The 288,358-nt window shown below is 42.6% G+C and overlaps 2 protein-coding genes across 7 annotated transcripts in view; one reads left to right on the top strand and one right to left on the bottom strand.

Moving 5' to 3' along the window:
• The window catches only part of LOC117396900 (DENN domain-containing protein 1A-like), a 426,143-nt gene extending 358,359 nt beyond the window's left edge, over positions 1-67,784 (top strand). For 2 of the 5 annotated variants that reach the window (XM_059005297.1, XM_059005295.1), the window contains 7 exons: positions 142-198; positions 4,442-4,573; positions 25,719-25,778; positions 42,888-42,976; positions 47,877-48,005; positions 54,506-54,746; positions 59,065-67,784. In XM_059005297.1, the coding sequence (XP_058861280.1) occupies positions 142-198; positions 4,442-4,573; positions 25,719-25,778; positions 42,888-42,976; positions 47,877-48,005; positions 54,506-54,746; positions 59,065-60,315 (1,959 nt within the window). In that variant the 3' untranslated portion in view covers positions 60,316-67,784. The remainder of the gene's footprint in view (positions 1-141; positions 199-4,441; positions 4,574-25,718; positions 25,779-42,887; positions 42,977-47,876; positions 48,006-54,505; positions 54,747-59,064) is intronic. The other 3 variants (XM_059005296.1, XM_059005298.1, XM_059005299.1) reach the window with 3 other exon arrangements.
• An 18,392-nt stretch (positions 67,785-86,176) lies between these two features.
• LOC117396973 (protein crumbs homolog 2-like) lies at positions 86,177-283,636 on the bottom strand. 2 transcript variants are annotated; one of them, XM_059005292.1, is made up of 16 exons: positions 283,470-283,636; positions 275,592-275,678; positions 267,940-268,149; positions 247,797-248,150; positions 164,225-164,926; positions 137,991-138,186; positions 136,745-136,884; positions 136,154-136,336; positions 134,988-135,101; positions 106,039-106,980; positions 104,556-105,121; positions 103,656-103,821; positions 100,144-101,008; positions 99,113-99,229; positions 96,286-96,412; positions 86,177-89,924 (listed from the first exon to the last, which is right to left on the bottom strand). In XM_059005292.1, exons 1-16 carry the CDS (start codon positions 283,525-283,527, stop codon positions 89,703-89,705), a joined length of 5,049 nt encoding a protein of 1,682 aa, XP_058861275.1. In that variant the 5' UTR covers positions 283,528-283,636; the 3' UTR covers positions 86,177-89,702. The 2 variants fall into 2 exon arrangements, with proteins under 2 accessions (XP_058861275.1, XP_058861276.1); XM_059005293.1 differs by lacking the exons at positions 247,797-248,150; positions 267,940-268,149; positions 275,592-275,678; positions 283,470-283,636 and adding an exon at positions 212,344-212,569.
• Positions 283,637-288,358: the final 4,722 nt, after the last annotated feature.

Raw genomic sequence — 288,358 nt, 5'->3', positions numbered from 1 at the left:
TAACCAGAGTGATATTAAGCAGGTTTCACTGTAGTTTCAAGTAATTTTCATACCTGATAGACAACAATCTAGCAGTCAAAAATGGAAATACCAGAAATGTGAAATCAGTGTGTGACTAATACTGCTCAATTCTTCTTGCAGGCCAAGGACCACGCCAGAATGGGTATAAAGGAGGTGAAAAATCGGTTGAAACAGAAGGTACTTCTCTTTATGCTTTGCTCTTGCTCCTTCATGCACAAGTGCATTAAAAACCTCATCTTAAAAGCATTATGTAATCCAGACATAGGCACTTCCAGCCATCTTGTTTAGCGCTCTTGAAAATGCATTACCATCTGTCCATTTATTGTGGACATGTTCCGTTTCTCTTTATGTGTTTTGTTTCGTTCATTGTCAGGCTTTTCTCATACTTACACTAAGAGTGCTGGTGAGCTGAGCTCCACCTCTGTGTGTGTGCCTGTTGCATGAGACGCTGCTCAGTGTCTCTGCAGAACTAAAGGAAGCATTCTGATTCCTCAGGTGAAGCTCCACACTGCAGCCTGGTACCAGCAGCAGAGCAGCATTAGGAATAGCACACTGGATAGTGCATGCTTCTTTGTTGTGCTTGTCTAAGGCTGGGTGTAGATGTCAGTTACATGCTTGAAGGAGTGAGTCCATATAATTAGGTAGTTACTTTGGATACAGGACACAGTACTGACAAATTTATTTTATTTTATTTATGTTTTAGAAAAATAAAATATGAGACAGATCCAAAACAGGGATAAATAGATCATACATTTTAAATGATAGATTAACAAAATAAATAATATTATCTCATTGTAATAACACATGGGACTAAGATTTTAGTTTATTCAGTCAGCAACACGTGTCTAATCATTGTAGTAACACATGAGACTAAGATTTTGGTTTGTTCAGCTCCCATATTTTGCTAACAGTGTCTCTATCAGACATAAGAAAGTGTTCTGTGTGTGACACATGTAACACTGAATGTGTAATTAATTCATTCTGGGTATCTTTGAACCTTTCTCACCCTTTAACCCTTAGCGGTCCATTTATTCAGCGCGTCTCAGGCACGCGTACACTTGCTGTAATTAACTGTTGCTTGTTTATTGTCTGAACTGGATAACACCTTTGGAGAGTGTTCAAGCTAGCCTGGATTGGAACTAGAATCTGAACAGGACATGGTTCCCCATGACCCATGACCCCTTCAGCTATTGGAGCTATTCCAGGGATCATGTTACATTAACTCAACTGGAATAAAATGTAACTAAAACCTAAAGTCCATTTAAGAGCACATAGTAAGTATGATAGATGAACAAAAACTATTTCAAATAAGAGCAATTACAAAAACCGTGAATATGGATACCTATAAGAGTAAAATCATGTACAAGATATAGGAAATAGTTATAATTAAGAGCAGTCACAGAATTCGGCAAGGTATGGAGCAGTTCAGTGCAAGTACTAGTACATTGGGTGCCATATACTCCAGTATAGTTGAGAGCTGTGAGGTTTACAGGTGCTGTCTGAACAGGTGTGTCTTGAGGAGGCGCCGGAAGGTGGTCAGGGACTGAGCAGTCCTGATATCCGTGGGTAGGTCGTTACACCACTGAGGGGCAAGAGTGGAGAAGGACCGGGCTCTGGAAGCAGGGGATTGGGGGGGGGTACAGCTAATCTGCCGGTGGTGGAGGAGTGGAGGGAGCAAGAGGGGGTGTAGGGAGAAATTATAGCCTGGAGCAGAAAGGTCAAGACAGCAATAGGCGAGTACAAGAGTTTTGAATTGGATAAGAACAGCAATAGGGAGCCAGTAGAGGGAGCGGAGCAGCTGTGTAGCGTGGGAGAAATGAGGAAGGGAAGTGAGGGAAGTCAAGCTCATCAAGAAAGTGAAGGGTCCAGGAGGTTGGTAGAGAACAATGAGGAGGAGGCGACAAGGAGAGGTGATTCCAATAGCATGAAACTCAAAGGTGCTAACAGAGAGAGCAGGGGAGACAGAAAAGAGCAGGGAGAGAGAGAGAGAGCAGAAGTCCTGTTCCCCCATCCTGTCCAGAGCGGCAAGAAGAGTGGGGAGAGAACAAAGAGAGAGGGGAGCAGCCAGATTGATAGTGTAATCAGGGGAAATCCAGGCTTCAGTGAGAGTAAGGAAGTCAAGAGAGAGGTGAGAGGCAAAGGCAGAGATAAAGTCAGCTTTGTTGGAAGCCAAACAACAATTCCAGAGGGCACTAGAGAGAGTGCGGTTGGTGGGGGGGGGTCAGGTTAGAGGAGTTAGATTTGTAGCAGTAGGGAGAAGCCAGAGGACAGGAACAAGAGGAGAGGATTACAGGGATATTAAAGTTAGTCATGGTAGGGAGAAGTAGAGGAAAGGATGTAGAAATGGCTACGGGAGAGGGTGCTGAGAGGGAGCCGAAAACAGAGCATTAAGTAATAAAAAGAAAAGAATGAAATGCAGATAAGTACTTGTTGCGTATCATTTTCGGTAATTATTGCGTTTTACATAATTTATGCAATATTTTATTTGCACTGTAGTAGATTTTTATTTATTATTTTTTTTTAATTAATTACGCGTATATTGTGCACTACAGCCTGTTGGTGTTACGTCCCGTACAAACCACAGGCTGCTTAGCTCCAGATGGCGTTCCATAAAAATTCTCGTTTTAAGTTACAAGCTGTTTATTTTCTGAACTGTAATTGTGTTATTCTGTATTCTGTGGAAAAATAGTTTTCTCTTGTATTTTCTGCACTGGCCCGAGATCAGCTGGCGAGATCTATGGACATTGGAACAGAGCAGGATCAGTTTCCTCATCAGGTCAACATATGATGTTCTTCCATCACCACAGAACCTTAATCTATAGGTAGGAAAGGCTTCGTGGTGACATTTGTGTTCATCGCCAGCTACATTAAGACACATTTTGACAGGATGAAGGTGGATCTTAGCCAAGGACGGTTTGCTTGGCGTCATGACCAGGTGCTGCGATGTTTGGCCTTAGCATTGAAAGACAAGCGCAGCATGACCAACAGGTTGCCACCAATGCCAGAGCGCGATGGGAGGAGAACGCAGTTGACCAGACCACAGAGTTGAAAATTCATGGAACAGTGCTGAAGGTGTTAGGCTTAGTGTGGAAGCTGGAATCGGACGATTTTGTGTAGGGACGAAGGAACACTAGAGAAGCGTTCTGCAATCTGCAGCACGAATTTTTGATCTAATTGGCTTTTTAACTCCTTTTACTATTCGTGTAAAATGTCTCTTCCAAGAAATGTGGGAAAGAGGACTGGACTGGGATGAAGAGCTGCCATCAGACTTGTCTGACAGATGGCAACGATGGTGTCTAGAACTGCCGCATTCACACCACTTGTCCATACCAAGATGGTATTGTGCAGGAACGCAGGGCCGCCGAGAGCCGTCATGGCCCCTGGTAAAGGATTGGTATGTGAGAAAGACAGGAAATAGAACAGACAGGAAGAAGATAACAATACAAGAGAGAAAGAACTCCACATGTGTTTTTATCTGCACAAACTAAGAGCTCAGTTTCACTCAAATATATATATTTTTGGGCAGCAGTGTGGAGTAGTGGTTAGGGCTCTGGACTCTTGACCGGAGGGTTGTGTGTTCAATCCCTGGTAGGGGACACTGCTGCTGTACCCTTGAGCAAGGTACTTTACCTAGATTGCTCCAGTAAAAACCCAACTGTATAAATGGGTAATTGTATGTAAAAAATAATGTGATATCTTGCAACAATTGTAAGTCGCCCTGGATAAGGGCGTCTGCTAAGAAATAAATAATAATAATAATAATAATAATATTTTTTGTTTGTTGATACTTTATACAGGTGCTCAACACAGTTCATGACAATTACAAAGAAAAAATAAAACCAAGTTTTCACCAAATAAAGAAACCTTGTAGTCGATTATTATTTAGACTTTAGCTACGCTATAATGGGAAAAGGTGCAGTACTGTGTTTCTTGTAAACACTGCAGGGTTGTTCCGGAATGTTTTTTTGGAATATATGAAGAGAGTTTAGATTCATTAGATTAAACAATGCTCTGAAAATCTGAATAACATGAGAACCCTCACTAAAATAGTTGAAGAACAGTAGGCTGAGACCACATTTCATCTTACAGTAGGTCTTCATTTGTGTTGTCTTTCTGCAGCAGTTTGTAAGTGGGAATGGGGTTGCATTAGCTACTTCAAACAGACACGTCTTGAAAGTGTTCTCGAACAGAACACTGTTGAGTTCAATGATATGTTGTTAGTAAATCGTGTGCTAACTTCTTTCTCTCGTTTGCTATGCTGACTGGATTTTTTGTTTCTTTTTTTTGTTTGTTATTGCCGTTTGTCTGTTCCTAACATCTATCTGCTTAGTCTGCCTTATCCCGTAGTACCTCTTCCTTACCCCTCACCCTCAATCAAGAGTTTTCCTTGCCAAGCAAATCACCTTTTCCTACCATGCAGGATATCGCTGAAAACGGATATTCTGTGGCCACGGACGAAATGCAACCGAGGGTCACCGCATCCCCATCGACGGAGAGGAAGGAGGGAAAGCAGAGGGAGGAGCGCAGGCCAATCACAGTGCATTTTGGGCAGGTGGGTGGAGCTCTATTTTTCTTTCATCTCTTTTCATTCCATTTTCTTTTACAGCAAAAAAAAAATAACTGAAGCCCCCCGTAACTTAAAGTAGTCGTAGCTAACAAACTATCATGTGCGCTCCCCGTTCTCCCTGTGAGTCTCAAGCACTAGTGTCCGACATAGTGCTCAATACCTGCTAGGAACTGGCTGTGATGAGGGGTCCCGCGCCAAAGGGGAGGCCACTAAATGAAAGGTCAGTTATCTGCAGGTAATGGCTACTGAGGAGAATATTACTGCTATTGTAAACCCAGAACTGAAGACTGTTTTAAAATGTGTTTTTAAGTTTATTTTGAGTCACATTGGCTACTTGAATGCTGTTTTGTAAGTTTCAAGATTCTAAAGTCCTGTTGGATTTCGGAGGGCATGGATTGGCTTAGATGATCCATAAGGTTAATAATGTAATTTATGGTAATTATGAGTAATTCTCAAGTATTAAAACAGCATTTTATTTGTATTTATATGATGGTAACTTATGTCACACTAACTGAGAGTCAGTTGTTTCCTTTTCTTTAATTGGAAAACGTCTTGAAAGCTGTCGGCTGTGTAGATTCTGTTTCCAAGGCCTGTTTGATGACTTTATTTCCATTCCATAATGGTAAACAGATACACTGATGGGAGACGGCATCACATAATTTGCTCCAAGATTACTGACTGTTTTCTACAGACTTGCTGACAGGTTAAAACTTTATTTCACCAGCTGTCAGGGAGTACTCTGGCTGCTGGCAGCCCTGCCAGCGGCAGCCTGTGCTTCACTTCTTAAACAGAAAGGAAAACAGGACAACTAATTAGACTTGAAAATACAATAAAATGGTTTTGCCTAATTTTACCGTCACTCAGAGCTCATTTTGACACACAGCTATTTGCCATGCATGTATTTACAAAGGCAGCAGATTCAATGGCTAGATAATGCAGTGGAGTTCTTCACTTGCTTGCATGCCTTTTACCTCAGGAGAGATGTATTTGACCATTACTCCACAAAACTTCTCTACGCAATTCAGTACTATTGTCAGCTAGAGAGAAACCAAAAGCGCTAACCTTGTAAAAGCTGCACAGAGTAGTACATTCCAAAACACTACCTGAAAAAAACACCACCCGCAGAAGCAGCCACGCATACACAACACACATCACATAATTATAAATGGTCAAAGAAACAACTTTTAAAATGCTGCAATACATGTCAAAAATACTATTAGCTTACGTTCTTCTGAAGTACCTGCTTCATTATGTGTACCGTACGTTTATCTCCTAATAATCCATAACAAAAAACACTTTTGGAAATGGAATTACAGTTTTATCAGAATAAATATAGTGATATGATATTATTATTGTTTGCTTGCATTAAATATTTCTACAGAGTTTATGTAACATTTTAGTATACTTTTGGCCTTCTCACATTTCTGTATTCCACAAACTAAGTGGGATTGTCAGTTGGTAGCGGCCCGCGCACAGTTGTGTAGTGTGCAGTGCAGAGAAATATTTAACTCAGGGATTTTATATTCAGGATGGTTTTGTGGTGAGAGGAGGGAAACGCTGTAGCCCCGCAGCAAAGGAGGATGTCATCATGAAGTGGGTACTTCAGTGAAAGGAAAGCGCAGGAAATCTGCTGAAAAGTACAGTATTTGTAAATGGGGTTTGCTTGACTTAGAAAGCGCGGTGATCCCCGGCCGTAGTGTGTGGTGTGTGCAGAAGAGCAGCCGTCCACGCTCTGCAGGCATCTGGCAGGGTTACATCTTCCATTCAGATAAAAGCCCTCTGCAGGTCTACTGTCACAAACTGAGAAATATAATAACATAGAGCTAGAACACTGAACATTGAACCAGACAATTACATTGTAAAAACTTGGGCACTACCAGTGGTTACTGCTCTTCTATGGAAATTACTTTGTGATCCACATCTTGTTACCTCATGTATCACCGTGGCACAGGCCACCCCAGTGTAATTGCACAGTTATTACACCATTAGCAGCAGAAGCTATTGGTAGATCCCTTTCAAGTATGAAATGTAAACATTACCAAATGGGTATTTACCGCCTAAAGACCCCTGAACTGAAAACTTTATACCAAAGCTGCTTTTCGAGATTTCCGCACCATTTTTCCTTTCAAGACTGACCTGATCAGAGCGCCTTGTTCAGGTAAGTACATTGTTGATTATATCTGTATATATTTAGCATTTTGTGTTTTTACACATTTTGTATGCGGTATTTAAGCGAATCGATGTAATAGTTTTTCTATTTACGTGTGTTTTTGCACTACAGTCTGTTGCTAGTTACGTCCCGCTGCGACCTTGTGCCCCGCGTGAAACCAGCGGCTCGAGTCGCTCCTTCCCAGGGACCCAGCAACATAAGTCAGCTGATTTTGTGCTCTTCCCCCAGGCTGCATAGCTCTGGCTGGAGCTTATTTTATTTCTTGTTTCTGCTAATTAGCACCATACAAGATGTTTTATTTTATTTATGTAATTGTTAAATTACTTTTTTTGTTGAGAAAATCTTTTGTCATTGTGTTATTTCTGTCTTTCAGATAATCCTGCGCAGGCCTGTCTGTAACGTGGCGCTTGCACGCGTGCAGTAAGAGCAGCTGCTTGCTTCAGCAGCAGCATTGTGCAGGACCAAGATACTCGCTTCAGCACTGTTGTTAGTTTGCATCAAAACCACAGTATCTCAATGCCGTTTTAGTGACAGCTATTTTAGCATCACCATTGTGAAGGCTGTTAGTTCATTCTAATAAGCAGGCTTCCCTCAGTCGTGTTGGTACTGACTGAGTGGTTTTGCCAGTAAGTTTTACAGGTATTGTACGTTGCCACCCGCGGTAACTGCAACCTGGTATACCCGTACCGAACCAGTACTGAAATCACGGACCTACTCCCGATCCCGACCCAGTACTAAACTGGGACCGAGGTTACCGCACCAGTACCCGGTGCCAAACCGAGCCGCGTCCGATCCCAACCCGGTACCCGGTGTTAAGGCCGGCCGGTTCCGAACCGGTACCAACTCAGTGTTAAATACACCGGACCGACCCGGTTCTGACCCAGTGCCAAAACCATCAAACTGGTACCAAAGTCACTGAACTGGTGCAGAACTGACCAGTACCGACCCCGTGCCGCAGACACCGAACTGGTACAGAAACAGTACCGAAGTCACTGAACCTGTGCAGGACCTCAAAGACGCCTATTTCCACATCCCCATAAAACCAGAGCAGAGGAAGTCCCTGTAGCTCGCCTTCCAGGGAACCCCGTGTACGAGTTCTGTGTCCTGCCATTTGGTCTCTCCTTAGCACTCTCTTGGCGGAAACACCCGGCCCATCTACACCTAGACATAGCACTGACAGTGTCACCAGAAGGGAGGTCGTCACCACGGACGCGTCCAGCCTGGGCTGGGGTGCTGTGTGGAATGGCCAAGACATGCAAGGTGTGTAGAACCCCCCATGGAAGGGTCTCCACATCAATGTTTTAGAGGTGCAGGCAGTTTATCAGGCCTTGCAGAATTTTTTGCAGGAGGTTCAAGGGAGACATGTGCTTGTCCACACAGACAACACAACAGTTGTGGCCTACATCAACCACCAGGGCGGCCTGCGGTTGCCCAGTCTCAATCGCGTGGCTCACAAGCTTTTGCTGTGGGTGCACGAGAACCTCCTCTCACTTTGGGCAGTTCATCTGGGCGGCGGACCTCCTTTCAAGGGTCAGTGGAGCTCAGAGTGGAGGCTTCACCCCGAGGTGGTGAGCCTCCTCTGGGAGAGATTCAGGAGAGCCGAGATAGACCTCTTTGCCTCCCAGGAATCAACCTACTGTCCCCTCTGGTTCTCCATAATAGGAGGTGGGGAACCACTGGGAATAGATGCCTTGGCACACCAGTGGCTGAGGCATCTGTTTATACGCCTTCCCACTGCTTGTGCTGCTCCCGCTATGTCTGGAGAAAATCAGGCAGGACTGGGCCATGGTGCTGTTAGTAGCTCCATACTGGCCCAGGAGAATCTGGGTTTCAACCCTCATGCAGCTCCTGATAGGCCAGCTGTGGAGACTGCTGATGCGCCGTCACCTGCTCAGCCAGGTGCGGGGGACCGTATGGCATCCCGACCCATCGAGCCTGCAGCTCTGGGTCTGGCCCCTGAACGGCTGCATTTGAGTCACTTGGGACTTCCAACACATTTATTGACACTCCCAGTATGGCTACAAGTGGGGCATCATCCAGATGTTGTACCTGCCTCGTGGGTTTGACCCCACGACCTGTCCCATGGCAGTTATACTGTGATTTTTGCAGGACCTTTTTGACGAGGGGAAATCCCCCTCCATGTTAAAGGTCTATCTGGCAGCTATTTCAGCTTGCCATGTCAAGATTGACTCCGTCTCCCCAGGAGCTCACTTCCTGGAGGGGCAATTTTTGAAAGGGACTTGGTGGCTTCGTCCGCCTATGAAGGACATTGTCCCTCGCTGGACTCATGAAGCCTCCATTTGAACCCCTGCAGATAGCTGAAATTGCTGTCTTTTAAAGCGAGAGAGATGCAGGCATTCTCTAACACGAAAGCCTGGACAAAGGTCACGCTGCATACCAATCCTGCCTTCTTGCAGAAGACTATCTCAGCTTTCCATGTCAACCAGTCTGTGGAATTGGAGGCTTTCCATCCACCTTTCCAGTCTGACAGGGAACGACCGCTCGATACGCACTGTCCATGCTTATTATGTCTAATCAATTTTTTGTCTGCGATAGGGCAAAGTCTCATGGTCAAGCCCTGTCTGTGGAGTGGCTGTCCAAGTGGGTAGCAGACACGGTCAGCACTGCCTATGAGCTGGCCAACTTGCCCCCTCAGAAAAGCTTACTGCCCATTCCACCAGAGGCCTTGCAACTTTGTGGACTTTATTCCAGGGTACATCTGTCAAGGAAATATTTCATGCAGTAGTGTGGGCTACTCCCTAAACCCTTACTAGGTTCTACAGACTGAATGTTGTGATTCCTCAAAATCCTAGTTTTGGAACTAGAGTGGTTAGGGCGGCTTCCCTGTCAACCTTATACAACAGGCATAAAGGTGAAATTCACCCTCAGTTTTTTCACCCTAGCTACTTGTTACTGGGGTTCCGAATGGTAACGCACAGGGCAGCCTCTCAGTTTAGCCTTGTATCAATTCCCGTCATTTGGCAATCTTGCCCTTGTGACGGCTTGGGTATACTCACCCATTCAGTAATGGTTACATTTCATACATAACCCTGGTTCCCTGAAATTGTTTAACAAGCCAGGTAGGTATAAAAGGACTGGTTTCAAAGACAATAGCTGTCTGTGTGAAGGCAAGGAACTGTGTACAGACCTGAATGCGGTGTACGTTAAAACAAAGTATATTAAATCTGTGATTTGTTAAATGAAGCCGTGTTCCCGCTGGAAAAGGGACACTGGAACAAATATAATACAGGTATCATCCTGTTTAAACCCATGTTGTGGAGCGTGCTTTATCCACCAAAGACGTGTTTAACCCAGAACTGTGTTCAAAGTTATACTGTAAATAAAGAAGCTTTGTCACAATTTGTAAATCTGAAAAAAAAAGTTTTACATTGTTAATGTATAATTGTATTGCCCTACTTTTAGCAAACAATATGAAATGCTAAATTGAAACTGCAAGCCCTTTTCTAAGTGTTACATTTGAAATGTGTAGTACTAATTGTTGAAATGATTGGTTGCGTAATAAAATGGTATTTGCTTTTCTGTTGATCTGACTCACTGTGGTTTCGTTAAGGAATCCCGTTTTCTGTGGATTCGTAGCACTAACTGTTAATTCGTTAATGAACAATATGTCTGCTCCGCACTCCCCTTCTCTTCAAAGCCACTCAGCCATTTTCTGTTAGTATATTCGTAGAATGAATCAATCAGAAGATCAAAGGGTCACAGACATGTTTTATAATACTGTAAAGGCCAAGGATTGGTTGTGTGTAGACTGAACTGCTTCCTCAACCCTCAGAGAGGCTGGAGGCACAATGACAGGGCAGAGTGGGAAACACTGACTGTCTGAGCTGCTCCCTCACCCCTCAGAGAGGCTGGAGGCACAATGACAGGGCAGAGTGGGAAACACTGACTGTCTGAGCTGCTCCCTCACCCCTCAGAGAGGCTGGAGGCACAATGACAGGGCAGAGTGGGAAACACTGACTGTCTGAGCTGCTCCCTCACCCCTCAGAGAGGCTGGAGGCACAATGACAGGGCAGAGTGGGAAACACTGACTGTCTGAGCTGCTCCCTCACCCCTCAGAGAGGCTGGAGGCACAATGGCAGGGCAGAGTGGGAAACACTGACTGTCTGAGCTGCTCCCTCACCCCTCAGAGAGGCTGGAGGCACAATGACAGGGCAGAGTGGGAAACACTGACTGTCTGAGCTGCTCCCTCACCCCTCAGAGAGGCTGGAGGCACAATGGCAGGGCAGAGTGGGAAACACTGACTGTCTGAGCTGCTCCCTCACCCCTCAGAGAGGCTGGAGGCACAATGACAGGGCAGAGTGGGAAACACTAACTGTCTGAGCTGCTCCCTCACCCCTCAGAGAGGCTGGAGGCACAATGACAGGGCAGAGTGGGAAACACTGACTGTCTGAGCTGCTCCCTCACCCCTCAGAGAGGCTGGAGGCACAATGACAGGGCAGAGTGGGAAACACTGACTGTCTGAGCTGCTCCCTCACCCCTCAGAGAGGCTGGAGGCACAATGGCAGGGCAGAGTGGGAAACACTGACTGTCTGAGCTGCTCCCTCACCCCTCAGAGAGGCTGGAGGCACAATGACAGGGCAGAGTGGGAAACACTGACTGTCTGAGCTGCTCCCTCACCCCTCAGAGAGGCTGGAGGCACAATGACAGGGCAGAGTGGGAAACACTGACTGTCTGAGCTGCTCCCTCACCCCTCAGAGAGGCTGGAGGCACAATGGCAGGGCAGAGTGGGAAACACTGACTGTCTGAGCTGCTCCCTCTCTGTGGATAGGTTTTCAGGTCATAGTGTTGACAGCACATTTCAACAAGCGCTTTAAAAATACATTTAAAAATACATGAAAAAACCTACAAAGTCATAAGGGCTGTTCTCACAGAGCCCTGACCTCGACTGCAATGTGCCGGTTGACCCACTTTTTCACAAGGTCATAAATCAGGGCCTAATTGACCTGTCGTTTGCAATGTGTGCAGGTTTCTCGTGTGCATTTTAGTTTAAAAAAACACATGCAAAACCCAATTAAATAATTATGTATTTCTGGAAGTGGAGACAAGCTACAGCTATGTGTATTTAAGTAAACTATGTATTTATTCTTAACCAGATATGCACAGTTCACAAGTTGGCTCAATAAAGTAATGTATGGAGTGGTTGTCACAAATTTCTGGACTAGAAGGGCTCTTGTTGTTCTGAACCCCCCAGAATCCTGGTAATCTAATCCAATTGAAAAAGAGAAGAGTACTTGGAGTTTAGCACCACATTGTGGAGACACAGCCAGATTCAGACAATAGACTTTGATTGTCAGCCTTGGCTGTTTACTGTCTGAATAAGTGCCCATCCTGTCAGCGTCCTTGAATGCAGTGTGCGCTTCACCCTGTTAACAAATACATGCAGCCCCCTGTCTAACTTCTCAGTAAAACTACTTTTTCAAAGAATGAGGGATCCCACATTTTAAACTGTAGCTTAATTAATTTATTAGCTGAACCTGGTCAGATTGGAAGACTCACCTGTCTTATTACCTGAATGTAACTAAAGAGAACATCCTTTATAGCCGTAGACAGCTGGGGGAGGAGACAGCAGGAACACCGAACGATTCTGGATGCTTTTATTTTTCAGATATTAAAATTATGAAATTAATTCTGTTAACTTGTCACATTCATACTTGTGGGTCACTGAACTTTTAAGGCTTCAGTAAGATAGCTATGCCTGCCTGCCTTACAAAGCAAACCAACATTTTAACTGTGTTTTTTTTTAATCTAAGAAAATAAATGTCAAAGCAGTCTTGGGTGCTGGAGAAGGTTCTTTATGCAGATGAGGAAGCATTTTTTTAGCGTTTGTCACTTGTTTTACACATCTGAAAACATTCTGCTAGCAAAGCACAGGGAAGGCAGTATTCTTTTTTAAATGCATGCATGGGGATTAGGGTCGAGCCCCACATATCAGTGATGCAGTCTGCTCACGAGTGCAGCGGCAGCTCGCTAAGCCTAGTCGGAGTGGTGAGAAGCCTTAATTGAGACATGCTGTCAAAGTGACAAACACATTTGCATACAGTCTATTTATTTTTGCCGGAAAGGGCCTCACTTTGCTGTTGGTTGAACATTTCTAATCAGCTCTCAGTAAGCGAGCCTGCACTGTGTTTTCAAGAGATGACATGACATGGCAAAAGGGGGTGGGCTGGGATTTTTAATCACACATTTCTTTGTCTTCCTTTCTTTATTTCTTTGTATCTGTTTTTTTCTTAATTTTTCTCTTTGCTTTACTCCATGAAACTAACCGTTTAAAAAAAACATTTAAAATGACAGTCTCTTCTACTTTAGGCCGTTCTACATTGAATTGAGGTCTGCAATCGCCATGACGATCAATAATACATTCATTGTTGAACTTTCTTTTTTTTTTTTTTAACTAGAAATGTATAAAACAACTTTATTGTTGCTGGGATGCAACCTATATGAGATACCTGTGTTGCTGCTGTTCAGATATCCTTGAAAGCACAATCAGCAACAGATCATTTAATCTTCTAACAGTAAGGTGTTTGGATATCTGTGATGAAAATGCACATTCACTGCATACATTCTTCTTGTGGTGCTAATGGTGGATTTGACTACTGCTGACCACTGACAATTGCATTGTCCCAGTTATTTAGTGTAATTAAGTGTCAACTGTATCAGTGACCTTGCAGTTTAAACTTGTAATGTACAGCATTGTATTTGAAAAACTACAGTACATTGCCAAAACAAGTAATGAATCAGTATGCAACGCGGTGAAAGGGAGACCAGTGGTAATGTATGCTGTTAGACCTTGGTTACAACAACTTAAAGCATGCTGAATCATACCTAGTGCTTTTATTTAAACATGTAGCAATGTCACTTGATCTGACTGTATTATACAGTAGTATTTTTAAAATAAATTTAAACATTGTTTTGCATTGTGATTGTGAGAAGCTACGGCTTTACAATTCTGAAATTCTGAACTAAAGGCCTGGATATACTGTGTAATACATTGTACTACTAAAAGACCATCGCTTCTCGTGCTCACTTTACAGTACCTGCTGGTTAGAGCAGGTGGTTTTTAACACAGTTTTGGAAAGACGGGATAGGATTATCCTGGCCAATTTGTACAGCGCATGGAAGGTTCTGTGAGAATTCATATTGCAAGTGTTTTTTTAAATGCATGGTGGCACTATGGGAAGGTATAGTATTTATGCCAGATTTGATGCTAGTTGATATTTATTGAATAGAGGATTGCAGATAGCAATACAACATACAGTAGCCACGTCCTTGTCACATACGCTTCATAGCTGAGGCTAAACTTTTCTTTTGGGCTGGCAATTACAATAAGGCCTTATAGAACATGTGATCTGATTTCAGACATAAATTAAATCGTGTTATTAAGGCCAGGCAAGGGACCAAATAAAAGTGGCCTTAATGGGGGGTGGACTTACTACATAATTAATTATACCGATTTCTACCGATTAATACTTTAATGATTAGTTTAACAGTTTTCTTGATATTATTTCATTTTCCTTGGTAGCTTGTTAGTCTGATTAGAAAGGTAATTTAACAGTATGTTAAAAAGAAACCACTGGTGTCTGTCGGCTTGCTCATTAAAATCATGATGTTATTAACTTGAAAACTTGATGACCTACGCTGGGGCAGCTGCAAGCAGTCAGAGTGCGGCCAAACTAAAAATATACACACTGTTGTTCTTCTTATATTATGGTTATCTTCATCTATAAGGTTGCAAAAACAATCTGTCCCATTTCACATACAAACACAGTGAAGTGGGTTTATCTTTAAATCACATTAGGAGAGGTGAGAGCAGTTATAACAAACAGATCTGTTTAAACTAGTATATTTGAAATTCTGGAATTTATGGTGTGACACATCCGAAAGTAGAAAATATTAGAAGCATGAAAATTGTGATTATTTAGTCTTTTTTGTATGCATTGTCTCACTGTTCATCGTCTATTGCAGTGAAATTATGTTTCAAGTGGTGAGTGTCAGTGAAACTGCAGTGAACAAAGCCTAAATGGCAGCTTTCATTTATGGGGTGACAAGTCTAAAATGTATGCTAAGAAAAGGGGGCATCATATTAAAAGTTTGCGCACCACAGGTCTATTGTACGCACAATAATTAAAAGTCTGGGGTTTTTTTTGTAGTTATGAATGAGCCATTTCTCTTCTGAAGGCATTGCCATGTTGTTCGTTCACTGTGCTGTTGTATGTATCGTCTTTACTTATGTTGTGTATAGCTATATCTTATCCTAAGGGGAGGGGGTAAAGTTGAATAGTGTTTTCTAATGGATATAGTCTGCGCTGACACTGTCCAGGTGGATTTTCCAGCGGTTATTCTTTGTTAGGAAGGTGCTAGTGGAGGTGTTGTTTAATAAGGCATTGGGATCTCTGGCACCTGATTGTCCAGCGGTTACTCTTTGTTAGGAAGGCACTGGTGGAGGTGTTGTTTAATAAGACATGGGGATTTCTAGCACCTGATTGTCCAGCGGTTACTCTTTGTTAGGAAGGCACTGGTGGAGGTGTTGTTTAATAAGGCATTGGGATTTCTAGCACCTGATTGTCGAGCGGTTGCTCTTTGTTAGGAAGGCGCTGGTGGAGGTGTTGTTTAATAAAGCTCAGGGATCTCTGGCACCTGATTGTCCAGCGGTTACTCTTTGTTAGGAAGGCGCTGGTGGAGGTGTTGTTTAATAAGACATGGGGATCTCTGGCACCTGATTGTCCAGCGGTTACTGTTTGTTAGGAAGGCACTGGTGGAGGTGTTGTTTAATAAAGCTCAGGGATCTCTGGCACCTGAATGTCCAGCGGTTACTCTTTGTTAGGAAGGCGCTGGTGGAGGTGTTGTTTAATAAGGCATGGGGATCTCTAGCACCTGATTGTCCAGCGGTTACTCTTTGTTAGGAAGGCGCTGGTGGAGGTGTTGTTTAATATAGCTGAGGGATCTCTGGCACCTGATTGTCCAGCGGTTACTCTTTGTTAGGAAGACGCTGGTGGAGGTGTTGTTTAATAAAGCTCAGGGATCTCTGGCACCTGATTGTCCAGCGGTTACTCTTTGTTAGGAAGACGCTGGTGGAGGTGTTGTTTAATAAAGCTCAGGGATCTCTGGCACCTGATTGTCCAGCGGTTACTCTTTGTTAGGAAGACGCTGGTGGAGGTGTTGTTTAATAAAGCTCAGGGATCTCTGGCACCTGATTGTCCAGCGGTTACTCTTTGTTAGGAAGATGCTGGTGGAGGTGTTGTTTAATAAAGCTCAGGGATCTCTGGCACCTGATTGTCCAGCGGTTACTCTTTGTTAGGAAGACGCTGGTGGAGGTGTTGTTTAATAAAGCTCAGGGATCTCTGGCACCTGATTGTCCAGCGGTTACTCTTTGTTAGGAAGGCGCTGGTGGAGGTGTTGTTTAATAAGGCATTGGGATCTCTAGCACCTGATTGTCCAGCGGTTACTCTTTGTTAGGAAGGCGCTGGTGGAGGTGTTGTTTAATAAGGCATTGGGATCTCTGGCACCTGATTGTCCAGCGGTTACTCTTTGTTAGGAAGACGCTGGTGGAGGTGTTGTTTAATAAAGCTCAGGGATCTCTGGCACCTGATTGTCCAGCGGTTACTCTTTGTTAGGAAGACGCTGGTGGAGGTGTTGTTTAATAAAGCTCAGGGATCTCTGGCACCTGATTGTCCAGCGGTTACTCTTTGTTAGGAAGGCGCTGGTGGAGGTGTTGTTTAATAAAGCTGAGGGATCTCTGGCACCTGATTGTCCAGCGGTTACTCTTTGTTAGGAAGGTGCTGGTGGAGGTGTTTTTTAATATAGCTCAGGGATCTCTGGCACCTGATTGTCCAGCGGTTACTCTTTGTTAGGAAGGCGCTGGTGGAGGTGTTGTTTAATAAGGCATGGGGATCTCTGGCACCTTTGCTTCTTGTTTGCTCTCTGAGGGCTCTGGGTTGCTGCAGTGAGACGATCATTACAGGAGCGCTCACCGGCATGAATAACAATGCCACACATATTCCAGGCTCGCAGCGGCAAAGTGAAATGTCACTCCTGTCAGGCAGCCAGTGCAGGTACTGTAGCAGACTGTAGTTGGTACAAATTGGAGACTTGAATATTCCCAGAGCATTGGGATGTTCTTCAATTGGGGCTGAAAAAAAACAGTTGTTAACATATTAGCTGGTAGTGGATTGAAGGATTGACTGACACTGAGCGAGGGAGAGAGACTATAGGGAAAAACCACTGGGTAACATGCTATATTGTCATTTCATGATTTAATCCACTTAATGCATGCCATCTCTGTCCTGAGTAATGGCTCTCTGTCTTTACCCTATTCTGTTGTTGTTGTTATTATTATTATAATAATAATAATAATAATAATAATAATAATAATAATAATAATAATAATAATAATAATAATAATAATAATAATAATTAGTAGTAGTAGCAGTAGCAGTAGTAGTATATAATTTAGTGTTATTGATAATATTATTTAGTATTGTTCTTCTTCATATTAAAAAAAGAAATTATGTATTATTATTATTATTATTATTATTATTATTATTATTATTATTATTATTATTATTATTATTATTATTATACACACATAAATACATTTTGGTGGCAAGAAATAAGAGTGTAATGATTGAGCAGGTGTCTAATTTTCAAATATAAACACAATAGCAAAAGTAGTCCAGAAGCATTTAAACTAGAAAGAAAGGGGGGAGAAAACAAAAAAACAGAAGGGAGACCACATCAAAACAAGGGCAACAACTCAGGTAAGACAACTATTAAATGTATTTATCTTAATGCTAGAAGTCTCAGAAACAAAATGTTAGAACTTGAAGCTACTGCACTAACAAGTAACTACGATGTGATAGGTGTTACAGAAACTTGGTTGTCTGAGAGTGATGGAGACGAATATAATATTAGTGGGTACACACTATATAGGAAAGACAGGCAGGACAGAAGAGGCGGAGGGGTAGCGCTATACATAAGAAATAGTCTTGAAGACTAGGTGTTAAATCAGGACAAAGAAAACAATGCAGAATCAATATGGGTCAGAATAATGGACAAAAATTCAAAGGGCATAATAATAGGAGCATGCTATAGACCGCCAAATTCAGACACTGAGCAAAATAATCTGTTATACAATGACATTCGTAATGCGTGTAGAAAAGGAGAAGCCATACTAATGGGGGATTTCAACTTCCCCTGTATAAAATGGGAGAACCCGGTGGGGAGTACGACGGACAAAATTGAAATGGTGGAAATGACAAATGACTGCTTCCTAACGCAATTTGTCAAGGCACCGACTAGAGGGGAGGCATGCCTTGATTTAGTCTTTTCAAATAATGAAGACATTATTTTTAGTCATCTTTTGTCATCCTAATCAGTAAGAGGGTGGAATCTATGTGGAGATAATCTAATTGGGCATTTCAAATTGGGTAGAAATGCAGGTAATAAAACAATGAAAAAGTGTATGCAGATTAATCCATTGTACAATTAACAATTAATCACTGTGGTAGTCATTAAAAATGGAAGTCATTAGTTAATCAGTTTTCACAGTCTTTAACACAGTCTCTGTCTCTCTCTCTCTCTCTCTCTCTCTCTCTCTCTCTCTCTCTCTCTCTCTGCAAAGTAAAGCTCTTGTTTCTTTTTATAACACATTATTTCACCTGATTCAAGGCTACAAATGTGTTATGTACAATACAGTAACACTTTGAAGACGTAGTGACTGTATTCTAATTATTCCTGGTTTCTTGATTAGCAATATTACAGTTATAATTTGATTATCTAAACAAGTTTTCATCCCCTGGTCCCAATTAGTTTGGTAAAGATTTCGCAGTATTGTAGAAATTAGATTTTATTTAAAAATGGTAATTTTTTGAAACCATATTTCAAGTGGTTTACACATATTCACACAGAGTGGCTATTGAGCTGTGATCAGCAGTACAGCCAGGCCTGGTGCACCCATTCATCCGTACAGCTCAGGTAATTAAAACAATGTTCTGACACAGCTCCCCTCCTGACCTTGCCCAAACAATGACTTCTGCTGCATCAACACATTAGCTGCAAATCGGATGCAGTTCTGTAAATATGGGTTTGCAGTGCTGTGAATATGTTCCACCCTCTATGAATGACAAACACATTCATGTAACTATAGCACAGAAAAGAATGTGCTAAACAAAAATGTGATTCAATCATTTATTAAAATATTATTTTGTTTTTAACATTCAAACCCTTTTAATATCTGTGACAACTGGTGAAGCTGACTTATTGGGAGTTCAGCAAGTACATGGCAAAATAATTTAAAAAACACAGAAGATACAACTAATATGTCTGTTTTGATGTGTCTAGTACTAGGTATTGCATTGATTACAATATATTTATTTATCATTTCAATATGTACAGTCTAATATTCTGCAAATAGCACAGCATTGTAATGGACAATGTAAGAAAGCTGTACACATACACACCCGTTCTGTGTGCTAGATTGGGTCAGAACATTTCAATACTGTACCGTAGCTTTCTTGCATTTCAGAGTTTGAATCTTATGCTTCTATATTTAGTAGGGTGTAATTCAGATGGCTGATAAATGTGAGTGATATTAACGGGACTGGGATAATAACCAACGTGGTGTATCAGGAGCCAGTCCCTTAATGACTCTATAATCTGGGCGGGACGTTTCAATGTGGTGATTATAAGCAGAGGGTAACATTAAAACATGTGATTGTAAGTGTTTCAATGTGATGTGAAGCAGTTTAAAGCAATACTTTCCACATTTTCTAAATATTTATTTACTCACCTTTTTAAAATTGTATTATTTGTGTTTCTGCTTAGATCACTTTCACATTAGATGTCCTCACTCATCAAGAAAAGCAAATTGAAGCAATTACTTTTTCATATTTTTAAAGAAGCATAAAAATATCAAACGAACGTTTCGACCATAAAATGGCCGTCCTCAGCGTTTCTCTTATTACACTGCCAGCTGTACTCTGTTTAACAAACTATCAATTAATCAATTTTCTCATTGTCAACAATAAATAGGCTAATACCAATCAATTATTTAATCATATAATCAGCTCACATACATTAACAAGAATAAATGACCAATTATTTTCAAATAACTAATTACAGCTGCAATATATAAGTTAAAAATAGGAAACTAGTTACCAATTTCACAAAAAAAATACGTATCTCAATCACCATAGGTTGCAAAAGATAAACATGTATACAAATCAGTCTGTTATAAATATACATTAATTCATTTTCAAATCAAGACAAGCAGTATTACATTTCATAATTCCTCAGTAATTATTCAAAAATAATTGATATATTAAATTGTATAACTATTTTAAGAGTATCTGAATTAGTCAAATATACATTATAACAACAATTGACAAAAAGTGATACATATCCATGTGGAAAGGAATGGTTACCGGAAATCACATTATTCTATAATGGAATGCACTAAGGATCTCAAATCATTATCATACTATGTCACAAAAGGGATTCAATCCAATTCCCCATTCATACCAAAAGGTGCAATGGTATTAAGTGTATGTCCAGAAAGCCTCACGTCTCAATATGTTTTGATTAATATCACCACCCATTCTTCCCATTTGGACCTTCTCAATACCAATGCATTTCAATGCTTGTACATTATGTTTAAACTCTTGAAAGTGTCTAGCTACTTACTGGTGATGTAAGATCACTTCTTCTAATGGAACTTTTATGTTCACCTAGCCGAATTTTTAGTTGTCTTGAAGTCTTACCTATATAACCAATACCACACGGACACAATAAGAAATAAATCACATTTGCAGTATTACATGTAATCCTTGTTCTTACTTGAAATCTTTTCCCTGTACAAATGAATCAGTTTTAATCCGATTATTAGAGAGGCACACTGAAGACAAGGAGAGCAGCCAGGTTTGATAGGGAGGATGGGACAGGGAGGTTTAAAGGAATCTGCATGAACCAACCGGTCCCTTAAATTGCGTGCCCTGCGATATGTAAAAAGGGGAGGATCTTGAAAATAAGGCAGCAATTTCGAGTCAGTGGAAGGGATATGCCAGTGCTCGTGTATAACCGATTGTATAGCACTACTTTGTAAACCACATGTTGACAGGAAAATTACAGAAACAGCCTTTTACACGTTGTTCTCAACGGCTTGAGTTACCCAAACATCAGGGCAACCTCTCGCTTGAAAACATTCAGTCACTGTTGCTGCCTTTTCTTCAGAATTCCCCTCCTTCGCACAGATCGCACAGTTTCTGAAGGAGGCTGGCTCTAGAAGTGACCACTAGTGGTGTGCAACTGGAATGTGTACCCCCTTGTCCAGCGTGGCAACAATGTAACAGTTACATAAATTACAGCTGCACTCTTACAGCGTTCATTTATTTAAACCAGCTCACTTGACACATTCAGCATATAGGAGTTATATGCTACTATGTTCATTTGATATCAGAGACAGCAAGATAGTTATACAAAACACACCCAATAGGATATTAAACAAGTAAAATATTAAATAACTAGAAAGTGTAAATTATAGTCATCTGGTTACCTAGTACATTTAAAAAAAAAAAACTGTAGATTTAACATGTATACCCCCATCGCAGAATAGCTGTAACATGCATAACTCTCCTCCCCCCACCCATCCCAGAATAGCTGTAACATGCATATCTCTCCTCCCCCCACCCCATCCCAGAATAGCTGTAACATGCATACCTCTCCCCCCCCCACCCCATCCCAGAATAGCTGTAACATGCATACCTCTCCTCCCCCACCCCATCCCATCCCAGAATAGCATTAACATGCATACCTCTCCTCCCCCACCCCATCCCATCCCAGAATAGCATTAACATGTATACCTCCCCCCACCCCACCCCATCCCAGAATAGCTGTAACATGCATACCTCTCCTCCCCCACCCCATCCCATCCCAGAATAGCATTAACATGTATACCTCTCCCCCACCCCACCCCATCCCAGAATAGCTGTAACATGCATACCTCTCCTCCCCCACCCCATCCCATCCCAGAATAGCATTAACATGTATACCTCCCCCCACCCCACCCCATCCCAGAATAGCTGTAACATGCATATCTCTCCTCCCCCCACCCCATCCCAGAATAGCTGTAACATGCATACCTCTCCTCCCCCACCCCATCCCATCCCAGAATAGCATTAACATGTATACCTCCCCCCACCCCACCCCATCCCAGAATAGCTGTAACATACATACCCCCCCACCCCATCCCAGAATAGCATTAACATGCATACCTCTCCCACCCCATCCCAGAATAGCATTAACATGCATACCTCTCCCACCCCATCCCAGAATAGCATTAACATGCATACCTCTCCTCCCCCCACCCCATCCCAGAATAGCTGTAACATGCATACCTCCCCACCCCATCCCAGAATAGCATTAACATGCATACCTCTCCCCCCCACCCCATCCCAGAATAGCTGTAACATACATACCCCCCACCCCATCCCAGAATAGCATTAACATGCATACCTCTCCTCCCCCCACCCCATCCCAGAATAGCATTAACATGCATACCTCTCCTCCCCCCACCCCATCCCAGAATAGCTGTAACATACATACCCCCCCACCCCATCCCAGAATAGCATTAACATGCATACCTCTCCTCCCCCACCCCATCCCAGAATAGCATTAATATGCATACCTCTCCTCCCCCACCCCATCCCAGAATAGCATTAACATGCATACCTCTCCCCCCCACCCCATCCCAGAATAGCTGTAACATACATACCCCCCCACCCCATCCCAGAATAGCATTAACATGCATACCTCTCCTCCCCCACCCCATCCCAGAATAGCATTAACATGCATACCTCTCCCCCCACCCCATCCCAGAATAGCTGTAACATACATACCCCCCCCACCCCATCCCAGAATAGCATTAACATGCATACCTCTCCTCCTCCACCCCATCCCAGAATAGCATTAACATGTATACCTCTCCTCCCCCCACCCCATCCCAGAATAGCATTAACATGCATACCTCTCCTCCTCCACCCCATCCCAGAATAGCATTAACATGTATACCTCTCCTCCCCCCATCCTCTTGTTATTAAAACATACAGATTGCTGCCCTTATATATTGTGCCAACCCGCACATTGTATTCCGCAGAACTAAAGACCAAATGACTCACAAGAAAAATGCTCACAAGACACTTTTTAAGGTTAGAATTTGTATTGTAAGCAGGTTGACGTTCTGAGTTATTGTGCTCTTTAGGTTTAGCGTGTACACTCAGTGCTTTTATAGTCCCCCTCGTAGTGGAGTTTTTTCTTGGTGCTGCACATTTGAGTGAAGCTGAAACCCCAGGAGTGCTTCTCATACTATACAACAACAGTTTCATCAGGAATTCGTGTTGATTCAGGGTTTACCAGGGACAGGTTTGGAAGGGATCATGAACATGACCACAAGAGACTTTATTACATCATTCAAAGCATGGGCTGATTGATCACTTCACTGAGTCGTGTTGACTCAGTACACGTTTACATGGTCTCCTGGTAGTTTTCTGTAAAGTAGTTCCGAAGTCATGCACATAGTATTCAGAAAGCATATCAGAATAGCATTACTGTTTTTAATCACAAAAAGTGATTAATCTGTTTTAAGATGTAAATGAATATTACACAGAGAGTAGCTTCAAAGTCAATCTTCTTATATTTTATTTTTAACCCCCTTGGTTTTTCTGATGTTTGCAGTCATTTGGTGTGGCTCTGATTGTACACAAATGCAGTATTTTTCATGTATTGATGTATTGATTTATTTATCAGTCTGTGTTAAGATGCTTTCACCTGAGTTCAGGAGCTGCTCTTCATTTCTAGTTACTTACCATAGATATATGTACCATAGGCTGGATAAACTAAACTGGATTAAGTTTCCTTTTGTTTTGCTGGCGATACACTGCTCTGCACTAGATTGTACTGGCACTTACTAGCATACACCTTGGCTGATCTAGCCTACATTACCTATGTCTATGGCAGGCATCTAGAACGGAATAGCAGCTTCTGAACTTGTAGTAAAGGCAACAAATACACAAAAAACGCAATATCTGAGCAATTGCACAATGAAACATGAAGCACTCAGAATGACTGCAAACATCTTAACAAGCTAAGAAAACAGTATAGCAAGTAAGGGAATGTCATTTAAAGCTACTTACTCTTCAAATAATTAATACAAATTAATATTCTGATTCTATGTGATATATGGGTTCTGGCTAGTGGCTGGTTAAATTATTACATACACACACACACACACATACACACTTTGATCTGACTTTACATGGGCTTTTGTTACAATAAGTTATTGAACATTCTATTAATCTAGAATGATCACGCTGCAGGAGAAAGAAACTCCTGGTTACTTTATTGTCTTGCCTGTATCTTTCGCTGGAATATGTATGTTATTAAAAGTATTTCCTGGTTTGAGGTATATCAACTTTAATCAAATAACCACATTTAGACCATGCGAAAAGTAGATACTTTATATAAAGATGAAACCTGTAAATTGAAATGCTTAATAAACATCATCTGTATTCCTTTATTTGGCATATTACAGAAGCCAGTGTGCTCGTTGTGGAGCAGATAGCAGCAGGTGAAGCTCATTTTAAATGTGTAAATGCATGTCTAAACGAGTATGTATTCAATGAAAACGCTCAGACGTGTACACATGTCTAATTGTTTAAGTGCTGTTTGATGCCTGTGAAGTTTGACACCAAAACACCTTAGTCGCCTTTGAAAATCGACCACAGTATGTTTAAGATAATACAAAATAAAACATTTATAAATAATAGGTTTCATATTTAATGCCAGAAGTTGAACTCAAATTTGGAATTATGGTTTATTCATTTAACATGATAGTGTGGAGCTTTTAGTGTTTGTGAGGCGCTACTACAAGATAAAGACACTGTAGCTGTACAGTCAGTGCATGCCCTTGCAAAGACTGTGTTCAGTGTATTAATCCAGTCCCTGGGTCCCCTGTTGAAGCTGCATGGCCTCTCTCTCTCTCTCTCTCTCTCTCTCTCTCTCTCTCTCTCTCTCTCTCTCTCTCTCTCTAGGGGTTAGATTATTCAGTGTGCTGCAGCCTCTCTGCTGGCTCCAGCTCACTCGCTAACGATCGCCCTGCTAAGACGGGTGCCAGCAGTCCCACTGCCTTCGGCAGCCAGCGCAAGCCCATCACCTCATACGTGAGCTCAGTTGCAGCACTCTCTTGGTCTTGAAATGCATTTTATTTTTTTATATAAGTCAAACCTTGCTATCTGGACGTCATTTGCATGTGCTGACTTTGCTGGTTGGTTTGTACAGCTACAGTTTGTACACCTTTGTGTGCATCAACTACAGGAGCAGCCTTATAATCTTAGTTGGTGTACAACAACTGTAAATAATAACGTAAACTTGCTTACTATTAACTATGAAGTTGGAATTTGCTTTTTGAGATTCTGGTGACTTTATAAATCACAAACATGGAGCACAAGTGCTTTAAGGTTAAGTAGACAGAACTCAAAATGATTTCTACTGCTTGAATGTTCCCGTGCCCAAATACAACAATCAGATCACCTCAAGCCATCCTCCTCATCCTCTTTCTTTTCTGTTTGGTTTCCATTATTAGATCTGATATATAAAACATGTCTCCTCAACATTGTTTTTGTTTCTTCTATGTTGCATAAAATCCAATATATTTTGTATTTTGTTATTATCGTTTTTGTGTTCACCACCAATGTTTCTGCCATTTTGTTTCCTTTGGTCCTGATTTGTGAGTTTCCCCTTTCATACATCCTGTATCCATCATACATACCCCTATCATTTTTCTTTATTGTTCTGGTCATTAGAAACAAATGTCTTACTTTCACCCTTTTGTTTATGTTTTCATGTTTTGAGTTTTTACTGTGACTGAATTTTTACTGTGACCCTTTGATACAGCCTGAGCAACAGCGCCCCCCCCGGCCTCCCCCTCCAAAGCTCCAGCGCTCCACCCGGCCCGTGAGTAACGAAGACTTCCATTCCTGCTCTCCCACTAACAGAAAACCCCTCGTCTGCACGGCCCTGCCACGCTATACTATCTACATACTGAAAGCTTTTTTACAGCTGTGTCCCTAAGTATTTGGCTACATTTCCGATAACAAAACCAAACGTTTATGCTGATAGATGAAAGAACCGTGTGAATAATTAAACTGGAAGTGTATATTTCCCATGGAATTTGTTAACAATTTTTGTCAGGCTCATGCTGAACAGGATTTATCATCGTATATCTGTGAATAATGATAAACCCACTGGAAAACTTATATTAAATTATTATGTTAATTTTCACAGGATATTTTATTGATTCTCCTCAGAGCCCCTTTTATAAAAGTTTTTATTTACGTGTTTTTATTTACGTGTTTATTGAGGCTTCAGCAGAAATGTTTTTGTTTTGATGGTGCCTGCCAATACTTGTGGGGTGTTGTATGGTGTGGTTTAAACTGGTGTTGAAGCAGTTTCTTCTTCAGCGGTTGCCTCGTTTGCGGCAGTGAGGATGTATTTTTCCACTCTGCTGTCTCTGCTGCATCTTGTGTGACTGTACTTCTGCTACTTAGCTATCCACACTCATGCACTGGACAGCTGCCCTGCTGGCAGCGTGCTCTGCTCTGTTCTGGGGTGCTCACAATTGTGTTCATACTTGCATGGCTGCGATATACAGGAAAACACATCTTTGTAAGCCTGGTCATTATTTTCAACACAAATACTTGGTTGTCTGTACTGTAGTGTGCTTTAGATATAGGGTTATGCCATACTAATTCAACCAGAGCCGTTGCCCGACCGTCTCAGATTGTGCAAGAAAAATTCACCTGGGGTTTTTCGGGCATGCTGAGGTCAGAAACGCTAATCTTTTTTTTTTTTTTTTTAAATTTCCCCTTCGAGCTGTGACCTGGCAAAGGTCAACCTAAAGTGAAAAAGAAAAATCACCAGAAAAATCACCCTGGGCTCAACTTAGACGCTACCATCATGTGCAGCACCTCGTTCGACTCTATTGAGAAAAAAATACCAGGAGCACCGAACTCACTTTTGGCAAGTTGCCAGATGAAAAATGTTAGTATTGCTGTAAGAACCTTAGGGACCACTCTTAAATTTTGTGAAACACTTTTGGTTTCAAGTCCCCCCCACCAGTCATTAACCCCCTCCTCTGAAATTTGAATTTTTGGTATTTCTACCAAAGTTAAGTTTAAGTTTAGACTGAAATAACTCACGTGGAGGGGCTCCAAAAAATCACCCAAAGATATTTTTGGATAGATTCAAGAATCAAGTATTGATTTCTTTGTTACAGTGACACATTTGAAACCACCAAAACCTCAATTAGTTGCATTTTAAAAACTACACTAATAGATAATCAGCCATATGTCTGCTCGATTTTGCAGAAAATGATATGCCCAAGGATTTCATTGGGACAATTCTCAGGCAACACTCCATCCGTTTGTGTTCTACTTCTGTTGGGACGGTGAACTTAAACACATGAGTGTTGCAGTGATGAGCAATGAAATGCAACACTCCACGTCGATACTGTTTGCATTTCAAAAGGAGGGAGGTCCCTGACTTGAAACACATACATTACTTCAGTGACAGAGCTGCTAGGCAGTACAAGAAATGCAGAAACTTCACCAACCTTAGCTTGAACCGCAAACAGAAACTGCTGCCGCAAAGCATTCCTTAAAAAGTCACAAATAGCACTGCGCTTGTTTAGTACATTTCACCCAAGACTTCCAACTCATTTGCAACTGGTTTGCGACTATTGCGACAGGCGCAACAGTTTAGTCCAGCTACCCCTTAGTATGGTACAGACTACCACAACTAAAACCCTTACTGAACAGTCCCAATTGGTTTGTCTACATTCTACTCTGTACGGCATAACAAGCATATTATTATAAATACCATGTTAAAGTAACTTTATCATGACTGGATTTTAGCTTCCATTTACATACATATGTATATTGTAAGAATGTTCTAATGAAATATTCTTCTAGCATTATTTTAAATGTACTTTGTTTTGTTTTGAAAGCTCCTTCACACACCTTTTCCTTCTCACTTTCCTTCTCAGTGTAAGTGTGTGGATTTCTTTCAGAGGTACAGGCACGCATTCACAAAGGTAGCAGGCTGTTTGCAGCAGGTGTGATGGCACTTCTTCCTTGCTGTTTTTCTCTTTTTCAAAACTACTAATTGTTTTGCAGACATGCATTAGCACAGGATGTTTATGATGTAAAAGTTTTTTTTTTAAAGATGAGTTTCTTATAACGGATTTGTGACAGTGCTAATTTGTTTGGGGAGTATAAAAAAGTCTTAAGTGACAGGAGCAGAGAAACAGACTGGGTCCCTCTCAAGCAAATTCTTCATTGTATACAAATTCCAGACGAACAGTGATGGTCATACACAACTACAGTACAACCTCCCTGGTCACCTCAGTATAAAGAAGGCCACCTTCAATATGAAGGACACCCCTTTTATTCTGTATTATCTGCAGTCCCAACATACCAAACCTCGGTTTAATTACCATGATGTAACTCATTTAGTTTGGAAACTAGAATATTTTGTAATGAAAGAAAATGTTATAAATAATAACCAGAACATTGTTAACCAGTTATATAAACTGGTTATTTTTTTTTAAACAAACAAAATAACCATGGTCTTAATTTTGTGTACCTTTAGTAGTAAGGCCACCCCCTGTTAGGTTATTATTATTATTATTATTATTATTATTATTATTATTATTATTATTATTATTATTATTATTTGTCCAAAGCCACTTACAGAAAATTAAGCAAAATATAAAAAGAATATAAATAACAGGCAATAAAAATACAAAACAAACACACATAGACAATATATACAAAATAATTATAAATAAAATACAAAAAGATATATAAATAGGAATTTACAAATAAAGATTGAATAAGTGGGTTTTGAGAAGATGGTGAAAAGCCGTTAAAGATTGAACAGTCCTGAGGATATCCGGTAGCTGGTTCCACCACAGGGGACAAGGGAAGAGAAGGTGTGAGCACGGGAGGAAGGAGAGTGAAGAGAAGGCAGAACAAGTCAACCTGTAGAGGATGAGAGGAGAGGGCGAGAGGGAATATAAGGAGACACGAGGGACTGGAGCTAGGAAAGGGCAGTATGATGAATAGAGCGATAGGCAAGAGCAAGGGTCTCAAATTGGATTTGAGCAGATATAGGTATCCAGTGGAGAGTGTGAAGCAGAGGGGTAGCGTGAGAGCAGTGGGGTTGGGAATACCAGATGAGCAGCAGAATTCTGAATAAGTTGAAGTGGACGAATAGCCAAAGCAGGGAGACCAGCGAGGAAACAGTTACAATAATCCAATCTAGAAAGAACAAGAGCTTGGACCAGGAGCTGAGTGGAATAAGTAGATAGAAAAGGGCAGATTCTGTAGATGTTGCTAAGAAAGAAACGACAGGTACATTTTAGTGAAGACGTGTGTTGAGAATAGGAGAGGGAGACTGAGATAGAGATAGAGGTCAGAGGAGAAGTAGAAGAAAAGTAAAGGAGGTCAGATTTAGAAAGGTTGAGTTTGAGGTGATGTGAATGTGTCCAAGATGAGATTGCTGAGACAATCTGAAATGCGAGAGTAGAGAGAAAGATCTGAGTATCATCAGCATATAGATGATATGAGAAGCCAAAAGAGTACCTAGTGAGTGGGTACAGAGTGAGAATAGAAGGGGTCCTAGGACAGATCCTTGAGGTACACCTGTAGAGAGAGGGCAAGGAGAAGAGAGAGCCACACCAAGAAACCTGAAAAGAACGGGTAGAAAGATAGGAGGAAAACCAGGCAAAAGCAGTGCCTGAGATTCCTAGATCAGAGAGAGAAGAAAGGAAAAAAGCACAATTGACAAAGGCAGAGGAGAGGTCAGGGAGAATTAGAATGGAGGAGAGGGAAGCAACACGAGCAGAAAGGAGAGTTAAGGTCTCCACACACCAGGCGCCATGAGATTTTTTAATTGGTGAAGAGACACTTCTGCAGCGACATGACCATACACACCAGAAGCGACACAGAGGCGATGCGACAGGTTTGAAAACTGCGAGATCTATACATGTGTTCAAAATTGTTATTGACAAAGCTATGATCAGGACTGGTACATATTTGTCAGTGTAGTAATTATAAGTGTCTTCAATGGTATTTCAATATATATGGCAATGAATCATACACACCAGGCTTATCCAGTTCCAGCGAAATGGACTCCCATATATTCTTTCAAATCTGTATCTTTATAATTGTGATGCCCTTTGTCATAAAGCTCTGGGTATTTTTTCAATGACAAGTATTATTGTTTCCTCCGTCATTTTGGCATATTGCTTCACTCGGATGGCCCTGGTGAAGCTCCTGCGTCGTGTGTCGTGTCACCTGTGGTGTGAAAGATGGAGGAGGGAGCTAGTTACAGAGAGGAGAGAGTTAGTTACAGAGAGGAGGGAGTTAGTTACAGAGAGGAGGGAGTTAGTTACAGAGGAGGGCAGTTTCTGTGGAATGTGCAGGACAGAACCCTGATTTGAAGTGGATTGAGCAGAGAATGTTTGGTGAGGAAGTAAGCCAGCTGACGGTGCACTGCTCTCTCAAGAGTTTTAATGAGGAATGGGAGGAGAGAGGGGGTGATGGTTTTGGGCAGGAGAAGGGTCAAGAGAAAGTTTCTTAAGAATAGGGGTGATATGAGCAATTTTGAAGGATTAAGGAGTAAGGTCAGAATCAGATATTGGCATGAAAGTTGAAAGTGAAAGAAAGGCAGGGTGAGGTCAGGTGGGCAAGGGATAGGCGAAGATGGATTGGAGAAGAGCTTTTGGATATCAGCTGCCTTTGATCAGAAGGAGGAGGCAAAATCATCAGATGTAAAGGAGGATAAGGGAGAGGGTGAGGGTTTAAGGAGGGAGGGAAAGGTGGAGTAAAGTCTGCAGGGGTTGTTACAGGACAGCATGAGAGATTCATAGTATGAATGTTTGGCAGAAGTGAGTTGTTAGGTACACATTTCTGTTGGTCGCTTGACTGGTCCTCATTCACTAAACGGAGGTAAATTACCAGAATTACCGCATGGCAGGGTGAAGCCACACAACACGCAGAAATCAACCAGCGATAGCTCTATTCACTAAGCTAATTATATGCATAAATAAAGCAAGCTAAATGATTAATTTGCAAGTTGTCATAACGCGCACAATTCAACATGCAAAATGATGCATGAGGTTTAAACAGCTAGTGTTTTCTCACGGTTACAGGACATTACTGCAAACGCACCGTGCGACCCTGTACAGCACAACCCCATCACCACGGGACCCCTTACCACTGGACACCTTTACAGCGACAGACCACCACCGCGAGCCCCGTTACAGCGTATCACCGCGCACAACTTTACTGCTATACTTGCTGCCTGCCCGAGATGCATTCAGGGTCTTATGTTATTGTGAAGTAGCTGCATGGTTTGTTTCAAGCTGTTTTGATTATTTATTATTTTTATTTTTTTACACATTATCTTAACAAGTTGCTCTTCTTCAGTAAAGATGTCTTTTCCATGCAGAGTTTCGATAAAGGACACTTCAGAAGCAATTCATGTACAAAGCACTTTTTTATGTTTTATCATTTGGCATACAGTACCAAAATAAATAAATAGTCAAAACAAAGTGAACAGACTTTCTGCTTCCCTCTCCAGTGTCACACTAATATCTGCTTGGTTGGAAAATAAAATAAAAATTAAAAAATACCTTATTAATAATAATAATAATAATAATAATAATAATAATAATAATAATATCATCAAATAAACATGGTTCTTCTTTTTTGTGCTACTTTACGATATGCTATGGTAAATTATTATTATTATTATTATTTTTAAGCCCAGGTGTTTTTTAACCTTCCTGAATTATTCAATTTGTGCACTTTTATATTATTATTATTATTATTATTATTATTATTATTATTATTATTATTTGGCATACAGTACCAAAAAAAATAAATAAAGTAAAAACAAACAAAAATAAACATGGCGATTTGGTTATGCATGTTCTTTTTTCATTATTATTATTATTTTATTTTTTAAGTACAGGTTTTATAAACATCTACTATCTGTTTTTAAGGTAAGGCAAATAGGCTAACGATAGAACAGTGTAAATTAACAACAGTTTACTCAACAGATAATGTTGAGATCATTTGAGAAAACACATTTTTCTAACAAGTTGTGACGGAACTAACAAACAGTGCAGTCAATGAAGTCGCCTTTACAGATTACAGAGGTGCGCAAAAAATAGCTCCCATCCAAATAGGCTACCATATATTTTTAAATTGAGGTAGCCCATTTAGAGGGGAGCCACATATTATCAGATATAACAGAGAAATTGCACCTGCCCTTCAGAAGGGCTCATTTTGTTTATATTGTACTAAATGTATTTCCGAATGCTCTTTTCTTTTTGTTGAAAGCACCTTGGGATGGCTTGCCATGAAAGGCGCTTTATAAATCAAATTTGATTTGATTTGGTCATTTGAGATATGGGAAACTGGTAGTAGGGGGAGTTACACCTGGAACTCAATATTATGCGCAATGCCGCGCAAATAGTCGCATGTTCCTTTTTTATTCCCTCAATGAATGTCCAAATGGAGGGGTGTTGGCATCCCAGAAGTTCCCCGAAAGCCGAATTGTTTGTGAGTGGAAGGTGCTACTCCACCGCATTGTAACAGCTCCACATATCTGAAATACAGAATTATATTTGAGGCTTTGTGTACAAAATGTAGATAGCTGCTGGAAATAACATTATTAATATGTTTAAATAATTTGTTTAAATTATACATTTTATTTCAAGTTTAGTGCAAATGTTGTATGTTTATAGTCTGTGGGGGGACGGTGGCTATTGTTAAAAAGAACATGAATGGAAAGGAAATCAATATCAAAAGTAGATCCTGTCCTGCTGTTCTTATTATTATTTCAGTATTTATTTATTTAGCAGCACCGTATCAGTGATATAGCTTATCGTATGGTGTTGAAGCTGTTAGGGAAGTACTTTATTTAAACTTTATTCAACATGTTCTGTGTTAAGGTGGCTTGTTAAGGCCTTGGAGAGAGAGGGGAGAAAAAAAAAAGGTCTCAGTTATCTCTGGTTAACGAGCTAAGTTAAGATCTCAGGATCTTGAGAAAAGTTTCCTGAGAATTTATCACCATATAGATATTTTATATTAGTTACTAACAGGGTGCATGTTTTGTAATCACATCTGCGTTTTACGTATTTTTATGTTGATGTAACTCAGTGGTGGTCTTATAGCTTTATTTACTTTAGATTTTTTGGAACTGCACTTTATTTTATTAATTATGTATGTTTTTATTAATTTGATGTGAGCACTTGTCTGCTATCCCCTCTTGTAATCAGTTGTTTTGTTTTTTCCAGAAGCCAGGATTATTATTATTATTATTATTATTATTATTATTATTATTATTATTATTATTATTTTTGGTGTATTTTTAATTTCCAACCAAGCAGATATTAGTGTGACACTGAAACTATTTTTGTTAGAGAGGGAAGCAGAATGTCGTTTCACTTTGTTCTGACTTTATTTATTTATTTTGGTACTGTATGCCAAAAAAAGGGGGTGCTCTGAACATGAATTGCTTCTGAAGTGTCCTTTATCGAAACTCTGCATGGAAAATACGTCTTTACTGAAGAAGAGCAACTTGTTAAGGTAATGTGTAAAAAAATATAAATAATAAATAATAACAACAGCTTGAAACAAACCATGCAGCTACTTCACAATAACATAAGACCCTGAATGCATCTCGGGCAGGCAGCAAGTATAGCCACACCGTTGTGCGCGGTGATACGCTGTAACAGGGCTCGCGGTGGTGGTCTGTCACTGTAAAGGTGTCCCGTGGTAAGGGGTCCCGCGGTGATGGGGTTGTGCTGTACTGGGTGACGCGGTGATGGACGCGCGGTGGTAGGTTCGAGGTAATAGTTTGTTTTCCATTTAGATATTCTTGGTGTGCTGCATACACTTTAGGGAGATGCTCTCGTCTGAGTGTTTCGCTGTTGGGCACGGCTCTGCAATTTCGGGATTTTCTTCATTAAAAAAACTTTGTAATATTTCTGACCAGCTGTTATCGGTATGTTTGCTGCATAGAGGCTTCCACTAATTCAGACGTGTTGCTATTATGTGTTTCTCCACTTTCTGTGCTCTTTTTAAACAATCCTGTGATTGTGAGCTGCTTGTTCAGCCTGAACTTCAAGTTTGATTTTCTAGTTTTTGTGTATTGTGCTGTCAAGATGCTTGTCAATAGTACATTTTCTTAGATGGTCCAAAGACATCTGCATGAACGTCTCCATTTCGTAGCTCTGAACGTGAGCTTCTGTTGAAATGTTAATTTTTAATGTTAATCACACACTGCAAGCTAATACATCAACAAAATCTAAACAACCATTTTAAACACCCCGCCTCTGACTCGCATGTTACATCATTGTACAGTATGAGGAGTTCACCAGTCATGAAGCCGGTATTTCTTTGACCCCATAGTTTGCAATAGTAACCAAATGCACGGCACTGAGCCGGACCGTGTGCAGCTACTGTAGCGCTGCTTCTACTTGATAAAAGTATGACATGAACAGGGGGGGTGAAGAGGAATGTAAAATACTGTTAGGAAAATAAAATGCATATTTTTCATGGTATGCAGTCAAATGCATGATTTCTGTGAAATTAGTGATATCATGAATTTTCCGGGCCCCTACATGTAAGGCTAGTATGATCTGTGCTCACTGTATCCTAGTTATTACCTCCTCCTCACACAGCCCTAGTAATGTCTGCCTGGTCCGAAATACTCTCTCCCTGACTCTTCTTCTTACTCTCCTGTGCAGCTCTTCTGCTGGTTCTGCGACACCACCTGGTTTCAATAAGCGGTACTTTTAACACACGCTGAGGCCCTTTGCCTTTTTCATATTTGTCCCTGAAAACCCAATATTACAAGAAGACACAGTAAAGATGTTTTTTGTAGAATGAACAAAGAGAAGATTTGGAATCTAAGCAGTATCTTCCGATACTTGTTTTATTAAGTGAACACAGGATATTTTTTATATATCAGCTCCAATGTAATGGTTAGAGCTCTGGACTCTTGACTGGAGGGTTGTGGGTTCAATCCCTGGTATGGGACACTGCTGCTGTACCCTTGAGCAAGGTACTTTACCTAAATTGCTCCAGTAAAAACCCAACTGTATAAATGGGTAATTGTATGTAAAAATAATGTGATATCTTGTAACAATTGTAAGTCGCCCTGGATAAGGGCGTCTGCTAAGAAATAAATAATAATAATAATAATAATAATAATAATAATAATAATAATAATAATTAATTAATAATAATAATAATAATAATAATAATAATTCCAAACTAAAGATCATTTGAATTTGGTATTTCAAGGATGGGCTATCTTAAAATGTCATGCTGATCAGAATTTAACCTAATAAGGCAACAATACCGGGGTGAATTTCCTGTTTGGCCGAACTCAATCAGCACAATTATCTGACTTCTTCAGTTCCTAATTGAATGTGAGAAAAAGCTGCTAATACAACCATAGGGAGTGAGTAAGTAGCCCGGTAGGAGATTTGTGAAGCCTGGGTAATAGGGAATAATGCATCAATTACAATAATCTGATCATAGGACTCGTACATCGCTTTTCAAAAGCGCTCTATGGGGTTCCTGATTCCAGATCTTAACTTTGATGAAACTTTGTAGATGTTTCTTCCGATACATTTGTTTCTTATGTTTTTACTTGCAAAATATTTTGTATTGTATTTTAATTTGACTACAAGCCAACATTTTGAAGTGTTCTAAAATAGTCAGGTGGTACCTGGTTTCTGTTTAGCATTTCACTGAAGTGTCTGCTAGCTTGTAGTTATGCAGAGTAATACGTTATTGTCACTCAAGAGGTTTGCGAGCAATATATGCCTTTTATTCATAAGTTAAAAAAAAAAATGTAATGAAACTATTATTCAGTAAGCAGCCTCTCTATTTATTAAATTACTGTTTTGAGAAAGACTGAAAGGAATCTATTATAACTGTAAGAAAAGTCAAGTAAGCAAACTGTTGTGCCATTGATTAACAATAAGAATTATGTCTGTGGTCTTTGTTAGTTTGTGATGAATGTGTTTTTGCTGTTTAAAGTTAATGCACTGTGAGATACCTGCACATGTATCCCTGTACAGCAAAGTTACAGGAATGGGATCCCCTAGTTCAGGACCTTATCCCTAACCTGGAGCTTTGAACTCGTTAAGAATTACCCTCAACTTATATAGGGAGAAGAAGAAAGACTCGACACTAATTACATTGAAAAGGAACTGTACATAAGAGTGGAGATTCTCTCTTTGCAGAGATTAGATGTGGTCACTGCTCCTGTATTCAAAACACATTCATTTATGCCTGGTCGAATTCGTCAGGTTGATAACCCAGTGGGAATTCTGCCTTTCTTCCTCATGTCTCGATAGGCCGGGGCTCCAAATCCTTCTTAGCATTGCTCTGCAGACTAAGCCCTGTGCCGCTGACACTGGAGGGGCAGAGCCTGGCTTTTTCTAAAGCTGCACAGAAAGGTGAAAGTATTCGCAGCACGATGACAGGCCGGCTTCACGCATCACCTTCCAGCTCAGGCTTAATTAAACAGCCTTTCTTTTCCTCTTTTTTTCCCTCCCCCTCCCTTCTTTTTGTCCTATCACCCTTAATGAAGCAGTCTTCTCCATCGCTCCTGCTGATTGCCAGCCCTCCTCTTGTGTTTGTTGGCAGTGAGGTCTGACAGCTCAGCTTCCCTAATTAGCTCTGTTGTTCTTTTCCTTCCATGTTTCACCCTGTTGCGAGTTCAGACAAACTTGCCATAAAACTTAATCCCTCTCCACCCCCGGTCCTGGGTACACAATGGCAAGCATTGAGGGTAGGGGAGGCGGGTTTGCTCCAAATCCTGACCTCTGCTGGATCTGGCAGCCTCCAGTAGCCTCCGTTTATTTCTCTAACAGTTATGAAGCGACTGTCTCACATCCCTCGGTTCCATGACTTTCTCTTTTTATTTATTTATATTTGCACCTCTCCACATGCACACTTAAAAACTCGTTTGCAGTTTAAGTGGTCCTCATGTAAATATTGTTTTCTACACCCAGCTATAAATAAGCTTGAAAACAGAATGTTGGTTTGTATACATGGTTTTAGTTTACAATTTTCTAAAAATTGTAACTGTAATGTTTGCAAATGCAGGTTGTCTCTTAGTGCATAAGAGATTACATTATGAAGTTTGAGCAAAAGGACCACAAAGCGAAGCTGTGCAAATTGTGCTGTTAATCATAAAAGGAGTCTTTACACTTGTGCAGTATGTTCTTTGCACATATGTGCATAAGATACAGCAAGTGCTGACATCATATCATTTTAAATGTAACCTACAGTATGAACAGTTTTTCTTTTCATTTCACACGTAATAATGCAATCTTGGTATTAAGATTGTGACAGATCTGATCACATGTGTGAAAGAAATCTAGACATTATTGGGTATTTCAGTGCTTGACCTTCATCAAGTGCTTGAGTCACGCTGGCATTTGAGGCACCTCACTATATGTGTATTTACCTTGAAAACTATTATCACAAAAAATGTGGCGCTGAATGAATTGTGGCTGTCAACGTTTAGGCGCTGTGTAAGTGTCATAAAACAATTAAAATGCCATTTGGAAGTTACTTACGCTTTACCCCATTTCCTAGTTACTACCCAGGACGAGAATATTTGTTTACCACAATCACGAGCATTGGAATAAAGCAAATACTTTTCTTTTAAATCTACATTTACAGTAGTTTACTCATGCTCTACGCAGACCAGACATAATCTGCATTTCTCACCATCATTTGAGGACCACATAAAGTCATATATTCACACATACATACTTTCTACGAAGCTAGAAATGCCACTGGCGATCAAAACAATCCTTTTTTCTAATGAAACATGTGCTAATGAATCCACGGCTCACCGTGCATCAGCGACCCCTGTGGCCGATAGGGCGCCTGCGGTTCTGCAGTGGAGCTGCCAGATCTGTGTTGTAATCCGGCACAATAGGTCTGGTGGCATCGCTGTGGATCTGCAGTGCGAAAAATGACGGCTTGGCAGGAGCACGTTTCGGAAGACGTGTGTTCCAGCCGTTTCCCGAGTCGACGGGGGGGTTGCGAGCGGTGAGCCGAGGATACAGATAATAATTGGGCATACTAAATTGGGGAGAAAACCGGGGTAAAAAAGTGGCAACGACTAAATTAAAAAAAAAAAAAGAAACATGTGCTAATGACAGGGAAGTGTCTGCTGTCAGGTTAGCCTCTACAGAACGTGGGTGAAGATGCTAAACAGGAACCTGTAAAACATAACCAACTAGCAAGCACTGCTGTTGCTGTTGATACTATTGCCATGGTAGGGGTCTGGACGCTACTGAAAGGCAGTTCCTATTAAACTCAAATGGACGTGCTTTGTGCTAGGGTGACAAAAAAATAATTAAAATGAGTCCCTCCACAAAAACACTGTTCTGCAATCACAGAAACAAAGACATGGCTTTTATTTACAGAATGTACTGACAAACACTGCAGACAACGGTAGAATGACATTCAGCATCAAAAGAGAGGACGAGAAGCCATCCAGAGCTACAGGAACCGAATCACTTTTACTAACTTGGCTGATTATACACTTTTTAACACACGTCTTCAATTTCCTTGCACATAAATACTGGAAAACAGTAAGCATATTAAACAACATGTATGGCAGAATAGTGCAAGTCATTTGCAGGAAATAGGTTTCATGAACTTTTCATGTAGGTTTTGCTGAAGAATAGGCAGTAGATAACTCCCCAATGTGCCTAGCAGTATTGTACCTGTGCATTTGAATACATCTCTTTCTGTGTCAGTCCAGTAAGGTGTGCCGCAGACACTTTATTAATCTGGATTTCAGCAACCTAAACTGAGCTTTAACAACTGCTCCTCAAACCCTGCCAACAATCTGTCCCTTCCAGCAAGAGAACCCTTTCCCTGTGCACCCAGTACCCAATGGAAGCGTACACCTCTATCCACAGGGGCCTGGTTCAGCTGCAGTTCCTTTTGAAGCTTGCTGTGTAATACAACACAAATTAAATAAATAAAACTACCTTGGGTTTGAAGAAATGCTTTGTTTTTCAGGCTAAGAAACAGTTTTTAAAATTCAGTTCATTGTCATGGCTTGTTTTTAAAAGGAAATTATGGTATTAATAGAAATGTCTCTGCCAGCCAGTGAACTTTTTAATAGCATTCCTGCTGGTGATGGTAATGATGGTAATACAGTAATAATAATAGATGACTTAGGGTGCATCACATGGTACAGTCTGAGACACAGAGGCAGACGCTTCTCTCCACGTGGTTATGTATCCCTCAATTACACCTATAATGTGACACATACTCTGAAGTGTTCTTCAGTGCTGCTTGCACTTCAATGGAATCAGTAATTCAGCAGCAGGCTGTGCTGTGCTGTGAATGGGAGCCTCTGGCGATTTGCTCATCGTTGTCTTGAACACCCCAATCCTGAACAACCCCTGCCATTCAGTCCTTATTTTCATTGTGAATGTGTCTGTTCATACATTTTAATATATGAGCTATTTAAAGAAGGATTCTTTTTAAAATAGTGTTTTATGATTAAAATGGGATATTTCATATTTTGATATTTATTTCAGAAACCAATAACAGAGTAGACCAGTTGCATGAATATGAACAGTTTTGTAAAGTTTAAATCTTTGAGCCCTTATAGCAGCTCGAGTGTTGATTTGATCAAGGCAGAATGTTCTAGGACTGGGGAATCCCCTTGGTTTGCATGGACCACCCAGGCATGCTTATCCTGGGCTTACCCCACAGGCCAGGTTACTGCATGGAATCTAGGTGTATTCCACACTACTGTCAAATGCTCTAATAAAAACCAGCTGTCTTATCCCAGTTGGGTATAGGTTGATCAAATCAACACCCAAATCATACATCAGGTCTGCAGTTATCTTTCCTATACTAGTAGTGCAGTCTGTACCCTGAAACCTGTATGCAGTCCTGTGATGTTTAAATATAGTCCAAATTATTTTAAAATATATTGCTATTTTAGGATTAAGAACATATATGAATGTCGTAGACGAAGGCCAGAGTTCATACATGGCTGTGACTATATCCAGAATAAAGTACAGCAGTAACTAAACAGCGCTGGTTAGACGAGGTCAAAGCGTGAAGAGATCACAATGAATCACTTTGTTTCTTGCATGTTAGAAGCAGTAATTCAGAGAGCTCTGCAGCTTCGTTCACACTGGTCAGTCCGCCTGGCTTTGTGGGGATTGTTTAAAGAATGAAGGCACGGCCATGTCAAAGCTGGTCATGCATAACTAAAAAGTCAACATCCCTTTAATAATCGTTAGTGATATCTCTGCCAACAACAGTCTAACTGGAATTCATTACACTCATTCAAATGAGGCTTTAAGGGGTGGGGGGGATTAGCGCTCCACTCAAACAACGGTCAACCAGAGGCCAGAGATTTGCAGACATTTTATTATTGAATGGACCGTGAAAAATTAAGACAAGGTCTAGTTAATTTTGACTACAACAAAAATATTTACTATGGAAGTCACATTTAATGGACCTACCACATAGGGTATATTTGCAGAAATGAACTTTCTGTATATATGTGGTATATAGTTCCATGTGTATCAAATACTATGTTGAACACTCCTTTTTTTTTTTACACACACACACACACACTCACTCATATATATATATATACAGTGGGATTTTTACCATTTGATTTACACAACATACTTAACACTTTGAAGGTGCAAAATATTTTTTATTGTGACAAAAGTTAATTAAACAAAAAAAAAGACATTTGTTGGTTGCATAAGTATTCACCCCCTGAGTCAATACTTGGTAGAAGCACCTTTGGCAGCAATTACAGCTGTGAGTCTTTTTGGGTAAGTCTCTACCAGCTTTGCACATCTGGATCCTGCAATTTTTGCCCATTCTTCTTGGCAAAATTGCTCAAACTCTGTCAAGTTGGATGGGGACCGTTGGTGAACAGCAATTTTCAAGTCTTGCCACAGATTCTCAATCGGATTGAGGTCATGGCTTTGACTGGGCCATTATAAGATTTCAGGTTCTTGTTTTTAAACCACTCCAGTGTAGCTTTGGCTGTGTGTTTAGGGTCATTGTCCTGCTGGAAGGTGAACCTTCGCCCCAGTCCCAGGTCTCTTGCAGACTGAAACAGGTTTTCCTCTAGAATTTCCCTGTATTTGGCTCCATCCATCTTGCCCTCAATCCTGACCAGTTTCCCAGTCCCTGCCGATGAAAAGCATCCCCATAACATGATGCTTCACCGTGGGGATGGTGTTCTCAGGGTGATGAGCAGTGTTGGCTTTGCGCCACACATAGCGTTTTGCGCTAAGGCCAAAAAGTTCAATTTTGGTCTCATCAGACCAGAGAACCTTTTTCCACATGTTTGCTGTGTCTCCCACATGCCTTTTGGCAAAATCCAAACGGGATTTGATATGGGTTTTTTTTTCAGCAATGGCTTTCTTCTCGCCACTCTTCCATAAAGCCCAGCTTTGTGGAGCGTCCGGGTTATAGTTGTCCCATGGACGGTTTCTCCCATCTCAGCTGTGGATCTCTCCAGCTCCTTCAGAGTTAGCATTGGCCTCTTGGTTGCTTCTCTGACTAATGCCCTCCTTTTATAACCCAACCCTGATTGGTGCTTCTCCAGAACTTTATCCCTGACTTGTTTTGATAGCTCCTTGGTCTTCATGATGCTGTTTGTTTAGATATGCTCTCTAACACACTCTGGGGCCTTCCAGAAACAGGTGTATTTAATCTGAGATCATGTGACACTTTAATTGCACACAGGTGGACTCCATTCAACTAATTATGTGACTTCTGAAGGCATTTGGTTGCACCAGAGCTTATTTAGGGGTGTCACAGCAAAGGGGGTGAATACTTATGCAATCAAGACTTTTCAGTTTTTTATTTGTAAATAATTTTGAAAAATATGTAGATTTTTTTCCCCACTTCAACATTATGGACTATTTTGTGTAGATCAGTGACAAAGAATCCTAATTAAATCTTTAACATGGCTTTAACATGGTTCAATGGAAATGACATGTTATCTTTAAGCTGAGACCCCTTTGTTGTTGTATTTGGACTATAGTGCTATTACTGCTCATAAATCAGATGTTTTTACAATCAGAACATGTACAACATATTGTAATATTAAAAGATAACAAAGCTGCTGTACACATGTGCAGTGTTCAGCATGCGATATTGTGCTGCAGTACTTTATATGTCAGAACATTTCAATACTGGACAGTAACTTACAGGTAAAACTACTAAGTGTATGCTTTTATTTCCCAAAGTGATATTAAGTGTGAAGTCAGGTGTATGACGGATAAATCAGATATCAGTGTCTTAATAACCAAGGGGATATGATTTGTTTAATTGACGGTTCAGTTCTCGTAAGGTTTGGATGGGTCACACTGAGGGAGCAACATGCTTTTGCTGAACTGTAACGTGACGGTGCAAAGCATTTGATATGCCTGCATTGTCTTGGAGGTATACACCTGCCAACCAAGCTCCTACTATCAACCCTCTCAAAATCTGTCAAATCTACTTGGTATCCTATTGTGACTGCAACTGACAGAACAATGCTGCTTTTACATATTGCACTGTATATGTGAATATGGCATGTGAAAGGTGTTGAGTGCAGGTTTATACATGTCAGAGATGGCATGTGATATATATATATACACACACACACATTTGATGTATATATATGCTACTTACATTTTGGTGTGAAAACCCATCACTTAAATAAAAGAACCCCCACACAAACACACACACAAAGGAAAAACATTTTTTGACTCCATTAAAATGTTCAACAACAAAACGGCGGGGCATTCTCTGGCCTCTTCCGTGTAAAACTGAGTTTGTTTCAGGGTGGTTTTTCAGCTCAGTTCAATTGCTGCCCATGTTAGCTCCCCATGTAATGAGCGTTGTTTTTACAGTGTCTCACTCTGAACTCTGAACTCTGATCCCTGATCTCTGATCTCTGCAGGTCCGCCCCACCAGGCCCCCAGTTGTGAAGAGACCAGGGAGCAATGTGGTGGATGAAGGGGGAAGGACCTCGGTATCTAGCCCAGAACAGTAAGCTTTTTAATTGGACTCAGTTTGAAGACGTGGCTGCTGTTTTTTTTCTGTTAAACAAAGGAATAAGACATTGCATATTTGAATATCAGAGTTTTGCATTCTATAAGGAGATAGTCAGCTATGAGATGAGGCTTGGTTCACATACATACACATCACATATTGCATACAATATCTTCAGTTTTTCCATGTTTATTGAAGTAAATTTCCAGTATCAGTATTTTTATCAGGGGTTTTATTCTAATCATGTTGATTTATTTTCTTCTTTACAGTACGTATGTATGTATGTATGTATGTCATACTTTGTTTTACATGTATCAAGATAACCACTTACCCATTTCTGACAGAACTTGGTTCAATCTTCAGCATGTAATTGGGAGTATCTCTTTAATAGACTGGCTCAAATGTAATCTTTCGTCGAGGCATTCTAAAAACTGCTCAAATTGTATTAATTATTTAAAAGAAGTATTAAAGGCCAGCCTTATCAAATAACTTCACTGAACCGTATTTTCTAAAGAATTTACGCTAGTCTGTAGTTAACCCCTATTTTTTGGGCAGGAGAAAAACAACTTAGCAATATAACTGAAGGTTTCTTAAGCAATATGCAGGTGTCTACCAAAAACAGCCATTACTTACAGACTGGAGTTAATGGCTTGACAATACCCTCCATTCATTGTGAATACAAATTTGAATGGTATTTTGGGGGTAGAGTGCTTTATGTTTATGAAAAGAAAACTATCTAATAATCAGAGAATACGCTCAGAGGCACATTTGAATAATTGTACAGGTAACAAGCTCAGGTGTGTCTTAGTAAACTCATCCCTGTTGATGATTTAAGTGTAGCGGCTTTCTAAAACACATGTTTAGCTTTAGCATGTGGTATAAAGGGTTAGTAATGGTAAGCATTCAGGATTCCACAGCCCTGATCCTGTCAGTGGCTGTATTTCATGAGGCTGGAGTGTGTGTGTCAGGTTTTGTTTTTTTTCAGATTTATAATTGTCTATTATTGTTTCCATTTGTGTGTTAAAAATAAAAAAATGTGGTCTATGCCATAAGAAGTGCAGAGCTAACAAGCAGGAGTTTATTATACTCAAGTCAGTCCATTAGCAGAGTTCCGTTGTTAATGATGTTAGCATGCATAGGGGATACAGCATGAGTGTTCATGGAGCACCGCAGTCATCCTCATGAGTGCAATAACAGCAGCACCCCAGCAAGTAGAATGTATGGGAAAAGTACATTTCAAGCCTGAATTAAAGAGCTGAATTCAGAGAACTACTTTCCTGAGAGCAAGCTCCACATCCGTTTAGCAATGCAGAGTCATTACTGAACAGTGCAGTTCCACCGGCATGCTTTCACTGAATGCAAGGCAGAGAACTGCTTAAAACAAACTGTTATTCAACCTCTCAACGGCTGAATATTGGAGCAAGTTCAGCAATAAAGTTTCTGAAAGGGAATATTGCATTGAAAATAGTGACACTAGGGTATGAGTATAGATGCAGGCCTGGATTACTTGGCTTAAGTGCATTGTTACACAGATGTGTATTTTGACAGCGTACTCAAGCAGGCTGAAAATGCTTGTTGATGTCAGGAAGTGAAATCCAAACTCATGCAGTAACTCTTACTTCAGTCCCGCAAGGGGTTCAAGCCGCTCTGTAGGATTATGGTTAAGAAAGGACTGGACACTGCCCTCCTGGAGCTTGTAGAGGTGGGAGGGAAATAATACAACTGAATTGAACTGAGGAGGGGGGGGGGGGCAAGTTAATAAATATCAACTGTGTTTCATTTGTTGGTTTATTTTGTAAATTAAAAAAGCTGAATCTATGAACCCAAGCCAATGTTAACGCTGAGAAGACAAACAACCCAGTGCTAACAGTCTTTGGGTATTCGTTCATTTTCTCAGGAAAAGAACTTTACTGACACCTTGTGGAGAAGTGTGACACAGCAGGTCAACTGAGCAGTTAATGCAGGTTCCATCAATGGAGTGAATTCAAATATTTTTTTTGTGAGATTGTTGTTTTGAAAATGTCTTTCTTGGCTGGGTTTAGGGATTCTCATTGCTACCAATACTCTGCATTTTAAATTAAAAAAATTCTGCCACAATTGACACAAATATGGAAAAGAAGACCAACCAAATTTAAAATGTAAAAAGAAGTTCAGATTAGCAATAATCTCAGACTACCTTACCTAAGGTGAATACTGTGAATACAACCTTATAGGTTTTAAAGCACTTAGACTCATTGATAGGTGGAAATTGAAAGGTTTGGGTTGCTCTATGCACAGCATACCACATTCCTTTTCACTTTGAAGCAGGTACATTTTTATGAAGATACCTTGTGTATGTGTGACTTTTACTTTGGAATCTACAGTGTTTTTAAAACCAAATAGCAAGTCCAATACTACTATTACTAGACTATACTGATGCTTGGTACTGCCATCTAGCAAGAGCAGAGGGAAGTGCTTTGAAAGTCACGGTTTAAAGGGGTTACTATTCCTTTGAGGGATTTCAATATAAAGTATATTTTCATATGTACCTCAGAAATCAAAAGATAATAGAAATATCTTTAAATACGACATGCCCATTTTTGCAATTATGACATCCCATTATACTCAACCAACAAAGTAAAAAATATGCACAAAATTAAGGTTTCATATTTAGCTCATATGCAGGTGGTGTTTTTTCAGCCTCACAAAGAATCTTCAATATGTGTAGTCCCAGAGTGCTTTGCAGGGTAATTTTCATCCCCAGTACATTTAAGTGTCAATTAAATTTGAAATATCTGCATTTGTCAACATTTCATTTCTGGCCACTGTGATGTGTTCCTGATTTGTCCGTGATTTCTGACACTTAAGAAAGCATTGAATACATAGATCTTCCTCATTAAAACATCAGCCTGCGCTATCATAACCATGCACCGTGCCAGGAAGCGCATCCTGGTTCTGCAGCGCTGTGTTTTTGACATGATATTTAACAAGGAACAGCCACGGCTGTCAGGACTGTCACATCTTAGCGCCAGCCAAGGGCATGTTCAGCCAAACATTAGAGAGAGATCGACCATTGTAGCTTAGCCAGGGGATTATGTAGGTAGGAGTCTGTGCAGTCATGTGGAGATGATGGGGCCGAGACGGACAGCAACAATCTGCATTTCCTTTTCTTCTCCTGTTTTTCTTGTTTTCTAACTTTCTCTGTCCCTAGTCTGTACGTAAACCTAGAGTGCTGCTTATGCAGTTGTGATGAAATTATCAAACTATCAGAGCTTACTGGTGATCAAGTGTCTTTCCCTACCAGCTGTGCCAACCTGTCCAATCAGTGCCTTTCCCTCACAGCATTGTTCACGTTCTATGGGGTTAATCCTGTATCTGCTGTATACTAATACAGCAAAACAACATGCACAGTATTTTTGCAGCTATCCTTAAAAAAAATGTTGACCACAGTCATTTTCCCCGTAGTTATACTGCAAATACCCTGGTTTGTCATGTTTTTTTAGGATGCTTTACCATACCTCTTGGGGCTTTACAGTGCTTTCCTATGCTTTACTGTGCTTTCACTATGCATTGTTACATCTTGTTTTCACATTGGGAATCTTTTCTAAGGGTACATATACTGTGGTCCATCTCTGAGGTTTATAGGACACTACCCAGTCTCTATAGGGTAAGTGTACCAAGGCTGTATGTCCTATTTTGGGGCAAAATGTAATTTTCAGAGACTATTCTGAAGAATAATTGCAAATAAGTTAGGGCCTAATGTCAAAACCACTTGTTTTTAAGAAAGAAACTGAGGAAACCCATTCTTACGCTTTTTAGCAGTTCTGTCTGCTTTTCATTTCTTTTTGTACTGTCTTTCGCACACTCTCTCTCTCTCTCTGCCTCCCTCTCCCTGCTGCTCAACTCGTTTCCCACACGGCTGCAGCCTGCCTGTGACCTGCTTCCGCTCAGGCAGCTCTCTCGCTGTGCAATTTGGGCAGGTAGCGGGTGGCAGGCTTCAGAACTGACTCCAAATCAGATTAATTAGAAACAGAAAGAAAAAGAGGGGTTCCCTTTTTAACAGAGTGACAGGATAAGGAGTGAACCCATTACAGGAGGAAACAAGATGAGGGACTTAAAAGAGTGAGAGCTGTCAAGAGATCGACGTGTGTGCGGATTCAGTGAGTCTGAATCACTCTGAAGGAGAGAGAGCTCCAACATGAGGAAACGCACTCTTCTTTAGTAGGCCTCTTAAAAAGATGGCATGGTTTCACACACAGTACCACTCTACTGCCAAAGTTTATAGTGGTATGCACATTGTAGCAGAACCTTCATTAGTTCATTAATTGTTCATTAAAAAGTGTAGTTTGGTGTGTCTATTTCTTTTGATTTCCGATAATAAGTTTCCAGTTGGTTAATTTGGAATGAATTGTAGCAGTTAATGAAGCAGCAGGGGGCTCTGTTGCTCGTTGGGTTTTCTTTTGTTTGGAGTGACACTATGCCTGACAGCAGAGAGCTGGGCATTACATCTTACGCATTGTGTAAACTTTGATTCAGACCAAAGCGGACGTTCCTTTATTGTTTTTTCTGACGTTGTGTTTTTTTTTATTTAAAAGTGTAGTATTTATGATGATGAACAACCAGTTCAGCTAGGACCCTGTAGGTGAATCACTTGTAATCAGTGTACTATCTGTCAAAACATTAAACATTGGGTAGAAAATCGGGGATCAAATAATGAATTGTTTATTTGTGGTTTTGTAACTTTATTGGGTATGTTTTCTTCCTGACGACGATTTGGAGTAGGAACTTTGAGAATCTATCTCAGAGTTGAGTGTATTTCATTACTATGAACAGCCTGTTTGCAAAGTGTGATTGAATGCTGCTGTATGTTTGTATCTCTCCTCCTCCTCCCTCTCTGCTTCTCTTCCTGTCTCTCCAGCATGGCCAGGCCCACCCGGCACTACACCATCTTCCTGTCTGAGGATTCTTCTGGGGACGAGCTCCAGCATGAGCACCAATCTGTCTCGGCCTTCTCTGAGAACTTTCTCTTCTCCGCTCCCTTTGAATGGTCTCTTCTTCATCATTCATTCTTCCTTTTACTCTTTACTGCCTCTTATGTTCCCATGATCGCACAGGGAACCTCAATTAACTGGTCACCTCTATCACTGTTATTGAGTGTACTGGCTGGTACAAACAAGTGACTGGTAATCAAGTTCATCCACAACTTTACAGCAGCGAATCAGAAGAAACAGAGATCTACTTCTTTATTTGAAAACTAGGCTTTAAGATAAATATGATTTATGGTGTATTTATTAAATGTGTATCAACATTTTGGCTGATCTAGCCTGTTACATTGGTCTTTGGCAGGCAACTAGAAGAAGAGCAGCTTCCAAACTCACAGCGAGAGCACCTTAACACAGATTAAAAAAACTAGGACTGAAGAGCAGCTCCTGAACTCACAGTGAGAGCACCTTAACACAGATTCAAAACACTAGAACTGAAGAGGAGCTCCTGAACTCGAGAGCACCTTAACACACATTCAAAATACTAGGACTGAAGAGGAGCTCCTGAACTCGAGAGCACCTTAACACAGATTCAAAACACTAGGACTGAAGAGCAGCTCCTGAACTCACAGCGAGAGCACCTTAACACAGATTCAAAACACTAGGACTGAAGAGCAGCTCCTGAACTCGAGAGCACCTTAACACACATTCAAAATACTAGAACTGAAGAGGAGCTCCTGAACTCACAGTGAGAGCACCTTAACACAGATTCAAAACACTAGAACTGAAGAGGAGCTCCTGAACTCACAGTGAGAGCACCTTAACACAGATTCAAAACATTAGAACTGAAGAGGAGCTCCTGAACTCACAGCGAGAGCACCTTAACACAGATTCAAAACACTAGAACTGAAGAGCAGCTCCTGAACTCACAGCGAGAGCACCTTAACACAGATTCAAAACATTAGAACTGAAGAGGAGCTCCTGAACTCACAGTGAGAGCACCTTAACACAGATTCAAAACACTAGGACTGAAGAGCAGCTCCTGAACTCGAGAGCACCTTAACACAGATTCAAAACACTAGAACTGAAGAGGAGCTCCTGAACTCACAGCGAGAGCACCTTAACACAGATACAAAACACTAGAACTGAAGAGGAGCTCCTGAACTCGAGAGCACCTTAACACAGATTCAAAACATTAGAACTGAAGAGGAGCTCCTGAACTCGAGAGCACCTTAACACACATTCAAAATACTAGGACTGAAGAGCAGCTCCTGAACTCACAGCGAGAGCACCTTAACACAGATACAAAACACTAGGACTGAAGAGCAGCTCCTGAACTCGAGAGCACCTTAACACAGATTCAAAACACTAGAACTGAAGAGGAGCTCCTGAACTCGAGAGCACCTTAACACAGATTCAAAACACTAGAACTGAAGAGCAGCTCCTGAACTCACAGCGAGAGCACCTTAACACAGATTCAAAACACTAGGACTGAAGAGGAGCTCCTGAACTCACAGTGAGAGCACCTTAACACAGATTCAAAACATTAGAACTGAAGAGGAGCTCCTGAACTCACAGCGAGAGCACCTTAACACAGATTCAAAACATTAGAACTGAAGAGGAGCTCCTGAACTCACAGCGAGAGCACCTTAACACAGATTCAAAACACTAGAACTGAAGAGCAGCTCCTGAACTCACAGCGAGAGCACCTTAACACAGATTCAAAACATTAGAACTGAAGAGGAGCTCCTGAACTCACAGTGAGAGCACCTTAACACAGATTCAAAACACTAGGACTGAAGAGCAGCTCCTGAACTCGAGAGCACCTTAACACAGATTCAAAACACTAGAACTGAAGAGGAGCTCCTGAACTCACAGCGAGAGCACCTTAACACAGATACAAAACACTAGAACTGAAGAGGAGCTCCTGAACTCGAGAGCACCTTAACACAGATTCAAAACATTAGAACTGAAGAGGAGCTCCTGAACTCGAGAGCACCTTAACACACATTCAAAATACTAGGACTGAAGAGCAGCTCCTGAACTCACAGCGAGAGCACCTTAACACAGATACAAAACACTAGGACTGAAGAGCAGCTCCTGAACTCGAGAGCACCTTAACACAGATTCAAAACACTAGAACTGAAGAGGAGCTCCTGAACTCGAGAGCACCTTAACACAGATTCAAAACACTAGAACTGAAGAGCAGCTCCTGAACTCACAGCGAGAGCACCTTAACACAGATTCAAAACACTAGGACTGAAGAGCAGCTCCTGAACTCGAGAGCACCTTAACACAGATTCAAAACACTAGAACTGAAGAGGAGCTCCTGAACTCACAGTGAGAGCACCTTAACACAGATTCAAAACACTAGAACTGAAGAGGAGCTCCTGAACTCACAGTGAGAGCACCTTAACACAGATTCAAAACATTAGAACTGAAGAGGAGCTCCTGAACTCACAGCGAGAGCACCTTAACACAGATTCAAAACACTAGAACTGAAGAGCAGCTCCTGAACTCACAGCGAGAGCACCTTAACACAGATTCAAAACATTAGAACTGAAGAGGAGCTCCTGAACTCACAGTGAGAGCACCTTAACACAGATTCAAAACACTAGGACTGAAGAGCAGCTCCTGAACTCGAGAGCACCTTAACACAGATTCAAAACACTAGAACTGAAGAGGAGCTCCTGAACTCACAGCGAGAGCACCTTAACACAGATACAAAACACTAGAACTGAAGAGGAGCTCCTGAACTCGAGAGCACCTTAACACAGATTCAAAACATTAGAACTGAAGAGGAGCTCCTGAACTCGAGAGCACCTTAACACACATTCAAAATACTAGGACTGAAGAGCAGCTCCTGAACTCACAGCGAGAGCACCTTAACACAGATACAAAACAATAGGACTGAAGAGCAGCTCCTGAACTCGAGAGCACCTTAACACAGATTCAAAACACTAGAACTGAAGAGGAGCTCCTGAACTCGAGAGCACCTTAACACAGATTCAAAACACTAGAACTGAAGAGCAGCTCCTGAACTCACAGCGAGAGCACCTTAACACAGATTCAAAACACTAGGACTGAAGAGGAGCTCCTGAACTCACAGTGAGAGCACCTTAACACAGATTCAAAACATTAGAACTGAAGAGGAGCTCCTGAACTCACAGCGAGAGCACCTTAACACAGATTCAAAACACTAGAACTGAAGAGCAGCTCCTGAACTCACAGCGAGAGCACCTTAACACAGATTCAAAACATTAGAACTGAAGAGGAGCTCCTGAACTCACAGTGAGAGCACCTTAACACAGATTCAAAACACTAGAACTGAAGAGGAGCTCCTGAACTCACAGTGAGAGCACCTTAACACAGATTCAAAACATTAGAACTGAAGAGGAGCTCCTGAACTCACAGCGAGAGCACCTTAACACAGATTCAAAACACTAGAACTGAAGAGCAGCTCCTGAACTCACAGCGAGAGCACCTTAACACAGATTCAAAACACTAGGACTGAAGAGCAGCTCCTGAACTCGAGAGCACCTTAACACAGATTCAAAACACTAGAACTGAAGAGGAGCTCCTGAACTCACAGTGAGAGCACCTTAACACAGATTCAAAACACTAGAACTGAAGAGGAGCTCCTGAACTCACAGTGAGAGCACCTTAACACAGATTCAAAACATTAGAACTGAAGAGGAGCTCCTGAACTCACAGCGAGAGCACCTTAACACAGATTCAAAACACTAGAACTGAAGAGCAGCTCCTGAACTCACAGCGAGAGCACCTTAACACAGATTCAAAACATTAGAACTGAAGAGGAGCTCCTGAACTCACAGTGAGAGCACCTTAACACAGATTCAAAACACTAGGACTGAAGAGCAGCTCCTGAACTCGAGAGCACCTTAACACAGATTCAAAACACTAGAACTGAAGAGGAGCTCCTGAACTCACAGCGAGAGCACCTTAACACAGATACAAAACACTAGAACTGAAGAGGAGCTCCTGAACTCGAGAGCACCTTAACACAGATTCAAAACATTAGAACTGAAGAGGAGCTCCTGAACTCACAGTGAGAGCACCTTAACACAGATTCAAAACATTAGAACTGAAGAGGAGCTCCTGAACTCACAGCGAGAGCACCTTAACACAGATTCAAAACACTAGAACTGAAGAGCAGCTCCTGAACTCACAGCGAGAGCACCTTAACACAGATTCAAAACACTAGGACTGAAGAGCAGCTCCTGAACTCGAGAGCACCTTAACACAGATTCAAAACACTAGAACTGAAGAGGAGCTCCTGAACTCACAGTGAGAGCACCTTAACACAGATTCAAAACACTAGAACTGAAGAGGAGCTCCTGAACTCACAGTGAGAGCACCTTAACACAGATTCAAAACATTAGAACTGAAGAGGAGCTCCTGAACTCACAGTGAGAGCACCTTAACACAGATTCAAAACACTAGAACTGAAGAGCAGCTCCTGAACTCACAGCGAGAGCACCTTAACACAGATTCAAAACATTAGAACTGAAGAGGAGCTCCTGAACTCACAGTGAGAGCACCTTAACACAGATTCAAAACACTAGGACTGAAGAGCAGCTCCTGAACTCGAGAGCACCTTAACACAGATTCAAAACACTAGAACTGAAGAGGAGCTCCTGAACTCACAGCGAGAGCACCTTAACACAGATACAAAACACTAGAACTGAAGAGGAGCTCCTGAACTCGAGAGCACCTTAACACAGATTCAAAACATTAGAACTGAAGAGGAGCTCCTGAACTCGAGAGCACCTTAACACACATTCAAAATACTAGGACTGAAGAGCAGCTCCTGAACTCACAGCGAGAGCACCTTAACACAGATACAAAACACTAGGACTGAAGAGCAGCTCCTGAACTCGAGAGCACCTTAACACAGATTCAAAACACTAGAACTGAAGAGGAGCTCCTGAACTCGAGAGCACCTTAACACAGATTCAAAACACTAGAACTGAAGAGCAGCTCCTGAACTCACAGCGAGAGCACCTTAACACAGATTCAAAACACTAGGACTGAAGAGGAGCTCCTGAACTCACAGTGAGAGCACCTTAACACAGATTCAAAACATTAGAACTGAAGAGGAGCTCCTGAACTCACAGCGAGAGCACCTTAACACAGATTCAAAACACTAGAACTGAAGAGCAGCTCCTGAACTCACAGCGAGAGCACCTTAACACAGATTCAAAACATTAGAACTGAAGAGGAGCTCCTGAACTCACAGTGAGAGCACCTTAACACAGATTCAAAACACTAGGACTGAAGAGCAGCTCCTGAACTCGAGAGCACCTTAACACAGATTCAAAACACTAGAACTGAAGAGGAGCTCCTGAACTCACAGCGAGAGCACCTTAACACAGATACAAAACACTAGAACTGAAGAGGAGCTCCTGAACTCGAGAGCACCTTAACACAGATTCAAAACATTAGAACTGAAGAGGAGCTCCTGAACTCGAGAGCACCTTAACACAGATTCAAAACACTAGAACTGAAGAGGAGCTCCTGAACTCGAGAGCACCTTAACACAGATTCAAATCACTAGAACTGAAGAGGAGCTCCTGAACTCGAGAGCACCTTAACACAGATTCAAATCACTAGAACTGAAGAGCAGCTCCTGAACTCACAGCGAGAGCACCTTAACACAGATTCAAATCACTAGAACTGAAGAGCAGCTCCTGAACTCACAGCGAGAGCACCTTAACACAGATTCAAAACACTAGAACTGAAAAGCAGCTCCTGAACTCGAGAGCACCTTAACACAGATTCAAAACACTAGAACTGAAGAGGAGCTCCTGAACTCGAGAGCACCTTAACACACATTCAAATCACTAGAACTGAAGAGCAGCTCCTGAACTCACAGCGAGAGCACCTTAACACAGATACAAAACACTAGGACTGAAAAGCAGCTCCTGAACTCACAGCGAGAGCACCTTAACACAGATACAAAACACTAGGACTGAGTAATTGCAATGCGATTGCACACATAAACAGGAAAGGGGATACAAACTAAGAAAAAGTCATTTGGATTGTATTGCTCTTAATACATTGAGTGGGTTGTCTTATGAGTGAAATAACCACAGTACCCTGTGAATGTTTGGGGAGTATTCTGTTTATAGAAGAAGTACAACATATTTTTAAACAGAAATTCAACAGCTGAATTTGGGGAATCACTTCCCAAATATCAAGCCCCATATCTGTTCAGCAAAGCTGATCATTTGGAACAGTGCTATTTGCCAAGACAGCAAGGTAGATTCAAAATGAGGTTAGGTAATGAAAGTGTTTCACTCTGTAGCACTGAATACAACAAAGTTATGCAACACTTGTATGGATACATGTATTTGTTTACCAAGCTTCTAATTAAAAGCTTCTAATTAAAATATCTGCAAAATCCAACTAAATAATGTAATATAGCAGACTAGAACATGTAAAATAATGGTATTTTAAAAGATAACTGTATTATGTACCATATTATACCCTGTACCTGTTGTTCCAGGAGGATACTGAATGTTCCCTCTGTTCCATTCCCCAGGCCTCAGCCCTACAAGACACTGAAGGAGGCTGATATTGCAGAGGCTGAGAAGGGGATGGGCCACACAGCCCCTCCCAGCCCTGTTGCCTCACAGAGGATCACAGAGATTAACCTGCTGGGCGATATCTTCAGCAGTCTGGACGTGGACTCGGAGAAGCAGCCCCTGAGCCAAGCCAAGAGTCTGGAGGACCTGAGGACCCCCAAAGAGGAGGGACCACAGCAGCTCAAGTTTGGCTATCAGGTTGGTGAATCTGTCAGCATGGACCCCCTTCCCCAGTCTTTTACTGTAATCTAACCAGCAAGAAATTTAATCTGGTTACTCGAAAGAGCTATTAGACCATATAAATGCTGTCATAGTGATTATAGCTAACACGATCATTGCATAAACCATCCGTGTTGTGCAGTTCTATAGACATATAGGTCTGAAATGTCCAGTTTTGAAAGAAACGCTTTTTTTAATTTGGCATCAGCAATTTAGAAAGCCCAGTTATTTGTTTTTTATTTCAACCCGGCTCACCGCTGCCACCCCCGCGCTGGTGCAGCCACCTCAGAGCTACAGCGTCGGAGGACCACGCAGCTCTGGGCAGCTCACAGGCAGGCCTGCAGGGGTCGCTGGTGTGCGGTGAGCCGAGGACACCCTGGCTTAATATTCTATTATTCTGTATCATTCAGAAATCCTGAGAATGGAATCTTGTGCTTGTTTAATATTCTATTATTCTGTATCATTCAGAAATCCTGAGAATGGAATCTTGTGCTTGTTTAATATTCTATTATTCTGTATCATTCAGAAATCCTGAGAATGGAATCTTGTGCTTGTTTAATATTCTATTATTCTGTATCATTCAGAAATCCTGAGAATGGAATCTTGTGCTTGTTTAATATTCTGTTATTCTGTATAATTCTCTACTGTTATTTCTCATTAGATCATCACTTTTTGGGGTGGGGGTGCGTCTCAAATTTCTCTTATTTCTGAAACAGTGTTTTTGTATAGAGTTATTCAATTTCCTAAATTTATGTTGCCACTGTCACAGAGGGGACAGAAGTTTCCAAACCCCCTCACTTCAGAAATTCAGCTGTTATGAGTCTTTTCAGAAGCAATGGTCCTGATAAGTGCTGTGTGTGTGAGAGAAGTTTCCACCCCCACCCTCTCACTGAGAGAGAAGGGTTTTCCTCCAGGTACTACGGGATGGAGGCTTCAACCTCAAACAGCTCAATCTGTACTTGAGAGTCCTAAGCTTCAAGATACTGACAATGTGGCAGCAGTTGCAGTCAGTCAGGTCAGGTGACTGGTTTACTACAGTGGACCTCAAGGACACCTACTTTCACATCCCTATAAGACCCGGCCACAGGAAGTACTTGCGGTTCGCCTTTCAGGGCACCGCGTACGAGTTCCGTGTACTGCCGTTCGCTCTCTCTCTAGCTCCTCACACTTTATCAAAGTTCATGGATGCTATATTCACCCCTCTGAGACTAAAAGGCATCAGAGTGATCAATTACCGGGAGGACTGGCTGATTTGTGCCGACTCACCAGCACAGGCAGTGTTGCACATGGGACTGGTCACCAACCACCTCCAGCGGTTAGGTGTCATGGTTGAGGCTGGGATTGTCCCAGGTGTCATGGATTCCGTGGTTTTTGTTGGTGTGCTAATGATGTTGAACTAACTCGGTTGCCTTACTTTGTAATGTAGTCATTTACACTACTCAGTACTTTGCCACATTGCAAACATTTTAAAAATGAGCAAAACAACAGTGTTGACACAGAAAGATTGTTTTCTGCATACAAAAATATACTTAGGGATGACTGGCACTCCATAAATGCATCAAACCTCTCAATGTACAACATGTTGTATCAGAATAATACGTAAACAAACCAAAATGTTAAATAACTGCAAACTGTACCACAGCAGAAGCAACAGATGCACACAAAGAGACTTCAATCGCTCTTTTTTAAATATATGTAAAACCTACAGCTTTTGTTTGCTGCCTGTAGACCCATCGAATGTTATGTAAAACAAACATTTTTGTTTATAGTATATGCTGTGAAGCTTACCGATTTAAAACTTGAACCTGATGTATTTATGAATAAATAAATATTTAGATTAATTTTCTGTTTTTCCTATTTGTATAGACAGACTGATTTTATTTTTATGTAGGTATATTGTATTTAAAAAAAAAAACATAATAGAATTTTCATCCCCGTGACTTCACACATCATTTCCACCTTCCTCCATGATTTTAAACAAATGTACCGTGACTGCTCCGTGATTTTCAGTACAAATTACAGTGACAAAATCCTAGCCCTAATCATGGTGAACCAGTTGAAAAGCCGTTTAACGCCCTCTCAAAGGGCTGTCTGTCTCAGCATAAGCCTCAATTCTGAAAACATGTTTGCCAGTCTGTCGGACGATAGAATCCAGAGGCTAACTGTCTGCTTGGAGTTGTTTCAGCCCATCGCAGCGGTGAGGGTACTGACCTTCCAGAGCCTTCTGGGCCTGATTGCAGCAGCATCCCAGATCCTCCCCTTAGGGCTCTTGCGCTTGCGTTCTCTCCAAGCCTAGTTCAACCTCAGGGTCCAGCACCCTCTTAGAACATGGTTCTCGTCACAGGCACAGCCCCTGTTTGGTCAGCGGTGGGAGCTGCCGGCCCATCGCGACTTGCTGAACCTGACTCGGGGGACTCGTGGCACCTAGATCCAACAGGTCTGCAGCTTTAGGTCTGGCCCCTGAGCGGAGACATTTGAGCCGTCTCGGGTTATCTGACCAAGTCATTGAGACTCTTCAGATTGCCGGAGCAGCGTCTACATGCTTCCAGTATGGCTATAAATGGGGTGTATTCCTAACGTGGTGTCAGTCACGTCAACTGGACCCCATGACATGCCCAATGGCAGATATACTGCAATTTTTGCAGGACATTTTAGATGAAGGCAAATATCCCTCCATGTTTATGGTCTACCTGGCAGCTGTCTCAGCTTGCCATATTAAAATTGACAGTATCCCCAGGAGCTCACTTCCTGGCTGGACAGTTTTTGAAGGTTGCTCGGAGGTTAAGACCCCCTAGAAAGGACCTTGTCCCTCGCTGGGGACTTAAAGTAGTGTTGGAAGCACTTACAGAACCGTCATGTGAGCCCCTACATTCAGCAGAGCTGAAAGTCCTGTCCTTAAAGACAGCTTTCCTGCTTGCTAATACCTCTGCTAAGCAAAAGCCTGTTTGTTTTTTGCAGATGCCAGAACTAAGGCTACTCTCTGCACTAATCCTGCTTTTCTTCTCTGCTTTTCATATCAAGCAGTCAGTGGGATTGGAGGCCATTCATCCACCACCTTTCCAGTCTGACAGGGAGAGAAAGTTCCACACGCTCTGTCTGGTTAGGGCACTGGCGTATTATGTTGACCACACCCAGAGTTGGCAGCAATCAGAGCAATTGTTTATTTGCTTCGGGTCTAAGTTCCATGGACACGCCCTGTCTAAACAGTGGCTGTCAAGGTGGATTGTAGATACGATCAGGACTGCATACGATCTAGCCAACCTGAGCCCTCCAGAGAAGGTCACTCCACAAGAGGCCTTTGCAACCTTCTGGGTGTTATTCCAGGACACATCTGTCGCAGACATTTGCAACGCTGCAGTATGGACCACGCCTCATACTATTACCAGGTTCTACTGACCTGAATGTCGTAGATCAGCAGAACCCTGGTTTTGGGACCAGAGTGTTAAGAGCAGCCACTCATTCTGCTTTTTAACAACAATTTATTATGTTCCTCTTTAAGTCCTGGGGTAGTTAGCCACACACCTCTTTGGACTTCTGGTGTTAAATGCTGAGGTTACTCTGTGTAACCTTGCAGCATATACACTGCAAGAGGGTTCTCCCGCACTGTACTGTGGAATATATGCCATGGATCCTCTTTGATCCTCGGCCAGAATGCTAAGGGCAGTTATCTTCTTTTTTAGCACATCTGCTGGTGCTGCAAGTCCTTCACTTGCGACAGCTTGGGTAGTCTATCCCATTAGGTAATGGTTACATTTCGTACTTGAAAGGGAATGTTAGGTTATTATCATAACCCTGGTTCCCTGAAATAGAAATGTAACCATTACCCTTCAAGGTCGCTGCATTCACTCCAACGTAGCAGGCCTGAAAAGAAAATGGCGCTGAGCCTTATGCGTCATTCGTATTTATCTCCTGGGGGCAGAGACGACGTCTGACACATACTGGGCTCTTAAAGGAGCTGCTTTGATATTAGTGCTCAGGTAATTCGGGCTATAAGAAGTTATATCCCATCCGGCAATGGGTACAGTTCTATTTCAGGGAACCAGGGTTATGATAATAACCTAACGTGTTGCACAGTTATAAGATATATGAAATGGAAACAATAAGGAGGAGTTTAAAAGGGTACTTAAGAAGGCACTATCCAAAATGTGTGTCTGCTTAGTTTCATTTAGCTTTATCTTAGAATTCTGACTGACCATTTTGAAAAACGTATGAAAGGTTGTGAAATTGATGTTAAACCCATCTTTATATCCAGAAAACAAAATTGTTGAGCTGTTCTGTATTTATTTGTTTTATGCAGCGAATGGACTCAGCTTCAGACAACAGGACCAGAACGTTACCAGGAATGAAGCATTCCAATCCTTACAACAAGCTGTGGAGCGTGGGTCAAGACGACATGTCCACCCCCCCCAACACCTCCCTCAGCTCCTCAGAGCAGCCCCTGGCTATCCCTCCAGCCGTCTCCTCCGAACAGCAGCGCCCCCCAAGCACAGAGGGCATGTTGGAGAAGACAGAGCACCTCTCCGGCAGCCAGAGTAACATCACCATCCCTCGACCGCATGGAAGGAGAACCCCAGAGCTGGGCAAGGTTCTGCCCCCGCCAGTCCCAGTGCCACGAGTGGGAAAACACCCACCCCTAGCTGGAGCAGTAGACTCTGGAAAGACTTCATCCAGTTCTGATTTAGTCTCTGGGTTCTCACAGGAGCTCTTTGGTACCAAAACCAGCAGTCATGAATTCAGGCAGGCACTAAACGCGTCTCCCTTGCCTATGCATTCAAGTGCCCCTGATATTCTGAAGCCTATTAAAGTCAGTTCAGAAAGTGTTGGACCAGTTGACCTCTTAAGTCTTTTAGATCCGTTGACCACAGGCGTAGTCTCCCAGAGTAGCAGTCAAGTGCCAAGCCCTGGAAATTTGTCAGCCCCTACAGTTTCCTCCAGCCCTGCTTTATTTACAGTGTCCTCCAGCCCTGCTTTATTTACAGTGTCCTCCAGCCCTGCTTTATTTACAGTGTCCTCCAGCCCTGCTTTATTTACCTCTGACTTTAGTTTACCTGCTTCCACGTACAGCCAGCAGCTCGGATACCCTTCTTCTGCGGTGGCTCAGTTTCCACCATCATCGCTCAATCCATTTACAAAGCCTGGCCTCCACTACCCTGCAACCGCTCCACCAGGTGCTCATTATGTTGCCCCTGCACGCAATCCTTTTAGCTCAAACTATATGTACCCTAATGTGGGATTCTTCCAAGCCCCAGCTAGACCTCACTTTGCCGCTCCGTCTCTTCCGGGAGTGTTTGGTCAGCCTTCTGCGTTGGGACAAGCTAGCGGAGCTTTTATTCATCAGAGCCCAAGCCCAGTGCCACCCAGCTATGACCCACTGATCCCCCCAAAGCGGGTCCACGCCATGAGTGACAGTCCGCTACCCCCGTCCAAATCACAAGAGGAGCCACAAGACCCGTTCGAGGATTTGTTAAACGTAACGAAGGAGGACATAGTAGTCCCAGGGCAGGGCCGAGTGGTACAGCTAAGAAAGAGATGGGAGACCTTTGAGTAAATACCAGGAATAACTAGGACAACAGGCTGGAACTTAAGAGACAAAATGGGAGAGCACTACTGCTGGACAGAACTGGATTTTAGCTGGCATTAAGTTTGTAATGAAACGGCTGTCCTGCGTTTTCGCTGATGATTTAGTAACTAGTGTTTGACTAGTGTTTGACTGAGCCACCTTAAATCCAGTGGCTGTAATGTATTCTGTTATGATATTTGTAAGTTACCGGTCACTTCTCGCCTTGATCTGAGCCTTCTTAAACACACACTATTATAAGCCCTTGCTTACGCAGTGCAATTCCACCATGTTCTGCCGTGTTTAATGCATTTTTTGTTGCCTTTTTGTGTTGCTTTTACTGAAAGTGTTGGTTCTTATTGTCACTGATGTGGCCTGTACTCACAATTACAGCTTTGATGTTGTTTGTCTCTTTTCACCTTGGTTCAGTTTCATGTATATCTGGTAGTTTTAAGGCAAAGCTCTCTAGTCAAGCTGGGGTTTCTTCACCTTCTGTACTAGTTAGATTTTTGTAGAACTCAAGTTGACTGAACAGAAACAGTACCTGTTAGTTTTGTATATAAGGATTCATCAATATACAGAAATGATTCTCCTGTAATATTTTTTTGAAGAAACCAGTGTTATTTTATGTTTTTCAATTCAGATATAGAGTTTGTGTTTCTGACTCAAGGTGATATTGTGGTGGTGTGTTTTGCTCCCATAGCATTGCTCAACAGTGTACTTAACCTGCCTACAATAGCAAGTGGCCTTCCAGGCATAAAAAGTAGTTACAATTACATCCATGTCATTAATCAAGTTGGTCGATTTGCGTAAACCCTGTGGGTTATACGTCACCCTTTAATTTAAAGTAAAGCTGTGAAAAATAAATCTGAAGAGCTGGAGTGTGTCTATTGCTATAGGTTCCTTACTCATTTAAATTATGTGGGTAAGTAGTGAGATTCTGAGCTGATATTTAAAATGTGTAGACATACTTCCAGTATGTTCTGCTGCTTTACTTTGTATTAGATTTAGCAATGTTTTTCCCATTGTTGTGTGCTGAATGTCTGTAAGTTGTTGGCTTGTTGTGTTTCTTTTGTATTCAGTTTGGATTGCAGATGCATCACATACAGCTTATTGGTCCCTATAACAGCCTGTGCAGCACGCGGTCTACAATAGAGCGCAAGTAATTAGGTACCAACAAAAGCTTGTAATCTATATTGCAGTTAATGGAGATATGCAGAGAACTAGAAGATCTTCAGCACTAGAAAAGGGGTTGCTTGTGCAAGTAAGTGGTAAGAAATAACCCTTGGTTATAACTTAATTTATAGTTATGTATAAAATACACAGTAGAGGTCGCTATATTTCAAGCATCATAATGCAAGTACCACAAGTACCAAAAATGTTTTCCCATATTATAAAAACCATGCCCTCCATGATGGGAAATTCCTTGGATGATGAATGTGTGACTGACGACTGTAGCCAGTGTTTGTCATCTAGCAGGTACGCCAGCTGTGTCAAGTATTGTTGATTAGTCATCAAGAGTGTATTGCATGGGACCAATGCCAACCCCAGTGCCTGTGCAGATACAGACTATGATACTATACTAGATATTTGTTCTTGTTGGTGTGTTTTCTGTGTTTGCTTGTGCATTTATAGACTGCAGTCTGTCTCAACCTGCCCTGTATATTTATTGATACTCAACCTAGCATTCACTGGGCAAAGCGTAGTTGACTGGACTAGGCTCGTCTATTGCCTTCATTGTAGATGAAGCAGTGGACTAGACACAATATTAGGAAAGCACCAGAAACAAGCCAATGTGACTCTTTCTTTTGAGTGTTTGTCTTTCTGGTCTTAATACCAGAACACACAGGCATGCAACCAAGTGTAAACTGCAAACAGCAATACAATAAAAATGAGCCTTATTTGAAGGCCTTTTGATCAATATTGTGCCATCTTATCTGTTTACATCAAGAGTTAAATAGATGGTCTGTGTTAGATCCAGTACATTTAAATACGATCAGTCACGTTTACCCACATGGGTCCCAGAACACTTTGACATATTTGTGTTTTAATGCCAGTATATTGACAATCACACCGATACATGTATTTATATTGCTGTTTAATCAGAGTCTAGTAAGCCCAGTTCACTGCCCCGCCTCACCTATTTGTGTTGTCTTCCATTGAAATGATACTATAGAACTTTACAATATACAGCTTTTGGACTGAAGTACAAATTCAAACACTAATAATTTGTTACCGCGTCTGAAAATGTTTTTGTGCGATTGTGATCGTTCTGTTTTTATTATTTCAGTTGTGGTGGTATTGAGGTTCATCATCCTTTAGATAAATTAAACTGACCCCTGAATATTGCACTAGTCTTGGCAGTTATTCGTGTTTCTGACCTTGTAAAGTGATGAGGGCACTAAATGTTTATTATTATTATTATTATTATTTATTTCTTAGCAGACGCCCTTATCCAGGGCGACTTACAATTTATTTTTTACATACAATTACCCATTTATACAGTTGGGTTTTTACTGGAGCAATCTAGGTAAAGTACCTTGCTCAAGGGTACAGCAGCAGTGTCACCTACCAGGGATTGAACCCACGACCCTCAGGTCAAGAGTCCAGAGCCCTAACCACTACTCCACACTGCTGCCCTAGAATAGTTTAATAAAAATATGGCTTTATCCTTTGTGTTGAAATCAGTAGCACTACACTCCAGCCAGCTGCACGTCATTGGAAAGATTACTGCCATGTTAAATACTTTATACAAACTTTGGTTTAGGTGCGATCCACACAGATGTTATGTTGCACACTAGCTTTTTATCATGCTTGTACCATGCTTCTTATATGCATTTACATTGATTTATCATGGGTTTTATCATGCTTAACCACACTTGCCTGTACTTTATCAAGGTATCACTGTTTTACTTCACTTAGCTATGTCTAGAATGGTATACTGCAGTTAAACTAATTTGTATTGGGGGTGGAGTCAGGTATATTATTGGCTACACCATTAGTAAAGAGATGTATTATATGAATTGTTCTTATTATTTCTCCTTATTCATTCAAACATAAGGGTAAACAATAAAATACATAGTTACTTAAAACATTTCTCCTTAAAGAACTGGTCCAGTTCATACTATTCTTTTCTGTCAAAGAAAACAAAATATTGTGCTTTCGTTGTGCTTAGCTCAATAGAGTTATTTTTGTTTTTATGAAATCTGAAATGCTGTATATAAGTCGCAGGTGAAAAAAGTGTTCCTAAAGGATTTGCTGACAAACTTAATATTACAGTGAGTTGAGAGGCTCCAGTACTATTGGTTCTGAATGAGCCTTGATTCCTTTGTTTAATATTACAGTGAGTTGAGAGGCTCCAGTACTATTGGTTCTGAATGAGCCTTGATTCCTTTATTTAATATTACAGTGAGTTGATAGGCTCCAGTACTATTGGTTCTGAATGAGCCTTTCTTCCTTTATTTTATATTACAGTTAGCTGATAGGCTCCAATACTATTGATTTTCTATGAGCCTTGCTTCCTTTGTTTAATATTACAGACAGATAGTTGATAGGCAGTTAGTTGATAGACTACAGTACTATTGGTTCTGTATGAGCCTTGCTTCCTTTGTTTAATATTAGTTAGCTGATATTGGTTCTGTATGAGCCTTGCTTCCTTTGTTTAATATTACAGTTAGCTGATATTGGTTCTGTATGAGCCTTGCTTCCTTTGTTTAATATTACAGTTAGCTGATAGGCTCCAGTACTATTGGTTCTGTATGATCCTTGCTTACTTTGTTTAATGTGTTTTTGGCACTTGAACAGGCAAAACAAGAAAACCAGCGATGACTTGAAACGAACACTAATCCTGCAGCCAGTCTACTAAGTATATTATTGAAATGGTTAAGAGCCACGCATTCAATGGTAATAAATTGTTCATCCCTTCTAGCTGCATGAGCAGCTCCTATTAGTAACCCTACAGACTCGAGAGATGTATTCATGTGTAATGAGAAGTGTGATCAGCTCATTCAGACCAGGGTCTGCTTGTTTAAACTCATTTCAGTAATACACCTACAGAAGGGTTCATCTGAAACACATAACTGGGTGCTGCTTTAGTGCAGGTTTTAAGCCACGGATTAATTATTTGAATGGTTTGAAAATAAATCTGTATATTTAATATAGGGTAGTCAACTCCAGAAATGGTATAAGTAAATTATTTTTCTTAGCGAGTCCATAAACTGTTGAATAATAGGTATTTTAGATTATCAGGCTGTACACCAAGCCAAATGAAATAAGTAGAAAAAAATCTGGGTTTTAAAAAACTATTTGAACGCCATAAAAACGTATTATAGGAAAGTTACGCAATGTTGGTCCCCCATTATTTCAACTACTGCTGGAAAAAAATAGACAGTGAGGTGCCACTTCCCAATTTTACAAAGCAGATGTTTTCCCTTAGCTTTTAATGTTGATCGCTGTGAAGAAGGCTGGTTCTGTACAGTGTGTTGCAGTTAAGTGATATCCTGCTATACAACACACCCAGGGGAAGTAAGGAGATCAGATGAAGAATTAGCAGCCTAGATTGCATGGAAAGGTACTTCAGAAAGAGGTAGAGCTGCTAGCACAGACTGGAATAACGGCTTTAAGGACCAACTTTTCCAGTAATGAGAATATTTTAAAATGCACTTTTTTCCTTAATAGAACTAAAAATGAAACCTGCTATAATCTCTACAGGCGTGTTGGAGATTATATTTTAAAAGGTATTTTATTGTTTTCTCCAGTAATAACCCTGATGCTAACTTTGTGTTCATAATTTGAAAAGAAGCCAAAGAATACAAAGCCTGGGGATTGACAGGGTGTGTGTTATACATGTTGCTGATGAATAACAATACATTTTATACTCAGGTGCCCCACTTTTCTCTCCTTTTTCACAATGAAACTGCAAATCACTGAGAGGTGGATTCAACCCCAACCCCGAGGCGGTTTATGACCTGCGTTACCTCCCTGTTCTATGGTGACATTTATTCAAATTTCAGAGACACGTTTTCTTTAATGTTGTCACAGGAGTTTTTTTTTTGGTGTGCTCTGACAGTGCTGTCCAATAGCCTGTAGGCCATTGCATACTGAATGTTTCCTTATCTGAATTGAACACACAAAATTGGCATAAACATTAATTAAGTATTAAGTCTATATTTGTTTCACAGGGTAATGCATTGATTTTATAGACACCGATCAATGAGATTCACTGCAGTCATCTCCAAAACTTCATCTTCACACAGAACACAAACACATTACAGCACAGTCTGCAACGGCTTTAAGTTTGAATAGTGCCACGAAACAGGGACATAACTTGGGGCAGCACTGTGTTGCAGAATGAATGTGCCACTTTGTCGGTAGTAAAATGTTCTTTTGTGAACCTCTTGTAATATGTGAGAAACTCCGTAAAGAAAAATGCTTCCTGGACAATGTAATTCTTTTCTTCTCTGGTGCCTCTGAAGTCCTTGTAGAATGGACGCCTTCTGTTTTGATTCTTTGCATTGCTGTACATGTTCAATTGTTTGTATTGGATGTTTGCTCCTGGATAAAACTGTGTTCCTGTCGTCGTGATTTTTTCTGATGAACGTGACTGATTTGGGTTGGGAGTGGAGCGTGTGTTTTAATATGTTTTCCGCTCAATGCTGCTGATTATTGTGTGTCATTTTTATTTTGATTCCACATGTTTAAAAAAAAACAAAAAAAACCAAAAAAAAAAACCAACGCTTTGTTGCATGTTTTTCACTGCATGTTATTATATTTATATATATATATATTTTTAAAATTTCAATCATTGTGTGCTTTTAACAGACATTGCGTAGACTTTTTAAATAAAACTTGCATCCCAAACTACCATCCCAGACTTGTTTAAGATTTAATTTCTACTGGTGGGAAAGAAAGTTGTCATTTCTATTCTGGTTACAATTTGCCTGTGTGTTTCTCTGCTGCAGACCCCTTATCCACACTTTTTATAGTACTCGCTGTAAAACAAACCACCTGTAACTCTGAGTTAATATTGGGACGTTAATGGCACTAACAATGTAGCTAATCTCACCATGCTTGTTAAAACATGTAACTATGTGTAAAGAACAAAATATGAATAAAATGTGTATAGTGTATGCCCAATTATTTTACCCCCGATTTTGACCCCAACAAAGAATTACTCCAATTACTCTCTCTAACCATAGCAATTCCCACAAATGTCCAATCCCATGACCACAGCAATTGACTACACCCAGGAACTCGAGATCAGATGTCTGTGAGTTACTGACCTATGGACTAGAATGGCCAGTCCTGCAGATGTCTGTGAGTTACTGACCTATGGACTACAATGGCCAGTCCTGCAGATGTCTGTGAGTTACTGACCTATGGTCTACAATGGCCAGTCCTGCAGATGTCTGCTTGAGCTTACCGACCCCTAGCCAGAAGGCTGTGCTATAGCGTGATGAAGAGAAGCGCTCCCTGTCAATTCTGAAAACAACGCTTCCTGTGGAATTCCCAGCGATGACCAGCGACATTGAAGCCATGAAGCAAACCTGCAGAAACTGTATGACTCACCCTGCACACCACACGGTCATGCATTTACCAGAGACTCTCGGGACCTCACACAATGAGATTTCTGTGACACATTACAACAACACAGCCTTCTCTGCTTACAGGGAGACCAATTTGAATCTTTTTGGTCACTGAAAACTAAACACATTTTGCAAGTAATTGTAAGTTTACACAACTGTTTTCTGATTATTTTTTTGTTTTAATTCACTTTTATTTTAGAATATTTTGGGTTATTGTTTTAAGGTTGTTTGACTTGTAAATGAGATTGTAATAGAAATGTTTACTGTTCCAATTGTATGCACAACAGGGATTCATGTGTATTGACATATGACAGCAAACATTTCATGTGGAAAACTCAAAGTTGCGTGGTGGATATGTGTATAGAACTCTTTTAAACGATGTGAAATCCGTGCCAAAATACATCAAAACTAGCAATGCAATAAGAGGCCATGGCTGTCTAATAGAGCTCTAAACTATGGTCTTTTGATTTTGAGATGAAGTAGAAAGACTGCAAGGGCAATTGGTCCACCTTTGCTTGAGTTTGGTACAGTTGAAGTACAGCAACATTGTTTTACAGTTTTATCTTTCATACTTTATGACATTGTATTTTATTCAATGTCATAGTTCACACGTTTGTCATTTGCAGAGATATCTGCATTTGACAATTATTAGAACATACTTCACATAAAATGATGTTATCAGATGAAAATTACCAGTCTGACAATTTCACAAAGGCAGGAAGTAAATTAAAACCCCCATTAGTTCAACCCAGTGAAATTGGCAAAACGTTATTCATGTGCCTAGTAAACATTGATGCCCATAGTGCTAAAAGAATACATGTAGACTTCCACCAAGATATCTTTATCACCATCTAGAACCTAACTGTACATACAAACAATATGTTTATTAGACGATTCTGATACCCAGAGACTGGTATTAAGGAGTGTTTTCAAAGGAACACTTTCAGGTTAAGTGTTTAAGAAAGCCCCCATTGTAAATTCCAATTCTCATTCAGTGAACAGACATGTAAAGTTATTGGACAAAAAACGCCTTCCAAAGCAATAGGATGTATGCCCACCATGGGTAGCCAAGAAGGCATTGACTGGATTTTGCAATGTGTTTAAATAATCTGGACGGATAAGGGACTGCATAACTAGTACCTAAGGATTTCAAATCCACACCCCTAACCCTTTCCATTGCTCTTCTTAGCATGTTATAGCTTAACACATCTCTGAAGATACAACAAGAGCGGGGTGGGCGGGGTTAAGGGTATACAAGATGGAAATGTTATAATGTACTATGCAAGTTGTTTCACCTTTAATGAAACTTCCATATTTAAAGAACTGACCTTGAGTATTGATACATTCATTTTCTAAGTGTATCAAATGTAGGACCACTTGTGTGCTTTTTGCTTATTTTATGGACATTTTTTCCTACTTTGCACCTATTTTGCATCTCTTTATCACAGGTCCCAGTTTATGATCTCTCTCACACACACACACACATATATAAACCTGGTGGTCGGGCGAGTCTAGTTTTGTCCAGGCCAATCTAGTTACGACTTTTTTTTCGCACTCGCCCGCGTACAATCATGCGAATCTAGATTGAGTCTAGTTTCACCCAAAGCTTCAATGTCGATGCTGGGCCAATCTAGTTTTGCCTATGCCAATTATTTGGGCGAGTCTAGGTTTGCATTTCTACACTCTCCCCTGACAGCTTGCAAGTGCATGCCGGGGTGCCTGCCTCGCCTCCACTTCTGACAACAATGTAGCGACTGTGTGCTGGGTTTCCAGCGGCAGTGCAGAAATGGCAGGACCCCATGGCTGGTTTTAATAGCTGTTAAAACCACTTGTTTTATTAGCTCTTTCTCCCAAAAAGTTAAGTAAAAAAGGCACGCTCCTCCATACGCACAGGCAAACTCGCCACACACAGGTGGGTAAAACTATCAATAACTCAATTAGTCGCTACCCAATAAAGCATTTCAAGGGGACTGAGTGATGTGGCTACTAGAAAGTGATAAATCAATTACAAAGTCGACAATATATAAAAAATATGTACTAATCAAATCAAAGTGTACACTTATAAAAATAAAACATACAAGTGACAAATAAATACGTGAAATATAACTGGCATTATTGACCCTGTTACAATCTTAACTATCGTTTAATGAAGATGAAAAAAGACGATTTAACATATTATTTCTCTCTGTTGTATGTGTTGACTTTGCCGGCGCATATGCAGGAGTGAGACTTCTTGACTTTTAACTTTTTGGGAGAGATTTGTAATATAAAAAGAGTGGCAGGGGAGTGTGTGCTGAAAACAAGTTGTAACTTCGGGATTCGCCCAGAAGACCTTGACGAAACTAGATTGGCCCGGGCAAAACTAGACTCACCAGACCACCGGGTCTCACCCTACATACACACACACACACACACACACTGTAAGGGCGATATCTGGTGGTCTGGCGAGTCTTGTTTTGCCAAGGGTTTGCAATGAAAAAATAACATGCAAAAACAAATTTCATACTTTGAAAAAAGTATTTGGGCACTGTGGCAATGTGCCCCGCCCCTGTGTGCATGTGTGTGTTATATGTTGTATGTTGTATGTTGTGTGTGGTGTGTTAAATGTTGGTGTATTGTAGTTGACTACACGGGATATAAATGGGTGTGTGCAGCACGAGTTATTTAAAATGTAGATTTGTATTTAGGCACGAGGATGGCACAAATCACTTCACGTGCTGGTTAAAATGTAATGTGTGGTCACGGGAGTACACTTAATTAATTCACGTGCTGGGATTCAAGTGAATAATTAATTAGTAATTGAATCCCAGCACAACAGTATAAATAGATGCACGTTTCATTCACTCGAGGTTGTGTGTTCAGTGAGTGGAGAACGGGATTGGAAACTGAGGTAATTGTGAAGAATAGAAGCTCACCGTGTTTGTCTGTGTAGTCCGTTTTGTTTGTCTCTTTATTTTGGCATGAAGTGCCGTGTCCTGTTTTGTGTTCAACCCTTTTATTTTCTGGTCTGTTAATTATTAAATGCTGAGCGCGATCATGCGCTCAGCTTCACCAAAACTCCAAGTCTCTGTTGTTTATTTCCTGGATCTGGTCTGACGCCACCCACTCCTGCCGTCTTTGTGACACGTGGTGTCAGAACCGGGACGACAGCGCCTCCAGGACTCAGGCCAGAGCAGGAACCGCATTTTTTGGGAAAAAAAAAAAAAAAAATTGATTACAAAAAAATATATATATATAAATAAATAAAATGGGATGGAAGGAGGATAAAGAGGTGAAGGACAGGGAGGAGGAGTGCCGCCTAAGGGCCAGACATCCACGGCGATTTAACAAGCCAACGCCGGGGTGCCTCCTCTGCGACCAGGATCACCTGTTCGCCAACTGTCCCTTCCGCAGTTATGAGGAGGAGCCTGAGCGTCCTCAGCCCAAGCGGGAGGAGACTGAGCATCCACAGCCCAAGCGGGAGGAGCCCGAACGTCCTACGCCTGAGTGGGAGGAGCCCGAACGTCCTACGCCTGAGTGGGAGGAGCCCGAACGTCCTACGCCTGAGTGGGAGGAGCCCGAACGTCCTACGTCTGAGTGGGGGGAGCCCGAACGTCCTAAGCCCAAGAGGGGGGAGTCGGTGCGTCCGCAGCCCAAAAGGGAGGAGTTGGTGCGTCCACAGCCCAAAAGGGAGGAGTCGGTGCGTCCACAGCCCAAAAGGGAGGAGTCGGTGCGTCCACAGCCCGAAGAGAGGGAAGTCGGGGCTTCCACAGCCCTAGGACCCAAGCTGCCAGCAGAGGGAGAATGCCTGCTGGTTCCACCTCCACCAGCAGAGGAACAAGGCCTGCTGTCCCAGTGTCCACCAGCAGAGGAAGCATGCCTGTTGGTTCACCTGCTTCTGCCGTCCCAAGAGCCAGAAGGGGAGGAGTTACAGGCTGAACCCCCTGAATTTTTCTGGGGGGGAGAAGGGCAGGATGCTGGTGTCCCCCAGCAGCCTCTATTTATGCTGCTGAAGGGAGCACGGCACACACCAGCCCAGCCGCCACAGCAGAGGGAGCCAGCACCGCCACAGCCTCCCTCTGAGTGGCCAGCATCCGCCCCATCGCCACTGCCTCCACCACAGTCCCCTGCAAGAGAGGCAGAGCTGCACCAGTCCCCTGCAAGAGAGGCAGAGCCGCACTAGTCCCCTGCAAGAGAGGCAGAGCCACACCAGTCCCCTGCAACATCAGGAGACTACACGCTGGTCCCACCTCCATCGTCAGGAGACTACATGCTGCTCCCACCTCCATCGCCAGGAGACTACACACTGCTCCCACCTCCACCGCTTCCGCCACTAGGAGCAGAGCAGCAGGAGCTGCCTCTGCCTCCGCCACCTCCACCGCTTCCTCCACTAGGAGCAGAGCAGCAGGAGCTATCTCTGCCTCCACCACCGCCAGGAGCAGAGGAGCAGGAGCTGCCTCTGCTTCCGCCACCTCCACCGACAGGAGCAGAGCAGCAGAGGGTGAATGCCTGCTGGGTCCCTGTCCACCAGCAGAGGGTGAATGCCTGCTGGGTTCCCGTCCACCAGCAGAGGGTGAATACCTGCTGGGTCCCTTTCCACCAGCAGAGGATGAATACGGTTCGGTTTGGTGAGTGGAGAACAGGATTGGAAACGGAGGTAATTGTGAAGAATAGAAGCTCACCGTGTTTGTCTGTGTAGTCCCTTTTGTTTGTCTCTTTATTTTGGCGTGAAGTGCCGTGTCCTGTTTTGTGTTCAACCCTTTTATTTTCTGGTCTGTTAATTATTAAATGCTGAGCACGATCACGCGCTCAGCTTCACCAAAACTCCAAGTCTCTGTTGTTTATTTCCTGGATCTGGTCTGACGCCACCCACTCCGGCCGTCTTTGTGACAGGCACCCTTACATTAGTATTCTGTGTGCCCACCCTTTGCTTCCTTTACAGCTTGCCGTCTTTTTTGTATTTTGAAACCAGTTCCTGGCATCTTTCCGGAGATATTTTGCCCATTCTTCAACACAAACAGCCTTGAGTTCTACAATCGACTTTGGTTTCCTTTTTGCAACAGCAGCCTTCAAGTCAATCCACAACATCTCGATGGGATTCAAGTCTGGGGACTGAGATGGCCAATCTATAACTGTAATCTTCCTTTTTTTTCAGAAATTCCTTTGTAGACTTTGCCGAATTCTTAGGGTCATTATCCTGCTGGAATACAAACTTCTGTCCAATAAGCCCTCTAGCACTGGGTAACAAATGAGAGTGCAAAATGTCTTGATATTGATCGTTCTACAATGCAAAGGTCGCCAGTGCCTGAGGAAGAAAAATGTTAGGTTATTATCATAACCGTGGTTCCCTGAAATAGAAATGTAACCATTACCTCATGGGTGGGTATTAATCCTCTAATACCGTCTAACCTGAACAGAAATATCAAAGCTACACACAGTGCCAGTGACGCAGTCGTGCCCACCCCCGTGGGCATAAAAAGACTGCTGACACAAACATCGTCACCAGTTTTCCTTCAAGACTTGCTGCAATAATGATCGCAGTGACCTTGAAGGTTCATGGTTACATTTCTATTTCAGGGAACCAGGGTCATGATAATAACGTTCCCTATTAAGTATGAAATGTAACCATTACCTCATGGGTATGAATACCCAAGCTGTCGCAAGGCAATATGGTAGACCACCTGGAATGCTACAAGTCTATGCCAACGGCCACCTTGTGCGTTACCATGAGGAGCCCCAGTACAAGTAACTATGGCTAACAAATTGAGGGAGAACTCACCTCTATGTTTATGCTGTAAGGGTCGAGCTTCAGGCCGCCCTTAACACTCTTGTTCCAAACCAGGGTTTTCTGGATCTGTGACATTCAGCCGATAGAACCGCATAAAAGTATGGGGAGTAGCCCACACTGCTGCATCGCAAATGTCCCTGAGAGATGCGCCTTGGAACAAAGCCCACAAAGTTGCCAAGTCCCTGGTAGAATGGGCAGTGAGCTTCTCTGGAGAGGCAAGTTGGCTCGCTCATATGCAGTCTTAACTGTGTCTGTAATCCATCTTGACAACCTCTGTTTAGACAGGGCTCTCCCATGGGACAGCCCCATAAAAACTGCTCAGACTACCTCCAACTCTGAGTTGTATCCACATAATACGCTAGTGCCAGCACCGGACAAAGCGCATGGAGCTGCCGCTCTCTATCAGAGGATGAAAAGCCTCAAGCTCCACCGTCTGGTTAATGTGGAATGCCGAGAAGGTTTTCAGCAAAAAAGCAGGATTGGTGTGAAGTGTAACTTTCGCCCTGGCTTCTGCAAAAATTAGAAAGCCGAAATGACTATACTCTTAAGAAAAGTGCCTCCTTAGCATGCTCCAGACCCAAACAGGCAGCGCATCTGCCGTGCCTGTCCTCCAAAGAGAGAACTGTCTTGCATGTATCACAAGAATGAAACCCTGGCGTAATGTAACCGCAGTGGTGTACAATTTATACAACCGCTCGGCTGAAATTACTATAACAGATAATATAGAGTACTAGTAACCAAAAAAGACTGTTGAACAGCAATGTTGAAAAGGCAATAACACTGTAATATCAACAGTATCAAGTGACTCTGACCAGATCTTCTGATAATAGACCGAGGATGGTACTGTTTAGCCTTGGTTACTTATAAGTACCTGTACAGTGCCTAGATACTAGTACAGTACTGTCACAGCACACACTTGAGGTGCTTGCACAGTGCACACAGTGTTGGTATGGTGCACAATGCACGGTACACACTGTACGGTGCCAACGTTATAGTATGGTGCACAGCTTACGGAACACATGGTATTATTATTATTATTATTATTATTTATTTTTTAGCAGACGCCCTTATCCAGGGCGATACATTTCAAGTGTTACAATACAGTCCAGGTATGGAGCAAACGGCGTGGAACACACGGTACTATGCATTTTTCGCAATCCAGAGTACAACCTAGTTACAGCATCTGCTTCAGGCTCCCAATCAGCAGCAGCCATCCAACATCACACCCTCTCCCCGTTGATCCAAGTTACACACACGAACCGCCCGAGGTCATAGACCCACACAAGCTCTGCACCGCCCTGCGGTCACAGACACACTTTTGCTCTGCACCGCCCCACGGTCACAGACACACATACGCTCTGCACCGCCCTGTGGTCACAGACACACATTCGCTCTGCACTGCCCCGCGGTCACAGACACACATACGCTCTGCACTGCCCCGCGGTCACAAAAACACATACGCGCTGCACCGCCCCGCGGTCACAGACACACATACACTCTGCACTGCCCCGTGGTCACAGACACACATACACTCTGCACTGCCCCACAGTCACAGACACACATACACTCTGCACTGCCCCGCGGTCACAGACACACATACGCTCTGCACCGCCCTGTGGTCACAGACACACATACGCTCTGCACTGCCCCACAGTCACAGACACACATACACTCTGCACTGCCCCGCGGTCACAGACACACATACACTCTGCACTGCCCCGCGGTCACAGACACACATACACTTTGCACTGCCCCGTGGTCACAGACACACATACGCTCTGCACTGCCCCGTGGTCACAGACACACATACACTCTGCACTGCCCCACAGTCACAGACACACATACACTCTGCACTGCCCCGCGGTCACAGACACACATACGCTCTGCACCGCCCTGTGGTCACAGACACACATACGCTCTGCACTGCCCCACAGTCACAGACACACATACGCTCTGCACTGCCCCACAGTCACAGACACACATACACTCTGCACTGCCCCGTGGTCACAGACACACATACACTTTGCACTGCCCCGCAGTCACAGACACACATACGCTCTGCACCGCCCCACAGTCACAGACACACATACGCTCTGCACTGCCCCACAGTCACAGACACACATACGCTCTGCACTGCCCCACAGTCACAGACACACATACGCTCTGCACTGCCCCGCGGTCACAGACACACATACACTTTGCACTGCCACGTGGTCACAGACACACATACACTCTGCACTGCCCCGTGGTCACAGACACACATACACTCTGCACTGCCCCGTGGTCACAGACACACATACGCTCTGCACCGCCCCACAGTCACAGACACACATACGCTCTGCACTGCCCCGCGGTCACAGACACACATACACTTTGCACTGCCACGTGGTCACAGACACACATACACTCTGCACTGCCCCGTGGTCACAGACACACATACACTCTGCACTGCCCCGCAGTCACAGACACACATACGCTCTGCACCGCCCCACAGTCACAGACACACATACGCTCTGCACTGCCCCACAGTCACAGACACACATACGCTCTGCACTGCCCCACAGTCACAGACACACATACGCTCTGCACTGCCCCGCGGTCACAGACACACATACACTTTGCACTGCCACGTGGTCACAGACACACATACACTCTGCACTGCCCCGTGGTCACAGACACACATATGCTCTGCACTGCCCCGTGGTCACAGACACACATACACTCTGCACTGCCCCGTGGTCACAGACACACATACACTCTGCACTGCCCCGTGGTCACAGACACACATACACTTTGCACTGCCACGTGGTCACAGACACACATACACTCTGCACTGCCCCGTGGTCACAGACACACATATGCTCTGCACTGCCCCGTGGTCACAGACACACATACACTCTGCACTGCCCCGTGGTCACAGACACACATACACTCTGCACTGCCCCGTGGTCACAGACACACATACACTTTGCACCGCCCCGCGGTCACAGATACACATACGCGCTGCACTGCCCCGTGGTCACAGACACACATACGCTCTGCACTGCCCCGCGGTCACAAACACACATATGCTCTGCACCGCCCCGTGGTCACAGACACACATACACTTTGCACTGCCCCGCGGTCACAGACACACATACGCTCTGCACCGCCCCACAGTCACAGACACACATACGCTCTGCACTGCCCCGCGGTCACAGACACACATTCGCTCTGCACCTCCCTGTGGTCACAGACACACATACACGCTGCACTGCCCCGCGGTCACAGACACACATTCGCTCTGCACCTCCCTGTGGTCACAGACACACATACGCTCTGCACTGCCCCGTGGTCACAGACACACATACACTCTGCACTGCCCCGTGGTCACAGACACACATACGCTCTGCACTGCCCCGCGGTCACACACACATTCGCTCTGCACCTCCCTGTGGTCACAGACACACATACGCGCTGCACAGCCCCGTGGTCACAGACACACATACGCGCTGCACTGCCCCGCGGTCACAGACACACATACGCTCTGCACTGCCCCGCGGTCACAGACACACATACGCTCTGCACTGCCCCGCGGTCACAGACACACATTCGCTCTGCACCTCCCTGTGGTCACAGACACACATACGCTCTGCACCGCCCCGCGGTCACAGACACACATACGCTCTGCACCGCCCCACGGTCACAGACACACATACGCTCTGCACTGCCCCGCGGTCACAGACACACATACGCTCTGCACCTCCCTGTGGTCACAGACACACATACACTCTGCACAGCCCCGTGGTCACAGACACACATTCGCTCTGCACTGCCCCGCGGTCACAGACACACATACGCTCTGCACCGCCCTGCGGTCACAGACACACATTCGCTCTGCACCTCCCTGTGGTCACAGACACACATACGCTTTGCACCGCCCTGCACTTCCTCCGAACCCAGAATCACTGAGTCTCTAATTCAAGTTGAGATGGACAAATAATTCATGGCCGGCTCCTTCCCAGCTCTGTTCCCCGTCTTCAGGATTATCCGCATCGGAATAGTGACCCGCAAAATATCAGGGAAAGCGTCTAATCATCGATATTTCTGAGAGGCAGTTCCACTCCAGTCTCAACGCCCTAATTCCCCACGATCAATTCTCCCTTCGTTACACTACAGCGTCTGACGCTATTAAATCCATCAAAGCAGCAGGCCACGGCGCCTGGCTCTCAAAAGTGGATAATTTAGACGCTTTTAAATCATGCCCATTCATCCCTCCCTCCACCACCTGTTCGGGATCTGCAGGGAAGACAATGTTCTCCTTAAATCCCCACCTTCGGATCCCCTCACTCAAGCAATCTTCAATCAGCGATCTCTGTTCTCTTCAGTAGGCATCCCACTCTCAAGATAAACCATCGGCCCAACTATAATTTCTAAGAATCACCCGGGACACTGTCAGATCTGAAGCCAGCCTCCTACTCAACAATCCTGGAACGCATTCGTCAAGTCATTACCAGCTTCCAAGTATAAAAATCAATATCTAAACACAACCCGTTATCTCCCTTCAGCCACTTCAATTTCACAATTCGCATTACTCTCAAGGCAGAACATTCATATCGCACCTTCTCGCTCTCGCCTCAGCTGCAAAAAACCTGTCAACTGCATAAACCTGGATTCTCACATAAAAATATCTTTCAGAAGCAAGAAATCCTCCTCCAGAGCTTCCAACACTCCAGCTTTCCTCCAATACTCGAATCATGGCAGCCATTTCCGCAATCAAGGCTAACGCTAATCCCCATCTAATATGTCTGCTCATCCTCTCAAATACTACAAGCATTAATACATGGTGAGAGATGTGGTACGGGACTGGAAATCTGTCTTGATTATGAGTTAAGGAGTTATTAACTATTAGGAGAATGACTGGAGTTATGAAACCCAAATCTCTGAATGTGAGTTTACCTTTTCCATTCCAAGCAGACATGATAGTTGCAAACTGCTGAGCGATCCTGTATTAATTAACACATAGGATGGTCGGCATCTCATCTCTCTAGACATCAGAATGTGGTACACCTTGCTGCAACACTGGAACAATCAATGAATGAAGTCCCAGCAGCTCATCTTCAAAACAGATCACCCTCTGTCCTCCTCAAACATTTCCATCTCCCCCAACTGCCACAGCAACCCAGCCAGCCCCTGCTTCAACTTCAATTCCAACTATCAACATCCCAGAATTCAACCTCGCTTCAGCTTCTCAGTCTGCAGCAGCTATTCGCTGCCACGCTCCTTCCCTCAGTTTCACTGTCAAATAACTAAAGATCACAAAGTTTCGCAGTCTGGTCCCTTCAGCAGCTCCAATCCCTCTTCAGGTTCCACAGTTCCATCATCTCATATTCAACTAAACGCATCACTCTCCAATCTACTCTACATGTCATCAGCCCTCTCTCCATCTACCAGGTCCTCCTACGCTACAGCAGGTCTCTCTCCCCAGTTCTATACCCCGCAATCATTCAGGATCGGCGCAGCCTCATCAGCAGCAAAAGCTAATGTTAGTCATCACCTTATAAAAACTATGGGTCGCTGGTCATCAGCAGCACTCCACTCCTACATTCGTTCTCTTCCTACAGACACCTCAGCAGCTCACCAATCAATAGCTAGTATGCCCGGTGTGGGGGCACCCTTCCCGCCAGGACCAGGTTTCCTCCTAACAAGGGGTTTTTTTCCTCCACCGAGCAGAGGGTTGCACATAGCCCGTCTGACTAACCATCTCTCTCTCTTTGTCCTTGTTTGTTTTTTGGTGCGCATTGGCACACAGTATTTTGTTTGTCTTCACAGGTGCGGACCTTGCGGGGAGCCAGTGGTCCATCCTTTTGGGGGTTTAGTGAGTCTCACTCCCCTGGCCTCGAGTCAGCCACAGCTACTCATACCTTCGTTAAAAGGGAAGTCCTCGTCGCAGCGAGTCAGAGGGGACCACCGGCCACACTGTTCTTTCACAGCTCGTGCGCAATTTCTTGTCTCACCCAGAGACTCTGTTGTTTCTCTCTCACTGTACCAGTAGGAGCGGTGGTCTTCTACAATTCTTAAATACTAAACCCAAATACTAACAAAGTTCTATCTTTCAGATACCCCTGCGGGCGCACTCCAGGAGACAGGGAATCTCTTTTCTTCCTTCTTTCCAGGTTATGAACCTTTTCATCCTCCGAGGGCATGGCCCGGTCCACGAGGCAGTGCCTCCAAAGATTCTCTGCAGAGTCAGAGGATTTCTATGTTTTCAGGGGTCCCGGAGGCCCATGGGGCCAACCTCCGCAGTACAAGGTTCTTGCGGTATAAAGTCTGGACCCCATCCTTTGCCCTGGCCCGCAGACCACTAACAGTTCAAAACAAGCACTCCTGGCCCGCAGGCCATCATCTCAAGCACTCCTGGCCCGCAGGCCATCATCTCAAGCACTCCTGGCCCGCAGTCCATCATCTCAAGCACTCCTGGCCCACAGGCCATCATCAGTCCCTCAAGCACTCCTGGTCCACAGGCCATCATCTCAAACACTCTGGCCCGCAGGCCATCATCTCAAGCACTCCTGGCCCGCAGGCCATCATCAGTCCCTCAAGCAATCCTGGCCCGCAGGCCATCATCAGTCCCTCAAGCACTCCTGGTCCGCAGGCCATCATCTCAAGCACTCCTGGCCCGCAGGCCATCATCAGTCCCTCAAGCAATCCTGGCCCGCAGGCCATCATCTCAAGCACTCCTGGCCCGCAGGCCAACATCATTCTACTAATGTACACCTTTTATTAAATTAAGAAGGAACTACCGGTTCCCGGTCCGTTCACCATGACAAACAAAGAGCTGGTCAGACTGACGCAGCGCTCTCGTTCTATTCACATAGCATCTCAATGCCCGAACTGGGCAGAGGGAATTTAATCTTTCTGACTCCTCCGCGAAGGGAGGGGGATGGAAAGCCTCTAGTTCCACTGATTGATTCAAGTGAAACACTGTAAGGGAGGAAAGCAGGGTTTGTGTGCAATGATGTTTCCATCTTGCCAAACGTGCATACAGGAACTGTGCACGGACAGTGCCTGTAGCTCACTGACACGCTTAGCGGAGGTGATAGCTAACAGAAAGGCAGTCTTCATAGTGAGATATTTCAGCTCTATGGTACCTATGGGCTCAAACAGGGCCTTCGTGAGAGCCTCTAGTACCACGTCTAGACTCCATTCGGGGAGGACGTCCTTTATTGGAGGTCGTAACTGCCAAGCACCCTTTAGAAAACGGGTCGCCAGAATATGAGCACCCGGGGATACTGAGTCGATGGGAACATGGCAAGCAGATATGGCTGCTAGGTACACTTTCAACTTAGAGGGGGATTTACTCTCCTCTAGTAGATCTTGCAGAAACTGTAAAATAACTGCTATAGGGCAATACACAGGATAGGATGGCATCCATGCACTTTGATAATGTGCAGGGGGCTAAGGAAAGGCAGAATGGCAGCATGGAGAACTTGAAGACGCTCCCCTGAAAGGTGAAGCAGAGGTATTTCCTGTGCACTGGATGGATAGGAACGTGAAAATACGCGTCCTTCAGGTCCACTGCTGTAAACCAGTCGCCCAGACTGGAGGATGTGGTGATGTGTGACCATCTGGAACCTCCTCTCCCTCAAGCACCCGTTGAGGTGTGATCCTTCTTTGGCACCAAGAAATACCTTTTTGAGAGGTGTGTTATATGAGCCTGATGGCTTGTTTTTGAAGTAGTGTTTCTACCTCTTGTTTGAGGGCCAAGACCTGGAGAGGGTCGTTCACGGATGTGACCGTAATCCCTCGAAAGGGAGGAGGTCCCGAGTGGAATTGCAGTGCTTAGCCGGTGTGTACGGTGGCGAGCACCCAAGAGCCTGAGGTGCAATTGCTCCAGTAGTGCAGATGGTGTTGTGCGTATGACTAGGTCTGAGGCCGCAAGCCTTCAGGGCCGCTGCGGAGGCTCCCTGCGATGGTTCCGGTGGAACTGTCTCCCTGGGCGCTGGCCCGCTGGGTCTCCACATCCAGTGTTCCCCTGTGCTTGTTGCTGGCTTCTTGCCATGGAGGCCTGGAGGTGGTGCCTCAGGTCACCCTGTGGTGCCGTAGGGATCGGGATAGTCTGGGTTACCGTGATAACTGCCGGACGTCATCGCCTTCCCCTTCCCTGTGCCGAGGCATGGGAGGGTAGCATCACTGCCACCTGTCCGGACACCTCTCTCTCTCTGTGAGAGCCTTGTAGGATCTCCTCTACCGCTGGTCCAAAAGTATGGCCAGGGGAGATAGGCGGGTCCAATAAGGCGGACTTGTCCACATCCGGGACCCTCGCCTGAGACAGCCACAGGAGTCTGCACGCCACCACTAAGCCTGCCAGGCTTCTGCCTAGGGCTTGCCCTTGGAACCCCCGATATTTGCAATAAAGTGCCAGAGACTGTGCGTAGCTCTAAAGCTAGCGGCTCGGGAAGGGTAAGACAGCGCAGCATGCCATCCAGGTAGGCCATCAGGAGGCCTCCTTTGTTTGCAAGGCGTGTCACCTGTGCTTCGGCGGCATAAGCCTTTTTCAGGTGGGCTTCTGTGATCCTGCATTGGCCTTTAGGGCATACAGGATCCTTGGATAGACCACCTACTGCTTGCATAGGGCCGCTACGGTGGAGTCCACCGGAGGGAACTGTGCGAGCCCTACCGCCTCCTCTCCCTCCATGGAGGCAAGTGCGGCTGCGCGCTTGGACACGCTGGGCGCTGAGGCCGGGTGTTACCAAGAGGATTTGACCTCCTCCAGGAAGTCCACAGGGGCCCGAGGCCACTAAGGGCGCAATGCGCAGCTCAAGAAACCTTGAGGCGTCAAAGCGCCGAGGGGTGGAGTGTTCGAGGCACTGAAGGTGCCGAAGCGCTGAGGTACCGAGGCTGTGGGGCAGCATGCCACAGAAAGCGCCGCTGCACAGGCTTGAAAAACCGCAAGGCGTTTAAGGCACTGAGGATGCCGAAGCACTGAGGTACTGAGGCTCTGGGGCAGCGTGGCACCAAGGGCGCAGCTCACAGGGCTCGAAAGGCCTCGAGGCGTCGAAGTGCCAAGGCGTGTAGCTCTCGAGGCACCAAGGATGCCAAAGCACTGAGGCACTGAGGACCTGAGGGTCCCGTGGGCGTCGAGGCCTAGACACTGGGGCGCCGAAGCACTGAGCACCAAGTACCAAGGGCAAAGTACCAAGTTACTGGGCTGTGTGTCTGTGTCTGGGCTGTTTGCAGTCACACAACCAGAAGTAGTGTGTTGCTTGCAACTGTGTGGAGCGTAGCCTGCAGACAGTTGCAGTGCAGTCACACAACCAGAGCAGCGTGAAGCTTGCAGTGGAGTGGAGCACCCAAGATGGCGTCCGGACCGCGTGGGGCCCTCAACCGGTGCAGCGTGAAGCTTGCAGTGGAGTGGAGCATCCAAGATAGCATCCGGACCGCGTGGAGCCCTCAACCGGTGCAGCGTGAAGCTTGCAGTGGAGTGGAGCACCCAAGATGGCGTCCGGACCGCGTGGAGCCCTCAACCGGTGCAGCGTGAAGCTTGCAGTGGAGTGGAGCACCCAAGATGGCGTCCGGACCACGTGGAGCCCTCAACCAGTACAGCGTGAAGCTTGCAGTGGAGTGGAGCACCCAAGATGGCGTCCGGACCACGTGGAGCCCTCAACCGGTGCAGCGTGAAGCTTGCAGCGAGGTATTGCAGTCACGAACCTGAAGAAAGGAGAGAGACAGAAGAAACTAAAAGAAAACACACCTCTTCCCTTTTTTTTACACACTAACACACCTTATGGGTGAGTGGTGATGCGTGTGGTCTGCGCAACAGTAAGGCCAAGGCCTAATGGAGGAAGCGCACGGTTATTTATTTATTTTGAATGCAGTGCAGTAGAAAGAGACACTCGACAGCAAGCTGGAGTGTTGTGTTAATTTTTTTTTACTGTAACAGTAAAAATCAATAGTAATCGGTGGCCTGTAGGGGCGCTAGGTCGCGTACACCGAGTGGGCGTAATGAGGTCACCCAGAGCCCTCGAGTCAACAGTGAAGCTTTTTACAGCTGCAAAGAGCAGAGGAAGAAGGAACGCGTAGCAAGCTGCAGAGGTTAGAAAACAGACTACAATCGCAGAGCGATATAGGCTGATGAAGAAAGCTAATAAGTAAATACTGGTACCACATTTAACATCTTGTAGTTCAGGATGGTGAATTTTAAGAGCTGTTTATCTGTTTGCATTTTCTTATAAATTAATTTCTTACTTGTCTATCCTATCATATTGTTTTGGTTTTATTAACTAGGTGCTTAATACGTCTATGAAACGTGCCTGTACATTTCCTTACGTTTATAGTAGTGCTGGTCCCGAAGGCTGCAGGAGCGAATAAACAAATAAGCAATGTACACCGCAGGGGAAGCGAACGACACAGATATGCCATAATAATAACAAACTGTTGACACTATGGTGTTGGTTTGTGTAGAACCAGACTTACACCAACATTACTGCATTTCCACAACTGCATTATCTACCACACCATCACCAGCATGACTGCATTTCCACAGCTGCATTATCTACCACACCATCACCAGCATGACTGCATTTCCACAGCTGCAGTATCTACCAGACCATCACCAGCATGACTGCATTTCCACAGCTGCAGTGTCTACCACACCATCACCAGCATGACTGCATTTCCACAGCTGCAGTGTCTACCACACCATCACCAGCATGACTGCATTTCCACAGCTGCAGTGTCTACCACACCATCACCAGCATGACTGCATTTCCACAGCTGCAGTGTCTACCACACCATCACCAGCATGACTGCATTTCCACAGCTGCATTATCTACCACACCATCACCAGCATGACTGCATTTCCACAGCTGCAGTGTCTACCACACCATCACCAGCATGACTGCATTTCCACAGCTGCAGTGTCTACCAGACCATCACCAGCATGACTGCATTTCCACAGCTGCAGTGTCTACCACACCATCACCAGCATGACTGCATTTCCACAGCTGCAGTGTCTACCAGACCATCACCAGCATGACTGCATTTCCACAGCTGCAGTGTCTACCACACCATCACCAGCATGACTGCATTTCCACAGCTGCATTATCTACCACACCATCACCGGCATGACTGCATTTCCACAGCTGCAGTGTCTACCACACCATCACCAGCATGACTGCATTTCCACAGCTGCATTATCTACCACACCATCACCAGCATGACTGCATTTCCACAGCTGCAGTGTCTACCACACCATCACCAGCATGACTGCATTTCCACAGCTGCAGTGTCTACCAGACCATCACCAGCATGACTGCATTTCCACAGCTGCATTATCTACCACACCATCACCAGCATGACTACATTTCCACAGCTGCATTATCTACCACACCATCACCAGCATGACTGCATTTCTACAGCTGTATTATCTACCACACCATCACCAGCATGACTGCATTTCCACAGCTGCATTATCTACCACACCATCACCAGCATGACTGCATTTCCACAGCTGCAGTGTCTACCACACCATCACCAGCATGACTGCATTTCCACAGCTGCAGTCCAGACCATCACCAGCATGACTGCATTTCCACAGCTGCAGTCCACACCATCACCAGCATGACTGCATTTCCACAGCTGCAGTCCACACCATCACCAGCATGACTGGATTTCCACAGCTACAGTGTCTACCACACCATCACCATATGGGAAGTACAGCTAAAACAAGGTCCATCGCAGGAGAAAGAACAGGTGTACTGATAACACATCCCTGTAACAATGAAACACTGAACATTTATACTGTACTCAGGTAACACATCACTGTAGCAATGAAACATTGTGAACGTGTATACTGTACTCAGGTAACACATCACTGTAGCAATGAAACATTGTGAACGTGTGTACTGTACTCAGGTGACACATCACTGTAGCAATGAAACATTATGAACGTGTGTACTGTACTCAGGTGACACATCACTGTAGCAATGAAACATTGTGAACGTGTATACTCTACTCAGGTGACACATCACTGGAGCAGTGAAACATTGTGAACGTGTGTACTGTACTCAGGTGACACATCACTGTAGCAGTGAAACATTATGAACGTGTATACTGTATCACGGTGACACATCACTGTAGCAATGAAACATTGTGAACGTGTGTACTGTACTCAGGTGACACATCACTGTAGCAATGAAACATTGTGAACGTGTATACTGTACTCAGGTGACACATCAGTGTAGCAATGAAACATTGTGAACGTGTATACTGTACTCAGGTGACACATCACTGTAGCAATGAAACATTGTGAACGTGTATACTGTACTCAGGTAACACATCACTGTAGCAATGAAACATTGTGAACGTGTATACTGTACTCAGGTAACACATCACTGTAGCAGTGAAACATTATGAACGTGTATACTGTATCACGGTGACACATCACTGTAGCAATGAAACATTGTGAACGTGTGTACTGTACTCAGGTGACACATCACTGTAGCAATGAAACATTGTGAACGTGTATACTGTACTCAGGTGACACATCACTGTAGCAATGAAACATTGTGAACATTTATACTGTACTCAGGTAACACATCACTGTAGCAATGAAACATTGTGAACGTGTATACTGTACTCAGGTAACACATCACTGTAGCAATGAAACATTGTGAACGTGTATACTGTACTCAGGTGACACATCACTGTAGCAGTGAAACATTGTGAACGTGTATACTGTACTCAGGTGACACATCACTGTAGCAATGAAACATTGTAAACGTGTATACTGTACTCAGGTAACACATCACTGTAGCAATGAAACATTGTGAACGTGTATACTGTACTCAGGTGACACATCACTGTAGCAATGAAACATTATGAACGTGTGTACTGTACTCAGGTGACATCACTGTAGCAGTGAAACATTGTGAACGTGTATACTGTACTCAGGTGACACATCACTGTAGCAGTGAAACATTGTGAACGTGTATACTGTACTCAGGTGACACATCACTGTAGCAGTGAAACATTGTGAACGTGTGTACTGTACTCAGGTGACACATCACTGTAGCAATGAAACATTGTGAACGTGTATACTGTACTCAGGTGACACATCACTGTAGCAGTGAAACATTGTGAACGTGTGTACTGTACTCAGGTGACACATCACTGTAGCAGTGAAACATTGTGAACGTGTATACTGTACTCAGGTGACACATCACTGTAGCAATGAAACATTGTGAACGTGTATACTGTACTCAGGTGAATATGTATTTAGGAGCAGCCTGGTACGGGTATGAGCTATATTAAGCCATGTAAGATTGTTCATTTTGTGTTTCAGGCATCACATCCTGGTGAGATTCTGTTTTTTATTCAGAAGTTGAATGCACTCCTGTGGCCTCAGTTGAACTCTCAGAATGCTGTCGAAGTGTTATGTATATCAGGTCCAGCACTCCTCCCCCTTTAGTGTGTGCAGGTTGGGCAGTCCATGGGCTTCTTCTTAACTATACATACACAGTCTTTTAGAACCCGTTTAATCAGAACAATACATTCCATTTAATACAAATAATATACATACAGCTCTGTGCTACTGTCATTTCAATAAAAAATAAGCAGCAAAAAGAGGTGTAGAAAATCAAGCTACAAAAGGACAAAGCATTGATGACCAAAGAGTTGAAATACAAAACAAACAAAAAACATTACGCAAACATTACACAAGGTACACGGTTTTGTTTCTACTTAACTTATTTTAGTTTTACCTCTCAGTTTAACTGTGAGTCTTTTGGTTTTTTTGATTACGTTTGTCACTAAAGTAGTGTGTGCATACCACTGCAAAGCCCTTTTAATCAGGACCCAGGTGATTATTTTGAAATGGCCATGTGCGGTGTCAGTGAAGTTAGCAGGTATCTGTGTTAATCACACAGCCTTGTATTGGTTAGGGAAATCTACACACTTACATTCATGGATGTCCTTGGTATAAATTAGTTGGCCAATTTTCAGAATATAAAACTGGTAAATACAAATAAAGAAATATTGTGGTTTCATTAAAAAAAATTTTATTAAAAAGCAGTACGATAACATCTTCATTTTCACATTTCAAACAACACTATTGCCATAATCTGGGAATAGGATTTTTCTATTACAATAACTGATGTTAAAGTTTTAGTGTTGATGTAAATTATATGGACAAGATAGAAAATACCTCTTTCTTTTAAATAAAATAAATCAAGTTGTATCTTATTTATTTTTCAGAATTATTTCTCTGTCTCCTTAAAGAATCCACGCTGAGAGACTTGTACTGCAGAGTGTTTAAAAAAGAAAAAGGTTGGTCTCTTTAAACACTGACTCTTTCTGACCACAAGGGACCCTGTTATGTTCTTGTTGGGAACTTGCAATAAAAAATAAAAAAAAATACTTATGGGGATTTCTTTCAGTAGTCTGCATCAGAACACATTGATGACAGTAAGGCCCTTTTAAATGCATTAAACACATTTTAGAAGTCCTCTTTTGTACAGTAGTTTCTATCATATACATTTTAAGCAATTGCGAATTGGCACAGCTGACAAAAGCTATCCAGCTGCTCCTGATTTCTGATCATGTCCAAAATCTCTATTGTATCACTGCAACAAAGTGTGTAATCATGTAGAGCCCATTAAATACATATTCCATGGCTATTCACTCACTAGAATTTGCCCTCCGGTAACATTCGGTAGATCGGTAGTGAGTTCTGGTTCTCATAAATTGTCCAGTACCAAGCAGAAAGACAATTAGACGTAAACTAATACTAATGTTTCTTTCAGACCTTATTAAGTACATGTTTATAATGAATTGCCATAGCGTGTTATATTTATGAATGGTATACTAGTGTATAGAAGAGGTCAGCAAGGTTACAGTGCATGAAAACCCAAGAATCTCACCCTGCCCCTGCAACGCAGCACAAAATCAATAGCTTACATGCTGAATACTGTATTAGACAGCATGTTACTTCTACAGAACAGATACAGAAACCAAGTAATATGGACTGGAGGTTTTTAACGGAAGAAACAAGTGTGTACAGTGATGATACAGGCGTACTGTACTAGCCCTCACACAGTGTGTGTACAGTGATGATAAAGGCGTACTGTACTAGCCCTCACACACAGTGTGTGTACAGTGATGATAAAGGCGTACTGTACTAGCCCTCACACACAGTGTGTGTACAGTGATGATACAGGCGTACTGTACTATCCCTCACACAGTGTGTGTACAGTGATGATACAGGCGTACTGTACTAGCCCTCACACACAGTGTGTGTACAGTGATGATACAGGCGTACTGTACTATCCCTCACACAGTGTGTGTATAGTGATGATACAGGCGTACTGTACTAGCCCTCACACAGTGTGTGTACAGTGATGATACAGGCGTACTGTACTAGCCCTCACACAGTGTGTGTACAGTGATGATACAGGCGTACTGTACTAGCCCTCACACAGTGTGTGTACACTGATGATACAGGCGTACTGTACTAGCCCTCACACACAGTGTGGAAACAAACAGTAGCAAGACTAGCCAGAGAATATGTATTCAAACCTCTTGTGAAAATAATATATTCAAAGTTAAACATAATGAATACTTAGGAAACAGTCATAGATGAACTGTACACTATCAAATCTGTCATCTCTTTAACTGTACATTTTTAACAGTATCAGAATTCTAAAGGGGCTGTGTTTTTTGGGGATTCATTTTAAATTCTATACAAGCAGATGTGAATTTGAAATGAACTTGTCCTTGTTTTTCAGAACAGATTTCTGGTTCTAGATTCTTATACCTGTACCAACCACTTCATCGCTGTTTATTAACGGTTTATAAAGGGTACCGAGACTGTCGTCATACTGTAACACTGGTTTATTTTGTAACATCCAACAGCGCTGTTTTTTCAGTATCAGTAGTGGTATACTGATGATGTTTTTATTTGAATTATTGTTAGCTATTGTTATACGAGAATGGTAAGGTTCACACATATATGCAAATTATGTGGATTACATTTTTTCCAGGACATTCTTCCAAACAAAACCGTTAAGTAGATAACAAAGTTAATTGTAGACAACAAAGTTATTGTTTCTTTGGGGAACTGAACAACATTTGTATTACCAAAAATCTGTCTTAATCAAATAATACATATACACCATGTCCAGTTTTATACATGAGATTGTTCAGGATATTTATAGGTTTTTGAGATTCAGTAGTGGCACAGAGTTCAAAGATGTCGTTCAAGATGAAGGAGCTTGAACTACAAACAGCACCGTTTAAAGAGTGGCACAGTGCTTGAGGCCAAACAGATCATGTATTCAATTACTGTGTTAGGACTCCAAACACATCATAACATTCTCAGTGATACTAAAGAAGTTTAGGGAAACAAACATTTCCAACTTTGTTTACCAAAACTTACATTAGCACTGTTGGTATAACCGATTAAATCCACGAGATTCTAGCTCTCAGATGAAATCATCCTGGTTTACACAAAACAATGCAGGCATTTACAAAATTCAAGGAAATTCAAACATCCTGAACAATAATAATTTAAGTTGTGTAGCCTTAAAAAAAGCACAAAACGTATTTATACATTTTCCAGATTAGGCCTAGATATAAAAAAAAAGGTTATTGTAATTTAGTCTCAGAACAAGGCACTTCACATGAACTATATCCAGCCACAGCTATCTAGAAATGCTGGGCTGAGTTCATGAAGTGATTTTCTGAGCTTGACTTGATATAAAACAGGAGACTCAAGGCATCTAACACATCCCCTACCAGCAGCTAATTATAAAACTCATATCCCACCTCTGTCCAGTCATTTCATTACATCATTACAGTACTGTGTAATCTAGCAGGACCCCTGTACTGCTTGAGTGGAATCAATTCAGTGTATAAGACAGAAGTCAGTAGTAAGTAAAATCCAGCAATCCCAATGTCCAAGTGCTGTACAAATCAACGTGCACCGAGTCAGTCAAGCAACTCTGATGCCAACCATTCCAAAGTCCTACCCAGGATGGGGGAGGCGCCATTCAGATCAAGCGCTCTTCCGGGGGCACTTTGAGGACGCTGCCCATCTCCAAGCGGGCCCCTGCCACCTCCTGCTGGCTGGGGCTGTAGGTCCCCTCAGACTGCCGCCTCTTCCTTGCAGTGAGCACCATGAAAATAAGGCCGATAATCATGAGCAGCAAGCAGCCACAGACCACCGGCACAGCTATCACCACCACGGGGATTGTGTCTGTCTGCTCCTGTTTCTGCAAAAGAAATGAATGAGGGGGTCAATGATTGCAAAGGGCAGTGTTCGCTTTTATTTCCATGGGGTTTTAAGAGAATAGCACAAGTATTACTACTTTATTATTTTCTGTAAAGGAGGCAAAGTAATTTTTACGTGATTTGCATCTATTTCATCCTGAAGTATAGACGGAATCACGTGTGAAGATCACCAGGTGTGAAACCAGGAAACTAAGATAAATGGAAAGCCCTGACTAAACGTCTGGACTAGGTAAGTACGCTTTTAAATAGCACCATGTACATCAGGTCTTTTTAGAACAATGGTCAATCTGTGCTGTGAGAATCAGGACTGGTCAGGATTGGGATGTGCTCACATCACAGCTGTGAGGGGGTTCTCTCATGAGTCTGACTGCAACCACTTCAGTTTTTCAAGATTTAAAATATTTGATGCTGTCTTAAAAACAAAAATCATGGTAGAAGTGTCCAGGACAAAATACAGTGCAATACAATAGACATTGATGTAGGGTCCTTTTATCAGATGGGAGTGTTCTGTTGTAAATCAGGCGTGACTTTTCCGTTCTTTGGAGATTCACTTGGTAAACCCAAAGCCCAATTGTTTAGACTATGAAAATGTATTCTGAACATGTCATAGTAGCCTACCTTATTTTTAAATACATATATATTTTACTTTAATATTTAATTTCTTCTATTTGTTCTACATGACGCTCTATTGTTGATCTTTATCTGTCATGTTAACTACCAGGTACAATTGCTTCTCCAAGTCTTATTTTCTGCAGTGAAATGGGGAAGCACATTAGTGTTGCACTGTGCACTGAAGCCCAGAAGTACAGCACTGTGCGCTAAAGCCTGTGCAACACTGATATTCTTCCCCACCTCACTTTAGAAAATTAGCCTTGAGGGTGTTTCATACTGCGCTCCCTCGTTATAGCAGGCCTTTATATCTCAGAGCTGGGTGCACGGACTGGCACTTGTAAATCAGCCTTGAGGGTGTTTCATACCGCGCTCCCTCGTTATAGCAGGCCTTTATATCTCAGAGCTGGGTGCACGGACTGGCACTTGTAAATCAGCCTTGAGGGTGTTTCATACCGCGCTCCCTCGTTATAGCAGGCCTTTATATCTCAGAGCTGGGTGCACGGACTGGCACTTGTATTCTTGTTAAAAGGTGGAACACTAATTGCACTCACTTAGCAGCGGCTCCCGACTACAGTGTTATAAAGCTGGAGCGCTGCATGCACCTATATTCCACATGTGACCCTTCATATTGTAAATATGCTGTTTACAGTACATGGCTGGGGTACTTCTGAATGTTGCGTATAATACTGGTGGGATATTAGTGGGATATGCATGTTAATTCTGAAAGCCAGCGTGGGGTGCCCAGTGCCACTCTTACTATCCAGGCATTTCAAATAAATCTAATGATACAGAGCATGTGACTTGAGAGAGCCACGTGTCTCCAAGATTACTAGTGTTACCTCAATCCCACTGACAGCACTGGATTAGACTAAGCCTTTGCTCAACACTCACACACGGTAATCTAGTTTGCTTGCTTACTGGCTACATGTCTTTTCTTTTTTTTATCAGATAGTGTAAAGTTTACATTGTGCTGTGCATGGCTGCCTGAAGGAAAGTCTGTACTAAATAGACATGCACACATTGCTGTTACATATTTACCACAAGTGCGGGAAACTGCAGCTCAACACTATGGAGGTTTGGTTTGGGAAGTGGTTTATTCAGGCTAAAATGACTTACTTCCAAACAGAAAACCATACCTCTGCATTATTGAAATTATATATATATATATATATATATATATATATATATATATATATATATATATACGCACACACACACACACACATAGTATATATATATATATATATATATATATATATATATATATATATGGAAACACATGATTTACAGACAGAGCAAGGGTGGGCGAGACAACTCACAAGTAGAATGGTACCCTGAAATGAATCAGTTTTCTAGGAAAGCAGTTCAGCTGGGGATGGTGAGTTTGTTGCTGGATAACTTCACTTAGACCACTTTCTCACAAATAGTTTGGTATCCCTGAAAGATGTTTTAGTATTCAGAGATGCCCAAGTATTTAGTAAGGGGTGTGAGAGACAAAAATGGGTAATGCAATACAACCATCCCCCGCTTCTGTATTGTAAAGCATTTTGCGAGGTCTCTTCTGTATTGTAAATCATTCTGCGAGGTCTCTTCTGTATTGTAAATCATTCTGCGAGGTCTCTTCTGTATTGTAAAGCATTCTGCAAGGTCTCTTCTGTATTGTAAAGCATTCTGCAAGGTCTCTTCTGTATTGTAAATCACTCTGCGAGGTCTCTTCTGTATTGTAAATCACTCTTCGAGGTCTCTTCTTCATTGTAAAGCATTCTGCAAGGTCTCTTCTGTATTGTAAATCATTCTGCAAGGTCTCTTCTGTATTGTAAAGCATTCTGCAAGGTCTCTTCTGTATTGTAAAGCATTCTGCAAGGTCTCTTCTGTATTGTAAAGCATTCTGCAAGGTCTCTTCTGTATTTTAAATCACTCTTCGAGGTCTCTTCTGTATTGTAGAGCATTCTTCGAGGTCTCTTCTGTATTGTAAAGCATTCTGCGAGGTCTCTTCTGTATTGTAAATCACTCTGCGAGGTCTCTTCTGTATTGTAAATCACTCTTCGAGGTCTCTTCTTCATTGTAAAGCATTCTGCAAGGTCTCTTCTTCATTGTAAAGCATTCTGCAAGGTCTCTTCTGTATTGTAAAGCATTCTGCAAGGTCTCTTCTGTATTGTAAAGCATTCTGCAAGGTCTCTTCTGTATTGTAAAGCATTCTGCAAGGTCTCTTCTGTATTGTAAATCATTCTGCGAGGTCTCTTCTGTATTGTAAATCATTCTGCGAGGTCTCTTCTGTATTGTAAATCACTCTGCGAGGTCTCTTCTGTATTGTAAAACATTCTGCAAGGTCTCTTCTGTATTGTAAAGCATTCTGCAAGGTCTCTTCTGTATTGTAAATCATTCTGCAAGGTCTCTTCTGTATTTTAAATCACTCTTCGAGGTCTCTTCTGTATTGTAGAGCATTCTTCGAGGTCTCTTCTGTATTGTAAAGCATTCTGCGAGGTCTCTTCTGTATTGTAAATCACTCTGCGAGGTCTCTTCTGTATTGTAAAGCATTCTGCGAGGTCTCTTCTGTATTGTAAAGCATTCTGCGAGGTCTCTTCTGTAATGTAAAGCATTCTGCAAGGTCTCTTCTGTATTGTAAATCATTCTGCAAGGTCTCTACTGTATTGTAAATCACTCTTCGAGGTCTCTTCTGTATTGTAAATCACTCTTCGAGGTCTCTTCTGTATTGTAAATCACTCTTCGAGGTCTCTTCTGTATTGTAAATCACTCTTCGAGGTCTCTTCTGTATTGTAAATCACTCTGCGAGGTCTCTTCTGTATTGTAAATCACTCTGCGAGGTCTCTTCTGTATTGTAAATCACTCTTCGAGGTCTCTTCTGTATTGTAAATCACTCTTCGAGGTCTCTTCTGTATTGTAAATCACTCTTCGAGGTCTCTTCTGTATTGTAAATCACTCTTCGAGGTCTCTTCTTCATTGTAAAGCATTCTGCAAGGTCTCTTCTGTATTGTAAATCATTCTGCAAGGTCTCTTCTGTATTGTAAAGCATTCTGCAAGGTCTCTTCTGTATTGTAAATCATTCTGCGAGGTCTCTTCTGTATTGTAAATCATTCTGCGAGGTCTCTTCTGTATTGTAAATCACTCTGCGAGGTCTCTTCTGTATTGTAAAACATTCTGCAAGGTCTCTTCTGTATTGTAAAGCATTCTGCAAGGTCTCTTCTGTATTGTAAATCATTCTGCAAGGTCTCTTCTGTATTTTAAATCACTCTTCGAGGTCTCTTCTGTATTGTAGAGCATTCTTCGAGGTCTCTTCTGTATTGTAAAGCATTCTGCGAGGTCTCTTCTGTATTGTAAATCACTCTGCGAGGTCTCTTCTGTATTGTAAAGCATTCTGCGAGGTCTCTTCTGTATTGTAAAGCATTCTGCGAGGTCTCTTCTGTAATGTAAAGCATTCTGCAAGGTCTCTTCTGTATTGTAAATCATTCTGCAAGGTCTCTACTGTATTGTAAATCACTCTTCGAGGTCTCTTCTGTATTGTAAATCACTCTTCGAGGTCTCTTCTGTATTGTAAAGCATTCTGTGAGGTCTCTTCTGTATTGTAAATCATTCTGCGAGGTCTCTTCTGTATTGTAAATCACTCTTCGAGGTCTCTTCTGTATTGTAAATCACTCTGCGAGGTCTCTTCTGTATTGTAAATCACTCTTCGAGGTCTCTTCTGTATTGTAAATCACTCTTCGAGGTCTCTTCTGTATTGTAAATCACTCTGCGAGGTCTCTTCTGTATTGTAAATCACTCTGCGAGGTCTCTTCTGTATTGTAAATCACTCTGCGAGGTCTCTTCTGTATTGTAAATCACTCTTCGAGGTCTCTTCTGTATTGTAAAGCATTCTGTGAGGTCTCTTCTGTATTGTAAATCATTCTGCGAGGTCTCTTCTGTATTGTAAAGCATTCTGCGAGGTCTCTTCTGTAATGTAAAGCATTCTGCAAGGTCTCTTCTGTATTGTAAAGCATTCTGCAAGGTCTCTTCTGTATTGTAAATCATTCTGCAAGGTCTCTTCTGTATTGTAAATCACTCTTCGAGGTCTCTTCTGTATTGTAAAGCACTCTGCGAGGTCTCTTCTGTATTGTAAATCACTCTTCGAGGTCTCTTCTTCATTGTAAAGCATTCTGCAAGGTCTCTTCTGTATTGTAAAGCATTCTGCGAGGTCTCTTCTGTATTGTAAAGTATTGTGCAAGGTCTCTTTTGTATTGTAAATCATTGCATCCTATAGAGTTAACTAATTCTATAGGAATTAGTTAATTCTGTAGGATTTTGATTCATAAAGTTGAATGAAACCTTCTGAATAATGTTACATTAACATATTGAATTACATACCGCTTTGTAGTTTTCCATATTCTTGACAAAAATTGGAAAATGTGACACTTCAAAATCTAACATGAAATACGGTACTACTATTATTGGCTTCCAGTAGACTTTTACAATGTAATTTTGTAGTTTATTTGATTACATGATGTTAAATAAAATGTCTAAATTATGTTCATGTAGTTTGTTTTTTAATTACGTCTCTAAAATTCTAGGTGATGCAAAACGTTTGGTAATAGATGTAGGTCTGACACAGGAAGTAGTACGAGACCAAGTAAAAGAAGATACATCTAAAAAAAAACATGCAAAGAAACATCAGGTTGTCAGCTCAGTGATAACCAGTGCTAACGGGCCTCCATTCCCACAGGTCTGTGGGTGTGACTGTAGACATGTCATTGTATTAAAGGTTGAGAAATTCACACAGTTTCTGCAATTACACCTATTTTGTATTTTGACATTTTCCATTTTGTTACTCCACCTTCATTATTTAAATAGTGCAACATGTATCTACTAGGTACAACATGTTCCTTTACACTTTATATTACAGCACATATACGGTTACACTGTAACCAATATTTAACTTGCATTTAAGCACATGAGAACGTTTATGTAGTTACATGAACAGAACACTGCAAGTCAAGAACTAAACTGTAATTAAACTCCTGCTGGGTACATGTAAAATTCTATGTAAAAGGTAACAGCAATGAAATGACAGTGCAGTAAGTGCATATATGCATGTAATTACTGTACCCAACAATAGCCATGTAACCCAGTATAAACTGAATTATATGACACGTGTATTCTCTCTGTCTCTCACTTGCATTAGGATTCCAGATCCTGTTCTCCTGTGATAAAACTATACGCAAGGATGGAAAAAAGACTCCCATTGCACAGCAGTTTGAGGCATTCCTGGTTTTACTATGCGTTTAATAAGACACACCTGAGCTTGTTACCTATGCACTTTGGCTAATTAAGCTGGTAGTAAATCCTGGAATGGGTGAAACTGCTATGCAGTAGGAGTCTTTTTTCCACCTCTGATAAAGTACAGTTTAGAGAGACAGCATAGCAATAAGACCCTGTCGTTGAGCCAAATGGCTGATACTGTTGAAGTGGCACTTACCTGACTTTAATTAAAAACTAGGACCTTCAAAACAAAAACAAAAAGAAAAGGCAAAGCACTTGTCATAAAATAACTATAACTAGAGGATGCAATGAGTTTACATGGAGATCAGGCTCCATCTCAACCTGTCGTACAGTACATGCACACAGACAAGCAAATATCTCTTCCGTCTCGTCAACGTCTATGTACAAGACAGTATAGCACAAGAAGTGAAAGAGGCTTTGTCAGAAGAGCAGCGAGCACAAGAAGGAAAGGTCGCTTACATCAGTCTCACAGCGCTGTCCCACATAGCTGGCACCGCAGCTGCACTCGTAATTGTTGACCAGGTCACGGCAGGTGCCACCGTTGAGGCAGGGGTTGGGGACGCACTCGTTTATATCAGTTTCACAGCTGTTGAAGAAACAAGGGAGGGACATCAGTCCACTGTGTTGAAATGCATTGCACCCTGCCTTTCAGATTAACATCACATACACTGTGGGCAAACGCAGTCAAGCACAGGGAGCCAGGAGCCACACATTAGTGCAGCATGGCACCCTGTTTACCTGTTGTCAGTGGGCATCAATTCAGTAGTTTAAAATGCTCAATCAAAATACAGGGTAATATACAGGTAAAACTTACATGCTTCTAAGTGAAGTAGACTTTCATAGAGGCGGTAAAGTGTAACAATATTATAGATTATTAGTCGTCACAGAGCACTACAATTCGGTTGCCACTCTGTTACAACCTTCACTTTACCCAGTGGCCCAAATTTACATCACATTGCATTAGGAACAAAACATAAGAAACTGCTTTTAACAAGAGGATCCTGGGTCTCAAAGGGTCCCAATGATTAATGGTTAACATGGCTTTGTAATCTATTCCAGCACAGAAACCAGGCCCCCTGTACTGTGATTAATGTATTGGCTCGGTTGACTCTGAAGCCTTTAAATCTTAAAAGGAGTTGGCAATCAACCCCCCCCCCCCCCCCCCCCTTCTTTGTTCAAGGCTAAATAGATAAATAGATTGAGTTCCCTTTAATGAACTAGTGTAGCATCTGGATTGTATCAGCCTTTAGGGCACTAACAGGTACTGTAAGTGCAGCACAGACAACATGCTTACTTTAGAACAAAAGGCCTTGTACTGGATCCCTTAATTATCACTCTAACAAGAGCAGTGCTGCAGCAGCTTGAAGAGCTCATCACCAGACAATCAATAATTCCACCAGGCCCTTGCAGTAATGATGCTTCACTCAGAAGTTAACAACATCCTGCCGAGAATAGCTTATGCAATTCAAGCAAATGAACAGAATGCAGATTGAAACACCTGAATGCTGGGAAACAGTGCCCCCTATGGGTGGAAGTTCTGACCATGCGTGGAACATGAGGGACCAATAGCACCTCTCCACCATTCCTATTTAATCCCCAAAGTATTTTTTGCATCACCCAACAGTGAGAAACCCTCACTGACAACAGACACACTACATGAATCACCTTGATGTTTTCCAAACTGAAACAATAGGCTTTAGTGGAAAAATACATTTAAAGTGGCCCTCTAGAATAGAGGCCCAGCTACGTATCTAAGTGGTCAGTGTTTTCTCTGGAGCTCTCCTGAAGTACAATGACTTGAACTCCTCTATATGGTCCATCATTCCTCTAGGAGGACAAACGCTGCTCTTGGTAACGCTAGTACTGGACTCCAACCTCTTAGAGGTCTTTATTGCACACTGGAGCACATTACCAGCCATCACTGGAAGACAACAGGAGCCGGGGGCGAAATTCAACTTGACATGATGCTATTTCTAGACTGCCTGGCTCTGGTAAAATGAAATCTTATCCCTGTGAGAATTTTCTCTCATTAAAAAGACAGTAGGTTCCTGCCTTCTGAATGCAGAGCAACAAACCCTGGCAATCTATTACTGGAGGAAATGATCTAAAGAGCGGAAATATTACTCTCGGTTTCAGAGATGGCAATAAAGAAAGACGTGTCATTTACTCTACCCTATGCAGAATACTGTCCTTTATACTGCATAGGAGTATTACCTTGCAAATTACATTTTATTTGTCTAGAATATTTTCCCAAGAAAGTAACAGGAATACTGATTTTAAAAACAGAAGATTTCCGTAAACATTTTCGAAATGGGCAATAGTATTTTATTGTAACTGATAAAACAAAAGCTATTTCTGTCTATACAAATTATAATAATATTCTGGTGGGAATCGTAAAAAATGTTTAAGAAGCTCGTATTAAATGATAAAATGTTGCATGTGGCTAAAATACCGCAGCAAGAATACAAAGTGTATTTGCCATATTTCCTCAGTTTTCTGGTCTTACATTGGGTTCCTGTGAAGCAGCACATTGATTTCAAAACACTACTCCTCACTTACAAGGCTATTCATGGTTCTGGCCCTGCCTGTTTGAGTTAGTTAATATAAACCGTCTCACACTTTGAGATCAGAAAATTACGGCCTCTTGGTTATTCCAAGAACTATATATACTATATATATTAACTATAGTTAAAGGGCTTTTAGTTTTCAAGCTCCTTCAATTTGGATCTCAATTCCAAATGTTATCTCTTAGATTTGCCTTTTCACTGGCGAGCAGTTTGGAGCTCTTTTGACTTGCTGTTTATTATATTTTAAAGCACCCTAGGCTGCTAGCACACGAAGGACGCTATATAAATGAAATTGGTATGGTGGTACTGATTACAATACTGTTTGTAAATATTAAGCAACAATTAAAATATAATACAACAATTAAAACATGATATACGTATTGCCTCCCCAGAGCCAGGTAGACCATGCATATCTGTATGACTGTGCAACACTATGAACAGCTGTCTGTATCCACTGAGCTGATGCTTTCCCTGGTTTAGTGGTTCTTTGTGTGGGTGCTCCCCAGTGTCTGCAGCACTGAGGCAGGCTGACCTCTTACCTCTCTCCCCAGTGCCTGCAGCACTGAGACAGGCTGATCTCTTACCTCTCTCTCCAGTGCCTGCAGCACTGAGACAGGCTGATCTCTTACCTCTCTCCCCAGTGCCTGCAGCACTGAGGCAGGCTGATCTCTTACCTCTCTCCCCAGTGCCTGCAGCACTGAGGCAGGCTGATCTCTTACCTCTCTCCAGTGAAGCCAGTCCTGCAGGTACATTTAGCTCCCCAGATGCCATCTTCACAGTCTCCATCATTCTGACACCAAACCTCCTTCCCACACTGCAATGGCGGGTAGGGCCACCTAGAAGAAATACAGCCATAAAGACGTGGAACTGAGTGGGTCATTACTGAGCCTGTTTTGAAAACGAGAGGCTACCACAGTAAATTCTCAGTAGGACACCTAGCTCTCCCAATCTCCTGTTATCTCACTGCTGGAAGCCTTTCTTGAAACAAATTGTGCTCTAAATATTAAAATGAATTTGTCTCTAATTTCCTGGTTGCTTGGAATCATGGGAAAGTCCCTTAATCACATGACTCACCGGGTCACACTGTAATAGCTTGCTGCATGCAAAGACTGATGGGAGATGAGTTCCAAAGCACTCCATCTCCCAGCAGCCTTTGTAACTCCTGAAAACAGTTGTCTGCATGAAACCGATTGAAAAATGACTCATTATTATCAAATATTGTGAAGAACACTGCATTCAAGGAAAAATTTCAATTTGAAAAAATAAAACATTTCATTGGGACCACAGCATTACCAGATATGGAGATTAAATTGCCCGTATATTAGTTTAGACCTGTGGTTCCCAAACCGATCCTGAGGACCCACTGTGTCTGCTGGTTTTCATTCCAACTGAGCTCTCACATACTTAACTAAACCCTTAATTGAACTGATAATTTGCTTAATTAGACTTATGTAATTGCTTTCAGCTCTTAACAGTTGCATATTTCAAGTTAGCTCTAACATTTTATAAGTAACTTGAACTCTAGTAATTGAGAGCTCGGAATGGAAACCAGCAGACACAGGGGGTCCCCAGGACCAGGGTTGGGAACGACTGCTTTAGACCATTAGGATACAATTGAGCTGCTCTAGATTCCCGTTTTAAGCTGGAATAAACTTGAATACAACAGTGATTATTTCACCAAGCTCCAGTTCTCAGGCACCTCATTATACTGACACATACTACCTATTGATTTGAAAAGTACAATACTTACTGGCATAGAGGACCTGTGAACTGATGAGGGCAGGCACAGCTGAAAGTGTCAATACCATCAGAGCACACCCCTCCATTCTGACACAGGTTTTCAGCACAGTCATCAATGTTTGTTTCACAGTCCCTCCCAGTGTAACCTGGGTAACAGTCGCACTTGTAGCCAGCCAGCAAGTCAGTACAATTGCCATGGAGACAGGGACTGGACTGGCAGTCGTCAATATTAGACTGGCAATATAGCCCACCCCAGCCCTGGGGACAACTGCACTCAAAGAAGTTAAACATATCCTCACACTTTCCCTCATGATAACAGGGGTTTGGAGTGCAGACCGGGTTTCCTCTGCACCCGATTTGAATCTCTTCCCCACTGCGCTTGATAAACTGCTCCCGCTGCGGTACTGTGTGGTCTTCGGTGAAAGGGAGATACACTCCACCCACTCTCACAGTCCCGAGGCAGCCTGTGTAATTCTCAGCCAGCATCACAGTAGATTCGTTGAGGAAGTTGAGGTTGCCAGCCTCGCCCAGGCTGGTTCCGTTCTGCTTCCCGTCCACCGTGATGGCCCATCTCGATGACCCCTGCTTCGGTTCCATCATACCAACCATGATTTTATGCCACAGGCCGTCTGTGATGGGGAAGTCGCTCTGTATGGTGACTATTTCCACGCTGTTCTCTGTCCTCAGCTTGACCAGCAGTGTGGAGTTGTGGAGTCCAATGCAGAAAAGTTCCACTTGGTTGGTGGCTCGCAGAAGAACCGCATTCCCATCTCTGGTCCTCACGTCCAGGGAAATGCTTGTTACTGGCCAGTTGAGAGACTTGTTGGCAGCATATTCAATAGTGTTGTTTTCCTGAAATGTTGCATTTGCTCTGCCTGAAACAAGAAAAGGAAACAAGCATGCCAGTGACATACATCCCCTGCAAATTAAGAGCAATGAAAAAAACACCAAGACCTACACCACTGTATGCACTGTGAAAATGTAACTTTGACAAACAAAGTGCCTTCATATAACCCCAGACTTGAATAGTCTCATTCATTTATGAAAAGAATAAACCAAGTTTCATCAGAATTGGAAAAGTGCTTCTCAAGATACATAAAAAAGTAATATGGACGGATAGACAGGACAGTTGTAGTTATTAGTTTAATTTTAGTTATACTTATTATTGCAGTTAACTAAATATGAAGTTATTATTTAGTCATTATTATAGTTAACAGAGTGGTGATGACCTTGAAATCTGTCGAGGTAAAAATAACTTGGGTAATGCCAGGCTCTACACCTCACAGTACACTCCTTAGGATAGAAAACCACAAACACGTAGTGATCAGAGATTACCATTTACTAGCCAAGTCTTGCTGTACAGCCCTCCACAAAATTTAATACCAGTCAAATAGATTATGTGTGCTGGAAACAAGTAGTAAAAAGCAGGCTGTTTATTTCAGCTTGATTTTTACTTAACAATTTACAAGCTATATTTAGTTTTTTACATTAAACTAACTTGGGGAAAATAATTAAACCATTTAATTTGCAGTTGTTCATGTTTAAGCAGAACCTCAATGCCTGATGAAAACAAGGCATATAGAAATGTTAAATATATAAGCAACTAATCTGAATCAATGGTACCCAGTGAATAAAAAATAAAAATAAAAAATAAAAATAAAACATTTGCATTTTTCTGTACGATACAAAATGTCCCTGGCTCACAGGCTTTCCATGAGACCTGGAGAAAACATACTGCAGGGCCGTATTTATAAAGCATTGACCATTTTTTTTCCTTATTGGAAAACAACACAAAGAAGTTGTAGTGCCAGATACATCCTTCATGTGCTAATTTAACAGTCCCTATAGGCAGTTCAAATGCTTACTTTTGCTTTATGAATATGGACCATATTGAAACAAAAACTTATTCTGATAACTGCTTTGTCACAAGATACATTTTCATTCCATACAAGTAATATAGCATTCATTTTGTTTGATTAACTTTGATTAAATAATTTACCGTGTTTTTTCTATCTTTATTTTTCCATTCAAGCAGAGAATGGGTGAAATCGACCTTTATGCTTTAAAAAACAGACTTTTTATGCCATTGAGAAACGTCTCATTTAATGAAACCCCTTTATCATATTCAACATGCAACAAAACCATGGTTACCAACATTCTAACTGAAATAACGTTTGGTCGCAGGCACAGCGGAGCTATACGTATAGACAAAGATCCTACACACATTTAAAATGGTCTCAAATAAACCGCAGCATATAAAAGTGTATACACACACACACTTATATAGCATACATTTACAGGTAAAAATAATATGCACAGAACAAAACTAGAGCTAGTTGAACAGAACTAACTTGCACTTATTGTTCAGAGTCTGCGGTCCACCCCTCTCCTGCTTCAGCACAGCAGAGTCATTGGAAGGCAAGTCAGATAGGCCCAGTTCATCCTGCCGCGGACACTTCAGCCGTCGGTCAGGGTATTGTGCACAATATTCAAAGTGTTTTCTTCTTGCGCCTCATTTTCAAAACAAATTAGTAACTGTCACCGTTTTTTTTTTTTTAGTTACTATTTCGTTATCATTTTGCATTATTTTTTAGTTATAGTTACAATTAATGGATATGATTTATGTTCGTTAATAGACATTTTCGTTATCGTTACAGTTAACTAATAAAACACTGATTGCAATACTCTTAATAACTGAATCTGCAGTTCTCTAGAAATATGTAAAAGTGCTATATAGACCGACAGTCAGACAGATAATTAATAACTTACTAAAGAAAGTATTTAGCAAGTTGCATCCCAGTCAGGGGTGTCGTGCTGGGGGGTCGCGGGGGAGTACCGCCCGCCCCCCCCCACTTCTCTAGGTCAGGGTAAGCACCGCTCCCCCACTTCTCTTGGGCAGGGAGAGCACAGCTCCCCCACTTCTCTTGGGCAGGGAGAGCACCGCTCCCCCACTTCTCTTGGGCAGGGAGAGCACTGCTTCCGTACTTCACGTGCAGAATATTTAACTGTTTTGCTCCCCTTAATATATGGAGATATACATGTGTATAACCCATACAAATAAGCAAAGAATACAATAACCGTAAGAAACCCTTGAGAAATAAATAATAAAAAAGTTTGAATATATTGTGTCTGGTCTGGAATAACAGGTGTGAATAATGTAGAGAGGTGAAGGGCACCTGTATCAACGCTGTGCTGAGGTGTCAGCGTTTCACAATTAGATGTAATAATTTGAACTGTTCTTAGTTTTAGACCCATGTATAAGAAATAATGTAGATAAAATAAGCTAAACATTTATTTAAAAGATAAAACTCAACTGCAACAAGCAAATAAAGGGTACCTGTGGCCTTACACATCTTTTTTTGCAAACAGATGCACTTCTGTTTCAAAACCTCAGTTTCATTCACTCTTAATCGGCTGCAATAGGATGGTGAGACGAGCTGATTCTGGACCAAACCATTCAATATACGAGAAGGGGGAGCGCGGGAGTGTTACTTATATCAAAGCTGTGTGTTTGGTACTTACACTCGTAGCCCCCAGGCACATCCACACACTGGCTGAGGTGCGGACAGGGGCTGCTGCTGCACCACACTCTCCTTTCACACGTCCTGCCGGTGAAGTTCGCAAGACACAAGCAGACAAAGTCGTTCCAGGTCACTTGACATGAGCCTCCATTCTCACAGGGTCCAGACTTCAGAGAGCATGACAGTGATGGAATTATTAACATGTTATTAACATAGCAATGGCGATTTGAAACAGATGATAACTATCATGTCCCTTTGAAATCTTAGAGCTAACTGTGCAAGGTCTTATTTATGGCACATTCGATCATGTGACAGGTTACAAGATTCAGTGCCTAATATGATGTGCCTACTTTATTTCCTATTGGTTAGTCATTCAATAGTATTCAGTACAGCTTTGTGTATCTAACAGGTACTGAGGCATTGGAATTTTGAAGGGGGAAGGCTAACTGTAGGTGACATCATTTCTTTCTTATTTCTTTTCTCTTTTTTTTCAGGTAAAGATGCAAAGAGGTGCAATGACAAAAAGCTCGGGTCTAAACTGGGATTTGGAAACGGAATGTGCCGAGTTGCAGGCCTCGGATTGTGCCATTGGCCTTGCTGCTTTTACATTTTTATTTTCCACAGTAAAGCAGCTGGCCAATAAACTTGTTTAACTCCTTCTGCCTACCATTGTAGAAATAATTCCCCATGGCTTCTTAGTAATCTACATGTGGACTAAATGTGGCGTGAATGAACAGAACTTCAAATTCATGAAGAGCAGAAAATTTGAATTAGACTACAACACATTTGTCAACCTGTCTTAAATTCTTTTAAATTTTACCATAAAATTTAGGAGGGTTTTTAAGGTTACGGGTGTGGAATAAAGTTGTTTTTAGTTCCTGTGCAGTATGAAAGCTCTTACCCGACAGGTGTCATCGCTGTGGCAACCCTGCGTGACATTAACAGTCTTCCTGAAGCCGTACATGTCTTTTGTCGTGCTGGAGTTACCATTCTCCAGAGGGAAGAACTCCAGGAGCGAGTTGTCAAGCCGCAGGTCCTGCAAACAGCCCTTGAAATACCCTCCCCAGGCAGATGCATCCTCTTCCACAGAAAGGCCTCCGACATGGGCTACATCCCCAGCCTCGACTGAGACGGAAGGCAGCCGGGTCAGTTTATAATCCAGGTGAGACTGTCCGACCGTGACCCTGCCATCACTGGACTGCACGGTGAGCAGCTGCTTCTCTCCGTTGGCACAGTACATGGGCGCCACTGCAGGGGTGTCCGACAGGGTCTGCACGTTGATCCTGCCCATCTTCAGATAGAGGGTGAAGTATGGGCCTGTGTCATTACTCAGTTGAAATATCAAGCCCTCTTGCTTCAGCGTGCGCAGGAAAAATGAGACTGTGAAGTTGGAGCCGTGACTGCTGCTGATGTTAAAGGAGGCGGAACTAGTGCTGTCTTCCTGGCTGAAGGTTGCTGATGTGTACTCTGTTGGAATAAGATGGTAAAATACACACTGTAGCAGTCACGATAAAGCCTGGACTGCCAACGGGAAAGTGGGAACAAATTTGTAATTTGAAATGTTTGGGAAATAAACATGTTTTAGTATCAACTTGGTGGCCCTCAGCTGTTTGTAATTTGTACAGTGCTTTTTTTAAAATTTGGAATCAGCAATTATTTTTTCTCATTTTCTCCCCAATTTGGAAAGCCCAATTATTATTTTTTATTTCAACCCGGCTCACCGCTGCCACCGCTGCGCTGACTTGGGAGAGACGAAGATGAACACATGCGTCCTCCGAAACATGTACTGTCAGCTTCTTTTCACTCTGCAGGCCCGTCATGTAGCCACCTCAGAGCTACAGCGTCAGAGGACTACGCAGCTCCGGACAACTTACAGGCAGACCCACAGGCGCCTGGCCAGTCTACGGTCAGCAGGGGAATAGCCTGGACTCGAACCAACAACCTCCAGGCTATAGGGCGCATCCTGCACTCCACGCGGATTGCCTTTACCGGATGCGCCACTTGGGAGCTCAGTTGTACAGTTTCTAGTGAGCTAAACGGTGGTGGATCTAAACACTGCCAAGCTTTTACTCATACAAACAGGACCTTCCTTTCCATTTTACAGCAAATAGCAACTACAAAAAGTTACAACTGCAGGTCTTCTTCCTTTTGTTTAATAGTTGCGGGTAGTTTATAGCAAATATACTAGCGAACATGCACTGTTCAATATTTTTCATAATGTTCATCATCTTGGTACACAAAAAGCCTCATTATTATTAATTAACAGTGGTGGATCCAAAGGATTCCTTCACATTTACAATTATTAAATTAGAAAGCTCCTGATAAACACTCTTTCAGTTTTGGAATGCTGCCCTTAGTGAAGAATCTTTAAAAAAGAGTCTTACCGTTAGAACAATTGGGCCCATGAAAAGGACGGAAGCAGTGGCATCTGGAGCTGGTCCACAGATCCACACAGCTGCCCTGTTCTGAGCACGGGTTGGGCTCGCACCACTCTGGCTTGCTGCAGCCGAGCTGCAATCCCTCCGTCATGCTCTCAGAAATCATCTGAGGAAGCACGGGGTGGGAATCAATAAGGAGGTCCTCTATGCAGCCAATGAAATTCATCCTGCTTTCAGTGTTGTTGAGTAAGGACTCAGACCGGACCCCACCAACAGAGACCATCTTGAAGGACTCTGGAATATTACGGAGCAGTTCAGAGCCCTCCTGGGTCTTTGTGCAGTCTCCATCCTCACAGTTTGTATGGGCCAGCACTAAACCATCTTTCAAAATCACACTGATTTCCTGCCACTGGCCATTGTTTACTTTTCCAGGCAGAGATGTATTGACGTGAGAGCCCCCTAGCACTGCCCTAGCATGAAGTAGGCCCTCGATGATCTCCAGGTACATGTAGTCTGAGTCGTCCCCCCTGTAAAATATAATCCTATCAGGTAAGGTGGTCCTGAATCGGAGGCTGATGCTGGCTCCGGTGGTGCCCACGCCCCTCTTGGTTCTGTTTCTCAGCGGAACCTCTATGAGAATGTAGCCTGATGATGTGAAGGAAAATGTGGTTGAGGTGTTGCAGTGGTCATCATAGAAACCCGGGGGGCAGTGGCAGGAGTATTTGTGAGTGCCGCTCTGGTAGATTGGGTGGCATGTCGCTCCGTTTTGACAGTCGTTCTCCTGGCAGCCCACCAACTGAGTGTCACAGTTTTTGCCTCCCCAGGGGGTGGCGTCTTGTCCTGCTGCAGGGCACAGGCAGGTATAGTCGTCGATGCTGTCTTCACACTGGCCCCCGTTCGCACAGGGGTTGCTTTCACATTCGTCAATGTTGGTCTCGCAGCCCACTCCTGGAAGAAAAGAAAAGAAAAAAAAGAAAAGGTGAAAAATGTAAAGCTGCAGACTGCGACAGTTTTATAATTGCTGGGTGAATGGTTACTAGATTCTTCAATAGTTAAGCCTTCTGTGCACTCTGCTTCATCAGAAACCAGACATTGTTGACTTACTGGTTTGGTTAGGTTACCTCAGGTCATTTTAGCTCACACAATTGGCCACTCTTTCCCTCTCAACTAAGCAGCCATTCTCTGAACTACAGCTACAATGGGTATTAATACCATGAGTAAGCTCTGTTGTAGCTCAAAATGCAAACATGATAATTTCTTTTGTTTACATTGTCAATGTTTGCTGTATACTGCACACAGAAAGCTCACAAATTGTACCAGCTCAGACGACACTTTGGAGTTGCTTTATTGAACAGTACTGTCTGTATTTAAAAGGTGAATTTGAAGACATTGAGAAAGACTTCTAGACTAATTGAAGCTCTCTGAAAAAGAAAATATAAATGTTTGAACTGTTTTCAAAACTTATGATCTCTTTTGCACTTCAATATAGTCTAGTTAATCTGAATAATGAAAAATGAAATAAAAAATAATCTTACAATTCATAAAGGCATTTGAAGAAGAAATGGAGCGGAAGAGATGCTGTGCAGGCCGGGTCATTCAAGTGCGGAAATATTTCAGGGGATTATGAAAACCATTGAGAAACCCTTCAAATCATACATAAGACTTGGCATGTGAGCTCCAGCAATCCCTGTACAATCCAACACAGCAGTCCTGCTATGTAATGTACTGTACTAGACAGCTATGGCCAAAAGTTTTGCATCACCTACAATTTTAGGATTGAGACATCATTAAAAACAAAACAAAACAAAAACTTATGAACATAATTCAAATATTTTATTGATCATATAATCAAAGAAACTACAAAAACATTACATGTTAGATTTCGAAATGTCACATTCTTCAGTTTATCAGTTTTTCATTAAGTATATGGAAAACTACAAATTCAATATGTTAAAGTAACATTATTCAGCAGGTTTCATTCTGTAGGGTGATGCAACACTTTTGACCATAGCTGTACAGGAGAGCCAAATATACCCTTAAACACACACACACACACACGCACACACGCACACACACGTGAAGTTATTGTGCGGCCGAAGGCATTAACCACAATATTTTGCCTGCTTGACTTAATATTTCAAAGTGTTTACTAAAGTCTTTAAAGAACTCCAAGGAGAATAAACACCTATTAATTCCAGAAAATTAAAACTAAACAACTACTGTAAGTACTTAGTCAATAAAACCCTAACTCCCCCATAACTGCTCCTTCCAGTAACCAAGTTATTCCTTGCTACTATTATAGGGTCATTCCACATGATCCTCCTTTGATTTGGATAAAAATGTCCATGCATGTTTGCCTTTGGGAGAAGTGGTTACAGTGTAAATTGCAGGCCTTAGTGACACCCCGTTCATGAGATACAGCTCATCAAAGTTGACTCATTTTGGACCCCCCACCCAACCTTTCCATGGTCATAACTTCCTCCAGATTGACACAGAAAGGTAATTTTGTTGTTGTTTTAAAGATCTCTAATAGCACTACCTTCTCATTCTATGGATGATTCTGTGTAGTGCAAGATAAAAAAAAAAAAGTTGTGTGATTCTGTGACCTTTGACCTCACCCAGGTCAAATCGTGTAACCTTGGATTTTTGTCAGTGTTTGATAAGTTTGAGCCTAGACCTTACCTACATTTCCTGCAAGTTTCATTTTGTGCCTGCAGTTGGTTGAGGCACAGCACAGAGTTGAATGCAGAGTGTCAGGTGAATCTTCTAAGTGAAGTGACTACACACGTATTACAATTAAACACAAACATTTTGTTGTAATCGAGTATACTTACCTGTTAAACTGAAGCTGCACTGAACTGGTGCAGCTGTAACAGATTCACGTTAATTAATTAAACAGTGACTAAAGTAGCACAGGTGAATTAAATACAGATCAATACTGAAATATGCCCATTATAAAGTGAAAAACAAGAACACCCAACTATAACTCAACTAAGGTGTGTCCTTAAACCTGGTACTCTTCCAAAAGAACATTTATATATTATACTTATCAGTTTAACATTCTTGGCATTAAATGTTTGTAGCTAAAATTCTTGCAGTTTTGCAGTCTTTTTTAATATTTAATATTGAAGACAATTTGTTGCATAAATGGCAAGTACTTCCAAAGACTTTCTTGGCGTTAAAGGCATTTGCAAAGCATCGTGGAGTGTGCCGCACTAAAGGTCGCACCTTAACAAAGAAGCTGATCAAGGACCACCAGAAGCTGAACTTTGTGTGTGGCCAGAAGTTATGTTACCCTTGTATGAAGTTGCTAGCCCATCGTCCTCCTGACCAAGACCAAACATCACCTTCAACACAAAGTGACCCTGAGGAGTCGAGTTCCAGAGAATCCAGCCCTCATGCTGTTCAAGACAAACAACCTGAAAACAACAACATTTTCAAAGCTGAAAAGTAAAATGAGATTTCACAAATAAACAAGGCCTTGGAGGCAATACAAGAATCTCCACTGAAGAGAAGGAAATTGTCACAAAAGGTATATGCAGCTCAGAAGGTAAAGAAGGTTGGAGAAGCAATGAAGAGAAAGCTAAGAAAGATTTTCCCACAAACAGAAGTGGAAGACCGTGAAACAATCAAGGAGCAGGCTCAGGCATATCAAGAGATGATGGACCAGCTGAAGGAAAAATGTCATTCAAATATCAGTCGGAGTCAGCAAGTTCATATTTTGACAGCTGTCCCAATGTCTTGGTCTATACGGTGGACTCCTGCTGAGTTTGGTGCTACCTACCACATGTCCAGGACAGCCAAGGCTTTACAGGAAGAGAAGGGATGTTATTGGATCCAAATCCAAAAATTGGGGGGAGAACGCTAACAGAGGAGATTGCTCAAATAGTAAAATTGTTCTACAAGGAGGGACAATGTTAGTAGACTCATGGCCGGAAAGAAAGATTTTGTTTCTGTTTACAATAAAGTGTCAGGAAGGAGGGAGCACCAACACAAATGGCTTGTTTTCTGCAATCTTTCAGAGGCCTGTCGTTTCTTCAGATTACAGCATCCTGACATTAAGATTGGCTTCTCCAAATGTGCAGAGCTGAAACCAAAGGAGAGTGTATTGGCAGGCAGTAGCAGTACACATGCTGTGTGTGTCTGCACAACACACCAGAATGTAAAACTGATGTGCATTTGTTCTTCCACAACTGAGTGCCAGTACAGAGGTGTCTTTGAATCACTATCGGCATTGCTTGTCTTATCTCATGTGTTCCCCACCTAACATCGATTGCCACTTAGGAAAGTGGCGATTTCAAGAGTCAAATACAAATGCTCTTTCAAGATAGCCTGGTGGATGCAGTGGAGTATCAGAAGTGGACTACAACTGACAGATCCACCCTTCAGACAATCAATGAACCTGTTGATAATTTCATAGAGAATTTCACAAGCCATCATGTCTTCGTCGACATGATTTCATAGCAAAGATGCAGATTGCATATTATCAACAGCTTAGTGATGAACTTCAAGAAAATGAATTCCTAGTTGTTGGTGATTTTGCAGAAAGCTTCACTTTCGTCATGCAAGATGAAGCACAGTCACACCATTGGAACAACTCTCAGGCAACCATACATTCTTTTATTTACTATTGGCACGACAAAGATGGGAATTCTCAGCACATCTCATATGTTGCAATATCAGAATGCATGACTCATGACACAGTCACTGTTTATCTCTTTCACAAGCATCTTTTGAGGTTCTTGGAGAACAAATTTGGGAGGCGCCTGAGAAAAATCTATTACTTCTCTGACAGGTGTGCAGTGCAATATAAGAACTGTAAAAATGTCCTCAACATTTGCCAGCACTTGGAAGATTTTGGAGTAGAAGCAGAGTGGAACTTCTTTGCAACATCTCATGGTAAAGGACCCTGTGATGGTGTAGGAGGAACCATTAAACAAATGGCAACAAAAGCCAGTTTGCAGCGTCCATACCATGACCAGATCCAGACTCCACACCAATTGTACAGGTTTGCAAAAGACAATGCCTCAAGTTAAAAACTGTGTCTGACACACGGCTTCTCCACTTCTTTCAACCAGTTTCCAAACCAAAACTCCTTGTACGAGAGTTCTCCCAGTCAACAACACAAAGAGAAGAATCAATCACAGTTGAAGGATGTGTTACTGTTCAGTATGACAGTCACTGGTGGTATCTGCTGATCAGAGGAAACAGGAGGCTGAAATTAACTTCCTGCACCCGAATGGACCAGCACCATCATTCTGTTTCCCACGCCGTCCAGATCACTTTATTGTAGACATGGGGGATGTGCTGACATCAGTGGAGCCAACAACTGCAACAGGAAGGACATACACCCTGAGAGACAAGGAGATGCCAAAGCATCAAAACCCTTGTCAGAGTGGCTACGAAGGGAAAGGGCAACTTAAGCATAGGCGAGTGGTAAATTGTGTTGCATGCAGAAATAGAAGGACAGAGACCTGAAAATGAAATATCTACATTTCCACCACTTCTAACAATACGTTTTATTTGCCAGGCTCATTGGATTCATTGGATTTGAACATCTCCTGGAGAAGCATCACATAAAATGTCAAACATGCGCTGACAGAAGTACCACTGGTAGGGACAAAATTAAACGTGCACAATTCAGTATTAATTTATATTTAATTCACCTGTATTTGTTTGTTTAAGCCAATTATGTAAATAGGGCACCTTGCTTAATTAATTAATATATTAATAGCTGTTACAGCTGCACCAGTTCACCACAGCTTCAATTTAACAGGAGAGGAGAGTATACTCGATTGCAAATAAATATATTTGTTTAATTGTATTCAGTGTGTAATCGCTTCACATAAAAGATTCACCTGACACTGCATTCAACTCTGTGCTGTGCCTCAACCAATGGCAGACACACAATGAAACATGCAGGAAATGCAGATAAGGGTCTAGGCTACAATCTATCAAAAACCTGTCAAAAATCCAAGGTTGAATGATTTGACCTGGGTGAGGTCAAAGGTCACAGATTCACACAACTTTTTTTTTATCTTGTATTTCATATCAATTTTTATATAATGAATAGACAGTCATATTTGAGAGCTTTAAAACAAAACCAGCACCAGATTATATGTCAATTCTGTCTGTATTTCATGCATGGGAGGTCACTCAGGCCTACAATTCACACTGTAATAATTTCTTCCAAAGACAATAATATGTGCAAAATTACCGTTTGAGTTCATATGGATTTACAATGTTTTATTCCCTTCGAACAAATTGCTCTTGCTTCAAAATACTACCCAAGGATCCTTCAGCCTCCTTTAAAAAAATCTGAGTTATTACAGACACAACCCTTTAAAATGTGCTCATTTGTTTCTTCTAGGTAACTCTGCAAACACCCTTGGTAAGATAAACAGATCCCAGGCATCCTGCTACTCCTCTGCACTGGCAAATGAATTATTCTGACAGCTTTATTAGAAGAGAGAACTTCAACAACTCCCCACACACCTCTTTGTTGGCACTGTGGACCTGAAATGTTTACATAGAGCGTGCACTGGTTCCAGATAGCAGCTTTGATTTTTCTACAGCCTGAATGAGCTCAATGGGTAATGCAATAACTTGGCAATCCCTTAGTTTATAGTACAGTACCAGTGCACCGCTTTGAACTGCTTTCAGTTCATAGTGATCCATTCTTTCTGATGGGTTTCACAGCAAGCATGGTCAAAAGCACATTATCTGAACAGATCCTTTAACATCGGGAGTGGCAGAACAAAAGTCTTTCTTGGCCCTGCATGACTGGTTTTTATTTTTCTCAATTGGCAGTTTACAATGTTTACAATACCTTTTGTAACCCAGAATTTAGCTTTCTTTTTCTAGAATTGTGGTGTCATCATACCATCATCATACGACTGTATATTTTTCTAGAATTTGTAAATGGGAGTTCTATTTGAATGCATGGTACGTCTGGAGGGGGTGTGCCAGTGCCTTGCTTACCATATCAGAAATGATCTAAACCAATCTAAACACAATCCTCTTACTGAGACAAACAAACACTTCATGATCTTCTGTAAGCACATTGCAAATCTTATGTTAAGAAATAGATATCACACAACATCCAAACAAGCAACACCAGGGCCAAAGCAATCCAGCCACAAGCAACACCAGGGCCAAAGCAATCAAGCCACAAGCAACACCAGGGCCAAAGCAATCCAGCCACAAGCAACACCAGGGCCAAAGCAATCAAGCCACAAGCAACACCAGGGCCAAAGCAATCCAGCCACAAGCAACACCAGGGCCAAAGCAATCCAGCCAGGGAGAGGGCACAGATCTGCATCAGGATATTGTCTACAGTGACGATGGCCAAGACAAAAAATCTTTGCTGACTGCTCACCCCTCTGTGGGTGTGCCTCTTTGCTGACTGCTCACCTCTCTGTGGGTGTGTGGGCCTCTTTGCTGACTGCTCACCCCTCTGTGGGTGTGTGTGTATGTCTTTGCTGACTGCTCACCCCTCTGTGGGTGTGGGTGTGTCTTTGCTGACTGCTCACCCCTCTATAGGTGTGTGTGCCTCTTTGCTGACTGCTCACCCCTCTGTGGTTGTGTGTACCTCTTTGCTGACTGCTCAGCCCTCTGTGGGTGTGTCTTTGCTGACTGCTCACCCCTCTGTGGGTGTGTGTGTCTTTGCTGACTGCTCACCCCTCTGTGGGTGTGTGGGTGTGTCTTTGCTGACTGCTCACCCCTCTGTGGGTGTGTGTCTTTGCTGACTGCTCACCCCTCTGTGGGTGTGTGGGTGTGTCTTTGCTGACTGCTCACCCCTCTGTGGGTGTGTGGGTGTGTCTTTGCTGACTGCTCACCCCTCTGTGGGTGTGTGTCTTTGCTGACTGCTCACCCCTCTGTGGGTGTGTGGGCCTCTTTGCTGACTGCTCACCCCTCTGTGGGTGTGTGGGTGTGTCTTTGCTGACTGCTCACCCCTCTGTGGGTGTGTGGGTGTGTCTTTGCTGACTGCTCACCCCTCTGTGGGTGTGTGGGTGTGTCTTTGCTGACTGCTCACCCCTCTGTGGGTGTGTGTGCCTCTTTGCTGATGGCTAACCCCTCTGTGGGTCTGTGGGTGTGTCTTTGCTGACTGCTCACCCCTCTGTGGGTGTGTGGGTGTGTCTTTGCTGACTGCTCACCCCTCTGTGGGTGTAGGTGTGCCTCTTTGATGTGAAATCCCATTTAAAACCTCTAATCTAAAGCATTCCTGTAAACCATCAAAATGAAAGAGTTTGCTAAATACAGAATGATATTAGCCTGGGGTGGCATTCGACGAGTTCATTTTATTGAAATTATTCACACATTTTGATTAATCATTTTTGAATGATGTATTGATTTATTTGATATGTTATCTGTAAAGGCAGTTAGATATTCTTTCAATCTGTAAAGCAGTAGAGTGTATTTTTATAGTGCATTTTTGACTAATGGAAATTAAGTTTCTAGCTAGAAATAATTCTTATACTGGCGTTATACAGGATCCCTGCAGTAACCCCACCCCCACTGATATTGCGTATGGGTATGTGACAGAGATCGAATGAGTCTTAGTGTTAGATCGCCCTCTCGACCTGTGAGGGCACGGTGCACGAGGAACAGAGTACCCTTAATGAAATGGCACGACAATTTATTCCGTAGGGTAGATGGAAGTCGGTCAGTTTGGAAAGGGGCGGAGCTATGGCACCCGAGCTCAGTGACCCAGACGGTAAGCGGCGTGGCATCCGAGGACTGGAGGAGCGGATGCGCTCGTTAACCTCGGGGTCATGGGCGAGGGTATAAATAGGGGGCATGGCTTGAGTGATCTGTTCCTTTGCATATGGTTAAATTAAATAACCGAGAAGGAGCCCGTCTTGTGAAAATAAACCGTGAGTGTTTCGTGTCTGTGTCTTAACACTGTGTGTCTTGTGTGTTGTTTCACTAAAGATTACTGAGCACGATCCGGAGCTGCAGCCGCAGGCCAGCGAGAAACCCGGACTTCACCACTCACCTTTTTCCACTACAGGAACTGTCTTTTGTTTGCACCATTAGCACTTGAATCACGCACTGTCTTTGTGTTTGTGTTTTGTGTGGGTGTCTGAACGGGACTTTTGGGGTTACAGGTCAAACCCGTGGATTACAAATAGAAGTGATACACGCCGCTGTATCACTTCCAGCACTATTATTATTTGCAGGTTTGCCTTAAGGCTCTGGACATTTATTAAATTAAATAAACACCCTTGCACCTGTACCAACGTTGTCTGTGTGATTATTCTGCATTGCATTCACCTGCACGTCATTACCACTTTGCCACACGTGGTTGTCAGGAGTCGGATATGGATTACGCAACACTGTCGGCGCTGCTGGAGCAGCTGGACAGCAGACGGGAGGTGGAGGAAAGACGGAGAGAGGAGAGGTACACCGCGCTGATCGAGAGGGTCGGGCTGGCAATACCTCTCACAGCATCAGCGGAACGCAGCTTCGTAGCGCCCAAAGCGAGGACGCACAAAATGACGGCGGAAGATGATCCAGAAGCATACCTGGTGGCATTTGAGCGGCTGGCTACCACCGCGTCATGGCCCCGACAGTTCTGGGCAAGCCAGCTGGGACCCTGCCTGATTGGGGAAGCGCAGGCAGCCTACCAGGCGATGGGGGATGACGACGCCGCTCAATATGACCTGGTAAAACTGGCTATTCTCCGCCGTCTTAACATTACGGAGGAAACGCACCGAGTGAGGTTCAGGGAGTACAGGAGGTCCCCGAACGTACGCCCCAGGGTGGTCGCACAGAAGCTCTGTGACCACATGATACACTGGCTCACCCCGGCGCTAAAAACAACTGCCCAGATGGGGGAGGCCATCGTTATTGAGCAGTTTTGTCATGTGGTCGGCGCCGAGACCCAAGGATGGATACGGCGCCACAACCCCGACACCCTGGAACAGGCAGTCAAGCTCGCCGAGGACTTCGAGGACTCCCTGGTATCCGCCCAGACTGGGCTACTCACCCCGCCACTTCAACGGAGCGGCCGAGCCCCACCTCCTCTCTCTGCTCCACCAGCCCCACCACCGGGACCGGTTCAACGACCTCCGAGAGCACCGACCCCAATGGGCGACCTTGCCTCCTCTTCATGGAGACCAAGGTTGGCCCCCACCTGGGGTAGAGGTGCTGCCCCTGCCCCGTTGCCATACCAGCAGCGGGACAGACCATTTAATACTGTGCCCTCCTTTCCCCCTACCTGTTTTAGGTGCCGCCAGCCGGGACATCAGGCTAGGTCATGCCCATCTGCGATGGAGTGTGACGTGGCCGTCTGTAATCTGGCATCTGAAGCGGGTAAGCGAGGGAAAAATGGTCGGGAGGGGCCTTGTATTGTTAAGGTGATTTTTGGAAATGTGAAAACCCATGCATTAGTGGACACAGGGTGTGGTCAGACCTTAATTAGAGCATCTCTCTTAGGCGGTATGGTGTGGCAGCCACAAGGTCAGGTGGCGATCTCCTGTATCCATGGAGACACGGCAACATACCCCAGAGTAAAAGCATATTTATCGGTCGGTCCGATTAAACGTTACCTGGTAGTTGGGGTAGCGGAAAGGCTACCACATCCCGTTATTCTGGGTCGGGACTGGCCCAACTATAAAGATTTGTTGAAATTAAGGGCAGTCCCGGCCATACACGCAAATGTGGCAGAAAAAGTAGAAGGGGAAATGATTGGTAATGTTTTTCCCTTTCAAGCGGAAATGTTCTCTCCTCTGTTCCGGCCGAAAAAAACAAACAAAGAGAGAAGGCTGCGGAAATGGGAGGGAGCGTTAATGAGACAAGGCTGGGGGCTGGTGGGAGCCTGTTATAACGGTGAAAAACGTCAGTCAAAGGGGGTCGGAACGCAGTGTGACCGAGAGGGCGAGGTTACTGGGCCATCAAGGGCAGAGGTTACTCCCACCCGCTCAATATACCGGACATGTGGCACTCAAATGTGAACCTAGTGTGGAAGCAGAAAAATGACCCATCACTGGTGCACATTTGGGGACAGGTCCGGTCCATTGAAGGTAAGGATGTTGAAGGCGCTGGGGCACTAGTATTTCCACACTTCATTATCAAGGGGCAATTACTATATAGGGTAAACCTGGCCGCGGGCACAGGACATCCTGTAACACAATTATTGGTTCCCCCGTCTTGTCGACTGGAGGTCATGAGGCTGGCGCATGATATCCCTTTTGCGGGGCACCTCGGAGTTGACAAGACAAGGGAACGGATATTGGCTCGATTCTTTTGGCCAGGTCTTTATAAGGAAGTGTCGAAATATGTAGCCACATGCCCAGACTGCCAGCGAGTAGCGCCGGGTCGAGTGCGCCCCGCCCCTTTGGTCCCACTGCCGATTATTTCCACCCCCTTTGAACGCATCGCAGTGGACATAGTCGGCCCTTTGCTACCTTCTGACTCCGGGTATACGCATATCTTAGTGGTGGTAGATTACGCAACGCGATACCCGGAGGCAGTTCCACTGAGGTCCAATAGTGCTGCTGCGATAGCCAAAGAACTAGTGCAGATTATGGCAAGAGTAGGGATCCCCAATGAGATATTGACTGATCATGGAACTAATTTCTTGTCAAATACGCTACAGCAGGTATATAAATTACTAAAAATACGTCCCATCAGAACGTCGGTTTATCATCCACAGACGGACGGATTGGTGGAACGTTTCAATCAGACTCTAAAGGCGATGCTGAGACGATTTGTGAATCAAGAGCAAAAACATTGGGCATCGCTTCTTCCCTACCTCCTTTTTGCAGTGAGAGAGGTGCCGCAGAGTTCGACAGGGTTCTCCCCCTTCAAGCTCTTGTACGGCCGACAGCCTCGCGGCATTCTCGATCTGTTGAGAGAGGGGTGGGAGGAGCACAAAGGCTCGTCCAAAAATGTAGTGCAGCATGTGCTCCTACTTAGAGATCGCCTAGATTTGGTCGGTCGTTTGGCCCAAGACAATCTCAGATCGGCTCAGCATCGACAACAGCAGCATTACAATCAAAATGCATTAATCCGAACTTTTCGGCCTGGAGACAAGGTAATGCTGCTACTTCCCTCATCGGAATCCAAACTATGTGCTAAATGGCAAGGGCCATATGAGGTGATTCGGGCTATAGGAAAGGTGAATTACGAAATTAGACAGCCTGATCGCCGTAATAAAAAAGAAATTTATCACATACATTTATTAAAGCCCTGGCAGGCAAGAGAGGTTTTATTCATAGCCCCAGGCAATATAGAGGATGATTTAGGGCCCGAGCTAGAATCCTCTGGCACAAAGAACATTTCGATGGGGGAACAGTTACTTCCTGATCAGCAACGTGAACTACGCAGGTTAATTGAGGAATTTAGCGATGTTTTTTCTAACACGCCCGGTAGAACTAACCTTGCTGAATATGACATTATCTCTCCCCCAGGTGTCACAGTGCGAGAGAGACCTTACCGGATCCCGGAAAGTCGACGGAGTGGCGTTCGCAAAGAGGTATGGGACATGCTCGAACTTGGGGTGATTGAGCCTTCCAGGAGCGAGTGGTGCAGTCCAATTGTGATAGTGGCCAAAAAGGACGGCACCAACCGCTTCTGCGTTGATTTCCGCAAGGTAAACGCTATTGCCAAGTTTGATGCGTATCCCATGCCTCGGGTCGACGAACTTCTAGATAGACTGGGGACGGCGAGGTTTATCACCACTCTGGATCTGACGAAGGGATATTGGCAGATCCCGTTAACTCGTAGTTCTAGAGAGAAAACCGCATTTTCAACACCAGAGGGGCTGTTTCATTTTACAACCATGCCGTTTGGGTTACATGGTGCGCCTGCTGCCTTTCAGAGACTGATGGACCAGGTTTTACACCCACATCGTGAATATGCGGCAGCGTATATTGATGATGTGGTCATTTACAGCTCCACCTGGCGAGAGCATTTGGCTAGGATCACAGTCGTCCTTCAGTCTCTAAGGGCAGCACGGCTGACAGCTAACTTGCGAAAATGTGCGTTTGCCAAAAAAGAAACACAATATTTGGGATTTGTAATGGGGAATGGCAGGGTGAAACCCGTTGTCTCCAAGGTCCAGGCCTTGGTAGACGCGGCAATCCCCAAAACCAAGGCTCAAGTGAGGTCGCTACTGGAGTTAGCCGGTTATTACCGCCGCTTTATCCCCGAGTATGCCACAGTGGTTAATCCCTTAGTTGACCTCACCAAAAAGAGCGCACCAAATTCAATTAAATGGTCAGAAGAATGTCAGGGGGCGTTTAATACTGTTAAGCAGAGACTTTGCCAGGCCCCTGCTCTCATCACTCCAGACTTCACTAAGAGATTCATCCTCCACACCGATGCTTCGGATGTCGGTTTGGGTGCAGTCCTGTCTCAAATGGTAGGCGGAGTAGAACACCCTGTTCTGTACATAAGTAAAAAAATGCTCCCTCGGGAGCGCAACTACTCCGTCGTCGAAAAAGAGTGTTTGGCCATTAAATGGGCTACTCACTCTTTAAGATACTACCTGCTGGGACACTCATTTGATCTTGTCACTGACCACGCCCCACTCAAGTGGTTAAGCACAATGAAGGACAGCAATGCCCGGATAACTCGGTGGTATCTGGCATTGCAGCCCTTCATGTACCATATGGTACACCGTGCGGGGAAAGACCACCAAAATGCGGATTATTTTTCCCGGGAAGGGGGAGTAATGGGAAAGGTAGGTTTAGCCGAGTGTTCCTTCGGCTCCACTCTGAGCGGTGGGATATGTGACAGAGATCGAATGAGTCTTAGTGTTAGATCTCCCTCTCGACCTGTGAGGGCACGGTGCACGAGGAACAGAGTACCCTTAATGAAATGGCACGACAATTTATTCCGTAGGGTAGATGGAAGTCGGTCAGTTTGGAAAGGGGCGGAGCTATGGCACCCGAGCTCAGTGACCCAGACGGTAAGCGGCGTGGCATCCGAGGACTGGAGGAGCGGATGCGCTCGTTAACCTCGGGGTCATGGGCGAGGGTATAAATAGGGGGCATGGCTTGAGTGATCTGTTCCTTTGCATATGGTTAAATTAAATAACCGAGAAGGAGCCCGTCTTGTGAAAATAAACCGTGAGTGTTTCGTGTCTGTGTCTTAACACTGTGTGTCTTGTGTGTTGTTTCACTAAAGATTACTGAGCACGATCCGGAGCTGCAGCCGCAGGCCAGCGAGAAACCCGGACTTCACCACTCACCTTTTTCCACTACAGGAACTGTCTTTTGTTTGCACCATTAGCACTTGAATCACGCACTGTCTTTGTGTTTGTGTTTTGTGTGGGTGTCTGAACGGGACTTTTGGGGTTACGGGTCAAACCCGTGGATTACAAATAGAAGTGATACACGCCGCTGTATCACTTCCATCACTATTATTATTTGCAGGTTTGCCTTAAGGCTCTGGACATTTATTAAATTAAATAAACACCCTTGCACCTGTACCAACGTTGTCTGTGTGATTATTCTGCATTGCATTCACCTGCACGTCGTTACCACTTTGCCACAGGGTATCAGACTGCAATTGAATTGTGATGCAGAGCCACTCTGGAAGTTAAAGTAGTTGCTCTCTTGTGTGGGGTGGTTTTTATTGCAGCAGCTGTTTTGTTCACGGTAGAGCAGGGTTGCTTAGGTGCAGACCTAGCTTAGTGTCCCCCTGGTAAGTGGACCAGCAATGAGGCTGGCTTTTAGATCTCTCTGACTGGCATCTATTTGTTGGGTTCCCCTTTGGTCATCTAGTAAAAGCACTAAAGCGTGGAGTACAGGGCGAGTCATGCCAACGTGGTTACAATCCTGTTAGCGCCAAGCTGCCAGTCTTGGCTGTGGACCCACAGGAAATTAATTTATAAAAAATGATTACAAAATAACATTCATTTGCCTTTTTAGCTTAAATTATCAATATGTCCTCTATGTAAAGTCTTATTGTTTTTACAATTCAAATTGGTCATTTTGAAGGTGAAGAACGGTCTGTCCCTGTGGTCCTCCTGTCTATCACTGGATTAGTTTCACAGGGAAACTTGTCTTTCTGGCTGAAGAACAGTGAAAAGTCCTGTTCTTCAACACATTAATCTGTAACATACACTTTTATATTGTGTTTAACTTCTGTAAATCGATTTGGATAAAAGTATCTGCTAAATAATAATAATACTAATAATAATAATACTAATAATAATAATAATCATCATCATCATCACCATCATCATCATCTACATTTGAACAGAGAGATATTTCAAGCAGAATACCTTTCTAACAGTCTCTTTTGCTTAGAGTGTTGTCAGCTTTAGTCAGTACAGACAGCACAGGTGAAAAGCTGCTCAATGAAGGACCCCTGTCCAATCCACCTCCGTAATGTGACAGGCAGAAACCCCACAGCAAGTGCAGCTCATATCTGTAATCCTGAGTTGTACCAGTAATATGAAATGTGTTTTCCTGAATATGGCAGGTACATGTCAGACTGGAGACAAAACACAGGAGCCAGCCTTGCGGGTAGTGATTAATTGATAAGCCTGTCAGGGGATGTTGACATGAATCAGGCAGAGGAACCCTTGAAGGGGGCTACCTGGGGGGGATACAGTACCTTAGACCCAAAGAAGATTGTCCTGTCTAAATGGCAGTACAATCCCAAAAGCAAGATTCCAGTGTAGCAAAACAATAAAATAATGATGCCACCCAAAGCATTTTATTCTTCTGAGTGTAAATAATAAAGCATGTACAGCAGTTGCCCAGTTCCCTGGAGATGATATTAACCTTTGCTATCTCTTCAATGTTACCTGTTCTTGTGAACACAGGTGCCTATAGAATGTATTTTATTTAGTACAGTCACAAGAGGATACATGCATGTTCCCTCATTATTTGACATAAAAATACATATAACATGTTAAATATTGAGGGCAGTGAAATAATGAGAGAGCACAGTATAATACTTATCCCATGCCAAAGAGGTCATGGCTAACAAGTAGAAACACAAGAACAATATTTCAGTTGGTCCTGACCTGTTAGATTTATACAACCTCACCATTAAGAGAGAGGGGAGCGAGGACTCATCTGAGTGCACTGGTCTCCTTGGATCAGTTCACCCATACCTCAAATGTACACGTCTATGGATAATGTGCATCTCTATGGAGAAACACCTGAACAGTACACAGAAGCATAGAGATACTGCAGGATTGTTAACATTCTTCTATTTAACCCAACATGGAATTCCACAGTGTACTCTGCAATTCCCACCTCCCTATCTCAGATATCCGCAAACTCTTTAACACCTCTCCCTCCCCCGCACCACCTCCTGCTCCAACCCCTACACCCACTGCATCCCCTACTAACTCACCCTCCTTCTCCACCTTCTCTCCCCACTCAGACTCTGACCTCTCCTCCCTGCTCCAGGGTCACAAACCCACCAAGTGTGCCCTGGACCCCCTCCCCACTCACCTCTTTCAAGCTGCTGCTCCTGCTCTACTTCCCTTCATCTCCTCCCTTCTCAACACCTCTCTCCTTTCTGGTCTCCTTCCCTCTGCCTTCAAACAAGCCTCTATCACTCCCTTCCTCAAAAAACCCTCCAGAGCTACCGTCCTGTCTCCCTCCTACCCATCCTCTCCAAAACCCTCGAGCAGGCTGTACACCGCCAGCTCTGCTTTCCTGTCCAACCACTCTCTGCTCGACCCTCTCCCATCTGGCTTCCGCTCTGCTCACTCCACTGAAACCACCCTCCTGTCTGTCTGCAACTCACTAAACTCTGCCCGAGCTGCCTCTCTCTCCTCTGTCCTAATTCTCCTCGACCTCTCTGCTGCCTTTGACACTGTCGATCACTCTATTCAATTATCCTCTCGCTGACCTGGGAATCTCTGGCACTGCTCTGGCCTGGTTCTCCTCCTACCTCTCCAACAACACTTACCAGGTAATCTGGCATGGAGCAACCTCCACAACTTGCCCTCTCTCAACAGGAGTCCCCCAAGGGTCAGTCTTGGGTCCTCTCCTGTTCTCTCTCTACACCCGCCCCCTGGGCCCTCTCATCGCATCCTATGGTTTCTCATACCATTTCTATGCTGATGATGCTCAGATTTTCCTCTCCTTCCCCACCTCTGACTCCACCATCTCCTCCCGTATCTCTACCTGTCTGTCTGCTATTTCCTCCTGGATGCTCTCGCATCACCTCAAACTCAACATCTCTAAATCTGACCTTTTCTTTCCCTCCTCCTCCACCTCCTCTGATCTCTCTATCGCTGTTCCTCTGGAATCTACCACACTCTCTCCCTCCTCCTCAGCTAAGAACCTCGAAGTCACCCTGGACCCCTGCCTCTCTTATTCCCAGCACATCTCCACTCTGGCACGCACTTGCCGATTCTTCCTGAGCAACATACAAAGAATCCGACCCTTCCTCACCAACTACGCCACCCAGCTCCTGGTCCAGGCCCTGGTACTCTCCCGCCTAGACTACTGCAACTCCCTCCTGGCTGGCCTCCCTGCATCCGCCACCCGTCCACTCCAGCTCATCCAGAACTCCGCTGCTCGCTTGGTGTTCTCTCTGCCTCGCTTCTCCCACGTAACTCCACTGCTCCGCTCACTCCACTGGCTCCCGATCACCGCTCGCATCCAGTTCAAGACTCTTGTACTAGCCTACAGATGCCTTGACCAGACTGCATCCAGCTACCTCCAGACCCTCATCTCTCCCTACACCTCCAACTCGACCTCTCCGCTCCTCATGCACTAGAAGACTGGCTCTACCTCCTCTACGCTCCCCTGCCTCCAGAGCCCGCTCCTTCTCCACCCTTGCCCCGCAGTGGTGGAATCACCTCCCTACAGATGTCAGGACTGCCCAGTCCCTGACCACCTTCTGGCGCCTCCTCAAGACTCACCTCTCCAGACAGCACCTGTAGAACTCCTGTTTTTTCCCTCTGGACACTTATCACTCTTCCTTAAATGAGCTTTACTTGCTCTTATATGCTCCCTATTTTACTGCACTTAATCCTGTACTTTAGAGTACTGTAATCTGTTAAGTGTTACTTAATCTGTAGTATTTTGTATTTAATTATATCCTGATGTAACTATCACTGACACTGTGTTATCTGCTCCGTTATTGAATCGTATTTTGCCATACTTGTACTTGTTAGAACCAAAGTCATTGTATTTATCTTGCTCTTAATTGTATTATTACTTGTACTGTGATTCTTGAAATGTAATTTTGTTTACGGTTGTAAGTCGCCCTGGATAAGGGCGTCTGCTAAGAAATAAATAATAATAATAATATATAATACTCAGAGATCTGTGGAAATAGAACATGATTTGACAGTCTACACATCCACAGTCTCTGATACCATGTAACCTGAATCACAGATCAGTACCAATGAGCCAGAAATAAACGCACACAATCACATATAGATTCCATAGATACTGCTGGAGTTTCCTGTAGTTTTCAGATAGAGAAAAGCGTCAATACCCCATGAAATTCCACGTACATTCAGTGGAAGATATGGAGGCTTGATATACAGGCATTTAGTAGGAAGACTGTGAAGGGCTGCTCCTTAGCATTTGCGTATCTGTATTTCTTATGATTTCTGATCCTACTATAGACTATGTAAAACCAGAAAGCAAAAGCCCCTTTAGAATTAGAATGTTGGTTTAGTCTAGACAGTTGACAAAATGGAAGTCAAGCTTGTATTTCAATACTGCATAATTATTCTCAAATATGTTTACCCAAATGTACTGTGCGTGGGTTGGGCACACAAACATTGCAGTCTATGTAGTAAAATGTATTCACACACATTGTGTATATATATATATATATATATATGTATATATATATATATATATATATATAAGAAACACACAGGTGTGTATACAAAAATGCATGCAATAAACATTACACATTACATATTGACATATCTAATGTGCTTGCATGGTGTTTATAAAAGATATCTGCTTAACTGAAATGATAATGGCATCCTTTTAAATATATACAAGGTAATGCATTGCCAAATGTCAATTGATAGCATGAACACAATATTAATTAAGAAAGCACACACTGTGACACAATCACAAGCCATGTTAGTAGACTGCAGCTCAAACAATAAGGAAGCCTCCTCCATTCTAATCTAAATTGAGAATGATGCCTTGGAGAATTCAGGGATGTCCTGTTTTCCATGTTACACGGTAAAGGGAACAGTCCTTTTAAATGGGTCAAACTCCCTTCACTGCTATACCAGCACTGTGACAATTTCCTCAAACACGATATGAATTAAGGTGACATGCCAGTTACCTGTTACGAGCCAAATTCCGTACAAAATCACTTGCATTAGAAGAGGTTTCATTGCGTCTTCCCCGTAGACATTAGTGACATTGTCGGAATAAAAAAAAAAAAAAAAAAGATGCTTCCTAAAAAAAGGGCAGCATGCGTGCTTTCCCCCTGTGCCAGTCAGGCAGAAGTGATTAGAGCTGAAGCAGCCTATACACTGTGAGCCGCTCTCCAACACAACTTACTGAGAGCTAATCCGCTCTGCTTCATTCCCTCCCAGCTGGCTCCTGTCAGCTCTGACAACAAGAATGTTTGTCGAGGAAGCAGTCCCACATGATACATCGCCGGTCATGCCTGGCACTGCCGGGCTGCTTTGTTACTTCACTGAGCAGAGCTAGCTGCACTTTTCCTTTTCTGGTTTTACAGTCGGACGGGGTTCTGTTTCAGACTGCTTGGTTTGGATCTGTGAGCCTCTTCACAAAGCCCTGCCAACGCACCTCAATAATCCTGACCTGAAGGATCACTTCATCCCTCAAGCACAATCCTGGGCCAAGGACAGACTGCTGACAAGGGCGGCCACATGCTTAGAAGGGGATGTAAAAACGAATTGTCATACTTTTGTGTATCGTGTATAAAGGTGTGTACAGTTTGATTTATGATACATGCAGTCAACCAGATGGCCTTGAATGAGAAATAACTGTACGTTATAGTTGGTATGACTATAGACTCTCTCTAGCTCATTTAACTGTCTAGCTCAAAATCTGTTCTTACTCATCATACCAAGAAGCCCATCAGGACTCTAGTATGTATTGTGATACTTACTGTATAGTGACCAGCATATTGTGATACAGCACATACTGTATTTTTACATCCCTAGGGTTTAGTAACCTACACTGTACCATTAAAAGTTAGACACTAACTTGATTGACCCGAATTTCCAAAATGCTATCAACACATCGACTGGAAAAGTCCCACTAAAGTCCCCCGGAGTCATCAATCTCAGCATTGCTAAAACAGTGCCTCCCCCTAAACTGTTCTTGTAACAACAAAGCAAATGTATAACACATTAATTTAGTGGCTGAGTTGAGTTTAAACATTCAGTAGTTGCTGACTGTGCAACTACTAAATGTTTACAACTCACTGCATCTACTGTAACTGGGTCAGGTATGTGATGCAGACTGTCCCTAATGAGTGCCTAGTCAATAATCTTCAGATTAAAAGTGTTGAAGATTCATAGCTGGATTCCAATGAGGTGCTCATTGATTTGTGTTGAAGATTCATAGCTGGATTCCAATGGGATGCTCATTGATTTGTGTTGAAGATTCATAGCTGGATTCCAATGGGATGCTCATTGATTTGTGTTGAAGATTCATAGCTGGATTCCAATGGGATGCTCATTGATTTGTGTTGAAGATTCACAGCTGGATTCCAATGGGATGCTCATTGATTTGTGTTGAAGATTCATAGCTGGATTCCAATGGGATGCTCATTGATTTGTGTTGAAGATTCATAGCTGGATTCCAATGGGATGCTCATTGATTTGTGTTGAAGATTCATAGCTGGATTCCAATGGGATGCTCATTGATTTGTGTTGAAGATTCACAGCTGGATTCCAATGGGATGCTCATTGATTTGTGTTGAAGATTCATAGCTGGATTCCAATGGGATGCTCATTGATTTGTGTTGAAGATTCACAGCTAGATCACAATGGGATGCTCATTGATTTGTGTTGAAGATTCATAGCTGGATTCCAATGGGATGCTCATTGATTTGTGTTGAAGATTCATAGCTGGATTCCAATGGGATGCTCATTGATTTGTGTTGAAGATTCATAGCTGGATTCCAATGGGATGCTCATTTATTTGTGTTGAAGATTCATAGCTGGATTCCAATGGGATGTTCATTGATTTGTGTTGAAGATTCATAGCTGGATTCCAATGGGATGCTCATTGATTTGTCTTTGCTTGTGGATTTTGCTCTCATGAAGGTTGAAGGACTCTGGCCCCACAGGAATTCCCCTCACAGTGACACACACCTCAGTGCTGAGCTGCATTCAGTCCTGCACCTCTCACAGACTGACGATTGTGCTGAATTGAGCGCTGGACTTGTGATGGGGGCTAATGTCACAGTTTAGACCAACAAACTCATTTTGTGCAATCTGAGCTGGATTTGAACCCAGAACAGACTAGAGAATTAACCGGCAATTGTCTCCTTCAAACAAAACCAGAATTCTCTGGACAATTAAAATGAATGTCAAGGAAGTTAAACAACTGAACTAATACTTTGCTTAATGAGACCTTTTTAATTGTTCTTAGCTCATAAAAATGTGAAGATTTCAAGTTACTTATACAATTGTATAGTTCACTTGAAATCTCCAACTGTTGCTGCATGGACTCCTAATAGTCAACCTACAGACGCAGGTGAGACTTATTACAGTGTGCTCACTTCAGAGCAGATTTACCAGGGGCCTGATTGTTCAAACCCCTGGCACCTACTGATTTCAATAATATACCTGAACAAGGGGAGCTCTGAAGCCCAGGACTCGATGCAGGGCTAACCAGAAAGATGTACTGGTATTTGACAAATCAATAACTGGTTGATTTCTCATACGTGATTTATAATAACATGTATGCAATAAAAACATGGTAGAGATCATTAGAGGCGATATTAAAATGTACAGCCTTGCTTCCCCGCTGTTCTCCTTTCAAGTGCCCAGTGCTAAACGGGACAAGCAGGACAATCCGCTCCAGCCCCACATGCTATAAGGTCCCCAGCAGAGTCCCAACATGATCTGTGCAATCTGCCTCTCCAGAGACGGACCGTGCAGCATGGTATGTTATCTATAATGTGATTACAAAGACACTGCAGAACTCCGGAGCTTACATTAGTGCCACAGTAAAGTGACAATTATCCTAAATACATTATAAAGCATGTCAAACAGCACCCTACTCATGCATGCAATCCTACCAAACTTGAGACAATAGACTGCAGAAAACAGTTGAAGGAATACTTCTAGATTAATTTGCATCATTAGAATGTTTTATTTTGTATGTCATTGGTGCACACCCTTTAGTATTGTACTGGCCTCCTTACAGAAAGTCCACCTTGCTCAGGCTTGCTCTGAGCTCCGACAGTAAAATATTGTGGTGACTTTATTAAACAAGCCAAAGAACCGGAAGTGCAGAAACAGTAATTATGATTATTAATAACCCATATTGTGAGATTTAAAAAAAAAAAAGATTATTTAGGACATTCAGAGGGTTTAGAGTCCCCCTTTGAGGCGAGGGATCTTAATATCAATCATCTGGCATTTCTACTGCAAACCAACAACAATAATAAATACAATTTAAAAAAAATGCTTTTTGAACAATCTGGTTCTTTATTCCAGCAGAATCTAGAATACTGAAACTCACTACAATACTCCAATTAAATGTGTTTCACAACAAAACCCCCCACACAGATTCTCAGCATGTAAACAAGCAAAAAATTTTCTGTTCATAATGAGAATATACTGTAGGAATATAAGAGAGGTGCAATCAGCAACCTATTTCAGATAGGTAATAAATCAACATCGACAGATCCATTGAGAACGCTATCATTCAAATAGAAGAGCCAAAAAAACTAAAAAAAGACATTGGATATTTTCATTCTATTCTGACATTTCTCATCACAGGGCAAAAGCAAACGGAGGAGCTTTAGAGTTAAAGCACACAAGGAAAGCAGCTGTTTCTATAACTTCTGTAATGAGGAAGCCAGCAGCAATTACAGAAAGCTTACAGGGTTTTTAAGAATAACTAAAACAGCTGTAAATCTAAAAAAAAAATGTTATTCTTATTGTACATTGATTCTCACGATGCTTGCATCTTAGAGCAGCCTGTCACCTCCAGTTTTTTGTCTGGGGTTTGGCCTCTCATATCTGAGCTAGGTGGCAGTGGCTGTGTACCAGCACTCTAAATGGACCCTGGGATAGCTCTGAGTTCTGTGATCACAGACCTTAAATTACATTGAAAATGTAGGGTAGCATGAGGACCTGCACTCGACTGGGTCATTATCACCCAGTGAATTTGATCATTGGGTCATGCAGTTTGAACATTCGGAGCTATGTAATGGCAGATAATGGACCAGGGAGTGTATTAGGTTGGTCTAAATATTGAAGCTGTATAGGTAATTAAAATAGGGCTCTTTGTATAAAAGAAAATGCAAATGTATACAGTGTATTTCTGTCTTACAAGCGTGTTAGTGATATGAAGATCTACCGTGAATCTGTATGCAGTGTATTTCTGTGATATGAAGATCTACCGTGAATCTGTATGCAGTGTATTTCTGTGATATGAAGATCTACCGTGAATCTGTATGCAGTGTATTTCTGTGATATGAAGATCTACCGTGAATCTGTATGCAGTGTATTTCTGTCTTACAAGCGTGTTAGTGATATGAAGATCTACCGTGAATCTGTATGCAGTGTATTTCTGTCTTACAAGCGTGTTAGTGATATGAAGATCCACAATCATAAAGATTTATTAAAGAGACGTCTTTGTCTTTAATTAAGCTCCCACACATCCAGCTTAGCGTGATTAACTGCCTTTGGGGTCAGTTCTCTGTCTGCCTGCTTCATTGGGTATGAATACTTAAATGAGAACGAAGCCCCACCCATAACCCTGGGGCTCAGCTGCTCAATTAAGTCTGGAAAGAAATGGAAAAATATACACTGGCAGCCTTATTATCTGTCTTCCCTATTCTGTGTATATTTTAATTCTAAGATTTCTTTCTTTTACCAATTATTTTGGAACTGCATTCAGAATGGGACTTATGATTTACAAGGCATTTGGTCTCATAAAGTTTACACCAAACTAGTTTAAAAAGCCTCTTATTTGACAATCAATATTATCACAGATACCCCTTTTCTTCAGTTGAAGATCTTTTGCTTTGTTGCTTGTACTTTATGTTACTGTAAATTTCAATTTGGAATGTGTAGATATTTCAATGACAACACTATACTGTAAATTAAATGTTGCTGTTTCTTCCTGGTACCTAATCACCTCATCTGTTGTAGTTAAACTCCCTCCAATGGTCTAACTGCCATCAGACCATGTGACCCACAGCAAAGGTACCAGGATGCAGCAGTTTATCTGCAGTGGTGTAAAATAAACATTTGCATATCTCGAATTGATCTTCACAATATAAGTAGGGTCAGAAATAATGTTAATAAATATTCTGAAGATTGTCTTTGGGTTGAGTTTTTCCCAGAACATGATGATGAGAATAGGTTCTGAAAGCTTGTGACGCATACCAGTAAAGCAGGGCTGTTGCTACACACATTAAGAACCTTTCCCCTTTCACCTACTGATCCCTCCACTCTATGTATTATCAGTGGACACCCCGCTGGGCTGGACTGGACTCAGGGCAATCACTGGTCATCCAAGGCAAAGCTTTTAATCTCACTTTTTATACCAAGCTACAGAGGAATGCAGGGGAGGATTTTTGTCAGACTTAATTAGTGGTAGGATAAATAATATAGTATATAGAAACTATACAGAATATATTTTATACTATTGAGCCAGGCTGTGGACCACATGTTCTGAGAGGTGAGTGGGTTGCTGTGGTTAGACAGCATTCATATCGGGCATTTTTAAATTGGGTAGAAAACCGTGTGAAACCGAGTTGCCTCTTTCACATTTACATCCTATAACATGCTGTGCTTGCATCAGCCCCTTCAATTTACTTGTTTAAGTACATTTTTGCTATCTTTTCCTCCCCTGAAAACGAATCTACGACAGAAGGAAGACAGTTGGCATATGGCTTGTAAAGCTTTTTATTTGATTTGATTGTGGTCAGTCTGATAATGCATTCCTGTAGCCCCCCTCCCTAAACCCTCAATCAAGCTCCATGAGGTTAATGGGTTAAACTAATCCCTATCTGTACCCCTCGCTTCAATCATCAAAGGGTGACCACGATTCAGACTCTATGAAGATCTAATGACCTTTAATAATTCATCATTTTGCACTGAAACTTTGTAACGGCAGTTTCTCTGTGATACTAATTTAAAGCAATAAGCTGTTTACACAGAGAACGAAGCTCCTGGGATTAATTGTCAAAGCAGATGAGATTAGCTACTAATTATTTTCCTGTCTCAAACACAACTGAATTCTCACAGAGGATCTGATTCTATTTAATGGCTGCAATTATGTAATGAATTCAGGGTTTTCAAATGAATCCATTAAATTTATATCTATACAGCTCTGGCCAAAGGTTTTGCCTCACCCGACAGAATTATTATTATTATTATTATTATTATTATTATTATTATTATTATTTATTTCTTAGCAGACGCCCTTATCCAGGGCGATTTACAGTCGTAAACAAATACATTTCAAGAATTAACTAATTTTGATTAATAAAGTCAAATGAAAACCTGCTGAATAATGTTATATTAACATATTAAATTACATAATGCTTTGTTCCATATACCTAACGAAGAACTGATTGAAAAATGTGACATTTCTAAAACTAACATGAAATACTGTACTATTATAGCTTCCAGTAGACTTCATTTTGTAGTTTCTTTGATTACATGATGTTATATAAAAGATCAACATTATGTTCATATAGTATTATTATTATTATTATTATTATTATTATTATTATTATTATTATGTCTCAATCCTAAAATTGTAGGTGATGCTAAACCTTTGGTCATAGCTGTAGACAGACAGACACACATTCTTTCAAGATTCCCTTTATATTTTTTGCATTTGGTATTTAATGTAATGTGATGTTCACTGTACTGCTTCTGTGAACCAGGAAGCAGATAGTTAAATGTTCCTATGTATACAGTACGAAGCAGAATTTCTCAAATCAACAGTAAAACAGAACCGACCTCTTCAGCACAATGAAGAGAACAATTGATGATGTTGCTATTGAAACCATGCTGCCACTCCCTTTAAGTTAATTCCATGCCTTCATCATTGAAACTGTCCTTGGATCAGTAAAGCCACAATGCTGTACTATACGTATGTGCCGGTCACAATACTTAAAGACACATTGTATTATCTATGACATGCATGAAGATAAAACAGTGATTAACGATGGAGTACTTTGCTAAAAGTCACATAATGAGAGAGGGAAGCTGTAATCACATGACTATCATTCCTTTATCAATACCCAATGAACCAGGAGGATCAATTGAATCACTTGATCCTCACAGGAGGATCAAGTGATTCAATGCATCAGGTTTGACTTGCGTTATCCAAGTCTGTAGGTTTAATTCATTTAGCCAAACAAAGAGCAATCTTTCAATTAAACTGTGATTTTTGTTTCTAGAGGTAAACCAAACAATAAGGGATATTGAGCACTAGAAATCTACAAATCCTTTACTGAAAAAATAGGAAAGGGGGTCCCAGCATTGTTCAGGTGAGGTGTCAGGAGCTGGTAATCAGACGTTACAGTCTCGGCTAGGAAAGGGGGTCCCAACATTGTTCAGGTGAGGTGTCAGGAGCTGGTAATCAGACGTTACAGTCTCGGCTAGGAAAGGGGGTCCCAACATTGTTCAGGTGAGGTGTCAGGAGCTGGTAATCAGGCGTTACAGTCTCAGCTGGGATAGGGGGTCCCAACATTGTTCACCCTCCATACATCACTTTAACAGATCTGTATTACTAAACATATGAGTGTTGAAAGCTATGGAGAAATTATGACACAGAAGTCAGATAACAAACATTTCCGCTCATGCCTTCACTACCAAGACTGCATGCCAGACATCGTGTATCCAAGCAGTATTTGAAACATGGGCCCCCTGCAGTACTGTATCTTCAGTGTGCAGCAATAAAAAGAGGCATGCTGTTTTTGTTCTAAAGCACTCCCACAATTACAATCTTTACGCTCCCTCCTAGCCTACATTTGGTGTGCTAAACTCTTTTGGAAGAAAGGCTGTGTTCTAATTATAAAAACAGCAGGCTCCACAGTCATGTTCAGTTTTTCAGTAAAATATAAGCAGATCCTTTTGGGTGGTTGGTTAATGTACCTTAAGTTAGATTTAAGTGCTGGCACAAAACTTTAACACTGAACAGGCATGGCATGCAGCAGCAGGAGGTTAAATTCTGGGTAACACTTTACATCAAGTGTCCCTAATTACTGTGCATTTACATAGTAGTTACTTAGTAAATACATGTGAGCTTCGACTTGATTACAATGTTATTATGTGTAAATCTGTGTGCACAATATAACCCTAACTCAAGCCCTTTCTGATACAATTGTGTATTTAGATATACCATGCACATTACTACATTGTAACTATGCAGAATCATTGTTATTATGTTTAAGTACACATGTATTTACACAGTAACTACTATGTAAATACACAGTAAGTTGGTCTGCTGGTTTTCATTTGCTTAAATAGACCTTTTTATTTGTTTTCAGCTCTTAAGCAGTTGCAGATTTCAAGTTAGCTATAACGTCTTATTTTATCTTAAGTAACTTGCACTGCAACTGTTTCAAGAGCTGAAAACAAGTAAAACGATCTAATTAAGCAAATGAAAACCAGCAGACACATTGGGGTCTCCAGGACCGAGTCTGAGAAGCCCTGTATGCTGTTTGCGATGCCCTTGGTATTTTTTGTTTCTTTGGATTTCAATTAAATTAACAGCAGTACATTTCCATTAGGCATACTGTTTATTTAGTACTTTCTTTTTAAATATAAAAATAATCTTTTTTCATTCAAAAAATATAAAATAACCATGCCATTGTTGTGTGATGTAGCATAACCAGCATTTAAACATTTTACAAATTCCACTTTTATACACTAGATGGCGCTCAACAATTGTCTAAACCTTATAAACAGATATTCTGAAAACATTACTCACTGCAGCCTCAAAACGATACCAAGTGATGTCACAGAACCATGCCTGCCTGCTTTTACTATGGTGTTACACAGGAAACCTTTCTAAAGGATGGTGAAATAACAAAAGAAAAAGCACTGTGTTAAAGTCTAGCGCCGCAGTACTCACTCCTGGCTCTTTCAGTCCATTCCAATCCAAGACCTTCTATTCACTATTAAGGTCCCCATCTGCAGTCTCAGATGTATTCTGTTACATTACCTCTCTAATAAGACCAATATGCCATAAATTACTAACAAATCTCTGAAAACATGGTTGCAACATGATGCAACTCATTTGCACATCTGATTAACACGCTGAACACAAAGATACAAAAATATTGCAGATTAAAACCAAAAGCTCACTAAAACAGTCAATTAGAACAGTTTGCGTAAAAGACAATATATATATATATATATATATATATATACACACATACATACATACATACATACATACAGTGCCGTGAAAAAGTATTTGCCCCGTCTGATTTTCTGCATTTTTGCATATTTTTGACACTGAATGTTATTAGATCTTCAACCAAGACCTAATATTAGATAAAAGGGACCCTGAGTGAACAAATAACACAAAAAATTGATACATATTTCATTTATTTATTAAAGAAAGTTATGCAACACTCAATGCCCCCGTGTGAAAAAGTGTACTTGGTGGTTTTTCCATTTAGTTATTTGCTATGCACACTACCTAATTAAAACACATCCACGTGGTTTCAGTTAATTTGTATCTCTGTTCAGGCGGTGCGGAGGAAAGGGTATTAGGAATCACCTTCATTTGGAGAAGACAGGTTTAAGCCATTTTCCCAGTTAGAGAAGTCAGTTGTACATTAAAAGCAAGAGCCTTTACCTGTAAAGCCAGGTTCACACAGACACTGGTATCCGTTGACGAGATCCTCACAGCTCCCCCCGTTCTGACAAGGCATGGAGGCACACTCATTGATGTTCACAGAGCAGTTCTTCCCTGAGAAGGAAGAGAGCAGAATCAGTACAGGGCAGTGAGCTGAAACCACAGCCCTGCCTGCTCTCAGGTGTTTCCGCTGTGCCCAGACCAGCGAGCTGAAACCACAGCCCTGCCTGCTCTCAGGTGTATCCAATGTGCCCAGACCAGTGAGCTGAAACCACAGCCCTGCCTGCTCTCAGGTGTATCCGCTGTGCCCAGACCAGCGAGCTGAAACCACAGCCCTGCCTGCTCTCAGGTGTATCCACTGTGCCCAGAACAGTGAGCTGAAACCACAGCCCTGCCTGCTCTCAGGTGTATCCACTGTGCCCAGACCAGTGAGCTGAAACCACAGCCCTGCCTGCTCTCAGGTGTATCCACTGTGCCCAGACCAGTGAGCTGAAACCACAGCCCTGCCTGCTCTCAGGTGTATCCGCTGTGCACAAGGCAGTGAGCTGAAACCACAGCCCTGCCTGCTCTAAGGTCTATCCGCTGTGCACAGGGTAGCGAGCTGAAACCACAGCCCTCACTTTGGAAGGGGTTTATAGAAGAGCTCTCCCAGTCTAGTGATTTGTCACTTGGGAAGGGGTTTATACAAGAGCTCTCCATGTCTAGTGATCTGTCACTTTGGAAGGGGTTTATGAAGAGCTCTCCGTGTCTAGTGATCTGTCACTTTGGAAGGGGTTTCCTTTTGTTTTGATAACAATACCCAGCAGTGCACTAGATGGTGCTGGTTCTTGCTAATGTAAAGACACTTTAGCTAATCTAGCCTACATTACATATGTCTATGGCAGGTAACTAGAATTGAAGAACAGTTCCTGAACTCGAAACACCTCAACACAGCTCATATAAACACACACTCACATGCACACCCACACACACACATGCACTAACACACACACACAGACACACACTGACACACACACGCACACACACACACAGTCACACACACACAGTCACAGTCACACACACACTATTTGAATAACTGTAGTAAGAACCACTCAGAATGTTTACCACATAATATAGAAAGCTACTGATAGTGCTATGGCAGGGGTTGTGATTCCTAGGAGTCTCACCTGTAAAGCCTGGCTGGCAGTGACACAGGTATCCCGCTGCTGTCCTGTAGCTGAACTCCTGTTGGAACTCCGCCAGCTCCCCGTAATAGATCTGGTTGGAGCGCTCGTAGCACAGACCACCGTTCTGACAGGGCTGCTCTTCACACTCATCGATATCCAGCTCACAGTGGTGCCCTTCAAAGCCTGGACACATGGGAAACAATACAAAATTAGAGCTAACGTTCCCACTCCGATACACCCAGTAACACACGAAAGAAAGTCAGAAATAGTGACTGGGGTTGACTTTGTTGATCCCTTTTAACCTACACTAAAGAATGTCCATACTGTAACAAGTTTAATCTAAATTAGATAAGCGGTTCTCTAGCGAAAGCTGTACTGTGGACAAAGAAACAGGCCAAAATAGAAGCATTTCAGTTTGTTTTTTGAATTCCAGTATAAATGGTACTAGAATGTAAAGATCTTTTAGGCTAATATCATTTAGGCCTACATCAAAATAGGTCCTAATGTTACCTTTCTAGGCTGTTAGCGTGTCAGACAGACTCACCGCTCCAGCACAGGCAGCTGTAGTTCTTGCTAACGTGTCACACTCACCGCTCCAGCACAGGCAGCTGTAGTTCTTGACTCCTTCCACACAGCTGCCGTTATTGAAGCACGGATTAGAGTCGCACTCAGGGATATCAATCTCACAGTTCTCTCCTACAAAGCCGGTGTCACTGCAGTTACATATATACCTGCAAGAAAAATCAGAGCAGTTGTCATCAGAAAAAGCACTCGGGCTCCCGAGTGGCACATCCAGTAAAGGTGCTCCTCGTGGAGTGCAGGATGCGCCCTATAGCCTGGAGTCGCAGTCTAGGCTATGTCATTGCCGACCGTGACCGGGGTTCCTAGGGGGCGGCGCACAATTGGCTGAGCACCACCCGGGTAGGGAGGGATTAGGTCGGCAGGGCAATCCACGGTTCACTGCGCACCAGCGACCCCTGTGGCTGATAGGGCGCCTGCGGGTCTGCAGTAGAGCCATTCAGATCTGAGTTGTCCTCCGGGGTAAAATCCATTGGCAATGACGAAAAAATTTTGGGAAGACTTATTTACTTCTATCATATCTAATACAATCCTAAAGGTGCTTCTAGAGGATGTTAGAAATAGACCAGTAACAAATACCACTGGGGGCAGTGTTGCAAGGCAACAGGTTTTAATGGTTACTCTCTGGTTAGAGCCAGTAAGGTAGGAAGAGGTTGGGATGACTTGCAAAATGTTCTATATATGTGCTGGATAAATAAATAAGACTCCTCAGTAAGGGTAGAACCGCTACTAATAAGTCGAGTAGTTGAGGCAAAAATAGTCGAATAGATCGACCAGTCGCCACTTTAAAAATCTAATATTAATATTAAAGGGGCATTTAGAACAGAAAATAGGAGGCACTTTACACAGAGAATTGTCAGGGTATGGAACCAACTCACCAGTAATGTTGTTGAAGCTGACACCCTGGGATCCTTCAAGAAGCTGCTTGATGAGATTCTGGGATCAATAAGCCAATAACAACCAAACGAGCAAGATGGGCCGAATGGCCTCCTCTCGTTTGTAAACTTTATGTTCTTATGTATTTGATCATGTCTGGGGTTTGTGCACTATATTTAAAAACTGCTTGTGATTTTTAAAACTATTTATTAATGTTCTAAAATGCCATTTATGTTAATGAGTTGCAATCGCAACTGTATTTCTGTCCACCTGAAAACGGCAAGATCCACAATTTCTTCACAATCACATGACATGTGATGAGATGACTTCCAGTTTCTGAGGTGGACTGTCACTTGTTATTTGGTGCTGCTCTCGTTCTTACCCATTGACCAGGTCCAGGCAGGAGGCTCCGTTGTGGCAGGGCTGGCTGGCACACTCGTCGATGTTCATGTGGCACTCCAGCCCTTCGTAGCCCTCAGGACAGGTGCAGGTGTAGAGGCCCACATGGTCACTGCAGGTAGCACCATTCTGACACGGCCCGGACTTACACTCGTCTATCTCCACCTCGCAGTTCACTCCTTTAAAGAACAAAGGAACAGAACGTAACGAGTTAATCACAGAGATGAACTCCCACTTAGAAAAATCAAATAGCAGGGGTTCAAAAAGTATTAAAGAATGTGTATCTTATGGATATATGTAAAATAAGTTTGAATTCTTTCAGGATGTACAGTATGTTGTATATATGCCCCAAAAGTGCATATTAACTATAAAAACAAATCCACTTAACAGATCACCACTTAAAAGAACCTGCTGTCTTATGTTAAATAACCTGCATGTTGCAGTTAGGATGCTGATCCTACCAGATCATTGAAAATAATGTGTTTCTGTACATAACAGGTATTTTTGCAAAATATAATGATATGCCAGAAATTATACTTAAAAATTAAATATATATTTTTAAATCAGAAATATCACAATCTGTGCTGTTCATTTTCACATTTAAACCGCAAGTGCACAGATGTGCAGCTAACTGGAGAAGACCTGGATTATTTGTAAATCTTTCCCAATAAAATCCTGTCGGTCACCCAAACAAAACCTCTCGAAGTAGATTTGTAGCTGCTATCCATGAACGTAGTTTTTGTGTCATTGATCTTTTCTTGTCTTTAGTTATAGATTGGAATGGTGTTAGGGACTTTCAAGCTTAAAGCCTTTCTATTACAATTGAAATATGTCTTATTTATGCATTGTATAGAATATGTATTATGTCTGGCTGATATCTGTCCTTATAACTTATAAAAGTTTCCCATAGTAGCCCAGTCATTGCAAAACGGCAAAAACGATTACCAACGGCAGACAAAAAACGGGTATGCTGGCTGCACAGCCAGCCATTATCAGGTTGTTAAAACACTGCAGGCCAACACATTTCTAAACACTGAGACCAGACCCCTGGCACTGAAGCCACTGGATCAGCTAAAGGTCACCGCCATCACAAGTACTGCCTGTGTGGAATTTCTAACAGGCAAAAAAACAAATATTCCCATGGTGCCCCGCGAGTTCAGAACATGACCCCTTGTGAAAGTCAGGATTAGGTACTTGAGATATACAGCTCGGAGAATGCATTACCACTGCATCCCCCCACCTCTTAGGATAACAGTGAAAGAGTTTGAAATGCCAGCCTGTCAGTGCAGTGAGCCGAGGGAGGGCGGTACCAGAACATGCCTTGCACCGCTGGGTCAGGCTGACTAAACCACAATCATTTGAGAAGCAACGCGTTAAAAGGATGTTTCTTTCAACACAGTAGGTTGATTCATGGCTCTGGATTCCAACTCTGATTCTTAAGAAATACAATGACATTGTGGGTTCACAGTCTGTTTAAATTGTACTACAGCCTTTTCACTCACGTCGCATTATCAAGGTGCAGGACGTATTTACAGCACTGGCTCTTATTTAAACAGTGTATGTTTGAATATATACCTAATCTGACTCCCTATCGCTGCTCGCATCCAATTCAAAACTTGTACTCGCCTATCGCTGTCTTGACCTTTCTGCTCCCTCCTATCTCCAGACTATCATTTCTCCCTACACCCCCTCTCACCCCCTCCACCACTGGCAGATTAGCTCTTAAATGTAATTATTTACTGTATTCCTTATGTTGGAATACAGTAATGTGATATGATACTTTGTACTGTGATATTTTGTAACAACTGTAAGTCGCCCTGGATAAGGGCATCTGCTAATAAATAAATAAATAAATAAATAAATAAATAAATAATAGTACAATGTATCCTGTAAAGAAAGTATCACAATTCATCGATACACAATTGAATTCTGTTATACAGGTACTAATATATATATATATATATATATATATATATATATATATATATATATATATATGTATATATATATATATATACACACACAAGGCAGATATATTTGACATGGGCAGATAATGTAATAATCATTCAAAATATGTAAAAATAAATAAATAAACATTGTGCCTCAGCTGAGTTGTAAGCCTGACTGAGGGAGTGGGGGAGTGACAGACGAGAACCCTGGTGAGTAGAGCTGCTTCCCTGCAGCAGGGGGCACTGTGGAGTAAAGACACAGGGAGGGAGAGGGAGCTGCAATGCACACTGGGATATACAGTGCTGTGTCTCACTACTGACACCTTCGTTTCAATCTGGATTTTGATTAACACTCGGGTGCAAACACCATGGTTCTTGGTAGAGATCTCCAGTTCTAAAACAATCTAATCTTTGTTGGATCACGTTTTCCTTCAAATAGTGTATTCTTGCTTTTTATTGTGGACCAACAGTAAAGAAACTGTAAATTCTTTCCACTATGTAGGTTCAGAACACCGTTCCCTTAATATTCCTCAATGACAAACGTTTGCAGTTTTTAAAGTACAACAGCAAAAATCTAACAATACTGAAGAATCACTGCAGCACTACTTCATACAGACGGTGACTGTGTTTCTGATGATTCGAATGAAAAACAAAAAAATATCCAGTCCAGAAAATATAAAATATACTAATAATAAAAAGACAACTTAAATATAAAATATGCTTAAATATGGTGGCATGTGCTAGGACAGCAATGACTGAGGATTTAGCCCAGGTCTCCAGGTTAAGGGGCAGGCTTTATTGTACTCAGCCTACAATGGGCAGCAGTGTGGAGTAGTGGTTAGGGCTCTGGCCTCTTGACCGGAGGGTCGTGGGTTCAATCCCAGGTGGGGGACAATGCTGCTGTACCCTTGAGCAAGGTACTCTACCTAGATTGCTCCAGTAAAAACCCAACTGTATAAATGGTTAATTGTATGTAAAAAATAATGTGATATCTTGTAACAATTGTGAGTCGCCCTGGATAAGGGCATCTGCTAAGAAATAAATAATAATAATGGGTTACTGCATTATAGCAAGGACTGTCAGAGGAGCATAACAAAGAAAGACCATCTTCTACAGCTATGTAGATTGGAAAGCATGCTATTTGCTAACTTGTTTTACACTAGAATTGCTTACACCTTCTCATATTTTTATTTAAGAAACAAAAGCAGCAGTAAACTGGATTAGTTCAAACAAACAGCTCCTGCAATGAGGGCCAGGTGGCAGGGATGCCTTCTGAAGCATTATCTGAGCCACCCATATGTCCCCTTTTACCATGGAGGCACTTTGGTACACATGGATCAGCACAGGCTGGAGGATAATGCCGACTTATACTTGGTTTCTTCTTACTTGGGTGCAGACAGAGCTGTCTCAAGTATACAACCTTCAGATGAGACTTATTGTAAGTGACTGTGCAGCAGCAGTTGTGATGCATAGTTCACCCCTAGTCTCTGTAAATCGCTTTGGATTAAAGTGTCTACTAAATGACAAAATAATAACCTGATGAGAGGGGCTGGGGGGCTTCGTCCAAGGTTAAGAGCTGTTCTGAACTGGTTCATGTTCTACTTAAAGGTTTAGTGCCTTCTAGGGGTTAAAAATAGTTTCTTAATTAAGAAGGCTGTTATCTAAGTATATAAGCCCATCCTGAAAAAGTTTCCTGTCAAACATAAATCGATAAAACACAAAAGCATTTGGATAAAAATCATATTGGAGGCTTTGGTGCAGAGACAGCTTTGCTAAATTACTACCACCGTAGTAATAAAATTCAGCTGTGTATTGAATATGGAGCCAATATCTCAATCTGGTAACCATCTTAGGTCTTGGCAATAATAAAATGTTCACAGTGTATAATGCCTGAACCCAGGAGCTATTGAGCTAATTCAGATAGTGCCACTATATTTAGGGTTGAGTAGGCAGTTTAATGTTAAACCCCAATTTCTGTACTTTAATAACTTTGACCATATTCAATGGATTTGCACGAAAATGTGGCTGTGTGGTCCCTTTGGTTAGATCCCTTGATGTGGGCCATTTCGTTTTGCTCGGATATGCGGATTCCAAGATCCAGATAGTAAAAAAAAATGGTGTTTTTTGCTGGGTTTTTTGGCAGTCTCTAGCTCCAGAATGGTTTGGTGATTGTAACTGAAGAGATACATTGAAATGCGCAAGTGAATTACAGTTAAATTGATAGTTTAAATCGTTGATTGCTAAGGTAACCAGACTGCACTTAAAAATTTATTTCGTGTTCTGGGCTGTGTTGAATTGGGAGGCTGATTACAAACGTGTGTTAAGTATACGGCTCCAGGCCTACAAGATTTAATTGGCAAACAGTGTCTTAGAACAGCAGCCGTTCTAAGCGCCAGCAGTCTAAGGGCCGCACGTCCAAGGGCAGTCCGAGCTGTGGCAGTCTAAGAGCCACACGTCCAAGGGCAGTCCGAGCTGTGGCAGTCTAAGAGCCACACGTCCAAGGGCAGTCTGAGCTGTGGCAGTCTAAGAGCCACACGTCCAAGGGCAGTCCGAGCTGTGGCAGTCTAAGGATCACACGTCCAAGGGCAGTCCGAGCTGTGGCAGTCTAAGGACCACACGTCCAAGGGAAGTCTGAACTGTGGCAGTCTAAGGACCACACGTCCAAGGGCAGTCCGAGCTGTGGCAGTCTAAGGATCACACGTCCAAGGGCAGTCCGAGCTGTGGCAGTCTAAGGATCACACGTCCAAGGGCAGTCCGAGCTGTGGCAGTCTAAGGATCACACGTCCAAGGGCAGTCCGAGCTGTGGCAGTCTAAGGATCACACGTCCAAGGGCAGTCCGAGCTGTGGCAGTCTAAGGATCACACGTCCAAGGGCAGTCCGAGCTGTGGCAGTCTAAGGATCACACGTCCAAGGGCAGTCCGAGCTGTGGCAGTCTAAGGATCACACGTCCAAGGGCAGTCCGAGCTGTGGCAGTCTAAGAGCCACACGTCCAAGGGCAGTCCGAGCTGTGGCAGTCTAAGGGTCACACGTCCAAGGGCAGTCCGAGCTGTGGCAGTCTAAGGGTCACACGTCCAAGGGCAGTCCGAGCTGTGGCAGTCTAAGGACCACACGTCCAAGGGAAGTCTGAACTGTGGCAGTCTAAGGGTCACACGTCCAAAGGCAGTCTGAGCTGTGGCAGTCAGAGCGAGGACAGGTGGAGCGAGGACCTTTCCCAAATCTCTCCCAATGGCTACCAGAGGCCTCATTCCCACCTTGACACCTAATGTCTGGATCCCCTGGACACAGCGGGCTCACTCTTTCTCCTCTCCTAGTATGAACACTGGTAAGCACTTGCCTCAGGTACTGCTACTAAGTCCCTCTCCCCCTGTACTGCCTGCTACAAACTGTAAACTCTCCTTCCTGAACTGCCATTCTCTGACTAACAAATCTCTGCTTCTCAACGAACTTATAGCTGATACTAATCTTGATCTTCTCTGTCTAGCACAAACCTGGCACTCTGTAAATGATAAGCACTCACTACATCTATCCACCCCAAATGGCTACTCTCTCTTTGACAAGCCACGCCTCACTGGTAGAAGTGGGGGCACTGCTGTTATTGCTAACTCTGTGCTTGCTGCCTCAACTTTCTCTATGCCAGCCTTCTCTTCATTTGAGCATCTCGCTATCAAGCTCCCCTCTCCCATGTCGCTCACCCTTGCTGTTATCTACCGTCCACCAAAGAATAACTCCGCTTTTATTGCTGATTTCTTGCAATTCCTCTCCCTAATCTGCACTTTAATTGACAAAATTCTATTCCTAGGTGATTTCAACATCCATGTCGATTTGCCTTCTTCCCCCCTAGTGACCGACTTTGTCACGCTCCTGGACTGTCTTGGACTCTCTCAATCTGTCACCATTCCCACTCACACCCGTGGACACACCCTGGATCTGCTCATCACCAGAGGTCTTGATATCTCCAATCTCTCAGTCTCAGATATCTCTCTCTCTCTGACCATTTCTTAATCACTGCCAATGTTAATCTTCCTGCACTTTCAGCTACTCCTGATACTGTTATTTCCTTCTGTCCCAAAAATCTGCTGAATCCTACAATACCAATCGGAATGTGTCTCTTCTTCCCCTCTGACTGGTACTCTCCCGTCTTCGGTCGATGCTGCGGTGTCCCTCTACAACGCCACCCTTACTCAGATTATCAACACAGCTGCCCCGCTTACAACCAGAATAGTGAAGAAACATCGAAACTGTCCATGGTATACCCTCGAACTTCAACTGCTTAAGTCTGCCTGCCGCAAGGCGGAGCCACAAATGGAGGTCGTCTGGACTAACAGTTCACCGAATGATTTGTACCGATCACCTCAGTAGCTACAGACGTGTGCTCGCTGCTGAAGTACTTCTCAGAACTCATATCTCTAGGACACAGTAAACCAAATATTCTCTTCAAAACCATTGATCAAATCCTGCATCCAGCCATCGATAAATCCACCTCCCATTCATCCTCCTCTCTTACCTGCAATGATTTATTCTCTTTGTTTCGGAACAAAATCGACACCATTTATTCTACTCTATCCTGGCATAAACCCAGTATAGTAGTTGACCACCTTGACTCTCCTCCGATTGCCCCTCCTGCTCTCTCTTCCTTCTCTCCTCTCTCCATTAACCCTTTGCGGTCCATTGTCGGACTGGGTCCGACATTGCAATTATTCCTCACAGGTCCTTTGTCGGACTGGGTCCGACATCATTATAGCAATGCAATAAACGGGTGTTTAGTCGTTTTTTCTCCGGAAAAAGCCGAGAAAACCATTCAATTGCCGAGTGGGAGCGACAGGAGCCGAGACAAGTCGAAAAAAAAAAAAAAAAAAAAAAGGCGTATCTCATGAATAGTCATACATGGTATCAGGTATCAGATAACGGGGCGTTCATAGTAAACAAGCTGGCTGAGTGCGTCAGCGCACAGAGACTATCATGGACATTTGCAGAGCTTTTTTCAGATGTTATAGTAATAAAATAATGACTTGGATCGCATTATTGAGGAGTTTGGTGATAAAACGAGTGATCCGGAGATGATCGATCGGTATGTACGACTATTATTATTATTATTATTTATTTCTTACATAGGTGAACGCTATAGCAAACGAAAGGGTGGGGCGGGGCTGGAGATGCCTAGTGAGTGCTTTGTTGATATGCAGGGCCATTTAAACCCATTTGACTGTGAAAAAAAATACTTTTAAACAGCGCGTATAAAATTAACTGCGGGTGTGAAAATTAATTAGACCTGGCGTGCCTGACGCGCAGTTAATAAATGGACTGCAAAGGGTTAATGATGTCTCCAGTCTATTGTTGAAATCAACTACTGCCACATACCCCTTGAACCCCTGGCCAACAAATCTTGTCCGTCTCTGTGCTTCTGACCTTGCTCCTTCCTTATGCATACTCTCTACCTATCCCTGGTCTCAGGCCTGGTTCCTGCTGCCCTCGAGACTGCCCGAGTAACGCCAGTGCTGAAAAAAACCCTCCCTTGACCCAGCTGTCTTATCCAACTTCTGTCCCATATCCAATCTTCCTTTTCTCTCCAAAACTCTTGAAAGGGCTGTAGCCAACCAGCTGATGAAACATCTCACAGATAACAATCTGCTTGAATCTCTGCAGTCTGGCTTCCAGCCACATCAGCCAAAATCTCCACAATGCACAAACAGCATCCCCAAACCACTGTCAGCCAAAATCTCCACAATGCACAAACAGCATCCCCAAACCACTGTCAGCCAAAATCTCCACAATGCACAAACAGCATCCCCAAAACACTGTCAGCCAAAATCTCCACAATGCACAAACAGCATCCCCAAACCACTGTCAGCCAAAATCTCCACAATGCACACACAGCATCTCCAAACCACTGTCAGCCAAAATCTCCACAATGCACACACAGCATCCCCAAATCACTGTCAGCCAAAATCTCCACAATGCACAAACAGCATCCCCAAACCACTGTCAGCCAAAATCTCCACAATGCACAAACAGCATCCCCAAACCACTGTCAGCCAAAATCTCCACAATGCACAAACAGCATCTCCAAACCACTGTCAGCCAAAATCTCCACAATGCACAAACAGCATCCCCAAACCACTGTCAGCCAAAATCTCCACAATGCACAAACAGCATCTCCAAACCACTGTCAGCCAAAATCTCCACAATGCACACACAGCATCACCAAACCACTGTCAGCCAAAATCTCCACAATGCACAAACAGCATCCCCAAACCACTGTCAGCCAAAACCTCCACAATGCACAAACAGCATCTCCAAACCACTGCCAGCCAAAATCTCCACAATGCACACACAGCATCTCCAAACCACTGTCAGCCAAAATCTCCACAATGCACAAACAGCATCCCCAAACCACTGCCAGCCAAAATCTCCACAATGCACAAACAGCATCCCCAAACCACTGCCAGCCAAAATCTCCACAATGCACAAATAGCATCCCCAAACCACTGCCAGCCAAAATCTCCACAATGCACAAACAGCATCCCCAAACCACTGTCAGCCAAAAGGCTAAAATCTGTTTATGTTCCACATCAGACAAGCTGAACGTGTTGGTCTGTCTGACTCACAAAATTCTAACAGATGGTCAAAATTCAGTATTTAAAAAAAAACAAAACATGATTTTGAGATATTAATTTGTTAAGTTTGTTCACAGAATGATGTTTTCGCTTATGAGTTGTAACAAATGCATTTGTACTGTGGGCTGGGTTTTCAACTTTTGTGCTTTTAAAAATCCAATTGATGCCTATGAGTAATACGTTTTGTGACTAATTTGAACCTATTAATATGTTTCAATATTAACTAAATCGAGTTATTAATCAAATTGATTCATCTTCTTACACAATTGATTTATTAAAAAGTTTGGATATACTGTTACTTGATTGATTACTGTCTTGTTCACAGTCATCTTAAAATAACGTTAGAATATGTTTTGTTGAATAATAAGCTTGACCGATTCAGATTTTGCTTCTGATGTATTTATTTTCAAAAGGTTTTTTTTAGGTTGTGCTGCAGGGGGAGGGGGTTCTCTTCACAGTCATGCACCAGGGCCCAGTAAATCCTAGCATCGGCAGGGGGTGGGGGTGGAGCTAAGATCACTAAACACTTAGTGTGAATAGGTGAAGAAAAACTAATCATGTGTATTATATATAAACCTGTGTCAGTGTTTAACATATAGACACCTGTGACGTGTTTAATCAAGTTTACAAATAGTCAGTTTTGTTTATGTGCTCTATAATAGAATATACAGGCTTTCTAACTATAAATATATTCTCAAAAAGCAAGGACATTCTTTGCAACACATGCACACACACACATATACCACACGCCAACTACTAGACAACCAAGAACCTTGGAGTAACCCTGGACCCCTGCCTCTCCTACTCCCAGCACATCTCCACTCTAGCACGCACCTGCTGATTCTTCCTGAGCAACATACAAAGAATCTGACCCTTCCTCACCAACTACTACTACTAATAATAATAATAATCTTTATTTTATATAGCGCCTTTCATGTGCATCTCAAAGCGTTGAACAATAAAAAAAAATACAAAAAACATAACAATTTGTTCATACAATAAAAGCCATTGAATAAAAATGTGTTTTCAACTTAGATTTAAAAGAGGTTACAGAGTCACTATCCCTTATGACCTTCGGGAGGTCGTTCCACAGCCTTGGGGCTAGACATGAAAAGGCTCTGCCCCACGAAAGATCGCTGCTTAGTTATTGGTACCTTGACTAGACCAGAATCATAGGATTGAAGACTGTGCAGATATAGCTTGGCGCTAACCCATGCAGAGCCTTAAAAGTCAACTCCACTGGGAGCCAATGCAGCGTGACTAAGACTGGAGTAATATGAACAGTGAATTTGGTTTTAGTTAAAATTCTAGCCGCTGAATTTTGGACATTGTAATTTTTTAAGAGAGTTTTTTGAGACACCAGCAAACAAAGCATTACAATAGTCTATACGAGAAAAAAACAAAGGCATGAATCAGCTTTTCTGCATCTGCCTGAGTAAGACAGGAGTGAATATGAGTAATATTACGTAGATGGCAAAAAGAAACTTTAGTAATATTACGAATATGCTCGTCAAAAGCCAAGTTTTGGTCAAAAATAATACCAAGATTCTTTAGAGTAGTGCTAGACTGGGTCTCAAGTCCATCTAAAAGCAGTTTAAAATGTCCATATTTATTTAATTGATCTGAGGAGCCTGTAACAACCAGACTTTTAAGACACAAGCCAAGACTAACTGTTTTCAAAAACAGATAATTAAAGACTGATTGACAGCAAATAATGGGACCAAAAGTTCGTGGGTAAGAGTGTCATAATCTTCAGTAACCTTTTTATAGTGGCAAAAAACTGTAGAACAGTACAATGTCGATACAAAGGAAGCAAAATATACCTTAAACATTGCTCTAAGAAACCTCATAGCACAATAGAATGCATAGTGGATACACTGATATAAATATTTTGGCAGTGAAACAACAAGTAATACAGTAAACAGTCAAAATGACCCTGTTAACCCTGGGTATTACTGGTAAAACCGTTTCGCAAAAACAGCTTGAAACACAATGAAGTAGTATTAACAAAAATTAACCAGTCCATGTAAATCAATGCGGTCATAAAGTTCCTTATTGCAGAAAGACAAACCAAACAAAGCCAATCCAAAAAACAAAGTCAAACGTGCTTCAAAACAAAACAAACTTGCAAAAAAACATATTCCAGAAAAAAATAAAAGTATCAAAATAAACACTCATAGTACTATGAAGAAAAAAAACAATTGTAATCCAGCATTGTCCAGCGCAAAAAAGAAAAGTTTAACAGACCGTCTCACCCCTTCCTGCCGTGTGTCCAAGGACCGGCTGCGCGTTGTTCCTGGGACGTAAATCGATCTGTTTTCTTCAGTTTCAAATAATCCATATAAAACGAACGGTATTTCAAAGCTGTATTCGCGACAATTAGCTCAGTGACACTCCATAAAAAATGTTACATCGTCTCTAGATAAGCTTAAATAATTTAAAAAGCAAAAAAGAAACCGCAACAAAACTGCAAACGACACTCAGCTCTCCTTTCAGGCCACCCTCTCATTTCCCACAATACGCTCTTTTATCAATGAAACCAGGTGGCTTGAATTAAAACAATTACCGTAGCTGGCAGAATATAAGAGCCTTCACATAGAAAAAAGAAATAAAATGAACCCCGATGAATCCCCCCCCAAGCCTGGACAACTAAGCCAAACGGGAGATAGGCTAATAAACAAGGCAGAAATGAACAATTTATTCTAACCTGGCCAGGTATAATCCATTCTAATTAAAGAACAGATGATGATGTATTTTTAACATCATTTATGTGGCGGTCGCCACATAGTCCCCCCCCCCCCCCACCGGGGGTACAGAGGGATCTGCCCCGAAATATGGTTTTAAATTAACCACATTCACCACATCAACCTTCTGAGTTGGGTTCATCCACTGTATTTCATAGTTTACTGGGCCCAATTTTTTTATTATCTTAACTGGGCCCAACCATCTAGGTGCCAGTTTAGCTGAAAATTTACTTGCTGCTTCTGACTGCGGGTGTGCTCTAACCCAGACATAATCATTGTCCTGATAACTTGTCTGCTTCCTATTAACATTGTAGTATTTAGCCTGCTTGGCCTGAGCTCCCTGCACATGCTTTCTCACCTCTTCTGCTAATTGATGCTGGCGCTCCAAAACAGAATACTGTTTTGAACCAGGCAAAGGCGGCACAGAAATGAGACGGTCAAGAGGCCCTTTAAGACAACGCCCGACCGCAAGCTCAGCTGGAGAGTAACCCGTGGTTTCCTGTTTGGCGGAGTTAATAGCAAAACGGAATTCTGACAGGAACTCATCCCAACATTGATGGTTTTCCCCTACATAGGAGGCGATCATACTCTTGATTGTGCGGTTAGCCCGTTCCGTAAGGTTGGTTTGAGGATGGTAAGCTGTGGTCAACTTTTTAATAACCCTCCAAGTCCTACAGACATCAACTAGAAGCTGACTTGTGAATTGAGGTCCCCGATCAGAAACCAAAAAACGAGGTGTTCCCCATCTCGTAAAAATTTCATTAATAAGAATGCGAGCAATTTTCATGGTTTTACTGTCCTTCAAAGCAAACATTTCCACCCACTTCGAATAATAGTCAATGACTACTAGAAGAAACGTATTGCCTTTTTTGCTTCTTGGGAATGGACCCATCAAATCAACGCCCATCATTTCTGCAGGCTCCGAAACATGGGTAGATTGAAGCAACCCAGCCGGCTTCACATTGGACGGCTTATATTCCTGACAAATCACGCATTGTTTTAAATGCTTCCAGGTGTCGCTGCGCACAGACGGCCACCACGCCACTTTCAGAATGCGGAGTAAAGTTTTCATCCGTCCTAGATGTCCTCCGAGTGGATTATCATGGTAATACTGCAGAAATGCTGGCCTCATCGAAGTTGGTACCACCAGCTGGTATCGCACTCCACCATCACCCATGGGTGCTTTCCTATATACTAGTCCTTGAGTCTCCACAAAGGAAATGCGTTCTTGTTTCCCACCTTGTCGTGACTGTCCTTCCTTTAGCAACGTGTTGATAGAAATATCACGTGCCTGAGCCTCTGCAATTTCATCCAGAGTGGCAGGTATATCAGAAGAACATTGTTCTCTGTCCATACAGACAGACACGATAGCTTTATCTGAACATGGACCTCGTGATAAAGCATCAGGTACCACATTGAGCGTTCCTTTCCTATAAAGAACAGTAAAATTAAATTGCTGCAATCTCAATGTCCATCTGGTCAACCGGGAAGAAGCTTTAGGTGCATTAAAAGCCCATGATAAAGCAGCATGATCAGTGACTACTTCAAAATGAGGACCTTCCAAGTAATGCTTCCATTTTTCTACAGCCCAGACCACCGCTAGACATTCCTTCTCGGAAGTAGAGTAGTTTTTTTCAGCCCCGTTAAGAAGGCGTGATGCATAAGCGATTACTTTCTCGTTCCTTTGCACCTGTGTTAAAACAGCACCTAGCCCCACCTCACTGGCGTCAGTATAAATCCGAAAAGGTAACGTGAAGTCTGGGTGAGCCAACACGTCAGATGACTGAAGAGCTTTCTTGAGGTCTTCAAAACTAGCTTCACAGGCCGGTGTCCACTCCCACAGCACTCCTTTCCTTTTTAGGTTATTCAGTGGGGCAGCTCTATCAGCAAATTGTGGAATGAATTTGTGATACCACCCGGCGAGTCCTAAAAATCGCTGAACTTCTTTGATGTTAGTTGGTGCTGGATACTCTTGAATGGCACTGACCTTGTCAGCATCTACCCGTATTCCCGCTTCAGAGACAATATGTCCTAGGAACTTCAACGACTTCTTGAAGAACTGACATTTCTCCATGTTAAGGGTAAGATGGGCTTGAAGTAATTTTTTAAAAACACATTGGAGGTCTTTTACATGTTCTTGATTATTTGGTGAATAAATGATAATGTCGTCAATGTATACAAAACAGCAATTGCCCTTCAGTTCTCCTAAAACACGCTCCATTAACCTCTGGAAAGTAGCAGCTGCGTTATTAAGTCCAAATGGCATCACCTTGAATTGATAAAGTCCAAATGGTGTAATGAATGCGGTTTTCTGTTTGCTACTTTCAGCCATAGCAACTTGCCAATAACCAGAGCGCAAGTCCAGTGTGCTAAAGACTCCAGCACCACTCAGAGACTCTAAAATGTCATGCACTTGGGGCATGGGATAGGCATCAAACACAGTTTTTGCATTTAAACGCCGGTAATCCACACAAAACCTGTAAGTGCCATCTTTTTTTGGCACAAGGACCACAGGAGCTGCCCATGCTGAAGATGATGGTTCTATGAGGTTTTTCTCCTTCATTTTCTTCAAGTGCTGTTCAATCAACTCTTTCTTGAGTGGCGATACCCGATAAGCTTTACTACGTATGGCAACTTCATCAGTAGTAATAATAGAATGTTTAGTCACCGTAGTCATTCCCAGACTGGACGTACACACGGACGGCCACTGTTCTATCAGTTCCTGTACCGGCTCCTGGCACAAGAATTCTTCCCTCACAGTCAGCAACGTAGTTGGAAGTGTAACCCCTCTGTCCAATAATGGCCGTGAAACTGCAAAGTAGATGCACTGCTTAGGTAGTATAGAGCTTCGTTGTGCATCCCAGACTGCCTCCCACTCGGGCTTCGCAAGGAATGGACAATACTTATAGCCGTCTCGCTGCCAAACTCCATATGATTTTCTGTACATGTCAATTTTTGTATTAGTTCTTTGAAGGAAATCAAGCCCCAAAACCAAAGGAAAAATTAGATGTTGGTCCTTCATGACATAAGTATCAATTTTCCATTTGACGCCATGGAAATTATACAACAGAAGGATCTTCCCCACAGCCCCGTAAGTACGCCCATCTGCCAGGACGAAAGCCTGCTCCTCACATGGTATGAGCGACTCTCCAGGTTTCCGAATCTGTTGCCAGAGTTGATTCTTCATCAAGGTGTAAGTGCAGCCTGTATCCAACAAAGCTGGACTTTGCATGTTTCCCATGCTGATCTGAACGACCAAAAGCTTTAGAATATTCGTATCATCTTCGGGAATCTTCAAGCTTTGCACCACTCCTACTTCAGTTTGCTTTTTCATAAAACTTTTAGCTCCCCTCTTGTCTGAACGTTCAGTTGACTGGTTGTTAACTTTAGCCCAATATTCCTTTTGAAACGACCAATCTCTCTCTACCATTGTTCCAACTTTTACGAGCTCAGCAACAGAAGTGACAGTACCACGCAGTGAGCTGGCCAGCTTTGGATTGCAATTATTTAATATCCTGCGTATTACTTCTGTTTCTTCCATATCCGCCTTCCACTTTATACAGAGAGCGCGATAATCGTAGGCAAAGTCTTGTATGCTTTCCCCTGGCGCTTGCACTCTGTCACGGAGCTTGTCTTCAATCATGGTTTGAAAATCGGCAGGTAGAAATGCTCTCAGGAACATAGTTTTAAACTGACCCCAATTCTTTATGGTCTGACGTTCGGCCAACCACCAACTCTTGGCTGGACCCTTAAGAACCGAAGAGAGGGTAGCAATTATTTCAAGATCTGACAAAGGACGCAGAGCTAAAAACTCTTCACACCTTTCAATGTATCCAATCGCATCTTTCTCTTCAGCCTTCTCACCGAACTCTGGGAAATTAATTCGAATAGGGAGCTTACCAGCCATCATACTGGTGTTCTCTCTTTGTACTATCGATGACGTAGATTGACGTTCCTCCTCTCTGGCATGTGAAGCCACCGGCTGGGTTCGAGGAAATGCTAACGATGATCCAAATGACACGCAGGGTGTACTAGCCTGTCTCTTTAATTGCTTCATTTCCTCCTGCCATATTTCTTCTCTACGACGCAAACATTTCACCACAGACCTCTCCAGCTTAGCAAGGGCAGATTTTACATAATTCTCTACATTCTCAAATCTCTGATCTATATAGCCTCTTAATGACTCTTCTCTATTAATCTGACTTTCCTGGGACTCCTTAAAATGTTTGCTTAAATCATCAAGCTTCTCCCGCACTTGGTCTACATCAACTGATAAATTAAGGGCCTGATCTAACACCCCTTCATTTTCCAATTGGGACAGGTTATCTTCCAACTCTCCTTCTGCTCGTTCTAAATTATCTAAATAAAGCTCATCTAGGGAATCAATCAGTTCCGACACTGGTTCACGTCTGGTTACAAACGGAGCCGCAGCAAAATCAAAATGCTCAAGAGTTAATGTTTCACTTCCTAATACAGACATTTTACTTTTTTTTTTTTTTTTTTTTAAATCCCAATTAAAAAAGTCTGTAAACAATAACACACCACTCTAAACGTAACCCAGGTCCCCGTACGGGCCACCAATTCTGTAACAACCAGACTTAAGACACAAGCCAAGACTAACTGTTTTCAAAAACAGATAATTAAAGACTGATTGACAGCAAATAATGGGACCAAAAGTTCGTGGGTAAGAGTGTCATAATCTTCAGTAACCTTTTTATAGTGGCAAAAAACTGTAGAACAGTACAATGTCGATACAAAGGAAGCAAAATATACCTTAAACATTGCTCTAAGAAACCTCATAGCACAATAGAATGCATAGTGGATACACTGATATAAATATTTTGGCAGTGAAACAACAAGTAATACAGTAAACAGTCAAAATGACCCTGTTAACCCTGGGTATTACTGGTAAAACCGTTTCGCAAAAACAGCTTGAAACACAATGAAGTAGTATTAACAAAAATTAACCAGTCCATGTAAATCAATGCGGTCATAAAGTTCCTTATTGCAGAAAGACAAACCAAACAAAGCCAATCCAAAAAACAAAGTCAAACGTGCTTCAAAACAAAACAAACTTGCAAAAAAACATATTCCAGAAAAAAATAAAGTATCAAAATAAACACTCATAGTACTATGAAGAAAAAAAACAATTGTAATCCAGCATTGTCCAGCGCAAAAAAGAAAAGTTTAACAGACCGTCTCACCCCTTCCTGCCGTGTGTCCAAGGACCGGCTGCGCGTTGTTCCTGGGACGTAAATCGATCTGTTTTCTTCAGTTTCAAATAATCCATATAAAACGAACGGTATTTCAAAGCTGTATTCGCGACAATTAGCTCAGTGACACTCCATAAAAAATGTTACATCGTCTCTAGATAAGCTTAAATAATTTAAAAAGCAAAAAAGAAACCGCAACAAAACTGCAAACGACACTCAGCTCTCCTTTCAGGCCACCCTCTCATTTCCCACAATACGCTCTTTTATCAATGAAACCAGGTGGCTTGAATTAAAACAATTACCGTAGCTGGCAGAATATAAGAGCCTTCACATAGAAAAAAGAAATAAAATGAACCCCGATGAATCCCCCCCCAAGCCTGGACAACTAAGCCAAACGGGAGATAGGCTAATAAACAAGGCAGAAATGAACAATTTATTCTAACCTGGCCAGGTATAATCCATTCTAATTAAAGAACAGATGATGATGTATTTTTAACATCATTTATGTGGCGGTCGCCACATAGTCCCCCCCCCCCCCCCACCGGGGGTACAGAGGGATCTGCCCCGAAATATGGTTTTAAATTAACCACATTCACCACATCAACCTTCTGAGTTGGGTTCATCCACTGTATTTCATAGTTTACTGGGCCCAATTTTTTTATTATCTTAACTGGGCCCAACCATCTAGGTGCCAGTTTAGCTGAAAATTTACTTGCTGCTTCTGACTGCGGGTGTGCTCTAACCCAGACATAATCATTGTCCTGATAACTTGTCTGCTTCCTATTAACATTGTAGTATTTAGCCTGCTTGGCCTGAGCTCCCTGCACATGCTTTCTCACCTCTTCTGCTAATTGATGCTGGCGCTCCAAAACAGAATACTGTTTTGAACCAGGCAAAGGCGGCACAGAAATGAGACGGTCAAGAGGCCCTTTAAGACAACGCCCGACCGCAAGCTCAGCTGGAGAGTAACCCGTGGTTTCCTGTTTGGCGGAGTTAATAGCAAAACGGAATTCTGACAGGAACTCATCCCAACATTGATGGTTTTCCCCTACATAGGAGGCGATCATACTCTTGATTGTGCGGTTAGCCCGTTCCGTAAGGTTGGTTTGAGGATGGTAAGCTGTGGTCAACTTTTTAATAACCCTCCAAGTCCTACAGACATCAACTAGAAGCTGACTTGTGAATTGAGGTCCCCGATCAGAAACCAAAAAACGAGGTGTTCCCCATCTCGTAAAAATTTCATTAATAAGAATGCGAGCAATTTTCATGGTTTTACTGTCCTTCAAAGCAAACATTTCCACCCACTTCGAATAATAGTCAATGACTACTAGAAGAAACGTATTGCCTTTTTTGCTTCTTGGGAATGGACCCATCAAATCAACGCCCATCATTTCTGCAGGCTCCGAAACATGGGTAGATTGAAGCAACCCAGCCGGCTTCACATTGGACGGCTTATATTCCTGACAAATCACGCATTGTTTTAAATGCTTCCAGGTGTCGCTGCGCACAGACGGCCACCACGCCACTTTCAGAATGCGGAGTAAAGTTTTCATCCGTCCTAGATGTCCTCCGAGTGGATTATCATGGTAATACTGCAGAAATGCTGGCCTCATCGAAGTTGGTACCACCAGCTGGTATCGCACTCCACCATCACCCATGGGTGCTTTCCTATATACTAGTCCTTGAGTCTCCACAAAGGAAATGCGTTCTTGTTTCCCACCTTGTCGTGACTGTCCTTCCTTTAGCAACGTGTTGATAGAAATATCACGTGCCTGAGCCTCTGCAATTTCATCCAGAGTGGCAGGTATATCAGAAGAACATTGTTCTCTGTCCATACAGACAGACACGATAGCTTTATCTGAACATGGACCTCGTGATAAAGCATCAGGTACCACATTGAGCGTTCCTTTCCTATAAAGAACAGTAAAATTAAATTGCTGCAATCTCAATGTCCATCTGGTCAACCGGGAAGAAGCTTTAGGTGCATTAAAAGCCCATGATAAAGCAGCATGATCAGTGACTACTTCAAAATGAGGACCTTCCAAGTAATGCTTCCATTTTTCTACAGCCCAGACCACCGCTAGACATTCCTTCTCGGAAGTAGAGTAGTTTTTTTCAGCCCCGTTAAGAAGGCGTGATGCATAAGCGATTACTTTCTCGTTCCTTTGCACCTGTGTTAAAACAGCACCTAGCCCCACCTCACTGGCGTCAGTATAAATCCGAAAAGGTAACGTGAAGTCTGGGTGAGCCAACACGTCAGATGACTGAAGAGCTTTCTTGAGGTCTTCAAAACTAGCTTCACAGGCCGGTGTCCACTCCCACAGCACTCCTTTCCTTTTTAGGTTATTCAGTGGGGCAGCTCTATCAGCAAATTGTGGAATGAATTTGTGATACCACCCGGCGAGTCCTAAAAATCGCTGAACTTCTTTGATGTTAGTTGGTGCTGGATACTCTTGAATGGCACTGACCTTGTCAGCATCTACCCGTATTCCCGCTTCAGAGACAATATGTCCTAGGAACTTCAACGACTTCTTGAAGAACTGACATTTCTCCATGTTAAGGGTAAGATGGGCTTGAAGTAATTTTTTAAAAACACATTGGAGGTCTTTTACATGTTCTTGATTATTTGGTGAATAAATGATAATGTCGTCAATGTATACAAAACAGCAATTGCCCTTCAGTTCTCCTAAAACACGCTCCATTAACCTCTGGAAAGTAGCAGCTGCGTTATTAAGTCCAAATGGCATCACCTTGAATTGATAAAGTCCAAATGGTGTAATGAATGCGGTTTTCTGTTTGCTACTTTCAGCCATAGCAACTTGCCAATAACCAGAGCGCAAGTCCAGTGTGCTAAAGACTCCAGCACCACTCAGAGACTCTAAAATGTCATGCACTTGGGGCATGGGATAGGCATCAAACACAGTTTTTGCATTTAAACGCCGGTAATCCACACAAAACCTGTAAGTGCCATCTTTTTTTGGCACAAGGACCACAGGAGCTGCCCATGCTGAAGATGATGGTTCTATGAGGTTTTTCTCCTTCATTTTCTTCAAGTGCTGTTCAATCAACTCTTTCTTGAGTGGCGATACCCGATAAGCTTTACTACGTATGGCAACTTCATCAGTAGTAATAATAGAATGTTTAGTCACCGTAGTCATTCCCAGACTGGACGTACACACGGACGGCCACTGTTCTATCAGTTCCTGTACCGGCTCCTGGCACAAGAATTCTTCCCTCACAGTCAGCAACGTAGTTGGAAGTGTAACCCCTCTGTCCAATAATGGCCGTGAAACTGCAAAGTAGATGCACTGCTTAGGTAGTATAGAGCTTCGTTGTGCATCCCAGACTGCCTCCCACTCGGGCTTCGCAAGGAATGGACAATACTTATAGCCGTCTCGCTGCCAAACTCCATATGATTTTCTGTACATGTCAATTTTTGTATTAGTTCTTTGAAGGAAATCAAGCCCCAAAACCAAAGGAAAAATTAGATGTTGGTCCTTCATGACATAAGTATCAATTTTCCATTTGACGCCATGGAAATTATACAACAGAAGGATCTTCCCCACAGCCCCGTAAGTACGCCCATCTGCCAGGACGAAAGCCTGCTCCTCACATGGTATGAGCGACTCTCCAGGTTTCCGAATCTGTTGCCAGAGTTGATTCTTCATCAAGGTGTAAGTGCAGCCTGTATCCAACAAAGCTGGACTTTGCATGTTTCCCATGCTGATCTGAACGACCAAAAGCTTTAGAATATTCGTATCATCTTCGGGAATCTTCAAGCTTTGCACCACTCCTACTTCAGTTTGCTTTTTCATAAAACTTTTAGCTCCCCTCTTGTCTGAACGTTCAGTTGACTGGTTGTTAACTTTAGCCCAATATTCCTTTTGAAACGACCAATCTCTCTCTACCATTGTTCCAACTTTTACGAGCTCAGCAACAGAAGTGACAGTACCACGCAGTGAGCTGGCCAGCTTTGGATTGCAATTATTTAATATCCTGCGTATTACTTCTGTTTCTTCCATATCCGCCTTCCACTTTATACAGAGAGCGCGATAATCGTAGGCAAAGTCTTGTATGCTTTCCCCTGGCGCTTGCACTCTGTCACGGAGCTTGTCTTCAATCATGGTTTGAAAATCGGCAGGTAGAAATGCTCTCAGGAACATAGTTTTAAACTGACCCCAATTCTTTATGGTCTGACGTTCGGCCAACCACCAACTCTTGGCTGGACCCTTAAGAACCGAAGAGAGGGTAGCAATTATTTCAAGATCTGACAAAGGACGCAGAGCTAAAAACTCTTCACACCTTTCAATGTATCCAATCGCATCTTTCTCTTCAGCCTTCTCACCGAACTCTGGGAAATTAATTCGAATAGGGAGCTTACCAGCCATCATACTGGTGTTCTCTCTTTGTACTATCGATGACGTAGATTGACGTTCCTCCTCTCTGGCATGTGAAGCCACCGGCTGGGTTCGAGGAAATGCTAACGATGATCCAAATGACACGCAGGGTGTACTAGCCTGTCTCTTTAATTGCTTCATTTCCTCCTGCCATATTTCTTCTCTACGACGCAAACATTTCACCACAGACCTCTCCAGCTTAGCAAGGGCAGATTTTACATAATTCTCTACATTCTCAAATCTCTGATCTATATAGCCTCTTAATGACTCTTCTCTATTAATCTGACTTTCCTGGGACTCCTTAAAATGTTTGCTTAAATCATCAAGCTTCTCCCGCACTTGGTCTACATCAACTGATAAATTAAGGGCCTGATCTAACACCCCTTCATTTTCCAATTGGGACAGGTTATCTTCCAACTCTCCTTCTGCTCGTTCTAAATTATCTAAATAAAGCTCATCTAGGGAATCAATCAGTTCCGACACTGGTTCACGTCTGGTTACAAACGGAGCCGCAGCAAAATCAAAATGCTCAAGAGTTAATGTTTCACTTCCTAATACAGACATTTTACTTTTTTTTTTTTTTTTTTTTAAATCCCAATTAAAAAAGTCTGTAAACAATAACACACCACTCTAAACGTAACCCAGGTCCCCGTACGGGCCACCAATTCTGTAACAACCAGACTTAAGACACAAGCCAAGACTAACTGTTTTCAAAAACAGATAATTAAAGACTGATTGACAGCAAATAATGGGACCAAAAGTTCGTGGGTAAGAGTGTCATAATCTTCAGTAACCTTTTTATAGTGGCAAAAAACTGTAGAACAGTACAATGTCGATACAAAGGAAGCAAAATATACCTTAAACATTGCTCTAAGAAACCTCATAGCACAATAGAATGCATAGTGGATACACTGATATAAATATTTTGGCAGTGAAACAACAAGTAATACAGTAAACAGTCAAAATGACCCTGTTAACCCTGGGTATTACTGGTAAAACCGTTTCGCAAAAACAGCTTGAAACACAATGAAGTAGTATTAACAAAAATTAACCAGTCCATGTAAATCAATGCGGTCATAAAGTTCCTTATTGCAGAAAGACAAACCAAACAAAGCCAATCCAAAAAACAAAGTCAAACGTGCTTCAAAACAAAACAAACTTGCAAAAAAACATATTCCAGAAAAAAATAAAGTATCAAAATAAACACTCATAGTACTATGAAGAAAAAAAACAATTGTAATCCAGCATTGTCCAGCGCAAAAAAGAAAAGTTTAACAGACCGTCTCACCCCTTCCTGCCGTGTGTCCAAGGACCGGCTGCGCGTTGTTCCTGGGACGTAAATCGATCTGTTTTCTTCAGTTTCAAATAATCCATATAAAACGAACGGTATTTCAAAGCTGTATTCGCGACAATTAGCTCAGTGACACTCCATAAAAAATGTTACATCGTCTCTAGATAAGCTTAAATAATTTAAAAAGCAAAAAAGAAACCGCAACAAAACTGCAAACGACACTCAGCTCTCCTTTCAGGCCACCCTCTCATTTCCCACAATACGCTCTTTTATCAATGAAACCAGGTGGCTTGAATTAAAACAATTACCGTAGCTGGCAGAATATAAGAGCCTTCACATAGAAAAAAGAAATAAAATGAACCCCGATGAATCCCCCCCAAGCCTGGACAACTAAGCCAAACGGGAGATAGGCTAATAAACAAGGCAGAAATGAACAATTTATTCTAACCTGGCCAGGTATAATCCATTCTAATTAAAGAACAGATGATGATGTATTTTTAACATCATTTATGTGGCGGTCGCCACAAGCCGACCAGCATTACCTCAGTCTTGTCAGGATTCAACTTAAAAAAATGTAGCTGCATCCAATTCTTGATGTCACTTAGACAAAGCATAGGACAAGATATTGATAACTCCAAGTCTGGAGAAGAGCACAGGTGAACCTGTGTGTCTTCCGCAGAACAGTGAAATTTGTGAAAAATCTGTCCCAGTGGAAGCATGTAAATACAGAACAAAATCGGCCCCAGAACAGATCCCTGCGGAACACCAGATGAACATTGACCAATTTTTACGTACTGCTCTCCACCAGTTAGGTATGATTTAAACCAGCTGAGCGCAGAACCCGTTAATCCTTTTCCAGTCTACTCAAGAGAATCGATGGTATCAAAAGCAGCGCTAAGGTCTAACAAGACAAGAATGGAAACAGAACCCGAGTCAGCATTCATGAGTAAATCATTGACTACCCTAATAAGAGCTGTCCCCATGCTGTGCAAGGATCTCAAATCAGACTGGAAAACATCAGATACATTGTTGTTAAGTAAATGATTTTGTAACTGATAAACAACAGCTCGTTCCAAAATCTTAGACAAGTAAGGTAAACTGGAAACAGGTCTGTAGTTACAGGGCAAACTGGGGTCTAAATTATGCTTTTTTAAAAAAGGGGAGAGATTACAGCACATTTGAATGCAAAAGGTACCATGCCAAAACAAAGTGATTCATTAATGCGAGTTACCGGAGAGCACAGAGCTGAAAAGCTTGATTTGAGAATAGGTGTAGGAATTGGGTCTAAAGAACAGGTGGTAGATTTTGATTTTAAAACCATCTCAAAAACACTATTTGAAGAGAGCTCATTAAATTTTGAAAAAGGAGTTCCACAAAATTCTAAATTCTCCGTAAGGGACTCGATTGGGTCACTAACGAAAAGCTGACTTCTAAGGTATACCACATAGCTCCTCGTCCAGGCCCCGGTACTCTCCTGCCTAGACTACTGCAACTCCCTCCTGGCCAACCTCCCTGCATCTGCCACCCATCTGCTCCAGCTCATCCAGAACTCCGCTACTCGCCTGGTGTTCTCTCTGCCTCGCTTCTCCCACGCAACTCCACTGCTCCGCTCACTCCACTGGCTCCCGATCACCACTTTCATCCAGTTCAAGACTCTTGTACTCGCCTACCGATGCCTTGACCAGACTGCACTCAGCTACCTCCAGACCCTCTTATCTCCCTACTCCCCCACCCAATCTCTCCACTCCGCCTGCACTAGAAGACTGGCTGTACCTCCTCTATGTTCCCCTGCCTCCAGAGCCCGCTCCTTCTCCACCCTCGCCCCGCAGTGGTGGAACGACCTTCCTACGGATGTCAGGACTGCCCAGCCCATGACCACCTTCCGGTGCTTCCTCAAGACACACCTCTTCAGACAACACCTGTAAAACTCAACTCTTCCCTTCTAGACAATATATCCTTCTGCCTTTAATGCACTTTAACTTGCACTTATCTTCTCCCTATTGTACTGTATTTAATCCTGTACTTTACCCAATCTGTAGTATCTTGTATTTACTTGCACTCGTATCTAACCCTGATGTATCTATCAGCACTTATCTGCTCGTGAAATGCCCCGATATCAAATTGTACTGTGTTTTGTATTTGCTCTCATTAGGACTGAAGTCACTGTATTTTGTATTTTGCTCTTAATTGTAATTCTTGATATATATATGTTTGTATACAACTGTAAGTCACCCTGGGTAAGGGTGTCTGCTAAGAAATTGATATATATATCATCAGTATATATATATATATATATATATATATATATATATATATATATATATATATATATATATATAGCCATCATCAGTTAAAACGAACAATTCTGCAGATAACACAAGAGGCATCATCATCATGGTGCACCAGGTGTATGAGGTCTACTGCCATGTCAGTGTGTTGGGGGGGGTTGTGTATATCTGGGCACTGTTATGCAGGTATAGTAGGAGACAGATGCATAATAGTGGCACCAACATCACACTGTATCTTTATGAAATCTACTGCCATGATCAATGTCTAGTGTGGCATCTGCATGTTTGATGTGCGTCAGTTTGTTGGGTGGGGGGTGGGGAACTGCATGCAGGACAACATGAGGGGAAGTGTATATGTATGGTAAATCACAACATGAGGGGAAGTGTATATGTATGTGTAGCAGGGAGAGTGCCCTGCACGTGTGTATTTAGTGTTGGTATCATTTGTATGGGGAAATGGGTTTATTGTGTGTCGTTTTGGGGTTGATTTGTTTAATTGAATTATTGTTTTACAGACGGGCGCTCGATTGAAACTTGCTGCCTGCTATGCTTGGTTGAGGGGAAGGGTAGCAGGTGATTGGCTGTGCTGGTCCTCAATCAGCAGGTGGGCGGGTCTCGACAGAGTGTCCGTCAGGTTAAAAACATCCGCGGGAGATAGCTCAGGGCTGTTGCAAGGCCTGCCGTTTTCACGGCACCTTTGATTTATAGTTTGTGGTATTGTGTTTTATTTTGCACTTTTTGTACAGCTTGATGTACTAGTCCTCTGTGCGTTACCATCGCTGGTAACGTCACATGACCACCTTTATTTTACTTTTGTTTTCTGTTTGTTTGTGAATAAAACCTGCGCGCCTGTGCCGGCGTTTTCAACAACACCACGTCTGTCTCTCTGTATGCTTGAACAGCGGCTACCCACACGCGTGACACGAGGAAGACCCTGTCACAGTATGGTAAATCACAACATGAGGGGAAGTGTATATGTATGGTAAATCACAACATGAGGGGAAGTGTATATTTAGTGTATATGAGACACAGGTGCATGAGTAGCATAACTTTCTGTTGTATGGAATTCAGTGGCATAGTCTTTTGCAAGGGAGGAAGGGGTGATGGGCCAGCAGTACCATTCACAGTAACATGGATAGGGGAATGGAAGCACTTTAAGAACAGGACACCCATGCGACAGATGTATGACACAATGATATTGTCAGCTGCAAAAATGGAAGTGTATGAGGTACACTGTTATGAAACTGTTTACATGGGCGAGTGGAATGTGCTGTGTCATTTCAGTTTGAGAGGGCAGCATCAACAACACGGATCAACCAACAGTTTTTCAGTGTCATACTGGATGAGCAACCAAATACAGTTTAATGGGAGGGTTGGGCTGTATACGCTGTGCTGTAATACCAGTATGTTCTGTATTCTCTAGTGTTTTAGGACTATGTTGGCAGATAGCACAGACATGCATTCTGTAAATATCCATCCTTATGCAGTGCAGTCATCTTAACTGATGATGGCTGTCTGTGGTTGCTTGTGTTGCCTTGCCCCTTCCACTGCTTGTATATATATATGTGTGTGTGTGTGTGTGTGTGTGTGCATTTGTGAGTGTGTGTGCGTGCGTGCATGTGTGTGTGTGTGTGCGCGCGCGCGTGCATGTGTGTGCGTGCGTGCGTGCGTGTGTATGTGTGTGTGTGTGTGTGTGTGTATGTGTGTGTGTGCGCGTTTACCTGTAAACCCCAGGAGACACGTGCACACATAGTGGTCCTTCTCGTTGATACAGCTCCCGTTGTTCTTGCAGGGCCGGGAGGCACACTCATTGATGTCAATCTCACAGTTATAGCCCTGGAACCCAGGCACACAGAAGCAGTGGTACTCATTCACTCCGTCCACACAGATGGCTCCGTTTCTACACGGGCTGAGCTGGCATTCATTGATATTGGCTTCACAGTGCTCCCCCCTGAACCCAGGGGTGCACTCACACAGGTAGCCCTCAGGACGATCGCTGCAGCTCCCATTATTAAGACAGGTCTCAGCGGTACAACTGGTTATCTTAGACTGGCAGTCATCCCCGGTGTAGCCATTCCGGCACTGGCAGGTGTACCCATTGATGCCATCCACACACTCAGTCTTGTTTTCAATGCACGGGTTGCTATCACATTCATTGATATTGAGAGTGCAGTTGTTGCCCGTGAAGCCTGTTGGGCAGCTACAATGGTACTCTTCAGTTCCGAGAGTGCTGGTACAGTTCCTGTAGCTGGCGCAGGGCTTCTGTGAGCACGGGTCATACAGCTCCTCACAGTTTCTACCGCTATACTTCAGAGGCTCCGTCGGGCACTCGCATTTGTAGTCAAAGATAATGTCCACACATGTTCCATTGTTTTGACAGGGTGCTGATAAACACTTGTCCAGGATTTCAGTACAGAATATACCTGCAACCAAAAGAGATATGCAAAGGGGTTATTAATAGTACAGAATATATCTCTAACCAAGAGATATGGAAAGGGGTTATTAGGCCGCTATACTGTCAAGGCAGATATGTTTGGATCACTACAACTTGTACATATGCTAATGGAATACCATTTGGTTTATGGGTCAGCAGTGTGGAGTAGTGGTTAGGGCTCTGGACTCTTGACCGGAGGGTTGTGGGTTCAATCCCCAGTGGGGGACACTGCTGTTGTACCCTTGAGCAAGGTACTTTACCTAGATTGCTCCAGTAAAAACCCAACTGTATAAATGGGTAATTGTATGTAAAGATAATGTGATATCTGTATAATGTGAAATAATGTATAATGTGATATCTTGTAACAATTGTAAGTCACCCTGGATAAGGGCGTCTGCTAAGAAATAAATAATAATAATAATAATAATAATAATAATAATAATAATAATAATAATAATGGGTAGAGGGGGATTCAACTCAATACAAGCGTGTCCGTAACATCCACCCCTATTGCCACAACTGTAAGTTCAAAATCAGAGCTATCAGTATGATGAATGGTGGACCATGATGTTTATGAACAGTATGTACTGAATGCTACCCCTCTGCTTCGCACTCTCCACTGCCTACCTATCTGCTTGCATTCACTTCAAGACCTTTACTCTTATCTACCTCTCTTCAACACACTGCCCTCCTATCTCCAATCCCTCGTGTCTCCCTACACCCCCTCTTGCCCTCTCCACTCCTCCTCTACAGGCTGACTGGTCATGCTTTCCCTCCACTCTCCATCCTCCCATGACTGGTCTTTCTCTTCCTTAGCCCCTCTGTGGTGGAGCCAGCTACTGGAGAACTTCAGGACTGCTCTGACTCTCACTGCCTTCCCCTGCCTCCTCAAGACCCAGCTGTGTAGACTGCACTTGAAGATCTCTTGATCCATCCCTCCTACAATGCATTTGTCTGCCTTACCTTGCATCACATTACTGGATCCTCAGCTATGCATTACTGTGTCACTGTAGATATAAATGTTGTAATCCTAACTTGTTGCATCCCAGTTCATAGTGTATTCTAGTATTGTAACCCAGTACTGCCCTGTAACACATGTAAGTCACCTTGCATAAAGGCATCTGTCAAATAAATAAATAAATAAATAAATAAATAAATAAATAAATAAATAAAATAATAGCCCCACATTTGATACTGCCAGTAACTTGAGCTAAATAATGTTAAGTGTATATCGAGCCTAAGTGTATTCAATTAAAAAATCCTTAACCATTACCACGGCGGCACCATTAAATGTACCCTGTTTAAGTCTCTATTCCTGATTTACTGTATTAACTGAGCCTGTAACATTGTGCACACTTTCCATACAGCTAAAATGGCTGTGTGGCGGGGCAAAAGCCCTAAATGTGTATAGTGTGTGTGTGGGGGGGGAATATAAGGTTGGCAAGGATGGGGTTAAATCTGTCCCTGCCAGCAGTCACAGGTGTGTCCAGTTTGGTAATTGGTGCTAATTGGGGAGTGTATAAAAGGAAGGAGAAATCTTTTGCAGGGGTGATCAGTTGCAGCCCCGGGGCCGTGTGTTGCGCTTTCACTTTCTAAACAGCCCCCGAGACGCAGCTTTGATATGTGATTGATTTTATCCATCACTTTTTAAAAAATCGCCTAACAATCTCTGGGGAAAAGAACGTGACCGCGTCATCTTTTACAGATTACTTGTCTTGCAGCAATGCTCTATACACCGTTGGTAAAAACGAAACGAAATGGACAAATTTATTATAAGGTATGTTAGGCAGATTCATAATATTGTGAAGTTGGCTCTTTTGAACAAAAATAAATAGATTTAAATATCGAATACAATTATTTGTTTTATTATTATAACCTTTTTCATGCAAAATGCATGAATGCCAAGTATTTAAAAATAAATTTCTATAAAAAAAACTAAGATTGCCTAAACATGTAGATTTGAGTAGTAGTTTATTGTGAAACATAAGTAAGTACCATACACATTTTTTATAATAAGTTAAAAATATTTAGCCAGTATAGTATTTGAGAATACTTAATTCTTGTGCCATGTAGGCCAGCCAGAGTGACCAACAACAATGCAGAGGCCACCCTGACGAGTGCAGGGCAGTCAGAACCTAGCCTAGCCAGAGTGAGCAGCAATGCAGAGGCCACCCTGACGAGCGCAGGGCAGTCAGAACCTAGCCTAGCCAGAGTGAGCAGCAATGCAGAGGCCACCCCAAGTGCAGGGCAGTCAGTACCTTCCCTGACACCTACTCCGCAGGGAACAGACGACGATGATACAGGTGGGGCCGTGCCAAAAAAAAAGAGAAAACAGGGCGACTGCCATAGGTTTTGGAATAAAGATTGGGAGTTGGAATACTTGATGATGTATGACAAAGCTGACAAATTGCTGTAAGTACTACACATGCGGAAAACTAATGGACACGGTAAAAAAGTTCTCTACGTCATTTTGATAAACACCATGTAGAAATGAAGCAATGTGGTCATAAGACAAAACAATAACTGTATTTAAATGAAAAGAAAAACAGTGCTGATAAAACGTCTTCTGCGTTCAAACAGCATTTTGAAAAACAAGAAAATCTGACAGAGGCCTCCCTTCAACTTGCAGCAATGAAGGCAAAAGAAAATATTAAATTCACTCACTCCAAGGGTATTGTAGAGTGGGCTGCAGCTGTTGATCCACAGTGCAACGTATTTAGGAGATATGCCATCAAGCAGGCATACAACATCCAGAAGAACAAATGACATAGGTCAATTGACCAGTCTGAATTAAGTTCAAACTTAAAGAATAGCATGGCATCTAACGGCTGATGAGAGCACAGACACAGGCACTCAAACTCAGCTTTTGTTATATGTCAGCTATGTTGATCTTGATGATGAAGAAATTGAGGAAAAGGAATTTGTAAACTCTCATTTTGGCCACCGTGAAAAATCTTCTTGATCACCCTTGCTTTGTCTGGTGGAGGGAGTGGGCGAGTGTTTTGATGTGTGTTTGTGAATGTACTGTGAAGGCTAATGCTCAGCCTATAGTACATATTGTTTTGTTTAACCTTTTACTTTGGCCCTTGTGCCATATTTTGTTTGTTCCTCATAAGTAGGCTAAAATTATATCAAGATGCGTGAAGATACTATGAATGAATATAGGTTGCAATGTGCATCACTGTACATTTAAATAAAATACATTATAATCTGATGTTTGTGTTTTCTTATTCAAGTAAAAAAATGAATTGTTGGTCCGAATTAAGTAAAGCCTCGAAGAAACAGAAAAGACTGTAGCAATAATGCATTATGTTACCAGTACAGTAATATTTATAAGAATTGAGATTGCAGATCACAAATCTGCTTAAGTGCATACTTCATTTAAGTGTATAAATATTTGTGAAAAATAGGTATACACTTCACATGCTAGACTGTACCAAGTTTCATTACAATTGGATAAGTGCTTTTCGCCTCCACTTTACCTCTGTCCTAGGGAAGGATAATAAAGGATCTGTTTCTATAGCTGAGACTACAGGGTACATGTAGTTCACAAAGAACAGGAAGCTCTGGTTACATGTAGTTCACAAAGAATGGGAAGCTCAGGTACATGTAGTTCACAAAGAACAGGATGCTCAGGTACATGTAGTTCACAAAGAACAGGATGCTCAGGTACATGTAGTTCACAAAGAACAGGAAGCTCAGGAACATGTAATTCACAAAGAACAGGAAGCTCAGGAACATGTAGTTCACAAAGAACAGGAAGCTCAGGAACATGTAATTCACAAAGAACAGGAAGCTCAGGAACATGTAGTTCACAAAGAACGGGAAGCTCAGGAACATGTAGTTCACAAAGAACGGGAAGCTCATGAACATGTAGTTCACAAAGAATGGGAAGCTCAGGAACATGTAGTTCACAAAGAACAGGAAGCTCAGGAACATGTAGTTCACAAAGAACAGGAAGCTCAGGAACATGTAGTTCACAAAGAACAGGAAGCTCAGGAACATGTAGTTCACAAAGAACGGGAAGCTCAGGAACATGTAGTTCACAAAGAACAGGAAGCTCTGGTTACATGTAATTCACAAAGAACAGGAAGCTCAGGTACATGTAATTCACAAAGAACAGGAAGCTCAGGTACATGTAGTTCACAAAGAACAGGAAGCTCAGGAACATGTAGTTCACAAAGAACAGGAAGCTCAGGAACATGTAATTCACAAAGAACAGGAAGCTCAGGTACATGTAGTTCACAAAGAACAGGAAGCTCAGGTACATGTAGTTCACAAAGAACAGGAAGCTCAGGAACATGTAGTTCACAAAGAACAGGAAGCTCAGGTACATGTAGTTCACAAAGAACAGGAAGCTCAGGAACATGTAGTTCACAAAGAACAGGAAGCTCAGGAACATGTAGTTCACAAAGAACGGGAAGCTCATGAACATGTAGTTCACAAAGAATGGGAAGCTCAGGAACATGTAGTTCACAAAGAACAGGAAGCTCAGGAACATGTAGTTCACAAAGAACAGGAAGCTCAGGAACATGTAGTTCACAAAGAACGGGAAGCTCAGGAACATGTAGTTCACAAAGAACAGGAAGCTCTGGTTACATGTAATTCACAAAGAACAGGAAGCTCAGGTACATGTAATTCACAAAGAACAGGAAGCTCAGGTACATGTAGTTCACAAAGAACAGGAAGCTCAGGAACATGTAGTTCACAAAGAACAGGAAGCTCAGGAACATGTAATTCACAAAGAACAGGAAGCTCAGGTACATGTAGTTCACAAAGAACAGGAAGCTCAGGAACATGTAGTTCACAAAGAACAGGAAGCTCAGGAACATGTAGTTCACAAAGAACAGGAAGCTCAGGAACATGTAGTTCACAAAGAACAGGAAGCTCAGGAACATGTAGTTCACAAAGAACAGGAAGCTCAGGAACATGTAGTTCACAAAGAACAGGAAGCTCAGGAACATGTAGTTCACAAAGAACGGGAAGCTCAGGAACATGTAGTTCACAAAGAACGGGAAGCTCAGGAACATGTAGTTCACAAAGAACGGGAAGCTCAGGAACATGTAGTTCACAAAGAACGGGAAGCTCAGGAACATGTAGTTCACAAAGAACAGGAAGCCCTTGGAGACTACATCAAACCCTGTGGTATAAGAATGAACCCAAAAACTCATTTCACCACTGAAGATACTGAGAACGACTTTCAAAATAAAATCCTGTAACGCGGGCTGCGCCTTTCGTCCAGTCATTTTTTTTTCTAGTTGAAATAGACACTCGTGAGAAAATAATGAAGAATGTTGATTTGGGCCGAATAGGGTAATACTTGCAGTACTGTAAAGTAGAATGCATTTAGTATCTCAGTTCAACAGCTACTGTACAGACTTTAAAACATTTTACATTTACATACAGACTATAATTACATGTTCCATGTACATTTAGAAATGATTAAAGGGTATTTAATTTTATATGAGGATTAGCAGCATTTCTTTTCTATTAAGCAGCTTCAGTGATTAAGTCTGAATATGTTTGTTTGACATTCTTTATCTGATTAACACTACCAGGAGCCCAGCTACAAAGCAGCATTGGGAATGGTTCTGAAAGTTAGGTCAATGGAAGTTTGACATTCAAAGCTGGCTCACACGCTGAGACGATTGAGAGGTTTGTCTAGGTGTGAATGTTTTAATATTAAGATCTCCCTGTGTGTTAAAAGGGCAGCACAATCTTTGAAGCTAATAAAATACTTCCATGAATATAAAGGAAAAGTTCATACTAGTATGCAGTACAAGTCTCCCTCAATTCAAAGCAAAGTGAAAACAAACACGTTTGACCTCGAGCGCCTGTCCAAGTTTTTCACGTTTAAACGAGGACGGCAGCTTCAAGTCGAAACATGTTTGTTTGTGCTTTCAAACCACAATAAATGAGTAAAGAAAACAAAATAAGGAGATGAAGACAATCTGACAATGTCTGAGTTTTTGTTCATGAGTGCGGACATCCGAAATGCTGACAGTTTACTGATTACTGTGAGGTCAACGCACCTGATTTGTAGAACTTGAAAAGAGGTTTAAATGAAGCACAAGGGTTTATATGGAAGCAGTCTTTGAGAGCCAGACAGCCTCTGTTTCCATAATCTCCCCTGAGACAGCATTATAAACAGGATTAAAGATTATAAATAGGTCAAGACATAGTGTATATATTTAAGCGATAGAGCCTGTCGATGCAGGCTCCACTGTGTGGTAGATGACCATGACTGGAGTTATGAGTCCCGAGTCGTAGGTGAGGGCGCTAACGAAAGTCAAGGTCATCTACCACAAACTTTAAAACCTATATTTACCTTGAACTTCTGATATTTCACCAGGTAACCTTCCGCTGAGGAAAATAGTCCCTAACATAATTAGAACAGAAAAACGACAGACGTAGAGAAAACGGTTATTATTATTATTATTATTATTATTATTATTATTATTATTATTATTTGGCTAACATATTTATTGGGTTCTTACTCTTTCTTATTATAATTTATCTGGACATTGCCAGATAAATTAACTGTACAATTGTTGAATTGTCTGTGTAGTATAGAGTCGGACTCAAAACTTGTTGGAGGTGGGGCATCATTCAAGCTGGCAGGGAGTGGATTGGCTGGTGCGGAAGGAACTGAAGCAGGGTTGGCAGTTTGACTGGCTGGTTTTGAGGGAGGGTGTTGTTTGGATCCAGCTGATGACAGAATTGTGACTTTCCTGTTGATTTGCTGTCCAGTAGCTGCGAATTGAGCCTTCATTGTCCTGTCACAGACATGATTTCAGCGTCAGAAAGTATCAACGTTTATGTAGCTTTTTATGTTATCAGATTAGTTGTAGATTACAATGTTAAGGGAAAAAGCTGGTATTTATGCGCAGATTGATTTAAAATTTAATTCACAGTTAAGCACTTCAATGTTCCAGTGGGCATCTATGCAAAACAGAAGCCTGCTAGATATTTAGCTTGTTATTAGCACATGTTTGGACACAGACAGACAGACAGAACTGTTTGCAGGCTTGGGTTTCCCTTCAGGAATGCGGATGGTAATCCTTGGTCTTTGGACCACCACGTGAGCAAGCAGCAGCAATAAACATGAGCTTTCAGATGCTGTAAAGAAGATTCAGGCACTTTGAAATAAGACTCGCAACCACATTGTAAAGACATCTGCTTAAAAGTGAATTCCCTTAAGAATGTCCTTGTTTTCAAATAAAAATATATACCTTTTAAATTTTAAAGAAATCTGCCACAGTCTTTTTAAGATTTAGTTTAAGCATGTTCTGTGATACCTCAGGGTTGCTATACCTCAGTTTTTCATAATTTCTGTAATTTTCAACAAAAGCAGTCATTATTTTAAGAAGTTCAAAGAGTTAAAGAGTTACAGAACCCCTTGCATTTTCTTCCTAAGAAACACATTACTTTACCTCGGTTTTGCATTGTCCGTATTGCATGAATATATAAAAAAAATATAATCCAGATTGTTTTGAGATTATATACACATATATGTAAAATTTGAAAAAGGAAAACTGATGTGTATCAGACGGAGCAAAATCAAATAAAAAAGTTAATGTAGGTACACAGAAATGTGAATAATTGATAAAAAAAAATATATATATATATATATATATATATATATATATATATATATATATATATATATATATATATATATAATAAAACAGGATGTTTCGGATTACAAGTCCTTCTTCAGCTTGATGGAAAAAGCAGTGTGTAAACAAGCTCTTGTTATGAACAAGATGTCTTTCAAAATAAAAGTTCTGGAGGATGATGACTTCACAATAGAATGCAATAGAAATTTCAAGAGGTTCTAAAGTGCCTAATTTGAAAATTAATTTGTGTTATTTTTGCTTCCTGGTTGCATTTGTCCCATAGCAGTGATTTATTCCACAAATTGTGCTGTCTTCTGCAGTGTGGTCATTTGTGTAGGAATGTCTGGCAACAGGAGATGTAGAGGTGTTAATTCTTATACAGACGCACTCCACCTATAACGGATCCTGTTAGAACAGAGTTCTGTTTACAAAGAGGAGGCATGTCCCTGCCAGACAACATGGGCTTTAATGGGGAATTACTCTGCTTAAAACTGACTGACTTGTTTATAACATATATACTGTTTAATATGCACAGTTTTCCTGTTACACAGGACAGCAAATGACAGTCACGACGGCACTTATGATGTCAAAGGAAAAATCATTACCACATGGTACGTTTATACACACCATATTTTATTTTTTTATTTTTTTATTTTTTTTATCTGAGTCAGTGATAATAACTATTGTTTTGTATTTGATTTTTTTTTCTTGTTGGGAAATAATGTTAATGATTTAATAAAGGTAACAACAAGAAAACAAAATGTGAATCTTGGTGAGCAGAGTACAGTAGCTTGTAATTCCAGTTTGTAACTTTGTTTGAAAAATCATAGCCTTCAATATAAATGTATATATTTTGGCTGTTGTAGTGTCCATTTTACCCTTCGTTTCACTGGAGCAGACTGGATAGGATTGCTTGTCAGGGGTGTTACACGGGGCAATCCTCATGGGATTTGGTCGCAAGCAACATAGTTGCTACCAATAAATTGCCTAGATAGTTGCCGCTACTGCTGATCCCCTTTCGAGATCAATTATTATTAATAAAAATAAATAATCGCAGAATTATTTTCATTCTCCCGTGATACTAGTAAAATTCCAGACTTTTTCAAGACTTTCATAACGGAGACATGGTTTTTCAAGAGTTTTCAAGACCTGGAAATCAGTCTGGCATTTTTCCATACTTTTTCCAGACTTCCAGACTAGCGTACGAACCCTGTACCACTCATCAACCTGTGAGAATGACTACCAAACAAATCTGAAGGTCAACTTTTGCTTAAGTAGAGAAGCACTGCTTCACTGGTTTAAATCAGTCTGTACCAGAAACTTACCATTGAGCCGTCCTGTCCTTCACGAAAAAACTCAACTTGCTGATGCTTTGGGCTGTGAAAACTCCAACAGCACCGGCTGGCTTGAGAGACGGAAAAGGAATGGCATCATTTTAAAGCATCAGTGCAGGGAGGCTGCTGACGTTGATGAAAATGTACTTGATATGTGGGTCCATGGTGTGCTTCCGACGACGATAGCCATTTGGGATCCAAAAGATATTTTTAATGCCAATGAAAGTGCCCTTTTCTATCGCCTTTTGCCACACTTTGGCCTTTTCTGGCGAAAATGTGCACAGAAGAAAAAAAAAAAAAAACCTGGAACCAATTTGAAACTGCAAGTTATTTAACACTGTCACTGGTTCCTGCAGAAATGTGTGCAGCTGGGACACAGAACGGGAGACACATTGCTAAGCAACCAATGGAGCAGGTAGACTCGCCTGGCGCTGAGCTGATCAGGAGGTCTGGATTAGTTGGGGGGCGTGCCCGGGGATGCCGTGCGGAGCTCAAAAAGCGCCTGCATCACAGCTTGAAGCAACTGCACCCCTGTGCTACACAGAGGGGAGCCTTTGTTTACATCATGGAGGAGAGCGTCCGCTCTGCAGGGTAACTATTACAGAACCCTTGAACTGCAAGACGGTGCCTGTGAAGGCTCTGCCCAGTCAGGTCCGTCACCATGACCCGCAGTCGCTGGGAGGCGGGACTTCGGGAGCAACAGCAATAGGTTAGTTTAGGGGATGTTGATCCCATCCAAGTATAGAGAAGGTTACCACAGTGTAGTAGGTTCCTGGAGCGGGACATCTCGTTTAGTGAGACTAACACTCGCCTTGTGTGGCAAACTTTTATTTTTACCTTTGTTTTGTTTTTTCTTCTTTATTAAAGCCGTTGCTAGGATTACCATTGTTGGTACCCGAGCGTCGGGCCTGTGTTAAGAACATAAGAACATAAGAAAGTTTACAAATGAGAGGAGGCCATTCAGCCCATCTTGCTCGTTTGGTTGTTAGTAGCTTATTGGTCCCAGAATCTCATCAAGCAGCTTCTTGAAGAATCCCAGGGTGTCCGCTTCAACAACATTACTGGGGAGTTGGTTCCATACCCTCACAATTCTTTGTATTTTCTGTTCTGAATGCCCCTTTATCTAATCTCCATTTGTGACTCCTGGTCCTTGTTTCTTTTTTCAGGTCAAAAAAGTCCCCTGGGTCGACATTGTCTATACCTTTTAAGATTCTGAATGCTTGAATCTTGGGAATGCTTGAGAGGATCTCATCTGGCCCAGGGGATTTGTTTACTTTAAGAGCTCCTAGTCCCTTTAACACTTCTGCCTCTGTTATGCTAAAGTTATTTAAAACTGGATAGGAACAGGTCGACATGTGGGGCATGTTGTCTGGGTCCTCCTTTGTAAAAACCTGTGAAAAGTAATCATTTAATATATTTGCTATTTTTTTTCATCTATGATGATTTTGCCATTTGTGTCGCTTAGACATTTAACCTCCTCTTTGAATGTTCTCTTCCTGTTATAATATTGGAAAAACATTCTGGAATTGGTTTTAGCCCCCTCAGTAATATTGATTTCTATCTCTCTCTTGGCCTTTCTAACTTCCTTTTTGACTTGTGTTTGTAGTTCCAAGTACTCTTTCTGTGTAGTTTGTTTTTGGTCCCTTTTAAACGCTCTGTAAAGTGCCTTTTTTCGCTGAATATTTTTTTTTAAATTGATCTATTAAACCATTTTGGCCATTTTGATTTAGGTTTAGATTTGTCTACCTTTGGGATGTAATTGTTTTGCACCTCTAGTACTACATTTTTAAAAAACAGCCATCCTTTGTCTGTGGATGTTTTCTCTGTTTTACTCCAATCTACTTCTGTTAGTCTCTGTTTCATACCTTCATAGTTTGCTTTTCTAAAATTGTAAACCTTAGCTTTAGTCATTACATTTGGGTTTTAAAAATCACTTCAAATGAGACCATATTGTGGTCTGAGTTTGCCAATGGCTCTCTGACCTCTGTTTTAGTTATTCTGTCTTCGTTATTTGAAAAGACTAAATCAAGGCATGCCTCCCCTCTAATCGGTGCCTTGACAAATTGCGTTAGGAAGCAGTCATTTGTCATTTCCACCATTTCAATTTTGTCCGTCGTGCTCCCCACCGGGTTCTCCCATTTTATACAGGGGAAGTTGAAATCCCCAGTATGGCTTCTCCTTTTCTACACGCATTTCTAATGTCATTGTATAACAATGTATAACACATTATTCTGCTTGGCGTCTGAATTTGGCAGTCTATAGCATGCTCCTATTATTATGCTCTTTGAATTTTTGTCCATTATTCTGACCCATATGTTATTAAACCTGCCGCCTGTACAGCGTGTCAACACCCACTGCTCTGTGTCTGCCTCACTGATATCCACTGACGATCCACACACGTCCCCTGTACAAACACTAACAGTTAATGACATTTTAATAATCACGTAGCTATGTTTGCTACACTAATAGTGTGCAATTTATGTTAAATTGACGTTTTTTGGTTGTTTTTTTGTGCAACAGATGCTGATGCATGGTATTGCAGAAGTGTATGGAGGCGCACAAGTTTCCCCAATGTGACGCTCCTTGATGCAATTAACTTGGTGGAAAAGGCTTGGCGTGAAGTGAAAAGCGAGACTTTGTATAAGGCATTTCTTAACACTGGCTTTATTTCCAGGAGATTAGTGAAGGCATTAGACAAAATGTACCGTATTCAATAAAGCTTTATACAGTGCCTTGCGAAAGTATTCGGCCCCCTTGAACTTTGTGACCTTTTGCCACATTTCAGGCTTCAAACATAAAGATATGAAACTGTAATTTTTTGTGAAGAATCAACAACAAGTGGGACATAATCATGAAGTGGAACGGAATTTATTGGATATTTCAAACTTTTTTAACAAATAAAAAACTGAAAAATTGGGCGTGCAAAATTATTCAGCCCCTTTACTTTCAGTGCAGCAAACTCTCTCCAGAAGTTCAGTGAGGATCTCTGAATGATCCAATGTTGACCTAAATGACTAATGATGATAAATAGAATCCACCTGTGTGTAATCATGTCTCCGTATAAATGAACCTGCACTGTGATAGTCTCAGAGGTCCGTTTAAAGCGCAGAGAGCATCATGAAGAACAAGGAACACACCAGGCAGGTCCGAGATACTGTTGTGGAGAAGTTTAAAGCCGGATTTGGATACAAAAAGATTTCCCAAGCTTTAAACATCCCAAGGAGCACTGTGCAAGCGATAATATTGAAATGGAAGGAGTATCAGACCACTGCAAATCTACCAAGACCTGTCCGTCCCTCTAAACTTTCAGCTCATACAAGGAGAAGACTGATCAGAGATGCAGCCAAGAGGCCCATGATCACTCTGGATGAACTGCAGAGATCTACAGCTGAGGTGGGAGACTCTGTCCATAGGACAACAATCAGTCGTATACTGCACAAATCTGGCCTTTATGGAAGAGTGGCAAGAAGAAAGCCATTTCTTAAAGATATCCATAAAAAGTGTCGTTTACAGTTTGCCACAAGCCACCTGGGAGACACACCAAACATGTGGAAGAAGGTGCTCTGGTCAGAGGAAACCAAAATCGAACTTTTTGGCAACAATGCAAAACGTTATGTTTGGCGTAAAAGCAACACAGCTCATCACCCTGAACACACCATCCCCACTGTCAAACATGGTGGTGGCAGCATCATGGTTTGGGCCTGCTTTTCTTCAGCAGGGACAGGGAAGATGGTTAAAATTGATGGGAAGATGGATGGAGCCAAATACAGGACCATTCTGGAAGAAAACCTGATGGAATCTGCAAAAGACCTGAGACTGGGACGGAGATTTGTCTTCCAACAAGACAATGATCCAAAACATAAAGCAAAATCTACAATGGAATGGTTCACAAATAAACATATCCAGGTGTTAGAATGGCTAAGTCAAAGTCCAGACCTGAATCCAATCGAGAATCTGTGGAAAGAACTGAAAACTGCTGTTCACAAATGCTCTCCATCCAACCTCACTGAGCTCGAGCTGTTTTGCAAGGAGGAATGGGCAAAAATTTCAGTCTCTCGATGTGCAAAACTGATAGAGACATACCCCAAGCGACTTACAGCTGTAATCGCAGCAAAAGGTGGCGCTACAAAGTATTAACTTAAGGGGGCTGAATAATTTTGCACGCCCAATTTTTCAGTTTTTTATTTGTTAAAAAAGTTTGAAATATCCAATAAATTTCGTTCCACTTCATGATTGTGTCCCACTTGTTGTTGATTCTTCACAAAAAATTACAGTTTCATATCTTTATGTTTGAAGCCTGAAATGTGGCAAAAGGTCGCAAAGTTCAAGGGGGCCGAATACTTTCGCAAGGCACTGTAAATGTGTACAGTATGACATTGTTTCATGGACAGTATCAGTGGTCTAGTTAAGAATATAACATTAGAGTGCTTGTTTTATTATTGACAGTGCATTGTTCCTGCACTAAATAGAAATGTTGAAATGCCAGTGGAGGATGGAGATGAGATGCATTTGTAGACATTGATAAAAACGCTGATGTTCGTAATGAGTCTATATCCACGAGAAAGCAGCAGAGGTGAGGCACCAGCACTCTGCTGCAGAGGCAGGTGTCAGTAACGGAGATGATGATGATGCGGACGACGACAAACAGGTTGTTACTTAAATAAAGACAGAGAGAAACCTGAAGACCTAAGGGCAATGTTAAGCAGATTGTCTGGTTGTTCTTTTTATTGCTTTTATTCTTGTTTTTGTTGGCACAGCCGTTGTACAGTGTTAAAACTTATAATGTATACAATTTGTATTACATTTAACGAATATAAATTCATAAAATGGTACTTCTTATTACACTGTACGGCCCACAGGGGCGTGTTTTGTACAAATAATAAACTACAGCATTTTGAATTGTAATTTTTGGGTAATGATGTCATACCTAGGTGGAAATGCTATGACAGGGTGCCCTATGACGCATGGTGCCAACCGTGCCACTCTCTTCCCCTGGAACTACTGTGGCTATCTGCTAACTTTCACTGCTCTGTGGTGAAGAGTTTTCCCCAGTAATATCTAGGAACTGGTCAAGAGACCTTTGTAAAATTGCAAGTCAATGTATATCATACAAAGCTGAATATAAAAGCCATGTTACTGAATACTAGTTTTCAGAAACCGTTACTAACTTTGTTTTACATTATCATGTAATCCCCTTACAGAAAGTACTGGTGAATTACACATTGTAGTTTGGGATGCTGTTTGTTTTACTTGTTAGTTTTACCAGTACCTATCAATATCTTTAAATGTATAAATAAACACTAAAACGAAAAGCCATACTGGTCAGTAGCACAGTACAGTATATCATTTTTAATGCACAGTATTGTGAAATGTACAGAGCATATACAGTATGTGACCATATACAGATAATTGCTTGTTTTCATATCCTTTGGAATAAATCAGCATACTGTATATTTAACTTGTTTTTAATATTAGTTTTTATGAAATACAGTTTGCTATTTAGGAATCTGTTCATCTGTTCATAACAGACCGTCTCTGCTTCCCTAATCTCCCTTTGCACAGCATTAGAAATAAATTACAAATAGATAAATAGCTCAACACATAGTATATGGGTCATTCCACACCAACTCAACCAGAAAAGAGACATTTCGTTGCCCGTCCGAAAAATTCACCTGGGGGTTTTTTGACATGCTGAGTTCAGAAATGCATTATTTTTTTTTAAATGTCCCCTTCAACCTGTGACCTTGCAAAGGTCAACCTAAAGTGAGAAAGGGACCTTGACCAGAAGAATCACCCTGGGTGCAAATTAGATGCTACCATCATGTGTAGCACCTCATTCTACTCGTATTGAATAGGGCTTTTCAGAAAAAAAATACTAGGGTGTGTGGCAGTCTGGCTCTCAGTGGTGACGTCACGGACCAGGAAGTAGAAACCAAAACAGTGGATGGGCGGGTGAAGCTGAATGCTATTGCACTCAGCGTATTTATTAACAAACAAAATATTTAAACAAACCAACAAAACACAAAACAAAAGGGCACGAGGGCCAAACGAATAAACAAACAAACAAGTAAGTGTCGTGCTGGACAATCCAGCACGTTTTAGCAATTGTTTTTCGAATGTTGCTCGCTCTCTCCGCTCCCCGTACTCTCCTCTGTACACCCAACAACAAGTGCAGAGAGCTGCAGGTTTATATACTCTGGCCGAGGGATTAACTAGTTGGTAATTATCTTATCATCCCTCGGCCAGAGTCTGCACGCGTTTGGTAAGGATGCATGACTGTCAGCTAGTTAAATAATCAGTAGCTGATCAGCCATGCATCCTCACGGGGTTTTTAAATATAAAATAATAAAAGACGCGGCGCTTTTACCCGCGCCGTAAACAAAAATACAAATAATAATACATAGTGCGGGACACTCCGCCACACATGTCCCCCCTTGTGCGCAGCACACATGGCCTTTTCGGCCACCTCCCCCCTTAGTCCCCAAAGTCCCGGTTAGCAGTCCCGGCGCAGGAACAGGGGCAGCAACGGACCAAAGGTGGCGGCCACGGTGGGATGTCCTCCTCCCACCCAAACAGCCGTAGCGTTCCAAAGGCCCGCGCACCGGCCGGCTCCTCTGGCCAAAAAATTTTTGGGGGTGGTCTCCAGACCTACCCCCCCTTCTTCATGGCCGGCCGCTCCCCTCCGTGGGGCTCCGGCCACCCTTTCTCCTGCAGCGAAATTGCTGCGGGGGAAGCTGGTCTCCTGACCTCCCCCCCCTTCTTCATGACTGGTAGCTGTCCTTCACGGGGCTCCAGCCACAGTATTTCCTGCCGCGAAAGTGCGGCAGGGGGAGCTGGATTCCTGACCTCCCCCCCCCTCTTCACGGCCAGCAGTTCCCCTCCGTGGGGCTCTGACCACATGATCTCCGGCCGCGAAAGTGCGGCTGGGGGAGCTGGTCTCCTGACCTCCCCCCCTTTCTTCATGGCCGGCAGCTCCCCTCCGTGGGGCTCCGACCACAGTGTAGTGACCCCAGGCGAAGCAGGATCCCTGGCGACCCCAGGCGAAGCAGGATCCCTGGCGACCCCAGGCGAAGCAGGATCCCTGGCGACCCCAGGCGACGGCAGCGGACCCTCGGGAGGCGACGGCAGCGGCAGCGGACCCTCGGGAGGCGACGGCAGCGGCAGCGGACCCTCGGGAGGCGACGGCAGCGGCAGCGGACCCTCGGGAGGCGACGGCAGCGGCAGCGGACCCTCGGGAGGTGAACTCGGGAGGGGAGCCCCTGGCCATGGAGGCGGCAGCGGGAGCTCCACTTCTCCCTCGTTCCCTGTAGCTGGTGGCTCTCCTGGCGATGTGGAGCAACAGGCAGCCCCAGGCGATGCAAGGCAGGCATCCCTGGGTGGTGCGAGGCAGGGCAGGAGCAGTCCTTCCCATGACGGTGGATGTGGAACCAGCAGGTATTCACCCTCTGCTGGTGGAGGTGAGAGAGGCAAGCAGTCCTCCCACGGCGGTTGAGGCAGAACCAGCAGGTATTCACCCTCTGCTGGTGGAGGAGGGAGGGGCAAGCAGTCCTCCCACGGCGGTGGAGGCGGAACCAGCAGGCATTCACCCTCTGCTGGTGGAGGTGGCGGAGGCAGAGGCAGCTCTTGCTGCTCTGCTCCTGGTGATGGTGGAGACAGAAGCAGCTCCTGCTGCTCTGCTTCTGGTGGTGGTGGAGACAGAGGCAGCTCCTGCTGCTCTGCTCCTGACGGTGGTGGTGGAGACAGAGGCAGCTCCTGCTGCTCTGCTCCTAGTGGAGGAAGCGGTGGAGGTGGCGGAGGCAGAGGCAACTCCTGCAAGCTAGCGCCATTGGAAGCCCACATTGTTACTTTTTCCTCTAGAGCAATCCTTAGAGAATGCACAATTCAAGAAATAGCCATTTTGGATAGAACTATGTGGTACTTTAACCTCACCAAAGTGGCCATAAGCAATGCTGGAATGCATGACAAATCCCCGGATACCAACATATTTTGCTTGATGCTTGTAGATCTCATTAAAATCTATCCAAACATATCTTTGGGTGATTTTTTGGAGTCCCCCCACACAAGTTATTACGGCCTAAACTTGGTACAAATAGCAAAAATTCAAATTTCAAGGGGGTTTAATGACCAGTGGTGGGACTTGAAACCAAAAGTTTTTCACAGAATTTGGAAGAATGGTTCCTAAGGTTCTTACAGCAATACTTACATTTCAGGACCCACATCCCCTACAAGGTAAAGGGTTAGACTGAAGTTCGAATAAAACCTTGTCTGGCAATTTGCAAGAAGTGAAGTAGTGAGTAGGGTGCTCCTAGTATTTTTTTCTGAAAAGCCCTATTCAATACGAGTAGAACGAGGTGCTACACGTGATGGTAGCATCTAAACTGCACCCAGGGTGATTTTTCTGGTCAAGGTCCCTTTCTCACTTTAGGTTGACCTTTGCAAGGTCACAGGTCGAAGGGGAAATTAAAAAAGAAATTATGGCTATCATTTCTGAACAGCGTGTCTGAAAATCAGAGATGGACGGGCAACGGCACTGTTTGAGTTGGCATGGAATGACCCATATACATAGATCATTGCATGGTAAAATGTGGGGATAGGCTAACACTGGAGATGAAGATGATTTCTGGTTATGAGGTATTGTATGACTGCTGAAAAACTAAGTACCCAGATGTGACTAAATATGAATCTGGGGCCGCCAAGAATGGAGCACACCCAGGTTTACCTCTCTGTAATCATATATCTGTAGATATATATTAATAATATTGTGACAGCTCAGTGCCTGCGTTTCCTCTCCCTATCAATATGGCGTGCTTCACTTCTGTTTCTTTGTTAAGCAGCCTGGTACAGGTTAAAGGCATAGTGCCCTAGTTTACACTCTTCCATTCCAGCTCGCTAAGCACCATGTTGTTGATTCTCTGCTTTTCCTCAGCTTCTTAAAGCTGTGCTGCTGTTATCTGAACATGACTGAGGGGAGATGGATGGTGCACCAGTATATTCTCCTAATCTCTAGTGACGCCCAGAGAGGAGTGTATTGCTGCAGCAGCCGCAGAACTCTGATAAGTGAGAGATGAAGTCACAGGGGTGAAGTAGAACACACTGAGTATATCTGCCATCGTCTATACAGTACCTAGATTTATATCAACAGGGGCTCTAATATGTCAGGAATGTATCATTCATTGAGGAAATGACTTTGCAGAAATGTAATAGGAAGTATGAAACTGCACTTAACTGACTTATTTTTTATTATTTTTAAACTTGACCCTAAAACAAGGAAAGAGCAAAGCTCTTCCAATATAAGTTAAAATGTGTGTAGGGCAGGGGTGTCCAATCACGGTCCTGGTTTAACAGGTACAATGATACGATTAAATACTTCAGGGTCTGGATGGTGGTTTAATTGGTTCAATGAAACAACTGAGCACAGGGTTGGAACAAAGACCAGGAGTGGAAGGGTCTGGTGTAGGGTGCCTCTTACTGTATAAAAGATCTTGTGCGGTTCTGTCCTTATAAAAGTTTGCCACAGTAAATTTGCAGGGTCCACTAGGCATTTACCACACAGGATGATACTAACTTACTATAAATCATTAAAACTGATATTGTAGCCAGGAACTACTATTAAAACATAAAAAGTCATGGACATTCTCAGTGTGAGATCTACACTCTCAGTGAAACATTCTAAATGCAGATCTACACTTTCAGTTAAATTATAAGTGCAGATCTACACTCTCAGTGAAACATTCTACAGGTCTACACTCTCAGTGAAATTATAAGTGGAGTTGCTGCTAATAGGTTACAATGGGGACAGGATGTTCAAAACCTGTTAACACTTTGAAAAACAAACAATGCACACACAGACGTCAGATTCACTTGAAAAAAAACAAACAAACAAACAAACAAAAGCAGGTTAGACACCCGTTGGTTGTCATTTATTGGAAAGAGGTGGACGATTCTACTTTCCGCCGATTGTAAACAACATGAAACCACACAGCGTGCCCCTGGAACCCTCCCAGATGGACTCACTCTGCATGCTACAGAGAGGGTCGCTCCAAGTAGGAACAACACTGTTCAAGTGGATTCTGCCCCGTTCACAGCCAGACAGCATCAGCCAATCATGTGATGTTTTATAGAGTCACCCTGCATTCCGCAGCCCACTGCTCCCTTTGTACTTTGAGCAGCTTTTTGTTCTCAATATTCCAATCAGGCAGAAGACATTAATGATGGGGGGGGGGGGGGGGGGGGGGCGGTATTTGGACCAATTAGTCCCATGGGAGTGAGGAAGCAGGGTCCTGGGGGAAGGGTTTTTATTAAATGGCAAATGAGCACCCTTGTTCATCTTATACTTCTAATGAACAGATGGCCGGTGCGCTAAGCTTGTAACACCCCCAACCCTTACAAGCTGTATCACCTGACAGCAGCTTAGAAAGGCTGGGCAAAAAACTATTAAAAGATCTGCTGCGGGGAGACTCAGTCACTCATCACTGGCTCGATTCCTTTCATAAGAACATAAGAACATAAGAATGTTTACAAACGAGAGGAGGCCATTCAGCCCATCTTGCTCGTTTGGTTGTTAGTAGCTTATTGATCCCAGAATCTCATCAAGCAGCTTCTTGAAGGATACCAGGGTGACAGCTTCAACAACATAGTTGAAAAGCCCTATTCATTACAAGTAGAACAAGGTGTTACACATGATGGTAGCATCTAAATTGCACCCAGGATGAATTTTCTGGTCAAGGTCCTTTTCTCACTTTAGGTTGACCTTTGCAAGGTCACAGGTCAAAGGTGAATTTAAAAAAAAAATGGCTTAACATCAGTATATAACAAGCACTCAAGAAATGAGAAGATCTACATTTTTGAAGACATGACAATACAGCTATAGTACAGCCAGGTTCAATACAGCTATAGTCCAGCCAGGTTCAATACAGGTATAGAACAGCCTGGTTCAATACAGCTATAGTACAGCCAGGCTCAATTGCGTCCCTTCTCTGAAGCTCATTCTGAATGGTTCTTCTTCCAGTTTTGTATATTGTGTTTATGAAGAGTCCAGGAGCTGCTCTTCAGTTCTAGTTGCCTGTAGATATCTGTAGACTAGATCAGATGAAGTGTCAGATGTACCATGTGAAGTTCTAGATGGTAAACAGTACTGAATGGATTTATTTTAACACTGCTCAGATGTGTTTATCTAATTAAACACTAGATAATTTATACTATACTGTAATGGTATAGAGCTAGTGTGGAAGGGTGGTGGGTAATTCACTGACGCAGAGACAGACAGGTGTATTTGGCGTCACCACACAGGTGCCCAGTTTTATTTTTGTTGGGAGCAGGGAGTTGATCTCTTTAGCCCGCAGATGGCGCTGTGGGTCCGTGGTCTGCGTACCACCGATGGTAAACAGAGCCACGGAGAATACCAGGAGTCTGGTAAACCAGGGATCGGACAGTAGCACTCGCAGGTGCCTCAAACAAAACAATGAAAACAAAAGATCAAAGAAAAAGAGAAAATAAAACACAGTAATAAACCTTCAAAGAAAAAGGTGCTGCCCTTGGCAACAATATCCCGGTCGCCGCTACCCGCACGACCCGGATCTCCGTCCTACACTACCGGCTCGCTATGCTTGCCTTTTTACTACTGGGGTTCTGCCCAAAGGTACCCCACTCTCCCTAATTCTGTCTATCCGGAGGCTCCTTTCTCTCCGCTGATCCTCGCTCCCGGTCAGCACTTTCCGCACCTCCAGCGCGTCTAAAACGGCAGACCTGAGGAAACAGCAGAGCATTATCTTATAGGGCCAACAATCTCCCCAAGACCCGCCTCGCAGCCATTCAGAGAGAGAGGGAGAGTCCACACCCACTCTCCCACCTCCCCGTGTCACGGCTATGACTGACAGGCGGTTGTTGGACGACTGCCGCCCCCTCCTGCAGCACTGTGAACACGCCAGCAGAGTCAGTACAGATCTCTCCCCTGTTACATATCCTCCCCCTTAGAATGGCACCACCGGTCCATTCGAAAATCCTACAACCCCATGCCTTCCCGAGAAAAAAAATCTGCGTTTTGATGCAGTTTCCCCGCTCGGTGAACTACCCTGAAGGCATAGGGCTGCAAGGCCAAGTACCACCGCGTGATTCTGGCGTTGCTATCTTTCATTCGGTGAAGCCATGCTAAGGGGGCATGATCTGTAACAAGGGTGAAGTGTCGCCCCAGGAGGTAGTACCGGAGTGACTCGACTGCCCATTTTACTGCGAGACACTCCTTCTCGATGGTACTGTAGTTTTTCTCGCGGGGAAGGAGCTTCCTGCTGATGTACAGGACCGGGTGCTCGCTTCCCCGAACCTCCTGAGACAACACTGCCCCGAGACCTGTCTCTGACGCATCCGTCTGCAGGGTAAACCTCTTACCGAAATCCGGGCTGCGTAGCACTGGCTTGCTACACAACCTCCGCTTCAAGGCGAGAAAGGCCCTCTGGCACAGCTCCGTCCACTGAACCGTATTTGGGGCAGCCTTCCGGGTGAGGTCTGTCAAGGGAGCAGCGAGCGTGGCGAAGCTCGGGATGAACTTTCTATAATAGCCCGCTAGTCCCAAGAAAGAGCGCACCTGGGTTTTAGTCGTAGGGACCGGCCAGTCAGCCAAGGCTTTCACCTTAGCAATCAGCGGTCTGATCTGGCCACCCCCTACTCGATACCCCAAATACTCCGACTCACTCTTCCCAATGGCACATTTCTTTGGGTTAGCAGTGAGCCCCGCCTCCCGCAAGGATTGCAGCACCGCCGCTACCTTACACAGATGACTCGGCCAGTCCTCACTGTGGATAACCACGTCATCTATGTAAGCAGCGGCGTACTGCTGATGGGGCTGTAAAATGTGATCCATCATCCGCTGGAAAGTGGCAGGGGCTCCGTGCAACCCAAAGGGCATGGTCCTAAATTGGTACCACCCGAAGGGAGTCGAAAACGCCGTCCTCTCTTTAGATTCCGGGGTCAGGGGTATCTGCCAGTACCCCTTCGTTAAATCCAGTGTCGTCATAAAATGAGCGGTGCCTAGACGCTCCAGCAACTCATCTACCCGTCCCAATATAAGTCTGTGCCCCGGTGAGATTAGGCTCTCCTGTACTAGAGACTGACCACACCCTGAATCCAGGAGAGCCTGGGTTTTTGTACCATCCACTGTCACAGGAATAACAAAACCCGTGTGCTGAAGTGACTGAGGTAATTGAACGCGCTTACCTGGTCGGCCGAGGTCACACTCCATCGCGGGACAGTCCCGAGCGAGGTGGCCCACCTCCCTGCACGTCCAACACCTCGGTGGGCTGGTTTCTCTCCCTGAAGCTTCGGCAACAGGTGGAAATACCGGAGCCAGAACAGGGGCTCGCCGATAAGGTGTCCGCGCGAGACCCCGGTCCGACACCGCAGCAGCCCGTGGGTAGCCCCACCCTGCCCCAGTTCCCGGGCCGGGAGCTCCCGCCGACACCCCCCGACCAAATCCTTGATAACCCCTTCCCCCCAGTCCCTTCGCCCTCTCCGGGGCCAGTTGAGGGGATGATCCGGTAGCCCCGCTCTTCCCAGGCAGTCTCGTGGGCGTTGGCTCCGCTGCCTGGTACTGCTCCGCCAATTCGACCGCCCGGTCCAGAGTATCCGGTGCCTGTCGCTGGACCCACAGCCGAGGACCCGGGGCCAGACACTCCAGGAAGCGCTCCACCACCACCATCTCCACCAACCTGGCTTTGGTGTTTACGTCCGGGTTCAGCCAACCTAGGGCGTAATCTTTCAGGCGGTGGGCAATGGTTCGGGGGTGCTCCTCTGCCGCAAACTGTTCCCCCCGGAATTTTTTCCGATACCCCTCGGGCGTGGCCCCCACGCGATTAAGGATGACCGCCTTCAGAGTTGGGTAATCCATCATAGCCTCCGGGGACAGTGTCCTCGCCGCTGCTTGCGCCTCACCCGTGAGCTGAGGCAGTAGGCAGCTAGCCCACTGCTCTGGAGCCCACCCGGCCGAGGTCGCCATGGCCTCAAACACCTCCAAGTAGGCTTCTGGTCGATCCTCGGCCGTCATTTTAGTAGGTCTTTGCAACCGGGGGTCTGGGGCTGTTGATCTAGCCGCCCCCTGCACCGCAGCGGTGAGAGTCTGGCGCAGGAGGTCCATCAGGGCAGCAAACTGCGTGGCATCCATTATGTTTTGTGGGTTTTTTTTTTTTTTTTTTTTTTTTTTTTTTTTTTTTTTTTATCTCTGGGTAGGTGCACTGCTTGGGGCAATGCCAGTGAATCCCACTTCTGACACCACGTGTGGAAGGGTGGTGGGTAATTCACTGACGCAGAGACAGACAGGTGTATTTGGCGTCACCACACAGGTGCCCAGTTTTATTTTTGTTGGGAGCAGGGAGTTGATCTCTTTAGCCCGCAGATGGCGCTGTGGGTCCGTGGTCTGCGTACCACCGATGGTAAACAGAGCCACGGAGAATACCAGGAGTCTGGTAAACCAGGGATCGGACAGTAGCACTCGCAGGTGCCTCAAACAAAACAATGAAAACAAAAGATCAAAGAAAAAGAGAAAATAAAACACAGTAATAAACCTTCAAAGAAAAAGGTGCTGCCCTTGGCAACAATATCCCGGTCGCCGCTACCCGCACGACCCGGATCTCCGTCCTACACTACCGGCTCGCTATGCTTGCCTTTTTACTACTGGGGTTCTGCCCAAAGGTACCCCGCTCTCCCTAATTCTGTCTATCCGGAGGCTCCTTTCTCTCCGCTGATCCTCGCTCCCGGTCAGCACTTTCCGCACCTCCAGCGCGTCTAAAACGGCAGACCTGAGGAAACAGCAGAGCATTATCTTATAGGGCCAACAATCTCCCCAAGACCCGCCTCGCAGCCATTCAGAGAGAGAGGGAGAGTCCACACCCACTCTCCCACCTCCCCGTGTCACGGCTATGACTGACAGGCGGTTGTTGGACGACTGCCGCCCCCTCCTGCAGCACTGTGAACACGCCAGCAGAGTCAGTACAGATCTCTCCCCTGTTACAGCTAGTATATGGACAGGGTGAATATTGAAACTTATGGTAATGTCTGACTAGTTTACATGCCATTGCATAGATTGTTTCACTGTTACCTAAAACCTATGACTTGTTATCTGTTTCCATTTATTTTATCAGAGGTCACTTTTCTGACCTTGGCAGGCTCAGCTACAACAAATCCCAACCCCCCAGTGCTGATGCCCCACCCCCATGCCGGCATTATAGTGACTGCTGACCTACTGAACCACTGCACATGGAATTTAAAGAGCAAGTAGCGGGGTTCTGAACAATACAGCGTGACACGTCCCCACATGCTGCTACAACTGTTTAAATAACAGACCTGTCATTTTTCTTTTAATTGCTAACATCCTGACTTTAAAGTCTGTTTCAAAGCTCTTTTCAAAATGTCCACTCTTGTGCACTGGGGTTTGAGATCTGTCCTCTAAATCACTGCAGGAAGAGCGATAATTATTATTATTATTTTTTTAAAACATAATAAGAGCTCTGGCTTTTCTGTTCTGTACCACATCATGGATCGTTATTGCTGTGTTATCTTTATGACAATGTGGACAATAATCCTGACACTATCAGTGCACTAGAGCGGTCATTTTGAAAAGAGCTTTGAAACAGACTTTAAAGTTATAAGTGCAAAAAGTCATCAGGATGCCTTAACCATTTTTATTCCTCCTTACTTGGAAGTGTGACACTTGTTATCACTCCATTAGTCATGGCCAGTAAGAATGTAATGAGTCAAAGCAGCTTCCTACCTGTGTCACGTTCTGGAATCACTCATTTTACAAGCCCTGTATCAGGGTGTCACGGGTGACTTGTGTCAGACCAGGAAGTAGAGGACACGGTGTGGTGAGTGAAAGGAGCTGCTGTGCAGATTTATTATAAAACAAACAGGCTGAACAGAACAAAACACTCAAAATAAAGAAACAGACAAACAAACACTGAGCTTTTAACAAGTAGCGGGCTGGTGTAGAACCAGCACGCGTACCTCCTCTCTGTACACCCAACCCCGAGTGAGAAATTCTCTTAAGTATAGCTGTGTCAGGACTTGATTGCTATTCAATCTGGCCCGGGCAGAGTCTGCACGTCAACTCATTGTGACATCCCCGTGCCCACATAGCAACACACATATTCAATCACCTGTGATACATAACCCACACTATACATAATAAAATACACCCAGGGGCAAGGGTGACCCCGTCACACAGGGTACCAGCACTGACAAACCTGTGCATCACAAACAACACGAACGAAGTGTTCCAATGCAAAACCTGAACTTCAATTGTCGGATGGACATTTTTAAAACAAAAAAGTGGTATGTTTGTATGTTTGGCCCTAAGATGAAATGCTAGTTCTGCGCTGGCTACGCATAGCTCCAATACATATTGTAGCTTCAACCTGGGCTGTTTTCTCAGAGAGAACACACTGTCTCAAAGTGCTGCTGCCTCTGACTGTTACACCAGATTTATAACTTCATATGCATTAGTAATGGCTTGCTATTCACATATGTGAATTACAAAAATACATCATGAATGATTATTTTCTTTAGTAACTTGTTTACCGGTCAAGGCCACACTGAATACATTCTATGACAAAACTTAACACTGAGTTAAAAAAAAATAATAATGTATTTTACACATCATGAAGTACTGTCAGCTGAAGAAATAATGTATTGTTTATTCTAAATACTGTGGTATCCGAAAGTACTGTCAACAAAGGTACTGACACCATTGCGGAATGCATTAATACAAGCTGACATTGCACCAAACAGGATATCTACATATTAAAATTGTTCTAAGCACTTTCAGTCGGAATTTGAAATTAAAAATTACTACAAACTATTATATAAAACACTAATTTAAAACTTCAAACAGCCTGCAAACTGAAAGGATCAAAGTCAAAAAAGAAGTTAGAAAGGCCAAGAGAGAGATAGAAATGAACATTGCTAAGGGGGCTAAAACCAATTCCAGAATGTTTTTCCAATATTATAACAGCAAGAGAACATTCAAAGAGGAGGTTAAATGTCTAAGAGATACAAATGGCAAATTCATAGACGAAGAAAGAAAAAAAAAAGTTTTTACTAAGGAGGATACGGACAACATGCCCCACATGTCGACTTGTTCCTATCCAGTTTTAAATAACTTTAGCATAACAGAGGCAGAAGTGTTAAAGGGACTAGGAGCTCTTAAAATAAACAAATCCCCTGGGCCAGATGAGATCCTCCCAATAGTACTCAAAGAAATGAAAGAAGTTATTTACAAACCGCTAACCAAGCTCATGCAACAGTCTCTTGACACAGGGGTTGTACCAAAAGACTGGAGAATTGCAAACATAATACCGATCCACAAAAAGGGAGACAAAACCGAACCAGGTAACTACAGACCAATAAGCCTGACTTCTATTATATGTAAACTATAATAAGATCCAAAATTGAAAATTACCTATATGGTAACAGTATCCTGGGAGACAGTCAGCATGGTTTTAGGAAAGGGAGATCGTGTCTAACCAAACTGCTTGATTTTTTTGAGGATGCAACATCGACAATGGGTAATGGACAAAGCATATGACATGGTTTAGATTTCCAGAAAACTTTTGACAAAGTCCCGCATAAAAGATTAATCCTCAAACTGAACGCAATAGGGATTCAAGGAAATGCATGCACATGGATTAGGGAGTGGTTAACATGTAGAAAACAGAAAGTACTGATTAGAGGAGAAACCTCAAAATGGAGCGAGGTAACCAGTGGTGTACCACAGGGATCAGTATTAGGTCCTCTGCTATTCCTAATCTACATTAATGATTTAGATTCTGGTATAGTAAGCAAACTTGTTAAATTTGCAGACGACACAAAAATAGGAGGAGTGGCAAACACTGTTGCAGCACCAAAGGTCATTCAAAATGATCTAGACAGCATTCAGAACTGGGCAGACACATGGCAAATGACATTTAATAGAGAAAAGTGTAAAGTACTGCATACAGGCAATAAAAAATGTGCATTATAAATATCATATGGGAGATACTGAAATTGAAGAAGGGAACTATGAAAAAGACCTAGGAATTTATGTTGATTCATCTAGACAATGTGGGGAAGCTATAAAAAAGGCCTACAATATGCTCGGCTATATTGTGAGAAGTGTTGAATTTAAATCAAGGGAAGTAATGTTAAAACTTTACAATGCATTAGTAAGACCTCATCTAGAATATTGTGTTCAGTTCTGGTCACCTCGTTACAAAAAGGGTATTGCTGCTCTAGAAAGAGTGCAAAGAAGAGCGACCAGAATTATCCTGGGTTTAAAAGGCATGTCGTATGCAGACAGGCTAAAAGAACTGAATCTATTCAATCTTGAACAAAGAAGACTATGCGGTGATCTGATTCAACCATTCAAATTTCTAAAACGTTTTGAGAATGTCGACCCAAGGGACTTTTTCGACCTGAAAAAAGAAACAAGGACCAGGGGTCACAAATGGAGATTAGAAGAATTTTCAGATATAGCACACAGATATCCTCATTTCCAGAGTCCTAAGAATATCAACACAAAGTAGAGAACATTGAAAATATTGAGGGTGTACAGCTGGGTGTACAATGTACAGCTTTGAACACATGATAATCTGCTAACAACTGAAAACACTGAAACACCTTCACTTACAGAATCCCATCTGTGGACTGCATCAACACATGCTGCAAATGAGAAGTCTAAGCACCGCTTAAACACCCAATATGTCTCGAATTGTAACTTTAGCATGTGCCCTCGGAATCCCAGACAGGGTTCTTATATTTCCTGAGGGAGGCATTTTCGGCAGCGTCTTGTTTTTCTCTAAGGTTACAAGCAGAACTAATTCCTCTACTCAGTTCTGCTCAATCTGGTCTTTCTTCTTCCAGTAGCAGTTGTCTGACATTTGTCTTCAAGAACTTTTACAGAGATGCCATAACCTGTGGGGTATACAATAAAAAAAAATGAAACACTTGAACTGCAGAACCTATGCAACCTGGCACAGCCAGAACCTGACCCTGCGCTCCCCTGACTGCATGACACCCTGCACACCCGGGGAGACACTCCGGGACTCGAAGACAACGTTTTTATACGCTCAGCTGTCAGTAATGCGAAACACTAGGTAACCAGAACCTACCTCAGGAAAGTTCAATATGAAATGTCCCTAAGTTATTATTATTATTAAGTGAAGTATTCTATGGTGGTCGTGGTTTTATTCTTTTTGTTTCAAGCTACAACCCTGTAAGTAGCTTTGAATTGATTTCTTAAGCCCGCCCGCCGCACACAGACCGACTCAAGTCGTTCCGACTCATCTCATCTGACTATGCACAGATTCTGCAATTGTGCTCAGTTTTGGTTTGACGTCACAGCTGAGTTTTTCCCGACTGGGTGTTGCACACTGCTAAGACTGAATTACTGACCACAACTAGATCCTGGTGATTACTATGTATGCAAATTTAATTAATACTGCCCTGTACATATTTTTGTATTAACTTAGCTCAACATAGCGACCCTCATATTATGCATGGCATCGTATGCTGATTAGACAGCGGAGACAGCGCCACGAGGCAACCAAAAGAAGCGTTTATTAAGCTATTGACCATTCACACCATGCAAACGTTTCAGGCAGTGTTTGACTTTTTGTATAGCTTGTCTACTACACTTTAGCCTGTGGTAAATAAAATCCAAGCTGTTGATTTTTATTTGACTTTGCTGTTTTTTTCTCAGCGTGTGGATCTAGGGGCTTGTGATTTGTGACCTATTGGAGATCAACGCTCCGGTTACTTCTGTTTAGCGCAGTAAGAAAATATAGGCTGCCAGTAGATTGATAATAAAAAGGTAAATTGATAATTTACCTTTGATTAGTAAATGCCTAAAAAAACAATTCAAATGTGCACATATCTGGTATTTTTTAATTCGGGACACTCAGAGCAATTCAAGACTAATGTATTTTTACCTGTTGAACTAAAGCTGTCAATATTCCACCATCTTGTATGACAAGTTACATGACAAGCTACGTCACTTAAACCTGCTCCACCATTGGTTGACACCCTCATGACTAATCGGTCTCAGTCAGTCTTGGTCGGCAACCGCCGCAGACAGACAGACTGACAGACTGATCACATCTGAACGAAACTACGTCTGAAAAAGATTCAATGTTCAATCATCAAATCTGAAGACATCCCAACTGAAATCTGCATAATCTTGGTTTTAAAGGCACGCACACTGATACGATTCATCCAAACTCTGTACGGCCAGTTGAGATGAGACGGGACGGCTTGAGTCGGGCTGTGTGCGGAGGGCTTTAGTCTGGCGAAGACTTCAAATTTTTAATTACAGTACCTTTTCAAAACGTATATTTGCTGGTTATACAACAATATTCCGGTTTTTTTTTTATACGCTGTATTAGTTAAACAACCAGGTATCAATTAAAAAATAAATCTTTTTAAATCTTAAAAAAAAGACAACCACATGCACTTCTCAAACTGTTTGAAACACAGGCATCCGTGCCAAGTCAATCCTATCTGTGTCAAGCTAGCACTCCAATCCTACTGGCACACCATCAATGTGTGTCAATCCCTAAGCCTTTGACAAACGTCACAATCAACCTATCTAGGAGGGAAATCCTTGATAGAATGCATTACTAAAATGATCAGAGATCCGCATTCAGTCTGATGCTAAATCTGCTCTGAAGCTGAAGGGTTATTGCCTTCCCTCCATGGCTGCTGGGAATGTCTATGGTGCAACTTATTACAACACTCCAGTGACAAACGCACCATTCATAGATGTTTAAAGAACCTCTGTAAAGACTTTGTCAAAAAGTGTCTCCTGCGGTGTCAATTCCTGTTCTTCAATTCCAATCCCATTTTAAACTCAATTCCCAATTCCAATTTAAAAGCAATTAGATACATAATTGTTGTGATTGTTCAACCGCTTCATTTGAAGCCAGTTTAATTGACTAACAGTGACTTCAATTTCGGCAATTTGTTGCCATTGTGAGAAACTCATTAACAGAACACTGCTAATTGCAATTTTGATCAATGATGTGTTGCAGTTGATTAAAAGGGAATTGGAATTGACATTGACTGAACAATTTGGCTTCAATGAAGATACTTTGAGGTAGGATTGGTTTCTATGTATTTCTTATTTTGTGTAGTTAAACACATTTAGCAGAAGATCCTAAAGCTCATTAAATGAAGCTTTCTCAGAAGAATGTGACAAGCAGATTCAATGTTATTCTCAGCATAGCGTTATAATGTTCTCGTTTTCCACACACAAGTGTCAAGCCGCAGTTGTGTTTAAGATCAATTGTGCTGAATTCCAATGTCCACTGGTTTTCAAACCACTAAATTACAAAGATCAAGTTCTGTGGTCTGATTCCCCCTGTGCTACAAGGACTAAACTAAATTAAAGATCAATAACCCAATAACCCATTCAACACAAACAAAAACACTATGGGGTATTTTATACTCCAGTCTAATTAACTCCTGGTTTCTTAAACAGAAAACACCTCGTTTATGTCTTGAGCACCTTTTTAAGTTGTTTCTTTCCCCCCAGAAAATATTGTCCAGCAGTTTATATATGCATTTATATTTGTAAATAGTGGATGTGGGGGGTAGATTATATTTGGCTTTCCTTGTAAAGTTTGTAATAACCCTTTGCTTTCCAAATATGGAAAAGCCCAGAAAAAGTTGTTTTGCAAAAAACACAACAGGAGCAAAACTGGTAATGGAAGGGTTAAATCAGAGCTAACCAAGGTTTAGAAACCCATTTCAACTACTTAACCTTTTATTGAGCTAAACAGGTTTTTTATTAGGAATTTTCAATTAATTTATTTCCAATCCAATGCTTCAGATAAACTGCTGCATCCTGGTACCTTTTCATCTACAGTGTAATATTGTCTTTGAAATATCTGGATATTCCCAATTGAAGTATAAAATACAAGCAAAGAACCTATATATCTTGATCTGAAGGAAAGGGGGATCCGTAATAATACAGTTTGATTTTAAAACCTTGCTTAGCTCTCAATAATTCAATAAAGTATTTACATTGCTTGTGTCTCACAAATGAACAAGTCTGGCTACAAGTGGTTTCTGTCAATACAATTAGCTCCGGCTGGCATGTGCCTGTAAGTCAATCCAAAGCCATTCCTGTAGGAACAACCCTTGAATTGTTATTCTACCGGAGCCCTCTGTGCCTTCAAAGCTAGCATGGGCTAGGAATCATATATATAAAAAAACATTATCCTCACCCATCAATACTGCGGCAGACAGACAGTGACAATAACAGTGACGGCTCAACTAAGAACAGTCTACAGCAAGGGTAGGCAACCCTGGTCCTGGAGTGCCACAGCCCTGCAGGTTTTGTAGGTATCTCTTAATCATCAATTGCTAAATACCTGGAACACATGGTAATTCTGACCAATTAAGCCAATCATTGAATCAATTAGGGCTTGGGTAAAACAAAAAACAGAAGTGTCTGTGACACTCCAGGACCAGGGTTGCCTACCCCTGGTCTACAGGGTGTGCCGCCTGATTTAACAGACAACATCATACTTGGTAGAATATACTGTATGACATTCCCTATGATGCCCTTCTTCATCTGATCTGAAATCAATACCTTTGGTTGGTGCTAGATCAGTTTTACAGCTATTACCAGGACCAACATATATCTGTACAAGTTGTGTAGACTTAATTGTGAATTATCTGTAACCATGGTTATAGGAACCTGATAAAGAGCAGAGCATTATGGTAGTCTCTTCATTAAAGCTTTCATGTCTTCGTTTAACACAAACCACACTTGTTGGTGTACCTTCCATCTCCTTCAGACAGTTAGTATGATAAGTAGCCAGTGCCTGGTCTCAGAGCGCAACACTTAAAATTCCATTGGCTGGTCGTCAGCCCTAAGGTTATCAAGACTCATCTCACAAGCTTCCTTCATGCTTTGTAACACTTGAATGTATTTGTATTTGCTTGCGATTGTAAGTCGCCCTGGATAAGGGCGTCTGCTTAGAAATAAATAATAATAATAATGCTTTAAACACCTTCTCTGAAGAGCAAGGTCATCCAGGCATACAGCAGCTCCTCCGCTTTCCATCCGCTGAAACAACGGAGCGCTTTCACAACAAGCTATTCAAAAAATGTTGGCTACAGTCGGATTGATAGATATTCAGGTTTGTGTTTATAGTCGGATTGATAGATATTCAGGTTTGTGTTTATAGTCGGATTGATAGATATTCAGGTTTGTGTTTATAGTCGGATTGATAGATATTCAGGTTTGTGTTTATAGACAGATTGATTGATATTCAGGTTTGTGTTTATAGTCAGATTGATTGATATTCAGGTTTGTGTTTATAGTCGGATTGGTAGATATTCAGGTTTGTGTTTATAGTCAGATTGATTGATATTCAGGTTTGTGTTTATAGTCGGATTGATAGATATTCAGGTTTGTGTTTATAGTCAGATTGATAGATATTCAGGTTTGTGTTTATAGTCAGATTGATAGATATTCAGGTTTGTGTTTATAGTCGGATTGGTAGATATTCAGGTTTGTGTTTATAGTCGGATTGATAGATATTCAGGTTTGTGTTTATAGTCGGATTGATAGATATTCAGGTTTGTGTTTATAGTCGGATTGATAGATATTCAGGTTTGTGTTTATAGTCAGATTGATTGATATTCAGGTTTGTGTTTATAGTCGGATTGATAGATATTCAGGTTTGTGTTTATAGTCGGATTGATAGATATTCAGGTTTGTGTTTATAGTCGGATTGATAGATATTCAGGTTTGTGTTTATAGTCGGATTGGTAGATATTCAGGTTTGTGTTTATAGTCGGATTGGTAGATATTCAGGTTTGTGTTTATAGTCGGATTGATAGATATTCAGGTTTGTGTTTATAGTCGGATTGATAGATATTCAGGTTTGTGTTTATAGACAGATTGATAGATATTCAGGTTTGTGTTTATAGTCGGATTGATAGATATTCAGGTTTGTGTTTATAGTCGGATTGGTAGATATTCAGGTTTGTGTTTATAGTCGGATTGATAGATATTCAGGTTTGTGTTTATAGTCGGATTGGTAGATATTCAGGTTTGTGTTTATAGACAGATTGATAGATATTCAGGTTTGTGTTTATAGTCGGATTGATAGATATTCAGGTTTGTGTTTACAGTCGGATTGGTAGATATTCAGGTTTGTGTTTATAGTCAGATTGATAGATATTCAGGTTTGTGTTTATAGTCGGATTGATAGATATTCAGGTTTGTGTTTATAGTCGGATTGATAGATATTCAGGTTTGTGTTTATAGTCGGATTGGTAGATATTCAGGTTTGTGTTTATAGACAGATTGATAGATATTCAGGTTTGTGTTTATAGTCAGATTGATAGATATTCAGGTTTGTGTTTATAGTCGGATTGGTAGATATTCAGGTTTGTGTTTATAGTCGGATTGGTAGATATTCAGGTTTGTGTTTATAGACAGATTGATAGATATTCAGGTTTGTGTTTATAGTCGGATTGATAGATATTCAGGTTTGTGTTTATAGTCAGATTGATAGATATTCAGGTTTGTGTTTATAGTCGGATTGATAGATATTCAGGTTTGTGTTTATAGTCGGATTGATAGATATTCAGGTTTGTGTTTATAGTCGGATTGATTGATATTCAGGTTTGTGTTTATAGTCAGATTGATTGATATTCAGGTTTGTGTTTATAGTCGGATTGATAGATATTCAGGTTTGTGTTTATAGTCAGATTGATAGATATTCAGGTTTGTGTTTATAGTCGGATTGATAGATATTCAGGTTTGTGTTTATAGTCGGATTGATAGATATTCAGGTTTGTGTTTATAGTCGGATTGATAGATATTCAGGTTTGTGTTTATAGTCGGATTGGTAGATATTCAGGTTTGTGTTTATAGTCAGATTGATAGATATTCAGGTTTGTGTTTATAGTCGGATTGGTAGATATTCAGGTTTGTGTTTATAGTCGGATTGGTAGATATTCAGGTTTGTGTTTATAGTCGGATTGGTAGATATTCAGGTTTGTGTTTATAGTCGGATTGGTAGATATTCAGGTTTGTGTTTATAGTCGGATTGATAGATATTCAGGTTTGTGTTTATAGTCGGATTGATAGATATTCAGGTTTGTGTTTATAGTCGGATTGGTAGATATTCAGGTTTGTGTTTATAGTCGGATTGGTAGATATTCAGGTTTGTGTTTATAGTCGGATTGATTGATATTCAGGTTTGTGTTTATAGTCGGATTGGTAGATATTCAGGTTTGTGTTTATAGTCAGATTGATTGATATTCAGGTTTGTGTTTATAGTCGGATTGATAGATATTCAGGTTTGTGTTTATAGACGGATTGATAGATATTCAGGTTTGTGTTTATAGTCGGATTGGTAGATATTCAGGTTTGTGTTTATAGTCGGATTGATTGATATTCAGGTTTGTGTTTATAGACAGATTGATAGATATTCAGGTTTGTGTTTATAGTCAGATTGGTAGATATTCAGGTTTGTGTTTATAGTCGGATTGATTGATATTCAGGTTTGTGTTTATAGTCGGATTGATAGATATTCAGGTTTGTGTTTATAGTCGGATTGGTAGATATTCAGGTTTGTGTTTATAGTCGGATTGATTGATATTCAGGTTTGTGTTTATAGTCGGATTGATAGATATTCAGGTTTGTGTTTATAGTCGGATTGATAGATATTCAGGTTTGTGTTTATAGTCGGATTGATAGATATTCAGGTTTGTGTTTATAGACAGATTGATAGATATTCAGGTTTGTGTTTATAGTCGGATTGGTAGATATTCAGGTTTGTGTTTATAGTCGGATTGATTGATATTCAGGTTTGTGTTTATAGTCAGATTGATTGATATTCAGGTTTGTGTTTATAGTCGGATTGATAGATATTCAGGTTTGTGTTTATAGTCGGATTGATAGATATTCAGGTTTGTGTTTATAGTCGGATTGATAGATATTCAGGTTTGTGTTTATAGTCGGATTGGTAGATATTCAGTTTTGTGTTTATAGTCGGATTGATAGATATTCAGGTTTGTGTTTATAGTCGGATTGATAGATATTCAGGTTTGTGTTTATAGTCGGATTGATAGATATTCAGGTTTGTGTTTATAGTCGGATTGGTAGATATTCAGGTTTGTGTTTATAGTCGGATTGGTAGATATTCAGTCTGCTATTCTAAACTGCTCTAGACTGTTGTTGGCTTAAACAATGATCTAGAAAAGTTATGTACACTTTAAATAAAGATTATTTAAATAATGTGTGTGTTAAAGCTTTGTGTACAGGGTCCCCATTGGACTGACTGGACCTTCACTCTCCAGTGAATCATGCTCTATACACCTACCCCTCGTTATACCACCCCTCGCTTTCCCTTGGATATATCGCACTCCTGGAGTTGGCTCCCCATTTCTACTGTCTAACTGCGTATGCCTTAGCTGCAGTATACACAGGCACTTCGAATTACTGTTCGTTTCATTTCATACTTCACATCACAAACAACAATATACAAAACAATTAAAAACAAAGCATTAATATCATACTGTTATCATATACACATGTATTGCACAATAACACAAAGCAAATTAAATATCTACTTGCTGACGCGGTTTTTATTTTAGCCAACAAGGTTTTTACGTGTGGCAGTAATGCACTAGCAAAAGTCACAGGGCAGTGACGTCAGCTCCCTAGCAACAAGCCTCCTATGTTGGGAATAGATTCTTTCAATGCAACCGGTTTGTACATTTGAGAAAGGAGAGGAAGACTCATTAATTGGAGACTGAAGTTGATGAGAAGCAATTACCCTCCGCTGTGTGAATTAAAACGGTGTGCTGCTTTTTGTATGAAAAATGAGCAACAGCAGGTTGCATAGAGGATTTATACTGGACCCTGACACCCCCGATAAAACAAGGGAGTGGTTGTACAGTATTTGTTAGCCTATTTGTTTTTCTATGGGTCTCTCACTATATCACGGCCATTCTTAATTCCATCACCATTTATACAATTACTATAAAGCCATGTTAAGCCTTTATATTTGATCATGGTTTAACAGACCCAAACACTTTTCTGCTTGCCATGTTTTCAAATTGAATTCTCCAATATCCACAGTTGATTATACACAAGCCTATGGGAAGTCATCAAGCACCAAGCCTTTGATCCACTGATTTGTGTCCTGAACCCCTCCCCTTTCACCCCACATACCAGCCTCCAGTCAGAATTTTAAGCCTGGATGCTAGCACCCCCCTCCCCCCAACCTATGACTGTGATAACCCTGGCCCTGGAGAGGGGCTCCCTGACAGGCTTCTCTTTCTGACTGAAGCTGCTGTTCTACCTGAAAGAGTTCAGCCAAGGACAGCATCTCCAGGAGCAGTAACAAAGAGGCATCTCGCTTGCACTCTGCTTGAGAGAGGTTAGAAGTGAGTAGCGATGTGTTCAGGATTGAGGCGGCTCGCTTGCACTCTGCTTGAGAGAGGTTAGAAGTGAGTAGCGATGTGTTCAGGATTGAGGCGGCTCGCTTGCACTCTGCTTGAGAGAGGTTAGAAGTGAGTAGCGATGTGTTCAGGATTGAGGCGGCTCGCTTGCACTCTGCTTGAGAGAGGTTAGAAGTGAGTAGCGATGTGTTCAGGATTGAGGCGGCTCGCTTGCACTCTGCTTGAGAGAGGTTAGAAGTGAGTAGCGATGTGTTCAGGACTGAGGCGGCTCGCTTGCACTCTGCTTGAGAGGTTAGAAGTGAGTAGCGATGTGTTCAGGATTGAGGCGGCTCGCTTGCACTCTGCTTGAGAGAGGTTAGAAGTGAGTAGCGATGTGTTCAGGATTGAGGCGGCTCACTTGCACTCTGCTTGAGAGAGGTTAGAAGTGAGTAGCGATGTGTTCAGGATTGAGGCGGCTCACTTGCACTCTGCTTGAGAGAGGTTAGAAGTGAGTAGCGATGTGTTCAGGATTGAGGCGGCTCGCTTGCACTCTGCTTGAGAGAGGTTAGAAGTGAGTAGCGATGTGTTCAGGTCAGAACTGAGGTGGCTCGCTTGCACAGCTGGGAGGGGAAGCTCTCATGGTGCCTGCCTGACTGTAGCCAGGGCCATTGTCAGGTTAAAACACATGGTACATCTCTCATAAGCATGGCAAAGCATGCTAAAGCACAGTATATGCAAGTGCAAGCATGGCAAAATGCAAAACACCTGCAAATGTACTGTTAAAAAAAAAAAAATTCTTCATGCTATTTAAACACGCTTACAAAGAAAATCACTAGAGGCACAAACACAAGAGATAGTGGGCCCTGTTTTGTTCAGTTTGCAGTTCATTCAACCTTATTAAAAAGCTTTAGAGAGAATATTACTCTCATTTTTCAAGGCACTGTTTATAAACAGTGCTAACGTTTTGGGAATAGGGCCCGCTGTATAACCTTTCCTAATACTGCAGCACAACAGTCTATGTTAATGTATTAACTCAAAGACTGCCTGTGTTAGTATTACACTATCTGCTCCAGTGAAACTCTCATCCCCTCTGTGCTCTGTGACTCACACTCCACTGCTGTCATGTGAACTCTGTTCCACACCGCCTATCTGCACTGTTAACAAATGGAATGATTCTAACCTGAAAGGTCATCAAACTCAGCAGTACTGGAAACATGTCTACAGACCACTTAGGATTTAAAGATTTGCATCTCCAGGTAGTAACTATGTAGTACCTTCATAGTTAAAAGACAATTGTGGGGGTGGAGGCAACACACAGCAGGTTCGCTACATTTTAATATCCATAGATTTATACAGTAGTGCAGTACAACTGTGTCAGAAAGGGCACCATTAACAAAACTAAGGACGTTTTACATAATGTTATTTAGGGGCTGTTTTTTAAATAAATATTCTCTTAGGTTAAACAGTCTCTTAAATTATTCCTGAATATGTCCTCTCTCAATCCTAAAGTTTCCTCTCGAAAGCTGTAGCCTTCCAATTACGAGTGTTACTGTATAGCATATACTGGATTATATCCATAATCAAGTAATCACGAAACTGGATTTATAAACAGATTTGAAACATACTTACTAAAAATCAGGCAATTTCAAGGTGGAATAAAATAATACTATGTCAAAATTAGTAATTAACTAATTAAAGGTCTTGTTCTGCTAAGCTGGAAAAGAGGATCACAGTTGCATTAGGCATTTTTATATAGGATGTAAATGGGTCCTCAGCCTACCTAAATTAGTGGATCATTTTTTGCCTGTTTACAAAATAAATGTTCCAATATTAGCTTGAATAGGTTAGTAACATATGCTGTTTGAGAGACAAGGGGCAACACTGTCTTAGATTGTTATTGGAAAAAAAAATTCTAAAAGAAAAAATCTGCTACAATATTAAACTATTAAGAAACACCTCACAGACTGCTTGCATGTCCAAATTATTATTATTTTCTTCCTGAAAATACTGTGCTAATGATGATTTGGAGTAATTGTTTCCTGTAGTCCTTAATTAACTACTATTTTTTAAAATGAGAATAAAAATCACTCTCAATCACTATTCCAAAATCAGCATGTATTTTCCCCTTTCAAAAAATATCCCCCAATGTTACCTGCAGAAGAAAACTATTTATAAGTTGGGATCACATAAATGCCACTGCACTTACAGCTTTCTCCAGACTCACTTTCTTCCATTTCCAGCAACAGAACAAAAGGCTGAATGTTGACCGTTTGTTTATCAGTAAACACTAATAAACCAATAATTAAAAAACATTCAGGGGAGGTGGGTTACCATGGCAGCATACAGTTGTGTGCTTGGATCAGTAGAGCCCCTGATCTCCTGTGTTTCCCTCTGCCCCTGGTCTGTGTGAGGGATTAGTGCAGGGTTCAGTAGAGCCCCTGATCTCCTATGTTTCCCTCTGCCCCTGGTCTGTGTGAGGGATTAGTGCAGGGTTCAGTAGAGCCCCTTATCTCCTGTGTTTCCCTCTGCCCCTGGTCTGTGTGAGGGATTAGTGCAGGGTTCAGTAGAGCCCCTGATCTCCTATGTTTCCCTCTGCCCCTGGTCTGTGTGAGGGATTAGTGCAGGGTTCAGTAGAGCCCCTTATCTCCTGTGTTTCCCTCTGCCCCTGGTCTGTGTGAGGGATTAGTGCAGGGTTCAGTAGAGCCTCTGATCTCCTATGTTTCCCTCTGCCCCTGGTCTGTGTGAGGGATTAGTGCAGGGTTCAGTAGAGCCCCTGATCTCCTGTGTTTCCCTCTGCCCCTGGTCTGTGTGAGGGATTAGTGCAGGGTTCAGTAGAGCCCCTGATCTCCTGTGTTTCCCTCTAATAATTAGGACTGCTTCAGTGCCTTTTGTCATTATATGTTCTTATTTGAAAGCCAGTTATAGGCTGTAGATCAGCATAATACAGCATTATTGCAATAGAAAGAGACCAAGATTAACCTGCTCAGGCATTACCCTGTAAACCTGTAAAAACAAACGAGCTTGTGTGCGATAAACATATCATTAAGCTGGAACAGGTGGAACTAAATGTTCTCCAACAGCAATGGGGAAAGACAACCAGAGCTGGGGCGTACCCAACTCAGACCCTTTACTTACTAAATATCTTTATCAAATACATTCTACTGAGCAAACAGGCTCACAGGTTTAGAGAAGAATGTCTGTGTTTCTGCAGGAGTGAAGTAGGCACTTGCAGCATGCATTCATTCATTTATTATATTTCCTGACAGTAATATATAAATCAAAGACTTCACATGCTGCCTACACTCATTTATTTTCTGCAGTCAGAGACTTAGAAATCACACCTCTTACATCCTTTGCATTGGAGGTTCATTAGGTAACTTCTACCATCAGCATGGGTTGGAGAGACCGTGTTCTGCCAGCCTGCAATCCTACCTGGGACACAGGCAGACAGAGTACAAATTGAAATGGATTTGATCTCGATCGGCTGCTGATGGAAATGAACAAGTCAGATTTCAAATGTCATGAAGCTAAAGTCATCCTAAAAACTGGACGAGATTTTGACGTGCCACTGCACTTGTGAGATGCTCGTAGAAACTTTTTGCAAAAATCTGTTTGGCGGACAGTTATTTTTTCAGGGGTACTGTGGAAGGGTGGTGGGTGATTCACTGACACACAGGAGACAGAAGGTGTACTTGAAGCACCGCACAGGTGTCCAGTTTTATTGTGCCGGGTGTATTTTTTTCTTTTAGCCCGCAGAGGGCGCTGTTCACCGTGGTCTGCCTACCAGCAATGATAAAAACAGTACCACGGAAATACCAGATGCGGTACAGAACAAGTGCGGGCGCACTTACAAGTGCTCAAACAATAATTCAAAAACCAAAGGCGAAAGTAAAAAGGAAAATAAAACACAGTAACAAAACTACAAATAAAAGGTGCTGCACTTCGGCAGCGTTACCCCAGCCGTCGCTAGCCACACGGCCCGGGTCTCCGTCCTACTCTGACCGTCTTCTCAGACTACCCTAGAACTACACAGGGGGTCTGCCACGGGTTCTCCACTAATATTAAGTTTACTTTCCGTTTTCTTTTTGTTCCCGGTTTTCTCTCGGTCCCGGCTGTTCCCAGCTCTCGACCCGAGCTACCGTACTTCCCGGTACGTCTTTTAAAAGGGCAGATCTGAGGAAACAGTGGAGTATTATTTTATAGGGCTAGCAATCCCCCCAAGACCCGCCTTTCAGCCACTCAGAGAGAAGAAAAGCCCACACACCCTCTTTCCCACCTCTCCGTGTCACTGCCATGACTGACAGGCGGGTATTGGATGACTGCTGCCCTCTTCCTGCAGCACTAAGAATACGCCAGCAGAGTCAGCACAGGTCTCCCCCTGTTACAGGTACCAAGATATTTAGTAAGAAAGAAGTCCAAGTAGGGTAAAACGGGCTCCAAATATCCCATCCCCAGTCTTTCTGCATCCATTGATCTGTCCCATAAACAAGCGACACACTCGCATAATACTGCCGCCACCTTCCTCCTCAAATTAAAATGTGTTTGAGAATGGTGCATTGATGCAGCGCATAAGTGTCTAAGCTTCATTTGCATGCCAATTAGAAAACTTCTAAAAATAGGAGAGTCTTAACCTGGTCTGAGGAGGCTGTTTTGAAGGAGAGCTGGTGCTTTGTTTGCGATGGATATTTTTCTTTTACAACAACAAAGAAGATGATGAGCTCATACTGTGGAGCCAATCGCAGCTCAGACAAGCGGGAGGGAAGGAGGGCTGTAGGATTCCAGTCACATTTAGACATCCACAAACAGCTATTGTTGAGCCAGCTCCCTCATTTCAATGCACATTTCTCTCCAGTCAGCAAGAATACTGCTGCATCTGGAAAATGAGTTGTTATTCAGTATAACCCACAGCTTTAGTGAATGAAAAAGGAAATGTATAGTTACCGGAAAGGCTGGATAGGAGACAAATGAGACCAGTAGGGGGTACAACATTTCCAATTCTAGTTGTGTTTCCATTTTTCATCACACCCTTGCAACTTGTTTAAGAAGTTCAGTTCAAAGCAGTACGTCCTCTTCTAAAGACCATGACTTCTAGTAAGTTTCCCACAAGGGCGTTTTGCGTTATCAATGTTTATTAGTCGCACCTTATATTGCTGAGCTCAGATAGTTTCAAGCATATAATGAAAAACAGGAAATGGAATTTTCCAACTTTAATAGTGTAGATGTTAACTAGGAAAGTGTTTTCCTAAATAAGTTTCAAAATGTTTAGCTACTGAGCGACAAAATGAAACCTTCTGAATGTTATTCTCCAGTGCACAGGAAGACATTTCTTTGATGTTCTGCCTTAGGCTTGGTCCTCTAAAACTGCAGTCCTTAAAATTGTAAATTAAAGGAGATCGGAAAAATGGATTTGCCAAATTACCTACATTTTAACAGCGTGTGCTCTGGCTAACCCTGCAATCCCCCAAGTTTCTTGTATAGACAAGCTTGCCTCTCTGAGCTACTGTAGCACAAAACATGTCATTAGAAATGAAATGTGTATACACCCCAGCACAATACTGCACATCTAAACAGAGGTAATGTGCTCCTTCTGAAAGCAATCATCCTCATCATCACTTCAAATCACATGAAGCACTGCATTGAAACATTCCAAAACAAAACCCTCAGGGCATGCTGCATTGAAACTTAAACCCCAATGTGTGCAAATACATTTTGGTTCATCATGCTTGTTTAAGCAACAAAAGAGACTATTAATGCAGTACCCCAACCCAAAGCTCTTCAATGACAATGCAATCATTTTCTCCCAATGACAACACAAGGGCAGCTATAGGATAGATGTTTAGGTTTAAAGTTTAGATTAACAGTAAGATTTGTTTTTTCCCCGGTTGCTAGGTTACTGTTATCAAATGGTTTTGACTGAAACAATCCCAATGTATTTCTGGTTCAGTGCACAGAATGCATGTATAAAGTCAAAGCTTTAAAATAAGCCTGTTTGTTTTTGTATCCACAGTGGTTTGACCTCTTTGTTTTACACTCAGATCCTATTCACATTTGGAGGTTGGGTAAATCGGAAGAAATGACATGCTAAGCATTTATTGGTGGTTAACATAACATTATTATGAAATATACCAAAAACATCATTCATATTCTCGGTATAGATATTTTAAAATATTACAGCTATGTGTTTGTCAATCAATTTTTAGTAAAAAGATGCAGAGTTTAAATCTAATCTTATCTCTCATTAGCTTTATTAACATCATTATATGTTTTCCTATTATTGGGCAGAGCAGTTTGCCACTTATTTAAGTTAATTCGGGATATTGAAATATTTCAAATCCAAGATAGATTGCTCTGCTGTACAATAGGGCATGTCACCTGCTTACAGCCAGCCCACTGGAGTGAGTTTAAACTGCAAGACAGGACGTGACTGAGTACCAGGAAGCAGCACTACTTATGACTCCTATATTTCCAATTGAAGTAGCAAAAAAATACAAGTAAAGAACCAAAAGAAGAGACCAGTGAAAGCATTACCAGTGCTGACAGTAAGAGGTATGAAAGCACATTTTAAAACCTTAGAGAGGATAATCCACTTGTCTTAAACTGACACCAATCAGATCACATTGCTGTTGTACCAGACAGAAATGTCACAGAACAACCCTAGATAAAACCCAGCCCAGCATTTAGCTGACCCTTAGTGTAAAGATGCTGGGGGTGCAGCCGGTGTGTTTTCAATATTCACAGCGGTGTCCTGACCCAGACAGCACAACCCAAGCATCCGGCTATGAAATCAAGAGAAAGTTCTTTATGCTCGGCTGAGGCAACACACATGAACACAGTCTCCACAGGCAGTGATAGAAGCTACTGCTAACTTACAAACATGCCCTGGAAGGACACTTCAGCTATGCACAATAAATAAACCAGTGCAGGCACATACAGGGGGTCCACATAATCACACACAGGACCTGAAAGGGTTATCGGCTTATAGCCAAATACAATATGTCTATAGCAGGCTACGTTGTATAACTAAGGTTTGGTGAAGATCAGAGCAGATCTCGTGTTCACCATGTAGAGTGTGATAGTCACTCGATCAGCGCCTCAGGGTCCACATTGTTTAATGAGGCTCCTAAACAGATTAATTATTTCAAATACAACTGTTTAAATAACTACACTGTAAGCCTGAAGATACCATTTAGCTAGGAGTTTAAACACACACACACACACGCACACACACACACACGCACACACACACACACACACACGCACACACACGCACACACACACACACACACACACACACGCATTTAAACTTATAGAGCCACATAACAGCCAGAAGAAATAGAAGTAGGGTGATCACTTTTTCATTGGAAGTCCGTGGGGGCTGAACAGCTAACTGGCCTTGCCCTACCCAAGCAAGTTAACCAGGTTTGACTGCACAAGCTGTTACTTTATCTCAACCAATGTTTGAATACAGGGACGGAAATAAGGCTCCAGTTGCATAGCAGTTTGATCCATTCCTGGTTTTACTATGAGTTTAATAAGGCACATCTGAGCTTGTTACCTATACACTGTGGCGAATCAAGCTCGTAGTAAAACTTAGAATGGGTGAAACCGTTATGCAACAGAAGTCATTTCCATCCCTGGAATCTGTGACAGCATTGTATCACACAACAAGATAGCGATTAGTCTTACACTTTTTGGCATCCGTAATTAAAAAAATCAAGTAAAAAAAACTGATTGAAGGAAACTTCTTGTCTAATTAGAAATGTCCACAAAAGCGTATTTTTCAATTGCTGAATATGAAGATTATCCCTGAAAAAAGCCCTTTGCACCTTTCACTGTATTACCTTTATGGACAAAGTTGGTGATGGATTTAATAAGAAATCATTACTTTACAATTTTCCAAATTCATTTCAGGTAGACAAAGTAGCTTCAAAAGTCATTTTGATTTCTTCTGGCACTATTTTAATTGTTCTCTAAATCTGCCTTTACCTGGCTTTGATCTTGCACTGTCACACGCCTTGAATGCAATACTCTCCAGACAAGCTTAGAGCCAGACCAAGGCAGATTGGAAGAAAAATGACAATAACAAGACTGTAAAAACAGAGCCTGTCAGAATGATTGCAAATGTCATACAATATTAAAGGAAATGGAAAAAAGAAATGAAAATAACCTTTAAAGCTACTTTTTAACTAACAGATATATTTTATGCTCAGTTAATAAGGCTTGTCACATTAAGCTGTACATGCATCAATAGTACCATATAAATAGTCTCTGTGAGGTAATATTTAAAGCTTCACTTAATACAATGTCTATGGCTGAAGCGATTGTGTTGGGTGCTTGTGAATGTGTTCAGAGCTGTGACGGCCACTTCTCTGTCGAGAGGTTGTGTATCATGTAGCAAGTGCAGCTGTAAATCTGCCTGGAACATCTGACAGCCCCCAGCTAGTCTGTGTGGGCTCAGCTTTCATGAGGGTAGAGATATGTTTTTTGTGTTAAAACACCCGCAAACCTCCCAATACCTCCATTATCACACGGCTGCAATGAGCTTACACTCCCAAACTGGATTTCCAAGCACAACATGTACGCTTTCTTATTTCTACAAAGAGAAATAGACCTGTTTAACCCTTGCCTATGGGTTTTCAGCATACTGGACAATCATTGAAGCTGTAATTTTAGGACACGTTTTTAAACTGTTGACAGTGCCTGAATACTTTTCTGAATGTTTCTCGTTTTTTAAAACAGTATATATATATATATTAGAATTTATTTATTTGGTCCCAATTTTGATGAGGTTTGCTGTTTTGATTCTAGTGTAAAATGTACTTTTTAGATCAGAATTATTTGGATATCCCAAGAAGGCTGATTTGTTGTTTCTTTGAGTGAGTTCTGAGAGTGTTTACAGTGGCATTTGTCTTAAAAACGAGTATGTGTAAATACTTAATTTGACAATTTCCCATGTAAATATGGAGGGTACTATTGGGGGCCAACCAGAAACACAGATAACCTGCTTCTGTTTAGAACAACTGTCATGAGTAACCATGTAAGGCTGGTGAAGTTTATTTGTACAAGAACATCAGTTTAATGACCATTGCATTATGTGGACAAAGTCACTGATTGACTGCTACAAATATTTGGCCATGTAGTGGTGCAAATTATAAAACAGTCCTTTTTGTAACTTGCTATTTATTGCACAGATTTTTATAACAGACCTTAAAACACTTTTATAGAAATGTAGCAAATAAATAAACAATTAAGTGAGCATGCATGCTGTTCCTGTGATTCTGTGTTATATCTGAATATATATATAAAAAAGAAAACCTGCTACAGCAATTGTGTAAGGACTCCTTCCTCTAATACCAAAAGGAAAACCCTGGCAACCGCTGACCTGCAGCAATGTAGAGTGCACTTTATCAACGCACATGTGAATTCTGAACTGCAGCAATGTAGAGTGCACTTTATCAACGCACATGTGAATTCTGACCTGCAGCAATGTAGAGTGCACTTTATCAACGCACATGTGAATTCTGACCTGCAGCAATGTAGAGTGCACTTTATCAACGCACATGTGAATTCTGACCTGCAGCAATGTAGAGTGCACTTTATCAACGCACATGTGAATTCTGAACTGCAGCAATGTAGAGTGCACTTTATCAACGCACATGTGAATTCTGAACTGCAGTCAACTTATCTCTCAGATTCCCACCGGTCTCAACACTTTGTTGAGATGCTGCAGAAAGCTGTCCTTACATCAACCTCAATGGAATGGTTTGGGGGAGTGCACTAGTCATACAATGTGTTACCTTGTGAGTCATTTGAAAAATGTTTGATTAGTTCAATATAAGATAGTCATGTTACTGTCCCAGACTGTTGTTCTCAACAGCAGAAGTTATGAAAACCTAATTTTTATACGGTAACAGTCTTCAAATAATAAGCTTTGTAAATAGGGCATAAAACAACAAATAAAAGGCATTAGCCAACTCAGTTTCTTACACATTTCTTATACATTCTACCACATTGATGAACAGGCCCTGGCTTGTGTAAAAGAACACAAATACAGAATTAGCATTCTGTAATATTCATGAAAACACTACACTGGCCTTTTCCCCAAATAAAATATGAAGTCATGAAATGGCTGTTCCCTTAGAACCAGTCGCTATGGTAACTGGTAACAATGGACCCTGCATGTTCCTCCTCCCCACCCCCCCCCAGCTCTGCCGCTCTTTGGGATCTTAACTTGCATAGTGGGAAACAAGTGGAATGTTTAAATAGGTCGGAGGTTATTATGAAGTGTCTTTGAATCAGGGGAGCCCATCACAGCGTACCCCGCGACAGTCTGGTACTACCAAGAAGCTGTTCCAGATTGGGAAGAAATATGATGGTGGAGAAGTAAATACAAAACAGTGGACACTGAAGTACTGCTTTCATACCCTCAAGACCAGCTCACATCTTCCTATAGTAGAGCTTGACTTCTCCCTCACACATACCAATTCAACTGTGTAACAAAAGCACTATTTTCTCTACATTAACTAACTTTGTTTCAGTAATACTGAAGATTTTATGGATTGAGTTTAAATGGATGATATATTAAAATGTAGTATGCAATAACAGGATACAGTTAGATACAGTTTGGGAATATTCAACCAAGTAAAAAAGATTCCCTCAGATAGTGTAATACTGTTTTCAGTGAGCTTTAGTACTAGATTGCAATGGAATAATTTCCTGAGGATTAAAAAAATCTATTAAAATTGAATTATATATTTGACAGCTTCCAACTTTAGAAATTACCCAAACAATTAGTTTCTAATTAACTAGTTAAAAGTAGGCAACTGAAATGCTTATTTTCATCAGCCCTTGATGCAAGCACCCAAGTATATTTAAAACCACCTTTCCCATATAAACTTCTTGAATTTCAGTAATGCTGAAATGTACAAAACAATGAACTGCAATAAATGACGTATTTTAATCTGTGCTTTTACCAGTTACCAGACCCCATTTACATGAAGCCCTTGAAGTAAAGAAGCACTTACCCCGTTTGAACATCATCATGGTAAGGAATACTGTTTTACAGTAAGAGCTGAAATACTTTCTCCCAAACTCCATGGCAACTAGAAGTGGCTGTGCTAAACTCTCTGTGAGAAACCCAAAGTTCTTCCAGCAGACTGTGTGTTTGGCATGCTGCTTTGGGAGTCCTTTCCCTCTAGTCAGTAGGAGGCATGTTACAGGCACACTATGTTTGTCACTGTGTGAGCAGCACTGCTGCGGTGGACAGAGACCTCATCCACTCTGAATCACTGCGTTCAGCCTTTCACAGAGAGCTGGCAAACACGGCATGGAGCACTGGGATCGGAAGAAATATAGCGGTGGATCATTTTCACTCCTTTTTTAACTCCTATACACAGTTTTTAAATACATTTTTTAATGTGATGACAAACTTTTGGTTTCTTGATTGTGCTATGTATTTTAGCCTTGCTTAAAGAGTAAGTAGCGGGGTTCTGAAAAATACAGAGTTATACATCCCCACGCGTTGCTACAACTGTTTAAATAACGTACCTGTCATTGTTCTTTTCATTGTTAACATCCTGACAATTTTTACCCTTATAACTTTAAAGTTACTACGTGACTGCTTTGCACGTCAGCTCTAAAGCAAGAAGTGTCTCTTCCACAGCACAGCACTGTATAGAGAGTGACTGCTTTGCAATCCAAGAAATGATGTGCCTGCTTCAGGCTATATTCTGATGCGCCTGTATTAAATCTTTATTCTAGTCCTGATTCTGTTCAAACATGTGTTCTGCACCACTACAGTAGCACTGCTCTTATTTATTTATGTGTTGCTATATAACTGTTGTTAATTCATAACTTCTGAAACATTAACTAAATAAATGAAATGAAACAACAACAACAACAACAACAACAACAACAACAACAAGAAGCAGCATGTCAGTGCATCTACAACAAAAAATGAGGTTTTAACCCATAAACACCACCGGAACACAAGACACAGTTACTGAGTTTATAACTATACATGTGCAGACCAGGTAAAGAGAACACCAGGGAACACACAGTCCAGCACACTATATCATGCAGAACACAAGACACAGTTACTGAGTTTGTAACTATACATGTGCACACCAGGGAACACACAGTCCAGCACACTATATCATGCAGAACACAGGGCACAGTTACTGAGTTTGTAACTATACATGTGCACACCAGAGAACACACAGTCCAGCACACTATATCATGCAGAACACAGGGCAGAGTTACTGAGTTTGTAACTATACATGTGCACACCAGGGAACACACAGTCCAGCACACTATATCATGCAGAACACAGGGCGCAGTTACTGAGTTTGTAACTATACATGTGCACACCAGGGAACACACAGTCCAGCACACTATATCATGCAGAACACAGGGCACAGTTACTGAGTTTGTAACTATACATGTGCACACCAGGGAACACACAGTCCAGCACACTATATCATGCAGAACACAGGGCACAGTTACTGAGTTTGTAACTATACATGTGCACACCAGGGAACACACAGTCCAGCACACTATATCATGCAGAACACAGGGCAGAGTTACTGAGTTTGTAACTATACATGTGCACACCAGGGAACACACAGTCCAGCACACTATATCATGCTCGGAGTGTTCAACTGCAATCACAGTGCAACATTGTCATGCTTTATCTGAGCATAGCTGCACAATGTATTGTTTTCAGGCAATAAAGAAACCCAAATGATAAACAGCCTGGGAAACAGGTGGATTTTCAAACCCAGCCAACAGCAAAAAAAAGAAATGCTTGTCATTAGTAGATGTGTAGAGTTCCAACCACAGCTTTAAATTATGCTAGCAATATTATCACTGCCCCCCTTTACTTCTGTACAAGGCTCTTTGCATTTTTTACTTCAGTTTTGCTATGTACCTTTTTCAAAGACACTGCCATCATTTTTGGTGGTGCCCAGCAAGGGTCAGAGTCCCGCCCCCTATACTTGCAGTCAGATAAAAAAAAAAATGGATGGATGGATTGGAAACAGTAAAACGTTTAACAGCTTCTCTAGATTGCATAAAACCACTACCGTAAGAAAAAAGTATTGTGGTTGTACTTAGACTATCTGTTTTATTTGATATATAGTATATATTACTGCTTTCGTATGACATACTGAGTTGGAGTACATTGTCCTATAAAATGGTATATTAGAGGATAAACGACAAAGCTCAGCTGAATACAGTAACAACCAAGTGCTGATGGATCCATAACCCACAAAAGCAAATACTTCCTAAAATTAAATCAAAAACGTACCCCCTGCTTTTGTGATGTTCTAATTGTTTCAGGTAACCTGACAAAGTTCTCTGTGTTGCTGCTCTGGCCGCCCTAACACTGCGTTTAACTTTAAGTGATTAAACCAGTATTTAATTTCTAAAAGAGCAAGCAGCGTAAACAATACTTCACTCTAGTCGATTTAATTAAAGCAGCAAACACAGACGTACTGTTTGTTAGCAATCGATTAATTGGGCACACAAGTAAACATCGATGATTGTACCGCCCACATACATTTTCGCTCCATTCCTCTTCCCGTGGCGTTATTATTGTAATATCATTGCTGTTCAGTAAAAGCTTGAGCACTACAATGAATGCGAGAGGGAATTGCGCCTTGGTAGCGTCAGGAGAAGAAAAAAAACAAACATTCGCAACAAGCCTAAAGAAACCGATTACAGTACTTTGGAATGTAATCTATATAAACTAGACACGAGTTTATAAAAAACGTCATTTTTTAGTGACAGCTGCAGCATCTCGCATTGTATCTTGTTAATCTTGTACTACCGGGGAAATCCCGAGTGGCGCATCCAGTAAAGGTGCTCCGCGCGGAGTGCAGGATGTGCCCTATAGCCTGGAGATCGCAGGTTCGAATCCAGGCTATGTCACAGCTGACCGTGACCGGGAGTTACTAGGGGGCGGCGCACAATTGGCTGAGCGCTGCCCGGATAGGGAGGGCTTAGGTCAGCAGGGGAATCCACGGCTCACCGCGCATCAGCGACCCCTGTGGCCGATAGGGCGCCTGTGGCTCTGCAGTGGAGCCGCCAGATCTGTGTTGTCCTCCGGCACTATAGGTCTGGTGGCCTCGCTGTGGATCTGCAGTGCAAAAAATGACAGCTTGGCAGGAACACGTTTCGGAGGACGCGTGTTCCAGCCTCCGTTTCCCGAGTCGGCGGGGGGGTTGCGAGCGGTGAGCCGAGGATACAGATAATAATTGGGCATACTAAGTTGGGGATAAAACTAAAATTTAAAATAAAAAATCTTGCACCACCAAATCTTCACTATCTGTGAAACACAATACGGAAATCCCTGCCTAAAACATCATAATAATTACAAATAAATTGATTTACTTACCACAACGTGCATACCCGCTATACGTCAAGCTGATCGTTACTAAAAAATTGCGTTTAACATCACTGCTCGTTTATTTATTTATTTATTTATAACGTTATTGAATATTGTTGAATATTCAATAATAGTTCATTACATTATCCCTATTTATATCGATGTATATAATGAGGAATGGAATCGATCGGAAAATCGATTTTCGATTTAATTGTAGCAGCCCTACAATAATGAGTTTCAATTATAGTCCATAAATAAAGCATAAGAATAAAATAAATAAATAACTAATGTATAATAATGTTTTACTGCATATAAACCTTAGGTCAAGTGTAACTTTTGTTATAAAATGATAAAGAATATTTTAAAACACTACCATATTGTACATGTTTTACATTAAACCTTTTTTTAAAAAAAGACTAGAATATATTGAAGTATAGTCTGAAGTTAAACACAATCACACCTCAAACTACCTGCTGAATTGAGGCTGCGTGATTTTCTTTTCCTCAGGCACTCATATGGACGCCTTTCAAATGATGCAACGGCGCAGAGTGATTTTTTTCAGGCTTTTTTTCACGCCGCGGTCGCGTCTCCTTAAAAACGAGGTCACAAGCAACAGCTCCCAACAGCTAAGCACTCCCCCCAAGCTGACACTTAAAGGATATCTGTGAATAGAAGTATTGTTCATATCAAAATGTGTGTAAAATATCACCTCAAACATTGGTGGAGCTGGGCCCATGTTCCTGAATATTGGTGGAGCAAGGGCACAAGAGGCCCATATAACCTATGGACACTGCTGCTTACTCACACACCTGCACCTCTGCCTTTGCTTCCCTGTGCTCCTGGGTAACGCTTGGCAGATATTCTGCTGTGTGTGTTGATCAAACACTTAAAAACTGTACTGCGATAGCTGTCTGATGTTAATATCATCTGAAGAGCTTGTTACATGAAAAATAACCTTCAACTACTGGGGTACATGACGTCAAGACTCTCGCATGACCTACCAGGCCCAGCCGTAGGAAGTTATGTGTCCAAGATAACTTTTTGTGAAAAGCGTCATGATTGGACTCCATATACTGTAAATCCCATTTCAATTACACCCACTTCTGATATTAAGTGATGCAGTTTTCTTAAGCTGGTAGTCATTGTAAAACAAAACATGTTTATTAATCAAAATAAAAATGAACCAGAATGATCCAGCTACCTTCACCCCATCATTCCCACACTCACTCCCACACAGAGATAGATGTGAGTAACAGAGTAATAAGCCCCCCTCCCCTCACAAGCAGATATACAAGCACGAGAGAGCTCCGAGCTCAGTGTCCTCCTTTTATTCAGCTTGCCTTTGCTTTAGTCCTCAAACTGGAGGATGTATTATTAAAGCTGTTGAGTCATTTCTGACTCTGCATCATGTGGTCAAAGACAGCAACTGCAATAAAGCTCCAAATCACTCCAAATGAAAACAGGGCATGAGAAGCAGCGTGGTTAACACTTTGAAAGCGAGTCTCGCTACACAGAGTTAGAATGAGAGCAGGATGAGTCCAAGCAAAACAATAGGGAAAATAACAAGTACAATTCAAACTAAAACCAGTTCTGACATACACCCTCTGTGTATTATTCTTTTCTTTCTACTTCCCAGCATCTGATACTTGTGCAGGGTTTCTCGTATGATGACAGAAAACATTATGCACAGTATAAGCAGCCAGGAGCTCCCAAACTGCATGAGATGATATATCTTATAATAATAATAATAATAATAATAATAATAATGACACCCTACACACAACTTATTCACTTATATTATACCAAATAGCATTATATTATTGGTATATTCTAAAAGAAAACACTTGTTTAGGGAATAAATCTAGATTTTATTCACAGTATAGATCTTACAATTGGTAAAATCAAGAGGAAAACAGTATTTCTACTACCAAATTCACCATTTTTGATAAAAAAAATGTTTTTTTTCAATTTGACTGCAAACAGAGTTAAAGATGTCACTGTTTTTGACAGTATCCTGGGTATTAAACCCAAGTACTTTTGTTTGATTGCACTGTCCACCTCATACCCACCCCTCCACAGCACATATCCTGCTCCATTGCATCTGCTGCTTCGAGGCTTTGAAACAAACAATCTGCCCTCCCCGATCCCTTACACCGTTTAAAATCCCTATTTTCAAGACAGTGCAGCTGTTTACAGGGAATACAATACTTGTATCTGTATAAAACTAGCAAGCAACAACTTCATTTCAGTATGGAGCAGTTGTTCCACGCAGTTTCTTGTTTGCTGTATTCTGTTATACTGTTATACATTATACTTCACTAACAACAGCTCTTCATTTTTGATGATGTCTTTGTTTTTAAATGTGCAATATTGCTGTCTGGAAAGTGCTATACAAATGAATTTGAATAGTGTAAACATCTTAAGCAGTACTAAAAAAACCAAGGGGTTGATTTGACCAACCACAAGCTCACCGTGATAAGAGCATTTAACACCAAAGAACACCTGGATTGCATCAGCCACTTGTTTTTGTATTCCCAGGATAACCACAGAAAGGTAGGTGATGCAATCCAGAGTGATGTCTCTTGGTTAAAATCCAGCTCTGTCCTATCCCGGCAGATAAACTAAATTAACCCAAATTTAGGTAAACACATATTTTGACAAAATCATCAGTATTGATATGTGTTTACTGGGATCATAAACTTCAAAATACATTGCTGTAAAGGACAGACCCTGGAGATGACTGCATTATATCTGCACTATAGCAGTATAGCCTTCCCATTATCATCTGCCTTTATCTAATCACAGTGCCATTATATGACAATTACCTGAAGCGCTGGGGTTTCCTGCTGCACTGCGGGTCACCCATCAGCACCTTCTTTCCCTGTGTTTATCTTGGCTTGCTCTGCTTTGCCCTGTCTACAGACACAAGATAAGTAGTGTGGGGGACAGACACTGGCCCATACTCATAACTTACCTTCTCCTGTATCGTGCCAGTAACAGAGTTTAGCACAACGGCATTTACCGTCAAAAAACATCACTCATCGTGAACTTAGAATAATGGGATTGTTAGTTAGTTGTATTTTACAAACTACAAATAAATTGCAAAAAATATGTAGCATTTTCTAATCCAATTTGGCTATGAACCTGAGTAGTACTGTGTGACAGACAGTGTTTTTCAATCTAGCTGTATTTATCTCTTAAAATAAGCTTTGTATATGGTAAAGTGTAGTGCATGAGAAACAGATCTGAGCTGTATTATTACTGTATGTACTGTATTGTATTTGAATGCATTGTGCAGGTATTTGCAAACTGAGGGAACACAGTAACTAATAAAAGCGTTGAGGTTATTTTTCTGCCATTTAACAATGGATTGTATTTTAGTGTAACTGTACGATGCTGTCTTTCTGTGTCATTTGTAATTCAAAGGAAAGTTTTAAACATATAAAAATAAAAAAATAGCCGGAGCTTGCTGACGCTCCACTGCCTTCAATACTTTCTTGTGCGCTGGAAAGGACATGTGTGCTAACATGAGAGGATCCTTTTTTTCTCAACCAAAAGTAAAATATCATGAACTGTGACAATTTAATTTCTGGTGGTTACTGTTGTTCTTATATTTAAGCTATATAAAGATGCCATAATGTTTTAAATAAAAAAGCATACACTGCCCCTAACCTAGCCTCTCACTCGAGTCCAGCACCAGTGGGTGGAATTTTTACAATATTTTTTAAACCTGGCATCTCAATATTTCGGACAAACTGCCTGTCTCCAGACATGTTCCGTAGCCATAACATGACGGTGTAAACAGACACTGTACGCCATTGACATGTTAAGCAGGGGCACAGCTCATTTGTATACAATTCGTGACAGTAAATCGCATCTAAACCCATTACTGTTGGCCAGTAAAATAACCAGGCAATAGTTTTATAAATCGCGTATTAAATACTGCCCAGTACAAATTTTTAATTACTCTTAATCTTTTATGCATATGGGCCCTTGTGTTTACCCAGAATCACTTTACATGGAGTGGTTCTGGAGGAGGTTTGGGTTTTATATGAGTCAGTGAAGAGTACACGGATGACGTAGGCTCTGGAACAGCTTTGGGTAATGTAATGTATGTTTACTTTGCCAGTACTATTGGTTTCCTCTAGATAACCACAATGCATTTTTTATACTGGCAAACAGTCTATGGCTGTGTCTTAATCTGCTCTCTGTCCCTATGAGCACTTCTCTGGCTACCCCCCATCTTTCTGGGGGTCTTGAAATGGATTCCACGTCATTGTTACCTTCAAAAGCCTTTACCCATTGGTCCTCGGTGCTGCACCACGTTTTAACCAATTGTTTTTTTTATCTTGCTACCTTCTGTAACCAATCATATGTTTTTCAATTGACAATGCATTTTCTTGTGTATGCATGTGTCTGTTCTCAAGACTGTTACATGAAAAACAAACAGTGGTTATAAAAAGAACAGTGATTATTTATGTTTAGGCAATACGTCAATGTAACCAGTATTTACATCATCATTATTCACTTTTGTGGCTGGAGAAGGAAAGAATGGAGTATGTACATGCTGAAGACTCACCGAGTCATATTTTAGCATTTACCCCAGTCCTGAATTCACTCCTAGTTTTTTTTTAAAGGAGGCAATTCCACATTAATGTAACAAAATGAGAAATGAGACCTTGAATTATATTACTTAGTTGTTTGTTTCTAGTTTTGTAAAATTAACAGGTCTTTCCAGTAGTAACAGTTATTTAAAGAGAAGAGTAAATGCATGGACACATAAGCCCCAGATGCCCCTTTTTGGCTGCTAATGTATTCATTACCCTACGCTCACATAGCTAATAATGCAGACTCATTACAGTACCAGTACAGTATCCATCACTTATACCGTACAGGGTTACTTCGGGCAGCCACTTGTATAGGACAAATAGCGTTTGCCATTCCCATTGATTTCAATAACAAAGGCATTGTTTATACTGTGTTAAGCACGTTGTATATTTCGGATAAACTCTCTGTTTGGATCTCGTTATGTGCCATTCACATAGATTTAAATAATAAACACACTGCTTGTTACTGTAGTAATCACTCTTACTAATCCACCAATCAGCTGTGTTAACCTCATTACGTTGCCATTCACATAGATTTCAATATAAAAGGGAGCACTTTACTGTAGTAAAAGCTTGACAGATCGATCAATCAGCTGTTTGCACCTCGTTACTGAGCGATTACCCCTGTACTGTACCTTGGCTATTTAATCCCTGTACGCAGTGTCGGGTTTACAGTTTGAAAAAACATCACTGACGGCAACAGCAAGCATGGCTGGAAATAAAATATCTCTGTTAGATACTGTGCGCTTGTTAAGGCATGCTTGGAACTCTGTCAATAAGCAAACAAAGCAACGTTGCTTCAAAAAAAGCTTGGAATGTTGTAGTTGAGGAGGAGAGTGCTGATGAAAATACGACCAAAACTGAAACTCTGACAACACCAGCGGAAGAATTCTCAGCTGTATACCTTAGTGACCAGGACACTGCCTGAAACAGACACGGATGACGTAAGCGTGCGTGCTGCGCTTGTAACACTGCTAATATGGAGCAGCATCCGGATATAGAACCGAATTACTTGCAAAAAAAGATCACCCCGATGCGTATCACAGTTCTTTTATTTGCAGTAACGTATCCTGCCTGTTCTGCACATTTCTGCCCTTGCATTACTTTTTTGCACTTACTTTTTATTACATTCATAGGTTTTAATACATCTTTTTTTATTAGTGTAATGAGTGTCTTAATAAAGATTTTTAACCGCATACACGCTTGTTTGTTTTGATTACTGTGCTGGTGATTGGGGGACACTTTGAATGTCAGGTTATTGTGTGTGAGTTTGTACCGTCCATCGCTTACTGAGGGTGAATCGCGTTAACACAGACACGCCCGTTCTAAGCAGTGGCGACTGTATTACAGTGGATTTGAAGGTTCCTCTTTTGACCTATAATGCCTTGAATGCTTGGAGTTGCGTGCCACGTATTCCCTTGGCTACACCCTGAGTGAATCTCCCATACACTGGCTGCTAATCCTGCTTCACAGCTCCCCAATGGCTTCCCCTGTGTGGCGGCTCATTAACTCCACATGCTGTGAATCTAGGTCACATTGATGCCTGAGTTTAAAGTGTTAGTCAGACAGTTTGAACAGCAAAGGAATCAGATTACTGAAGATTACTCTGCAGTTTCAACATGTCAGTCCGGACAGTAATTCCTGGTAATTCCCGAAGTTGTGTTTTTATAGCGCCTTTCGTGTCATCACAAAGCACTGAGCAACAGACCAAGAGGAAGCTCCTCTGTCATCCTCCATAAACATTTCTTTATCAGAGTCCGGTATCTTTTTAATATCGTATTAAACACAAATCAAATGCAATCAGAATTTAAAATGCATTGTATTGTTTGTTACGAGTGTCCTTAGTGAAAGGAAATTGTTACAGAACACACTGCAGTGTTTGCAAGAAATGCATTACATCACCTTTGCTATGTCCTGTGCTGTACATATCACAGTGTTACATTTTTAATATGCAGTCTGTTCTAGTTTACTGTTTCAGTTTCTTTTTTAAAAATCTGTAGTTTATCTAAATGAAAAAAAGTCCTGTCACATCTCAAAGGGTTTGTCTTAAAAAAAATAAATAAAAAATTGCGGTTAGTCGTTTACTGTATGTTGGTCTTATTATCAAAGTAATTTAAGTGACTGCAGATTGGTTTAATACTGAATTCAGGGGTGGAGAGAGAGAGAGAGAGAGAGAGAGAGAGAGAGAGAGAGAGAGAGAGAGAGAGAGAGAGCGAGAGAGAGAGAGAGGGAGAGAGAGAGAGAGAGAGAGAGAGAGAGAGAGGGAGAGAGAGAGAGAGAGAGAGAGAATAAGAGTCACTGTTGTGTAGTAAGTATTCTGGCATCAATGTGAATTGTATACAGTATACTAGGAGATAAATATAAGGATGCATACACAGAGGCAAAGCTACAAATAAAAAGAAGCAGCATGCTATTAATACTGTGTTGCTCTTCTTGTTTTCAGTGCATTTTGTATAGACAGTAATTATGATACTCACAAACAGACAAGACACTGGAATGAGCATCTGTTGGATGACACTGCTGTGCATGTAATGAGACAGATCGGATTCTTTACTGACAGCACGCTTTAATATTATTATTATTATTATTATTATTATTATTATTATTATTATTATTATTATTATTATTATTAAAGATTTCGGACTGCCACTCATGCAGAGTTGATCCATCACCATGTAATGCCATGACTGAGAGTTACTGAAAGGAAATAATATGGGGTCTATTTCAATGATCTAAACAGTGGAGGATCTTAATACCACCGCCCTGAAATGTATGAAGCCGATTCTCAAATCTCTGTCCACTGCATTTCCATTGTGCTTCATGATGTTAAAGTGCATCTGGTCTGGGTCTGAAATGGCAGTTATCTTAGCCAATGTATTTGTCTTTTAGGATCACTTTGTAGAGTTTATTATATTCAGTTCAGCACTAAAGCACCCCTGTGGCCTGCAAAGGGCTCTCATGCATGTCTCTGTGGAAGTGCAGCTGGCACACCGGAGTGGAATCATGCTGGATTCTTACTGATGCATTTCACTCACTCACTTGGGGCAGGGTGTTTCAGGGGACAGGACAACTGCTACAGTCTGCTGGACCAGCTGAATTTAGAGAGAAGACATGTTGGAGAGGCATGTGAGACCACAGGAGAATACATTCGAGAGGATATCTGCGGTAGTTCAAACCCATGCCAAGCTGCTCTTTAATATGGTGGTTAATAAAATCACTCCTGGGAAAACACAGGCACAATTAACAGGTTAAAAGAGCAATATTTCAATCTGCACTCGTTTCATAATTTCATAATGAGCCTATATCACATCAGAATGAGACCAGACAGAAAGCTGGCTAAAGACCAGGTACTTTCTCATTCCAGTTTCAGCCAGAGGTGAAACAGAGGTCAAGAGAAAGCGCATCAAGACCCTGTTAACTGACATATGAGAAGGCTCTGCAACTAAGACAGGGGCAAACTGATGAACATTTAATAGGAAAGCAGGGCTGGAATTTCTTAGCTTTAAAACATACAGTTCCTGATCTTTTTGCTCTGCCTAATCCGGGCCCCGGTATCTGAATGTTCATCCCTTCATGTTTTGAGAATGTGTTCCAGTAAGTACACAAACTGGCTGATGTCTTCTGTCAGTCATATATTGCAAGTGAAGGCGTACATTCCGGAGTACACTTTGCGCTGGAGGAAAAGGTTTGAAACTCATTCCAGAAAGGGTTGGGAAAAGCTGCATTTCAAACAGGACTGGGGAATGTGTTAAGCTGATTGACTTGAGGTTAAGGTGGTGTCCTGCTGATGCTGAACAGGCTAAAGGCAAGATTTCTTTTTTTTTTTTGGCAGGGGAATTTCATTACAGAAAGTGATTGTTTGGATCTCAGAGAAGTGAACACTGGTTTGTGTTTTATTAACAATATTGAGAAGGAAAAACATGATTTTAAGAAGAGAAACCCTAAGCTTTGTTTGCTATGACCATACAGATAACTGCAGCATTGCTGTAGTATTTAGTTCAAAGTTAACAACACAGTATATTTAGGTGTTGCTAACAAAATGATTCCAGAAATCCTGCCTGCTGTGCTTTTCCATTTGCTATGTATGTCTCAGGTGTAGAGATGTGAAAGAAACACATTATAGCAAACATGTATTTTCATTTTAAAACATGGTACTACACTAGGTTTAATACCTCTGTTTGCAGGCCTTACAGTCAAGTGTTCTTGCACTTCCTTGGTCATTTCGTCTGCAGAGTGAAAATGTCTCCACCCCTTCAACGCTTTCTTTCTTGCTATTAACCAAGCAGCCTTTTCCCCTAATAACAGATGCTTTGCAGAGCCCAAGGACACTGCTGAAGCGATCGAGCAAAAGTAAGGCAAGCAGTTTGCTGTAAAATGTGTTCCGTTCAAAACTGCACACTTGAGATCAAAATAGCAAATTGAAGTGCATGCCAGGTGCCATGTGTGGAATTATCTGTTAACTACAACCACTTCAGACATTTCTAAAGTGCAATACAGCAGTCACCAAGGAACAGCGCTCCAACACTGAATCATTCTTCCATGACAAATAAGCTTTTCCAACAATGTGGAATGAAAAGAAATATGAGGGTTTATGCGGTCAGAGAAAACAAATGATTAAATTCTTTCTTGAAAGGTTAAGATAAAGTGCAGGAACAAATCAAGGAATAAGCATTTTATCTCACCGAAGAATGTGAAAATACCAGTGCTAGTCACACACTATCAGAGAGTTCATATAAAAATATTCAGCCTCATAAGAATAGTATCTATGCACCCACCCACAACATGGAAATGTCAGTTATATTTATACCCCTCTACAACAAAGATTAGGGCAGATCAATTCACAATAAAATGCAACTGGGGCGTTTTCCTCTGATATTACCCTAATTTTTCTAGATTTACACATATCCCAGAAAGACATCCATAGTCCTATATAGTAGGACAAGGGGAAATTGTGAATAAAATAATTTTAACAGTAAAAAAAATTAACACGGAAATACAATAATTTCTACACGGTTTGAATTCGGCACGTGTCAAGTTGCCAAGGGAAATCAGATGGGCCAAGTCCAACTCATCACTGCTCTACAGCGACACCTACTGGTCAGCACCCAATAAGTCCAGGCAGAGACTTCCCAGGTGAGTAGAGTTTAAATCTGAATTCACATCACATGACAAAAGAGTATTGAAAAGGAAAACCTTGACTATCGTACCAAAGAATGTAATCAACCTTATAGAAACAGAAGTACAACCCCGAAACACATTAATCCATTCATCCATCCATCCATTATCCTTAACCGCTTACTCCTTTACAGGGTCGCGGTGAGCCGGAGACCAACCCGGCATACACAGGGCGCAAGGCGAGACTACACCCTGGACAGGATGCCAGTCCATTGCAGGAAACACACTAATGCATTAGTCAAAAATGAAAAGAAGAGCTCAATAAAGATTAATATCACCCCATTTATTATCACGATTTTTCAAAAACCACTCGCCATGCACTATAGGTTCTTTGAGAAATTACCTCCCTTAATATCTCAAAAACCAGCTTATCACATTTTGTGCAGCCTGTCAAATGCTGCATAAGTGGTCTTAAAGGGATACAGTTCAGTTACAAAACACCAACGTCGCCAAATTTTTCTTCTTTAACATAATAAGTCTTGTACAAATGCACACAAAAAACACCAAGTGCACTGTGCAGCTTCATCATCCCAAACTACTTCTACACTGTGCAGCTTCATCATCCCAAACCTCTTCTACACACTGTGCAGCTTCATCATCCCAAACCACTTCTACACTGTGCAGCTTCATCATCCCAAACCTCTTCTACACTTTGCAGCTTCATCATCCCAAACCACTTCTACACTGTGCAGCTTCATCATCCCAAACCTCTTCTACACACTGTGCAGCTTCATCACCCCAAACCTCTTCTGCACTGTGCAGCTTCATCATCCCAAACCTCTTCTACACTTTGCAGCTTCATCATCCCAAACCACTTCTACACTGTGCAGCTTCATCATCCCAAACCTCTTCTACACTTTGCAGCTTCATCATCCCAAACCACTTCTACACTGTGCAGCTTCATCATCCCAAACCACTTCTACACTGTGCAGCTTCATCATCCCAAACCTCTTCTACACACTGTGCAGCTTCATCACCCCAAACCTCTTCTGCACTGTGCAGCTTCATCATCCCAAACCTCTTCTACACTTTGCAGCTTCATCATCCCAAACCACTTCTACACTGTGCAGCTTCATCATCCCAAACCTCTTCTACACTTTGCAGCTTCATCATCCCAAACCACTTCTACACTGTGCAGCTTCATCATCCCAAACTACTTCTACACTGTGCAGCTTCATCATCCCAAACCTATTCTACACACTGTGCAGCTTCATCATCCCAAACCTCTTCTACACTTTGCAGCTTCATCATCCCAAACCACTTCTACACTGTGCAGCTTCATCATCCCAAACCTCTTCTACACACTGTGCAGCTTCATCACCCCAAACCTCTTCTGCACTGTGCAGCTTCATCACCCCAAACCTCTTCTGCACTGTGCAGCTTCATCACCCCAAACCTCTTCTGCACTGTGCAGCTTCATCACCCCAAACCTCTTCTACACTTTGCAGCTTCATCATCCCAAACCACTTCTACACTGTGCAGCTTCATCATCCCAAACCTCTTCTACACACTGTGCAGCTTCATCACCCCAAACCTCTTCTGCACTGTGCAGCTTCATCATCCCAAACCTCTTCTGCACACTGTGCAGCTTCATCACCCCAAACCTCTTCTACACACTGTGCAGCTTCATCATCCCAAACCTCTTCTACACACTGTGCAGCTTCATCACCCCAAACCTCTTCTGCACTGTGCAGCTTCATCATCCCAAACCTCTTCTACACACTGTGCAGCTTCATCACCCCAAACCTCTTCTATACTGTGCAGCTTCATCACCCCAAACCTCTTCTATACTGTGCAGCTTCATCACCCCAAACCTCTTCTACACTTTGCAGCTTCATCACCCCAAACCTCTTCTACACTTTGCAGCTTCATCATCCCAAACCTCTTCTACACTTTGCAGCTTCATCATCCCAAACCTCTTCTACACTGTGCAGCTTCATTACCCCAAACCTCTTCTACACTTTGCAGCTTCATCACCCCAAACCTCTTCTACACTTTGCAGCTTCATCACCCCAAACCTCTTCTACACACTGTGCAGCTTCATCATCCCAAACCTCTTCTGCACTGTGCAGCTTCATCATCCCAAACCTCTTCTACACTGTGCAGCTTCATCACCCCAAACCTCTTCTACACTTTGCAGCTTCATCACCCCAAACCTCTTCTACACTTTGCAGCTTCATTATCCCAAACATCTTGTAGTTGACACAGCAGGGAGATTTTCACACGTTCAGCCTCCTCCACACTTGCGAGTTTAATTACCTGTGTCCAGCAGGAAATGGGTACAGTGGGAAAACCCACCCGTCTCATACGCTTCACAGGGTAATGGGGGAGTAAATGAGGTTTTAATCTGTGTAAAAGAACAGTTTAGAGCATATGCTACTGCGGGCCGCCAACACACTTTTATTAGACCTATTATGAGTGCTGGGGCTCTGCTGAATTGAATGCACCTGTAATTAGCGGTATCACCCTTAAGTTCCATGTAATTAAATTGGGCAAGATAATTGCTTTCATTTTAAAGGCACAGTGGTACGGCTTGATTAAAAACAAAAGCAGACAGAGAGAAAGCTACTAACAGTCACAATTAATGGGCTATAGTAGTGATAATTTAAAGCAATAATTGATAACTCAAATGTCACAGTACCTTCATATAAAATATTTTAAATCACACAATGGTTTTTCACTCCAATCTGATATTTTCAGAAAGAAAGAAATAAAAGTATCACTATTACAAACTAGGGAGAATCAATTCAGAAGAAGTTAATTATAGCATTATGTTTTTTGATTCTTGTATTTTGAAAAGCGAGGGATAAATGTCACTGGTAGAATTGTATGCTGGTTCTGTGATAGACTAATATTCTATGTGTGGTATCTCGCTTGCAGCTTGTTCAGAATACCGCCGCTACAATTCTGACCAAAACCAGGAAAAGTGAACATATTACCCCTGTTTTGGCCTCTTACACTGGCTCCCTGTGCAGTATAGAATTCATTTTAAGATTTTGCTGTTAACTTACAAGGCCCTGAATGGATTAGCACCTAGTTATTTGCAGGAGTTACTGACCCTGTATCTTCCAAACCGCACTCTGAGATCACAGGATGCAGGGCTGCTGGTTATTCCTTGGGTCAACAAAAGCAACACGGGAAGGAGGGCTATTTCTTGTAGAGCTCCTAAAATATGGAATGCTCTGCCTTGGTTTGTCAGGGAAGCTGGGACTGTTACAGTTTTCAAGTCAAGACTAGAAACGTACTTTTATAAAATGACTTTCTTACCTTTGTGGGTTTTAATGTAACTTTAAAATTGCTGCTTTTGTATCATGTGTATACTGTTATTTAAATGGTCTGATTGTTGCAGTTGTATGTGTGACATGCTATACAAATGTATTGTGGTTTGTTCTTTTTTTCTGCTATGTACTGTACAGTGCTTTGCGATACTTTTGGATAAAAAGCGCTATATAAATGCAATGAATAAATAAAATAAATAAATAAATACATAGGTTCAGACTATTACATTGATTTCACTCATGGCTTTATGACACACATTATTTCCCTGTGTTTTGGCGTCTTCAATCAAAGAGTCAAAAACTTGTGTTTAAATTCTACAAGCCACTGATTTAAAACAAGAGTTTAATAGAGCTCTCAGACACGTCTTCTCTCCAAGCACATCAGAGTGTAACCATGAACATGCCCCTGCAACACTCTGCCTCTAGTGGATGGAAAAAATACAAAAAACAATGGGGCAGGCTTACGGCTCCACTCTGGTGTACTGGCTGTACTTGGAGAGCTCTATCGAGCCGCAGGGTTGCTTTACAGTGTTACATACTCACTAGGATGTGATGACTGAACCAGAAAACAATGAACCAAACGACAAGAGGAATACATTAGTAAAGATACTTGTGATATTTCATACCTGTACAAAGTATTAAAGTAAGGTTAAATTCCTGTGATGTTTATTCCTAGTTCTTTTCAGAAACAATATAGCCCCACTGTCTAATCTGTAATGCTAAAATAGCCCCTTACATTTTGTTGAAACCAAAGTCCAGAGTAGTTTAACAATAAAGAGATGCATATGACACAGGTTTGTATCACTTTCTCTACCACACATACACCAGTGTCAAGTGTCTATTGAACAACACTATACTCCACAGGACCCCTTGACCCCCACACTGCACTACAGACTTACCACCAGGGAAGAGCAGCCCAGTGCTGGACACACCCTCCCGAGACCTGCAATCCCTCTCCTAAACCTCACCACCAGGGAAGAGCAGCCCAGTGCTGGACACACCCTCCCGAGACCTGCAATCCCTCTCCTAAACCTCACCACCAGGGAAGAGCAGCCCAGTGCTGGACACACCCTCCCGAGACCTGCAATCCCTCTCCTAAACCTCACCCCCAGGGAAGAGCAGCCCAGTGCTGGACACACCCTCCCGAGACCTGCAATCCCTCTCCTAAACCTCACCACCAGGGAAGAGCAGCCCAGTGCTGGACACACCCTCCCGAGACCTGCAATCCCTCTCCTCTACCTCACCACCAGGGAAGAGCAGCCCAGTGCTGGACACACCCTCCCGAGACCTGCAATCCCTCTCCTAAACCTCACCACCAGGGAAGAGTAGCCCAGTGCTGGACACACCCTCCCTAGACCTGCAATCCCTCTCCTCTACCTCACCACCAGGGAAGAGCAGCCCAGTGCTGGACACACCCTCCCTAGACCTGCAATCCCTCTCCTAAACCTCACCACCAGGGAAGAGCAGCCAAGTGCTGGACACACCCTCCCTAGACCTGCAATCCCTCTCCTAAACCTCACCACCAGGGAAGAGCAGCCCAGTGCTGGACACACCCTCCCTAGACCTGCAATCCCTCTCCTAAACCTCACCACCAGGGAAGAGCAGCCCAGTGCTGGACACACCCTCCCTAGACCTGCAATCCCTCTCCTAAACCTCACCACCAGGGAAGAGCAGCCCAGTGCTGGACACACCCTCCCGAGACCTGCAATCCCTCTCCTCTACCTCACCACCAGGGAAGAGCAGCCCAGTGCTGGACACACCCTCCCGAAACCTGCAATCCCTCTCCTAAACCTCACCCCCAGGGAAGAGCAGCCAAGTGCTGGACACACCCTCCCTAGACCTGCAATCCCTCTCCTAAACCTCACCACCAGGGAAGAGCAGCCCAGTGCTGGACACACCCTCCCGAGACCTGCAATCCCTCTCCTAAACCTCACCACCAGGGACGAGCAGCCCAGTGCTGGACACACCCTCCCGAGACCTGCAATCCCTCTCCTAAACCTCACCACCAGGGAAGAGCAGCCCAGTGCTGGACACACCCTCCCGAGACCTGCAATCCCTCTCCTAAACCTCACCACCAGGGAAGAGCAGCCCAGTGCTGGACACACCCTCCCGAGACCTGCAATCCCTCTCCTAAACCTCACCACCAGGGAAGAGCAGCCCAGTGCTGGACACACCCTCCCGAGACCTGCAATCCCTCTCCTAAACCTCACCACCAGGGAAGAGCAGCCCAGTGCTGGACACACCCTCCCGAGACCTGCAATCCCTCTCCTAAACCTCACCACCAGGGAAGAGCAGCCCAGTGCTGGACACACCCTCCCGAGACCTGCAATCCCTCTCCTAAACCTCACCACCAGGGAAGAGCAGCCCAGTGCTGGACACACCCTCCCGAGACCTGCAATCCCTCTCCTAAACCTCACCACCAGGGAAGAGCAGCCCAGTGCTGGACACACCCTCCCGAGACCTGCAATCCCTCTCCTAAACCTCACCACCAGGGACGAGCAGCCCAGTGCTGGACACACCCTCCCTAGACCTGCAATCCATCTCCTAAACCTCACCACCAGGGAAGAGCAGCCCAGTGCTGGACACACCCTCCCTAGACCTGCAATCCCTCTCCTAAACCTCACCACCAAGGAAGAGCAGCCCAGTGCTGGACACACCCTCCCGAGACCTGCAATCCCTCTCCTAAACCTCACCACCAGGGAAGAGCAGCCCAGTGCTGGACACACCCTCCCTAGACCTGCAATCCCTCTCCTCTACCTCACCACCAGGGAAGAGCAGCCCAGTGCTGGACACACCCTCCCTAGACCTGCAATCCCTCTCCTAAACCTCACCACCAGGGAAGAGCAGCCCAGTGCTGGACACACCCTCCCTAGACCTGCAATCCCTCTCCTAAACCTCACCACCAGGGAAGAGCAGCCCAGTGCTGGACACACCCTCCCTAGACCTGCAATCCCTCTCCTAAACCTCACCACCAGGGAAGAGCAGCCCAGTGCTGGACACACCCTTCCGAGACCTGCAATCCCTCTCCTAAACCTCACCACCAGGGAAGAGCAGCCCAGTGCTGGACACACCCTCCCGAGACCTGCAATCCCTCTCCTCTACCTCACCACCAGGGAAGAGCAGCCCAGTGCTGGACACACCCTCCCGAAACCTGCAATCCCTCTCCTAAACCTCACCACCAGGGACGAGCAGCCCAGTGCTGGACACACCCTCCCTAGACCTGCAATCCCTCTCCTAAACCTCACCACCAGGGAAGAGCAGCCCAGTGCTGGACACACCCTCCCTAGACCTGCAATCCCTCTCCTAAACCTCACCACCAGGGAAGAGCAGCCCAGTGCTGGACACACCCTCCCTAGACCTGCAATCCCTCTCCTAAACCTCACCACCAGGGAAGAGCAGCCCAGTGCTGGACACACCCTCCCGAGACCTGCAATCCCTCTCCTAAACCTCACCACCAGGGAAGAGCAGCCCAGTGCTGGACACACCCTCCCTAGACCTGCAATCCCTCTCCTCTACCTCACCACCAGGGAAGAGCAGCCCAGTGCTGGACACACCCTCCCTAGACCTGCAATCCCTCTCCTAAACCTCACCACCAGGGAAGAGCAGCCCAGTGCTGGACACACCCTCCCTAGACCTGCAATCCCTCTCCTAAACCTCACCACCAGGGAAGAGCAGCCCAGTGCTGGACACACCCTCCCTAGACCTGCAATCCCTCTCCTAAACCTCACCACCAGGGAAGAGCAGCCCAGTGCTGGACACACCCTTCCGAGACCTGCAATCCCTCTCCTAAACCTCACCACCAGGGAAGAGCAGCCCAGTGCTGGACACACCCTCCCGAGACCTGCAATCCCTCTCCTCTACCTCACCACCAGGGAAGAGCAGCCCAGTGCTGGACACACCCTCCCGAAACCTGCAATCCCTCTCCTAAACCTCACCACCAGGGACGAGCAGCCCAGTGCTGGACACACCCTCCCTAGACCTGCAATCCCTCTCCTAAACCTCACCACCAGGGAAGAGCAGCCCAGTGCTGGACACACCCTCCCTAGACCTGCAATCCCTCTCCTAAACCTCACCACCAGGGAAGAGCAGCCCAGTGCTGGACACACCCTCCCTAGACCTGCAATCCCTCTCCTAAACCTCACCACCAGGGAAGAGCAGCCCAGTGCTGGACACACCCTCCCGAGACCTGCAATCCCTCTCCTAAACCTCACCACCAGGGAAGAGCAGCCCAGTGCTGGACACACCCTCCCTAGACCTGCAATCCCTCTCCTAAACCTCACCACCAGGGACGAGCAGCCCAGTGCTGGACACACCCTCCCGAGACCTGCAATCCCTCTCCTAAACCTCACCACCAGGGAAGAGCAGCCCAGTGCTGGACACACCCTCCATAGACCTGCAATCCCTCTCCTAAACCTCACCACCAGGGAAGAGCAGCCCAGTGCTGGACACACCCTCCCGAGACCTGCAATCCCTCTCCTAAACCTCACCACCAGGGACGAGCAGCCCAGTGCTGGACACACCCTCCCGAGACCTGCAATCCCTCTCCTAAACCTCACCACCAGGGAAGAGCAGCCCAGTGCTGGACACACCCTCCCGAGACCTGCAATCCCTCTCCTAAACCTCACCACCAGGGAAGAGCAGCCCAGTGCTGGACACACCCTCCCGAGACCTGCAATCCCTCTCCTAAACCTCACCACCAGGGACGAGCAGCCCAGTGCTGGACACACCCTCCCTAGACCTGCAATCCCTCTCCTACACCTCACCACCAGGGAAGAGCAGCCCAGTGCTGGACACACCCTCCCGAGACCTGCAATCCCTCTCCTAAACCTCACCACCAGGGAAGAGCAGCCCAGTGCTGGACACACCCTCCCTTAAAAGCATTGATGAACGAAAACAAATACTGCTCCACAGCCTCTCTGAATTTGAAAACAAATACTGCTTCCCAGCCTCTCTGAATTCAAAAACAAATACTGCTCCCCAGCCTCTCTGAATTGCTCATTTCCTAAAAGGCCCTACGGCTTGACCCTATTACCCACCCCCCTTCCTCCTCTCCAGTGTCTCGTCAGTGTTTATGTCCACCCTCTTTGATCTCAGTTGGTCAACAACGGGACCCTGTTTCACTCCTATTGAGCCCCTCCCCCTCTGCCCTGTGTCTGCTCTTGTTTTGTAATGTGTTGTTTGAGTAATGTTTTGTTTAACTGTTTATTTTGTTCCTGTATTTTGTTTGTTTTGATGATTAAAAGTGTGCAAAAGGCGCTGAATTGCAGAACTGTCTCTGGGTGTTTGCTAATTCTGCGCTGGCCAGCGTTCTCCGTCCGTCACAGTAACACAGTATATACAGTGTTCCTTCGAATTTCTTTTTATATAGCACCTTTTACCCCAAGGCATCCCAGAGCGCTGTACAAAGTTAAAAACAAAACAAAATAGCTCATGTGTACAATACACTCCAGTTACAACCAATTATTTAAAAGCACATTAAAAAAAGTATGTTTTCAATTTAGATTTAAAAGAATCCAGTGTTTCAGTCTGCCTGATTTCCATTACACGAGAGTAGATGTTAAAACTTCATGCTGATTTGAACTCGGCTCTCGCCAAGATAAGCACCAACTAAGACGTAGCTTTACAGTAAACTAATGTGATCCATATGTGTCTCCATCCATTTACGTTTCCTTCCATATGATGATGTAGATATCCTTCTGTCTGGTGTTAATGGCTGAAGTGTAATGCTGGCTCCAGGGATCAGCTTATTTTGCCTCCCTGGCGCATCAGCACACACAACGGCTGCAATGCTGGCTCCGGGGATCAACCAAAGTGCGGCCTCCCCAGCGCATCAGCATGACAACCGTCTGGATTGAGCTAAGTAGGGTACATCTCTGGGGTTTTCAAGTGGGCACCTTCCATCCTCAGTGTTTCGTCGACTAGCCCACGACACCTCAAGAGGGCTCGACGGTGATTCTGGCGTCCCAGCATCACCCCCCTCCGTCCCCCACTCAACTCAGCCCAGCTTACTTACCTGTCCCCAGCCAGAATCTTTCCGTCTCAACCACAGCCAGTTGCTGCTCCTCTCTGCTGCTTCAGATAAGTTCTTCACTGTGCGACGCAACTCTTGGCCACTGAATCCGACGTCTCTGAGAAACCGGGTTGTAGAGTGTGCCACAAATCCTCGACAACCCACTTCCACTGGGTAAACCCGAACTCTCCATCCTCGCTGTTCCGCTTCAGTGGCTAGTTGAGCATACCGCAGTTTCTTCCTCTCATACGCCTCATCTACAGCATCCTCCCATGGCACTGTTAACTCTACCAGGTGAACAAGGCGTGCTGATCCAGACCACAAGACAATATCTGGTCGAAGGTTAGTGGTGGCAATCTCAGGTGGAAAAATAAGCCGTTGACCAACATCTGCCAACATATTCCAGTCTCTAGCAGCTTCCAGTTGTCCTGGGCGAGGATTGGTTTTAACACCTTTTCTTGGTGGTTGCTCTCCTGGGCGGAGGAATGTTGTCTTTTGTGTGTAATGTTTTGATGGAACAGGTGGCAACTTATTGGTCTTGTTACGCTTGTCTTCCAATGCTAAGGCCAAACATCGCAGCACCTGGTCATGGCGCCAAGTAAACCGTCCTTGGCTAAGAGCCACCTTACATCCTGTCAAAATGTGCCTTAATGTTGCAGGTGATGAACACAAAGGACATGAGGGATCCTCTCCTACCCAGAGGTTTAGGTTCTGTGGTGATGGGAGAACATCATATGTTGACCTGATGAGGAAACTGATCCTGCTCTGTTCCATTGACCATAGGTCTTTCCAGCCAATCTTGCGTTGTTCCACACTCTCCCATCTCATCCATTCTCCCTGTTTGGCCTGGGAAATGGCCTTTATACACCTCATCCTCTCCTCCTGCTTTTGCACCTCGTTGACTACCAGCTTCCTCCTTTGAGCTGGGGCCGCTTTGTGCCATGTAGGAGGAGTTGAACTGAAACCAAGACCCCCTCTTCCATGCTGAACTTGCCCCATGATATCACCAATTCGAAGGGCAGCCTTTGCATCTTCCACCGCTTCCTTTGCCGCCCACTTTCTTCCAGTTTTCAACACAGGTGCTGCCTCCCTCACGCATTTATCGCGTGACTCTACTAATGTCATTTCCAGTCTGACCTTGGCGCACTTAAACTCCTCGGTTAGAGCAGAGACTGGTAGCTGCAGTATTCCTTTACCATAAAGTCCCACTCTGCTGAGGCAGCGTGGAACTCCCAACCATTTCCTGATGTATGAACTGATTAAAGCTTCCAGCTTCTCTACTGTTGTCAAAGAAACCTCGTACACAGTCAGTGGCCACAGCAACCTCGGCAGTAGACCAAACTGAAAGCACCAGAGTTTTAGTTTACCTGGTAGAGCGCAGCTGTCTATGCTCTTCAACCCTTCCACTGCTTGTTGTCTAACTTCTCCCACACGAACTGTGTCCTTTAGATCCCCGTCGTACCATCTCCCAAGACTCTTCACTGGCTTCTCAGACACTGTTGGTATTGCCTCACCATTAATGAAGAATGTTTTATCTACTACTTTGCCTTTAATTATAGAGATGCTCCTTGATTTAGTGGGCTTGAATTGCATTCGTGCCCATTCAATGTTATTGGTTAATTTGCCCAATAATCGATTAGTGCAGGCTACTGTTGTAGTCATGGTTGTCATGTCATCCATATATGCTCGAATTGGTGGTAGTCGCAATCCAGAAGCCAAGCGCTCTCCTCCTACTACCCATTTTGATGCCCTAATGATTACTTCCATTGCCATGGTAAAAGCCAGTGGAGAAATGGTGCATCCTGCCATTATTCCAACCTCTAGGCATTGCCATGTAGTGCTGAATTCTGAAGTTGAAAAACTGAATTGCAAATCTCCAAAATAGGCTTTCACTAAATTTGTTATTGTCATCGGTACACTGAAAAAATCAAATGCTGCCCAAAGTAGTTCATGTGGCACTGAACCATATGCATTAGCCAAATCCAGGAATGTCACATGGAGCTCCTTCCTCTCCTTTTTAGCTGATTGAATTTGTTGCCAGATCACATTGATGTGTTCTAAGCAACCTGGGAAACCTGGAATGCCCGCTTTTTGTATTGAAGTGTCAATGAAGCAGTTCTTTAATAGGTAAGCTGACAATCTCTGAGCAATAATGCTGAAGAAAATCTTGCCTTCTACGTTTAATAGGGAAATGGGACGAAACTGACTGATGCTTGTAGAATCTTTTTCTTTAGGTATAAAGACTCCACCTGCTCGGCGCCATGCTCTTGGTACAACCTGTTTTTCCCATGCCACTTTCATCAATTTCCACAGAATTCGTAGAACTCCTGAAGCACTCTTGTACACTCTGTACGGAACTCCATTAGGCCCTGGAGATGATGAAGCCCTTGCTTTTTTCACAGCTTGCTCTATTTCTTTCCACTTAGGTGCACAGTCCTCCATTTGGTATTCTGGTGGATTGATAGGTGGGATGTCTGACGGAATTGACATAGACTCCTGCCTTTTTGAATCTGTATGTGTTTCCTCCAAATATCTCTCCAGCTCAACCTTAGATGCTTTTAGTGTGCCATTCTTCTCACTGGTGAATAACTTCTTTACAAATTTGAATGGGTCTTTATAAAAGTTAGCTCTCGCACGCTCCTTCTTTTTGTAGCGTTTCCGTAGGCGCTCAGCTCTGCGCAATGTTGCAAGCTTATCTTTTATGACCTTTTGTAAGAGATTGAGTCCCTCCTTCTGACTTTGTTCTGCTCTTCTCCATTGGTTCCTCAGCTGTCTCCTTTCTCTAACTAAGCGTTCAATCTCCTGCTGCCGTCTAGACTTTCCAGGAATAGTTTGTACTTTTTCCTTCCTTTTTTCAACTCCAAACCTCTCACTTCCATATGCGTAGATGATGTCCCCAAATTTATCCAGCTTCTTTTCAACTGTTCCACTTAATCTTTCCAATGCAACGCAGAGATCTGTGTTTACTGTGTCCCATGCAGTTTTCTCACAAGCTCTTGGCCATTTAACTCCAGGCTTGTGCCCGTTGAGGTTCTTTTCTCTCTTATGCTGGTTTGTCTGACCGGGTTCACAAGGATCATTAGGTTCATCACTAACTGTGTCCATGCAAGTCCTCCTCACATCTATGACAGGGGTGCTGATATCCTGCGAACTGTGGTTTGCTTCCTGTCGCTGGATTTCATTCGACTGAATTGACTGACTTCGTAAGAAGTACTGATCAATGCGAGGCCCTTGTCCCTTCTCCCTCAAGCATTTCATTCTCCCTTGATGAATCTTCAAACCCCTGACCGTTGTCGCCTTGCTCCAGCCGCAGACACAAACCTGGAGTTCCATGTCTTTGTTAACTGCAGATCTTGAACTAGTCTTTTGTGAAGTACTCTCCATACTCATATCCGTTTCCGTTCCTAAGTCGTTAACCGTGTTGTCCAACGTTGAGTCATCTTCCGCCCCCGCTCTCGCAGACTCTAGGGGTATTTTTCTCTTTAATTTCTTAGAAGCCTTGGGCGGGTGTCTCCAGCATCCTGTAAACACAGAGCTGGATACTGCCGACAAGGGTAGCTAACCCTTACCAGCCCCAATGGGGTCTCTTTCCTCCTGTCAGCTGTCTCTCCAGGCTGTCACAAGGTCTTTCCCTTGTTGCCAGCTGCGCTATTCACAGCAGTCACTGGACGTATCCAGATCTTCATGATTTCCATTACACGAGAGTAGATGTTAAAACTTCATGCTGATTTGAACTCGGCTCTCGCCAAGATAAGCACCAACTAAGACGTAGCTTTACAGTAAACTAATGTGATCCATATGTGTCTCCATCCATTTACGTTTCCTTCCATATGATGATGTAGATATCCTTCTGTCTGGTGTTAATGGCTGAAGTGTAATGCTGGCTCCAGGGATCAGCTTATTTTGCCTCCCTGGCGCATCAGCACACACAACGGCTGCAATGCTGGCTCCGGGGATCAACCAAAGTGCGGCCTCCCCAGCGCATCAGCATGACAACCGTCTGGATTGAGCTAAGTAGGGTACATCTCTGGGGTTTTCAAGTGGGCACCTTCCATCCTCAGTGTTTCGTCGACTAGCCCACGACACCTCAAGAGGGCTCGACGGTGATTCTGGCGTCCCAGCATCACCCCCCTCCGTCCCCCACTCAACTCAGCCCAGCTTACTTACCTGTCCCCAGCCAGAATCTTTCCGTCTCAACCACAGCCAGTTGCTGCTCCTCTCTGCTGCTTCAGATAAGTTCTTCACTGTGCGACGCAACTCTTGGCCACTGAATCCGACGTCTCTGAGAAACCGGGTTGTAGAGTGTGCCACAAATCCTCGACAACCCACTTCCACTGGGTAAACCCGAACTCTCCATCCTCGCTGTTCCGCTTCAGTGGCTAGTTGAGCATACCGCAGTTTCTTCCTCTCATACGCCTCATCTACAGCATCCTCCCATGGCACTGTTAACTCTACCAGGTGAACAAGGCGTGCTGATCCAGACCACAAGACAATATCTGGTCGAAGGTTAGTGGTGGCAATCTCAGGTGGAAAAATAAGCCGTTGACCAACATCTGCCAACATATTCCAGTCTCTAGCAGCTTCCAGTTGTCCTGGGCGAGGATTGGTTTTAACACCTTTTCTTGGTGGTTGCTCTCCTGGGCGGAGGAATGTTGTCTTTTGTGTGTAATGTTTTGATGGAACAGGTGGCAACTTATTGGTCTTGTTACGCTTGTCTTCCAATGCTAAGGCCAAACATCGCAGCACCTGGTCATGGCGCCAAGTAAACCGTCCTTGGCTAAGAGCCACCTTACATCCTGTCAAAATGTGCCTTAATGTTGCAGGTGATGAACACAAAGGACATGAGGGATCCTCTCCTACCCAGAGGTTTAGGTTCTGTGGTGATGGGAGAACATCATATGTTGACCTGATGAGGAAACTGATCCTGCTCTGTTCCATTGACCATAGGTCTTTCCAGCCAATCTTGCGTTGTTCCACACTCTCCCATCTCATCCATTCTCCCTGTTTGGCCTGGGAAATGGCCTTTATACACCTCATCCTCTCCTCCTGCTTTTGCACCTCGTTGACTACCAGCTTCCTCCTTTGAGCTGGGGCCGCTTTGTGCCATGTAGGAGGAGTTGAACTGAAACCAAGACCCCCTCTTCCATGCTGAACTTGCCCCATGATATCACCAATTCGAAGGGCAGCCTTTGCATCTTCCACCGCTTCCTTTGCCGCCCACTTTCTTCCAGTTTTCAACACAGGTGCTGCCTCCCTCACGCATTTATCGCGTGACTCTACTAATGTCATTTCCAGTCTGACCTTGGCGCACTTAAACTCCTCGGTTAGAGCAGAGACTGGTAGCTGCAGTATTCCTTTACCATAAAGTCCCACTCTGCTGAGGCAGCGTGGAACTCCCAACCATTTCCTGATGTATGAACTGATTAAAGCTTCCAGCTTCTCTACTGTTGTCAAAGAAACCTCGTACACAGTCAGTGGCCACAGCAACCTCGGCAGTAGACCAAACTGAAAGCACCAGAGTTTTAGTTTACCTGGTAGAGCGCAGCTGTCTATGCTCTTCAACCCTTCCACTGCTTGTTGTCTAACTTCTCCCACACGAACTGTGTCCTTTAGATCCCCGTCGTACCATCTCCCAAGACTCTTCACTGGCTTCTCAGACACTGTTGGTATTGCCTCACCATTAATGAAGAATGTTTTATCTACTACTTTGCCTTTAATTATAGAGATGCTCCTTGATTTAGTGGGCTTGAATTGCATTCGTGCCCATTCAATGTTATTGGTTAATTTGCCCAATAATCGATTAGTGCAGGCTACTGTTGTAGTCATGGTTGTCATGTCATCCATATATGCTCGAATTGGTGGTAGTCGCAATCCAGAAGCCAAGCGCTCTCCTCCTACTACCCATTTTGATGCCCTAATGATTACTTCCATTGCCATGGTAAAAGCCAGTGGAGAAATGGTGCATCCTGCCATTATTCCAACCTCTAGGCATTGCCATGTAGTGCTGAATTCTGAAGTTGAAAAACTGAATTGCAAATCTCCAAAATAGGCTTTCACTAAATTTGTTATTGTCATCGGTACACTGAAAAAATCAAATGCTGCCCAAAGTAGTTCATGTGGCACTGAACCATATGCATTAGCCAAATCCAGGAATGTCACATGGAGCTCCTTCCTCTCCTTTTTAGCTGATTGAATTTGTTGCCAGATCACATTGATGTGTTCTAAGCAACCTGGGAAACCTGGAATGCCCGCTTTTTGTATTGAAGTGTCAATGAAGCAGTTCTTTAATAGGTAAGCTGACAATCTCTGAGCAATAATGCTGAAGAAAATCTTGCCTTCTACGTTTAATAGGGAAATGGGACGAAACTGACTGATGCTTGTAGAATCTTTTTCTTTAGGTATAAAGACTCCACCTGCTCGGCGCCATGCTCTTGGTACAACCTGTTTTTCCCATGCCACTTTCATCAATTTCCACAGAATTCGTAGAACTCCTGAAGCACTCTTGTACACTCTGTACGGAACTCCATTAGGCCCTGGAGATGATGAAGCCCTTGCTTTTTTCACAGCTTGCTCTATTTCTTTCCACTTAGGTGCACAGTCCTCCATTTGGTATTCTGGTGGATTGATAGGTGGGATGTCTGACGGAATTGACATAGACTCCTGCCTTTTTGAATCTGTATGTGTTTCCTCCAAATATCTCTCCAGCTCAACCTTAGATGCTTTTAGTGTGCCATTCTTCTCACTGGTGAATAACTTCTTTACAAATTTGAATGGGTCTTTATAAAAGTTAGCTCTCGCACGCTCCTTCTTTTTGTAGCGTTTCCGTAGGCGCTCAGCTCTGCGCAATGTTGCAAGCTTATCTTTTATGACCTTTTGTAAGAGATTGAGTCCCTCCTTCTGACTTTGTTCTGCTCTTCTCCATTGGTTCCTCAGCTGTCTCCTTTCTCTAACTAAGCGTTCAATCTCCTGCTGCCGTCTAGACTTTCCAGGAATAGTTTGTACTTTTTCCTTCCTTTTTTCAACTCCAAACCTCTCACTTCCATATGCGTAGATGATGTCCCCAAATTTATCCAGCTTCTTTTCAACTGTTCCACTTAATCTTTCCAATGCAACGCAGAGATCTGTGTTTACTGTGTCCCATGCAGTTTTCTCACAAGCTCTTGGCCATTTAACTCCAGGCTTGTGCCCGTTGAGGTTCTTTTCTCTCTTATGCTGGTTTGTCTGACCGGGTTCACAAGGATCATTAGGTTCATCACTAACTGTGTCCATGCAAGTCCTCCTCACATCTATGACAGGGGTGCTGATATCCTGCGAACTGTGGTTTGCTTCCTGTCGCTGGATTTCATTCGACTGAATTGACTGACTTCGTAAGAAGTACTGATCAATGCGAGGCCCTTGTCCCTTCTCCCTCAAGCATTTCATTCTCCCTTGATGAATCTTCAAACCCCTGACCGTTGTCGCCTTGCTCCAGCCGCAGACACAAACCTGGAGTTCCATGTCTTTGTTAACTGCAGATCTTGAACTAGTCTTTTGTGAAGTACTCTCCATACTCATATCCGTTTCCGTTCCTAAGTCGTTAACCGTGTTGTCCAACGTTGAGTCATCTTCCGCCCCCGCTCTCGCAGACTCTAGGGGTATTTTTCTCTTTAATTTCTTAGAAGCCTTGGGCGGGTGTCTCCAGCATCCTGTAAACACAGAGCTGGATACTGCCGACAAGGGTAGCTAACCCTTACCAGCCCCAATGGGGTCTCTTTCCTCCTGTCAGCTGTCTCTCCAGGCTGTCACAAGGTCTTTCCCTTGTTGCCAGCTGCGCTATTCACAGCAGTCACTGGACGTATCCAGATCTTCATGATTTCCATTACACGAGAGTAGATGTTAAAACTTCATGCTGATTTGAACTCGGCTCTCGCCAAGATAAGCACCAACTAAGACGTAGCTTTACAGTAAACTAATGTGATCCATATGTGTCTCCATCCATTTACGTTTCCTTCCATATGATGATGTAGATATCCTTCTGTCTGGTGTTAATGGCTGAAGTGTAATGCTGGCTCCAGGGATCAGCTTATTTTGCCTCCCTGGCGCATCAGCACACACAACGGCTGCAATGCTGGCTCCGGGGATCAACCAAAGTGCGGCCTCCCCAGCGCATCAGCATGACAACCGTCTGGATTGAGCTAAGTAGGGTACATCTCTGGGGTTTTCAAGTGGGCACCTTCCATCCTCAGTGTTTCGTCGACTAGCCCACGACACCTCAAGAGGGCTCGACGGTGATTCTGGCGTCCCAGCATCACCCCCCTCCGTCCCCCACTCAACTCAGCCCAGCTTACTTACCTGTCCCCAGCCAGAATCTTTCCGTCTCAACCACAGCCAGTTGCTGCTCCTCTCTGCTGCTTCAGATAAGTTCTTCACTGTGCGACGCAACTCTTGGCCACTGAATCCGACGTCTCTGAGAAACCGGGTTGTAGAGTGTGCCACAAATCCTCGACAACCCACTTCCACTGGGTAAACCCGAACTCTCCATCCTCGCTGTTCCGCTTCAGTGGCTAGTTGAGCATACCGCAGTTTCTTCCTCTCATACGCCTCATCTACAGCATCCTCCCATGGCACTGTTAACTCTACCAGGTGAACAAGGCGTGCTGATCCAGACCACAAGACAATATCTGGTCGAAGGTTAGTGGTGGCAATCTCAGGTGGAAAAATAAGCCGTTGACCAACATCTGCCAACATATTCCAGTCTCTAGCAGCTTCCAGTTGTCCTGGGCGAGGATTGGTTTTAACACCTTTTCTTGGTGGTTGCTCTCCTGGGCGGAGGAATGTTGTCTTTTGTGTGTAATGTTTTGATGGAACAGGTGGCAACTTATTGGTCTTGTTACGCTTGTCTTCCAATGCTAAGGCCAAACATCGCAGCACCTGGTCATGGCGCCAAGTAAACCGTCCTTGGCTAAGAGCCACCTTACATCCTGTCAAAATGTGCCTTAATGTTGCAGGTGATGAACACAAAGGACATGAGGGATCCTCTCCTACCCAGAGGTTTAGGTTCTGTGGTGATGGGAGAACATCATATGTTGACCTGATGAGGAAACTGATCCTGCTCTGTTCCATTGACCATAGGTCTTTCCAGCCAATCTTGCGTTGTTCCACACTCTCCCATCTCATCCATTCTCCCTGTTTGGCCTGGGAAATGGCCTTTATACACCTCATCCTCTCCTCCTGCTTTTGCACCTCGTTGACTACCAGCTTCCTCCTTTGAGCTGGGGCCGCTTTGTGCCATGTAGGAGGAGTTGAACTGAAACCAAGACCCCCTCTTCCATGCTGAACTTGCCCCATGATATCACCAATTCGAAGGGCAGCCTTTGCATCTTCCACCGCTTCCTTTGCCGCCCACTTTCTTCCAGTTTTCAACACAGGTGCTGCCTCCCTCACGCATTTATCGCGTGACTCTACTAATGTCATTTCCAGTCTGACCTTGGCGCACTAATGGTAATCGGTCTAGAGTTCCACAACCGATGAGTGCAACAGCAAAAAGCTCCGGCTCCAGCTGTTTTAAAAACTTTTTGGAATAATTAAAAGTTCTGCATTTCTTTATCTCAAAGAGAGTAGGAATCTACAGAGTTAGTAGTTCTTGGAGATAGGATGTTCCTAATCCATGAAGGGCCTTATAAGTTATTACAGCAACTTTAAAAACAATTCGGTAGCTCACTGGTAACCAATGTAAGGACCTGAGCACTGGAGTAATGTGTTTAGAACAACGAGCAAGAGAAAGCAGTCTAGCAGCTGCGTTCAGAACAAGCTGAAGCCTGCTGAGTTTAGTGGCAGTGTGACAGAGAGCGAAGGAATTCGAACTGTAAATCTCCCTCCCGACCAGAAAGGGCGCTGTGTAAGGTTGGTGGTATGTTTCCTCTAGATGGGAAGCCTTGATGGTAGGCGGAAACCAGAACGTGACCATATTAGGGGGGGCGCGTAGCTGCACGCACACGGAAGGACGCCGTTTATATCGGGCAGACAGCGATTGGAGAGACCATGGCGCTGGGTTGTTTGCAGGGAGGAGTTGGTGGTACAAAGGGGACGAGGCTACGTCAGTACGACCCCTTACGCTGAAACGGGATATCACAGTCGGAGCTTGTGTTTGTTATTGTGTTTTTGTCTGTTCACAGAGAGATCAGTGCTGCAGCCATGGAGCCAGCACTAACCCCTGACCACTACCTCACGGCACAGCACTGCACACAACCGCACCACTTCCCTGGGATTAATGAAGCACAGTTTCATGCACAGAGGATTCTAGCACTAACCCCTGATCACTACCTCACGGCACAGCACTGCACACAACCGCACCACTTCCCTGGGGTTAAAGAAGCACAGTTTCATGCACAGAGGATTCCAGCACTGACCCCTGATCACTACCTCACGGCACAGCACTGCACACAACCACACCACTTCCCTGGGGTTAAAGAAGCACAGTTTCATGCACAGAGTATTCCAGCACTAACCCCTGATCACTACCTCACAGCACAGCACTGCACACAACCGCACCACTTCCCTGGGATTAATGAAGCACAGTTTCATGCACAGAGGATTCTAGCACTAACCCCTGATCACTACCTCACGGCACAGCACTGCACACAACCGCACCACTTCCCTGGGATTAATGAAGCACAGTTTCATGCACAGAGGATTCCAGCACTAACCCCTGATCACTACCTCACGGCACAGCACTGCACACAACCGCACCACTTCCCTGGGATTAATGAAGCACAGTTTCATGCACAGAGGATTCCAGCACTAACCCCTGATCACTATCTCACAGCACAGCACTACACACAACCGCACCACTTCCCTGGGATTAATGAAGCACAGTTTCATGCACAGAGGATTCCAGCACTAACCCCTGATCACTACCTCACGGCACAGCACTGCACACAACCGCACCACTTCCCTGGGATTAATGAAGCACAGTTTCATGCACAGAGGATTCCAGCACTAACCCCTGATCACTACCTCACGGCACAGCACTGCACACAACCGCACCACTTCCCAGGGATTAATGAAGCAGTTTCATGCACAGAGGATTCCAGCACTAACCCCTGATCACTACCTCACGGCACAGCACTGCACACAACCGCACCACTTCCCTGGGATTAATGAAGCACAGTTTCATGCACAGAGGATTCCAGCACTAACCCCTGATCACTACCTCACGGCACAGCACTGCACACAACCGCACCACTTCCCTGGGATTAATGAAGCACAGTTTCACGCACAGAGGATTCCAGCACTAACCCCTGATCACTACCTCACGGCACAGCACTGCACACAACCACACCACTTCCCTGGGATTAATGAAGCACAGTTTCACGCACAGAGGATTCCAGCACTAACCCCTGATCACTACCTCACGGCACAGCACTGCACACAACCGCACCACTTCCCTGGGATTAATGAAGCACAGTTTCACGCACAGAGGATTCCAGCACTAACCCCTGATCACTACCTCACGGCACAGCACTGCACACAACCGCACCACTTCCCTGGGATTAATGAAGCACAGTTTCATGCACAGAGGATTCCAGCACTAACCCCTGATCACTACCTCACGGCACAGCACTGCACACAACCGCACCACTTCCCTGGGATTAATGAAGCACAGTTTCATGCACAGAGGATTCCAGCACTAACCCCTGATCACTACCTCACGGCACAGCACTGCACACAACCGCACCACTTCCCTGGGATTAATGAAGCACAGTTTCATGCACAGAGGATTCCAGCACTAACCCCTGATCATTGCTGGTATAGGGGTGACTGATTTATTATTTGTTGTACCTTAAATAAGCAGACATTTTTTGGGGGAGTAAAACATTGTCTGGACAGTCACTTTGTACACCACACCACTCGCATCTTGTCACAGGCAGTTATACCAACAAACAAAGAATTGCAATAAATCAAGACGAGAATTCATAAATGCATGTATTAACATCTCTGAATCCCTCACATCCAATACAGATTTTAATTTGGCAACATTTCTCAAATGATAAAAAGCTATTCTGATAACTCTGCTCTGGTGGAAGGTCAAATGGAATTGCCATAAAAAATAATATTGATTGGATTATATTTCGTTAAACCCATTTCAGAACCAATGAATAAAAACTCAGTTTTGTCTGGGTTTATTTTCAACCAGTTTGTAGCCATCCAGGATCAGATCTCAGTTAGGGTATTTATTGCCATATCTGCCTGCGTAGAAAATGATGCACAGATGTGTATATCATCAGCATAACAATGAAAGTCATGATTGTATTTCCTAACGATGTCCCCAAGAGGGAACGTACACACTGAACAACACGGGGTCCACAGCAGAGCCCTGAGGAGCGCCACCAGCACCCATTTCAGAGGTGCAGATACACTGGCGACGATGACATAGATATGAAACAAGAAAATCAAGAACTTTCACAGAAACACCAACATGAGACTGCAGGCGATTTAACTTAATTGAAAGCATTCCTGAGTCTGTAGCCATATGAAGATCATTGCAAACTCTCAATAAAGCAGTCTCAGCACTATGACGGGAACGAAAACCAGATTTTAAATTTTTCCAGCAAATCATTACTGATGAGATGGTCGTAAAGTTGGTCAGCAACAACTTTTTCAATGACTTTTGCCAGAAATGGTATGTTGGAAATAGGACGGTAGTTTCCTAACAGCTCAGGGAAGAGATCTTGTTTCTTAAGAAGAGGTCTCACCTGCGCCAGTTTCAAATCTGGGGGAGCCAAGCTATTGGACCCTGGAGGCAAGACCTAATGTAGAGTGTCTTAAAACCCGTAGACAGACACTACAGTCTTACAACTCCATTATATAGTGTGTTATTGTTAATATACAAATACAATAACAAATGTATCTATATTTGTTTTCTATTTATGAAAAATGTGCACTCTGATTGGCTGAAAGATCCTCAGCAGTCTATAATAGCACAGCCTTCTAGTACGGACACAGCAACAGTGGTATGCAATGGTATGGCTTAATCACTCACCAGTATAGCCCTCGTTGCAGATGCAGGTGTGGGCCCCGATCCCGTCCTCACACACAGAGTTTGGGCCGCACTGGTTGCTGGCACAGTCATCCATGTTGATCTGGCAGGTGAGGCCAGTGAAGCCGGTGGGGCAGCTGCAGATGAAGGCCCCATCAGGCTTGGCCACACAGGAGCCCCCGTTGTGACAGGGCCGGGACAAGCAGACATCCTCCCGCACGTCGCAGAGCGTGCCCCCCCAGCCGGTCTGGCAGGCACACACGAAGCCCCCAAAGGTGTTGAAGCAGGAGGCTTCGTTTCTACAGATCTGCTCAAGACACTCGTCTGAGTCCTGCTCACAATGGTGCCCTTCGAATCCTGAAACCAAACACACAGAGTGAGGTTCAAACAAAACACAGTCAGGTTCAAAACCCACAGAGTCAGGTTCAACAAAAGAGTCAGGTTCAAAACATACACAGTGAGGTTCCAAACCCACACAGTGAGGTTCCAAACACACACACACACAGAGTCGTGTTCAGAGGTGTCTGTTTAATCCAAGGAAGGCATAGTTTTCAACCTGGTTTGTTTAACCCCACAAAAAGGAGTTTTAGATGCTTTACTGTAAAAGTGCAATGATTTACACAGGTAATGTCAATATACAAGTACCAAGTAACAAACTTGATTATTAAGTAATGTTTACATCTTTTTAAACACATTTAGGAATGTAGGACTGGAAGCATCCAACACCTCTGCAAGCACGTCCATTGAAAGAGGGATGCGGTTTGATGAGTTAGCTGGCCACACCCAAACCAGCAGGGACACTTGCTTCACTCAGACCAGCTCCTCTCTGTGAGCACACAGAGCATGTGCACAGGCTCAGCAAATTCAAATACTGAGAGCAGCTCCTCTGTGAGCACACACAGCATGTACAATTCAAGTACTCAGAGCAGCTCCTCCGTGACACACAGCATGTGCAATTCAAATACTCAGACCAGCTCCTCTCTGTGAGCACACAGAGCATGTGCACAGTCTCAGCAAATTCAAACACTCAGAGCAGCTCCTCTGAGCACACACAGCATGTACAATTCAAATACTCAAATCAGCTCGTCTCTGTGACACACAGCATGTGCAATTCAAATACTCAGAGAAGCTCCTCTCTGTGAGTGTGTGCACAAGCTGCAGGGCAGGCAGCACATACACTGAGTTCAATGGGAAGTGTGTGCACAAGCTGCAGGGCAGGCAGCACATACACTGAGTTCAATGGGAAGTGTGTGCACAAGCTACAGGGCAGGCAGCACATACACTGAGTTCAATGGGAAGTGTGTGCACAAGCTGCAGGGCAGGCAGCACATACACTGAGTTCAATGGGAAGTGTGTGCACAAGCTGCAGGGCAGGCAGCACATACACTGAGTTCAATGGGAAGTGTGTGCACAAGCTGCAGGGCAGGCAGCACATACACTGAGTTCAATGGGAAGTGTGTGCACAAGCTGAAGGGCAGGAAGCACATACACTGAGTTCAATGGGAAGTGTGTGCACAAGCTGCAGGGCAGGCAGCACATACACTGAGTTCAATGGGAAGTGTGTGCACAAGCTACAGGGCAGGCAGCACATACACTGAGTTCAATGGGAAGTGTGTGCACAAGCTGCAGGGCAGGCAGCACATACACTGAGTTCAATGGGAAGTGTGTGCACAAGCTACAGGGCAGGCAGCACATACACTGAGTTCAATGGGAAGTGTGTGCACAAGCTGCAGGGCAGGCAGCACATACACTGAGTTCAATGGGAAGTGTGTGCACAAGCTGCAGGGCAGGCAGCACATACACTGAGTTCAATGGGAAGTGTGTGCACAAGCTGCAGGGCAGGCAGCACATACACTGAGTTCAATGGGAAGTGTGTGCACAAGCTGAAGGGCAGGAAGCACATACACTGAGTTCAATGGGAAGTGTGTGCACAAGCTGCAGGGCAGGCAGTACATACACTGAGTTCATACGTTCTCTTGTTTGTTTGTTTGAAAGCTTGAGACTCTTCACACTTCTGAAAGCCCTGTTGGATTGATCTGGAATGTTCTACAAAGGTTTATAATGGTGGACAGAGCGACAGTACAGATGAGTGTTTCTCCCTTTTCTTCGATAGGTCATTTGATGGGGCACTTTTTACACTCGAGAGAGATTATTTTACTCTAATATTCTAACATGAGAAATGCATGTTCGCCCCAGCACTAATATATACATTGAATGTGTTCTCGGTTTGAATAAACTGTCTTCACTATATGAGGAACTCAGTCATTAACCTGCTTCTTACTAAGTGTTAGCAAAATAAAAACAGGATCTGTCGCTTTCCAGCCACTAAGACAAGGGTGTAGGGCCCATATAAGACGTTGTGACCCTCTAGTCTAAGATGTTAACCCACATATAGAGATCAGAATACGATTAGTCCAAATAAAGGCCCTTAATATGACTCAGATACAAACAGCCTCCCTAAGAGGATCGATGGAGCCAAGTGGACTGGCTGTGAGACAACGTGTGAATTCAAACTCCTAATCATCTTAGCAGCAATGATGGAAAAACAGATTAGCAGAGTGGAGCAAGCTGGACAGACACAGATTTTCATCTCCATATAGCTCCTTCTACGGAATCTCATTGGAAACGATGGTGTAATGTACTGGAGATAGACAGACAAGAAAACAGGGAGGTGCAGCGTTTTTATACTGCAGAAATAATTCAATGACAACTGAGTGTTTGAAGACGCTGAAAAATACTTTGAAACGTTTGTCATTTAATTTATTGTTCCTTTTAGCATCTCTAAATGTAACAGTGTTGAGTGTTTTATAGTTATAGCTGTATACTGCAGAATGTCATGTGTGAACTCATTAATATTTGCATTAATAGTCGCTTTGAAGGGATGGTAAAAGGGTTTAACTGTAGATAAAAGTACATACTACATGTTGTAGGTGTTCACAGTTCTTTGTCTAGAGTCTGTAGTTTGCTTTTAGAGGGAGATGGTTAATTGGAATTAATTTGATAACTGTACTCAACATCTATTGCCTTGTTCCCACTGCCTGTCCCCAGGTATAGATGAGCTGGAGGATGTTCCCACTGTCTGTCCCCAGGTATAGCTGAGCTGGACGGTCTGGGTGAGGTGTAGCTGGAGGATGTTTTCACTGCCTGTACCCAGGTAGCTGAGCTGGACAGTCTGGGTGAGGTGTAGCTGGAGGGTGTTCCCACTGCCTGTCCCCAGGTAGCTGAGCTGGAGGGTGTTCCCACTGCCTGTCCCCAGGTAGCTGAGCTGGACAGTCTGGGTGAGGTGTAGCTGGAGGGTGTTCCCACTGCCTGTCCCCAGGTAGCTGAGCTGGACGGTCTGGGTGAGGTGTAGCTGGAGGATGTTTTCACTGCCTGTCCCCAGGTAGCTGAGCTGGACAGTCTGGGTGAGGTGTAGCTGGAGGATGTTTTCACTGCCTGTCCCCAGGTAGCTGAGCTGGACGGTCTGGGTGAGGTGTAGCTGGAGGGTGTTCCCACTGTCTGTCCCCAGGTAGCTGAGCTGGAGGGTGTTCCCACTGTCTGTCCCCAGGTATAGCTGAGCTGGACAGTCTGGGTGAGGTGTAGCTGGAGGATGTTTTCACTGCCTGTCCCCAGGTAGCTGAGCTGGACGGTCTGGGTGAGGTGTAGCTGGAGGGTGTTCCCACTGTCTGTCCCCAGGTAGCTGAGCTGGAGGGTGTTCCCACTGTCTGTCCCCAGGTATAGCTGAGCTGGACAGTCTGGGTGAGGTGTAGCTGGAGGATGTTTTCACTGCCTGTCCCCAGGTAGCTGAGCTGGACGGTCTGGGTGAGGTGTAGCTGGAGGGTGTTTCCACTGCCTGTCCCCAGGTAGCTGAGCTGGAGGGTGTTCCCACTGTCTGTCCCCAGGTAGCTGAGCTGTACGGTCTGGGTGAGGTGTAGCTGGAGGGTGTTCCCACTGCCTGTCCCCAGGTAGCTGAGCTGGACGGTCTGGGTGAGGTGTAGCTGGAGGGTGTTCCCACTGTCTGTCCCCAGGTAGCTGAGCTGGAGGGTGTTCCCACTGTCTGTCCCCAGGTATAGCTGAGCTGGACAGTCTGGGTGAGGTGTAGCTGGAGGGTGTTCCCACTGCCTGTCCCCAGGTAGCTGAGCTGGACGGTCTGGGTGAGGTGTAGCTGGAGGGTGTTTCCACTGCCTGTCCCCAGGTAGCTGAGCTGGAGGGTGTTCCCACTGTCTGTCCCCAGGTAGCTGAGCTGTACGGTCTGGGTGAGGTGTAGCTGGAGGGTGTTCCCACTGCCTGTCCCCAGGTAGCTGAGCTGGACGGTCTGGGTGAGGTGTAGCTGGAGGGTGTTCCCACTGTCTGTCCCCAGGTAGCTGAGCTGGAGGGTGTTCCCACTGTCTGTCCCCAGGTATAGCTGAGCTGGACAGTCTGGGTGAGGTGTAGCTGGAGGGTGTTCCCACTGCCTGTCCCCAGGTAGCTGAGCTGGAGGGTGTTCCCACTGCCTGTCCCCAGGTAGCTGAGCTGGACGGTCTGGGTGAGGTGTAGCTGGAGGGTGTTCCCACTGTCTGTCCCCAGGTAGCTGAGCTGGAGGGTGTTCCCACTGTCTGTCCCCAGGTATAGCTGAGCTGTACGGTCTGGGTGAGGTGTAGCTGGAGGGTGTTCACTGACACTCAGCTATACCTCAGCTACACCTCAGACAGTACAGTTTTGTATCGCATGCCCAATGGGGCCAGTACATCATTGAAAGGCGTGTGCCAAAGAGACAAACTGTTTAGAACAATGGAGGCTGTTTTCCACCACTTTTCTCTTATTGTGTGATGAAACCTCATTGATAGGACTACAGACAGCGATTTAAAGACCGAAAACACAAACAGCCAAAAATGTTTGTTTAACTTTGTTGATCTTCGCTTGTTTGCATATATTCAATCAATCCCACAATCCAACATGTCCTTTTACTGCCGCACTACTACTTCCTGGGTCAGCTATACCTGACAGAATTCCAGGGACAGCCATCTTTAACTACACCTCATCCAGACCGGACAGCTCAGCTCTACCTGGGAGAAGGCAGTGGAAACGTGGCAGAAGCCTACCTGTGCAGCACAGTCTATGACTTGGGGAACTGCTGTCCTTCTCCTTGACTTTACCCTTTATTTCCCCATTTAAAGATCCCAATCATGAATGTTATCCCCAGTAGAGGAATGAGGAGACAAATCAAACCCAAAACAAACCCAGCCGGCTAGTTCAGAAAACTGATATAGAGAAAGCTACAAACGTGTTCATATTTATTAATATTGCTAGTGCAGTAGACTGGAGTATGTTAGTTGCATACAATGGAAAATGCAAGCCACAGCAGTAATGAATGGAGTTTCAAGTTGCAGGAACATAGAATAGCCTCTAGAGGGAGCCATTGTTCTATATATTGAATAACTAGATTTTTTTTTCAGATCGTTAGTGGTTTTATTACTCCATTCTTAAGAAATATTTAACAGACTTTCAATGCCCATACCACATAATGTACCCTCCACTCATTAACGTACAGTTTCAGTGTATTTTCCTTGTTATAAGTCATGGTAACAGGCAGCCCTTGAATCAATTTTTATTAACTTGTCCTGAGAAGCTCAGAACACAAAAAAATAATAATGAATAATGAAGAAACTAGATTTCCTCACACAAATATATATCTTGACGTTTCACAACAGCATCTACTACATTTACACTGAAGAATCCACATTTAAGGACACTTTATAACAGTTAAGTTAATAAATGTCAGATTTGTGTCAATCAATAAAAAGCTTTAAAAGTACATCACCAAAGATAAACTGGGTGTCCTTAATCACATCATTTTATAGAACCTGCTGGTTTCAGACTCTGATTAGCACTAATCTACCTAATGTTACCTTAGTCACAGTCTTTTATTAGTGATATCCTTGTTTAATAGTTCATCACCTTTTTTAATAAACATGGACACATAACGTTCCTTTATTCACAAGGCAGTTTGATTCAAACAGTTCAACTCCATCCAGTTCCTCTCCAGCTCCAGTCATTCAGTACATATCCTTTAATTCTTCCTTCTTCTGTTAAACTCTGTTTGTTTTCTGGCTCCCACATACTGATTGCCCCTACAGCTGTGTACACAACACACTGAACCCACACAGAGCTAGCTCTTAAACTCCCCCAATTAAGCCTAATTGAACTCTGTGATGGAACATACTTTGCTGGTTTTAAATAGCAATCCATAACAATATGCTCAAGCGGAATTGTAAGGTAAAACTATAGGTCTTAGCTTGTAGTTGCTTATAGTTGTATCTTGGTTTTAAATAGTACAGATCACACACTCTATCTACAGTACATATTCTATAAACATACTGCTACCCCAAAGCAGGGGTTTTAAAGGGACCACACCTATTTGTTTGTAGGTTGCATGCTGTTACAACCTTCACATTTAACAATATATGAATTAAAAGACCTCTCCTCCTTAACACCTGAGGAGAGACGTTGAAACTGAAAAGGTTACCTGAGAGAATGAGACAGGCTCTCAGAGAGCTTTCTGTGTATACCAGATTTATTATGAAAAGCTGAGGTTGGCGAAGTGAGTGTTGATCACAGATTAAAACTCCAGTCACGTCACTGTGTTGTGTTGCAATACTAAACCCCTGGATTAATAGAATAATATTGCAATTCACCAAACAGGAACTGTTCTCATCTAAATAACATGCAATGCATGTTGTATCGATCCAGTAATTCAAACACCCGCTCGTATACATTCTAAAATACACAATAAGAAACTAAGGCTAAGGCAGGGGTGTGCAGTCACAATCCTGGAGGGTCATTCCACTCCACGTTTAACAGCTAAAATGATATGATTAACTACCTCACGGTTTGGATAGAGGTTCAATTAAGCAATTTGGAACAGGGCTGGAACAAAGAACAGGAGTGGAATAGCCCACTTTGGTCACCCCTGGGCTGAGGGGAGCCACAGAAATCAATGGTTAGCTGTAATCCTGGGGGGGGTAGAAAGGACACATCAGGGGTGGCCAACCCTGGTCCTGGAGAGACGAAGGATCTTCTGGTTTTCTTAATTGGTCAACACTAAAAAAATCCAGGTCTTTAGCCACTGATGATTTCAAGATACCCCAAAAACCTACAGGATTGTGGGTCTCCAGGACCAGGGTTGGATAGACAGTTAGTGTTATCTAGGGTGATTCCCCTGTGCTTTAAAACATTCCAATAAAATCCAGCTGTGGCTTAGCCCCAAGGGTTAAAGTTTGATTAAGTAGGTTTTATAATGTATGATTATCGTTATGATTATTATTGTGTGCAGCATTAGTATATTGGGTTATCATACTAACAAGTATTTCATCATAACAAAATATTACTACAGTACTTCAGTAAAACAAACTGCCCAGTTTAACCATGTTCAATGATAGAAAGAAAGGAATTCATATGAGTACTGTAGCGGTAAAAAGCTGGAACAAGATTTTTTGTGATTTCCAAAGTCAGTTTGTGTTTGTGTGCATGCTTTTTGTTGTTTTAAAACGCGATTTCTGTCAGATTATTCAGCATGGCAAGAACTGTTTATGGAATGCTGTTTTATAAATGGCCAAATACTGTATTACAGTGGTTTGTTTTGCATTAATGTTTACTTACTTTCTTTGTATAGTATATGTGCAGTAAACTTGATATTGTTCATTTATAATGTCCTGATGTTTATAAAGCAACTACAATGTAGTATAACGCCTCCTTCTGAGATACGATATTTTTATGTAGCTGATGGACCAATTAAATCAGATATGACAGGTTCTACTGTATAAGAAAATGACGCTTTCCATTAAATGGTTATTCTGATGTATCCTTTAAGTGATTGCTACAGTATGTATATCCATTGACTATATAGGTCTCAACTCTGTCGTTTTGAAAGAAATCTTTGTTTTAGCAAACAGGTATTTTCATTTTAAAACACGGTATCTGGGACTACACTAGCGCCAGGTTTCTCTGCAACTGGGACTGACTTGAAAGCAGTTTGAAATCAGCAGCAGATCGAGATCAAACCAATTTGAACTGAGACTCCCTCCGCCCCAGGATTGCAGCTTCATAGTGGACGTTACCTAATGAGTGTCCAACACATTGCATGTGAGAGGCGGGTTTGAAATCACCGACTGCAGAAAAATAAAAGGGTGGCTGAACATGAAGGCTGTGAACATACTGGAAGCTGGTGAATGAATTAATAAAAAACAAGTATTCCAAAAATGACAGAAACAGACCGGCTTCCTGTCCATATGACTGGCATGGTTTGCAGCCAGTAAGATGCTTGACCCCTAACACACTGCAAGGTGAAATGACCTAGCAAGTGCAAGTGCAAGTGTAACATACTTCCTGGAATGTCAGGCAAGCAAACTGAGAACTTTCTTTTACCTAGTGTAGCACCTGACGTTATAGTTCAAATAAAAACATATGTTTGTGATAGCATGTTTCTTTTAAAAATGCACACTGGAGACCTGTATACTGAATGAAAGGGCATGACAGGTAACATTTCAGAACGTAGTTTGTTAACTACAACAGAACCCCTCCCAGTACAGTACATTACCTGCAGTGCCCTACATGAGAAAGGTTTTACTCAGGGTGTCTAATCTCCATTTAGACAGGTAAGTGCCTTGAAAACCATACGTCACAATGTATAAACTATCATCATGCATACATTACAATAGTAGATGTCTAAGTGCTTGAAGTGGTTGTTGCTAACAAATTAATTCACAATTATTTTCTGTCAATCACTTCCATTCATTATAGAGGTCTTTAATGTGCAGTTTTGAAAGAAACACATGTTCTAATAAACATGTATTTTTATTGTAATACTTTTAACTTGGTTAAAGAAAGAATTTGCTTGGTCACCTGAAGGGTGAAATTGTCCACACCCTTTCAATGGCTTCTTTCCTGTCATAAACCAATGAGCTGCTTTGACCCAGAAGATACTGCTAAGGTGAAATGACCCAGGAAGTACAAGTGTGACAGATTACCTAAGAATAAGGCACAGAAACTGATAACTGTCTTCACTCTAAATTAGTACCCAATAGTATGTTTTAAACAGTAATGACATGTTTGTTTTAATATGTGCATCCTTCAAAACAGCACATTTGAGAATAATGCAGCCAATGGAAGCGCCATCCAAACCCCTTTGAAAATGTGCCAGTCTGTGCCATTACTTCTTTTTCTTTTCATATTTCATCACTTTTGTGGGGTTAAGCACTGGAATTGTGCATCAAGATAAGAGTAGTGTAGAAAAACATGATGGCAACATATATATCAGAGTTAAAAACTCCCAAGATAAATATGCACACCTGTGAAACCAAGATGTGTAGGAGAGGTATTGATAATCGTGAACTCCTGTTCACTCTTGCCAAGAGAAAAAATATTTCAAAAGCCTAAATAATAAGAAACAGGTGCAATAAAAAGCTGAGGTGCAATAAAAAGCATTTTCACTTACATTTTATTAACATTATTGTTGATTCCCTTTAATATGATAAGAAACGCTTGGCTCTTCACATGGGTTTTATATCAGGATATTCGAATATTTCAAAAGCGACGCTAGAGATAAACTGAAGCTTCCAGGTACTGTAGGTGATGAAACTCAGTCAGGTGCTTGGTGTGGAGACCACTGGAGTTAGTTTGACCTACAGCACATGTATTGATTAGGGTACCTGGAAACAGCAGCAGCATGGCATCTATAACCTGCTCACTGGAGTACCTGCATATTCCAAACCCAAGAATAAAATACAATATGTTCAACAATAGAAAACGGGAAACCAGTGGCAATGTTGTTAGTGCTGATTAGAGGTTAGAAAATAGATTCTAATGTATTACAAAAATGAGTGAAAAAACTAGCAATCATTTAATGGTCTGCAAAGTGATAGCTGCCTGGGATTTTAATAAAATGTTAAGTCTTCATCGGTCTTCGCTATTCGACTTACACATAAAAAAACATGAAATACTGAAAACAGTGCATAAGTGAAGAGCCCTTATACAGGAAAATACATGCTGTTAACACGGTCTAACAGTGAATTCACCAAATGAGTGAAGAATCAAATGGTGAAATATCAGGGGAGCACTGAAAACAATCAAGAAAGGCATGGGATGACGTTATATTAATCACGAAAGCAGAAAAAGGTCAATGCAGCTGCAATCTAACTGAAAGAGATGCAGCTGCTTCAATATTTGGATTTTGTGTTTTATTGATCTAATAATGGAGCGGTTCAATGTGTTGTCATACAGCCTTGAAGAACTCATCATTACGAACCTCCAGCCTCACACGCTGCAATAAACCCTGATCAATGCATGTCAAAAAGAACAACATGCTTCCAAAACAAACATTTAGAAATCTTACAGCTCACCAGTCTTGGCAGTGAGAAATGAAGAACTAAAATGACACAAGATAAGCAGCTCTCGTGTTTCCAAAAGTTGCTAGGGAATATTTCAAACACCAGTTAACAATTAGGGTTATATAGCATATTTAAAGAGATACTGCAGGTCACATTTTAACTCAGCACTATATTGTCCATCCATTTATCTGGTCAATAACTATAAACTTGTATATATATGTGTGTGTGTGTGTGTGTGTGTTCCTGTCCCTTACTAATCAGAAGCACAATAACCTTTTAAGCACTTCCAGGAATTGAAAATGGTGACAGTAAGCTGATACATGATACAGCAGTGTGGAGTAGTGGTTAGGGCTCTGGACTCTTGACTAGAGGGTCATGGGTTCAAATCCCAGTGGGGACACTGCTGCTGTACCCTTGAGCAAGGTACTTTATCTAGATTGCTCCAGTAAAAACCCAACTGTATAAATGGGTAATTGTATGTAAAAATAATGTGATATCTTGTAACAATTGTAAGTCGCCCTGGATAAGGGCGTCAGCTAAGAAATAAATAATAATAATAATAATACATGAAGAAGTGTGGATGTATGTTTTGCTGTGGGACTTGAAATATTGTATATTTCCTAAACCCAAAGTGAAAACCGGTTGTATGTCTGATAAATGTCAGTGAGAATAACCAAAGTGATATTAACAGGGGCTTGTCCCTATTGACCCCCATTCTATTCTGTCCGAGACATTTCAATGTGGTGATAATAACAGGGGTCCCTATTGACCCCCCATTCTATTCTCTCCGGGACGTTTCAATGTGGTGATAATAACAGGGGCTTGTCTAATTAAGAACATGTCAGTGCAGTTTATAGAATTTGACCCTTTAGTTTTCAGTCCTCTGACAGTATATGTGGATCCAATACTCTTCTGTTGCGCTGTTGAGAATGCAGGAAGCTCATTTGTACCACACTATTCCTCACGCAGCGAGTGAGTTACACTGTGTAGGAGTTCTGAATTCCATTGTCCGGACTTTGATAAAAACTTTCAATTCAATGTGATCTTAACCTTGTTTTCAAGAGAAAGATTACAAAACATAGAGATGAGCCAGCTTTGTAGCACAGTCAAGTTCAGAGTCATCATTTTAACTTACAAGACGGCCAAATATTCTCATATACAAACGCCAGAAAAGTCTTTGCTAATACTCCCCACATAATCTGTCTAAATAGAGCTGTTTCTAGGAAACATGGCAAAGTTAAAGTGCTTTAACATAACAAGCTACTAGTTTTTGCTATGATTAAAGCTAATGCAGCTTTGTAGTACAATGCTGATCATATTACACAACACAGCTCATTCAAACTTAGATTCAAATATTAAACCCCTGTGATTCAAGTTATTATACACTAGGATAAAAAATAATAATAATAATAAAAGCCAGAGGCGCCATCAGTCTGTCACCTTGGGGCAGGCTAGCTTGGGTGGTGACGTCAGGCCAGGAAATGAAACCACAACACAGACAAGTACTACGGGGTGAGATGCAAATGTTCTCATTTATGTTATTAAATAAACACAAGCAAAATACTAACGGCTCAATGGCCAAAAGAAACAGACAAAACAAAACACGGAACCAAACCCAAAGTATCATGCTGGTGTATAACCAGCACGCGTAACAATTGCTTATATTTAATAAGATTTACTTTGGGTGCGTTGTTAAATTCATCGGCGCGCTGCATCGCTGACTCGGAAGTGACATCACTTGGTGCTCATCGGTGCGGGGAATTTACCAACAGTTTGGTGAATCAACATAATAATAGAAAGGTTGCTGCTGTGGCATGCAAGGCTGTGGCTGACCTGTGCGAGCTGAAAGCTTATTGGGACGAAGGTTTAGTTATCTTTAACTGACTAATTAGGAGCTAGCTTGTTGTTACATTAAAATATAGAAAGCAGCTAGCCTGCAACTGTAAATATTTATAAATATGAATATATTAATGGATACACTTTCAAATACAGTTCACCCACTTTTCGTAACTTTGTAACATATTTGTTTGAAGTATAAAAGGACAAATAACATACACGATAATAATAATAATAATAATAATAATAATAATAATCTGTTCTCTCTCTCATATCGAATTCTTGTATGTCACCAGCTCAGTCTGCTACTCTGGATAAGTTCGCAAATGTGATAGGCTATTGTTTATCAATATGTTTATTATCGCTATTATATATTTATTAAAAATGCACAACTCCATAGCCATTTTCAAAAGATTTGGCATCTCTGAATCTACAATTACACTGATAATAGTGACTCCGTACAAGACAAACTTCCACAGTGGGCGTGGCCAATTTGGTTTTGCTGCAGTTCACCGACTCAACCCCGGTGAATCCACTGCTTCAGCGGTGACGCACCGGTGAATTTAACAGTTTGTTGAGCAATTCGTGGTGAATTTAACAACGGTTTGGTGAATCTGCTTTACATCGTTGCACACACTGCCTGATAGTGATGGGACTGAAGCCTCAGCTGATTGGACCCCACATGAACCAACTGAAGCAAACAGTGGGTGCGTTCACGCCACGCAGACTTTCGCCATTCTACGCAGATTCTGAACAGAATCGGAGCAAGTAGCCCATGAATTTTCAGAATCTTTGCAGAATCTACGCAGACTTGAACGCACCTCCTGTTACAAAGCAAAGCTTCATGTGGTTCACGTGAACCACTAGGTCATGTGACCCATGAACAGTGTTTAGCAGGAGCTGATACAGGAAGAAACTCAATACATACTCTTTTCAACAGTGCTCACACTGTGGTGTTTCAGTCAAACTGAAAAGGAACGGTTTGTATTTTTTTGTCACAATGTTTTAAATATATACATTACGCTTGCAATTGTGTCCTTGCTATATTAACATGCTCTTGCGACAGTATGCTGCCATCTGTCTACTTATTACAGCGATAAATGCCTACTTCAGAGACAGCATTGATGGAAGCACATTATGTTAAATATTCCTGATACAAATACATAGACAAATAAATTGTTAGCGCATACACATCTTACAAAAACAACGTGTTTATAATAATTTACCTTAAATACAATAACCAAAACATACTATTCCATTATTCTATTTTTTAATAATAACGTGATTATATATATATATATATTGTAAAAGACTAGCACCCGCTCGGGTTCTTTGCCCCTTTAAAAATAGACCCAGGACACAGGAGACTGAGGTTACTAAACGCTTGACCGCTAACTAAACTTCCAGGAACACCCTGACTACAAAGTGGGACAGATAAGCCGTTTCCCCACCACAAAAACAAAACACACAGATTTACAAAATATACCAGAGTACACCCAACCTGTCTGACTGCTCGGCAGCAGGGCTCCTACCTACCTACCGTCCTGCTTCCTTCTACTCAGCAACCCCAAACAAACTGGCTGCCTTTCTTAAATACCCTGCACCTGGCTCTAATTTACAATGCTAGCCAGGTGCAGGGGATCATTACTAATTAAACAATTAACCAAACTAAGGCTGTTCCCCTCTAGTAGATGTAGTCCCATTCCCCCAGGACTACACTATCTCACTATATATATATATATATATATATATATATATATATATATATATATATATATATATATATATATATATATATATATATATAATCTCATAAGAACATAAGATAGTTTACAAACGAGAGGAGGCCATTCAGCCCATCTTGCTCGTTTGGTTGTTAGTAGCTTATTGATCCCAGAATCTCATCAAGCAGCTTCTTGAAGGATCCCAGGGTGTCAGCTTCAACAACATTACTGGGGAGTTGGTTCCAGACCATCACAATTCTCTGTGTAAAAAAGTGCCTCCTATTTTCTGTTCTGAATGCCCCTTTATCTAATCTCCATTTGTGACCTCTGGTCCTTGATTCTTTATTCAGGTCAAAAAAGTCCTCTGGGTCGACATTGTCTATACCTTTTATGATTTGGAATGTTTGAATCAGATCACTGCGTAGTCTTCTTTGTTCAAGACTGAATAGATTCAATTCTTTTAGCCTGTCTGCATACAACATGCCTTTTAAACCCGGGATAATTCTGGTTGCTCTTCTTTGCACTCTTTCTAGAGAAGCAATATCATTTTTGTAATGAGGTGACCAGAACTGAACACAATATTCTAGGTGAGGTCTTACTAATGCATTGTAAAGTTTTAACATTACTTCCCTTGATTTAAATTCAACACTTCTCACAATATATTCAAGCATCTTGATAGCCTTTTTTATAGCTTCCCCAAATAGTCTAGATGAAGACATTTCTGAGTCAACATAAACTCCTAGGTCTTTTTCATAGTTCCCTTCTTCAATTTCAGTATCTCCCATATGATATTTATAGTGCACATTTTTATTGCCTGCGTGCAGTACTTTTTTCTATTAAATTTCATTTGCCATGTGTCTGTCCAGTTCTGAATGCTGTCTAGATCATTTTGAATGACCTTTGCTGCTGCAACAGTGTTTGCCACTCCTCCTATTTTTGTGTCATCTGCAAATTTAACAAGTTTGCTTAATACCAGAATCTAAATCATTAATGTAGATTAGGAATAGCAGAGGACCTAATACTGATCCCTGTGGTACACCACTGGTTACCTCGCTCCATTTTGAGGTTTCTCCTCTAATCAGTACTTTCTGTTTTCTACATGTTAACCACTCCCTAATCCATGTGCATGCATTTCCTTGAATCCCTACTGCGTTCAGTTTGAGAATTAATCTTTTATGCGGGACTTTGTCAAAAGCTTTCTGGAAATCTAAATAAACCATGTTGTATGCTTTGCAATTATCCATTGTCAATGTTGCATCCTCAAAAAAGTCAAGCAGGTTAGTTAGACACGATCTCCCTTTCCTAAAACCATGCTGACTGTCTCCCAGGATATTGTTACCATATAGGTAATTTTCCATTTTAGATCTTATTATAGTTTCCATAAGTTTACATATAATAGAAGTCAGGCTTATTGGTCTGTAGTTACCTGGTTCGGTTTTGTCTCCCTTTTTGTGGATCGGTATTACATTTGCAATTTTCCAGTCTGTCGGTACAACCCCTGTGTCAAGAGACTGTTGCATGATCTTGGTTAGCCCAAGGGATTTGTTTATTTTAAGAGCTCCTAGTCCCTTTAACACTTCTGCCTCTGTTATGCTAAAGTTATTTAAAATTGGATAGGAACAGGTCGACATGTGGGGCATTTGTAAAAACCTGTGAAAAGTAATCATTTAATATATTTGCTATTTTTTTTCTTCATCTATGATTTTGCCATTTGTGTCTCTTAGACATTTAACCTCCTCTTTTATGTATGGCAGCAATGAGCTTCTGTACAAACTAACTCATGAGACCGAGACAAAGTGAGGGAAGTCTAGTGTCATTTTTCTTCACTGCACTGCTCGTTTGACCAAAGAACTGCTCAAGGATATCTTAGGTCATGATTGCTGTTGACACTTTGAATGAGTTCCTTATGGGCGAGTGTAACAGGGGGTCTTAGTACCTGCTACTTTAATTGTGGGTGTCCGCTGAATGATGAGAGAGAGACAGAGGGATGCAGCTGACAATGCCACTCAGGCGTCACGATTTTATTAAAGTAAACAAAATGTTATGACAGGTGGCTGCCACTAGGGTACCAGCAATGATAGCCCTAGTGCAGGAGGACATACACAGACATAGCGTAATAAAAATAAGAGCTAAAAAAAATACAAAACAAAACACAGTGAGAAACAGCTAAAAACAAAAGTTTGCCACACACTGGCTTAGCGCTGCTCCCACTAAAAGGGAGGTCCCGCTCCGGAACCTACTCTGACACACTAAAATAAACTGGGGTGGGATCAAAATCCCCTAAATTAATCCCTATACAACTCACTCACTCACTCACTCACTCACTCACTCACACTGGCTCTCCACACAGTAGTGAGGCTGCATGCTTGCTGAAACAAAAACCAACCGAACTGGCTTTCCAGCTCCTTTTTTATACCATGTGGCTGGGCTTAATTGATCATCAATTAGTCAATTAAGCCCCAGCCACATTCTGCACATGGATTTGGCAGAGTTGGATTTAACCCCATCCCTGCCAAACTTAAATTCAAAACTTCACAACTTTATTTATAACTGCAAAAACCTGCCATATCTAGTGCACATTTATTCTATATATATTTTTAAACTATACATACACACAATACAATACATTATTTACACGTGCAGGGCTTTTGCCCTGCCACAGCGAGGCTTATAGCAATGCAGCAAGAACCAAGTTACAATAAAAGTGACCCCTCTATTTTCTCAATATATTATCTTGTTCTTGCCAAATGTTTAATTATTCTTATTTTTGTATTGTTTGTTCTATTTAATTATTTAAAATCATATAGACTTTCTGCATTAAAAATGAACTGTCATAGTTTTTGTTATAAAATATGATAAATAAACCTGTGTATTAATGCTTACTTCCTGCAATATTTTTTAATTATGTCATAAATCACAGTCTGTTTGATTGTTTGTTTAAGGCTATAAACTATTCATACCCTGCACTTCAAAACCCTTCTTCATAATCATGATTATTTGTAATATGAATAAATCCACACAACCCACTGTAACAATGATTTGTATTTTGTGAATTTAAAATTAAAACATAATTTAAAATAACTTTTTTAAAAACTGACCCCACTACTGGGACACTACATGTATGCATGTAATCAGCAGTTTTAAATGATGCAGAGCCTTATGAAATAATGATGAGGGCTTCAGAGAAAACGAAGGCTTCAGGCCATTCAAATTGTTCTGTGTTCCATTGAGGCTTCACACAATTCAATTGGCTGGGTGTTTCAGTGTTTCAATGGTTCATTGGGGCTTCAGGTGATTCAGTGGTTTATTGGGGCTTCAAGTGATTCAGTGGTTTATTGGGGCTTCAGATGATTCAGTGGTTTATTGGGGCTTCAGATGATTCAGTGGTTTATTGGGGCTTCAGATGATTCAGTGGTTTATTGGGGCTTCAGATGATTCAGTGGTTTATTGGGGCTTCAGATGAGTCAGTGGTTTATTGGGGCTTCAGGTGATTCAGTGGTTTATTGGGGCTTCAAGTGATTCAGTGGTTTATTGGGGCTTCAAGTGATTCAGTGGTTTATTGGGGCTTCAGATGATTCAGTGGTTTATTGGGGCTTCAAGTGATTCAGTGGTTTATTGGGGCTTAAGGTGAGTCAGTGGTTTATTGGGCCTTGAAGTGATTCAGTGGTTTATTGGGGCTTCAAGTGATTCAGTGGTTTATTGTGGCTTCAGATGATTCAGTGGTTTATTGGGGCTTCAAGTGATTCAGTGGTTTATTGGGGCTTCAAGTGATTCAGTGGTTTATTGGGGCTTCAGATGATTCAGTGGTTTATTGGGGCTTCAAGTGATTCAGTGGTTTATTGGGGCTTAAGGTGAGTCAGTGGTTTATTGGGCCTTGAAGTGATTCAGTGGTTTATTGGGGCTTCAAGTGATTCAGTGGTTTATTGTGGCTTCAGATGATTCAGTGGTTTATTGGGGCTTCAAGTGATTCAGTGGTTTATTGGGGCTTCAAGTGATTCAGTGGTTTATTGGGGGTTCACACAATTCAGATGCTTCAGTGTCTCATTGAAGCTTCAGCTAATTAAAATGAACACTGTTTTAATGCTACATATGAAGCAAACAAGTACTTCAGTAACTTATTCATGTTTCAGGTGATTCAAATGGGCCTTGTTTAGATTACTGTTTCATATGAAGCAAACAAATCAATGAAATGATCACGTGGGTCAACATCATTGAACTCTCGTCACCTACATTCCTTGTGCAATGCAGCACAGACGCAATCCCGCTAAACTCCATTCTTTAAGGGGAGTTACAGATTTTCACCTTGCTTGTTATAGTAATTAATGGAAAAGGAATTTCAAAATACCAAACCCTATTAAAATGCTGATTATCTGAGGTACTTGACAGTTACTATTCTGGCTAAATTAATTGTTAAACTATTAAAATGAACTTCCATTGAAAAGTTAGATTCAATATATTCTCAAGCATTTCAGTATTATATATTAGGAACTGGCAACAATTGAAATTCCGAGATTGCCACTTTACTTAGATTAGACATATTTATGATATTGTCTGTTGAACCCTTTGAATTACAAATAATAAAAAACCTAAATGCAGTCATTTGATACAGTTTATGTAGTTTTACAATGTGGGTAAATGTATATACAATTATCTAAAGCAATACAGAATTGTAATCTTTGGGCAATTACAAAAAAACACCGTTTCAATTGGTCTTGGCTGCATATATTCATCAAATAAATGTGCATATACACACACACACACACACACACTCAGTCACATAGGTATATTTTATTGTGTCACTTTTAAACCGTCATCATATTATCTTTAGCATGTCTGCAGGGAGTCAAAAACAATCCAAAGTGTGGGAAGCTTTTCCCTTGTTTGCCATTAAAAAGGTGCAATGCTCTTGGTGTGGGGTTGTTCTGTCTTACAACAAGAACACTTCAGGAATGGTCCAACACTTGCGAGCAAAGCATACTGAACAGTATTCTCTGCTACTAGACAGTGGTAGTGCTACACATTCAGCACACAATGAACCAGGTAAGTTGCATTCAAATTCAAATAATCACTGCTTTGTCACAGACGGTTCGGGCACGTCCCTTTTGTGCTATAAGTCATTAGATCCTTTTGCATGGAAGGCCTCGGTTGCAACGGTGTGCGGTTCTTTGATGGACCCAGATTCAATTAAAATGTATTTGCCCACTGATGATGGGAATGTGAATGTAGAGATGGGAGCCCAGCTAACAAGATTTCAGTTTTTGCAGGTATCAAGTAAAGGCCCTAGTTGCCCACACCTCTGATGTAAAACGCTGGATGCACAGGCCTGTCGTGGTGTTCACAGAACCAGTCAGAGCTGAGCCTGGAGAATTCGAATCTTGCTGGGAACAAGCTGACTTATTATCTATGGATGATGCCCCCTTCTTGTACTGGACAGAGTGATCTTTAGCAGAAATATTTCCAATCTTTGATGCAGCTGGTGCCTTTCTCATTGAAGAAATCGTGCAGCTCTATGCAGTGTGTTCAATCATTTACCGGAAGCAAACTAAACTGGCTGCCAGGTTCCTAAATGCAGTGTAACAGGCAGTGCGTCAATAAGGCAAATGTTTGCTGTATTTATTTTTAAATGATAAAAAATATGTATATTTACACTACTTTATCAGAAATGTTAATTTTCACGGGGACCTACATATTACACAGCAATCAGCACATTTCACGGAAATCGAGAAATCCGTCATTATGGTGAAAAAAATACAGCCTTCTGTATAATGCTTCAATTAAAAGATATTGGGTGTGCAAAATTGAAAAAAAGTATATAAATGCTTGCATTCAATATGAGTTGTGCAACTGCATGGCTAGAATTGTATGCTTAGCAGTGTGGCTGCATGGCTGAAGGTATGGTTATATAGTTTGGGCTGGATTTGTGCTGTTGCTCTGTATTGAATAAATGTGCTAAAAAATTGGCTGAAGCAAACTTGGGCATTGTAAAAGGCCTGTTATAAAATGTCATGGGCAAACTACGGGATCTGACTGATTAGCAATTACATGACTGTGCAGGAATTTCCTGGGTAAAATGTCCACAACACTCCCACGGCATGCAGTAATTTCATTACTGTTGCACACTCTGCTGTGTGTTATTGCTTACATACTTCTCGTCCTGACAGGAACTTTCCTGGGTTAATATAGGACAAGCTTTAAAAGATAGCAGGCGGTGGTTACACATGTAAATGAAGGGCTTTTTCTTACCTGTCCGGCAGGTGCAGGTGTAGCCACCCCCCTCTCTGTGTGGCTGACAGGAGCCTCCTTGCTGGCAGGGGTTGTTCTGGCAGGGGTTACTGGTCTGGCACAGTGTGCCCAGGAATCCAGGTGGGCAACTGCACAGGGCGTTTCCCTGGCTGTTCTTGTAGCAAGTACCGCCGTTAAGACACTCCCTCCCCGGGACAGTACAGGCCGCTCCTGTGCAAATAGAAAAGAGACAGATATTCTAGCAATGAAATGCATCGCCTGAGTAGCTATGTACTGTAGTTCATTGAGCCCGTCAATCAGCGGTAACTCCCTGAACAGGAAATCAGTGTGACAGAACCAGTTCCAATCAGACTGAGAAAGACTCACTGCTCCAAATGCTCTCGGTTTAGGGTCCTTCCGCCTAGCCTTGCATGAGGGTGGCAGTCGTACTATAGTGTCATTGTGGGAGTGAACAGAATGGACTGACCTGGTCAATCTCATTCCTCACACTCCTGCCCTGAACATGTTTGATTTGTTTGGTGGAACAGTTTGTTTGCTTGATGAGCAGTTCCATGATTTTGCAGGCACTTGAAATTAATTTTGCGATGTGCACATGACATGTTTTTTTTTTTGTTTGTTCTGTGCTACAGAAACCCCCCCCCAGCTGTCCACTTTCTTCTCTGAGCTGGGCAGGTTTCCACTGTAGCAGTCAATGAACTGGAATTCCTTCCTTTGTTTCCTCTCAGGACTGTTTGATCCGGGTTAATGTTTTACAGTAAGCTTTCACATGGATCAATACCATTTCCTTAATTCAGCACTGGCACTAGCTTTTCATTGGAATGGTCCTTTACCGCAGGTAAGGTCTGACCTCGTAGAGTTAACCTCCCATCACCCCCTGGATTAAAAAAGACTCAGTCATGCATAACCAAGTGATGAAATTACCCCACCAAAGGAATAATCATTTACAGAAACACAGTGCTACTATTATGGCTTCCAGTAGACTTTTGTGATATCATTTTGTAGTTTCTTTGACTGCATAATGTTAAATATAAGATCAAAATTATGTTCATAGTTTTTATTTTTAATCACGTCTCAATCCTAAAATTCTAGGTGATGCTTTTGCCCATAGCTGTATATATTATATATGTATGTGTATAATAGGTTTCTAATACATATATACACAGTCAAAAATGTTTAGCAAATAAGACAAAGACAGTACACAGCGCTTTCTTATGGAATGTTTTTTTTTATTATTTTTTTTATTTGTGTTATTTCTGGGTTTTTGTTTTGTTTCCTGGTACTTTTTGTATTACATTTTTTTTGTGTGCCAAATGAGGCAGGCTGCACCTGCGGAGCGTCAACACAAATTATAAACTTTATGGAAACCCAATGTTAAGAAAGCTACAATATCTGTTCCAAACTGGAACTCGGACAGAAACATTTAAAAATACCTTACTGTATTTGAATATTAACTATTTGCATTTGGAAGGAGAATTTCTCTCCCTAAAAGAAAACTACGTGGAAACCCACACTTCCTGAAAGTACAGTAGTCTCCATGTATAGGAACACCTCTTAAGAGAACACTTCGCCTAAGGGAACACCCTTGTGGTGAAACTGATTTTTCCCATTGTAAATGCTCTGGCTAAAGGTACAGGAACTTCGCTTCTTGGCACTGTTAGTGATTCGTTCACAACGGATACAGTACTGTTTTGTAAAAAAAAAAAATGACGAGTGCACCTCATCGCTACAAAATGGCATGTAAACAAACGGTGAAACACGCCACTGTTTCTCTTGCTACACAAAGTTGGAAATTCTTCGAGCGCCTGAAAATAATCTGAATCAGACACAAGTCGCCGAGCAATTTGGTGTTTCCCGTTCTGGTGAGTTGCTTCACCATTCTGTTAAATAATGTGCATGTCGTGTATATTGCTGCTGCATTTTGTAATGTGTGTAGGGGTGCTGTGTTAATTTAGTTTGACAGTTTGACGTTGTTAACCCTCAGTAACATCCATCATTGTGACAGCCTGAAACACACCCGCCAGCTAATTTCATAGTACATAGTGATTTAAGCTTTTTGACCGTGTTGTTTTTCTTGAGTTTTATTAACGTTAGTTTGTCTGTTACTTCATTATTCTAGTTTATTAACATACTTGCCTATTGCTTTTCTTTTACTTATTCAGTTCATTTCAAGTAATACAGATGTATTTATTTATTGATTGATTCATATCGTGTCTGGTGGCTAACTCTGTCTTAGAGAACACTTGGGCTTTAAGAACACTTTGCTTGCTTCCAAGGGGTGTTCTCTTAGCCGGAGAGTACTGTACTACCAAAATAGCGTGAGAAAAAGGTGAGACATGGAAACCCAGCCACTCTCTATTGCTGGTTCTGCTGTGATTATCATTTACCATCACGTAAAACATTCTGATTGAAGGAGTCTTTTCAGAAGCAGGGTCAGTAATTTAAAGGGATGTGAAAAGCTTGTTAGCTTGGTAAGTAATGACCTAAACAGAAACAACATGGCATAACATGTATAGGTTCCCAAAGTGGCCTAAGGTTAATATCATGAAATAACGTAACAGGATCCTCTCGAGTCTATCTGATGACACTAGTGTCTACAATAACAAGGGCTTGTAAACTTTAAATGTAGTTAAATGCTGAGATATTATCAATCTCACTCCTCTGCGAACGTCGGCTGCTGCACTGCTTGCATTAACAAAGTACCATCAGTATCCCAAGCATTTGAAAGATAACCAACGCAAAAATACAAGGCCAATTAACAGCAATGATTTTTATGACCTACATATAAAACAGCTATTGTTATTGTTCTTTACATTCCCTTGTCCTCGCTCCTCTATCTTTAAATGTAACTTTTCTAATATTCTTTTAGTTTCTTTAACTTTAAAACCACGTCAGTCCATGGATATAGTGTTAGGAGGCCCCAGATGTGCCAAACAAATGTGCAAAACTTTCCTTTGAGTGTCATGAATCAGTATATCATTTATAAGCAGTTACGAATTTATTGAAATTCAGCTACATATTAATAAATAGTGAATGCAATATATAAACATACTCCACATATATAAGGAATATGAGCACAGCATTCTATTGGTGGATCCACACAGGCACCCCTACTGTGTATCTATTGAACTTCAATAAATGAGTATTATTAAATATGTACTAATATTTCTTCCACGCAAAATAAAGTATACATATTACAAAAAGGCATCATATTAAAAGCTAACGTAATACATTTAGACAAATATGTTTTTGTGGTTTTGTTTTTTAAAATTTAGGCTACCCATTATTTAACCCCCAGTTTTTCTCCCCAATTTAGAATTTCCAATTATATTCCCTCATCGCTACAATCCCCACAACAGCTCAGGAGAACTGAAGCTCAGTGTGTGTCCTCCGGTCCCACAGCCAAGCCAATCCCCTCTTTAAACCCTGGCGCTCCCCAGCGGATGTCAGCGATCTACCTGCTCCTGGAGGACAAAGGCCAGCCTTGCAGGTTTGACCTGGTGCCTCACCAGTAGAGTCCACAGCAGCACGGGGAGGAGAAACAGTCCTTGCCTCCCTTACCTGCTGGAGCACCAGAGGCAGTGCCCTGTGGAATCCCTAATGAAGACTGGCAACTACACAAAGCCAGGACACAAACATGCGTGCCCCTGCATAGCACGCAGCCGTGCCTTTCCCAGGTCAGCCATTCAGGACCCCTTGACAAAAGTTTTTTGTCTAATCTTCAGTGTTAAGAAACAAAGTATTCTCATTTAAACATTTGTATTACTGTTTCTTCTTAGTACAGCTATCAAACATATGTGAGTCTTTATCATATTAATCACTTCAAATGGTTTGCATTTGAAACTAAACAGCGCTGGTAAACACTGAATACAAAGTGTTAAGGCACTTGAGCCTTCACTCACTATGCCAGCACTCCAGTCTGCACTGCACAGTTACACTTCACTCACTATGCCAGCACTCCAGTCTTTGCACTGCAGTTACACTTCATTCACTATGCCAGCACTCCAGCCTTTGCACTGCACAGTTACACTTCATTCACTATGCCAGCACTCCAGCCTTTGCACTGCACAGTTACACTTCATTCACTATGCCAGCACTCCAGCCTTTGCACTGCAGTTACACTTCATTCACTATGCCAGCACTCCAGTCTTTGCACTGCACAGTTACACTTCATTCACTATGCCAGCACTCCAGTCTTTGCACTGCAGTTACACTTCATTTACTATGCCAACACTCCAGTCTTTGCACTGCACAGTTACACTTCATTCACTATGCCAGCACTCCAGTCTTTGCACTGCAGTTACACTTCATTTACTATGCCAGCACTCCAGTCTTTGCACTGCACAGTTACACTTCATTCACTATGCCAGCACTCCAGTCTTTGCACTGCACAGTTACACTTCATTTACTATGCCAGCACTCCAGCCTTTGCACTGCAGTTACACTTCATTTACTATGCCAGCACTCCAGTCTTTGCACTGCACAGCTGTACTTAATAACAAGCTCTGCACTGAGTTAATATCAGTGAATCTTTTATAAAACTGGACAGTTGACAGCAATAAAATAATTGAAAATGTGACTCCATGGTCAGATGCCATGGATTTTGAAATCTCTAATCATGTTACAGGTGCATTTTAATCTTGGAGAAAGCTAAACGTAAAAGTGGCTAAAGGTTTGATACAATGTAAAGTCTATGTGAAGCAAGAAGATCACATCCAATTTAGTAACATTCCTGTCAATGGAAGATGACCCTGTTATTATTGCTATGGCAGTCATTAAGGGCTCACCTAGTAAAAGCACTGCCACGTGGTGTGTAGGGTTAGTCATGCTATCGCTGGTTCGTGGAGTGTAGGGTTAGTCATGGTATCGCTGGTTTCGTGGAGTGTAGGGTTAGTCATGCTATCGCTGGTTCGTGGAGTGTAGGGTTAGTCATGCTATCGCTGGTTCGTGGAGTGTAGGGTTAGTCATGCTATCGCTGGTTCGTGGAGTGTAGGGTTAGTCATGCTATCGCTGGTTCGTGGAGTGTAGGGTTAGTCATGCTATCGCTGGTTCATGGAGTGTAGGGTTAGTCATGCTATCGCTGTTTTGAATCTTGGTTGGGGCTCACCTAGTAAAAGCACTACCACATGGAGTGTAGGGTTAATCTTGGCATAGGTCACCTTGTGCTATAATAAAGAATGTCCTTCCACATATTAGCAAAATCACTGCTTTTCTGTGTCAGCATATCTTCTGAACGCAGTAGGGATTCAAGGAAATGCATGTACATGGATTAGGGAGTTGTTAACATGTAGAAAACAGAAAGTACTGATCAGAGGAGAAACCTCAAAATGGAGCGAGGTAACCAGTGGTGTACCACAGGGATCAGTATTAGGTCCTCTGCTATTCCTAATCTATATTAATGATTTAGATTCTGGTATAGTAAGCAAACTTGTTAAATTTGCAGACGACACAAAAATAGGAGGAGTGGCAAACACTGTTGCAGCAGCAAAAGTCATTCAAAATGATCTAGACAGCATTCAGAACTGGGCAGACACATGGCAAATGACATTTAATAGAGAAAAGTGTAAAGTACTGCACGCAGGCAATAAAAATGTGCATTATAAATATCATATGGGAGATACTGAAATTGAAGAAGGAATCTATGAAAAAGACCTAGGAGTTTATGTTAACTCAGAAATGTCTTCATCTAGACAATGTGGGGAAGCTATAAAAAAGGCCAACAAGATGCTCAGATATATTGTGAGAAGTGTTGAATTTAAATCAAGGGAAGTAATGTTAAAACTTTACAATGCATTAGCAAGACCTCACCTAGAATATTGTGTTCGGTTCTGGTCACCTCGTTACAAAAAGGATATTACTACTCTAGAAAGAGTGCAAAGAAGAGCAACCAGAATTATCCCGGGTTTAAAAGGCATGCCGTATGCAGACAGGCAAAAAGAATTGAATCTATTCAGTCTTGAACAAAGAAGACTACGCGGTGATCTGATTCAAGCATTCAAAATCCTAAAAGATACAGACAATGTTGACCCAAGGGACTTTTTTGACATGAAAAAAGAAACAAGGACCAGGATTATTAGATTATTGGGGCATTCAGAACAGAAAATAGGAGGCACTTTTTTACACAGAGAATTGTGAGGGTCTGGAACCAACTCCCCAGTAATGTTGTTGAAGCTGACACCCTGGGATCCTTCAAGAAGTTGCTTGATGAGATTCTGGGATCAATAAGCTACTAACAACCAAACGAGCAAGATGGGCTGAATGCCTCCTCTCGTTTGTAAACTTTCTTATGTTCTTATGTTCTCTGCTGTCATTTCTAAAACCTCACTTCAGAATTTCAGCTTTTGTCTTTTGAGAAGCAGCCCCCATTGAAAAAGGATCTTAGTTAATAAGCCTGGTAAATAATGATCTAAGGAGAAACACAAATAGTTTCAGTATTTTAATAAAAAATAAATACAATTCTGTTGTACATAACTTTGAACACAAATAAAATGTTAAATGTAGTATAAACGTAATGATCAGAAAACACTGATGGAAGTTAAAACGTTTGCTAATTATTATGTTTCTACTAGATCTACAATAATGTTGTTATGCAATACATATAAAAAAATATATAATAATAATAATAATAATAATAATAATAATAATAATAATAATAATAATAAAACAGATGATATTACACAGTTTTCATAGCATCAGAAACCATATAACAAATATTTAATTTTTCAAACATATGCTCCTGTAATAAATATATCTAAAAGTTTGGAAGCTAGCAATGAGCTACCGAAAATACTTTACAACAATGACCTTCTACTACTCTCTGTGTATGGAGCCAGAAATTCCATCACTTTCATGCACTGCCCCTCTTTTCTGACTGTTAAGCCCTGACCGCTCTTGCCCTGTCACGCTTCATTCTCTGATATGTGTCTCCAGGTTTGGCCATTGCTTCTTTACTTCCTCGACTGCAATTAAAATAAAAAGTATATGCTTGTAATAATAACCTATACTGCACAAAATCCACGTGTTGATGTATGCTGTCAGTTCATAATGTCATGTTTTATAATACATATCATTCACGGCAATGTCTTTTCATATGTTTTATTTTTATTCAGAGTCTTTGTAATCTTTGCTGGATTTATCATAAAGTAATTTTTGTTTGGTGACACACAATTAGATTTTTTGTTCAGGGAAGTGTAAGAACCCACGTGTCTTCCCAGTCGTTTTTCATTGGTCAATGTAATTTTTAATGCATGTCAAATCGGATCAAATCGAACTTGTTTCGATTCTAAAATTGACGCTATCACTATCGTACGAGAGTTACAGGCTGAGTGTGCAAGGTGCAATAAGGAATGCACATGATCGTGTTTTTTTCTGTTTAGTTGCATGTTAAATTTGGATGTGTTATCGGATCCAGTGTGCAATGGCCTTAAGACTGGGTTTCTTCTGTACCTCACAGCACTTTCTATGAATAAGCAGCTTTCTAAGACTGGGTTTCTTCTGTACCTCACAGCACTTTCTATGAATAAACAGCTTTCTAAGACTGGGTTGCTTCCTCACAGCTGTTTCACCGAGGTTATCTCTATCAGCAGAGTTCATTACAGCAGCTGTCCTCCCCAATAATTCAAGAGCCAAGGAAAAGGTTTCAAAAGGAGGCATACCTGCAGGGCTTTTAAAGACTGTGGAGACTGATCCATTAGAGCCTCCTTCTGAAGCTGCAGATCTCACAGAGAATGTAGACAGGAAGCCTAAAGGAGGGAGGAAAAGGTAAACAGTTTACAACAGCGTGCATGGCTTCATGATAGCCCGGTGCTTCATTTAATACATGTGGAGAAGATAGCTGAAGAAGGATTATCACTGATAAACTTGGAATGGGTTTGTTTTAGCTTCCTTACACTGACACAGAAAAGTCCATAGCTTGTCTTTAAATAACAATGATTTACAGTACAAGAGCCAGTGAGACAATGAGAAGATGGCAGGAATCTTATTCTTTAATTGACCAGGTTCTTAGTGGATTAGGTAGAAATAATTAAGGAATGACTGAAAACACAACAACCAAGGGACGAATATGGAGGGAATGGAGATGTTACAATAAATCCAGTATTGATCACCCTAGCTTTTATTTTGTGAGCCTCTTAAACATCCCTTGATTGTGCCCTATTTGGAACCTCATGTATCCTAGCACCTCATGTGTATATATATATATATATATATATATATATATATATATATATACAGTGCCTTGCAAAAGTATTCAGACCCCTGACCAATTCTCTCATATTAGTGAATTACAAATGGTACATTGAAATTTTGTTCTGTTTGATATTTTATTTTAAAACACTGAAACTCAAAATCAATTATTGTAAGGTGACATTGGTTTTTTGTTGGGAAATATTTTTAAGAAAAATAAAAAACTGAAATATCTTGCTTGCATAAGTATTCAACCCCCAGACATTAATATTTGGTAGAGCCACCTTTCGCTGCAATAACAGCTTTAAGTCTTTTGGGGTAAGTATGTACCAGCTTTGCACACAGTGTCGGAGTGATTTTGGCCCATTCTTCTTGGCAGATTTGCTCCAGGTTGTTCAGGTTGGTTGGACGATGCTTGTGGACCGCAATTTCCAAATAGTGCCACAGATTCTCAATGGGATTGAGATCAGGACTTTGACTGGGCCACTGTAGGACATTCACCTTTTTGTTCTTAAGCCACTCTAATGTTGCTTTGGCCTTGTGCTTGGGATCATTGTCCTGCTGAAAGGTGAATTTCCTCCCAAGCTTCAGTTTTTTTAGCAGACTGAAGCAGGTTCTCTTGCAGTATTTCCCTGTATTTTGCTCCATCCATTCTTCCTTCAATTTTAACAAGATGCCCAGTCCCTGCTGATGAGAAGCATCCCCACAGCATGATGTTGCCACCACCATGCTTCACTGTAGGGATGGTGTGTCTTGAGGCATGGGCAGTGTTAGGTTTGCGCCACACATAGCGCTTTGAGTTTTGGCCAAAAAGCTCTATCTTGGTATCATCTGACCACAAAACCTTTTCCCACATCACAGCTGGGTCACTCTCATGCTTTCTGGCAAACTCCAGACGTGCTTTCAGATGGTACTTTTTGAGTAACGGCTTCTTTCTTGCCACCCTCCAATACAGGCCAGTGTTATGCAGAGCTCTTGATATGGTTGACTGGTGCACCATTACTCCACTCCCAGCCACTGAACTCTGTAGCTCCTTCAAAGTGATTGTTGGCCTCTCTGTTGCTTCTCTCACAAGTCTCCTTCTTGTTTGAGCGCTGAGTTTTGAGGGATGGCCTTCTCTTGGCAGTGCCTGGGTGGTGTGATGCAGCTTCCACTTCCTGATTATTGATCCAACTGTTCTCACTGGGATATCCAAACACTTGGATATTATTTTTTACCCTTTCCCTAATCTATGCATTTGTATTACTTTATCTCTAACTTCTATAGAATGCTCTTTGGTCTTCATTTTCCTTCAGATTCACAGCCTGACCAATGATCCTTCAACAGTGGGGTTTTTATCCAGAAAATGTGACAGCAACTTTAATGGTTCACAGGTGGAGGCCAATGGTAAGGTAATTGTGTCCTCGTTAGGGCAATTTCTTTCATCGGTGTAAACTGGGAGCTTCCACAGCACAGGGGTTGAATACTTATGCAAGCAAGATATTTCAGTTTTTTATTTTTCTTAAAAATATTTCCCAACATAAAACCAATGTCACCTTACAATAACAGATTTTGAGTTTCAGTGTTTTAAAATAAAATATCAAACAGAACGAAATTTCAATGTACCATTTGTAATTCAGTAATATGAGAGAATTGGTCAGGGGTCTGAATACTTTTGCAAGGCACTGTATATATATATATATATATATATATATATATATATATATATATATTGCATTACTAGCATGTTTTCAGTGAAGAGTATACATTCTTCTGCTTGTTGTTTTTTAATAATAATGTGTTCTCAATGTATTATTGTTCAGTATTACTGATATTATTAGGAAATTAGTTGCTCACTGCACCTCTAGCAGTAAACTGTCATTTTGTTAAAGTTGTATTGTTATCTTTCGGTAAGTTATTTAGTCTATTATATACTATAAGGAATAGAGAAGAGGCTGTTCAGCCCATCCAGACTCTTCCCTTTCTGGCAGCTAACTAGAGCACAATAGAGCACAATGGAATTGCCTTGTTTTTAATGGCCTGCATGTTTTAGAAGTAACTGCTACTAGGCTATTCCATGCACTTGAAACTCTCTGTCTATAGTGCTTCCTATCTTGGTTCTGAACTCTTCAGCTTCCATTTGTGGCCTCTTGTTCTACTTTCAAGCTTGAAGTAGCGATGGGTTTACTTTAGCTCCACCTTTTAGGATTGTATAACCTTCAAATAAATCCCCGCCTACCCTTTTTTCAAGGCTGAAGAGATTTTATTCTTTTCACCTTCCTTCGTAGCTCATGGCATTCATTTCTGGCATTCATCTGGTTACCCTCTTTAAATTAAATTAATGCCTTTTTTGGAGTGATGGGACCAGGTCACAAAATACTAGCTGGGATCTAACTAGAGCATTATATAGACTTACTGTAGCATGGCTTCCCTAGACTTGTATTCTACTCTGTTGGCAATGCAACCTGAGTGCACCTCCTACCTGAACACCCCCTGCCAGTCAGTCCAGACAGCATCCCTATCACTCCTACTTGAACACCCCCTGCCAGTCAGTCCAGACTTCCCTATCACTTTGACTGGGGTTCTTCATTGGAAGTTTATGAGTCATTTCTCACCAGCTGAGCTAAAGACACGACGCAATCGAGAGAGCCAGAGATACTGCTATCCAAAGTCAACAATAGGAAGGTGTCACATGGGTAGTTGATGTGGCGTGTTGTTTTTGCTTTCCATGGAGCAAAAAACAATTATAACTTAATTTTATTTTGATTAAAACTGTGTCATATAGTAAACGGTTTTGTATTTAATATAAACTATATGAAAAGTTGGGGAATTTTCAACACAGAAGTGTATTTATAAGAATGATATTCCTCAAGTCTATACATGACATTTTTAAATAGTTATGATAGATTATGTGTTGTCTGCAAAGAGGACGTCCCACGGTGTGACACCATAATGTGATTTTAAAATGTGCATTTACACCATTGCAGAGAAGAGGGTCCTTCCTCAATCAGGCAGTATAGACGACATCGCTGGAGCACATGGTGTGGCCAGAGGGTGAATTTTTTATCATAAATGTATCAAAATATTGCACTTTTCTAGCACTGCCCTTTGTGTCCATCTGTTACATCCTCTGGTGTGACACCTTTTAAATGAGAATACAAAAAAGGTATACCTTTTTAATCATTAAACTATGAAAACCAATGAGAAAAGAGTCCAGTGAGTTAAAATGGAATGCTTGAGAATCACCACAAGGCCCCAAAATGGCCAAACATCATGAGAAGTCCATTGATGTGACAGATATGTCCACTGGTGTGACACCATTTTCATGTCACTCCAGAGGACACAGCTGTCACACCAGTGGACATGTTCTCATAATAAACCAGTGTAAATGGTGTTTTACAGAGTTATTTGCACCAATTGACTATCATGTTGAACATTAAGTGATGTGGGGTACATTTTATGCAAACTAATTATTTTTCAAACAAACATTAGCAAATCATTCCTTGTTATGCCTGTTAAACTTCAAGTTTCATAGAGTTGGCACATTTCTCAAGCTTGTGTTAAACACATTTCAAGTTCTTTTGTTGAATTGTTACATTTAAAAGATTGTATGGTGTTCACACACTTTTGAAAGTTTCATAAAATATATTTTTGAAAGGGAAAAATCTCACTGCTTCTTGTTTCTTCCTTTGGTGTGACATGGTGTCCTTTGGGGTGACGCTTATAAATAAGAGGGCAAAAAAGGTTGAGTCCAAAGAAAAATATGAAAATAACTGTAGAGTATGTGGCAGGTAATGTCATTATACCACACAAGTAAATTCAGGGATTTTTAACAATGTGCAGAAAAATCGCAGCAAATCTTACTCAAAATTTAGTGGGAGACACCCAGGTTTCACCATTATAACAGCAAATTCTGTCTCATTTCACTTGATAATCAATGATCTAGAAACAGGAGGAGTCAAGGATGAAGATAAACAATTTTGTTATCAAAATGAGATTATTTGAAATGTTAGATATACATATTTTATGGTGTCACACTGCAGGACAAATTCAAGGCACTGATGCATTAAAAGGTTCATAGAATTCAACTGAAATGTAAAATCCAAGGTTATGACATTTTTGTTTGAAAACTTCAGACTCAATGTAATGCAACTATATGATTTTCATCATCAATATGAATTTTTTTTTTCAATTTCCAGACATGTCTTTTTGTCAACTACCCACATATGATTGACATCTGTTTAAAAATTAAATACATTACTCTAAAGTCATTTAACATGGTATTTTGTGAGTCCCTGAAAAATAAACGTTAAAAAGAAGCCTAGATATAATTCTCTCTTATTTCTCCACAGCTTCTAAAAACTCCTTCTCACTTTACCCCACTTCTTGGGTTTCCAGACCTGGTATTAGTGTGAGAGCTATGCAATGCTTTAACACTGGCGTCTTTCAAAGAACTCAACACACTTTCCAAGAACAACGTCAATGAAAGGCTTTTATGTATTCCCCTCCAGAGTTCTGTAAACGGTCAAGGTGGCCTCAGTACATTTTTTTGTAAATGCTACACAAATAAAATGCCATTGTTGCACAGTGGACAGTAATGGTAAAAGAAAACATTTACAGCCGTCCAAAAGGAGTTTTATCAAAACCATCTGAAGGGTTTGGTCAAAGAAAGCTATGAATGTGTTCTCAATTTTCCATCAGTGAGCTGGATTCAAGCATTTAGTTGCTGAGCAACTGGTCTGTAATCTAACATTAGGATAATCTGTATTGTACATTATTAAGTGCTTAAGTGTTCTGCCGACACCACACCAGGCACTAGTTATACTGCTCTACTGTGTGGAATACCTCTGTGAGATTTAGCATCGCATGCCAAGCAACTCATAGCAAACACATACAACAGAACTCAAGAGTGCAACATGCTTGCACTGGAGTCTTTGTAGCTCTGTTTTGAGGCTTCACATGTTTGCAGAAGATAGAACTCAGTTAAAATTAAGAAATGATTGGTGAATATTCTGTGTTGTTTTTATTGTGTAGGTAATTCTCACCCGGTCATTTTTGGTGTTGAATTGTGTGTACTGTGAATTCAGTTTACGATATTGAAATCATAATAAAAGCTCTCCCATCATAGTTTGATATATAGAGTATATCATTTATTGGTGTTGCAAAAGTTGGCAAAATTAAGGTTGTAAAGGTTTCAATATTTAAACAAAAATAAAAAAAGGCATAGACATTTACTAAATGATGTCAGGAGGATTTTGCATTGATTTTCATAATTTGTAGTCTAAATGCATTGTAAACCCCTGTAATTTAATACTATGTAAAAATCTATGTACAATTTGAAATAAATACCAAAGTATGACGATGAACAGAAAGTGTACTTTAAACACAGCAGGTTTAAATGTAGATTTACAACCTCGTTGTACCAAGATAGTCCGCTGGGGACTTTCTTACTAGATTTTCTATAGCAATTCTACAAAAGTCCTACAGTATACTGCTCTCAATTGCAAATTGCCTTTTATCCCCAGTGAAGTCTGCTAGGTAGTTCAGACACTCAATACAAAACACTATGATAACTTTCACTCTGAATGATGTAATACCACAATTAATTAATACCAACCGAACTAATAATACAAAATATTACAGAACAATCAGTTGGGATAACAGAACAATAATGATTATATATATATGCAAGAGTAAAACACTTGCTGAGCAGTCCGTCCTGATTGCCAGTGTTCTCACAAGCATAGCTATTGCTGAGGGATTTCAGATTTGAACTTCTTTTCAATGTGTTTTTTTTGTTCAGTTTTGGGCCTCTCTTGTTAATTATGTCTTGGCATTGCTTTAAGCAAGTTTACAGCCATGCATGGGACCTTGCGTTTAACATCTCGAGTGTATGGCAAATTAAATAACCTGCTTACCCATATGAAAAATAAAGATTTTCAAAAATACCACAGAAAAAGTTCTGATCATATTTCAAATATCGTCAGAGTGTATTTCCTGACCTTCATGAAATACACATCTGTATATGTTATACGCATGACCATCTTCTACTTAGCCCAAAGAAATTCAAATATGTAAAAGTAGACATTTTATATATCTATCTATATATATATATATATATATATATATATATATATATATATATATATAATTTCAGAGATACAAGAAATGTTATACTTTCCATACTGGTAACTGGTAATTTCCCATGTCACTGCGATTACCTCTTAATCAACATTTTATTTCTGCATTATTTGAATGCATTTTGGTTGTGTATTCTTCTGCTGATTGAAAGTAGTTCCTTGAGAATAAGGTGTGGTGATGAGCTCTCAGTATAAATTAGGGGTTACACTAATATGAAAAATGCAGCAGTGTCACTTTGTGAATCTGTACATTTGTCAGTTTACAAGAGTTTTTCTGTAGATTTGTTCACATTTACTACACAAAACAGTTTACTGTTGCATTGCTATTTTTTCTGGATTTATTATGTACAGGTACTCCATAATCTTTTTGTTGTTGTTGTTGTTTTGAATTATTGTAGAACAAAGATTGAAGGAAATTGCACAGTACCTTACTGCTAATACAGCATATATTAGCCCTCTAAATATATTCTATCCCTGTATTTCAATCGTGGAATGCATATAACATGTTCGCGCTGGGACTGTCGGGCATGTCATTTTGGTAGACATATAGAACACCTACAGTAGAGATGCAGGCTAGTGCAGGATGCGATTAACGATCTTGTAGAAACAAAAAATGAACAAATATGTATCTGCTTTTTACTGGGCACCTATAAAGTATATACTGTACAAGCCCAGACACGGTTTACAGTATCAAACAGTTGACTTTAGAACTACAGTAAATCGTTTTTTAATAGACCTCTTTTCTCGGACCTGCTTAACCGGCTCCTCAGCACCATGCCCCCCCTCCAGCCCCGTCCAGCATTCTGACTGCACACTGGTCACGACTGGAATTAACTCAGGAACACTACTCCATTTGGAATGAGACTAGAGAAGGTTTGGAATTTGATCAACTTCATTCGTGTGCAATGCAGCGATATTGCTGCAGAAAAACGAACGCGTTTAATACAATATTACAATAACTTAAGTGAATAAATATAAAGATACAAAATTGCCGCCAGCTGTAAACTTCGATGACATTAAATCTCTCAAGGTTTGGGTAGGTCACTGAAACCAACGTGAAAAAAGTAATTGTTTACCTAAGTCACATATTATTTGATTAATTAGTTTCACCTTGCAACAAATATAACCGCGATATTATAACGGAATTCTAAAGCACTGAGCGCCTTTTCACACGTTTTCTTATCTGCAATATTGCCGAGCTGTACGAGTAGAAAAAAAAAAGTTACTAACCTGAAAGCAGGGCGATCAAAAAACTGAACTGCGCTGTTGTTTTATTATTGCAGCCCATGATAAACTGGTATTAATCTGTGCACTGGAGACATTCCGCAGGAGCACCTGCAGACCTGTAGGCTGGCACACACATGCTTTTGTAGTTTTCTGAGACTTTCACAGCTCGCTGCGGGGAGGAGAGACAGCGCTGCGATGCCATGTGGGGCTTGTAGTTCTGCAGAGCACGTCTCAGAATTCACTGAAAGGGATCAAGGGCTGCACTGTAACCGTGGTTACTGTCGACTGCTACCTGCAGACAAGCACTGCAGTATTGCAGTCAGGCTTTTACTCACGGTAGTTGCTGGAGCAGAACAGAACCTCTGTAGCATGGATTCGTGTTTAAAGATTAATCTACAATGACAATGTATAGAATGTGAAACGATGTACGCAAGATTCCATTAGTAAAACAGCGATGAAATCAAAAAAAGTTGTATGCGTGTTTTGCTTCGTGAGCAACAGTGGAGCTTGTAGATGGCATCTATAGTATAACCTCCTACTGCTGCAGGTAAGCCTGTTTAGTGCACAGACATGGGCGCCCGCATATAGGTGCAAGGGGGGTGGGGGTTATTAAAAAAAATGTATATTCAGGTTGTTGTTTTTTTAAATAAAGCAATAAAAACCGACTACCATAGGCGGCGCGTGAGTCTTTCGTTTGGGGAGGCTATTCCACACTTTTCCCCCTGCATTTATTCAACTCAACGATGTACAGTAAGATACACACACACACACACACACACACACATAGGGGAGACCGGGGTTGGTTGTCACACTTTTACTCTTTGTTATTTTCCTCAATCTGGTGACATTCTGCGTGGTTCTGTTCCTCGTTATATTGAAGAATAACTCTTCACGTACAAATTGATGTTTGTTTTTTTTTTATTTCAGCGTAACTTTATTCTAAATATGATATTTAGACGGTTGAAAATGCGCCGGTCACCTGTCACAAAGTATGTTCTTGGTTTTACAGTAGACAATAATGCAACATTTTTAGTTTTTTTTTTAAATAACATAAAGTTTCTACTGTGTACAATGACACAAAAAGTGACAATAAAAAATATAGACCTATATTTATTTGAAATGTTGACCCATGCTACAAAATAATACCACAGCCTCCACAGAACCGGAGAACAAACTTAAATAAGCATTACATGGTGACATATCCCACATGTTGGGGTAAAAAAAGTAGAAAGAAAAAATATAATTCCTATAGGATTTACATGTGACAACCAACCCCAAAAACTATGTGACAGCCTGCCCCAAAAACTATGCGACAGCCTGCCCCAACCCGACTTTACATGACAATTTAATTCTCTCAGTAGTACTGGGAGAACCTACCAAAAGATAGCCAGTATCTGGTTCTATTAACATGGCCATCAGTTCAAACAAACTCCAATACTACTAAGAGTTATAACATAAATAACAAGATATACATTTTTTATTTTGGGTATGAAAAAAATGAAATATGTGCTAACGTTTATGTTAGATGGAATTGACCTCAAATTACAAGATGGTTGAGTGCCAGACAATAGAACACACATTTCAGTGTTAGTATCACCTGTCTGCACCATCTAGTGTCATAGTTATGAGCACTGTGACAACCAACCCGTGTGACAACCAACCCCGGTCTCCCACACGGTGCCCAGCGCTACAGCGCCAGTGCATAGACACGGCGGCGCACGGTGCACATAGTGCCCGCAGTATTCGGTGTGCACGGTACTCAGTACGCACGGTGCACACATTGTACACGGTTCACACAGTGCTTGATACCCACCGCTACAGTGCTAGTGCACAGGCACACAGTGCCTCACGGTACTCAGTACGCACGGTGCACACGGAGCACACAGTGCTTGATACCCACCGCTACAGTGCTAGTGCACAGGCACACAGTGCCTCACAGTACTCAGTACGCACGGTGCACACGGAGCACACAGTGCTCGATACCCACCGCTACAGTGCTAGTGCACGGGCATACCGTGCCTCACGGTACTCAGTACGCACGGTGTACACGGAGCACACAGTGCTCGATACCCACCGCTACAGTGCTAGTGCACGGGCATACTGTGCCTCACGGTACTCAGTACGCACGGTGCGCACGGTGTACACAGAGCACACAGTGCTCGATACCCACCGCTACAGTGCTAGTGCACGGGCATACTGTGCCTCACGGTACTCAGTACGCACGGTGCGCACAGTGTACACGGAGCACACAGTGCTCGATACCCACCGCTACAGTGCTTGTGCACGGGCATACTGTGCCTCACGGTACTCAGTACGCACGGTGCGCACAGTGTACACGGAGCACACAGTGCTCGATACCCACCGCTACAGTGCTTGTGCACAGGCACACAGTGCCTCACGGTACTCGGTGCGCACGGTGCACACGGTGCTACAGCGCTAGTGCAGGGACGCATGGTGCCGCACGGTACACGGTGCCCGGTGATACAGCATTAGTGCACGGGCGCACGGTGCATGTAGTGCTCGCAGTACTCGGTGCACAAAGTGCTCAGCACACACGGTGCACATGGTGCTCGGTGCACGCTGTGCAATCATTGCTTGATCGGACGGTGCTATATGTATAATATAGCTCACAGTATACCCAGTGCAATGGCCGGACCGTCTGCGACTCTTGGAGCCCCAGAGCCCTTCCTCCATGAACTGTCCCAGGACCCCCTGCTGAACATCCCCGGCGCACAGGCCTCGCGTAGCCGCTCCCCATCACCTCAGGCGAGAAGTGTGAAGTGGTCTAAACAGGCCAGGGACATTATGGACAAATGGCCCAGGTCCTGGAGCTTCTGTCTCGAAAGGCACCTGCGGCTCCAGCCGCAGCCCCAGCCCCAATCCTGCCCCAAGTACCGTACCCTCCCTCCCCCAGGGGAGATCAGGGTGAATGGGAAGAAGCGCCCCAGCCGGCACAAGAGGATACGCTCTCGATAGCGCCCTCCTGGGACAAAGCCTCCTTCTCCGGCATGGAGTAAGGAGGGGAGCTCGTTCCCCTTGCCGAGGCAGAACCTAGTTTCAAGGTGTCCTCGGAAGCCAGCGCACCACCACTGTCGGACTCGACATCGGCACTGATGGGGCGCACTGCAGCGTTTCTGCAGGTCCCCTGGACACTAGCAGCAGAGCCACACCGGTCCGTTTTTTGGACGCAGACAATGGCCCCTCGCACTCAAAAGTTCCCGGCCTTCCTGGACTTCATGGAGGAGGTCCACTCCTCCTGGGATCATCTAGCCTCAGCTCCAAGCGTGCTGAAGCAGGCCACACAGCTTGCCTCCCTGGAAGGTGCGGACAAGCCGGGCTTAGCAGGGTTTCCCCCGGTAGACTCCACCATCGCGGCCTTGGTCAAGGCCCCGCTAGTGGGATGCTTATCCAAAGAACCAGCGTGTCTGAACCCGCAATGCAGGGTGACAGAAAAGCACCTTAAACGGGCGTACACAGCGGAGGCACAGGTAACCTGCTTCGCACGAATCTCCTCAGCCAGACGAGAAGCACTCTTTGGCACCCGGAACCGGGCAGGTTCCAGCTATGGGTCTGGCCCCTGAAAGGGACTGCTGGTTAGCCCTAGGGCTATCAGATGCGGTTGTGGGTACACTGCAGAATGCTAGGGCAGATTCCACTAGGTCGTTGTACACCTATAAGTGGAAGTATTTCCAGACTTGGTGTCTGACCAGGAGTCATGACCCAGTCTCTTGCCCCATGCCAGTTATCTTACAGTTCCTGCAAGAACTGCTTGATGCTGGTAGGTCACCTTCCACTCGGATTCAGTATCTCCGGGTGTGCATTTTTTGGCTACCTGATTCCTTAAAGGCGCGCGGCAATTACGTCCTCTGAGGAGGACTGTTCTCCCCGAATGGAGCCTTGATATCGTACTGGAGGCTCTCATGAAGGCCCCGTTTGAGCCCATACACTCCATAGAGTTGAAGTATCTGTCTATGAAGACAGCTTTCCTCGTGGTTATCACCTCCGCTAAGCGGGTCAGTGAGCTGCAGGTGCTGTCGGTGCACAGCTCATGCATGCGTATTAGGCACAATGGTAGCAAGGTGTCACTGCGTACAAACCCTACTTTCCTCCCCAAGGTGATCACAGCCTTCCACATTAATCAGTCTGTGGAACTGCAATCCTTCCATCCACCCCCCGTTTTCTTCGGAGAAGGATGAGAGATTGAATTTCCTCCCAGTGCAGGCATTGAGATGCTACGTGGATAGGACAAGAGCTCTGCGTCAGTCAGACCAGGTCTTTGTCTGTCAGGAGATACGGACCCTAGGACAGCCCCTCTCAAAGCAGTGTCTGTCACATTGGATTGTGGACACAGTCTCGACTGCGTATGATGGTGCTGGTTTGCCCCCACGAGAGGGTAGCCGCACACTCCACTAGAGAGTTGGCTACATCTTGGGCCCTCCCCTCTTCAGAGGGGCCTCACTGTCCGATATTTGTACTGCGGCTAGCTGGGCTACGCTGCATACTTTCTCCAGGTTCTACCACCTTAATGTGGTAGATCCTGCCCTGCCTTTGTTAGGCACGAGGGTCCTTGAGGGTGTAGGCTCACACCGCTAACCCTGGGTTATGCGGTTCTGATGCATCCCTCATATGTTGCCGTTCCTTCTCCCTCGCGATGGCTCTGGTATACATTATTCCATACATAATGTTGTTGGTGGTCGTCTTCGAATTGAAAGGGAAAGAGAAGACCAACCGCGAGGTCACATCAGTCGTCCTCACGGGTTTGATGGAAAAAGAGAAATGGCTTCCTCAGTATGACGGTTTAATCCCTCGAAGGGCGGGACCGAGTGCGTCATCCCAGGAAGGGGCCTATCGGCAGCTCTGGTATAGAGAGCTCAGCGATACCTACCCAATGG

This window comes from Acipenser ruthenus, chromosome 31 (assembly GCF_902713425.1).
Source record: "Acipenser ruthenus chromosome 31, fAciRut3.2 maternal haplotype, whole genome shotgun sequence".
NCBI lineage: Eukaryota > Metazoa > Chordata > Actinopteri > Acipenseriformes > Acipenseridae > Acipenser > Acipenser ruthenus.
The sequence above is the reverse complement of the archived record's forward strand: the minus strand, read 5'-3'. Positions and strand labels throughout refer to the sequence as shown.

What these genes read in the sequence shown, in the direction of transcription:
- LOC117396973 (XM_059005292.1), bottom strand. Translation starts at nt 283,527, where the DNA reads ATGGGCTGCAATAATAAAACAACAGCGCAGTTCAGTTTTTTGATCGCC. An exon ending in CAGCTGCCTGTGCTGGAGCG is followed by an intron (nt 136,337 to 136,744) that starts GTGAGTGTGACA and finishes CCATGTGTCCAG; the next exon opens with GCTTTGAAGGGCACCACTGT. An exon ending in CTGCCAGCCAGGCTTTACAG is followed by an intron (nt 135,102 to 136,153) that starts GTGAGACTCCTA and finishes CTTCCTTCTCAG; the next exon opens with GGAAGAACTGCTCTGTGAAC.